The 288,358-nt window shown below is 43.8% G+C and overlaps 2 protein-coding genes across 15 annotated transcripts; both read right to left on the bottom strand.

Annotated features, from left to right (window-relative positions):
- Window positions 1-25,573: 25,573 nt before the first annotated feature.
- KCNMB4 (potassium calcium-activated channel subfamily M regulatory beta subunit 4) lies at window positions 25,574-48,756 on the bottom strand. Its single transcript, XM_070755728.1, has 3 exons — window positions 48,418-48,756; window positions 36,026-36,153; window positions 25,574-25,977 (listed from the first exon to the last, which is right to left on the bottom strand). The coding sequence occupies exons 1-3, from the start codon at window positions 48,751-48,753 to the stop codon at window positions 25,809-25,811; spliced, it is 633 nt and encodes a 210-aa protein (XP_070611829.1). The 5' UTR covers window positions 48,754-48,756; the 3' UTR covers window positions 25,574-25,808.
- Window positions 48,757-70,499: 21,743 nt separating this feature from the next.
- CNOT2 (CCR4-NOT transcription complex subunit 2) lies at window positions 70,500-244,566 on the bottom strand. 14 transcript variants are annotated; one of them, XM_070755709.1, is made up of 17 exons: window positions 241,562-244,566; window positions 170,117-170,184; window positions 113,294-113,416; window positions 112,123-112,189; window positions 109,611-109,758; window positions 108,563-108,745; window positions 100,980-101,059; window positions 98,446-98,571; window positions 94,561-94,685; window positions 93,455-93,575; window positions 93,163-93,319; window positions 88,624-88,716; window positions 87,273-87,334; window positions 87,114-87,163; window positions 85,695-85,795; window positions 84,959-85,103; window positions 70,500-71,647 (listed from the first exon to the last, which is right to left on the bottom strand). In XM_070755709.1, exons 3-17 carry the CDS (start codon window positions 113,402-113,404, stop codon window positions 71,561-71,563), a joined length of 1,656 nt encoding a protein of 551 aa, XP_070611810.1. In that variant the 5' UTR covers window positions 113,405-113,416; window positions 170,117-170,184; window positions 241,562-244,566; the 3' UTR covers window positions 70,500-71,560. The 14 variants fall into 14 exon arrangements, with proteins under 14 accessions (XP_070611810.1, XP_070611816.1, XP_070611811.1 ...); XM_070755715.1 differs by lacking the exon at window positions 241,562-244,566 and adding an exon at window positions 240,994-241,364; XM_070755710.1 differs by lacking the exon at window positions 241,562-244,566 and adding an exon at window positions 238,483-238,570.
- Window positions 244,567-288,358: the final 43,792 nt, after the last annotated feature.

Raw genomic sequence — 288,358 nt, 5'->3', positions numbered from 1 at the left:
CCCCATCTGGGCACTAGCCCACCTCTGATCCCATACGTTCTGGTGTCTGATAATGGGCACCAATTTACTTCTGGTTCTTTTGAAGGACCCTAGCAGAACTGGGCATAAAGCACATTATAACTGCTCCTTTTTTTCCTGCTACCAATGGTAGGGTGGAAAGGGCTATATGCTCAATTAAGAAGGCCCTGGCAAGGTAAGTATAATAATTGAGGCCTTAATCAAACATGACAGTTTAATCAATATAACGTGCCAGCAGAGGCAGGTACAGGCTTACAGGAAAAAACAATACACAGGCTTTTATACAGCTAGCTAGCAACCAATCCAAACAGAGGAACTTTCCCGCTTACAATGTAACTGGGGCATACGCGCCCAATCAGCACCCTGGATAGGGACACCGCTCGCGCGGCTCTAAGCGGCCGGCTGTTACTATGCAGACACTTCACTCCTATCCCTTTGGTTAATGCAAACATAGTCTTTCAAATAAGATGGTCTACAAATTCTTTCAGAGCGTCGAGGCTCTGCAGCGCGCATTAAACTTGGCTCTGTGGCCGGTACCTTTTGGCCAATGTTAGGAGCCGGGACATCCTCCGCACCCTGGCAGTCGGCTGCGGCTGGCTCCCTGGAATTCCTGGCTGGAATAGGCGGTTCCCGGAAACACTCACCGGGTTGATCGACAGCAAACGGTTCTCCACTGTTAACACCCTTGTCCAGACGGATCTGATCTAGGTGTCTCCGCCAAATTCGTCCATCCCTTAATTGAATCTCGAACGAACGGGGCCCCAACTCCCTGCTCACCGTTCCTCTCTCCCAAATATTTTCCCCGGTATAAGAGCGGGCAAACACCGCGTCTCCCACTTTTACCCCTCTTACCATTGGTTCTGGCCACTGCACCGCTAATGTATAACCAGGGTGCAGCCTATCTAGAATAATTCTTAACTTGCGTCCCATCAGGAGTTCTGCCGGGGTCCTACCCGTGGCCACACAGGGGGTGGAGTGTTGTGCCAATAGCAACTCAGCCAACTTCTCTTTCCAAGAACTCTGTGGCATCTTCTTTAGAGATTCTTTAACTGAACGTACTGCACGTTCTGCCTGACCATTACTGGCCGGATGCCAAGGCGAGATCAAGGCATGCCTGATGCCAGCTGCAGCTAAGAACGAGTCGAAGAGAACGGACGTGAACTGTGGGCCGTTATCAGAAACTAACAGATCCGGAAATCCATGTGTGGCGAAAAGGGCCATAAGCGAGTCAATAATTGCCTGAGACTGAGTGGACCTCAAGTGGGCAACCTCCACCCATTTGGAAAAGGCATCTACGGTTATCAAAAAGGTTTGCCCCATGAATGGGCCGGCCAAATCTATGTGTAGGCGAGTCCAGGGGCCCGATGGCGGCTCCCATGCCAGAGGTTCAGCACGGGGAGGAAACGGCCTGCTCTCTTGACACACAGCACAGTCTGACACCCGCTGCTCCACTTCTTTGTCCATACCTGGCCACCATACATAATCCCATGCCAGACCCTTCATCCTCACAATGCCAGGGTGACCCTTGTGTAAGAGAGCCAACACCTGGTTGCGCAGCTTACCTGGTATCACTACTCTACCCCCCCTCAGCAGAGTTCCCTTTTCTACAGAGAACTCACTCCGACAGCGAAAAAACGGAATGAAAAGTTCGGCTGGGGCAGAAACCGGCCATCCCCTCAGTACCCATTGTCGTACCTGGGCTAAAATCCGATCCCTCCCCGTCTCCCTGGCCACATCAGGAGCAGACAACACCAAGGGTCCCTCTGACAAAGCCAAAACAGAGCAAGCAGGAGCGGGGCCTAATAACAAATCGGCCAGGGGGCATCTGCTGAGGGCGTCTGCATGCGCTATGTGGCGACCAGGCTTGTAGATCAAGGTATAGTTATAGTTAGCCAGAAATACAATCCAGCGCGACATCCGCGGGGACAAAACTATGGGACTCTGGCGGTTACCGGCTAACAAACCCAATAATGGCTGGTGATCAGTCACCAATTCAAATTGTCTGCCGTACAAGTACTCATGGAAACGGCGGACTCCAGCTATAAGTGCCAACACCTCCTTATCAATATGCCCATAGTTCCTTTCCGCCTTGGCAAGGGTCCGGGAAAAGAACGCTAAAGGGGCTTCAGATCCGTTGGGCAGCCGGTGGCTGAGGACTGCGCCCACCCCGTATTGGGAAGCGTCGCATGTGAGGATCAATGGCAAACTAGGGGAGTATTGAGTCAGGACATTATTGGAGGTGAGTATTCTTTTAACTGCCCCAAACGCGGCTTCCTCCCTATCACCCCAGTGCCAGGTAGATCGTTTGTCCAGCAATCGGTGTAACGGTTCGGCCACCGATGCCTTGTGCGGAATAAAAACCGCATAAAAATTCAGAAGACCCAAAAAAGCCTGAAGTTCAGCCTTTGACTGGGGCCTGGGGGCATCCCAGATTGCCCACGTTTTCTCCGGGGTGGGATGGATTCCCTCCCCATCTACCGTAAATCCCAGAAACTAAACCTTGGGTACCCCAAAAACACATTTATGAGATTTCAGTTTCAAACCTGCATCCCGAAATTTAGTCAAAACCTTCTTAACCCTTAATAATAATTCTTCTTCGGAACTCCCCGACACTAGAACGTCGTCAAAATAGGGCAGAGTTCCTTCCAGCCCATATAGCAAACGTTCCATCAACCCCTGAAAGATCCCTGGGGCAATGGAGACCCCAAATTGCAATCGATGGCATTTAAACACCGCCCTATGGGTAATGATTGACTGGGCCTCCGTGGTTATGGGGTCGACGGGAAGCTGCTGGTACGCTTGAGAAAGGTCAAGCTTGGCAAAAACCCTGCCGTTTCCCAGGGTGTGGAGTAATTGCTGCACCACTGGCAGCGGATACGAATGGTGGGCCAGTGCCTTGTTCACAGAACACTTATAGTCCCCACACAATCTGATTCCTCCATCCCCTTTAAAAGCAATGACCAGCGGGGTCTCCCAAACCGCTTGGTCAACTGGTTCCAAGACTCCCTGAGCAATCAGCCGGTCCAGTCCAGCGTCCACCTTCGGCCGGAGGGGAATTGGAACCCGGCGGGCCTTCAACCGCACCGCCGGTACTTGGGGGTTAAGACTAAAAGAAATTGGGGTCCCTGTGTAACATCCCAAACTGTTGTCAAAAACTGAGGGAAATTCCTTAGCCAATTTGTCAAATGCAGAACCTCCCTTAACTACATTCACCCCCGTAACTGACAGACCCAAAGACTTAAACCAGTCTAGACCTAAAAGGTTTGAAAATGGCCCATCGACCACAATTAGAGGCAATTTGCCCACAAAAGTCTTGAATCTGACTGTGAATCGACCCTCTCCCAGGACCGGAATCGGAGCTCCTTGATAGTCTCTTAAAGTCAAGTTGCACGGCTGCAGGCGACCCTTACTCAGTCTAGGGAAACATCGCTTCAGGGTGAGGCCAGGAAACCAAGGAATGTGCGGAGCCGGTGTCCACTTGCATGGAACATAATGCTTCCCCGAGGCGAACTCCCACCGAAATCTTCTCTGTGGAGTCAGACGTCTCCCTGACATACGTGGTTGCCGGACGCGGACAGCTGTAAACGGCATTACACTCCTCCCTCCGGTTCGAGGAAAATTTCCGTTGCCAACAGGGATTGAAACTCTGGGACTCCCTCTGATCCCTCGACGCGGCAGGTGGAGATCTGCGGAAACGGCAGACCTTTACAATATGGCCTCTGGCACCACAACGCCGGCAAGCCACGTCCCTGAAGGGGCAATTCGACCTGAAGTGGTTACCCCCGCATCCCCGGCATGGTGACAAAGGGGGACGGGAACTGGCGGCAGGCAGATCATGGCTCCGGTTGGCCGCCAGCCGGCAAACTTCTTCCTCCTCAACCTCACAGGTATCATCCTTTTCTACAGGGGCTTTTGGCTTGTCAGGTAATACAGGCCCCTTGTTAGTGACATTCACGGCGCTGTCCATGGCAGCTAAAGACTGGGTTGACAGCTCAAAAGCACGAGCCTCTGCCAGCGCTGCCTGAAATGTCAAATCTCGGGTGGCTAGGAGACGCCGCTTCAGGCGACCATCCCTCACCCCAAAAACTAGCCTGTCCAGTAAATAGTCATTGAGATCTGAAAACTCACAATATAATGCCGCTCGGCGGAGAGCGGCCACAAAGTCATTAATTGATTCCCCTTCAGCCTGGTTCCTTTGGTAAAATTTGTATCTTCGCGCACAACGGGAAGGGGCCAGGGCGTAATGGTCCTGCAAGGTTGACAGAAATTCCTGCCAAGGAACATCATGGATTGAGACCGGGGCAAATAAAGCCCTAGCCGTCTCAAACATTTCAGGTCCACAGAACCCGAGAAAATAAGACCTCTTCCGATCCCCAGAGATCTCTGTGTAGCCATTGGATATTAAGAAGCAGTCGAAACGGGCGACATAAGAGTCCCACGTCTCCCCTTGTGGATCAAAAGGGGGAAAAGTAAGTTGCACAGACATCCTCACTTACTGTTGCTATACTAAACAAGAACTCCACAATGACAGGCTCGAATCCTCGTCGCCAGTATAATAATTGAGGCCTTAATCAAACATGACAGTTTAATCAATATAACGTGCCAGCAGAGGCAGGTACAGGCTTACAGGAAAAAACAATACACAGGCTTTTATACAGCTAGCTGCCTGAGGCAGCAACCAATCCAAACAGAGGAACTTTCCCGCTTACAATGTAACTGGGGCATACGCGCCCAATCAGCACCCTGGATAGGGACACCGCTCGCGCGGCTCTAAGCGGCCGGCTGTTACTATGCAGACACTTCAGTAAGGGCCTGGGGACTAGAACTATAACGTCTCAAAATACCTCCTGTTTCAGCATGCCACTCCATGCCCGGAAATAAACCAAAGTCCTGCTGAGCTGTTGATGGGAAGGGGGATAAAGACTAACTTGGACAGACTGCACCCCGATTATTCCCCAGATCTTCCCAGGGATTCAACTTCAAAAATCAGAACTTTCCAGCCAGGGGGCCTTGTGAATGCCAGGAACTAGGCAGGCCACACCTTATGATTATAAGGTACTGTCACTAACCAAGCAGGTCCCAGGTCATACACACTGGTTCTGGACAGTGCGCAAATGTGGCGAAGCCACATTGACAAGCTCAAGGATTGCTGGAGACCTAAGATGAAAGTATATACCTCCGAAACTGCCTTCTGACACATGAATCCCAGCGACCAATCAGGTCTCACAGAGTCGGCCTTCTTCAGGTTCCATCAACTAGACAATGTTGTTTGGTAGGACCTAGGGGGAGAGCTTTCTCTGGGGGGCCACCAGCCCTCTGGAATCAGCTTCCCCCGGAGATTTGTACTGCCCCCACCCTCCTCGCCTTCCGTAAGAGTCTGAAGACTCATTTATGCTACCTGGCCTGGGGCCATTAGATTCTTGCCCCCTGGCCAATGAATGTGTTGAGAGAATGTTGAGTATATGGAATGATTGTTTTTTAAATGCTTTTTTGGAGTTTTAGATTTTTAATTAATTAATTGGACTCGAGATATTGTATATTGTTAATTATATGTTGTGAGCCACCCCGAGTGGCATTGGAATCCAATAAACAAATAAATATACACTAGAAGTTAACCTCAATGTTTCAGATAAAACTTTCTTTGCAGTTGGGCCTATTCCAGGAACCAAGGCGAACTACGACAACCTCAGCAAGCATGACTCCGCCCTGAGTCTTCGGAGAGGGGCGGCATACAAATCTAATAAATTATTATTATTATTATTATTATTATTATTATTATTATTATTATTATTATTATGACTCACCAGACACCGAAGACTCTATTTCAGTCATGGAAGCAGCCAGCGAGGTGGAAATGCCTCCAGAGATGGGAGCAGGAGCTTCTGGGGCAGTCCTATCTTGTACAGTTTCAACAGGAATCCTCCGACATTCAGACAGAGTCAGAAGAATGCCTGCCTACCTGTAGGACTACGAATGCACCATCTAGTGCAGAGGAGTGCTGCATCCAAGCTTTTGTCACGTCCTCCATAGGCACTGGGCTGCTGCTGCAAGCTGATTGGTCACATCAGTTCTGCTGCGACCATATAAGGAGCTGTCCAGGGTACTGACTTTGCTCCTCTCTGTTAGCCCGAGTGTGCCACACTAAGAACACAGGCTAGCGCTTTCAGTGTTAGCATTTACCTTGAGCTGAATAAACTTCTTAGCCTTTCGAACATGACTACCTCAGTTTGTATGTCTTTTACAACATATCATTTTCTATGGTTGGATGATCAGCAATGGGCTCCAAACACTGTAGCACTTTTATTCCTTTTTCCACTTATTTTAAAATAGATAGTCTCAAAATAGGTAGAATTTGACATGGCCACAATTGAACTTAAAATTCCTGTTGTTAAGTGAGATGCTTGTGAGATGCCCATTTTATTACCTTTCTGGCCACACTTTTTAAGTGAACTACTGTAATCCTTACATTAGTAACATGATTGCTAGGTGAATCTGGTTACAAGGTCACCAAATGGTAATCACGTGACCCCCGAACACTGCAACCATCATAAATATGAACCAGTTGCCAAGCATCTGAATTTTGATCATGTGACTATGGGGATGCTGCCATGGTCGAAAGTGTGAAAAACGGTCAAAGGTCACACAGTGCTGTTGTAACTTTGAACAGTCACTAATTGAACTGTTGTAAGTTGAGAACTACTGTACCACCACCTTGTTATTCTCAAGGCAGATGCAAATATTTTTAACCAATTTCTTAACATAACAAACTACCTCCTTCTGTTCCTTTCCAGTGTAGTGTAATCTTTAGATACTGTACATATTTATCTGTTTCCTCAAAGTTTGGATACCATCGAATATAATAAAAATAGAACTTTATCAGCTTTTAAAGAAACATATTATAAGGCTTTTAATTGTAGAAATGTTTTAATGGCTTGGCACAATGTCATTGCTTTCTATAAATGAAATGAACCTTGAGAAGTTGCATGGCGAAGGAATGAAGTTCAGTTGTTTCCAAATAATGATTCTTTCTTTATGAATCATTGCATAGATTTCAGCCTCCAAGTCAGTGAAAGGAACTGGAAATGTGCAAAGGCAAGTGAAAATGAAAGTTGTTTCAGGCAGATAATTAGGAAAACACTTGTTACTTTCAGTTATTTGTTAATTACCTGAAAGTAGGTTAAGGAAACTAGGCACATGACATATTTTTGGGCATGATTAGGAACAGGCATGAATAATTGTTACTATATGGATCTCATTCTTCATTGATTTTCTCTGTTTCTTATCTCAATAATTATACTATGTTAGTCAAGTATTTTGGAAAGCAGATGGCAAGAGATGCTCCTAAATAAGAAACTTTAAAACTAAAATAGGCATATATTTATAAAGATAAGATTGTCAAAATTTTCTACAGGGCATTTAGTGTGACATTCAGCATTTATTTCATCGAAGTCCTTCTCCTTCAATGAAGGGCATTGAAGAAGAGACACAATATTAGATCTCTTGAAATAAGAGATTAATGACTGGTAGGATAGCCCATTTCTAATGCTTCTTCCTACCAATTTCATCATTTCTCTTTACGGATATTCTAGACCAGTTGTTTTTCAACTTGGCATTCTTCAGATATGTGGACTTCAACTCCCAGATTAGCCTATGTTTGGGGCATCCTTATTGCAGGAGAGACGGAGTAACGACACGGACACAAGAGCTGGATTTAAAACTGGGTCATTTTTATTAAAATAAATTTGCATAATTTATTTAATTAAATTAGCATAATTAACATAACTAACTATGACCCAAACAAATGGACCTGCAGGGTCAAACAATTGCTTCCGGGGCGGAAATGACGTCAGATAAACTTCCTGGGCAACTTATGGGCGTAGCTCCATGCTAGTCCAGGTGAGGGACCCCTCCCTCACCTGAAACCCTGCCATGCACTTGCATGTGGGAGGTCCCACCGGCTAACCCCTAACAGGGGACTTAAAGGTGCAGGACCCAAAGACAGGTTCCCCCCAACTGCTCAGGTTGCTTCCACCACAAGCTTGGAGAGAACCTGTCAATCATCCCCAAAGATGCCCAATAGAGAACACGCAGTTGCTAAACCACCACCCAATTTTCCGCCCCTAACCTGCCTACCCAAATGACCAAAGGTAAGCCAATTAGACTAAATAGCAAGCACCCCCTAACCACTTATCCTTCTCCACAGTGTGGAATAGGCGAAAAAACGGCTTGGCTAACAGGCCATGCCGCAAAAAATTCCTATTCGGCCCCCTAGGGCGACCCATAAAAGCACACTGAAAATAGGGAGGGCGGGCAGGTGTCTGCTTTGACCAGCTGTCTGGGCGAGAAGGCTCGCAGGCCCCGCCCGGACAGCGTCATGATCGGGCCATTCTGGCCCGATCCTTGGCCGAAGTCTCGCGCACTCTCGCGAAACTTCGGCCGAAAAACATGTCGGCTATGCCATGCGTCCAGCGTCTTCCCGGCCCCTGCCTGCAAAAGGCGCCAGCGGGTAAGTCCGCCGGCGCTATTGCAGGAGAGACGGAGTAACGACACGGACACAAGAGCTGGATTTAAAACTGGGTCATTTTTATTAAAATAAATTTGCATAATTTATTTAATTAAATTAGCATAATTAACATAACTAACTATGACCCAAACAAATGGACCTGCAGGGTCAAACAATTGCTTCCGGGGAGGAAATGACGTCAGATAAACTTCCTGGGCAACTTATGGGCGTAGCTCCATGCTAGTCCAGGTGAGGGACCCCTCCCTCACCTGAAACCCTGCCATGCACTTGCATGTGGGAGGTCCCACCGGCTAACCCCTAATAGGGGACTTAAAGGTGCGGGACCCAAAGACAGGTTCCCCCCAACTGCTCAGGTCGCTTCCACCAGAAGCTTGGAGAGAACCTGTCAATCATCCCCAAAGATGCCCAATAGAGAACACGCAGTTGCTAAACCACCACCCAATTTTCCGCCCCTAACCTGCCACGGAGTGGGGGTCAGATCTCTATCTTGGCCCCCCAACTCCCCCCTCTAACTGCACCAGCTTGCGCAGAGACCTCTGCAGGTCCTGTAAGAAAATGGTGTTCCACTGTCCTGACAGGTGAACACCTTCGGCCCGGTAAAGCCACGGCCGATCTACAGTGATGAGGGGATGGGCCACTACAACCCAACCTAATTCCCTGACTGCCACACCCAGGGCCTAAGGGAATAGGTGAATGGCCCTAAGGGAAATGGTGACCCACAAATGATCCCCGGGAGGATCAGACCACACCACTGCATGGTGGGCCACCCGTGCGAAGCCACCGCGGCCTTCGCGAGCCTGGCAAATCATGACAGACCGCCAAGCAGGCCCAGGTCATAGCCAACGAGGGGCAAGACCAGCCACCTGGGCGCAGCAATGGGATGCCGCCCTCCCAGCACAAACTGGGCGCAGCAATGGGATGCTGCCCTCCCAGTACAACCTGGGCGCAGCAATGGGATGCTGCCCTCCCAGGATGACCTGGGCGCAGCAATAGGATGCCGCCCTCCCAGTACCACCTGGGCGCAGCAATGGGTTGCCGCCCTCCCAGCACCACCTGGGCGCAGCAATGGGATGCCGCCATCCCAGCCATAGTGGTAGAACACCCTTCCCACCGCACACCCCCTTCTCCCCAGCCAGACAACAATGACCCCGCCGATGACGACGGCAGAGTCCCCCAGTCGGTACTTTGTTGCTGAGTGATCGGGAACGCTCTATGACCCCAAAGCAACACCGTCGGTCGTGTCCTGGCGGGGTTAAATAGAAGAGGACCAAAGGGGAACCTGGCCTAAGATCGTACCCTGGACCCTCAGCCGGCCGTTCGTACCCTAAAACAGGCCGTTGACCACCAGCGGTTGACTTCCCCGAATCCTCCGTATCGAGAAACGCCGATACCACGCTAGTGGCAGCGCCGATACGGAACCAGGGTTCCCTAACCAGCGGGATCCATACTTGGCCTGGCCAAACCCTGAACACGAGAACCCAGCTATACTAAAGCGATGAAATGAAAGGCACGGAGCAACTCGTCCACCTGCGATACGGCCCTGGCCTTGCTAGCCCATAGGGCCCCACAAAAACCTGACACAAACCACTGCCCTAAAAAGACGGGCCTCGTACAGAGAAGCACACAGACTGTCCAAAGCCTGACTAATCAGCGACAGCTGCTGCACCGTCAGGGCCCGGCGAGCATCGGAGGAGACTCCTAGCCCAGCCCGCCCACATCTTCCGAATGCGGAAGTCACCAGAAATCAGTAACCCCCCCCCCGCCTTACACAGAAAGGCGAGGCCGGCTAACCTGGACCCAATAGTCCCAACTGAAAGGCCACGCTGCCTAAGCTGGACGCAAAATATGGCCAGGTATAAACCCTATCCCGCCTGAAAACCCCAAACTCTTAACCTGCCTGCTGCTAAGCCCCCCGGAGTGCCAAGCACCCCTGAGGGGGCCATAGCCCCGCAGGCCTCTACTCTCCACTGCCCGGGAGCCCACCCAGGCTCCAAAGGTGGTCGGGAAAAGCCTCAGGCGACGCACGTGCCCACGGGGCCAGGGTCCGAAACCTGGACAACTGACCACGGGACAAGGCGTCAGCAATCCCGTTATCTAACCCGGGGACATGTCTGGCCAAAAACAACGCATTTAGGGACAGAGACCTGTGCACAAAATGGCGGACAAGCCACATGACCCTGTCACTCTTAGAGGACAGGGCGTTCACAACATGGACAACCGCCAGGTTGTCACACCAACAGTGCACACACTTGTCCCTGAACTGCTCCCCCCAGAGCTCTAAGGCCACTACCAAGGGAAAGAGCTCTAAAAAGGTCAAATCCTTAACCAGAGGTGAGGCTCTCCATTCCGGAGGCCAAGCCGACCAGCACCACTGGTCACCTAACACAACCCCAAAGCCACAAGTCCCCGCAGCATCCGAACACAACTGCAACTCAGCTTCCAAAAGAAGCTCCTGCCTCCAAAATGACAATCCATTAAAATGCTCTAAAAAGTCCCGCCATACGCAGAGGTCAGCCCTGGCCCCGGCGCATAAGCGGGTACGATGATGGGGCAAACGTAGCCCCTTCATCGCACTATACAACCTCCGGGAAAAAGCCCGTCCAGGCACCACGACCCGACAGGCAAAATTCAAAATCCCCGCTAACTCCTGCAGCTGCCTAAGAGTGACCTTCCTGCAGCCCAGCACAAGATCAAGCTTAGCCCAGATCTTGACTAACTTATCTAGGGGCAATCTAGAAGATTGCTCCTCTGAGTCCAATTCAATACCAAGGAAGGTAATCTTGGTGGCCGGGCCCTCGGTCTTCTCCGGGGCGAGAGGCACCCCCAACTGAACACAAAGGGCTTTGAAGTCCTGCATCAGAGCAAAACATTGCTCTGAAAGCGCAGGCCCCGCCATCAAGAAATCATCAAGGTAGTGAACGACCAAACCCAAACCACTGCTCCTCCTGAGCGCCCACTCCAAGAAAGTGCTAAAGCTCTTGAAAAGAGAGCATGAGACAGAGCAACCCATAGGTAAAGCCCTGTCTACATAGAAACCACCCTCAAAGTGGAAGCCCAAGAGCTCGAAGTCGTCTGGGTGAATGGGGAGGAGCCGGAATGCAGACTTAATGTCGCATTTACCCATAAGGGCTCCAACCCCACACTTCCTAACCATGGCCACGGCCGCATCAAAGGATGCGTACTGGACTGAACAAAGTTCATCAGGAATGAAGTCATTCACTGACTCCCCTTTTGGAAAAGACAAGTGGTGAATCAACCTGAATTCACCTCTCGCCTTTTTGGGGACCACCCCTAATGGTGACACCCTGAGATTCGGGAAGGGCGGCTCCGGGAAAGGCCTGAGGACCCTGCCCTCGGCCACCTCCTTCCAAATCTTTTCCCTAACAATGTCTTCATGTCCCACGACTGATCTAAGGTTGTCGGACATGAAGGCTTTCCTAACCCCCGTATAAGGGATCCTAAATCCCCTGGAAAAACCGAACAAGAGAGCGGACGCTCTCGATTGAGGGTGGTAGTCCCTCAACCAACCCTCGAGTGCCTTAAGGTTAATTGGGCTGGGCCCCTTTTCCCCCAGCAGGTGGGGCTGACTGTGCTGAGCCCCCTCCCTCCCTGCCTGTTCCCTTCTTGGGACGGGGGTACACAGAAGCGGCGTGGGAACCCCCGCAGTTCCCACCTGCATGCCTGTACTTACAAAAGGGGCGAAAACAAGCCCCTTTAGAGCCAATTCATGACATGCGGGGGAGGCAACCTTCCCCGCACCCCCTGTGGCAGCCTTGGCAGGGGCGGAAGCTGCGGGCTCCTCCTCCATGAAGTGCCCACTATCCGTCCTGTCACACCCCTCCCTCCCAGACATGTAAGTCGCCTGGAACCAAAGGTCCGGCACCACTACATCCCAGGGTGAAGGGTGAAGGTGGAACCCCAGAGAAGTGGCCGGTAAACCGGATGGGATCACCCCCGTTTTTAAACTGGTGAACGGGTCCCACACCGTGGTGGCCCCCATTCCTAACACCCCCGTCCCCACCGGGTAAGACAACACCGGAGGCGGGGGCATTACGGCCGGCGCCGGTGGGATCCAACCCCCCGCACCCAGCATCCCAGGCCCCAGAGGAAAAGCCGCCCCAGGGATCTGCGCCACTGCCGCAAGAGCTGGCAGGGACCAAACCTGTCCACAGGTGCCCCAGGGAGACCAGCCCGACTCCCAAAGCCCGGCGGTACCAAGGCCTGTCCAGGCACCGGGAGAAAAGAAGTGGAAGGTGTGTGTGGTGCAACCTCACCTGCCCCGTAAGGGGTCGAAGACTTCCAGGGTGGCCCCGGCCTCCCAGGGCCAGGCAACGCCGCCATCAGCCCAGGCTGGGCCACCTGCCCGGATTGGGCCGCCGCTGCCTCGGGGTCCCATCCCAGGGCAGCCTCCAGCCGCTCGAGGACCCTGGCCCAGGAAAGAGAGAGAGACAAATCCTGAGCCACAGGAGGCACAAGTCCTGCTCCCCCTACCGGGGCGCCCGCAGGGGCCGCTTCCTGGGCAACCCGAACCCAGGCAGAAAACCTCAAAGCACGCCCAGGCCAAACCCCAGGTTGCGCCGTGGGGGCCCGCGGCAGCTTCTTCTTTGGGGCCATTCCTAAAAATGCTCCCAGTTACCAAGAAACGAAGAACTTATGCTAAAGGACAAGAAGCAAAGTCCTTATAATATTAAATAGCAACAAACAAAATATATGTAAAATAATAAACCTTTTATCTTTATTTTATTATGTGTGTGAAGTGTTCTTGTTTGAACTAAGAGGCCGGTGCCAGAAGGCCCCAGCCCCTAACAGAGGGCAGCGACCGGCCCCAGGCCCAAGCCGGCATAGGGGCACGCTGAATGCCCACCTCGGGGCCAAACCGCCCCCTGTGTATGAAGGGGTTAACCCCCCTGCGATCCTGGGGAGGCCCAACACCGACACCCCTCTCCCCCGCAAGCAGTAGCCACGCTCCCGCGGGGGTGATGGAAAATCCTCCCACCGGTCCCGGGGGGCCCTAACAATGACCCTCCAAAAACGGCGAGGCTCCGAGTGAGGCCCCGCCGCTGCTACCCGCCTTCTCGCCGACTGCAGCTCCACGAGCCTCCGATGAGGCTCGACAAAATGGCGTCCGCCACGAGGCACCAAGATCGCACCCGAAGAGCAGACACCCGAGTGTCTGCTTTGACCAGCTGTCCAGGCGAGAAGGCTGAGCCGGGGCCTGCACGCCCTTTTATAGGGCTCGCAGGCCCCGCCCGGACAGTGTCATGATCGGGCCATTCTGGCCCGATCCTCGGCCGAAGTCTCGCGCACTCTCGCGAGACTTCGGCCGAAAAACATGTCGGCAACGCCGTGTGTCCAGCGTCTTCCCGGCCCCTGCCTGCAAAAGGCGCCAGCGGGTAAGTCCGCCGGCGCTATTTTCAAAGGAGAGAACTTCTTGTTTTTTAATTTAGATTTGGCATAGCAAAGACAATGGATGGTCCTAAATCCTCAGACATTCTGGAATTCCTGTATGTAAAAGTGCAATTTAAGCAATGTAATTTAATTTTTACCTTAAATTCCATTTTCAGATGCTTATTTTGGACCAAATGTAAATAATGTTTTCCTGTGGAATGAGCCATATGACATTATTGTGTACATCACTGATGCAACACACAATTGTATACTTTACCTTAGTATTATTTTTTTTCCTGGTTGTACATATTGGACAACAACTGGGGCTTCTTTTAAATCAATTCTAATTTATTAAAGAGTGCTGGAAGAACCACACATTTTGTCTACTTCATTTCAGTTTTATTTAATGTTTATGAATATTTTGATTACAATTGGACAAGATACTTGGTTTCTACTTCTGTAACCAAGTCAACCAATTTTAAATAGAGGAAAACACAACAGATAATGAGAAAAAGCCTCTTACAGATTTGTCAATACCACGTAAGTACCAATTGCATATTTCAAAGGAAACAAGGTTACTACCTATGAACTTGTTGCTGGCTAATTGTGGATGATTCGTTGAATATTAACCTACATATATTCTCCTCTATTGAAAAATGTCTCCCTAAAGAAGATGAAACAGATGTCAGTCTCATAGATATTTATATGACAGGCAGTTTCATTTAACTTTTCTTTCTGTATTGTCTGTTTAAAAGTAATGTGAGAAGTCAGTTTCAGATTTGTACATTATCTTTTCAATATCAAATGTTACAACTGAACCTTAATTAGAAGGAGTTGACAACTGCTCTATTTTCCCCTCTTTTAGCATCATTACTATAGTTTTGTATGTTTTTCAAAAACACTGTTTGTTTCCCTCTACCAATTTCTGTTTTGGGATTAAACATTTTCTTAATTCTATTAGTGTAGACATATTTCGGAATGGAATAAAAGTAAACGTAAATTGCTGTTAATGCAATCAAAGGAATTAAATTGCTGTTAATGCAATCAAAGGTGTCTGGAGGCTGTTGGGGCCTGGATGGGTGTCAACAGACTCAAACTCAACCCTGATAAGACGGAGTGGCTGTGGGTTTTGCCTCCCAAGGACAATTCCATCTGTCCATCCATTACCCTGGGGGGGGAATTACTAACCCCCTCAGAGAGGGTCCGCAACTTGGGCGTCCTCCTTGATCCACAGCTCACATTAGAGAAACATCTTTCAGCTGTGGCGAGGGGGCGTTTGCCCAGGTTCGCCTGGTGCACCAGTTGCGGCCCTATTTGGATCGGGAGTCACTGCTCACAGTCATTCATGCCCTCATCACCTCGAGGCTCGACTACTGTAACACTCTCTACATGGGGCTACCTTTGAAAAGTGTTCGGAAACTTCAGATTGTGCAGAATGCAGCTGCGAGAGCAATCATGGGCTTCCCTAAATATGCCCATGTCACACCAACACTCCGCAGTCTGCATTGGTTGCCGATCAGTTTCCAGTCACAATTCAAAGTGTTGGTTATGACCTATAAAGCCCTTCATGGCACCGGGCCAGGTTATCTCCAGGACCATCTTCTGCCGCACGAATCCCAGCGACCAATTAGGTCCCACAGAGTGGGTCTTCTCCGGGTCCTGTCAACTAAACAATGTTGTTTGGCGGGACCCAGGGGAAGAGCCTTCTCTGTGGTGGCCCCAGCCCTCTGGAACCAACTCCCCCCAGAGATTAGAATAGCCCCCACCCTTCTTGCCTTTCATATGCTTCTTAAAACCCACCTCTGTCGTCAGGCATGGGGGAACTGAGATATTCTTTCACCCTAGGCTTCTACAATTTATGTATGGTATGTTTGTATGTATGATTGGTTTTAAAATAAGGGTTTTTAGCTGTTTTAGTATTGGATTCTCGCATGTTGTTTTTTACCACTGTTGTTAGCCGCCCCGAGTCTACAGAGAGGGGCGGCATACAAATCCAATAAATAAATAGATAGATAGATAGATAGATAGATAGATAGATAGATAGATAGATAGATAGATAGATAGATAAATAAATAAATAAATAAATGCACACTAAAGAGATGTCCTTAGTTCCCAATTTATTTGTGCCTGTTTATTTGTTATCTCAGTTATTACAAAGGGGCAACAGCCTGGTTCTCTGGCATTCAACTCCCTAAAGGACTTAGGCATCTGGTACAAATGGGGGATGAAAAAAATGAAATTTGCATTACGTTACATCAGATGCAAATTTGTAAGTAATGCAGTTTCAGTTGCAATTAAATGATGCACATTTACTTGCTTGGCCCCCATATGAATGTCTATAGTAAAGGGGTACATGCAGGTGACATTTCTGACAAAGGAGACATTAATTTGCTAACATTATTGGACAGAGGGGAAACAAAAGTTGCTCTATTTTAGGAGGTTTTGAGGAATTACAGGAATTGATAGATTACATGCAGAAAAAGGACACTTAAAAAAAATCAAGTTCATAATAGTATTTGTTGTGGTTAGCTCTGGCCCTGCTCCTGCCCCAAGGAATGTGGAGGTGGGTGTGGGGGATGCTGCAGGCCTGTTTTGCTTCCAGTAGAATCTGTCTCCTCTGACCAAGGAAGCATGAGTGACAGGGAAGAGGGGAGTTTGGCAGACAGCCCAGGAGAAGATCAATCATCTGTATCATCCTTGGATTCTGAACAAGAATTAATGACACATCCACGCATGCGTAGAATGATGCATAGGAGACAACAACTGAAGGATTATTACAAGAGAAAATGAGGCCACCTGTGGTTGGGTGGGGCTGCTGTAATTAGTGCTACAGATAAAAGTGCAGCCTGGTGTGTTAGCCTCATGGCAGTTTATCTGATTCATTGTTTTGTCAAGATCATGGGTTTTTTGCTGTTCAGGATTGTGTTGTGGACTCTCTGGATTTTAGAATTGGACTCAATTTCCCAGTTATTGGGTGAGCAATTGGATTGCATTTAACCTGTGCCTTGTGTGTACCAGAAAATACCTTCGACATTTTAAAAGGGAGCTGTTTCTGGTTTTCTGTTTATAAAAACCTTTGGGTTTTCCTTTTATCGTGTGGTATGTGTCTTCCTGGACTAATTACCCTGTAATTACGGGCGGTTGAAACACCCTGGCAGAACAGTATTGCAGGAGCCGTATAATCTAAATTACTTGTTTGTATGACCCCATCCTTGAGTAAATTGCTAGCTCCTTCTTTGTGCTTATTGTGCAGACTTTCAGTCAAGTTGGCATCTCTTCACACCTTCCAGTTTAATATAGTTTGAAAGACTAGTTATATTAGCTTTTCATCTTGCCTTGGATTCTTTACAAAAAGCAATGTATGTATATATCATAAAATTATTTTATGTCATATATCTGAGCTTATTTATTTATTTTATTTATTTATTATTTAGATTTGTATGCTGCCCCTCTCCACAGACTATTGATGACAAGGTTTCAATAGGTAATGTTTATTTCCTTTTCTTTCATTTTATTTTCATTTTTTTTCTGTTCAATCATGTCCAGTTTTTAAAGACTACCTGGACAAGTCCCTGCCATTTTCTTTAGAAGGTTTTTTTCTAGATGTGGTTTGCCATTGCCTCCTTTCTACAGCTAAGAGAAAGTGACTGGCCTAATACTACAGTGGTTAAGACATTATACTTTCAAAACATTACTTTATGATAAAAGGAACTTCCTCATTTTTGACTGCACTCATTCATCTAATATCTCTATATTAGCTCTAGCTAATTTAATTATGGAAGATTACTATGCAGTTAAAAATCCATCGCTTTTTAACTATCATCTTGACTTTTTTGATTGTCCCTCCATAACACCCTCCTCTGGTATGAGATACGTTCATTTCTTATTATTTGTCTGGGTTGATAAAAAAGAAGAAAGAAACAATAATTTAAATACAGTGATCCCTCGATTATCGCGAGGGTTCCGTTCCAAGACCCCTCACGATAATCGATTTTTCGCAATGTAGGGTTGCGGAAGTAAAAACACCATCTGCGCATGCGTGCCCTTTTTTCATGGCCGCGCATGCGCAGATGGTGGAGTTTTCGTGGGCGGCGGGGAAGACCTAGGGAAGGTTCCTTCAGCCGCCCAGCAGCTGATCTGCTCGGCAGCGCAGCGAGGAGCCGAATCGGGGTTTCCCCTTTGCGTGGGCGGCGGGGGCAACCCCGATCTTCGTCTGCTCGTTGCTGCTGCGGCCGCCCAGCAGCTGATCTGCTTGGCAGCGCAGCAGCAGCGAGCAGATGAAGATCGGGGTTTCCCCGCTGCCCACGCAAAGGGGAAACCCCGACTCGGCTCCTCGCTGCGCTGCCGAGCAGATCAGCTGCTGGGCGGCCAAAGGAACCTTCCCTGGGTCTTCCTCGCTGATGCCCCCGCTCGCCCGCTCGCCCGCCCGCCGCCCACCGCCCGCCCGCCGCCCGCCGCCCGCCAGCAAGAGGGGGAGAGATAGAGAAAGAGAGAGAAGGAAAGAAAGAGATGAGAGAGGGAGGAAGAGAGTGTGAGAGAGGAAGAAGCAAGAGAGAGAAAGAGAGAGAGAAAGAAAGATGAGAAAGGAAGGAAGAGAGTGACGTCATCGGGTGGGAAAAATCGCGATATAGCGTTTCGCGAAGAACGAGATCGCGAAAATCGAGGGATCACTGTAATCTCAAACTCATAAAGCATTCACATAGTAAAAATTATATTTCATAACAAAGAAAGCTTCTTCCAACAACATAAAAAACCCAAGAAAAAAGTCAAGGAAACAATTGGTCCATTGCAGGGAGAAAGTGGCAAGAAAGTGACAAGCAACAGGGAGAAAGTAGAGCTTGTTGTTATTATTATTATTATTGTTGTTGTTGTTATTATTTTCTGAACATAGTATTTTAGCACACTCAGTGACAGCGTTATGATAAATTTGAGGATAACAACTGACTATCAGAATTTGCTATAAAACTATATTGAGATCTTCACTGGGCAGTAAAGTACCTCAGAATAAAAATTGTATCCTTGCAAATAACAGAAAAACAGTGTTGGAAGGGGCCTTGAAGGTCTTCTAGTCCAACTCCCTGCTCAAACAGGAGACCTATATTATTTCAGACGAAGAGTTGCCCAATCTCTTCTTTAAAGCCTCTAGCAATGGATCACCTACAGTTAAAAGACATTTCTGAGAGGCAGCTCAAATGGCAAACCTTTCAGAATCCCTGCAATTGAATATCTTCACCAGCTGAAATCTCTTCCTTCTTAATTGACCTACAAGGAAGTCAGAAAACCATTTTCTCCTAATTTTTAAATAGTAAATTAAGAAAAATCTTGCTTTCATAATACAGATGCATTTTGTGCTACTTCAGTAATCATCCTTCAGCTGTAAATGCTTCAATTTGCAACTTGTATTCATTGCATTCTATGATACTTTGAAGAATAATGTTGCTATTGCCAAAGTGAATTTTGGGAAATCCATTTCATTACTTGAAACATAGCTCAAGTGGGTATTTCAAGAACCTCAGCCACTATTTTTTTTTCTTTGTAGAACTTATCATTATAAAAGTGAGCCTTTTTTCTTCTTTTGTCTTTGTTAGCTGGTATGAGAAATAACCAACTAATACAAGCTGTTGCTTTTATAAATGTAAAAAATAATTTTTTTTAATGTTGTTAACAGTTTGTATTTAAGCACTGTTGAAAAGCCGACTGGATCAAAGACAAAAATATTCAACAAAGTAAAAGAATGGTGAAGAATGGAAAGCTGCATTAATCTCTACAAAGATAGAAACAAATATTTATAACTAGCTTCAGGCCAACCAGTAACTTTGCTCCAGATGTATTATCCACACAGGAACAGTCAATCCTTTCATTTGATAATGTATTAATGGTACTATTTGTTCTGCTGTGAAATATTTTTTTTTCTGAATTTATATCTCTCCATTATATTGGAATATCTTCATATACTCTGTTTGGACAGTGGAAAGAGGAAGGAAGAAAATAGGAATGGATGGTAATTTGCATGAAATTACTTGTTGGACTTTAAAACTGCATACACCTCAAACCACTCCCTGGGTTAACACACCCTAACTGCAATTCCTTTGGTGGTATTTGGTAGGTAGTTGTTTTCTATAGGAGTATGATAATGCCTTGAAGAAGTGCTACAAGTGATGTAACAAAAAATATTACCTTAACCCAGAAAAGCAGAAGGAAGCGAGGAAGAAACTCAAGCTTTCTCCACCTTGATTGTCCTTGTCATAAGAAGAGAGGATAAGAGAAACTATCAGGATTTCAATATTCTGTTACAATATTCTATACAAAAAAAGTAGAATTCCTATGGTGCTGATGTTTTTTCTTTCCTGACTGGACTTGAAGGGTTGACAGCTATCTGTTATCACCATTAATTTCTTACTCCTGCCCCAAAGGAAATCTTTTTAGATCTTTTACTGCCTGCTTTTTCATTATGATTTTCAGGCAAATTTCTGGTAATGACTTTTTCCACCTGCAGTAGAAAAATAAAATAGAAATAGAAAATGAAGATTTTAATCAGGCAGTAAATAGTATTTGTCTATTACCTAAGGTACTACAGTTGATGGGCCTATGTGGAGACAATAAATATTAGAGATTTTAAAAAACACAGAGTGAAAATAATCTCATGTTATCTTTAGAACTAAACTATTTCAGACCTAAAGCAAAAGCCTGCTCCTGACTAATATACATAAATGCATACTGTACACACACATACTGTATTGTAGAATGCAATCCTTTATGAGAGGTTCAAGAGCAATCTGCATAAATTCGGCCTTTGTTTGAAAGGAAACAAAATGTTTCCACACCAGTAAAAAGGGAAATGTTTGCTATGTGATTTTCAGTCATGCCTCTGCTAGACTAAACCTTCATTGAATATTTGACTCTGTCTAGGACAGTGATGACAAACCTATGGCACAGGTGCCATAGGCGGCATGCGGAGCCATATCTGCTGGCACGCAAGCTGTTGATCTAGCTCAGCTCCAACGTGCATGTGTGTGCTGGCCAGCTGAGTTTTGGCTTGCACAAAGGCTCTTGAAAGGCATTTTTGGTTTCCAGGGAGCCTCCGGGGTGATGGGGGAGGGCATTTGTACCCTCCCCGGCTCCAGGGAAGACTTTGGAGCCTGGGGAGGGCAAAACACGAGCCTACTGGGCCCACCAGAAGTTGGGAAACAGGCCATTTCCGGCCTCCAGAGGGCCTCCAGAGGGCCTCCAAGGGGCAAGGGAAGCTGTTTTTGTCCACCCCAGGCATTGAATTATGGGTGTGGACACTTGCGCATGTGTGATAATGTGTGTGAACACTTCTTTCGGAACCTGAGGAAAGAAAGGTTAGCCATCACTGGTCTAAGATATGAGGCTGGGAAGGGGCTGCCCTTGCATCATACATTGTGAAAACCTTTCCTTTTAAGCACAATAACCAAAGTTAATTTAAAGTTAATGTCTTAAGAAATATTCATGAAATCTGCTCCCATGGGTTACCAAACTTTCTTGGTTCCACAATACCAATCCCATTTTTCAACAAAACACACCAACTTTTTCTCTCTGTATCCTAACCGTTCTCACCCCAGTTCCTAAAACTGGTATGACCAGGCTTATCTTTTCAGATATCATTAAGATCAACCGATTGCGATCAAGTCACAATGATTTTAGTTTTACTTCAGTAGAGGTAGGGTGCTTTCACATAAACCTTTATTTTACTTCTGTCCCCTGCAAGGACCTTTTCTAGAAGTGAAAAGGATCCAGGATCACCAGCTTTCATTTGTAGCTTTCTTCCATTTTCCCAATTCTTTTTCTTTAATAGAAATTCTATCTAAGGTTTATACTCCACCAAAAAAATTGTAACTTCTCAAACACTAGGGAATATATATTTTGATCCATTCTCTAAAGTGGGATCTTTTATAAATGATAAATCCCCTATTTGAATGATAGTTGTCTTTCAGCTAGACTCAGAATACCATTAACCGAATTTAAAGAAAGATATGTAGGTTTATGTTGTAATAATTCCCTGTATCAAATTTATTGAATAAAGCAAAGACGAAGCAGATTCCTCAACAAATAAAAATCTAATTGCTATACATGAAAGGGAATTCATAACCTTTAATAAAAGTGAGTATGACAGAGTTTATTGAAGCAAAATTCTTCAAAGTAATGTCAATATAAATATTGAATAAAATCAAACCAGTCTGCTGTGCCTAAGTTGAGATATGCTCAGAAGGTTATGTTTGAAAAATACGCAATAAAAGCACCTTTCAAAGAATATCATATTTTACTTAGGAACCCAGAAATAAAGCATTCAAAGAGAAATCATATAGTAATGGATTCAACAGACAATCCAATCAATAGCATTGCTTTTAGGCACTTTGCAATAATTCTCATATTTCCCTTTGGTTCAATGATCCAAAATGTTGGACTGAGAAAAAGGGGAAACTTATAAAAAATGCGTAAGTTGTATCATTCATTTCCAAAGAGTCTAGCTATATAAAAATAAACAAACCAGGAGAGTACCTGATTCATGAGTATAAGATTTGTCTAGTGCTCCTCACAAATGACTTTCTGAAGGCTTGACCATGGTCAACAACCCTCCAGCAGCCTTTTAGGGGACTGGTCTACCAGCTTCCAGTGGGCTCTGGTAAAACCAAACCACTCTGCCTGATCTCCAAGAAGAAGCCAGTTTATCCAGGTTCCTGAAGGCAGAACTGATCCACTGAATTTCTGAGAAGCTGATCAAATAAAAAAGGATTTAAATATCACTAACCAAACACAATAAATCAGATACTTAGTGAATTAGTCAAAGCACTCTCATGTCATTTCAGAAAAAAATATGATGATGAGATGGTAGAGATAGATAGATAGATGATAGATAGGTAGGTAGGTAGGTAGGTAAGTGATAGATGATAGATAGATGATATGTAGGTAGGTGGGTGGGTGGGTAGGTAGGTAGGTAGGTAGGAGAGATATGGTAGGTAGGTAGGTAGGTAGGTTGGTTGGTTGGTTAGTAGACAGACAAAAAGGCAGGCAGGCAGATAGACAGACAGACAGACAGACAGATGATAGAAAACAAATTGGAAAAAATACTTTCATCCACCCAGAGTTATGTCCAAGGGAAAAAGAGTTTTGTAATAATTTCAGTAAACTAGTAAAATGACTAAAACTAATAATGCTTTCTTTCTGTCTATGAGAAGTGCCAAGTCTAACAGAATAGAAAACTAATAAGGTTGGAAGGGGCTTCTGGACATATTGCCTTCCAGTCTCTTGTTGAAAACTTCCAGAATGAAGTGTGAACAATGCTTGATTACCAAAACCACAAAACAACAGCATAAGGGAATAGGTCTTGTTAACAACAATACAGGTAGTCGTGGACTTACAACAACTTATTTAATGACTAAAGTTAAAAAGCACTGAAGAAAGGGCATGACCATTTTCCCCACTAACAACCATTGCAGCATTCCTATTGTTACATGCTCAAAATTGAATGTTTGACAACTAGTTCATATTTATGATGATTCTTGTGTCCTGAGGTCATGTGATCACCTTTTGTGACCTTCTGACAAGCAAAATCAACAGGGAAACCAGATTTATTTAACAATCCTGCGACTAACAACTTAAAAGTTATTAAATTCACATAACAACTCTGGAAAGAAATGAGGCAGAACTCACTTAACAAATGTCTCACCCAGCAACAGACATTTGGGGCTGTTGAAGTCAAAAGCTGAGGACTATCGGTATTTAAAGATAAAAGACCCAAAGACACATTTAGTTGATTAATACTTTGATATGGTTACTTGGGGTGTGAATGAATACTTTTCATATGGAATATTTCAACATCATGAATGAAGGTGAATATACGTATCCCAGCATAATGTTGCAGGATCCAAAGCTTGGAAGACAAAACCTCTGTTTCCAGTGACTAGCCCAGATTGGATCCTGTTTCAACATCCATTTCCCTCCTTGCAGAGAAATGGCTTTCTTGGCTAGGATGAGGGTATGTGGGGAGGGATCACAGCCTTCTGCACTGGTAGCATGTTGCACCTATCGGCAAATCCATATCCCACCCATTCAGAAAAGAAATGTGCAAAATACAGGACTCTTATCCTCCAAAAATTAAGTTCAATTTTCAAATGGAGCTCCTGCCTTCCAGATCACCACAGCAAACAGGAAATCTACTCCAAAGAAACAACAGTTGAATGGAGTGTACTTGGCCATATTTTCCAGGATAGAATTCCAGTAGAATTGAAATAAATTAATTGCTGTTCATTTTTTGTCATTATTTTTTATATCAGTACAGCAATGGGCTCCTACGGGAATGGTCAGGAACACAGTTCCGGTAGCAAAATTTGGAGCTCCACCCCAGAGAGCCCAATTTGCTCTGAAAGATGTTGAAAGAAAATGCATAAGCCATGCCCACAGTGTGGTAGTAAAAATGTTGGTAGCCCATCACTGTATCAGTACACATCTTACATTGTCTTTCTGTACAATTCTTATAAAATATTAGATGGATGAGGACAATGACTGCATAAGGCAGAGGTCTTCAAACTTGGTAACTTTAAAACTTGTGTACTTCAACTCCCAAAATGGGCATAGTTGAAAAAAAAACCTAGTTTAGGGTCCTAGAATCTTGTTTCGTTACTTTTTGAGTAACAATCAGGAAAAGGCCTGATAAGAAATATGAATTTGCAATAGACAGAGTTTTCATCATACAGAGAAATTCATATGATGGAAAATGTGGCTGCAAGATAGAATATGAATCATTCCCAAAAGTCAATTTTCAATTCCCAAAATAATTTATGATATACTGAGTTTTAAAAGGTTAATTGCAGCCGCAGCTATTGTGGGGCTCCCAAGATCTGCCCTACACTGGTTGCCAATTGGTCTCTGGGCCCAATTCAAAGTGCTGGTTATGACCTACAAAGCCCTGCATGGCTTAGGACCAGATTACCTACAGGACTGTCTCCTGCCTCATGCACCCCAGCGTCCAGTTAGGTTCCACAGAGTTGGCCTTCTCCAGGTCCCATTGGCCAGACAATGTAATCTGGCGGGGCCTAGACCCTATGGAACGAATTCCCTCCAGAGATATGTACCGCCCCCTTCCCCCTAGTCTTTCATAAAGCTCTGAAGACCTACCTCTGCCGGCGGGCATGGGGGCCATGAGAGATGAGATTGTCCCTGGCCGATGTTGTGAATGATTGAATTGAATGAATAGGAATGACTGCATATGGGGGTTTTATGATTTTATAAATAATTCTTTTTAGTTATAATTAGATTTCTTTGCATATATTGTTTTTTCATTATGTTGTATGCCACCCTGAGTTGCTTTGAGAAGGGCAGCATAGAAATCAAATGAATAAAAATAAATAAATAAACAAATAAATAAATAAATAAATTTCTAGAATAATCAGTGAGACTGATATTTCGTGATATTTTGGTTTTGACCCTAAATCAAATCACTCCCACAAAAGAAGGACACATGCTAATAAAAACAACCACTTTTTAATATTTGAGAAATACAGTCTATGAGAAAGGAAGTAATAAATATTCAAGACTAAATAATAGCATTAAGAAAGATAAATTTACTAAGATGAAGTCAACCACAATTTGGGTTTTCACATTTTGTCCTCCACTCCATCAGAGACTTTGATTTCATTAAGTTTGAATGAAGGTTTGATGCATCTTAGGATCATTTAGTGGAAAAAGCACACTTGCTTTCATAATGGCAGAAACACTAGTTAACATGTCACAGTATGATCACCTAGGCATCAGCAAGACCAGCAGTTTGCAATACACTGGGAATGGGCATTGCTGGGAATACCAGAGAAATCAGTCACATTTGGTATTCCCTCATCCTTTCTCAAAGGGTGTCCTCCATTTAGGAATGCTTCCTCTTCTTCATAGTTTCTGCTTTGACAGCCAGGCTCTTTGCACAGATGGTCAAGATCACAATGAGGACTCCAACCAGGAATGTGACCACTGGCCAAAGGAAGCAGTGCAAAAGAACAGATTCATCATGTGTACGCTGTAGCAATACATCATCTGGTCTGTAATGGGAAAGATAGCAGAATTACAGGTGGAGAGTTAGAATCAGCCATCTATGAGCCACAAAAGATACATTGTTTCCAAATCATCAGAAACATCAGTACTGTTGTGATTTCTCTACATTTTTACAACAATCAGATTAAACTAAATTAAACACAATTGATTTTGATACGTTTCAGCATATGTTAATATGTTTTGGAACCCTAATGGTGCAGTAGTTAGAATGCAGTTTTGCAGGCTGACTCGGCCCACTGCAAGGAATTCTATCCTGACTGGCTCAATGTTGACTAAGCCTTCCATCTTCTGAGGTCAGTAAAATGAGGACCAATATTGATGGGGGCATTATGCTGATTCTATAAGCCACTGTGAAGCACTATGAAGTGATTATAAGTGCTCTTGTGTACAGTTCTAAGTCTCATGAAATAAAAATTTTAACACATTCACAGACTAAAAACAAGCTATCTCAGAAATACCACTGCTATATATGCAATATTACTATATATGCTATATTACTGTTGTGAGCCACCCCGAGTATGCCGAGGGGCGGCATACAAATCTAATTAATAATAATAATAATAATAATAATAATAATAATAATAATAATAATAATAATAGCTTCCATTGCATTTTGCCTACTAGACACAGTGCAAATTCCAGCATGCATATGCACAATTCCTAAAGTACAAGTTAAATACAATATACTTCTACAAATCAAATTGCACTGTTAACTATTTATATGTAGCTGCTTGTATATTTGAAATAAGAATATAAGGAATATAACAAGCATGTGACTGAATTTCCTTCTAAGACATACTATGTGTTCTGACGGGCTCTCTGGTAGAATTCACAGGTACAAATTTCAGACACACACACATTTGAAAATTCAAAACAATGTTCTTTATAATGTAAATTCACTTAAACTAAGCACTCTTTTTGTATAGCAAAGAACACTCATTTCCAAACAAACTGGTAATTTGTACAAGTCCCTTATCAGTTCTGCGATAACTTAGCTTGCAGCTGTGAGGCAATTCACAGTCCTTCTTCTTTCACAAAGTGAAACACACTTTGCTCTGCTTTAGTTTCAAAGCGGGGGAAAAGCAACACACCAAGGTCGAAATCAGCAAGGCAGGCACGAAACACAACGATCAGATAATCCTCCACAATGGCCAAACCCACATGCTGCTCTTTATAGCAGCCTCACTAATTACCACAGCCCCACCCAACCACAGGTGGCCTCATTTTCTTTGATAATAATCTCTCAGTTGTTGCTGCCTATGCATCGCTCTCTGCATGCGTGGCTGTATCATTAACTCTAAGTAGTGTGAGATTACCAGAGCAGAAGCTACATAGGACTAAATTAACAACTCTTGAAGCCTTCTTGGCGATGTTGTTGCAGTGAGCTTTGGTACTTAGGTCTTTGGCAATTAGTACTCCAAGGTCTTTAACTGAGTGGGGATTATCTGTGATAATTTGATTATTCAGTTTGTATTTGGAGTTCTGATTCTTTTTGCCAATGTGCAGGACAGAGCATTTGCTGGTTGAGATTTGGAGTTGCCATGTGTTAAACCAATCAGAAACAGAGTCTAGGTCTTTTTTGGAGAGTAGTTGTGTTATTGGTGATGTTGAAGAGTTTTACATTATCTGCAAAGAGAACACAGTTGCTTGTAATGAGATCGCAAAGGTCATTGAAGTAGAGAATGAAGAGCGTTGGTACCAGTACGCTACCTTGGGGGACACCGCTTTTAACAGGGACAGGGGTAGATATGGTGCTTCCTATTTTAACCACTTGTCTGTTTGACAGGAATGCTGTAATCCAGCTGTGGAGGGCTCCTGAGATGCCATATGATTTGAGTTTTAGGAGTAGTTTGTCATGGACCACTGAATCAAAGGCTTTGGATAGTTTTTTCCTGAATCCAAATTGTTTGTTAGAAAGCAGATTATTAGTTTCAAGGTGGAGGGTAATTGATTGCTTTATAATTGATTCCATGACTTGTGCTTTCTTCCTCTGTCCCCTTAGGCTCTTTCTAATCATTAGATTATTAATCTAAGACCAGAATTCTTATAATTTGTAAATAAATAAAAATCTCATCTGTCAGGCAAACAAAATATATGAAATAAAGCTGAAGGAAGCTCTGATTATGTGCCTGCAAATTCTTCTATCTTCCTTAAGCTCACCAACTTGTTAACCAGTCTATTTCTTCTTAAAATAGTACTAGCACTAGCAGTAGATATTTATTTTAGAACTAGCAGTAGTTATTTATTAATATCTAATAAATCAGTAGAGCGTAGTTGGGCCATGAGATAAAGCAGGAGGAAGCTCTGTTGGTGTACCTGTAAGTTCATTCCCTCTTCCACCCCACCAATTTGTTAGATGGATATTTCTGGACATGGGAATATTGATCTTCTGAAACACTGGCATTCCCTAATCAGAAACTCCAGTAACTCTATATTCACTCAGAACATGGTTAATAAAACTTTCCATTTCAAGCTTATGTCCAGGGACCCTCGACTCTGCACTGCCATGTATATGAAGACAAATTGATGGTTGTTTTTCTAATGGCAGATGGTGCTGGATAAAGAGACAAAAGAAAAAGTCCAAAAATCAACCAATCATTGCTTTGAAACATTTCCTTATTAAAGCTGTAAGATCGGTACCATGTGCCAGCCTTGTTCCAGAGACGCATAAAGCTCAAATGACTGAGTAACCTGGGCAAACAGTATAATTTATGCTGATATACCTTTTGTATTTGACTGAAGAATGGAAGGAATGCATATTAATCTTGCTACTTAAAAGTGCTTATAGTTTATCTTTTATAAGGCTAAACTAGAATATTCTCACTTCTTTAATCAACAATACAATATGTGTAGTTTATAACCATAGAGAGACAAGCAAGTTAAAGAGGGTTCATGATCTTTTCACGAGAGGCTCTCTATCTGCATTTGGATTCGGCAGTTGGTTGCCACTCAAAAGAGAAAACAGCCAACTGACAAAATAAAGGTTGGCAGATGTTCTATTCTCTAAAAGCAGAACATTTTATTCTCTAAAAGCTCTTATTATAAAAGGTTCCTTTGCTGCAACAAAGCAATTATCCTAAGATGGATGACTCCAAAGCACAGCATAGTGTTCTGCAGATGGTTATTATTTATTTATTTTTATTTATTACTTAGATTTGTATGCCGCCCCTCTCCGAAGACTCGGGGCGGCTCACAACATGTAAAAAACAAATCATAAGCAATCAGACAAATTTAAAATATTTAAATATTTAAAAAACCCCATATGCTAACAGTCACACACACAGACATACCATGCATAAATTAAACGTGCCCAGGGGGAGATGTTTCAGTTCCCCCATGCCTGACGGCAAAGGTGGGTTTTAAGGAGTTTACGGAAGGCAGGAAGAGTAGGGGCAGTTCTAATCTCCGGGGGGAGTTGGTTCCAGAGGGCCGGGGCCGCCACAGAGAAGGCTCTTCCCCTGGGGCCCGCCAACCGACATTGTTTAGTTGACGGGACCCGGAGAAGGCCCACTCTGTGGGACCTAATCGGTCGCTGGGATTCGTGCGGCAGGAGGCGGTCTCGGAGATATTCTGGTCCGATGCCATGAAGGGCTTTAAAGGTCATAACCAACACTTTGAATTGTGACCGGAAATTGATCGGCAACCAATGCAGACTGCGGAGTGATGGTGAAACATGGGCATACCTAGGTAGGCCCATGACTGCTCTCGCAGCTGCATTTTGCACGATCTGAAGTTTCCGAACACTTTTCAAAGGTAGCCCCATGTAGAGAGCATTACAGTAGTCGAACCTCGAGGTGATGAGGGCATGAGTGACTGTGAGCAATGAGTCCCGGTCCAGATAGGGCCGCAACTGGTGCACCAGGCGAACCTGGGCAAACGCCCCCCTCGCCACAGCTGAAAGATGTTGTTCTAATGTGAGCTGTGGATCGAGGAGGACGCCCAAGTTGCGGACCCTCTCCGAGGGGGTCAATAATTCCCCCCCCAGGGTGATGGACGGACAGATGGGATTGTCCTTGGGAGGCAGAACCCACAGCCACTCCGTCTTATCCGGGTTGAGCTTGAGTCTGTTGACACCCATCCAGGCCCCAACAGCCTCCAGGCACCGGCACATCACTTCCACCGCTTCGTTGACTGGGCATGGGGTGGAGATGTAAAGCTGGGTATCATCCGCATATTGATGATACCTCACCCCATGTCCTTGGATGATCTCGCCCAGCGGTTTCATGTAGATGTTGAATAGCAGGGGGGAGAGGACCGACCCCTGAGGTACCCCACAAGGGAGAAACCTAGGAGTCGACCTCTGGCCCCCCACTAACACCGACTGCGACCGGCCAGAGAGGTAGGAAGAGAACCACTGAAGGACAGTGCCTCCCACTCCCAACCCCTCCAGCCGGTGCAGAAGGATACCATGGTCGATGGTATCGAAAGCCGCTGAGAGGTCAAGGAGCACCAGGACAGAGGATAAACCCCTGTCCCGGGCCCGCCAGAGATCATCCATCAACGCGACCAAAGCGGTTTCCGTGCCGTAACCGGCCCTGAAACCCGACTGCTGGGGACCTAGATAATCGGCTTCTTCCAAGGACCGCTGGAGCTGGAGTGCCACCACCTTCTCGACAACCTTCCCCATAAAGGGAAGGTTGGAGACTGGACGATAGTTGTTAAGTACGGCTGGGTCCAGGGAGGGCCTCTTGAGGAGGGGGCGCACAAGCGCTTCTTTATAGAGTGATGGAAAAACTCCCCTCCCCAAGGAAGCGTTGGTAATCTCCTGGGCCCAGCTCCGTGTCACCTCCCTGCTGGCCGAAACCAACCAGGAGGGACACGGATCCAGTAAACAGGTGGCGGAACTCACAGCTCCAATGGCCTTGTCCACTTCATCAGGTGTCACCAGATCAAACTCCTCCCAGACAGGTGGACAAGTACGTGCCCCAGTCACCTCGACTGACTCGTTGTCAGTCGACTCTGTTTTACAATTGGAGTCGAGGTCGGCCCGGATCTGAGCGACTTTATCAGCGAAAAACGTGTTAAACTCCTCGGCACTACTCTGCAAGGGCTCCCCAACTCCCCCCTGGTTAAGAAGGGAGCGGGTCACCCTAAACAGAGCGGCCGGGCGGGATTCCGCTGATGCAATCAAGGCGGCATGGTACGCGCATCTTGCCGCCTTGAGCGCCACTTTGTAAGTCTTAATAAAAGCTCTTACAAGTGTTCGATCGGATTCAGACCTACTCTTCCTCCATCGCTTCTCTAGACGTCTCTTTTGGCGTTTCAACTGCCGGAGCTCCTCGTTGAACCATGGGGCTCTACGGGGTCTAGCGCCATGGAGAGGTCGCAAAGGCGCAATCCGGTCAAGAGCCCCCGCTGCAGCCCTGTTCCAGGCCTCCGCGAGAGACTCCGCCGAACTGTGGACGAGTGCCTCTGGAATAACCCCAAGCGCCGTCTGAAAGCCCTCTGGGTCCATTATATATTGCATTCTTTCATTTAGTAACTCTAAACAAATATTTGGGCATGGCATTTATCCTGACATAGAATAAAAGATATCAGTGAGCCATGCTATAGCTGCCAAGTTACAATGGAAAATAAACAGTAGACTTAATTTGGTATAAATGAGTGAAGAGAAGATACATACCTGCCGAACTCTAGTGTTGGAGATAATGAGGTAGAGAGATACAGTACAAGTCTACTGTATGTGTATAGAGGTAACTATATACTGTAGGGCAAGGGTGAAAACATAGGAGAGTCGCCCAGAAAGTAATGCACCATATTTTTTTCTTCAATAATTTAATTGAACACAATTAAACTTACACACAAGAAAGAATGATGCTTCTTCTACACTCCCTATTTTTCCATGTAATCTCCATCCCATTCTATGGCCTTCCTCCAGCAAGATACAAGGGCATGTATGCCCTGTTGGTACCACTCCTTATTCTGGCCATTTTTGCACTGTGCAAATCACCTCTAATGGCCTCACCCTCTGTGCCCAGTGACTAAATATACTTCTGTTGACTGCAGATTCTCCATAAACTGTACACAAATGTTTGTGAATGTTCCCAATGGTTTCTTTCTCCACAGTGAGAAATTCAATGACGACACAGTGTTTGTAGCATACATCACTTACAGACGTCATTTTGAAACACTGGTGCAGCTATGCTATCTGTCTGAAGAAATGCAAAATTTACACATGCATTCCTGACAATTCAAATAATGTATATCTAAAGTTTTGCATTTATACCATTACTGTAGGCTGAGAAAAAAATGTGATGCATTACTTTCTGGGCGACCCTTGTATTTTACTATAAGTAACCCTGTGTTAAAATTTATCCCTCCTTCTATGAAATCTGTGCCAAGAGGCCATGGTGGAGATTTTTGAGCTATAGTGTTGCTGTTGAATTCTGCATCTGTTGTGAGTGTACTTATAGCCTAGTTGCCCATCAATAGAATAGCTGCAAAAATGGTCAGTCACAAAATAACTATTTACTGAAAGACTATCTGGGGTGGCTATGTTTGCCACCCCTAATTCCTCAAAAACAGTTTAAGTTTCCAACTCAATTATGTCTAATACCTTTTCAATTATTAATTTTCTCCTGCTTCCCTTTTATAAGTTATTGTTCAGTAAAGAGAAACAAGTCAGAGGCAAAAGGCTAAAATGTCATTGCCCGCAGAATTTAGTTCATGAGTATGAAACACAAGGGGTTCAAGGCCAAACTAACCAGAAACCTATGCAATCAGTTCCAACATTGAAATCACAAAGTAATTAATACCAAGGCAATAAGCCATCTCTACAGCCAAAAAATTGTTGCAGATCATCTCTCAGCATTGTATTCTTGGCTGTTTGCTTTTGAAAAGGAATGTTCCTAAGAGGACTCCTAAACTTCCAAATTCAGGAGGGTTGGGGGGTTGTGTTTGTGGTTTTTTTGAGAAACAGATAAATCAACATAAGAAGCACCAAGGTGTACTATATACTGAGAATTATTTCAGGAAAAAGCTAAATCCAGAAAAGAGCTTGAATAATATTATTATTTGGCAGATCTTGTGACCTAGGCACAATGGAAATTCTGGTCATCTGAAAGGTTCTCCTGGATTTCTTTGTAAATCCTAGTCTCAGGATAGCAGTAGGAAAACAACAATTGGCAGTTTGTATGTTGAGATTATGTTATGGACACTGTCACAAAAGAGCTGGCAAGTGGGAGGCCACCTATCTTAGTCTGTAGTGGCAAAAATCTGGTAATATCTTTTTGGACTAGCAAATGTTATCAAAAAGCATAAATTTTCAAGAACTGCAGCTTGACTGACTGACTGACTGACTGACTGATTGCTTGCTTGCTTGATTGATTGCCACCAAGTCAGCCTTGACTCTTAATAACTAAATAGATAGGGTTTCTCCATGATGATCTATTCTTAATCTGATATGTCAGGTTTTCCGTTGTTGCATAGTCACTGTAACTGACTCCATCCTCCTTGCTGCTAGCCATCCTCTTCTTCTCTTTCCCTCCATCTTTCTCAGCATTACACCTTTCTCTAGGAAGCCAGGTCTTTGCATAAGGTATTCAAAGTAGGATAATTTTGAGCCTGATCATTTGCACCTTGAGTGAGAATTCTGGATTGATTTGTTTGATGATCCGTTTGTTTGATTTATTGGCTGTCCTTGGTATTCTCAGGAGTCTTCTCCAACACAATACTCTTCCTATCCTGCTACTTCAAAGTCCAACTTTCACTTCCATCTATACATCACAGGAAGTACCATTACAGGCTGTCCTAGAGTTATGATCAAATATGTTCAGCAACTGTATGAAGTTACAGCAGCACTGAATGAGTTGTATTCATGCCAAGTCCTTAAAGTTACAACTGTTGCAGTGCCCCCATAGTCAACTAAGCAAAATTCAGCCACTTGGCAGCTTCTCCATACTTACAATTGCCAGGCTCTTCAACTGTTCCCCTTCCCCTCCCTGTCCTGCAGAGCACCACTCCTCAGCAGCAGTGGCAGTACTGAGCTGAAGTAGACGCCTAAGGCTTTCCATAGTTTCATCCAGCTATCACTAAACCCCGGCTTCTTCTTTTGCCACTGAGCAGTAGTACCATCTCAAGTCTCATCCTTGATTAGCGTAGCTCAAAGCCCCAACCATCTCTTCCACCCTTCCTACCCTATACTCCACTCAACCTGTTACCTTGCTGCCTATCAGCCCTACTGCCTCAGAGGACCTTTGATATTTTTCTCCTATTGCTGATGAGATGTACCCAACCTGTCCTATATAAGGCAGATGCTGCCCGGGTTAGGCCTTCTTCCCAAGGCTGCCCACACTGTTTTCCAAATAGCACAGACCAGTGTCACAATGTTTCTGAGGCTTTCTAAAATGTCACCGGAAGGCTGCACCAAATCATATTGGCTGTGCTATAGTTTTTCGGACAGTGTTCAAAAATTTTCTGGAACCAAACCAACAATTGATGATCCATTACCAGAGCAAATTACTGAACCTACAATTAGACTTAGAATTTTAACTGCCTACTTCACAGGTGGTGCTGTAATTCTATTGTCTGGATATCATAAGAGGGTCTCTCATATCTCCGAATAATCCCAAATCAATGTTTGAGCAATGTAGCACAAAAGGGGAGGCACAAAAGGAAGCCAAGTCAGGTCCTTTTAAAACAAAGTGAGGGTTTTCCCCCCAGTTTTCACAACAACTGGCAGTCCAATTGACTCATCAAGTCAATTAATAGTTGCACTTCTGCAAAATGAAGTAGTCATAATGTTGCACCAATTCTAGAATCATCTAACTCTAGCTTGCTGATACACTTCAGATCTTGCATTATATATTTCTGCCAGGTCCCTGCATCTCTTTTCTAAGGTTTGCCAACACTGGCTTTTTCCAAGGGAAGTAGGTGCCCTGGCTTCTGTAAGACTTGCCAGGGATATAAACTATTTCCCGCATTTCTACACCCCCCCCCCCCAATCTATCATGGGCTTCTAATGCTGCAACTGAGTCACTCTGGCCACCACCTTTTCCTATTACTGCAGCCACTGCCAAGCTCCTTGACAATGATCTCATTCCAAACCTTTTTCTTTAGATATTCTTCAGTCAAGCCACTCTAACCTATCTCAACAGTCTCTGCTGCATATGGTCCACCCAGCACTCTCTAGCTTCTTCCTCTTATTCATGGACACTTCTTCCACCATTCCCAGCAGACTAATGTCTCCCATGTCACCACTTCATGTGCAGCAGTGCAGATGGCAAACCCATTTACAGAAATGCAGCCATTTAAAAGGAGGAAACTGACCATTTTATTCAGGAAGGGGGTCTAATTGGAGCACCAGAACCTTCTAAATAAATAAAGTTGATGCTTTACCCAGCAGCAGATTGTTTCCTCCCCTTTTTAACTTTACAAGTCTTTACCTGAAATTAAAACCAGAAAAGACAAGCACTAACAAATATTGAGAAAGATGAATTATGCATGTGAAAAAGTTGCTATCTTCATTTTATCCAAATTGAAGTTTGGAAGCATAAATACTTTTCATCATGGAGGCTTCTCTCTGCCTTTTCCAGCTACAGTTTCGGAGGCTCGGATTTGTAAATGGAAAATGGTTCTTGAGAAGAGGCAAAAAAATCTTGAACACCCAGTTCTTATCTAGAAAAGTTCGTAAGTAGAGGTGTTCTTAGATAGAGGTACCACTGTATAAGAAATATCCTGGTTTCATTATTGTTATTAGTACAGTAGTTTTTTTAATATGTCTGGAAGTCAAATTGTTATTTATTTGTTTGTTTTTACCACAAAATTCTGTTCTCAAAGGTCAGGAATCAATCAAGATTTATATGGAGGAAAATGTCCTGCACTCAGAATACCAACCAGGAATATACCTTTATCAATGCAAAATCTAGTAGTTTGACTTCCAAGGAGACAAGGTTATATTTAGACCTGAGCCCTGATTTAGTTCAACTGTATCCTTAAATTTTGTGTACAACAAGCAAAGGTACAAAGGAAAAACCCCCAAAACAGGAGTGGAGATAATATATACAAGTCAACTCATAAATGTGTGAAGATACTTACCTGAGGTGCTGATTAAAGTAGCAAGTGAAAGGCTGAGAACCTACTTCATCTTCCCAATAAATCTGCCAGTGCATTACAATATCAGAGTTCTTCTCATTTTCCCGTTCACAAGGGGGGATGTATGAACACTGTGGAAATAAAAGGTCATTAAAAGGCACCTTTTTAGTATGCAGCATTTTAGCTTGGTTCTTCCTTAACAGTTTTCATAATTAAATTAAAACCATATGGCTCGGAAATTCAGCAAAAATACAAGTGAGATTTAAATGAATACTGTTGTGAATATTACTATTCAAGAATGGTCACTGAACACTGAAATTCTTCTATTCAAAGGAATTGAGTTTTCTCTATCTCTCCCTGTGCATATCTCCAGCCTCTAATTTTAGACAGTTACATAAAAAGGGTGTGACACAATAGAATAAATCTGTTAAGAACATAAGAAGAGCTCTACTAGTGAGACTAAAGCCTTTCTAGGCACAAATTGAATTTTATGAGAAACTTCTAAAAATGAGGACAAAAGCTTAGTAGCTACTTCTCATATTGCATTTTAGAGCTATGTTATGTCTTGAGTATATGCAATACAAGTAGTCCTCAACTTATGAACACAATTGAGCCCAAAATGTATGCTGCTAAGTGAGAAGTTTGCTAAATTTGTTGTCCTATTTTATGACTTTTCCTGCCACAGTCACCCCGAGTCCTCGGAGAGGGGCGGCATACAAATTCAGATAAAATAAATAAAAATTAAAAATAAAGTGAATCATTGCAGTTGTTAAATCAGTAACACGGTTGTTAGGTGACTGTGTCACACTGGCTTCAATCAGAATTTAAGGAAAATAAAACGCAAGAGTCCATTTTGAACTTCAAAAATGAATTTTACTCAAATCAGAACTGAATGCATCAGAAGCAAAGCAAAGACTGAAGAAAAAGGTGTGATAGTTGCCCATATCAAAGAATCCCACATGCCCCCCCTTTGGGAAATAGCCAATCCCCATTGTCCCTCTTTGTCAGGTGGACGCATCTTCACCCTCATGTCATGCTTATGGAATGCAGCTTCTAACAGATTTTTTTCTCACCTCTTCTCAAGGAGAATCGAAACTAATAATAATAATAATAATTATTATTATTATTATTATTATTATTATTTATTAGATTTGTATGCCGCCCCTCTCTGAAGACTCGGGGCGGCTCACAACAATAATAAAAATAATATTATAGTAGAACAAATCTAATATTAAAAAACATATAAAACCCTGTCACTATTTAAAAAACCAAACAACCCATTCATAACAAACATAAAACAAAGTATAAAAAAGCCTGGGGGAAAGGTGTCTCAACTCCCCCATGCCTGGCGGTATAAGTGAGTCTTGAGTAGTTTACGAAAGACAGGGAGGGTGGGGGCAATTCTAATCTCCTGGGGGAGTTGATTCCAGATGGCCGGGGCCACCACAGAGAAGGCTCTTCCCCTGGGGCCCGTCATCCTGGCCTTTGACAGAGAAGCGAAAGTTATCAGGGGCCCTCCAGAAACCTTCCCCTCCCAAATCCCGCATATACCCCCCCTCCCCCATTGCTTATGACAGCCGAAGCATAGTGGAAAGATGAAACATAGTGAGGCTCACACTCTGGTTTCCCAGATTGTCAGAAGGTTGCACAAGGGGATCACATGACTCGGGATGCCGCAACCATTATCAATATGTATCAATTATCAAGGATCTGAGTTTAAATCACGTGACCATATGCTGCAACAATCATATGTGTGAAAAATGATCATAAATCACTTTTTTCAGAGCCGTTGTAACAGTCAATAAATGAACTGTTGTAAGCCGAAGACCACCTGTACATTCAATGAATATTCTTTGCTAGCATTTCCCTACATGGCTGATATAAAATAGTATTGTATTCACTAGAGAAGCTTCCCACTCAGTCCAGAATCTGACAGAGATAGGCAATCCTGGAAACAGGCTTTCTCCTCCTAAAAATTATTTCAGCTGATACACAAATCTTTGGGACACTTAGCTTCTTACTGAGTCATGCCTGACAATATGTGTCAGCCCTTTCTATTGGTTAGGAAAAATATTTTTTTTCCACAAAAGGGTGTTGGGAAAATCTTGTTTCAAAGGTAAAGATTTCCAGTACAGGACCTGTAATCAGAGTTGTTGATCTATTTTTGTTTTAAACAGACTTGTTGTCTGGCATCTTGATGACTCTAGTAACAGTCTCTAATTACATTTTTGTCAAAATGCACTGCAAACTCAAGTTTTGTTGTTTACTTCTACTTCAAGCTACTTCGAGCTACAATTTCACTGTGGATCTGTGACCAGTCTGCTTGCTGCTTTTTTAATTAGAAACTGACGTTTAAATCATTTGTCATTTTATGCTGCTCAACACCTTATTTACTTGCTTGCAAAGGTTTTGATAGTTTGACCACTTAATATTATGAGGATGTTTTCTATTGTTCTTATTTTTAATACATGTTTTAAAAGTTTACTTTGTGCTTTCCTGCCTCCATTCAAAAAATGGGGGGGGGGGGAACTATTTTTTGTGGTCACCTGGCTCAGAGGTACAAAGGGTAGGAACTACAGATTTTATTTCCCTTTTTCATTACTATGAACACAATCATTGTTTTTTCTGCCCCAACTCAGGAAACTCAAACTGCCCAAAGAGCTGCTGATACCGTTCTACAGAGGAATCATTGAGTCTGTCATCTGCACCTCTGTAACTGTCTGGTTTGGTTCTACAACCCAACAAGACTGACACAGACTTCAGAGGATAATCAGAACTGTAGAAAAAACAATTGCTGCCAACCTGCCTTTCATTGAGGACCTGAATACTGCACGAGTCAGAAAGAGTGTTATGAAAATATTTACAGACCCCTCACATCCTGGACATAAATTGTTTCAACTCCTACTCTCAAAATGCCGTTATAGAGCACTGCACACCAAGACAACTAGACACAAGAACAGTTTTTTCCAGAACGCCATCACTCTGCTAAACAAATAATTCCCTCACCACTGTCAAACTATTCACTAAGGTTGCATTACTATTGCTAATAGTTTTTCTCATCATTCCTATCACCCTTCTCCTCCCACTTTGGACTGTATGACTATAACTTGTTGTTTGTATCCTTATGATTTATATTAATATTGTTTCTTGATTGTTTATTTGAACTCTATGACAATCATTAACTGTTGTACCTCATGATTCTTGACAAATGTATCTTTTCTTTTGTGTGCACAGAGAGTATATGCACCAAAGACAAATTCCTTGTGTGTCCAATCACACTTGACCAAAAAAAGAATTCTATTCTATTACTGTAATAATTATTCCCAGTCTACTAAGTAGTATATATTCAGGGATCCCCACTTGTTCCATATGTTAAGATTAATGAGAGGGTAGAAGGTAAAGCTATCCTCTATAAGACGTTTACCATAATTATCCAGAAGCTGCACCAAAGGAGAAATGTTGGCCTAGGAATGTAAAACATAGTGGATTTCTGATAGAGGAAGATTGAATCTTTCAATCTTTCAACCTAGAGAATAATTGTTATAAATATATATATATAATACATGCCATTTATTATTTCTTATCAAAATTAAAGATTAGATCCAAATTCAGAATGTGCATTCAATCTAATAGTTTTATGAAATATAATCTGCCACAATTTTGAGATAGTCATTATCTTTCAATGTGCCTAAGAAATAGAAAGAAAGTTGGTATGTGTTCTGGTTTCTGGTAGAACTTTAGCAATAACAAATAACTCTTACTAAATGCAGTATTTCATAAACAAAGAAATTCCATCTTTATTTCTCTTCCCTTCCGTATTCAAAATTCAGTTCATACTAGCACATTCCTCTTCCTCCCGTTATCTTTCTTAATTGCATTCCTCATACATTCCTCCCAGCCTTCTCCATTTAACAAGATTTATGTACTCACAGCATGATTCAAAAACAGCAGAAATGACTGTAAAATAACACAGAATACATTTGCTTGCTTGGGAGCTGAATGAAATACCTTTCATTTTAGCCCTACAACATTGAAACTCCACCCTTCTTCCGCACTGACCCCCTGATGTACCAAATACATCACTGCAGTATTTAACCCATTCCTCCCCTTAATATCTTCTTCCAAACCCCTGTTCCTTATGTTTTTGGACCTTTCTGAATTTAGGATTGACCCAGCGAACATCTGATTCTTCCTCGCTAGATTCTGGACTCATAGCCACATCCTGTGGCTGGCCTCCCACCTGTTCTACTACCTGTAACCCCGGGCCCACCACTAATTCATAAACACTATCTGTATCAGAGTCCTCAATTTCTTCTTCATCCTCCAACTGACCAGGAGTATGTACAACAGTATGGCTGTGCAACAAAAACCCCAACATATGACACAAGCCTATAGATTTAATACTTGACTTATCTATTAGCTCACCATTAATTATAATTATCACAATAATTTATCTGAGAATGTTATCGCCTCACCATTGAGAATTACTGATAAAGATAAATAACCCAAATAAAACTAGAATGCACAGATTTTTCAGGAGCTCATCAACAAAGAGCACTCCTGAATGTCTCTTCCTGTCTATTCCAGCTGCCTGGAACCATCTTTCTCTGGTCCTCACACCTCCACTCCAACCCACTAACAGTCAGGCCTGTCAAACTGGATATTTGACACGCAGAACACCCCCACCCTGGCTCTGCAAAGGCAAAAACATCACAATAGGTCACAATGACCCCTGACATGATCGAATATGAGACCTGTGCCTAACTGAATGAAAATACATTATGTGTTATTTTGGAGATAAAATCATAGGCACCTTTGGCTATTTAGCAAAACCAATGCTTAGTTGACTGTATTACTACTATGTACATAATTAGTTGGGTTTGGGAATATATAAAATAAACCAACAATATATGCTTACATGTATTAGAACACTATTGCTTTAAGAGCTAGCGTTACAGATTGCCATAAGAGGGAGCCAGAAGCATGATTCACTCTCGGCTATTTTCTGTTATTACTGTTTTGTCTTTGTGACTATGCTGTAGTAAGAACTGTGTGTTCAAATGATGGTTTATGTATTTGTAAACTGAACAAGTAAGCTTATAGTATCATATATGTACTGAGAGTTATTGACTGATTTAACTGTGGATGACTAGGACTGTTTTTGACTAAGATATTTGCAAAAATAAATAATATTTTGTATACTAAATGTAACTGGATTGTATTACTGAATTATTACTCAGATCTCTGGGCTATCAGCTGGATATCTGCTAGACCTCCATGTTTCTTCTGGGAATGTATATCTTTGATCACTCAGAAATAGCTCTGCACACTCTTTAACAGATTGCAACCACATGCACCAGGCATCAGTACTGATAAACATTTATAGTGGTTTGCTATATCAATCTAGGTCAACATTCTCTACTCTGATGAGTATGACTTGCCCTGTAAAACTGGAGATTTGTCCCAACCCAAAAAGGTGAAATACTTCACAGTAAATGAAAATAGTAAAAATGAAATAAATCAACACAAAAGCAAAATATTTCAATCCTTTTCTAATGTTACCCTTGTACTTTCCAAGGCTACAAAGCTATGCATCATGTACAAAGATCACAATGATTATTTTAATTTATTTTCAGAACTGAAGCTTTTTAATTGTATTGATTTTTTAAAACTATTTTAGGATTTTTTTCTATAATATGTAGTTTAATTTTTTAAACAAGTAATATATAGTGAGGACCATGTACCAATGATAGGAGTCCAATGATGCAAGACTCAGGAAATAGCTATAATGTGATACTTGCAGGATTTTATGACTAGAGTAATGATGTTGAATCAGACTATGATACTATAGAAACTAGAAGATATTTTTATTGCTCCAAGCAGTGTTTTGGAAAGCTTTCAAAAGGCAGCTAATTTGGTGTTCTGTGTAGGTACATATTGTGCTACAATATTAATTTAAGAGATGGTAGATAACTCCACTGAAAAATAAAAGGGTGAGAAGAATTTTAGTATATTTTGTAGTCCTCAGTTAAAGATACCAATAACAATTAAAATAATTCGTATTTTTTAAAAGAATCTATCCAGCTGAATAACATACTATAGTATAATGTTTTTCAACGTTGGCAACTTTACAATGTGGTGACTTCAACTTCCAGAAATTCTGGGAATTAAAGTCCACAAATCATAAAGTTTCCAAGGTTAGGAATCATTGAACATACTAGGTTCTAGGTCTTCAGTTTTCCCTAATCATGCACTATGTGAGCTGAAGAATATTAGGAGAAAATCAAATTAGAGAAAACATTACTAATGTAGCATATTTAGGGAAATAAGCAACTGATTCACAAATGCATGTCTCTCACTTGACTTGCAAGTGCAAATTAATCTCACCTTAGGATTTGTTTTTAAACAATGAAAAGCGAACAAATTTTAATGAATAAATGAACTATTACACATTTAACGATGAAAGAACATTCATATTATCAATACTAACATTTTAAACACAATACCTATCGGTGGACAGTTAGTGATGAACTGGAATGCAACTTTGTTTAGGAAGCAGAAGGATCAAAGTTACAGTTACTATATCTGGTTTAGATAAACCAGTAGTAACAGTAAACATGTTTTTGCAAAGAAAGGTTGTTTTTGATAGTCAACAAAGCTATTATTCTAATATCGTTCAATATTGGCTGCATACATACATGTGAAAAGTTCTATATGAAAAGAATCCTGACAAAACATCAAATTCTCCAGAACTTGGAAGTATTCACAATTCAGTGTTACATGCTGAGAAGTGAAGCTTATTCTTGTTCCTGAAACAAATCCTTCAATAGACATGACTAGATTGTCCCCAGAAATATACTCTGCAGTTGAAGGGCAATTTGTCATTCTGAACATTCTTCCTTGCCACCATTAAAGGTTGACTAGTAGCATATATACTTATTTGGATGTTCATGAAAAACAGTAACCTCATCAACATAAACTTCCAATGTGGAATAAAAGCAGTTTAGGGTAACATGTTATTTTGAATTTATTTATTTATTATTATTTATTTAATTGGATTTAGATTGCAATCCCATGCTTTCAAATAACATAGAAGGGAGCATGCGCATGACAACATCACTAAATAGTAATAATCAAAATATATATGCAACAGTTAATTTTTCTAGATTTTGTCTAATTGAATTATCCCCAGTGACCTTTATTTAAACAAATATAGCCTCTATTCTATAGTTAGTCTCATCCAATTAATTAGGGCAGCACAAGCCAACAGGACTATTATTTCTCTCTAACACAGGAAAAGGTAACTATTTTCAGTTCAAGGCCTTGTCTTTGGATGTCTTTGTTTGAGGTGAACTCAAAAGTAAGAACAAACGGAACAGAAAGGTGGAGAAGATTTTTAAAATATTTTTTAAATCCTTTCCTCCAAAAACATGAAGGGCAGAGCAGCTATGCTTACTTTACATTACAGGTGTATATATTTTAAAGAAGCCCTTCAATGCCTTGCCAAAAACTGGTTGAATACAATGGAAATCTCTCGGATTTGCACAAGAGAATTGCAGGGCTTCCTATGGCTAGAAATTGCTCGTCTCTTTTTAGCACATATTGTCTTGTTCATGCACATGAAAACTCTTGCAGTTTATTTTCTATCAGTGCTGCTTTCTGAAAAGCTTTTATTCCTTGCTTTTTTTCTTTATTCTTCACAGTCAACTCATGCCCCTCTTAAGCCATTATTTTGCAGCCAGAGCTGCTTGATAAATGTAGTTCCAAGGAATGAGATCCAAGAGGCTCTTGTTAAATCTTCTGTTATTTTTGTTTAGAATCATATTTCATAATGGAAAAGGAAGCCTTGACCTTCAGCTCTCATCTCTCTACAAGCTTTAACTCATATAATACATCATATTTTTGAACCATTTAGATTTTACATCTTTAACTTGGCAACATAAGGAACTTCACTAGGCACCGGAAGAAAAGCATGATCTCCAGCACAGAAATACCTTTAACACAAAATAATCTTTCCTTCCTCTGCTACAGATCAGAAAAGAACAACTTTGCTAGAAGGCATTTACGATTATTATTTCTTAAATAATAACAAAGATAAAAGTGGCCATGTGAGTTGGACAACATATTGGTTAGACAGAAATATTTGGCTGAAAATAGATTTTACTGTAGAATTTGTTATGCGATCTTGAGATGATTCTGTTGGACTGGCAGATGGGAAAGAAGAAATTAAACTCTTGAAAAAGGGGCAATCATGTTAGATATCAAAATAAAACTTGTTTCAACATCTTGAAGATTACTCACCATCTTTCCACCAGAACTGACATATCTTTTAAAAATTATCATTTTCCCAAGTTCCTAACAAACAAACATTTAATCAATCATATCCCGAACATGATTCTGAAAATACATGAAATTACCAATCTTGCTTCCTATTTATTGTAGTACCATTTACTAAGAATTCTATTTATTATCACATATGTATTATTTAGTTATTTTATTAGTTATAATTATACAAATACCCAATTCAGCAGTGTCTGTAGGACCTCTATCAAGTGCTACCATTATTACGGTCAGTAGGGAACCCTAAATCTCATTCTTTAGTACCTTTCCTTTTCTTATGTCCATTTTTTACATATCCACTCTTGACACTCTCAAATAATACAACGCCCTCCATTCAAACCCTCTAGTTATCATTGTTATACTCTTCACTAACCCTCTCAATCTTGCAACATAAACAATCAAATAAATTAAGCTTGCAATTCACTATTTTCCCATGAATGTGCATGAATTTGGGGTGGGAGTGGGGATGTCTAATAGTCAGTCACATTTTTGCACTTTCCTGTCTTGTTCTTCTCATGTCAAAGGATTTCCTTGACTGCAAACTGTAGCTGCTTTCCCAAAATTAATCTGTTTCTTCTATTAATATCAGTGCCTGAAGCACAACATGAATTTCTAACCCAGGTAAGAATTTAGACAACAATCTGGATGACACTCATTCATATTTTACAGCCTTTACACATTTCAACATACAGTGATCCCTCGAGTTTCGCGATCTCGATCTTCGCGAAACGCTATATCGCGATTTTTCCACCCGATGACATCACTCTCTTCCTTCCTTTCTCATCTTTCTTTCTCTCTCTCTTTCTCTATCTTGCTTCTTCCTCTCTCACACTCTCTTCCTCCCTCTCTCATCTCTTTCTTTCCTTCTCTCTCTTTCTCTATCTCTCCCCCTCTTGCTGGCGGGCGGCGGGCGGCGGGCGGGCGAGCGGGGGCATCAGCGAGGAGCCGGGGTTTCCCCTTTGCGTGGGCGGCCGGGAAGACCCAGGGAAGGTTCCTTCGGCCGCCCAGCAGCTGATCTGCTCGGTAGCACAGCAGCAGCGAGGAGCCAAATCAGGTTTCCCCGCACGCAAAGGGGAAACCCCGATTCGGCTCCTCGCTGCTGCTGCGCTACCTAACAGATCAGCTGCTGGGCGGCCGAAGGAACCTTCCCTGGGTCTTCCCGGCCGCCCACGCAAAGGGGAAACCCCGGCTCCTCGCTGATGCCCGCCGCTCGCCCACCCACCAGCAAGAGGGGGAAGACCCAGGGAAGGTTCCTTCGGCCGCCCAGCAGCTGATCTGCTCGGTAGCGCAGCAGCAGCGAGGAGCCAAATTGGGTTTTCCCTTTGCGTGGGCAGCGGGGAACGCAAACTCCACCATCTACGCATGCGCGGCCATAGAAAAAAAGAGTGTGCATGCGCAGATGGTGTTTTTACTTCCGCAACCCTACATTGCGAAAAATCAATTATCGCGAGGGGTCTTGGAATGGAACCCTTGCGATAATAGAGGGATCACTGTATTTCATTCATAACTACACCTTTACCATCACTAGTCTATTCCCAAAAAATTAAACCACTTTTATTCAGACCTACTATATCCTTCTCTTGTTCTTAATGACAGGCAACATATCTGGAGTGTGTGCATGTATGTATGTATATACGCGCACACACATACACATATTGGCATATACAATATGTGTCTAAATACATTTATATTTTTATTGCAACATTTTATGAATGCCTGAGTTCTAAGCAGAGGTGGGCTACTAAGGTGAAAGGATGATGTATGCTAGTCCTGTGGCTTTTAGTGCTAGTGGAGTCCAGCACAATTATGCTACTGCACCTGGGCAGGTAGCTAAATCACACGTGGACACACAGGTGTGGCACACCTGCTTGTCCATGCATGATTTTGCCATCTGCCCAGGTGCAATAGCAAAATAGTGCTGGACTCCACTAGCACTCAGAGCCACAGGGGCGAGCACACATCATCCTTCCACCTTAGTAGCCCACCTCTGGTTCTAAGCATATCTGCGTATCATATTTGGATGGGATATTTTCTTCTCTTTTATGATCAATCATCCTGTGATTGAGGGAACACCTTCACCCTGTAAGACGGATCACATCTTTCAGTTTCTTTCAGCCCATCTTTAGATTGTTTCATGCATTATAGTTTGTGGAGAATGGCAATTAGCAGGCAACATATGCTCTTGGAAAATGGTTGATCTGAGAGACTTTCTCCACATTGTCTTCACAGATATGCCCCAGCAATTTGTTTTAGTAGCTTTGTCTGCAACTCATATTTTAGACAGACAAGTCTCAGTTCTAATGTCATAATGGATTGAAGTAGCTTGTTGCTACTGTCCTTAAGGACTTCCCCCTGTAAGTAGCAAAAAGTCCCTGTACGCAGGAAAATATATGGGGTTAGTGCCATTGTAGGCTGCTGCAGGTTCTCTCTAATCATTTGTCCTCTGCTTTGAGGAATGAGTGAGTCCAAATCTTTCATGGTTTTCCCCTATACAAGCCATGCTCCAACCTAAATCCTTATGTCAGATCCCTGGATGATGCTGATGATGTCAGAAGGGGGATTGCAACAGTGGATAAGAAGAGAAGCAGAAATTTGATTGGAGAATAAAAAAGAGCCTCTACTCCTCCTTTGCTGGCTGCCTCTCCTAACTGAGTACTTATCCAAAGACTGGAAAAAAGGCAGTGGCAAGTAAAGGGGGGTTACGTTCTGACACAAGGTGCCCAAAGGAACTTTATTAACTGAACTGATTTTCTGGGGTGTCATAAGCAGTGACCTTGCCTATTAACATCATTCCAGCTGCATACAGTAGCAGCCGGTGCTTATTTCTGGTTACAATCAGTTCTAACCCCAAAGTAACCCCTTTGAAGCAGGCTCTGCTCAGCCTTCACTACAGAGCTGAAACAAACAGTGTTACTCAGTTGGAGAAGAAAACAGACGGAAAGAAGAAGAAATTAGTATTCAGGAATATTGTAGAACATTGTAGACCAGAAGAAAAAGCACAGGTTCCTTAGCTAGTCAGGTTGCCTCCCGCCATCTGCTCTAACCCTAATCATTCAGCGCGTTTTTCAGCTACAGTGTAATTTTTGGCGATCCTGCATTGCCCCAATCTTCCTAACTTTTCGGAAGAACCAGAGAGCCTCTACGTTGGGAAGGATCCAGCGCTTTCGACGCTGACCAAGGCCAGTGTAGCCCGGGTGAAAGATGCGTGGAAAGCTGCTCTGCAACTCCAGAAACCCTGCACATGTTCCCAGCAGCTTTTGACCCGGGATGTCTACGGAGACTCTCAGTCGTCCAGGTCGCGGTTGCCCCAAATATGGTTTTGGGGTTTTTTCCCACCCCAAGAGGCAACTGGACTTTTTGGGGTTTTCTTTGAAGACCTTTCGCTTCTCGTCCAAGAAGCTTCTTCCGATTTCGACCCAGGAAAGCTCTGCCGTTCCTCGGGGCGAGGGAGGGGGATACAAGTGGTTCACCCCAAAGGTAGACTACTAAGGTGGCAATGTGACGTCTGTTCGCCCTCGCGGCTCTGAGTGCCAGGGGAGTCCAGCGCAATTCTGCTACTGCACCTGGGCAGGTACACCTGCGCGGACGCGCGCGATTTCGCTTACCTGCCCAGGTGCAATAGCAGAATTGAGCTGGACTCCCCTAGCAGCGGGGGCGAGCACACATCACCGTTTCACCTTATAGCAGCCCATCTCTCACTCGCCCACCAACTCTAGCAAGAGTTTCGAAATTCCGGACTTCAAGCGTCCTCAGCTCTCCACCCGAGCCCGCTGCTAGCACACTCCAACCTTCCTATCCAAGGTACCCCAAGATTATCCCATACTGGCAGCTTCTGCACCCTCTGATACCTTGACGGGCCGATCCGTGCGCCTTCCCGGATAGCGGCAGCTCTTTCACTCTGACAGAAATTTTGCCCCTTCTCTATCTCCATCCCTCTTTTCCTCAACCCCGGTTCCGAGCTGCCCCGCTAAGAGTAAAGTGGCATCCCTCGATGATATACCGAGAGGCAGTCCGGCCGGCCGGCGTTGGCTCCGGCGCCGGGCTAAAGCGCTTACCTTGGGGTTGGTGAGGAGTTGATGCTCGTCCGGATGGAGGAGCGCCCGGGCGTTGGATTCGGAGTTGTTGACGTAGATCTGGAGGCAGGGGTACAGGGAGGTGCCCTTGCAGTCGGCGCCGCACCTGAACGTGCACTCGAAGACCTCGCTGATCCGCTGCACCGACAGCACCGTGCAGTTGGCCGCCTTGCCTTGCAGGTCCTGCAGGGCCGGGTTGAGCCAGCAGAAGCCCAGGATGAAAAGCGACAAGATGCCCGAGACGATGAGGAACAAGCCCAGACGGATGGTTTTGTCTTCCGCTTCGGTGTATTCGTAAGCCACTCGGATCTTGGCCATCGCCCCGCCTCGCGAGCAGGGAAAGCAGACGACCGGGGGGAGGGGGGCGTGATTGGGGAAGGAGGGAGAGAGAGAAAGAGAGATCGGAAGCAACGGAGGCTGCTTCCCGCCCACCCAGAGGGAAAACCAAACAGGCGAAGAGAAGATTTGGAATGGCCCTCCGAAGAAAATTCCCGCCGAGCCCACCTGGCAGGGCAGCACTCCGGCTGGAAGGCGGCTCGAGAAGCCACGCCAGCCAGCCAGCCAGCAGCTGGCGCGCAGATTCCGTTTTGCGAGGCGGGCGGGCGGGCGAGAAAAAGTCAAGGCAGGGTGCGAATCGCCAAGGAAACGGCCCCGGGCTCTCTCCCGCCTTCCTTGGCGAGGCAAGGGGGCTTTCCGGCTGTCGGCCTCCTCCTCCTCCCACCAAGGGGGGGGGGGGGGGGTCGGAGCCGGTCGGGAGCCTGCCAACATCTGCCACGAGGTAAGCTGCTTAGGAGGCGGGCGGGGATGGGACTCCAACCTGGATCTTCTGCCCTCCACCCCTTCTCATCGATGGGGCTCGCCGTTGACCAGCCGAGGAGTTGAGCCCAGGGAATCCGCTCAGTCTCCGGCCAGCCTCCCAACGTCCCCGTCCCCCTCGAACAGCTTGCCTCGGGATTATCCGTCCCGGCGATTTAAGCTCCCAAAGCATCATCGGATTGCTTGCTTGGGCTAGGAGTCGCCGGAGAGAGGGTCCCGCCAGCCTCAACGGGGACCAGGGGAAGGCTGGGAAAGCGAGGCTGCACGTGGCGCGCCCCGGCAGCGCGGCTATTTTGGAGAGGAGGAAAAAGGTGGGTTGAACCCAGAGGGGGGCTGCTAAGGACGCGTACTCGCCCCCGTGGTTCTGAGTGGTAGCGGAGCCCAGCGCAATTTTGCTACTGCACCTGGACAGGTAGAGAAATCTACGGCGCACCTGCGGGTCCGCGCGCGATTTCGCTACCTGCCCAGGTGCGGTAGCAGAATTGCGCTGGGCTCCGCTACCACTCAGAGCCACGGACCGTCACCGGTTCACCTTAGCAGCCCACCTCTGCACACACACCAATTTATCACCTGGCAAAAATGGTCGGTCTCCGGTTCTCCAGCAGCCCAGAGGCGTTTTGCGAAGACCCAGCTCTCCAGCAAGAGGCTCTCGTCTGGGAATGGTGGAACGAAAGACAATCGGAGGAGATGGACTCGGTTACTGCAATGTTGTGCCCGCAGTGGAGCAAAAGACCTCGAAGGCCCGTTTGGGAACTGATCCTCTTCCTGGAGAAAATCTAATTGTTGGCCCCTAATCAATCATCATTACCTGAATTGGAAATAGAGTCGTTTTTAATGAAGATTAATGAAAGGATGAGCATTCTTCATCTGTGATGCTTATCTTTATTTCATTATTGGGAAAACAATAAAGATACCCAAATCAGTTTTCCCGGCAACTGGCCACTTTGAAGTCCATGAATTCAGCTAACTGTTACAATTGTGGTTTATATTTCACAATGCATGTTTAAAAAGATACATCACCCTTTACTGAAATTTATGGACGCTTGAAGTATTGCAAAATGTCAGCACTCAGCTCTGGGTTCAGCCAAAATGCACATCTCTAACAATAAGTGAATACAATGATACAAGTAATAGTAGCTCAAGACAGAATGCCTTTATTTATTTTAATTATTTATTCGATTTTTATGCCGCCCTTCTCCTTAGACTTAGGGCAGCTTACAACATGTTAGCAATAGCACTTTTTAACAGAGCCAGCATATTGCCCCCACAATCCGGGTCCTCATTAACATTAAGATGGATTTTTTTAAAAATTCAAAGGGCGTGGAATCAACATATAGTCACGATACAGAAAGTAACCTTTTCAGCCTTTGTGTGTGTGTGTGTATGTGTGTGCGCGCACGCGTATGCTCATACAAAAACCTACTTCTTCTAAAGCTTGCATTTACTTGGAAGATAAAGCCAGAGTGAGGCTTAGGCTTTTATTTACTCCTTTTTTTCTTAGAAATGAACACTTATTTTGTTCCTTATAAATTAAAACAAAATGGTTCTTTTGTGTTACTTTGATGATTTCATTTTAGTTTTTATTATGCCACCCTTTTCCTGAAAAATCTGGGGAAAAAACCCACTTTTTTTTCCTTCCATGATCACTCTGCAATCCTGTGAAAATGTAGGCTAATTGTTTAAAAAGAAAAGCGGGGATATTCAAAGCCCATCAAATACTTCTTTATATAACATCTAATTAAATTGTGGCAAGTGCTGCCATCAGAGGTGATGAATGGAAACTGTTTTCACAAGGAGCTAGACAAATTCCTGGAAGATTGGATGTTAAAAACCCACCAGCCTTGGATTACAAAGCAGTGCAGATGGCTCAGCTGTTAAAGCTGAGTTTATCAGCTGGAGAGCTGACAGTCCAGGTTCCAGATCTGAGCTTACTTGCTCCAGCTCCTGCCCATGTAGCAGCTAAAAAGCATGCAAATGCAAGTAGATTAATAGGTACCACTTCAGAAGGTAGCTATCCTGTGTGGCTGTTTGTATAGCCATGCTGGACACATGTCCACAGGGGGTTGGACTAAAAGACCTCCAAGGTCCTTTCCAACTCTGTTGTTTGTTTGTTTGTTTGTATGTTTGCTTGTTTGAAATTGTCCTTGAACAAGGCTGGTTCTCTCAGCCAAGAAACAGAAATGAGTGCTGTGCTCTAGAATCAGACATGACTGACAGGGAAACCTTTAGCTTTACCTTGGATACGATCTTTCTAGCTTAAATTCCACCTGCTACAGAATAATGGTGCTTTTGCTCTTCTGTTGTACTTTTTGAGTTTTCCTGGATACATTCCTGGATTCCACTCTTGGGCATTGGTCTAATCCAAAAAAGCTGTCCTGAAGGGGTAGTCCAAGTTGAGAGCGAGTCCAACATGCCATGCAGTTACGGAGAGGACTACGGAGAGGGACGGCATACAAATCAATCAATCAAACAAACAAACAAATAAAATAAATAAATAAATAAAATATGTTTCTCATGCTTTTCTATTATAGCAATAGCATTGTTAAAATTGGGGGAGACCAAAGTACGATCTACCTCCTATTGCCTTTCTCTTTCTGCATTGTTGTTTCTAATCCCTTGCTAGCAATATTCATTATTTTTTCACCACACATCTTCCTTTTATGCTGAGGCTATAAAGAAAGAGGGACTTGGTAAGAGGGATAATGGAGAAAGAAGTAGGAAGAAAAAGCAGCAGGCAGTTTGGTAGTCTCTGATTTTCTTCCTGATATCATCCCTCTAATCATTGATAGCTGCAGCCTACATTAAAAGGTTGCATTAAAAGGTCCTTTCTCTTCCTCTTCTTTTTGCTTTCATGGGCAATGGTCCTTCTGCAAAAGGAAAAGGTTGCATTTGGTGGGCAATAATCAATAGGGTATGACTTTGAAAACTATAGCAAGAATTGCAGATCAGCTTCCTCCTACTTACTTTAGTCAAACCATAAAACAATCTAACAGCATCTATAGCAAATGCAGTAGTGGCAAAATTATGATACAGTGGTGTCATCAGATATGTGACATTTCTGTACAGGTAGCCATCGATATCAACAGCTGGATTTGACAACTCAGTTCTTAAGTAAAATATTTGTTAAGTGAAAGTGTAAAGAAAACAATCTTACACTTAACATGAAAAAAACTAAAGAACTGATAATTGACTTTAAAAGGAAGAAAGATGTATATTCACCATTGCACATAAATGGTGAGGAGGTGGAGAGGGTTGGTAGTTTCAAATTTCTGGGCACTTATATCTCAGAAGACCTCTCATGGACTATGAATGTTAATATGCTTGTGAAGAAGGCACAAAAGAGGCTGAACTTCCTGAGAATGCTCGGGAAGATAAGTTTATCTCAGCATCTACTGTTGTCCTACTATCTCACCATTGAGAGTGTTTTGGCATACAACATTCTAGCCTGGTATGGGAGCAGCTCTGTAGCGAACAAAAAAGATCTACAAAGAATTATTAAAACTGCCCAGAACATCATTGGGCTTCAGCTACCTGCCCTGGATGACATCTTCACATCTCGCTGTTCTAGGAAGGTGCATACTATTCTCAAAGACTCTTCTCATCCTGCTTATCTCTTTGAATTGTTGCCTTCTGGCAGAAGATATAGAACAACTAGAACTCGGACCACACGTTTCCTGAATAGTTTTTATCCCAGAGCTATACTCGCACTTAACAACGAACTAAAGGGTCACCATCAGTGAACTGTTGGACAATATTACTCGGTTTGTCATGTAGATGGTTGAGTGGTTCATGGTGGGGAATTTGTAGTGCGTGGGACATTTATTCTATTTTTTATTCTATTTTTAAATTTACCTATCTGATTTTATGTATGGTGGGACTGGTCTCTGGGTGTCAAACGACTTTCATTGCCAATGACAATTCGTTGTTCTTGACAATGACAATTAATTTTTTTAAAATTATTATTATTATTATTATATTATTATTATTATTAAGTGGAATTGGGCTTATGATCTACTTTAGTTATCCTTTGCTTTACATACTTGTAAAGATTGTGTGTGTGTGTGTTTGTGTGTGTGTGTGAGAGAGAGAGAGAAAGAAGGGGAGAGGGAGGAGAGAGATCACGCATATATAGCACAAACCAGACAGGAAATGATATCCTCCAGTGAGATATCAAGGTAAGTTAACTTTGGGGGGAGGAACAATTGAGTGGAATACGATACTACTTTTAAGTATGTAGTGGAGTGAACTTATTTCAGTTTAGAAGGCAGAATAATGATCTTGAGTTATAGGAAAGCAGATTCTAGTTAAATGTCAGGAAAAAACCTAAGGATAAGAATAGCTTGAACATGGGATGAATTATCAAGCTGCTGGTGAGCTTCCTTTTGCTGCAAGTATTCAAGCAGAAGCTGGAGAGAGATTTCTTGGGAATCCAACTTGTCTTTCTGCATTGAATAGTGGAGTTAAATTCATGGTTTGAAATGTCCCCTTCCAGTTTAAAGATTCTGTGACATACTCTGCAGGAGTTTGATAATAGCAAGAGAGAAAAACTCAAGAATGATAAAGGGAGGAGTAGAGAGAAACAGTGTCAGAATGAAGTGAAAATAATGATTTCAATACACACTTATACTTTTTTACTATTATGAAAAAAATGTGTAACAGTAAAATAAACTGCTTATGTTAACTGTTGTTGATAAGTCTGATAAGTCTGATATATTTAACAGTACAACATTATTATATTAATATTGATTGTTTCCCAATTACTTATTTGTACCCTATGACAATCATTAAGTGTTGTACCTCAAGATTCTAGGCAAACTCAGGGACCGCCTTCTGCTGCACGAATCCCAGCGACTAGTTAGGTCCCAGAGTGGATCTTCTCCGGGTCCCGTCAACTAAGCAATGTCGCCTGACGGGACCCAGGGGAAAAGCCTTCTCTGTGGTGGCCCCGGCACTCTGGAACCAACTCCCCCCAGAGATTAGAACTGCCCCCACCCTCCTTGCCTTTCGTAAGCAACTTAAAACCCACCTCTGCCGCCAGGCATGGGGGAATTGAGATCCTCTTTCCCCCTAGGCCTTTACAATTCTATGCATGGTATGTATGTATGTATGTTTGGTTTTTATATTAATGGATTTTTAATCATTTCTAATATCAGATTACTATTGTACACTGTTTTATTGTCGCTGTTAGCCGCCCCGAGTCTCCAGAGAGGGGCGGCATACAAATCCAATAAATAAATAAATAAATGTATCTTTTCTTTTATATACACTGGGAGCATATGCATCAAAAACGAATTACTTGTGTGTTCAATCATACCTGGTCAATAATGAATTCTATTCTATTCTCAACATTTAAAAAACAACAAGTTAAAGTCAATTCCTTTAGTATGCATTCAGAAGATTCATTAAAAATAAAATAAAGGCAAGTACTAGAAAATCCACAAGTTACTTTAATTTACTTTTCCAATACAAAAGAAAAGGAATAATTTAAAAAAACACACCAAAGTGATTTAAACAATTCAAAGTGATTTTTAAAAAATGCTCAATAATATATCAACCAATTACACACTTTTACACACTATTTTCAGAAAGGTGCTTTAGAAATAAATTGTAATAATTTTTACTGCTAAATTAAGCTCAGTCCCTTCAAATATAGCATAATTCCCAGGGAAGGGCCTTCTCTGTGGCGGCCCTGACTCTCTGGAACCAGCTCCCTCCGGAGATTGGAACTTCCCCCACCCTCCTTGCCTTTCGTAAACTCCTTAAAACCCACCTTTGCCGCGAGGCATGGGGGAATTGAGATATCTCCCCCGGGCCTATACAATTTATATATTAGTATGTCTGTGTGTATGTCTGCTTAATAATGGGGTTTTTGAAAAATGTTTTTAAATTATTAGATTTGTCATGAATTGTTTTATTGCTGTTGTGAGCCGCCCTGAGTCTACGGAGAGGGGCGGCATACAAATCTAATACATAATAATAATAATAATAATAATAATAATAATAATAATAATAATAATAATAATTTGTATAGTGTACTATTGATATGTGGATGCACACATTAATGCTCAGAAATTGAAATCTTTCAGAAACTATAGAAAACATTAAGCATCAAAAATACATGAATTGAAAAGAATTAAAAGTAGATATTTGATATCATTGCTATTATATATATGTGTGTGTGTGAAGGTCTTGGCATATTCAGGTTTCTTTCTGTGTAATTGCTATTTTTAATATGTGTGTGTGTGTGCGTGTGTGTGTGTGAAGGTCTTGGCATATTCGGGTTTCTTTCTGTGTAGGATTCAGAGATTTCTGGCGACATTTCAACGAGGTCCCACTCGCCATCTTCGGACTGGTGCTTTAGCCCTTGTGCTAGGGCGAACATTCTCTCAGTCCAACCCATCTCATGACGTTGTTGTAGGGAAAATTGGAAAAGGAATGAGTACTAGGTATACTCACCTCTGTGTGTGTGTGTATTCTTTTATAAAGATATCTCTATAACGGACTGGATTAGGGAAAGAGTAAATGCCACCTATAATAATGGGAGTGTTCTGCTTTTGAAGAACGTTCAGGGATCCTGGTCTGAGCTATGAATACTTTTATATTTACTGTTATAGCAATTCTCATTTTACCTGTGAATGTTTTGTCCTTCTGATATTCCAGGGATGGTGCAGAAATCCAAGGTACCTATAAGCGATCCATGAAAAGAAGTGCTATGGTTGCTTCTTATTTTATTTGGCCCCTTGGCATTGATACAATGTTCACACCATCCAAATCCACGTCTTCAATTTTAAGCACAAGCAGAAAAAATAATATAGCTTCAGTAATACAGTTCTTGATATGCAGGTGGCTGTCTTTCTGGAACCTTTTAAATCTTTGATCTAACAGGCAGTGAATCATCACCTAATTGGTCTTTAAAAGTAGAGATATATAGTAATCAATCTGGAATGTACAGACTGAGCAATATATTTTATATACTCGAATGTCATATTAGGATTTGGGACAGATGGCAGTGGAGGGGGTGACTGTGTCTCTTTGAACTCAAATAAATGAAAATAATTTTGGTAGCATTGCAATATGCCAACAACAAATGCAGACTTACAAATAAATTCTCTTACCATCCAAAAAATGAAAGGTAGCAATGTTGTCAACAGCAAAGAGAATGAAGTTGCTTGTAATGTGATTGCAAAGGTCATTTATATAGAGTATAGTGTTGGTCCTAGTATGCTGCCTTTGTCTCTCCCCCCCCCTCTGGGTAGACAAAGAGTGACTGGAAGGGGAGGGTGAAGCTGTCAGTGATGGGATTACCCAACAGGGAACTACAGCAGATGGCCTGGAGCTGCATGCGACTCCAGAGCCGCAGGTTGCAGACCCCTGCCCTGGAGTTTCATTGGCAAGATTTAAGAAAGTTTGCCCTTGCCTGCTTACCACAGCTGAAATAGAGTAACATAACAACACCAACAATAACGAGTTGGAAGGGACCTTGGAGGTCTTCTAGTCCAATCCCCTGCTTAGGCAGGAAACTCTACACCACTTCAGACAGATGGTTATCCAACATCTTAAAAACTTCCAGTGTTGGAGCATTCACAACTTCTGGAGGCAAGCTGTTTCACTGATTAGTTGTTCTAACTGTCAAGAAATTTCTCTTTAGTTCTAAGTTGCTTCTCTCCTTGTTCAGCTTCCACCCATTGCTTCTTGTTCTACCCTCAGGTGCTTTGGAGAATAGGTAGACTCCCTTCTTCTTTGTGGCAACCCCTGAGATATTGGAAGTCTGCTATCATGTCTCCCCTGGTCCTTCTCCTCATCAAACTAGCCATGCCCAGTTCCTGCAACAGTTCTTCATGTTTTTGCCTCTAGTCCCCTAATCATCCTTGTCATTCTTCTCTGAACCTTTTCTAGTCTCAACATCCTTTTTGCATCATGGTGACCAAAACTGAATATAGTATTCCAAGTGTGGCTTAGAAAGTGGTATTAACACTTCATGTTATCTTGATTCTATCCCTCTGTTAATGCAGCTTAGAACTGTGTTGGCTTCCCCTAGTCCACTAATTTTGTCATTTTGTCAAAGAATGCTATAAGATTAGTCTGGCTTTATCTGTTTTGGACAAACACATGTTGGCTTTTGGTTATTATTTTGTTTCTAGGTGTTTGTTGATTCATTGCTCGATTCTTTTCTAAAATCTTCCGTGTTATTGAGGTCAGGCTGTTAGGTCTGTAGGCTGTTAGGTCCTGGATCTGGATTATTTTCCTTTTAGCTTTCCTCACTTCATCTTTACAGGTTTGGGTTATTTGCTGGTATTTTGTCTTAGTTATTTCCCCTTTCCATTTTTTATACTTATCCTTTTTGTCTTTCAATTTTTCAGAGTTCTTTATGCAGCCATGCTGGTTTCTTTTGTGACTTATTTTTCTTTTTCATTGGTATTGAACTAGTCTGGACTTTTATAATCTCACTTTTCAAAATTTACCAAGCTTCTTGAGTTGTTTTCCCCTTGAAGATTCTTATCCATAGAAACTTTCCCAAGTTCTCTATGTTTGTTGAAATTAGCTCTCTTAAAGTCCAAGACTCTAGTTTGACTTTGTTCTACTATTTGTGTTTGCATAATGTTGAATTCCAATATTGCATGATCACTTGCCCCCAAGGTTCCTGTAGCTTCAACACCTTCTATCATTTCATCTGTTAGTGAGAATTAAGTCCAATATGGCTGATCCCCTTGTTCCCTTCTCTGCTTTTTAGGTAACAAAGTTGTCTGCTAGGTTTGTTAGGAACCTGTTGGATCTTCCATTTGATGCAGTTTGTGTCTCAGTTGATGTCAGGGTAATTAAAAACCCCATTACTATTGAGATGTGCTTCCTACATACAGGGGGTGGACAAAAAATGGAAACACTTGACTTTGGCATTATAATGTTTGAACATGTTCAAATCAATCAAAACTTGCCATATTTTAATGTTTTCTTGTTTTTGTTTTTTAATTATTTGATATGTTTTTTTAAACTACCCTTTTTAAAACAGAAATTTAAGGAAATTGGTTATAACCTTCTAGAAATGACAGACCTCTCAGACTTTCAAAGAGGCCAAATAGTTGGTGCTCGAATGGCAGGTGCTAGTGTAACAGAAAGTGCCTGAATGTTTGGCGTTTCAAGAGGTAATGTCTCAAAAGTAATGACTGCTTTTGAAAGAGAAGGGAAAACGTCCTCAGCCAAGCACAGGTCTGGTCGAAAGTCGAAGTTGTCTGAGACAGACTGTCGGACTCTAAAGCAAATAGTTAGAGCAGATTGCAAGACCACAGCTCCTAAAATCAGTGCAGAGCTCAATAGACATGTACAGAATCCAGTTTCCACAAAAACTGTTAGAAGGGAGCTTCACAAATACGGATTCCATGGAAGAGCTATAATTAGAAAACCTCTGCTCTCAAAGACAAATGTTTCAAAGCATTTAGAGTGGTGTAGAAACCACCAGAAATGGTCCCTCGAGCAGTGGAAAAATGTGATTTTCCCTGACGAATCATCGTTTACCATTTTTCCGACCTCCGGTCGTGTTTATGTGTGGAAACAGCCAAAATAATCATTTCATCCAGACTGCCCTCTCCAAACCATCAAACATGGCGGGGGTTCAGTGATGATCTGGGGTGCTATTTCTTGGAAATCCGCTGGGCCAATGATTTCCCTTCATGGAGGAATTAACAGCCATCACTATTTAGGAATTTTGGCCGACTAAATTCATCCTATGGTTCAAGAACTGTTTCCAGAGGGGGATGCCATCTTTCAAGATGATAATGCACCAATCCATAGAGCAAGAAGTGTTAAAGAATGGCACGAGGAACTTTCTAATGAAGTTTAGCACCTCATCTGGCCACCACAATCACCAGACCTCAACATTATTGAGCATTTATGGTCGATTTTAGAGATTCAAGTAAGAAGTTGATTTCTACCTCCATCATCTCTAAAGGAACTGGAGGATGCTTTAATTAAAGAATGGGTAAAATTCCTTTGGAAACAATTCACAATTTGTATGAATCAATACCTTGGAGAATTGAGGCTGTATTTGCCACAAAAGGTGGACCAACACCATATTAAAAGATATTTTGATGATTTTTCAAGGTATTTCCGTTTTTTTGTCCACCCCCTGTACCTTAGTTAGCTGACTAGCAAAAAAGTTCAACTACTTTCTCTATTTGGTTGGGTGGCCTATAGAATAGACCTATGGCAATGTCATTTCCCCCACCCCCTTTAATATTGACCCAAATGCATTCAACATGATTTTCATTATTGTGCTCTATTTCTGTAGAGGTGTAGTTATTTCTTATATATAGTGCAACTCCACCTCCTCTTTTATTTGGTCTGTTTCTTTTAAATAATTTAAATCCCTCTAACTGTATATTCCATTTGTCAGTTTCATCCCACCAAGTTTCTGTAATGGCAACTATATCATATCTTTCCTCATTTACCTGAATTTCTAATTCACCCTGTTTATTCCTCATACTCTGCACACTGATGTATAGACATTTAAGTCCATTTTGGTTGACCCTATGTTTACTGTCTACTGCCCCATTTTTCTTATCACCTGTTTGATTAGTGCGCATGGTGTGGCACTCTCTATTAAATGCTTGGCTTTGCTTGACAGCAGAGCTGATAAACTTACTCTTAACTTTGTTGTGTGCACTGTTGACCCTATTAATTAATAACTTACCCAACATCAACCACCTGCCTTCATTCCTAAAGCAGGACTAGAACTCATGATCTGTAAATTTCTACTTGAAGACTTTACCACTACACCAAACTAGCTCTTAAATACAAATGGTATACAGTGATCCCCCGTTTATTGCGTCCCCAACCATTGCGAACAGGGTACTTCGCTATTTTTCAACCCGGAAGTCAAAAATACCATCTACGCATGCGTGCCGGGCACGCATGCGTAGATGGCAGCGGCTTCCCTGGGTCTTCCCCCTCTTGCTGGCGTCAGCGAGGAGTTTCCCCACCGCCCACGCAAACTCCTCGCTGCCGCCCGCCCTTCGCCCGCCCACGCCGTTCATTCTCGCCGCTTTTGAGCTGAGTCCGGGAGCGAATTCGCTCCCGGACTCAGCTCAAAAGCGCCGATAGCAAGCGGCAAGGAACGGCTTGTCTCGGCGCTTTCGAGCTGAGTCCGGTCAGCTCGAAAGCGCCGAGACAAGCCGTTCCTTGCCGCTTGCTATCGGCGGTTTTGAGCTGAGTCCGGAAGCGAATTCGCTCCCGGACTCAGCTCGAAAGCGCCGAGAGCCAGCGCCCCCCGGACCCCCAACCCGGGTTTGGGGGGCTGCTAGGAAGCCCTCCATGCCGGCGGCAAACAGCCGCCCCGCCCCCAATCTTCGGCTCCTCGCTAGCGCTGTGGGAGTAAAAACGCCATCTGCACATGCGCAGATGGTGTTTTTACTTCCGCAGCGCTACTTCGCGAAAACCCGCTCGTTGCGGGGGGTCCTGGAACGGAACCCTCGCAACGAGCGGGGGTCTCCTGTATACAAAATTGTACAGGCAGAATATTTCAAAGGTCTCCCTATTTCATTTCCCCTAAAATCCCTAGCATCTGCCTTTCTTGCATTGAATAAGCCTGTTAACCTAAGAGACCGACATGCCTTCCATACATTCCCATTAAGAATGAATAAAGCAGCGGCCTTGGCCATAATCATAACCGAAAGAGAATATGATGCGAAAACTGTTCTGGAAAGAATAAAATGGCTGGCACTGAAAAGGGGCAGGAGCAGTGATGGCTTCCAAATTTTTTACTACCACACTGTGGGCGTGGCTTATGCATTTTGTTTCAACATTTTTCAGTGCAAATTGGGTGCTCTTGGGTGGAGCTCCAAATTTTGCTACCGGTACTCTGTACCTGACCGTACCCGTAGGAGCCCATCACTGGGCAGGAGAAACTGTTAGCCAAAAAGCACGTCTCATAGCAAACTTGGGCGTTCGGCTTTTGGCTGCTGCGCTGTGAATGGATTTTAAAGTGAGGCAAAGGTGAGGGAAAGCCCGCCAGTTCTGATTTAAATCTGATTGCTTCAGTTCTTTTTCACAGCTGCACTGTAATCATTTACAACAGTGAGGTGAGGAATGAGCAAGCCAGTCAGTCCTGATAGAAATAGAGCCAATCTGAACTGTGTGATCAGGTGTCAAACAGCTTAGCAAGAGGCTTATTCAGGGGGGAAATGACTGGAGACCAAGTGCAAGCACTTTTAAAGTCTCTTCTGAATCGGCTACAGATGCTTATGTAGCAAGAGCCAATCCGCAACCAGAGGCCAAAGCCAGTAGATACTCTTTCCACAAGATCGCTCTGGAATTAGATTGAAGGAAAAAAATCTCACAGATATGAGAATGAACCTAGTAGTCAGAAGAACAGAAACAACGTCTAACCTCATGGAGGACTGAGTCTAAACTGGGAAGATATCCAGGATGGCGTATTTATATATATATATATATAAATAAATATGCCATCCTGGATATCTTCCCAGTATTTATTTATTATTTAAATTTATTTATGATTTAAATTTATATGCCATCCCATTCCAACAAGACTCTGGATGGCTAACAATAATCACAATTTCTAAAACAGTATAAAAATAAGACAGTAGAAAACAACAATTAATATAAAATGCATAAAAATCCTAAAAGCCATACATACACTCAGTCATTCCTAATCCCAGGCCTGCTGGAAAATCCAACTGTATTCTCTTTTATAAATAAAACAAATCTGCCAGTGTGCTCTTCTCTGACCCAGAATGAGGCAACTCGTCATAACCAACCCACCACGACTAACTCGCAGCGTGACAACTTGATTTGGCAAACTTGATGCAGTACAATCAATCGTTCAATTTAATCATTTGAAATATTTTTTAAAATATTTTAATTTTTGTCATTCATATTTCATTTTGTTCCCATATATAAGCTTACATTAGTTAATATTGACAATTATAATATCATCTATCCATTTTATAAATTACTTGTTCTTTATTTTTGATTTCTTTTATATTGTTATGTAGAATAATCTTACATCCTTTAATACTAATTTATCTTAAATATTTCATTTGAATATCATTTTACCTATTCTTCCTTCCTTCCGGACATTCATACAATTTATTCCATACTAAATAATATTGATTTTCTTCTGTTTTTCTTAAATTCTTCGTTAATTTGTCCATTTCGGCAAAATCCAATATTTTTTTAATTATGTCCTTATCTTTTGGTATTTCCTAATTTTTCCAGAATTGTGCATGTTATTCTTGCAACTGTAATAATGTGTATAATAATATACTGTAATTCCTTTTTATATTTTTATCAATTGTGTCCAAGAGAAATAACTCGGGTTTCCTATCTATATCTTCTTTTATTATCTCTTTCAATCATTATATAATTTAATTCAGTACTTTTTTGCCTTTAAACAAGTCCACCATAAATGGTAATAAGTTCCATTTTCTTTCTTGCATTTCCAGCATATTGGAGATGAGTTTGGGAACATCCTAGCAATTCTTAGAGATGGCAAATACCACCTATAGAACATCTTGTAGTGGTTTTCCTTGCACACCACCGAAATTGTTAATTTCCAATTAATTGTCCAATTTTTCCCCCATTTCTCCAAATCAAGTGTAACAAAAGTTTTTCGCCATCTAATCATCGTGTCCTTAACTACCTCTTCTCTTTTGTATCTTATTAGAAATGTATAGATTTTACCAATTAGATTTTCATCAGTATCAATTATCTTATCAAGGTTGTTATGGTTTTTCTGGAATTCATAAATTTTAATATCTCTATGATATTTGGCTTGGACTTGTAAGTTTATCCCTTGTTTAGTCAATTTTTCTTAGTCATCAAATTTCTTTGTTCATCTAATAAGTCTTTATATCGTATAATTTTATCAAATGTATTGGAACTTGGATTTTTTATGGGTTCAATGGTAAAAATCCAGTTTAGAATCTTTGTGTTGTTTTTTAATAATCAGCAAAATTTGCAATAAATGCATGCCATCCTAATTAAAAATCATGTCCCTCCATTGTCAAAATTCTCATTTCTTAGCTCCATCCATTCTTTGAATATTATCAAAGAATGGATGGAGCATACTAACAATGCTGCTTGATAATATAATTGTCAATTTGAAAGCCCAAATCAACCTCTTCCTTTAATATCCTGTAATAAATTCCATCTTATCCTGGGGGGTTTTCCTTGCCAAATATACTTTTGAGGTCGTTTTTCTTAAATCTTCAAAGAAAAATTTTCCCAGATTTATTGGGATTACTTGAAATAAAAATAACAACCTTGGTAAGATATTCATTTTAATTGAGGATATTTTTCCAATCAATGATAATTGAAGGTTTTTCCAATTTGCTAGTTTTTAAAAATTTGTTCCAGTAGTTATAATTATCTTCTTTTATTGGTGAGCATTTTGCCATTAGCCAAATTCCTAAATATTTCACTTTTTAACCACAACCATGTCTGTTTTTATCAAATTGTTTGTCCTGATTTTTACTGATATTTTTGTTATTATCTTTGTTTTATTTTTATTAATTTTAGTCCACCAAATTCTTTGATCTTTTTAATTAATTTAGGCCCGATTCAAGTGGTACTTCTATTATGAATGCTAAATCATTGAAAGGTTTGAATTTTATATTCTTCTTTTCTAATACTTAATTCTTTAATTTCTTGTTCTCCTCTATTTTTTATCAATAGTTTCCAATGTTAATATAAATAGAAAAGGAGATAGTGGACACTCCTGTATTACAACTTTTTGAATATCAAATATTTCAGTACACCCCTGTTCACAATAATTCTAGCCTTTTGTTTTGTGTAAATTGTTTCTATCATTTTTGTAAATTTCATCCCAAAATTTCATTGTATCAAGTTGCCGAATCATAAATTTCCAATTAACATTGTCAAAGGCTTTCTGGGCATCAAGGAAAACCAGTGCTGTCTGTTTTTCAGGATGTTCACGCGTATTCATTATTATTCTCAAATTATTTTTAATTTGCTGTTTTGGCAAGAAACCATTTTGGTCTTGGTGTATACTCTTAAGAATTTTTTTTAATTCATTCATATTGGTATGAATAACTTGTAGTACGAATTTAAAAGAGAGATAGGTCTATAATTTTGAATTGGTGGTCCAAATCTTCCTTAAGTAGCAGTGTTATTAAAGTCTTTGATCATGTGGTCATTAATCTTGCTTTCTCTAATACTTCATTTTTCCCTCTCGTTGTTTTCTAAATTTATAAGCTAGGTACAGGCTTAGTTTATTTGCATTTCAAAATAATTTTGTTTGGCCATCCTAATTTTTTTGTGCCAATTCTTGAGTATTCAAGTTTATTTTATGCTTTATTATATCTCTTTGGTTTTTTTATACTTTTATTTTGTGGATCTTTTTGCAGTTCCACTTCCATTTTATTTAGTTCTTCCTGTAGGGTCTCTTGTTGTAACCCTTTTATTTTTCCTTGCCAAGAAGGCTATTGTTAACCCACATATACAGGCTTTTGTTGTGTCCCAGAGTTTTTGCAATGATGTATTCTCATTTATATTAATTTTGAAAAATATTCTTAACTCCTTTTCTAACATTTTTTGGTATTCTTTATCTTTAACTAAAGATTAGTTCAAAAAATATATTGCTTTTTTGTCTTTGTTGTGTGTATTCCCTATCAGTCTTTGAAATGTTCGGACTCAGAGGATGGGGATGAAATGGAAACTGTCAAATTACCTGATTTAAGAGATGAAGAGAATTTTAGTGAGGAGGAGATAGCAGACCAGCCTTCAGATGAAAGTATGCAGACAGATGTATCTTTGGACAGCTCGAGCATCCAAGATAGCAGATGGATTAATCCAAAGTTCAGAAGGGTGCAGAAAAGAAGGGATGTAATTAGAGGCAGGAAGTTTTGAGATGTATTTTAGAGTGTAGGTTAATTAATTAATTAATTGCATCAATTCCGGAATTGGACGGAAGCAGAAGTTGCTTTCGTCAAATTGAAATCAAACCAAGATGGCGATTTTTGTCTCTACTCTGACAAGTGAGTTTTCTATTGTGTGATTTATTGCTTTTTAATCAGCAGAACCTGGCTCAAAGGTTAGAGAATGCTTTCTAGCAGTCAGTGAACTAATTAAAAAGATAAATGACCTTGTTCTCACTCTGAAAGAACTGAAAGTATTTTTCTGCATAACAGAACTAGAATATACTAGAATTTAAGTAGAAGAAATAAAAGAAGTGTTGTTTGAAAATTAACCGCCTGAGAAGCAATTATTATTAACAGTCAGCCAACTCCAGCCTGAACCGGAACAATCTTATAGTTTTCTCTCCATATATCCTTAAGTTCGAATTCTGCCATCATTTCCCAGAATTATTTTGGAAGTATATATATATATTAAAAATTTACATTTATAATTGCCCTTCACTCTACTATTTCCATTTTAATTTCCTTGTATTTTGGGCTTCCTCCCTATTGTTCTCTATTGCTTGCTGAATTTTAATCATCGACTTCTGAATCATCATGAGTTTCTTGCAGTCTGTAAGCTAGTTGTTGAACCTGATTTCTCTTTGCCCAACATGTTTTCAATGGATCTTTGCTGAGGAAGTGATAATAATGTTGTTATAGTAAGATTTGATAACTGCTTCTTCCCTAGTTTGCTTATAGTTGTTGCGCTGGTCATTTTAAATATTTGACTTATGTTTTCCCACAATAGCATACAAATTATTATTCACCTATTTTGGAGGCCAAGTTAAATAATATATCCTATTATATTACCAATAGTTATCCTACCTGCCTGCCTCTCTACCAACCAACCTACCTACCTTTATTTATTTGTTTGTTTGTTTATTCCTGGCTTTAAGAATCACAGAATATTACTTTAAGAAACCCCTCTTCAATTGTATTGCAAACTATTTCTACTTATATATGTGTGATTTATATAATGTTATAAAAACAATAAAAATATAGTTACTAAAATATAATTAATTTGAGATTTCTCCTACTTGTGATCAATACTTATCTTCCTCTCATTCTCTCCGCCTTAGATGGCTCTTATTTTCCTCCCTTCTCCTCTTAAAGTTTTTCAATCTTTTATTTTATTTTTGAGACCTCTGCATCTTATTTTCAGGTTTCTAGATGATAAATCCACTGCCCTTTTCGATTTCTTGATCTTTTAAAAATTTATTCCTATCCAATTAACAATGGCCACCACGTTTCAAACTGTCTCATATTTTACCAATCATATCAATTTCTGATTGTTCCTAGTGTTTCTGCCCACAAGAAAGAAAACAAATTGCCTCCTACCTCATACCTTGCAGAAAAGAAAAACAAGTATTTTAATCCTTTTAAATCCTTTAGATTATCATTTATTTCTACCTCTTGAAGCTCTTGAAGCTTTTAATCCTACCATCAATCTTTTTTTGCACAGTCACTGTCACTCTTCCAGATCCATGACCTTTTGTTTTTACTCCTTCTTCCCGATCGCTGCTCCTGTCAGATCTGAGCTTCAATCCTGTTGCTCCTTCAAACTGATTTTCAATTTCACTTCTTTTTCGGATACCTTTTCCCTTCATTACTTAAACTTAGATCACACTCTTCTTCTTTTTTCTAAATGGCTGTCACTGCTATGGCCAGCCAGAATGGTCAGTTTTTCCTTATCAAAATTGAGGTGTTTTGCCTATCCCTTCGAGACAATTGTTAGTTGCCTTGAGGTCTCCAGATCTTCCCCTCTCCTCCGGTCAGTCCTTCCGAGTCCAAATGTGCTGTATCAGCCCCCCTCCCCCCAGTTGAGGAAATACAAGCTTCAGGAACAAAATTCTGTTCCCTCGCTTCTCTACACAATGACATCACCATCGGAAGCCCAAATGTGTTAACATTTACCCACCAAACGTTTATCAAAAATACCATTAAAAAATAAAAATAAAACTGTTGTAGAAAGACAACAAACTAGAACAAAAGGCAAGCACACTTCCTATTTTGACCCAACTATAATCTCAGACTTTAGCCATAGTCAAAACTACAATCTGGGACATATGCCCCACAAACTCAAATGGAACTAACTTATGCAGACCTCCAAAGTCCTATTAAAATCAAGGATCTAATAAAATCAGTTGGTTTAAATGGGCCTTAAAGCCTAAATTCAGATTGATTCTGAGCACTACATCATCACCAACAAGCAACCTATCGAAGGATAAAACTATAGGCTAATTGTATTTATAACTACCAATTTCCAGAATCATACCAAATTGAGGAGGAAGAATTAACTTCTTTTCCTTGTTATTTTTATTTTCAAAATATTAAGTCTTTCCCATAAATATTGAAAGGGGGGAAGGGGAGTGACTGAATTACCTGAACCAGATATTTTCATTAGATATAGGTTCTGATTCTGACTTCCAAACACTGGGCTGGACTCCTCTACATTAATTAAAAATATAGGAACAACAATATAGGAACAACATGAATATTTCTCAAAACTTAAACACATATGTAGTACTTTTTAAAGTCTTGAAATTATTGTCTCTATTAGAAAGCACTATGAAATACACGTGTGAATATCTTAGCAATTCTATCATGAAGGTATGCCAACAAAAATATTCCTGTGAAAATTTTGGAAAAACCAGCTTGCAAAATACTCTTTAAAAAGTAGAGGGAAATTATACCATCCCTCTATGCTACATAAATACGAGGATGATAATAAGAAAAATATTGCAAGGATGAAGAGCAATATAAAAGAATACTATAAGATTTCTTCAGAGGTCCTGGGATTAAAATGCATTCCCCTGGACAGTGTCACTGGCAAGCTAGTATATACAGTCACTCCTTTGCATCAGATTTAGCATCACATTAAAAAAACAGGGCATGTAAATTTCCTGCTGAAAAATGTTTTGATCTGTACTTTGCAAAAGTTGTTTACATACCGAATGAAATAAAAACATAAGGGGACAGAATGAACTGGAAATAAAATTAGTTTACTAACCTGAGAATATATATTTAAAATTTATTTGAGGCGTTTCAACTTAACTGAAATTATATTAAACAGTGATATTAACCATCATACCACTACTCACTTGGATTACTGCAATGCAGCCTTATGGAGATGACTCTGAAGACTGCTCAGAAACTGCAACTGATGTAAAATGTATCAGATCCTAGATTAGTAAATCAAATCAATTGTATTCTTATAACATCTTTCTATGCTTACCACAGTGATTACCAAATTTCCTGGTGCAATTCAAAGTGATGGTTTTAACATATAATCCAGGCTGCAAGAACCATCTTCTTCACATAGAAGCAGCTTAACTTACCCTTTGCACATATTATTTCACCATCTTTTAATGATGTATCAAATACACGAAGAGACTGCAGGCAGCATTTTCCAGTGTTCTTCTGGAAATCAGGTTGATGCCTTCTTTGACAGCCTTCTGGAAGCTATTAAAGACAAGCCTGCTCCAGAGTGTCTCTGGGTAATGAATTGCAACTTCGATGCCTAATGTATTATGATAGATTTGTGTTTTATTTAGATACCAGGTTTTTATTGTTTTATGTTTCATAATTGCCTTAAGTTGTTTTCTCAGTCCAGGGGATAAAATGCAATAAATTATTAAAGAAAGAATGTTAAAGAGCCATTGAAATCACTATAAAATTATTAGTTATTATCTGTAAGATGCAGTTTCAGTATAGCCTATTAATGCTATTAGAGTTATTCAAGAATAAATGGATTGTAAACACTCTCTTACTTCAGTAAAAAGGATTAGTTTAATTAATATGGCTTTATCGAATGCTTCCAGTTTTAATTGTATTTTTCATGCAAAAACCTAGTCTTTTCTGAAATTTTCATAAAAGATTACTGGAACATCTCATTAAATACTATTTTTCTCATACATACAAATTATTCACAAAATATGAAACTCGATGTTAAGTAGATCACATGTAATAAGTTGAAGTGCATGGTTGTTTGGTATATCACCACTGTCAATTTTTGACTCCACATTAATGACAATCTAGGTAGAATTTCTTTAATTGACAGCATGTAATGCTTTATTTTGTTAGCATTAACATATCATGTATCCTGTTCTTGTTTGTAAATGTACAATATTGCAAATTAGACCACAATAAAGTGCATCTAAAGTTGTATTTCTTTTTTAAAAGCCATGGCCTTTTGAAACAGCAACATTCTTAATTAAGATACATTGCTTAGTTGGGCATGAACTTGTCCTGCAATTATCCCATAACTTTAATTTTAAATAGCACTTGACTATATGAATTAAGCACACAATGGAAAAATCAATTTAAGAGATTACAGCTGTATTAACAGAATTTTTATGACTTATGTTTCTAGGTCAAGGTTGCAAATATTATGAAATTGTGAATATTTTCAGTCATTATTTTTGAAAAGTTTGTAAATAGTAAAATGTATATAATGGATGAACAAATATTCGCATGATATGTTACCAGAAATAACTTTGCTCAGACTGAGGAAGTGCTTTGCATTAAATAATAAAATGACAGTTGTCTTTTTTATATTTTTATGTCTGCCAGTTAACCCAAAATACATATAAAATGTAGAATTTTATTTGCTGTACACCTGATATAGAAATATAATACTAGCAGCTGATTTCCCAAAGTTTTTTTTAAAAAAAAGCCAACAATTTTCTTTTACACTACATAGAAAAAAAATTAAAATTAAAACATTTCACTGACATTATTCTGCTGTATTTTCTTACTTTGGTAATTTCAGATAAATTGCACCAACTTTTAAGATCTGATGGCAATATAATAGCTGAGTTAAATTTGCAACAGTAAAGGGATATACACTTTCCTCTACCCACAGTCTAAATAATATAGTTACAGTGCTTTTCACAAATAGAATGTGTTAATGTTGGTTTGGTTTCAAACCTCCAGGGTGGGGGTGGGGTGAGGAATCAAGCATCAAATAAAATGTTTCTCTTCTCTCAAAAGTTTAAAACAATATACCGATACAAAGTTATTTCAATGTGAATTTTTGGACCACCTTCCTTGATTGCCCAGCTAATGCATCCCATCTGCTTAACATACATTATTTTATTATGCTAATCTGTTTGGACATGACAACATGTTTAATCAAGCATTTAGACTACAGTGGAAACGTATGCAACTCTTATTCATGAACTGTCTGTAGCAAAACTATTCTTCATATTAAGTGCCACAATCATCTTATAGCTTTGCATTTTTAATACTTCAACGTTTTATATAATTTCATTGTTGAAGAAATGATATCACAATTTCAAATCAAAGTCAACACTGCAGTGAGGAGAGCTTTTCTACTTTATTACAAAGAGAAGAAGCCTTTATGTGGTCAGAAAATACAAGATTGATCTTTTTTTTTCTCTCTCTCTCTTCCTATGAAACGCTGCTGTTCAAACAGCCAGAGTGAATTGTCTCAGTTCACTTCGTTAAGTCCCATCACATTCACTTGGGTATGGATGTCCTTGGCTGCTGAAATCTGGCCCTTTAGTGCACAGGGCGACATAGACGTCCCCTGACCAGCAGTTCCAGAATGTCCCGTTTTCATATATTGCATCCATGCACACCTCCTAAAAATGAGGTACAGCAGGGCAAACATTTTCCAAAATAGATGTCATATATATAATATATACACATTCGTACATACATACCTTTATTCATGTGATGTCCAAAAATTTAAAAAAAATGTACACATTTATTACAAAATCGTAACAAAGACTGGACAGTGTTTTGCTCATTCTGGAAAGATGAAGCTCAGTTAACACACAACTTTGGAAATGAACCATAAGTTGTGGCAATATCTTTCTTCTAAACAGAAATTCTTGCTTTAAGTTGGCGAAAACTGCCTTTTCAAAAACTGAAGGGGAAGTAAAATGAAGGAAGCAGGCCTTGCTCATCTTTCCAAATGAAATACGAGAAGGATCTTCACATAAAAATGCACAAACATTTTTTTTTATTACCAAGAGTGCTACAATGAACAATGCAAATTTTATTGTCTATTTTGTTTCTTTTTTTCCTTTTTTTACATTTTGGAAACTAAGTAGTAAACTTTTGTCAGTGTACTTGCTTGTCTTTACAGACCCAAGCTTGTCTGCTGGCAAAAAAATAAAAATAATATAAAAAAAAATCTGACCCTGCTCAAACTAAAGGAAAACAAATTATAAATTTAGTTGTTGGGCAGCACATAATTAGTAAGGCAGGACTTCAAATGGTGAGCCTTTTGCATGAACCAATTGCCAGATCCTCAAAAGGAATTAAAACCGGGATGCCTGAGCCACTTCAGTTTTGCAGTTATGTTGAGTATTGTGCTGAGACAGCCATACCCCAAGACATGAGGGAAGTCTTCAGAAGGCTTGCTGAGCAGGGTTGTAGTTGAAAGTGGATGGCAGATGAGGCCTTTCTTCTAGTTTATCATATTCCAGATGGAACTCCTACAAACCCAAACAATGGTAATTATTCTACTATCAGCCAACAGTTGGTCATTAGAATTAATTATTTGTATAATGCACAAGTAACCCAAAGAAAGCACTCTTTCTTTCAAATAAATAAAATACACTTTCCCTTAGGAAAGACTTTTAGAAACTAAAATTTATATTTAAAAAGTCACAATTTTTCAATATGTTTTACATTTATTTCATACCAACTACATGAGATCTAATTGCAGCTAGTTTAAGTTTTTAAAAATAAAGAATTCAATACCAAGAGAGATTTGTGTTAGTGTTGTGAAAATACAATTCTGTGAGAATGCATTTGCTTCCTGTTAGATTTTCTGAATTTCTGCATATTTTTGCTAGTGAACGTTATCAGAACTTAATGTGTTCAGATAAAGACATAAACGTTTGGAGCTTATTTTAAAATAAAGATAATCCAATGTGATATATACCAATATGAAAAGTAATCATACCCTTATATTAACTAATTGATTATACCATCTTCAGCTGTAAATATAAACAGCCAATTGCTTCCTGAAATTGGTGATCATTCTGTCACATCACTATGTTCTATTGGCCAAGTTTTTATTTATTTTGTAATAGAGAAATATTTTAAATTAGTGACATGATAGTTTTCTAGCATGAATTCCTGTTTCAGTTCGTGTCATTGCATTTCAATCAGGCTGAGGTCTGGATTTTGATTTCACCATTCGAAACCACTGAATTTATTCTTTTATTCCATTCTATTGTAGCCTTGCTTATTCATTAGAGATCACTGCCTTCTTACGTTACCCATCTAATCTTCAGCTAGTGGACAGAATTTTTTGTGGAATTCTCAGATACTGATAAAACTTTAAGCTTTCTGTAATTATAATAAATTCTTCAACTTCTGAGGCAGTAAAACCTATTCAAACCATGACAGCTCCACTTCCATGCTGTGATATTTTTGAAGATACCTCTGCAGATCTGGATGAACTCACAGATACTGTAAAATCATATTCAGTGTCTGTGAAGACCTATGTGTACCGACCAGGAACTTGTGAATATACAGTAACAATAAACCTTGGTTCACAGCTAAACTTAAGCAGCTACGTCGTTCCAAAGACGAAGCCTACAGAAAAGATGATAGAATGCTATACAATCAGATCAGAAATGAATTAACAAGGGAGATCAGAGTAGCAAAAAGAAGCTACTCTGAAAAGCTAAAGAATCAGTTCTCAACAAATGAACCAGCAAACATGTGGAAAACTCTTAAAAACATCACCGGTTACGGCAAACCTCCTTCCCAAGGAAATCAGCAACTGGCAGATTACTTGAGCATGTTCTACTGCAAGTTTGAAAGGAAACTACAGCCACCTATCTCCACAACCGCCATAATAAGAGCAAAACCTCCTACAACTGACCCCACCCCATTGGGGTCACAATCCCTAGTGATCAGAGAAAAGGAAGTGCAAGATCTATTTCAGATAGAAGCCAGGAAAGACACCAGGCCCAGACAAGATAACTCCTTCTTGCTTAAAAGTCTGTGCTGACTAATTGGCCCCCATCTTCACCCAAATCTTCAACAAATCACTAGAGATATGCCATGTTCCTTCTTGCTCCAAATGCTCCAGTCCCATAGAAGCTCTCTATAAAGGAACTGAATGAATACAGACCAGTTGCTCTAATATCTGTAGTTATGAAAAAAATTGAAACGCTAATGATGTTTCACTTGAAAATCATCATGAATAGAACTACAGTGGTACCTCATCTTACGAACTTAATTAGTTCCATGACCAGGTTTGTAAGGTGAAAAGTTCATAAGACGAAACAATGTTTCCCATAGGAATCAATGTAAAAGCGAATAATGCATGCAATCCCAAAACTCACCCCTTTTGCCTCATTACTGCAGGCATTTGGATCCTTGTTCGGGGGCGGGTGGAGGAGTGGGGGAAGACAGCGTAGGCTGCTGGAGGGAGCCTCATGGGTGGACCCTCCCCTCAGAAACCCTGAAGCCGGGACCTGTGGTCTGTCCCCGGCTGCTGGCTCTCTGAAGGAAAGTCAAGCCAGCCGGATGGGAAGGGAGGGGAGTTCAGAGAGGAAAGTCACTGTTGACGAAGTGCTTGGGGGGATGTCCAGCTGGGGGTCCGGAGTCGCCCCTCCTCGGCACCCCCAAGCCAAGGAGGGCGGCTCCCTGCTTCTCTGACCCTCCCCTCAAAACCCCGGCTCTTAGAACGAAAGAAAAACTCAGAACGAAAGACAAGCCAGCCAGAGGGAGGGGCTGAAAGAGAGGGAAGCCACCGCAGATGAAACCCTTGGGGGGGGATGTCCAGCTGGGGGAGGGGTGACATCCTGGAAATAAATTGTTTCAACTCCTACCCTCAAAATGACGCTATAGAGGACTGCACACCAAGATAACTATACACAAGAACATTTTTTCCTGAATTCTACTAAACAAATAATTTGTATGCCGCTCCGAGTCCACGGAGAAGGGCGGCATACAAATCTAATAAATTATTATTAATTATTATTATTATTATTATTAATTTCCTCACCTATTCACAAACTATTACTCATCACCTATCTCCTCCCACTTATGACTGTATGACTGTAACTTGTTGCTTGTATCCTTACAATTTATATTAATATTGATTGTTTCCTGACTGCTTATTTGTACCCTATGACAATCATTAAGTGTTGTACTTTATGATTCTATTCTATCCTGTTCTATTATAGTAGAATACAATATTTCATTTCTGTAAACTGTAATTGAGTTGACTGAAACAGGAGGACAATTATTTTTCACATCTGCAATGTATATTGGATTATTTTATTTATGGAATAACTAAAGTCAACAGCAAACAATCTTTACTTAACAATATATCTCCTGTAAAACTTGGATAATATTGAATAGGAAAGATATGCATCATTTATAAAATCCAAGATGGATGAATATTTTCTCACAGAATTGTTTTTATAGGTCCAATCGTTTTAAAAGTATCTGAAAAGAAAACAATCAATAAAAATATTAATTGCTAGAAATTAGACAGAAGATGGCACAAACGTTTCTCTTTGCATTTCTGTATCAGGAATACAGAGTAGAATACTCAATAGAAGATAATATGTGTAGCTTAGGGTTGCCGAAGGCTGTTTGGCTCTGGTAAGAGATTTGTTTTTAAATCGCTTACCAGAGGTTCAAGAAAAAGAATGCCTCCCTATCTTCAGTGACCCTTATAATAGAGTCAACAAATAGTGAATGGTACATATACTGCAAGTAACTATTTGCAGTGTTGTTTTTACACATTCATTATGCAAAGAACAAAATTAATTTCCATCCATTCCCCCTAAAAGTAAAACATTTATCTTAAGCCATATTTGAAGAAGCAGAGAAAGCTACAAATTATACTTTATTATCTCCCTATAAAGAGACATATCTTTGAATGGTAATTAAGTACAATGTTTTTCATTAAATTGTTTCAAGAATATTGCTAGTTTTCTCCCATTGACAATGTATTTCTATTACTTCCACACAATAAGGACAATTTCTTCACTTTATTAGCACAATATATATAAAAAACATGTTTTGTGCTGAATTTTGAAAATTAAGGGAGACTAGGATAGATCTATTTCGGCCTTATTTTGGCCTCATCAGCTAGCCATACCCACTGGGACTTGAACCTGCAACCTTTGCCTTGTAAGGCAGAGGATTATCCTCTAGGCTACAGTATCCAATCCCTTCAGCTCTGCACCAGGGAAGAGTTACATATTTTTGTGTTGAATCATATATATATATGCCTTTCTATTTCCAGAAACGGAATGGCATACAGTAGTAAGTAACAGGATTAAAAACAGAAATAAATTAATACAATCACAACAATTCAACCCAATGGACATTATTTGGGGATAGTATGATCTTATTAATTTCCAAATTGTTTTCAAAGAGCCATGATTCTCCAAAAATGTAGTAAGAAAGCAATGGATCAGTATTCCTCAGAAGGAACCAAGAAGGCTCAAATCCAAACTCCCTGAAGATGGTATTCACTTTCACTCAGATATTGTCAGAAAATTAAATTTAATTCAGAGATATCCTAGGCCAGTGATGGCAAATATTTTTTTGCTTGGGTGCCAAAAGGTTGTGCGCGCTCACACCTATAATGCAATGCCCTCCCCGTGCATGTGGACACAACTCCCTTGCGCTGCACCCCCTCACACATGCGCGCAGGGCTCACTGAAATTCTGGATTTCCAGTAGGCCTGTTGGGTCTGTTTTTCACCATCCACAGGTTCTGGAGGCTTTTCTAAAGCCTGGGGAAGGCAAAAATGATCTCCCCCTGCCCTCCGGAACTAAAAATCAGTGCTGAGGTTGACACATGGCTCTGCAAGACCCCTGTAGTACGCATGCCATAGGTTCACTATCACGATCCTAGGCCCTAAGCAATGTAAGGCTTTGTGACATTCATCCAGAAAATAAGAGATCGCAACACAGCCCCCACAATACAATTGTGGCATGGATACGCATAACTACCTAGTCCAAATAGTTTTCAAGGTAGCTTCATCTACAGTAAATTTCAATAAACCAGCTGGTGACAAAGTGGCAAGAACATGTATAGCTACAAAGAGTACCAACTGAGACGAGACCACAATTAATACACAAGATGAAATTGTGCCATGTTTCTCCTAGCCGTAAAATTCACCTGTTCTTCAACTAGAAGCTATGACTCCAAAAGGATCCCAACTTGCAAGCCAGTTCTATCAAAGGCAATCCAGAATAAAAGGTGAACTATTTCTATATTCAGTCAGATTCCGCTATAACCATTTCTCTTTGTCTGTTCTAATCTATTTAGTCCTATCCTATTTTCCTACTATTTTCCCCCTAAAATGCCCAAGCACTTCAGTCACTACATCTCTTGCCTGATTGAAGTGGAGACATATAAGAACCGTTGTACCTACCTGAACGGTCTTCTCAGTGCACTGGAAGGAGAGTCCAACATGGGTAATACTCCAATTCTATTGGTAGAGACTGAGTTAAAATTAACATATTAATGAGCACCGCCCCCTCTGCTCTCCCCATGAGCCAGTTTTAAAACGAAGAAACATAGTAAGAGGATAACCAATTTTTATTGTTAACAACTAATAACTGACTAACTGCCTACTCCGGCGTCCCTGCACCCAAACTCTACCGGGTGGGTTTGGACTCTCCTTCCAGTGCATTGAGAAGACCGTTCAGGTAGGTACAACGGTTCTTCTCCATTGCATCTGGAAGGAGAGTCCAACATGGGATATACCAGAGATTTACGGCCCATGGGAGGGAAAAGGTCTTGTCAGGGACGTTGAAGATAAACAAACTCTTTGTAACACACGTCTCCCAAATGCCGCCTCTGCGGAAGCAAAGGAGTCCAACTTATAATGTCGTATGAAGGTCGACGGAGCCGACCACGTTGCAGCTCCACAGATGTCGTCTATGGACGCCTGGGTGGCCCAGGCCGCTGAAGTCGCCGCACTCCTCGTCGAGTGAGCAGTCACTCCCGGTGGAACCGATTGGTTACGAGCTCTGTATGCTTCCCCAATACAGTCCCTGATCCAACGACTAATGGAGCTTGATGAGAGTCCAAGTCCCTTTTTATCCGAAGAAAATGAAACAAACAACTTTTCCGTCTTCCGAAAACTCTCTGTGCGTCTAACGTAAATCTTGACCGCACGGCGTACATCGATCTTATGCCATCGCAATTCCGATGGGTGATTGCCATGGGTGCAAAAATCAGGCAGGATGAGCTCCTGTTTCCTGTGGAACTCTGAATTTACCTTCAGTATGAATGAAGGGTCCAATCTCAGCACCACTCGGTCAGGGTAAAATACACAAAGGTCAGGTCGCACTGACAATGCCGCTATTTCTGACACTCTTCGAGCCGACGTAATAGCAACAAGGAAGGCTGTCTTGATCGACAAGAGTCGTAATGGTATGGTTCTCAACGGTTCAAACGGTGGCTTTGTCAAGGCCTTAAGGACCAGCTGAAGATCCCATGATGGAAACCTCCGGATCGGCGGGGAATGTTGGTTTACAGCTCCCCGTAGAAAATCCTTAATCCAAGGATGGTAAGCCAAGGAACGGACACCCTCAACCTGTATCATGGTCGCGAGGGCCGCCACGTGCCATTTAAGTGTATTAGGGGCTAAGCCCCGATCCAGTCCAGTCTGTAGGAACTCTAGAACCGTAATCACTGAGGCCTGTTCAGTATTGATTTGGTGTTTGTCGCAGAAGTCACAAAAGGCCGCCCATGTCGTCTGATAAATCCGCGAGGTAGATGGACGCCTTGCCGCTTGCATGGTGTCGATGACCTTTTCCGGTAGTTTTAACCCTCGTAACCTGACCCGTTCAAGTGCCAAACGGTCAGTTGAAGCCACTGGGGATCTGGATGTTGTAGGTTCCCCTGGCTGAGGGATATCATCCAGTCCGGAATTCTCCAAGGGGCTGACACCGACAGTGCCACCAGGTCGGAGAACCACGGACGTCGAGGCCAATGAGGAGCCACCAGCAACACCTCCGCTCTCTCCTTCAGGATCTTTTCCACTACTCTCGGTAGCAGGTTCGTTGGCGGAAAGGCATAAAGAAGTCCTGGTGGCCAGGCTGACAGGAGAGCGTTGACCCCTTCTGCGCCCTGTTCTGGAAACCTCGTGTAGAACCTCGGGAGTTGGGCGTTCGTGGGGCTGGCAAATAGGTCCACCAGTGGAAGGCCAAACCGACTCACCACCTGTTGGAACAGGACCGGATCCAGTCTCCATTCTGACGGATCCAAGGTAGAGCGGCTCAGCCAATCCGCCTGCGTATTGGAGATCCCCGCGATGTGTTCCGCTGCTAGAGACCGCAGATGTTGTTCGGCCCAGCGGAATAGTGCCTCCGTCTCCTCCATGAGACGCCGCGACCTTGTGCCCCCTTGGTGATTCAAGTGAGTTCTGGTCGCCACATTGTCCGTGAGCACCAGCACGTGCTGTTGATGAACCAGGGATGCAAATGTCTTTAAGCGCTAGGAAAACAGCCTTTAACTCCAGAAAGTTTATGTTGACCGCTGAGAGGTCCTCCGCAGTCCACAGTCCTTGAGCCATGTGAGCTCCAATGTGAGCTCCCCATCCAGTAAGACTGGCGTCGGTGGTCAAAATGACCTGATCTGTTATCTGGAAGAGGGAGCCCTTGCTTATGGCAGCAGAAGTCCACCATTGGAGGGACTCCCGGACTCTCTGTGGTAAGCAGACTTGTCTGTGTGAGTGGCTCACCTTGCTCCTCTGAGCAGGAAGCAGGAACCACTGTAGTGTCCTGATATGGAACCTGGCCCAGGGAACGATGCCAATGGCTGACACCAGGGTCCCCAGTATTTTTGACAGCAGTGACAGTGTTACTGGTCCTTTGCGAAGACCGGAAATTAATCGCCGGATATTGTCTTGTCTCTCCGGTGACAACGACACCGTGCCCTCTTGAGTGTCGATAATAGCTCCCAGGTGTAGTAGTCTGGTAGTCGGTACTAGCTGGCTTTTCTCCACATTGATTGTGAAGCCGTGTAGTTCCAAGGTGTGAACAGTCTCTTTGAGCTCTCTCTCTGCCGCTACCTGGGATCTGGACAAGATGATTATGTCGTCCAGGTACGCCATCAGTCTGATGGACCGAGCCCTTAAGCTGGCAGTCAGTACGTCCAGGAGCTTTGTAAACGTTCTGGGGGCCGAGGACAGGCCGAATGGCATGGCCCTGTATTGATAGTGCTTCCCTTCGGTGACAAATCTGAGGAACCTGCGATGGTCCGGATGAATAGGGACATGCAGGTATGCCTCCTTGAGATCGATAGATGTTAAGATGTCCCGGTATCGAATGGAAGCCAGAATGGTCTGCAATGAGTGCATCCTGAACCTTCGGTATTTTATGAAAAGGTTCAGTTGCTTCAGGTTGAGGATCAACCTGCAGCCTCCTGAGGGTTTGGGAACGATGAAAATCATGGAGTAAAACCCCTTGCCCTCGTCCTGTTGCGGCACCGATTCTATGGCCTGGATTTCTAACAGATGTGAGATTTCCTTGCGCAACTGCAGTTGCTTTGGAATGTCCCTTGGTATGGGACAACGTATGAAACGGCTGGGAGGTGTTTGGATGAATTCCAATCGGAGCCCTTGTGTAACTGTTGTTATGGCCCACCTGTCGGAGGAAGTCGCCTGCCAGGCCCTGCAGAACCCCTGCAGCTTCCCTCCGATTGGCTGCGGGCCGGTTGCGTCATTTCGTGCGTTTGAACCCTCTTTGAGAGTTACCACGAAAGGGCCTCCTGGACTGATGATAGCCTCTTGTCCTATCTTGATAGGAGCCACGGTCACTCCTATAGGACTGCTGGTTGTATTGTCCCTGGGAGAAAGAACGTTGGTTTTGCGCGGAACCGGTGGAAGTCTCCCAGCGAAAGGACTGCCTCCTTGAATACGGCGTGAACCTCCTATCCGGCCTCCTGTGAGCTCTAGGAAGGACCTTCCTCTTATCTTTGTCTTCCACTAAAACCTTCTCCAACAGGTCCCCCAAAGAGGGTGGAACCTTGGAAGGGACCGGAGGCTAGGCGCCACTTAGATTTAAGATCTGCCTGCCAGTTCCGTAGCCACAGCAGGCGACGTGATGACAATGTGGTTGCCATGCTTCTGGTGGCGAACTTGGCCGCGTGGAGAGTGGCGTCCGCCGAAAATTCTGTCGCCGCCAGTAGTTTACTTAAGTCCTGGCGGAGGCGCCCGTCCTTGGGCCCTAGGCGGGATTGCATTTCCTTGATCCACATGAGGGAAGCGCGGTTGATGAATGATGCCGCTGCTGCAGCCCGAAATCCCCAGCCAGACATCTGGTGGGCTTTACGGAGTAATGTCTCCGCCTTCCTTTCCTCCGGTCGTAAGCATTCCCCGGTCTCTGAGGGGACCAACGCGCTGGAGACCAGCGTAACGACCGGCTGGTCGATTGGGGGAAATTCGAGCAGCTTTTCCACCTCCTCGTCGAAGGTATAAAATTTCCTCTCGAGGGTGGAAGGTCCTTGAGCCGCCGCAGGCTGCTGCCAAGGTCTTTTGATCCCCTTTACAAAAATGCCTGATGCAGGAAAATGGTCAGACTCGGGTTGAGGCTCGTCCAGTAGCGAGGCTGAAGTTTGACCGGACTCAGTGGCTTCCGGAGTCTTATCTGAGCCCGGCAGGTTCATCACTTGCTTAGCCTTAGACAATAAGGTTCTGAAGAGTGCTGGCTTGAACAAGCCAACCGAAGGGGCCTGCTCTGGTGCAGCCTCATCCTCGGAAAAGCCATACTACGGTTCACTTTCCTCAAACTGTTCTTGTCCTTCCAATAAAGAGCCAAAACCCGAGGGGGGCGGAGCCGACCATGCATCTGGTGACCAGTCCTTCTCAGGCGTAACCCCTGAGGGCCCAAAGGTGGATGGGGGTGACATAGAGTCCAAAGGATGCCTTTGAGTCAGAGGAAGACCCCCTGGAGGCGATTGAAGTGCTGCTTCCAGCTTTTGTTCTAGCGCCTTAATGCGCTTTTCAGCCTCTTTAATGGAGGAGGAGGAAGAAGATGAATGCTTTGTCTTTTCCTTGGCTTTCCCCTTCACCTTGTCCTTAGGGATGGCAGGAGAGCCTGTGACCTCCTTTCCCTGATTCTCCTCCATATTACTCATGGTTGGGAGTGAATTATATCAGGCTAAATGTTGGCTGACCTCCGGTGGCTTGGTTCTCGCCTGCCTCGTCAGCAAAAGCTCCCAAAATGGCGTCTCGGGTCTCCCCGGGTCTGCGCCTGCGCACTAGAGCCATCTAGCTCGTTCGCGCTCTTTCGCCGCCTGACCAGCTGCTTTTCGCGCCAAAAGGCGCTTGCCGCTCTAGCCGCTCCTCAAAATGGCGGCGCCCAGCCTCCGCGACCTTTCGGACCGCTGCTGGGTCCCTCCGTCGCCGGGCGGCTGGAGAATGGGGCTTCCTCGCCCTCTCCCGGCTCCCCAGGCTGGTTCCCGCCCGCTTCGACCCCGCGAGGGGCTCTGGCGGTTGCGGCGGCTGCGGCGGTAGCTGTTCCGGCTTCTCCGGCAGCTTGGAGACGCTCCGATCTCCCTGCGTCTGCCGCGGCTCCGGCGCTGACCTCCCTGTCAGCTGTAAGGCGCTCGGCTTTCCTCGCTCCGTGCGAGACGCCTTCAAGCCTCCCAGTGGGGGGGGCGGACCCCCCCACCTTTGGCTGACAGCCCCGGTATGGTCTCGAAGACCAGGGACCCCCAGGCTGGGTGCTTCTCTATGGGGTGCTCCCACTGGGGGAAGGCAAACAACCCCTGAGAAGGTTCGTTGGGGGTGTTGCCCACTGAGGGCAGAGACCCCTGACCGTCTGTTCCTCTTCCATTGCAGCGTCTGAAAAACAAAGAAAAGGATTAAAACGGTAACAACATTTTACAGAATTATTTTTATTATTTTAAGGTTACTAAAACCCCTAAGCTACAACTCAGTATGTCTCTACTCTAAGACTGAGTTTTAAAACTGGCTCATGGGGAGAGCAGAGGGGGCGGTGCTCATTAATATGTTAATTTTAACTCAGTCTCTACCAATAGAATTGGAGTATTACCCATGTTGGACTCTCCTTCCAGATGCAATGGAGAATGGCATATTATCAATATGCTGTTTATATGCCACTCTGTGCCAACAGATGAGCTCTTCCAGTAGTTTTATGTAGATGTTACACTGTTTGAAAGCAAGGGCCAAATAATAAATAAAAAATGGCTGGAAAGTGACCTCCCTTCATTCATCATCGCTAACTAGAATTGGCCACTTAGAAAGGAGGATATGAAAGTCATGATAAATGATACCAAAAGTTGCTAAGAAGCTAAAGTTAAACATCTCTATCAAAGGCTATCATTGACAGTAAACAACATGGTTTCAATCTCACATGGCAATCTGTCTTGAATCCTGACTGAAATCAGTTGATTTGAAATAGCCAGTTTTTTTCCAATTATGGTTCAACCACTTCTAATAAATGTCCCTAAAATAGAAAGGTGTCTGAGAATGGCCAATTGCTAGTTCGAGCTATGATTTCTTGAGATGTAAGAATCATCCCCTTTTCAAGTGGGAGGCATCACTTCCTCACTCAAGGACACATTTAACCAGCATTTTCTCATCTTCCTACACTTTCACCAAATACTATAGATATATCAAGAAATTAATCTATAGGTAGAAGCTAACAGCACAGAGAATCCTGTTTATTTCTTCAGGGTTCACAGGTACAAATCAATCCCTGATAACTTCACAACACAAAGCTTATATTACCTCAGCTGAATCTGCTCATTCCGTATCTGTTTAATTAAAAAAAAGCAAATTGAAAACAAAAAAAATAAGCTTTATTTAGTAGGGAGTCAGGACATGTTTCTGACCCATAGAAATAAAAGATCAGTTACAGTTGAAATAAAAACAACAATTCATGGAAACTGACCCAAGACAACTGACATTAAATAAGTGTAAAACATTTTTCTTCCATCATATACACTGCTCAAAAAAATAAAGGGAACACTCAAATAACATATCCTAGATCTGAATGAATGAAATATTCATTGAATACTTAGTTCTGTACAAAGTTGAATGTGCTGACAAGAAAATCACACAAAAATTATCAACGGAAATCAAATTTATTAACTAAAGGATGTCTGGATTTGGAGTCACGCACAAAATTAAAATGGAAAAACACACTACAGGCTGATCCAACTTTCATGTAATGACCTTAAAAAAAGGCAAAATGAGACTCAGTATTGTGTGGCCTCCACGTGCCTGTATGACCTCCCTACAACGCCTGGGCATGCACCTGATGAGGGTGTGGATGGTCTCCCGAGGGATCTCCTCCCAGACCTGGACTAAAGCATCTGCCAACTCCTGGACAGTCTCTGGTGCAAACTGACGTTGATGGATGGAATGAGACATGACGTCCCAGATATCCTCAATTGGAGTCAGGTCTGGGGAACGGGCAAGCCTGTAAATAGCTTCAATGCTGTCATCTTGCAGGAACTGCTGACACACTCCAGCCACATGAGGTCTGGCATTGTCCTGCATTTGGAAGAACCCAGGACCAACTGCACCAGCATATGCTCTCACGAGGGGTCTGAGGATCTCATCTCGGTACCTAATGGCAGTCAGGATACCTCTGGCGAGCACATGGAGGGCTGTGCAGCCCTCCAAAGAAATGCCACCCACACCATTACTGACCTACTGCCAAACTGATCATGCTGAAGTATGTTGTAGGCAGCAGATATCTCTCCACGGCATCTCCAGACTCTGTCATGTCTGTCACATGTGCTCAGTGTGAACCTGCTTTCATCTGTGAAGAGCACAGGTCGCCAATGGCGAATTTGCCAATCCTGGTGTTCTGTGGCAAATGCCAAGCGTCCTGCATGGTATTGGGCTGTGAGCACAACCCCCATCTGTGGACGTCGGGCCCTCATACCAGCGTCATGAAGTTGGTTTCTAACCATTTGTGCAGACACATTCACGTTTGTGGCCTGCTAGGGGTCATTTTGCAGCCTCTGGCAGTGTTCCTCCTGTTGCTCCTTGCACAAAGGCGGAGGTAGGGGTCCTGCTGTGGGGTTGTTGCCCTCCTATGGCCCCCTCCACGTCTCTTGGTGTACTGGCCTGTCTCCTGGTAGTGCCTCCAGCCTCTGGACACTATGCTGACAAGACAGCAAACCTTCTTACTACAACTCGCATTGATGTGACATCCTGGATGAGTTGTACTACCTGAGCCACTTGTGTGGTTGTAGAGTCTGTCTCATGCTACCACAAATGTGAAAGCACAACCAACATTCAAAAGTGACCAAAACATCAGCCAGAAAGCATTGTTTCTGAGATGTGGTCTGTGATCATCACCTGCAGAACCACTCCTTTATTAAGTGTGTCTTGATAATTGCCAATAATTTCCATCTGTTGTCTATTCCATTTGCACAACAGCATGTGAAATTGATTGTCAATCAGTGTTGCTTCTTAAGTGGACAGTTTGATTTCACAGAAGTTTACCTGGAGTTATATTGTGTTGTTTAAGTGTTCCCTTTTTTTTGAGCAATGCATATACCTTCATTCACCTGGTATACATTTTTAGAACTGTAGCCTTGGATGTCATTGCATTTTGAATTAGTACTAATCAGCATGTCTCAATAAACAGAGACGTCTACTGAATAGCAGTAATTTTTTGCCTATTATCTATCATGTGTTTTCTAAACTCCAAGCATGTTTTACTAAACCAAAAGACTCCATACCCCCAAATAAGAATCTTTAATGAAAAACCCTACAATAATAAAGAACATGCATTTTAAAGATCTAAAAAAAAAAAAAATACCTTCGCTACTTTTCTCCAGTTAAGACAATCAAAGAAATAGTATGTTCCTCTCTCATATGTATTGGTTTTCATTGTTGGCTCCATGCCTGGTGCTCTGGTAATCCATACTCTCTCTTCTTTGTGGTATCTCCAGTCTCGATTAAATCTTTCATCATCCAATCAGGAAAAAGAAGATTCTATTAGCTGGACTGATTTAAATTTGTTAAAAAGTAAAATTAGAATTAACAAAATACCTTTACCTATACAACTATATTAAATATGTTCTACGTGCAACAATAGCTTATAAAAATATTTTTATACTATAATTTTCCTTTCAGCACTTAACCTAAATGAAATATTGAAGGAAATATTTAAGTATTTAAAGTGGAGCTGCTTGCCTCAAATATTCAACAGGTTTATAGTAAAAGGAAACACTTATCAAAACTGACCATTTATAAATAGAGGAGTCTATTGAATAGCAGTAATTTTTTGTGAGTATCCATAATGTATTTTCTAAAGTTCAGGCACATTTACCAATCTAATAGATTCCATATGCCTGACATAAGACTTCTGCACCATGTAAAGCATGAAAGAAGAAAGTCTACAAGCAGGGTTTAAAAAAAAAAAGAATAGTTTTTGCTTGAACTTTCCCATCACATGGCATACTACAATAATTTGTTGTTTTTAAAAAGCTATTTATAATTTTAAAAACTATCTGATTATTTTCTATGACAAAATTCACTAAAATGTGACATACAGCTCTACTGCTGCTAATAGTTGTAATACATCTCCTCCATTCATATAATAGAGATAAAAGAGTAGATCTTCCCCATAGCGACCAAGCTTTATTGCAGCCAACTGAAAAGGAAAAAAAAAGACTTTCAAAATCCAATTTAAATTTTATTTATATTAGTAAGAGATGATTTAAAAATAAAGATCTTAGAAATGAATTAATTCTTTGATGTTACAAATATACATCCATGTAGTTGGTAAGAGACAGAAAGGCTGCCAAAATTTTTAATTGGCTTCCTTAAATTTTCCCAAATGTTTATTCCGGTACCTAAGTTCAGTAAGTTAAAGCCCATTAGCATTAAATCTAAACCAGAAGTACTATTTCTCAATAAACCAGAATCATGACAACCTACATAACTTAAAACTCTTGATAGTTAGGAGAGATTGAAACCAAAGCTGTAAGTAAAGATAATGACACACAAACCAATGGTAAAGACTTCCCAGTCTGTTCAGCTATTCTTCTGTCAGGCATAACTAAGTAGAGATGACTAGCAGCATTCATACTTGTATTATATTTGAACAGGATCTAAAATAATGTGGATTATGAACCACTCTCCAAGTTTTCTATCAGACCCTTAAAATTCTGTATTCTGCCTGTAGGTAATAAAAATTCTGGCCTTTGATAAAATAAATAGAGCCACTCTAGCGCAATGGTTAGAGTTCAGCATTGCAGGTTCAAATCTCACCACTGGCTCAAGGTTGACTCATCCTTCCATCCTTCCAAAGTGGGTAAAATGAGGACCCAGATTTGTTGGGGGCAATATGGTGGTTCTGTAAACTGCTTAGAGAGGGCTATAAAAGCACTATGAAGCGGTATACGTCTAATGCTATTGCTAAATCTTCTGCAAATTTAATTGTTTTGAGTACTCCATCAGATTGCAATTTTTTAAACATAGATGCACATTCCAAAAACACAGTAATACTTTTTCAAAGGAAACAGCAAAACTGTACAATATATTGATTATATTGTTAAAAGTAGAATTTATTTTAATAAAAATATCTATCCATTATTTCAAAATATAAACTAAGAGAAAATGAAGTTATTTTGTTTGATAAAACTTTGTTAAAAAACTATTTATTAAGATACTTTATATTTTAAAGAAACTTTTCTAAAATATAAAATAAATGCATACCATTATGGGGATATGTGTTTCAGTAGGAGTAATATTTAGCAATTATATAATTTTTTTAAAACATTGGAATCGTTTTGCATGTATTCATCTAAAAAACAGCTCATTAAATTAATTTTACGGAAGAATGACACTTTATTCAGGCCATCAGATGTTAATACCACTATATAATCAGATTGTCATAAATGTAACAGTCTGAGATTTTAATTTTTATTTATACTTTATTCTGTTAAGGGACCATAAAGTATACTCACCTTATCCCTAATGTGAATATTTGTTAAGTATTCAGAAGGAACATGGAAGTCTGGATAAGGGAATGAGATGTGATTTAATTCTTAACCCATGATACTGATTTTCAAGAATATTAAGAGTATATTAAGTTAAAAATAGATATATTAATTAAACAACCTTACCTATGTCTTGAGGTCGACAGGGTGAAGAAGCCCAAGGTGATGCAAATTTGGGGTAAAGATTTCTGTACAGAAAAAAAAGATAATTGCTAAAGATTATTCCTTTTCAAAATGCTGTTACTTTGAATACAAAAACAGAGGCTGGTTTACACAAGAGAAAAAAAGATAATTGTTAAGAGATTATTCCCTCTCAAAATGCTGTTATTTCAAATACAACAGAGGCTGGTTTGCACACTATCTATCTTAAATAGATTATCTGGATCTAGATTAATACCAAGAATTAGATAATATAATAAACAAAACACTTATTAGAAATAGTGAGAAAATATTTAATAATATTCAATACTAGAATAATTCTGTGATGAATTTTAAACAAAATAGGATATTATAACAATATTTATATATCATTAAAGTAGAACTTAATGCTCAGTATAGAAAGATACGCCAACACGATTTAATTATTTCCACTAATTACTATATACTGTAATCCTCTCTTATCAATATTACCAATGCTTTATTCATTATCAAGTAACTTTGTTAGATCCAAAGTAAGACAGATGAAGCAATTAAATATAATTCTATATTGTGGTATAATGTTGCCATTGAAGAAATTATGCCATTATGTCAACACAACATAATACTAACTTTTGGCAATCACAATAATCACAAATAATACAACTCATAATTTATTTTTAATTAATAAATGTTCTTCCATCATTTTACTGTAGTATCTTTAAAAGAATTGAGAAGTTACAACCACAGGTGTCAAAGGTATAACACAGATGTCAAACTTGCGGCAGCATGTTGCTGTCACATGATTGTTTCGTGACATTTTCCCCATTCACGGAGCTTGGGATGGCATGGCCTGCGAGTGACACATCCAGTCTGCAGCTACCGGTTTGACATCCCTGTTATAGACAATTCTTTCCTAAAATTAGTGTATTAAGTTGATGTTTCACCGTGTTACTGTTTTGTCCTTACTTATCATTACATTTTTTTCCATTGTTGAAGTAATCAATTATTAACAAATAACAGGGCTTCAAACTCCTAGCCAGATACGTCATGCATAGGCCACGCCCAAACCCAGTTTAGTGAAGGGGAGAGGTTCTGATACACTGCCGTTACGTATCTGACACTCCTGACATACAACTATCAACAAACTATCACTTTTCTTTAGTCATATTATTTTTGATGTGTTGTTAATCATATCATATTAGTTTTTTATTGTGACTAAATTATTTCAATATTTGCAAAAGTTGTATGTTGGAATACTATTAAAACATGAATGAACTTTATGTTTATTAATCTGATATAAACTTAATTGGATCAAAGAAATAGTGCAAGCATACCATACCTGTGCAAAGATTTTGATAGTCTCATTTTATTCATAAAAAGTGGTAAAACATGCGCACAATAATTTTTGCTGGATTCACAATTGGCTGGGAAACTACACATAAAAAATGCCCATTAATAGTTTCATTTCAAGTTGGAAGAAAGTCTTATCGGAGTGCTACAGGGCTATTGCTTGGGTCCTGTACTATTCAACATTTCTATCAATTAACTTGGATGAGAGAGATGAGAAGATATTTAGCATGTTTGTAGCTCATACAAAGCTAGGATGACCACAGTCAGAGGGTGAAAACTGTAACTCAGATGCAATATAACAAACCACTTCCTCAATGAATATGTTTCCAGCTAGTGAAAAAGATTGCATATATGAAGTGATTTCTTTTTCACTACCGGTCTTCAAACAGAAGCTAATTGATTATTTAAAAATGTTCTAGTGGACACGCTGGCTCTGTGATTAGAATGGAGGCTTGATGACTGGCAAACCTGACTTCAAGACCTGAGTATTACAAGCCAGGATTAGGTCCCCCAACTTGCTCCAGCTCCTGTCCAAGCACGTAAAAAGTGAATATATGAATAAGTACTATTTTGTCGGAACCCATGCAGGGAGGAGAAAGGAGCCTCCATTTGGGTGTCTCCTGGGCAATGGGGACACAACAATGGTGAATACATCACAACCTGAAAACACATTGGTAGTTGCTTCCAAGTCCCATCGCTGCTAAACAACTACTGTCTCTATGCAGTAGACTCCCGGCTTTGTAAAATCATCTATGCTAAATAAATAATGCACTGAATAGAAAGTTGAGGTAGATGATTCCCTACCAAACCTTTTGATTTTACATGTTGGGGATTTAGCAACCTTTTTGACCAGGAATTACATGGCTGAAAAATAACATAAAATGTAATAAAGATGCAAAGCAATATTACTGTGGTTGAATATCCTACCTTCCCCTAATTTGTCAATTTACTGGAGCTTTGAGAAATGAAAAGCCTATTTGTTTTTAACTTTTCTGTGCTCCAACCTGCAGAAAACTTGGACTATAGGTCAGTTAACTATTGAATATCAATTGCATAAAGCTGGAGACTTCAGAAAATACAGCTGACTTGTGAAACATAAACTGTTGCCATTATATATAAATTAGTTTATACAAGCACTCTTCTCTCAAAATAACGATAAACTAAACATTTAACCATGGTGCCGCAGTAGTTAGAATGCAGAATTGCAGGCAAATTCTGATGACTGCCAGCAGTTCAGCAGTGTGATTCTCACCAGCTGAAAGCTGACTGAAACTTCCATCCTTCTGGCAGAGAAGATAAGTAGAACCCGCCCCTACTTTCAAGATCATTAAAATGAGGACCCAGATTGTTTGGGGCAATATGCTGACTCTGTAAACCTCTTAGAGAGGACAGTAAAGCACTGTGAAGTGGTATATAAGTCTAAGTGCTATTGCTATTTGTATAGGAATGTGATATAAGACTGACTACTTTTCCATTCCAGAACAGCTTATTTAAGTATTACTGTTACCATTACTGTTACCCCCTCCTCCCTCCCAATAAACCAATATGGTTAGATAATTCATACTATTATCTAATAAGTAATATTAAATTAAGTGTAGAACAATTTAAAAAATATTAAAACTAAGTATGAAAGACGTAAGGTTTTATAAAGTTTTTCTGTAATACAAATAATAAGCATAGAATATCTTGTCAAAAGCTGCAGAAATACATCACAAATTTGTGGTTTTTCTGATGTGTTAAATTATTTTTATGAATAATAAAATCCTGTTGAATTACAGATGAACATCCTGAAGCTAATTGCATGAACGTATATTTTAGAATAATTACATTTTTAGATTACCTTAGTACCGTATATACTCGAGTATAAGCCGAGTTTTTCAGCCCCAAAAATGGGCTGAAAAACCCGACCTCGGCTTATACTCGGGTCACCACAAGAGGGCGCCGGATCACCACAAGAGGGTGCACCGCGGGAGTCTGTCAGACATTGCTGGCTTGGGCGGGTGTGGGAAAGGGCAAAGTGCGGCGGCAAAGGGCGCTCCAACCGAAGCGGCTGTGGCAAGAGTGGGGCAGTTGCCTCCTCCCCAGCTCTAGCAAAGACGCCAGCCCTTTGCCTTTGCTCTTAGAGCTGGAGCTTCTGTCTTCTTGCAGGTGCCTTCCCTTCCCTGGCTCCAGCAAAGGCGCCAGCCAACTGCTCCGATGGCGTGCGAGAGGGGGAAAAGGCGATGGTGAGGTCGGGGGGTGGATTCCTGCTTCACGAGTCCCCCCCCCCACCTTGCCGGCTTCCCCTCGCCTTTTTCCCCTCGCACGCCATCGGGGCAGTCGCGGGGAAGAAGAGAGAGAGGGTGCCTGCATGCGCCCTTTCTCTCTCCCCCCCTCCACCTTGCCGGCTTCCCCTCGCCTTTTTCCCCTCGCACGCCATCGGGGCAGTCGCGGGGAAGAGAGAGAGGGTGCCTGCATGCGCCCTTTCTCTCTCTCCCCCCCTCCTTGCCGGCTTCCCCTTGCCTTTTTCCCCTCGCACGCCATCGGGGCAGTCGCGGGGAAGAAGAGAGATAGGGTGCCTGCATGCGCCCTTTCTCTCTCTCCCCCCCCTCCTTGCCGGCTTCCCCTCGCCTTTCCCCCCTTGCACGCCATCGGGGCAGTCGCGGGGAAGAAGAGAGAGAGGGTGCCTGCATGCGCCCTTTCTCTCTCCCCCCCTCCACCTCGCCGGCTTCCCCTCGCCTTTTTCTCCTCGCACGCAGCTGCCCTACCCTTCCCACAGCCGCGTCACTTGGAGCCCCCTTTTAGTTCCCTCTTGGAGCTCCTGTCGGCATCTTGCAGCTGCCTTCCCTTCTCCGGGTCCAGCAAAGTTGCCAGCCAACTGCTCCGACGGCGTGCGAGAGAGGAACAGACGATGGGAAGTCAGGGGGGAGGGGATTCCTGCTTCATGAGTCCCCCCCCCCGACCTCACCAGCTTCGCATCGTCTGTTCCTCTCTCGCACGCCGTCGGAGCAGTTGGCTGGCAACTTTGCTGGACCCGGAGAAGGGAAGGCAGCTGCAAGATGCCGACAGGAGCTCCAAGAGGGAAGTAAAAGGGGGCTCCAAGTGACGCGGCTGTGGGAAGGGTAGGGCAGCTACCTTCCCTTCCCCGGGTCCAGCAAAGTTGCCAGCCAACTGCTCCGACGGCGTGCGAGAGGGGAAAAGACGATGCGAAGCTGGTGAGGTCGGGGGGGGGGGGAACTCATGAAGCAGGAATCCCCCCCCCCCCCTGACCTCACCGGCTTTTCCCCTCTCGCACGCTGTCGGAGCAGTTGGCTGGCAACTTTGCTGGTGCCGGGGAAAGGAGGCAACTCACCCTTCCCACAGCTGCTTCACGGTGTTTCGAAAGACAAGTTCTCTGTCATTTCGTCATTTAAAATAGCCCGTCGAAGCCGTACATCCAGGAGACCAGCCTGTCGGAAAAAATCCACCTTGCCAAAACCGCACCGCACGTGTTTGTGGTTCACCAGGTGCAGTTTGGCTCCTCTTCTCTCCTTTAGCAATTATTCCAGTTCCCCGTTTGAGCAAAAGGGCTTAAGGGATCATTAAGGCATAATAGATGAGTCTGCATATTTTTCTCCAGCTAAATGTGGTTGCTTCATTGTAAACTCTGGGCCGGTGAGAATTACAATCACTTGGCTTCAACTTTTACAATCTTGGAGGCTCAGCCTGGCTTTGGAAGAAACTGGTGAACTTAGCTTCTTGTCATTATTATTATTTATTATTATTATTATTTATTAGATTTGTATGCAGCCCCTCTCTGTAGACTCATTAGTAGACCATGTGGCTGACATGGACAAAATATAGCAGCAACAACAACAACAAAAACAACAACAAAAACAACAAACAACAATAACAGAGTTGGAGGTCATGCTGATAACCTCACAGCAGCTAATGCTGAAGCTCTTCTTTGGATACAGATTTATCTATCTATCTATCTATCTATCTATCTATCTATCTATCTATCTATCTATCTATCTATCTATCTATCTATCTAATTGGATTTGTATGCCATCCCTCTCCAAGGACTCAGGGTGGCTGACAGCATATATAAAAACAGAACAATAATGTAAATCCAATTAATGATGAGAAGGAATCCAGTTTTGAAGGATTCTAACTCTTAGGTTTTAGCTTTGTTGCTGATTGAGCTACTTTTTTTACTTTTTAATTTATTGTTAATATTGTTAATTTGTTTACCCTCTTTTAAATTTACAGAGCTAGTTTACTGGTTTTCTTTAAAATAAATATTCTAAAACATGTCTCAATTAATGTAATTTTATTGGTTTCCATTTTTATAAGTTACCAGTAGCCACTGCATTTTCTAACCTCGGCTTATACTCGGGTCAATAAGTTTTCCCAGTTTTTGTGGCAAAAATTGGTGCCTCGGCTTATACTCGGGTCGGCTTATACTCGAGTATATACGGTAAACAGTTTGGAAGTGTGGTTATTCAAAAATAAGTGACTATAGGTAGTAATTTACATTAAATAATGATATTAATTTGAAAATACTTACTCGGGAGAATTGAGATTGAGACCTAAAGTTGTCAAGTCACTTCCTAATGCAAGATGTACCATGCCAGGGTCTGTCTCTGCTGCCCTGATGAATGTTAACAAACCAATCATTCCAAACTGGTCTGTCACCATCCCTTGTGGAATGTTGGTAACCCGACCTAGAAAAATATAAATCAGAGTATTATCTAATAATAGAGAACCAGTGTTTATTTATTTATTTTATTATTAATCAGATTTGTATGATTTGTTATCTGAAAAATTAATTTTAAGAAAAGCAGATTTAGCAAACATACCATCAGGTAACACCTGAATCCCCTTTTTCTGCTGGTTATTGTTTTGCGTTGTTGAACTTTTATCTCCAGGAAATTTTGGACCATCTGCACTAGAAGATGTTTTGCCTGATGTATTCAAATTCTGTTAAAAGATATAAAGAAAAAAAATCAATATAAAATTTGGGGGGAAAACCATGACTAGCTAATTTAACTGATTAACAGTTAACTGATATTTACAAAATAGCACCTTCCAGAGATTTCTCTCATTTCTATATTTATATAGACTTTTGAAGTGAGGTTATCCATGGATCAATTGTACAATTCAAGGGTGACAATAGCTAGTAATGCTTGGGATTACTAAGAAAATGTCACTAAACAGGCTCAGTCCTCATTGGCTAACAAACAAGGGCAACCCACACTGGATGATATTTCCATCCACTATTAACCCCTTCAAATTCTTAAGTATGATTGAGGACTCAAAAGACCTTAGGTTTACATGGTTTATTTGTATTGTATGAGAATTTAAATTGAGAATATTAATATAAATTTATTTATTTGACTTTGCCCAACCCCTGAAATGATCTTGGGGATCAACAGAGGTCCCCAGTCCTCACTATGAAAATTGCTATCCTAAATCATTTCTTTGACTGCTTCCCTTTAACCAGAAGTAAAGCAAATGGAAATTCGGCAAATTTCCATTAACAAATACAACCCTGCATTTGAAGAATATTGTCCCAAACTTGGCTAATTACTTCTGTTATTTGATGTGATTGGGCAAGAAGGACTAGTTTGCTTCATTCATTCATTCATTCATTCATTCATTTCATTTTTTCAATTCATTCATTCAATTCATTTTGTTTTGTTTTATTTATCATTGTTATTTTTACAAATAATTCAAGGTGACAAACAACTCCAACACACCTTCCTCCTCCCATTTTCTCCACAACAATCCTCTGTGGTGGGCTGGGCTGAGACAGTCAGTGGCCCACAATCATCCAGCCAGTTTTTATGGCTAAGATTTTTACCCATGATTTAACTGCCTTCTTAAAGATACATACATATATACATAATACATACATATATGCATGTGCATGTGTGAATTGGTTTTTTTTTAATGGCAAACTTACAGATTTACTGTCATCATTACTTGATGTTGGATCTTTGTAGTTGGAGCCTGGTAATGCTGGAAAATCTTCATTGTGTATTGAAAAGTCCTGGGTTTGCTCATTTGCTGGTTTTGTTACCATCCCAACTACATTGGGAGATAAATACACCAGATTGAATTATTTAAATTGTAATCGTTTTCATTTTCATTTTATTTCAATTTATTTGTACTATTTTATTATTATGGATTTTAATTTTATGTTGAAAGTACATCTCAAAACATTTGAAAATTAAAGAGACATAAATTGAGTAAATATAACTATACAATAGTTACAATTTTCACTACCATGTGATTTTACATTAACAAATATAGAAAATATCTATTTCAAACCTATTTGCAGAAACAATAGTGAATTTAGATGGAATATAATGACTCTATTCAATTTTTTATTTTTTAAAAACAATAAAAATCATTATAATTTTAGTTATGAAGCTAACAAGATTTTTAAAGAAAAATAGACAATTAATGTAAATGTGTAAATTTACATTAAAAAGAACTAGCAGTTAATTATTTATGTTTTGTTATATTAGTACAATTTACTCAAATCATTTCTAATATTCCAAATTGTACTAATAATTTACAGTACCTAAAGTAACTAAATTTACAGTAACTAAAGAAAATATACTAAATACAGTGATCCCTCGATTATCGCGAGGGTTCCGTTCCAAGACCCCTCACGATAATCGATTTTTCGCGATGTAGGGTTGCAGAAGTAAAAACACCATCTGCGCATGCGCGCCCTTTTTCCATGGCCGCGCATGCGCAGATGGTGGAGTTTGCGTGGGCGGCGGGGAAACCCGGATCTTCGTCTGCTCGCTGCTGCTGCGACCGCCCAGCAGCTGATCTGCTCGGCGGCAGCAGCGAGGAGCCGAATCGGGCTTTCCCCTTTGCGTGGGTGGCGGGGAAACCCCGATCTTCGTTGATGCCCCCGCTCGCCCGCCTGCCCGCCCACCCGCCGCCCGCCAGCAAGAGGGGGAGAGATAGAGAAAGAGAGAGAAGGAAAGAAAGAGATGAGAGAGGGAGGAAGAGAGTGTGAGAGAGGAAGAAGCAAGATAGAGAAAGAGAGAGAGAAAGAAAGATGATAAAGGAAGGAAGAGAGTGACGTCATCGGGTGGGAAAAATCGCGATATAGCGTTTCGCGAAGATCGAGGGATCACTGTATACTAAAACTAATTATATTCTAAGATCAAATGTATCCCATTATGCATGCAAATGGGATACACAAGGAAGAGCTGGACAAAATAGCTATATTGGCCCAGTCCCCTCATGCTAAACCTTTGTAAGTTCAGATTGTGTGAAGGAATCCTTTCTTATTTTGAAATTAGTTTGTCTGGATTCTAAATCTTTGCCTTCTGTTATTCTTCCTTGTGGAGAACAAGAAATACTATTTATATTTGCCTTTGACTATTTCACATTCATTACAATGAGTTCTCAAATCTATTCTGGGTTCCTACATTTATCACCACTAGTTAATATAGCTATACAATAATAACTAGGACATCTAGATTTGCCTCCTATTGCCTCTCTGAGTCCCTACCTTTCTTTTTTGCAAAGAAATCTTTTGTTTTGCCATTGCTTCTTTTCTTGGGCTGAGAGTGTGTGACTGCCTCAAAGTCGCTCAGCTGGCTTTGGGACTAAGGTGGGAACAGAACATAGTTTCTGGTTCCTAGTCTTGTGGCTTAATTACTACACCAAATTTGTTTTCTAGGTGCCGGTGTCATCTTTTAAGGTGCTGGTGATTAACTTTAATATGGTTTGGAGGTTGTTACCTACAGAACCACCTCTTCTCACTATGTGTCCTATATTCTGGCAGAAGAAATATTATTATTATTAATTATTATTATTATTATTATTATTATTATTATTACTATTACTACTATTATTATTTATTAGATTTGTATGCCGCCCCTCTCCGTAGACTCGGGGCGGCTTACAGCAATGATAAAAACAATATATAATAACAAATCTAATAGTTAGAGTCTAAAATAACAATTATACATTTAAAAAGGCTAAAAAGCAAGAAACCCCAATATATAAAAAACATACATACAGTCATATCATACATAAAAAACTACATAGGAGGGGAGATGTTTCAGTTCCCCCATGCCTGACGAGAGAGGTGGGTTTTAAGGAGTTTAGGAAAGGCAAGGAGGGTGGGGGCAGTTCTAATCTCTGGAGGGAGCTGATTCCAGAGGGTTGGAGCCACCACAGAGAAGGCTCTTCTTCTGGGTCCCGCCAAACAACATTGTTTAGTTGACGGGACCCGGAGGAGACCAACTCTGTGGGACCTAACCGGTCGCTGGGATTCGTGCGGCAGGTGGTCTCGTAGATACCCTAGTCTGGTGCCATGAAGGGCTTTATAGGTGATGACCAGCACTTTGAATTGTGATCAGAAAATTGTGAGCAGACTGCGGAGTGTTGGAGTAACATGGGCATATTTTGGAAAGCCCATGATTGCTCTCGCAGCTGCATTCTGCACGATCTGAAGTTTCCGAACACTCTTCAAAGGTAGCCCCATGTAGAGAGTGTTACAGTAGTCGAGCCTCGAGGTGATGAGGGCATGAGTGACTGTGAGCAGTGACTCCCGGTCCAAATAGGGCCGCAACTGGTGCACCAGGCGAACCTGGGCAAACGCCCCCCCTTGCCACAGCTGAAAGATATTTCTCTAATGTGAGCTGTGGATCGAGGAGGACGCCCAAGTTGTAGACCGTCTCCGAGGGGGTCAATAATCCCCCCCCCCAGGGTGATGGATGGACAGATGGAATTGTCCTTGGGAGGCAAAACCCAAGCGACTCTGTCTTATCAGGGTTGAGTTTGAGTCTGTTGACACCCATCCAGGCCCCAACAGCCTCCAGACACCGGCACATCACTTCCACTGCTTCATTGACTGGACATGGGGTAGAGATGTAAAGCTGGGTATCATCAGCGTACTGATGATACCTCACCCCATGCCCTTGGATGATCTCACCCAGTGGTTTCATGTAGATATTAAATAGCAGGGGGGGAGAGGACCGACCCCTGAGGCACCCCACAAGGGAGAGACCTCGGGGTCGACCTCTGACCTCCCCCACTAACACCGACTGCGACCGACCCCAGAGGTAGGAGGAGAACCACTGAAGAGCAGTGCCTCCCACTCCCAACCCCTCCAGCCGGCGCAGAAGGATACCATGGTCGATGGTATCGAAAACCGCTGAGAGGTCAAGGAGCACCAGGACAGAGGATAAACCCCTGTAAGCATCATCGCCCAAGGAGTATCAGACAGCAAGATCTTGAAGATGACCCTTTTATGCCATGGCATGTGACCTCTGGAACATCTTTCCTTAGGAAACAATGTTGGCCTCCACCCTGCTGGCATTTTGTAAGGCCCTTAGGTACCATATATGAGAGAGCCAATGTACTTGTGTTGAAGGATTTTTATGATTCTCAGACAACTGTATGTTTTATTTTTGATACATTTTAGAAATATATATATATTTATCTTTTTTAAAGTTGGGTGCTAACCCAAGTCATACATATGAGATGGGAAACTATATGAACCCAATAAATAATTGGGTTATATAAAATTGTGAGAAAAGATAAAAGGAGTAGATACTAAAATTAAATCTACACCATTTTATATTTGTCTGTTCAAATTCCACTCAATTCCATGCATTTTACTAACAGCAAACAGATTTAGGGGTAGCAACTAAACAGCCTACAAACAATTTTCTTTTAGGAGCCTTCATTTCTCAGGCAAAAGACAGATTAAATAATAATATGAGGCCAAAATTGAAGTTTAGCAAAAGCTGATATTAATGCCTATGATATCATATGATCAATGCTGCAAAAACACTAGATTCACACTCACCATAGGGTGCCCTTCCAGCTAGAGGGTTTATTAATGGAGTTGGATTTCCACTTCCTTCCCTTCTATTTCTGTCCGCTAATGCTGGAAAATCTGAAAGATCCAGTCCTGTAACATTTTCACTTCCATCTAAAAGAAAATAAGTTGTTTTCAAGTTTATAAATGTCCAATAATGTATTTGGAGAATCATGCATACATATCATAAATAGACAATTCTGTAGAAACTTAATGATAATTATATTCCATTTCTTCCAAGTTACAATACCCATAGCTTGGGAGAAAGAAGACAAGGGGTAGAGAAGAGGGAAGGAAAGAGCAAGTAGTGATTTAGCCCTCTAGAAGAAAACAAGCTTAAAAGATAAGTATTAGCCTTATGCATCATGCACATGATACTAAAAACAGGAGAGCTCAAATATGTTTATATCTGCTGGAAATCTATCTATGCCAAGAGTCAAAGGTCCAAGAAATCCCTGTCCTATCTTGCTGCCAACTTCACTTGTCAGAAGATGGTAGAAAGAACAAATGGGTATGATATCCCAGACATAATCCTTACCAACAGGGAGGAATTGAAGAAGTGAAGGTGACAGGAACCTTGAGAGAAAATGGCCATGTTATCCTTGAGTTCATGATATCAGGGGGAGGAGGAATAGAGAAGAGTCAGACTTGTATACTGGATTTCTTGAATTCAGACGGAAGGTAGGAGGGATCAGGCTTGAAATCCTGAGGAGAAAAGTGTCTGGAAAGAATGGGAAATCCTACTAAACATGGTACCGAAGGAACAATTATAAACAATTCGTACCAGAAGGAAAAACTGGAGACATCTTAAGGGAACATGTGGATACATTTATACTATCTAAATGTTAAAAAGAAAAAGGAATATGGATACAAAGTGGTAGGAATGGCAGTAAGGAAAGATACAAGGCAGTCATCAGAAACTGTAGGGTATGTTTCAGAAAGGCTAAAGTGCAAAATGAGCTGAGGCTTGCAAAGAAATACTTCAAACAACAAAAAGGCTTTTTGGAGAGGGTGAGGTGTACATCAGAAACAAAAAGGTAAAATGAGTCTGCTGTGAGCAGAAAGAGATAAATTGGTGATGGATGATGGACAGAAGGCAGAGGCTCATATTTTATGTATCTATTTTCAGAAGGACAATTAGGCCTTCATTGGCCATCTATATTAGATTGGAGTATAGTATCAAATGCACTCTGTGCTAGACAATGTTCATTTCAGCATTTTAAATAATAACCTAGATGAAATTGAGGGAATGATGATCAAAATTTCCAATATAATAAAACTAGGAGGAATAATTAATACTTCGGAAGAAAAAGAGAGATCTAAATAGGTTTGAACACTGAATCAGAAATAAACAGGATGAAATTTTAACAGGAAGAAATGTAAAAACTTGCATCTGAGAAAGGCAAAAAGTGTAAGATGGGAAAGTTCATGTGAAAAAGATCTAATAGATATATTATATAAGCAAGCTGTGTGATGAAGTGTTGCTGAAAAGGTAAATGCTATTTTGGAACATATTAACAAGAGCATATAGCTCAGATCAGGGAAAATAATTTTCCACACTACTGTATTTTGCACAGTTTGGGGCATCACAGTTTTTTAAAAAAAAGACTGATACATGGGAGTGCATCAGAGGACACTAAGATAATGAAAGCACCAAGCCCTATGAGTAACAATTAAAAAACTGTGCATGTTTAGCCCACAGAAGAGAAGACTGAAGTGCATAATAGCAGTCTTCGTGTTCCTAAAGAGAAAATCTATTATCTCATATTCAGACAAGATCTGAATCAATGAATTGAAAGTACAGGAAAGGAGAGTCACGTTAAATACTACGAGAAATTTCCTGGCAGTAGGAACTGTGAACCAGTGGAATAGCTGCCCCAAGAAGTGGCATGTCCTCCTCGCTGGAGGTAGGATAAGCATCTGTCCAAAAGGCTTTAACAGATCCTGTACTGAGCAGGGCATAGAAATAAATGACCTCAGTTATCCTTTCCAGTTATCCTTTCCAAATCTATGAAAACAAACAAATACTTGTGATCCACGACAATATATTTACCCTAGGCTTTTCTGTTCCCGAGTAGTGTGAGAATATCTACTGCCTGGGAATAAGCATACCTTTTTTGCCTATATTGTAGATTTAATTGTAATTTAAATTTGCCTTTGGGTTTTTTTTATTGTATTCTGCCCAATAACATGATCAAGTGAGTTGGGCAGTATATATGTATCTAATAAATAAGTAAATACAAAATGTTATAATTCCAGAACTGTTACATTCTGCTTTGTTCAGTTCTGCAGATACACTATAACAACATATGAATTAGTGGATTTGGTTCATAATTAAAACTGGAGGGCAAAAGATATAAAGGGCTATGGAAAAACTGGCAGAATCACCTCTTTCACTTATGAAAATGAAGTTTACTGAAGACCATGAATATCTATACAAATACTGGGAAAATAACATAAAATACACACAAAATAAGCTTCCAAATGAAACTCTAAAGAATGAGGATTTAAAATAGGCTTACCTGTTCCATTAAAAATATTACTTGATAAAGAGTTATTCATTCCAAATGCCTGATTCCTATTCATTCCAAATCCAGACATGCTAACATAAACAAAAACAGAAAAAAGAAAGTTTACATATATCCTCTAAATAAATATACCATATTTTTCGGAGTGTAAGATGCACCTTTTTCCTCCCTAAAAGAGGCTGAAAACTCAGGTGCGTCTTATACTCTGAATGTAGCTTTTTTTCCCGAAGCTTTTTTTTCAGCCCTAACTAGCTGGTTTTTTTCCATTTAGCCGTTTCTTTTTTATATTAAAATATCAAGAGGAATATACCATTGTGTTTGTCTGTACCACCTATACTTGAGAAAGGACTTAACCATGAATATAAGATATGCTTATTAATATGCTGTCCATAATAGATCAGATGCAACACAAATATTAATTTAATCTGACTGAAAATGGATCTCTAATTGGTAAGTCAGAGACAGGGAAGAATATTAGGAACATGAGTAACTCTAACACCATTTACCTGTTTCTTAGAAACATTGTATTTGATATACAGTGGTACCTCTAGCTAAGAACACCTCTACTTAAGAAACTTTCTAGATAGGAATCAGGTGTTCAAGATTTTTTGCCTCTTCTTAAGAACCATTTTCTACTTAAGAACCCGAGCCCAGAAAAATTTCCCAGGAAATTTGAGAGCGGCACGAAGCCCCGGCCAGTTTCCTGCCATTCCCTTTAATCCTGGCCATCTAGGGCTTTTCTGGGCTGCCAGAGGAGCCTTTCGGTGGTGCTTAAGGAGGCTTTGGGAGTCCAGAGCAAACGAAGCATTTTCCTTTCTCTGGGCGCTTGGAGAGGGAATAAACCACTTCGCTGTGGTGACTCCCTCGCGCTGCCTCCCATACATCCCATGCGAGTTTGCCTCCCGAAGCGTCTGGGCATGGAAAGGCAAAAGGCGGCGTTTCGCCCTGGCCGGATCAACTCAGCTTCAGCAAAATCGAGGAGTCCCTACAGTGAAGGAAAGGCGCCAGCTACAAAGCAAGCGAGCCAGAGGAGAGGGGAGCCCTTCAGCATGGCAAGAAAGAGGAAGCAGGTAGCAGCAGCAGCAGCCACCTTTCGGTCAAAGGAGCAGGAGGTTCCCCCCTCTCGCCCGCCTGGGTTTCTTTTCTGGTGTAGTGTATGGGAGGCAGCCTCACGCCGGGTGTATGGTAAGTTCTTAAATAGAGGTACTACTGTATATATATATTTTCCTAAATAAGTGTTAATTGTTGCTATTGTCAGTCAACAAGTAACCAAGACTGATACACTGAGTTAACATAATGATGGGGAAAAGAACCGTTGCACTTACCTGAACGGTCTTCTCGCTGCACTGCAAGGAGAGTCCAATAATGGGTTATTCTTCAGCCTTGCTGGAAGGGACTGAGTTAAAAATTAGCATAAATAACCGGTCCACCCCCTTTGTTACCCTTCTTGTGTCAGTCTTATAATAAAAACGAAGTCATAGTGACCGTAAACCAGTAACTTTTATTGACCAACAGAATATATAAAAGACCAACACGTAACTAGAGAACTGTGACCCTGGGCCGAATAGCCGGGTGGGTTTGGACTCTCCTTGCAGTGCAGTGAGAAGACCGTTCAGGTAAGTGCAACGGTTCTTCTCCACTTGCACTGCTACGGAGAGTCCAATAATGGGATATACCCAAGGTTAACTAGATAGGGAGGGAGAAGGCTGGACCAGGGGCGCAGAGGCTTGGCATACTTTTTGCAGTACTCTGCGTCCAAAGGCTGCTTCCGTGGAAGCGTAAGAGTCCAAACGGTAATGTTTTATAAATGTATTGGGGGCGGCCCAGGTTGCTGCACGGCAGATGTCATCGATCGGTGCCTGGGTCGCCCAAGCCGCTGAAGTGGCTGCACTCCTCGTTGAGTGCGCTGTGATGCCCTTTGGTAAAGGTGTGGGGCCTGCTTTATATGCTGTGCAAATGCAGGAACGGATCCAACAACTGATAGTCTTTGAGGATACCCTCGTTCCCATGGTGGCTGGAAAGTAGGATACAAAGAGGGATTCCGTTTTCCGAAAGGTGCTTGTTCGTCTTATGTAAATCTTGATGGCTCGTCGAACATCAAGTTTGTGCCATCTCAATTCTCGTGGATGGACTCCCTGAGTGCAGAAATCAGGCAAGATAATGTCCTGAGATCTATGGAACACTGTGTTTATTTTAGGGAGGAAGGTGGGGTCTAACCGTAAGACCACCTTGTTTGTGTGGAAAATACATAAGTCAGGTCTGACTGAAAGGGCAGCCAGTTCGGAGACTCGCCTAGCCGATGTGATTGCTGTCAGAAAGGCGGTCTTGAGTGATAGCAGACGAAGTGGTATGTCTCGCAGAGGTTCAAACGGCGGTTCAGTTAGGGCGTGTAGTACTAGCGGTAAGTCCCATGTTGGGAATCGATGTATTGGTGGAGGACTGATGTTTGCTGCTCCCTTGATGAAATCTCGAATCCATGGATGTTGAGAAATTGGGCGGGAAAAGTCCATTTTAAGTATCGTGGCAATTGCTGCCACCTGTCTGCGGAGCGTGTTGGGTGTCAGTCCCTTATCCAAGCCCGCCTGTAGGAATTCCAGAATCTGGATTACTGAGGGAGACTGTGGATCCTGATCGCGGGTTCTGCAGAAGGCACAGTAAGCTCTCCAGGTCGCCTGGTATATCCTGGTCGTGGAAGGCCGGCGAGAGGCTTGGATGGTATTGATTACCTTTTCAGGAATCCGTTCTTTCCTTAATCTCTCCCCCTCAAGTGCCACACGGCAAGATTCCACCATTGTGGATCTGGGTGGTACACTGCTCCCTGTTTCAAGACTACTTTGCGATGTGGTATTCGCCAAGGGGGAGAGATGGAGAGGTCTATCAAGTCCGCAAACCACGGTCGTCTGGGCCAATGTAGGGCTACCAGGAGTATTTCGGCTTGTTCTTGAAGCAGTTTGTTTATCACTCGTGGGATCAAGCACACCGGAGGGAAGGCATAAAGAAGTCCCTCCGGCCATGGGGAAGTCAGGGCGTTGATTCGTTCCGCTCCTGGGGTTGGGAAGCGGGAGAAGAATCTGGGTAACTGATTGTTCTGATGGGTAGCGAAAAGATCTACCTCCGGTCTCCCAAATCTGTGGGTGATCTCCCTGAATAGGTGTGTCCCCAGGCTCCATTCCGTCGGGTCGATGGTTGCCCGGCTGAGCCAGTCCGCTTGGGTATTGGAGATGCCTGCTATATGCTCCGCTCTCAAGGATGTTAAACGTTGCTCTGCCCACTTGAAAAGTGTCTGAGACTCTGACATGAGGCGGCCTGACCTTGTGCCCCCCTGGTGGTTGATGTGGGCTCTTGTTGCCACATTGTCTGTCCGGATTAGCACATGCTGATTCTCTAGTTGTCTTGCGAAGTGTCTGAGCGCCAGGTGTACCGCCCTGAGCTCCAGATAGTTGATGTTGGGGCACGTGAGTTCCTGGGAACTCCATTGTCCTTGGGCTACTCCCACGTTGGAGTGGGCGCCCCAACCCCAGAGGCTCGCGTCTGTTGTTATAATTACCTCCTGGTGGGGTAAGAAGGAGGACCCCTGAAGTAGGGCTGGCGACTTCCACCAGTGAAGGGAGCGGCGGACGTCCGGTGAGATTGGGATGTGTCTTGAAGAGTGGCTGGTTCGATTCCTTTGGAAGGGAATGAGGAGCCACTGTAGGGGTCTGGCATGGAGCCTGGCCCATGGTACAATGTCTATGCAAGATATGAGCATGCCCAGTACCTGGGACAGAAAGGCCAGCGGTACTGTACGGGAACGTTGTAACTCCGATATTGCCGTCTTGATTTTGATCTGGCGATCTGGTGAAAGAAAAACCTTGCCGGACAAGGTGTCTATGATGGTGCCCAGATGGGATAGGGATCTGGTCAGAGTCAGATGACTCTTTTGGTAGTTGATTGAGAAGCCGAGGGACTCCAATGTCTGCATGGCTTCTGACAAGTCCTGTTGGGCCCGAGAGGGGCTGTTGGAGAGTATGAGGACATCGTCCAAATACGCCATCAGGCGTAAAGGGCGTGTACGTAGATGTGCTGTGAGAACATCCATGAGTTTTGTGAAGGTCCGAGGGGCGGACGATAGCCCGAAGGGCATGGCCTTGTATTGTAGATGTTGGCTCTCGAAACAAAAACGCAGGTATTTCCTGTGTTTGGGATGCACTGGAACATGCAGGTATGCCTCCTTGAGGTCTATTGACGTCAGCCAGTCTCTCTGACGTATTGCCGTTAGAATTGACCTCAAGGAGTGCATCTTGAACCTGCGGTATTTTATATATATGTTGAGTTGCTTGAGGTTGAGGATGAGGCGACAGTCTCCCGAGGCTTTGGGTACTTTGAAAACAATGGAGTAGTACCCCTGTCCCTCTTGATGTGCAGGGACCCTCTCGATAGCGCCGATTTCCAAGAGATGGTGAATTTCTTGGAGGAGGAGGTTGCGTTTGTGACTGTTGAAAATGACTGGGCACTGTAGAAACCTGTTCGGAGGTTGTTGTATGAACTCTATGGTAAGGCCCTGAGCTATTGTACTGAGAACCCAAGTGTCTGAGGAGATAGACTCCCAGGAGGCGGTGAAGTGTTGTAATCGTCCTCCTATTGGAAAAGGTGGGGAGTCATTTGTTTCTTCGGAAACCACCCCTGTTGGAGCCTCTGAAGGCTTTCCTTGATTGTTGTAATTGTTTATTCCTATCTCCAAAATTACTCCTGCCTGTTCTGAAGGAGGACTGCGCATAGGACCCCTGGGCGTACGACCTTCCACCTTGGGGGTTGGTGGAGGAAGTCTCGGCCCGAAAGGGTTGACGCTTGTAGTAAGGAGTGGTACGCCTGTCCTATCGTCTGTAGGTTCGTGGTAAAACCTTCTTCTTATCCTTATCCTCTATGAGGACATTGTCCAGAGATTCTCCAAACAGCTTTGCCCCGTCAAAGGGGGCTGATGCCAGGCACCATTTGGACTTGGCGTCTGCTTGCCAAGAGCGGAGCCAAAGCAATCGGCGAGATGATTGATTTGCTGCTAGGGCACGTGAGGAAAAACGTGATGCGGAAAGAGTGGCATCCGCCGAGAACTCCGCCGCCGCCAGCAGTTTGTTTAAATCCTGCCGTAGGCGGCCATCCTCTGGTCCCAATTTCGCGATCATTTCTTGAAGCCACAGGACTGAAGCCCTATTAAAAAATGATGCCGCTGAGGCTGCTTTAAGGGCCCAGGCCGTCATCTGGTGAGCTTTCTTGTTTATGCTCTCTGCTCTGCGTTCCTCTGGTTTTAGCCCATCTGCTAGCTCTGATGGGACGAGCGCATTGGACACCAGGGCTGCAATTGGAGCATCTATAGCCGGAAATTCCAGGAGATTCTCTAGTTCTGGTTCAAAGGCATAGAACTTACGCTCCGAGGCAGTTGGACCCAGAGCTCCAGCCGGGTACTGCCACGGTCGCTTAATATTGTCCAGAAACAGCTTTGGAGCAGGAATAAGATCCACCTCCTTTTGGATTTCTGTGAGCACCCTGTTGGCAGGTTGAGGAGCAGTTGCTGCTTCTGTGGGTTTTTCTGTACCCAGTGTCACCGCCAATTTCGCTTTGTTAAGTAAGACCCGAAATATTGAGGGTCTGAAAAGGCCAGCATATGTAGGAAGTTCTGGTGGTGCTCCTTCATCATCAGATAGGCCATCATCTGGATCTGAGCCCTGGCCCCTTAGGTCATCCTGAAAGGAGTCAAGTGCAGGGGAAGAGGGGGCTGGAGCTGCCCATATATTCCTTTGTGGAGGAGGCGGGCGTGGTGATGGGGGTGGTGGTGTGTTTGATGAGCACTGTTGAACCCCCGCCACGATGCCATAAGAATAAGCGGAGGCAATCATATCCTGCAAAGCAGGAGGTAAACGTTGCCAAGTCTCTGGGGAGGAACGGAGTCCCGCTGCAGTAGGGGTGAATGTGGCTGTTGGCAGTGGTTGTGTAGCCGTGTGCCACGAGGAGGAGGGAGGCCTGTGCATATCAGGGCCTGGTAGGTCCGGTAAATGGGAAGTTCCCCCCACTCTGTCTGGTGACCAATCATTATCTGTGGCCAACCCGGTACCCTCTGGGAGTCTCGTGGGGGTAGCGCTGGCCATAGACCCCATAATCTGACCTTGGTTTGGCTGAGGACCAGGAGTCTGCTTTTGTGCCTCTAATTGCTCCTCGAGGGCTTTTATACGTCTCTCTGCTTCCTTCAATGCAGAAGAGGACTGTGAACTCTTCGATTTTGCCTTTGAGGAGTGGGATTTCTCCTTGGTTTTGGTGGCAGGAGGATCCGCTATTCCCTGTTGAGGGAGATCCGACATCCTGGGAATTTAGGCCTGTCAGGGGCTCGGCAGCACACGATTGAATATTTCTGCGTGTTCGGCACAATGAGTCGGCAATAATGGCTGCCTCCAGGCTCGTTCCGCCCTTTCCTGCACTATGGCAGGATATCCGGGCGTTTTCCCGCTCAGGGGAAGATTGCGGCGTCATAGCCGACTTTAAAATGGCGGGCGGAAGTCGTGGGCTATGGGGAACACCCAATATGGCGGCCTCCTATGTAGCTCGCCATTTTCGCGCCCGCCGAAAATGCCGTTTGTGGCGCTGATTCCGTTCCGCGATCTCCTTCGCTTTCGGCGCCCTTGATTCGGCGGGAGATTTGAATTTCGGCTGCATCTCTGCCGTTTCCAGCTGCTGGGCTTCAAAAGTCGCTTTTGCTGGGGTATGGCCGCGCAGGCCGGGGACCCCCTTCATGGCGACTCCGGGTCGTAGGAGCGGTACCCACGCAGGGAAGAGGCTCCGACCTGGGTAGAAACGATGCAGGCTTACTCCGCAGAGCAGGGGCCCAATCCCGCCTAAACCAAGAATCCTCGAGGATCTGAAAGAAAGAAAAGAGAATTTTGTTAGGTACAGGTGCAATAAATATGTATTAATAATTTATTTATCTTTTAAACATTTTAAATTAAATATCTGAACAGTCTAGACTACAAAAGTCATAGGAGAAACTACTCATATGTCCCTTCACTATGACTGAGTTTTTTAGACTGATACAGGAAGGGTAACAAAGGGGGTGGACCGGTTATTTATGCTAATTTTTAACTCAGTCCCTTCCAGCAAGGCTGAAGAATAACCCATTATTGGACTCTCCGTAGCAGTGCAAGTGGAGAACCTGCCTTTTACTTAAGGAATCTAAAAGAAGAAAAATTAGACCATGAATTCCTATTTAATATCCCCCCTCCCAATCTTTTAAGCTCGGATTGGAAAAATGTAATGAAATAAAGAATCTAATCCAAAAGAGGCTTCAGAAGTCACATATGACATAGCAAATAATTTTGGAAAGAAGATTAGTTTGTAAGACATGAGAAGTTTTCTCAGAAATAGGAATATTAAATCATTCGTGTGATGAAAAAAACATAAAAACACAATTTACTTTCCTGCTGTAGATTTTGAAATATGCTCCGCTTCTTTAACAGAAAAGTAGTGTGCATAGGAATGGAATGAAAACGGAAACTCTTTGTGTAACTAAATGCCCTTCATATAAAATAGGATAATTCATCCTGAATTTATCATACCTGTTCACAGTAAAAGGTTGTCGAGAGGGTTGTTGCTTTGGCATACAAATTATGCTGGGTGAACTTCGATTAGGACTGCCTAAACCTGAACTGCTCATGCTGTTTGTCCTGCTGGGAATTCCAATGCCCTGACCAACCTGGGAGTGGTTCATCATATTCCTAGGATTCATAGGCAATATACCCCTGAAAAATATGATACAACAATAATGAATATGTCAGCATATCATTATTTCTTTGTCCAAGCCAATAGTTTCTAAGTGGACATTTTATACATGAAATGACTCATTTTATAATGAAGGCCACCAGTTGTCCATCTTTTTCATTTGTATCAAGCGATTGGTAGTGTTTTTGAAATTTCAGATTCACACTGAGCTCCTAAATTCAATTAGGCTCAGATATTTAAAAAACAATATTAGTGCTCAAGATTATCTTCCATGAAAGCTCTACACAGACTTCAAAAAATCTGTATGGATTTAGTATTATTCCCAGATTGGGCATCATGGTGCCCCAGGATGCTGTCAAAAAATCACAGTGATATTTTATTACTTAATAAGTAGAACTGTTAGTAAGTTCACTGCAGGTCCCTAAACTTCTGACAGCAAATGGCCAAAGATGCTGAAGTTCAAGGAAATCCCAGAACCCCTAAGCTAATGCACAAAATTACAATTCTCTAATATCATCAAGTAATGCCAGCAATAACACTTTCATTTGTTATATAAAATGTATTTTATTTAGTTTACTTAAATGTATTTCACTCATTAAATGTATATAGCTGCTTACTCTCCAAGCAATTATTTTATCAATGCTGCAATATTTTCCTAAAAGCATCCATCTATCTATCTCAACAGAATGTATAAATTATTTTCTGTGGTAGAAGCAATACTACATTAGATGTTTTTGCCTTGTTCACAAAGCAGAAGCAACAATTCAGGAAACAAACACTTGGTTTATTATTTCAGAACCAATATCTAGAATGCAAACTACTTCTAAGGGAAAAAAATGGTACAATAGAAAATGTCCTGGAGAAATATTTATTATCAATAAATACCTGCTCGGAGATGGAGGCGTGTGAAGTGACATTGTTGGTACCCCTGTTGTTGGTGTTACGTGGCTTGGTAACTGAGTGCCTTGTGATAAGCTGCGATTTAACTGAGGGGTATTGTTGCTCATCCCCCTCATTGGAAGGCCTAGTGCACCTATTGAAAAAAAAAATCAAAAGAAGGATAATGGTGAAAATTAAGGAAAATCTTATTTGTTTGCTTTTTAACAATCAAAAATATCTTAATAAATATCAAAGGAAAATTTAGACAAGCGGACCACCATTTTATGAAAACAAGATTTTAAATTCACTGTTTTTAAGTTTCAAACTTTATTTTTTATTAAAAAGGTTAATGGAAAGATTTTTGAGTAGAATAATTATGGATTAAATATGTAGTTTAGTTTCCCCCAAGAAACACTTGAAAACCAAAAATGTTTTTTTTAATGAACAAATCCAAGCTAAACAGTTTCTATCTAGAGGAATTCCTTAAATGTCTTTGTCAATAACCTGCTTCATATAGTTTAAAACATTAATTTATTTAGCTTCTGGAGGGGGGAAAAGCAATGAGAGTTATAAGATGGGAAGAAACAAAGAGAAAGGAAGAGAAACAGAAATGAAATTCCTCTTCCTCTATATCACCTGAGTAATCTGAGTAGGATGGACAGTGCTTTGTTTTGGTCACAAATATAAACATTTAGTTTTGATGCAAGTTATGCTACAAAACCTTACTTTACAAAGGCCAAATGGAGATGGAGGGTTCTGAGATTTAGCAGCTTAGGTATCATATACTCTGCTTTTTGGAGACAGAAAAATACGACAAGGCAATATACATTTGTGATCCAAAACTACATTTGAATTTGGGTTACAAATCCAACTATTCATATTAATCAAGTTATAAAAATAAATTGCTTTCTTAAAATATTTTAAAACATATTCTTTCTTTCAGTTTTCTATATATTAAAGATGTCTATTTATACCCATTTATACACCTGAGTGCAAGACAGAAATAAGAAATATTAAGGATAAGATGAAATGTCTATCCATGCTGATGTGGAAAGGACTAAAGCTATCATTAGTTGTCTTGAAATTTTACATATACATATACACGCCTATACATGTGTGTGTGTGTGTGTGTGTGTGTGTGTTATTTGGTATAATAAAAAAATCATGCATATTACCATCTCCCTAAATGAGAAGGGAGCACTGCCAACAATGTTGTCTAATGAGACAAATTCGTTCATCTGTATATGAGAGAAGCTCCCCAACAGCTTACAACAGCTGTTATATATCAAAATCATAATTTCCCCTTAATGTTCTGATCAGACCTTCTATGCTCTGCTAATCTTGCATGCAGTTCACAGGTCTGAGAGAAAAAAACAAACTTCTACAATATACTACTATGTTCTCCTACATGTGAACATGAACAAGAGAAACAAAGCATTCAGAGAAGCCACTTAATTGGCAATTTGGAATGGTAAAGCACCCTAGTCAAGAACTGCAATATAATAATTCAAATAGAATCATTTGATTATGTCACTTCAACTCTAATGAAGAAAACCTAGTTTCATAGTTCAATTAGAAAGCCATGTAGGAAAGTTACAGACTTAATAATGTACACAGAAATTCCTAAACAGAAGCAGAAGTAATTTAGGAGCAGTTTACAATTTACCCATGTCTGGAAACATTTCTGACCCATTCTATTATAATGAAGGGGCCAGCAAAATAATACTCTGGGTACTGATGTTTTTTATTAAAAATCCAAGAGGATATTGTTCTTCCTAAAATATGATTCATGAATATTTCCTTTGTAACTAATAAAAGTTTGCTATTTATAAAAAAAACCAAACCTCCTACAGCCAGATAGAATGTATCTAAAGCTTTTGTGAAATACTGACTTGGCATAAACTGAAATAGCAAGTTAGAAAAAGTGTAAAACATAGTCTAGTAGTAGTAGTATTTATTCTTGAGTAATTTAAGTGATAGGAACTTAATATGAACAACTGAATGTTCTGTAGAAGTGCTAAAATTAAAAAAGGTATTTATGAATTGTTCATTTTTAATGCCCTCAACTGAAACAACTGCTTTCAAGCATATTACAGGAAAAAAGTTTGCATCATATTTTAAGATGTAATTATGCTGAAATTATTAAGGATATACAAAGCAATTAAAATAGGTGTTTGCACGCTAACATAAGCAAAGCACCTGTCTTCAATCACAAAAGTAGGAGCAGTTTTCAGAATACTTTTGCATCTGCTCTGAAACTTGTTCCCAGTTGTCTGCCTTGTACAGATAGAATACTTCTGCTGACAAAGCAAAGCAGCTGACTATGATACATATGTACAGATAACTGAAGACAGCTTTAAAGCAGCTGTGTAAGACCTCCAAAGGCTCTACCTTTTAAAATACTTTGAACAGCTTTAAAAATTATATCAATAGAAAATGTCTACATTAAATTAACCTAATTTAAGGTAACTTACAAATACATGCTATCATTGGCCTATTATAAAAATAGATTTCTTACTTTGTTGCCCATATAAACTTGCCCCAAACTGAGACAGCTGACCTGATGTTGATGGTGATGCCAGCATCTAAAATGGAAATAAATGTAAAAAAAATAGTCAAGGATAAAATATAGTGGTTATGAAATATTAAACAGTTTAAAGAAAAGCTTTATTAACTTATTAAACAATGGTATTATGGTATTATATTATGTGACAAGGATAGACTTTTAAGTTATAACAAGGAGTATGGAAGCCATAAAAGCTGAGTGACCTAATTTTCTCTTAGTCCAATTCATCTCAAAGGGTTGTTGTTGTGGGGAGAACAGGAGGAGGAAAGAATGTTTGATGTTTATTGCCTTGAGTTATTTGTAAAAATAATAAAGATAAGATACAAATAAATAAAATGCCTTATTATTTAATGGAATTATGTTCATTATATGCCCAGTGCTGTGAAAGAGGCTGCAGTTTGTCCTCTCCTTGGGGTTTCCTGGACATTCAGGATGTGAGCAACTAGTATCCAATTATAAATATTACTTTCTTGAGCAAAGTAATAGAAAGAATAATGGCCAGCCAGCTACATATACACTCAGAGAAAGCCTATGATAATTTCAGTTTGGTTTCAGGCCTCAGATCAAGGGTGAGTTTCTCCCAGCTCGGACCGGTTCACCCGAACCGGTAGTGACCTGCTGGAGATATCATGATGACGTCATGGGCCCAGTTCAGTCACTGACGATCTGTGGGGGGCGCCAACTTTTTAGGGGGGGGAAATGAATTTTTTTTCTTCTGAACATGCGTGGAAGCCAAGCCTCCATTACTTGCCATCTTGTTTTTGGCTTTTAAAAAAAATATTATTTTCGGAGTATACCTATACCAGCCCCCCAAAGTCAAATACAACCTTGATGAAGCCCTCAATGAAACCAAGTTTGAAACCCCGCTCAAAGCAGTTTACAGAGTCAGCATATATTGCTCCCAACAATCTGGGTCCTCATTTTACCAACTATTTTACTGAACGATAGAAGGCTAAATCAACCTGGAGCTAGTCAGTATCAAGTCCTGACTGTGGTAGAATCAGCCTGTAATAATGCATTCTAACTACTGCATCATCACACTGTATAATAAAAGCAATTGTGTTTGTGTGTAGGAGGTAAATCTGTACAATACTATAAAAATCTACTCGCACAAAAAACTTACATCTTTTTCTGATCGATGTGGGAACATCGATGACTGGCTGTAGTACATATTTTCGTCATGGTAGTCACTGTCGACCCCCTCTACAAACTTCTTTCTTGAAGCACCAAACATGCTGTTTGTCACCTAGATGATAATAAAGAGCATTGTTCCTTTTTGTTATTTATAATAAATAACCTTAGTATTCAGGTAGCATAGATCATATTTGTACATATTTATGCAGGTTTGGTCTGATATATTGTAATGCATTTCTCTGGGAACAAAACCTTCAGCTTTTGAACTCTGTACCAGTGTAACAGCTACAAGGATTTGTTTTATGTTCAACTAATCAATTTATTCTTTTCACCTCTCTAGAAATTAGTTTTAATTATAATGGAGATAAGCAACTTCAGACTTCACAATTCAGGCTTGTTTTTCTACATTATAGTTAACCATTGTAGCAATTTTAAACATGAACAATAAACTATAGTTGAATTGAAACTGAAAGTAAAACCTTATGAAAAATGCTGAGGGTCATAACAGAAGGGAAAGGAAGTTCGAAGCTATGCATATAACGGATATGATTCTGAACTTAGAATCATATTAGATCAGAACTTTCTAAAAGTTAATTTCAAAGCCAAATTCTACAGTAAGCAGCAATTTAATTCTTTAGCTACAGTTTTTAAAATTACTCATACTTGTATACATTTTTTTTTAAAAAAACACATCATATGCAGTTACGCTATTTGTGGTTACTTTTAATATTTGCTTTTTACAACTTTTTAACAGCTTTTCTATATTGTTTTTATATTGTAGAACTATATTTTTCAGAGAACCTAGGTTATTAGACAACAAACATAACATATAAACATATATAAATAGCATTAGCAATAGCTTTTAGATTTATATACCACTTCACAGTGCTTTACAGCCCTCTCTAAGTGGTTTACAGAGAGTAAGCATATTGCCCCTAACAATCTGGGTCCTCATTTTACCAACTTTGGAAGAATGGAAGGCTGAGTCAATTTTGAGTCTACTGAGGTTCGATCTGCCAAACTGCTGACAGTCAGTGATCAGCAGACGCTTGCAGTACTGCACTCTAACCATTGCACCACAAGGCTCTTTTAGAACTGTATCATCTTACTTTCTTTATAACAACCCACTAAAGTTAACTATTGCATCTACATTGCTGATGAGTAATGGAGATGCATATGCAAAATTTTGCCCAGTCATAGTAATATTTTACCACTAAGGCTATATGTTATCATTTGCATCTCTGTGGTACCACAATCAGAAAAATCAAGTCATAGAGACAATGCCTACAATAAGATGGTTTCTTTTATGTCCAGTCACTATGACATTGAGTTTAATTGAAGGTATTGTTTCTTAAATTCCATTTTATAGAAAACCATACCCCATCCTCCTCAATGCTTTTAATCACTTTATGATTACCACATGCCACTACACAAATGCAGTTCTCACCTCAAAAAGGAAATGCTTAACAGACCATAGGGATTATTTCTTCCTTTATTCTAACCAAGCAAAGAAATCTTTAATGGTAGGGATGAAAATAAGAAACAACAAAATACTGTCCTGTATATATTAAACCAAAGAAAATATTTTGTAAGAGGTATTGGTAACTATTTCCTATTGCTAGTAATTTGGGAACAACTAACGCCAAGTATTAGTGTCAGATACAGTTATATCTCGTCTTACAAACCCCTTGTCATACAAACTTTTCGATACAAACTCGGGGTTTAATATTCTTTTGCCTCTTCTTCCAAACTATTTTCATCTTACAAACCCAAGCCGCCGCCACTGGGATGCCCCGCCTCCAGACTTCTGTTGCCAGCAAAGCGCCCGTTTTTGCACTGCTGGGATTTCCCTGAGGCTCCCCTCCATGGGAAATACCACCTCCGGACTTCCATGTTTTTGTGATGCTGCAGGGGAATCCCAGCAGCGCAAAAATGGGCACTTCGCTGGCAACGGAAGTCCAGAGGTGGGGTTTCCCAGCGAGGGGAGCCTCAGTGAAATTGCAGAATCACAAAAACACAGAGGTCCGGAGGTGGGGTTTCGAGGACTTCCGTGTTTTTGTGATGCTGCAATTTCGCTGAGGCTCCCCTCGCTGGGAAACCCCACCTCTGGACTTCTGCTGCCAGCGAAGCACCCGTTTTTGCGCTGCTGGGATTCCCCTGCAGCATCACAAAAACACGGAAGTCCAGAGGTGGGGTTTCCCATGGAGGGGAGCCTCAGGGGAATCCCAGCAGCGCAAAAAAGGGCACTTCGGCTGGCAAAACGGGTGAGTTTTGGGCTTGCACGCATTAATCGCTTTTCCATTGATTCCTATGGAAAACATTGTTTCGTCTTACAAACTTTTCACCTTACAAACCTCATCCCGGAACCAATTAAGTTCCTAAGACGAGGTATCACTGTATTTAAATTAGAAATAAGCTGCAACTGCTCCCATGTATTCAGCCTTGATATACAGAATCCCATTTCCATTCTATCTAGTTTGTTAGATTTACACCTCACCTTCCTTTAGGAACCTGAGATATTATACAATGCTCAGGTCTCAAATTTGAGACATGATAACTACCTCATACACACCCACTTAATTTCTTTGGCCAAGGGTACACTTCAACCTTGGCCTCTTCAGTGCCCATATCGTTGTTAATATTAGAACACAATAACATTTTATGACAGCAGGTAGAAAACCATGACTTAGTTGTCAGTAAAGCCCACCACTTCGTCCAATTACTAAGAATGCTGAGACCAGTAATTCTTAAAACAAAGAATGCCATGTTATATTAATACCAGGTATGAAGTCAGAAATATTACACACATTATCGAACCAAGTTGTATGAACTGATTGAGTACTGTAATTTATAATGTGTATAAGATTCTTATATAACAATGGATATTTTCAATTAGTGGCAGAAAAACATACATTTTTTATTGTAAAAGTAAGTACACCTACATCTGAAAACAGAATTAAACCTGATCATGTTTCTAAAAAATCTTATGGATTGCGAATACAATACACTTAATGTAAAAAAAGAAATATGTTTTATCTTACATACCTGAATAATATATAAAGAATGCAATTAGTGGCCTCCAAATTGTAATTTAATATATGTCAAATTTGCCTTATAAGGTATATCTGAAAAGTGCTATAATTTTTTAAAAAGGTATTGTTCTCTAGTGTGCTGAGCAGAGAATCCATGAGATTGCTCACATGAGTGGGGAAGAGATATAACTGAACAAGAATGTGTTGTTGGAGATACTAAAATAGAATGTCACTACAATTCGTTGTTCAGTTGCTAGGTTGTGTACGATTCTTTGTGGCCCCACAGACCAGGCCCCCCTGTCCTCCACTGTCTTCCTGAGTTTGCCCAAATTCACATTCATTGTGTCACATTCATTGTGTCAATGACACTATCTATTCGCTGTGTCAATCACACTATCCAACCATATCATTCTCTACCGTCGCCTTCTCCTTGTGCCCTAAATTTATTTATTTTTATCTGGCTTTCTATAACCACTGTAAGATTTTGTTTATATTTTAAATTATAAGTACATTCTTATTATCTTTTACTGTAACATTTCATTAATATAAATATGAAAATTTATGCCTAAAACTTTTTGTTGCGAAGTTTCATCTACCTGGAACCAATTACTATATTTTCCGTAGAAATATTATTTTGAATGAGTGCAAATTGTAATAATGTGACCATTTTAGGTATATATTAATGGTACTGATTGAATTTATTTATATCTTATTTTTATAAATTTAATCTGTACAATCAAAAATATTTTTTAGCTAAAAATAATTTCTTAACCTCCCAATTTTTGTTTGTTGCTTTGGGCTGGCTCAATTTTCTTATTTTTTAACCCCATGCACCCAATACTTTCTCATATATACGGCAGATTAGGTTCTCTTTTGCAGTACATGTAGACAAATAACAATTTATCCCTGCAAATTATGAAACTAGGCAATATTTTATGATTAGGTGGTTCAATAAAATGAAGCTAAATCCTAAAATGGTAGAGGCATTGTGAACTTGTAAGTTTATGGGTCTGGAAAATTGAAAGACCTTTTGTCTTTGAACAAGGATGCAATCTCTGAAGGAATAAATGTACAGAGTGGGTAAATTTCTGAATGTATCTTTATTACTGAAGGTCTATCCCTTGACGGGGATAATCTTTCCATAATAGTCTTTAGTAACGTTTTGGATTATTGTAAGACATTATACCTAGGTTTGCCCTTGAAAATTATTTGAAAATTGCAAAAAATACAGAATGCAGCTGTGAATCTATTTCTAGAACACTCTTCAGAAATTATATAGCACCTGTCTTTTTAAAAAATTCTATTTGCTTGTAAAGACTGTTTGATAGTTCCAGCAATGATTTTTAAGGCCCTTAACAGTTTACTTGAAGATAAACGGGCCCAGATGTTAAGATCTGCAATGTAGACATTCCTAAGTCTCACAGTTGGAAAAAATATGTCACTCTTTTGTTTTGCTACTCTGGCCTTAAAATTCCCTTTTTGAACAATAGCATCCTATTCTAGATGAAATTTAGCTTTTTAACCTTGCACTTGGGATTTAGCAGGCTTAGCCCCTGAAATGCTTCTCTGTACTACTTGATTGGTTTTAATTAGTTATGTATATTACAGAATTTTATTCCTATTTTTATGAATTGTAACTGACCACATTTCGCTTACAAGTATTCCAAATAAATAAAATTAAAAAGTAAATATAAGCACTTTTGTTCTAATTAAATTAAGAATCAATATCTTTAAAGGCAGTTTCTAAAATTAGTAATATACTATTAGGAAGGTATTCACATAATTAGAATAATAGAGTTGGAAGGGACCTTGGAGATCTTCAAGTCCAACCTTCAGGTAGGACTTGAAGGTAACCCTATACCATTCAGACATATAGTTGTCCAATCTCTTCTTAAAAGCTTCCAGTGTTGGAGCATTCACAACATCTGGAGACAAGTTGTTCCACTGGTAATTGTTCTAACTATCAGAAAAGTTGTCCTTAGTTCTAGGTTGCTTTTCTCTTTGATTGGTTTCCATCCATTGCTTCTCACCTTATAATGTGAGCCATTCAACAGTATGAAACTCACCTAGGCATCCCAGTTACTTTTACATGTAATTAGTAGTACAAGTGCTTTGAAAAATACTGACACCACTGAATCCATGTTTTATTTTTATTTTTTTGAAAAAAAGTTTTATTAAGTATGTACATTAAAAATACACAACAAGGGACAACATATTGACAATATATACATATAAGACAGATATGAAAAAAAGAGGAAGGGAGAAGAGGATGAGAAAAAGAAAAAGAAAAAGAAAAGCAATAAAGCATCCTGCTTTATACATAACATATTTGGTATCATTATTTACAATTTGCACTACTTGAAGAGTAGTGTAATTTATGTGCAGCTTACGTCTCATTTACAAAGGAATATCTTCCTTTTAACAATTGTTATATATTTAATACATAAATACAATCTTATAATTTCCTTGTCAATATATCAATCATATATCCTTTTTTTTTCTTCAATGGTATAATGGTGCTATTATTTATTAATATTTATTGATATTGGTTAAATTTATTGTCTCTAAATTTGGATTTGAGGTTCCTAATTTCTTTTCATTTTATTTTAATTTATTTTTTGCAACCCAGATATACCATCTGTCCCAGCTTTTGTGAAAGTCCTCCATATCCTTATCCTGTAATTCGTAAGTCAATTTAGTCATTTCCACTACCTGATATATCTTAGTTATCACATTATATATCGTTGGTGTGAGTTCCTCTTTCCAGCATTGAGCGTATGTAATTCTTGCAGCTGTTATGGTATGCAGTATTACATGTCTGTCGTTCTTTGAGAAATTTTGCCTGAATATTCCAAGTAAAAACAGTTCTGGTTTTGTGAAAATTTCCTTTCCTATAATTCCTTCTATCATAGTTTTAATTTTCCCCCAAAATTGTTTTGCTGATGGGCACGTCCACCACATATGGTAATAGGTGCCTGGTTTTTTCCGGCACTTCCAGCAGGTGGGGGAAAGCTTGGGGTACATTTTGGACAGGCGAGCTGGGGGAAGGTGCCACCTGTAGAACATCTTATAAATATTCACTCTGTATGGGATTGAGAGCATTATTTTATAGTTAACTGTCCATATTTTTTCCCATTCTGGTAAATTTATTGTGTATCCAAAATTTTGCCCCCAGGCTATCATACTTCCTTTTACTTCTTCCTCCGCTAATTCTTGATATAGCAAATATTTGTATATTTTGGAAATTTGTTTCTTGTCTGGGCCTAATAAAATTTTATCTAATGCGCCTATTTTTTGGAATCCCTGTCTTTCTTTGTCCTCTTTATATTTTGACCTGATTTGATAATACTGGATCCATTCAATTTCAATCCCTTTTTGTTGCAGATCCTGTTTGGACATTAATGTGTCATTTGCATCTAAGATTTGGTCGTATATTATTTTATTCTTTAAATTCATTACTTTGGGATATACTATAGCCTCATTTGGTGAAATCCATCTAGGTATCTGCAAGTATTGGGATTTTTGTACACTAAACCATGATTCTATTAGACTTTTCCTTATAAAGTGCTGTTTAAAGTGTGTATATGATTTATTCTTTTTTTCCAAATAGGTAAGAATGCCACCCGAATTCGAGGTTAAAACCTTCTAGAGCTAATATTCTCTTTTCCCTGAGGGTGATCCAATCTTTTATCCAGGTCATTGAAGCAGCTGTATAGTATAGTTTCCAATCCGGGACTCCCATCCCTCCTCTGTTCTTGTAAATTTTTATATTTCAGTCTGGCTTTTTTCTTACTCCAAATGAATTGGTGCGTCAGTTTTTTAAGTGTGTCAAAAATTTCCTAGATAGTTTAATGGGGATTGTTTGGAAAAGGAAAATAATCTTAGGTAGCACATTCATTTTTATCGCAACAATTTTGCCTTAAAAAGAGAGTTGGAGCTTAGACCATTTGTCTAAGTTTATTTTTGTTGTTTGTAAAAGTTTTTCATAGTTATCTTTAAATATGGTACTGCATTTGGGCGAGAGTGTTATTCCTAAATATTTAACCTTTTGGGCTATATTGAATTCTAGTTTACTTTCTAATTCTAAATTTTGCTTTGGGGTCATGTTCTTAGTTATTATCTTAGTCTTAGATTTGTTTATTTTTAATCCTGCAATAGCTCCAAAATCTTCTATCTCTTTCAATAGGTGTTTACCTGATATTAGTGGGTTTTCCAAAATAAATACCATATCATCAGCGTAGGCTTGAAGTTTGAATTCTTCATTTTTAACTTTTAATCCTGTTATGTTTGGATTGCTTCTTACTTTAATTAGTAGGGTTTCTAAAGCCGTTATGAAGATTAACGGTGCCAGTGGACATCCTTGCCTTACACCTTTTTTGATTTCTATCTCCTCTGTCATTTCTTTATTAATTATCACCTTTGCTTTTTGCTGAGAGTATATTGCGTTCATTAATCCTAATAATTTGTCGCCAAAGTTCATTTTTTGGAATTGCAGTATAAAATATCTCCAACTCACTTTATCAAAGGCTTTTTCTGCGTCTACGAATATTAGAGCTGCTTGTTTTCCAACCTGTAGATTGCAATATTCAATTGTGTTTAGTATCGTCCTAGTATTGTTTTTGATCTGTCTATAGATCACAGAGAGCACTTCAGATCACAGAGAAGGAGAGGAAGGTAGTGCTTTTTAACTTTTTGCATTTTGCATTTTTGTATTCAAGGAGAAGGGGCAGATATAACTGGCTGTAAGAGACAAAGGGAAGGATTAAAAGCAGTAAAAAGCCATTTTAATTTGCACTTCAGATCACAGAGAAGGAGAGGAAGGTAGTGGCCCGCGCGCCTAACGGCGCACGAATCATATAACTATAAATCAAAATCAGCAAAGTTTGGTAGCAATAGGAGTTGTTGATTTTCTTGCTAAGTACTTGTATTTCAATACATTGTTAAGATGACTGGCTTGGTGCAGTGTAACACTTGTTTGGCTGTTGTCTTCCGTAGTACCTTGTGGAACTTGGGGTACTGCCCTCTTTGCATTAGGACATCTAGGTTAGATGGCGAGATCTCTAGATTGCAGTCCTTAGTTTGTAGCTTGCAGTCAAAAGTGGAAAGATTGTCCCAGCCATGTGCTGTAATGCAGCCATGTGTCCAGCCTCCACTTCCACAGCGCCCCCCGAGGAGGAGGGCTGTGTGGACAACTGTCGGTTCAGGAAGATTGCGTGCAGTTGAGCAAAAACATAGCAATTTTGGTCTCTCTGTATCGAATCCCTATAATGTTCTTGTGGATTTAAATAGTAAGGATGTTGGAGATATTAGCAAGGCCCCTCAGGCAGAGAATGAGGGGATGTTCAAAGGGGAAGTTGTCATAAATGTCACCGAACCATCAAGTGCAGTTAGTAGAAATAAAAAGAGGACACATTTTCTTGTGGGTGATTCGACTGTTAGAGGTGTTGATTTGGGACAGAGTAAGGACGTGGTGAAGGTGCTGCGGTGTCTCCCAGGGGCCACTGCCAGCAGGGACAGGAGGCAGATTACAAACATTGTCAAGGCTGTGAGTAAAGGTAATAACATTGATGTGGTGGTGCATCTTGGCACAAATGATTTGTCCCAGAGAAATGTCAATGTAGTAAAAAGAGATTTTCAATGTCTAAGTGTGGAGCTGGGTAAAATAACAGATTCAGTGACTTTCTCAGAGGTGTTACCGGTTTGTGGTCAAGAGGATAAAACAACGTGTATCAGAGAGTTTAATGTGTGGTTAAGGCAGTGGTGTAAAGCTGAAGGTTTTGGCTATGTAAGTCATGATGTCAGTAGGTGGTCTAATAGGGAGTTGTTTAACAGGGATGGTTTGCATCCATCATACAGAGGTACCCAGGTACTCGGTGAGGAATTCAGAACTTTTTTGGACAGGCATTTAAACTAGGTAAAGGGGACAGAGATGTAACTGATGTGGGTGATTTCTGTCCCCGACCAATGAGGATAAAGCAGTTTTTGGAAGCTTATGAAAAGGGAGCTGCAAATAAAATAGATGTAGTTGTTGATGATAAGGGGCAAACTAATAATGAAAATAATGTTCTTCGGGTAATGTGCACGAATGCTCGAAGCTTGAGCAACAAGCTCTGTGAATTAATGGCCATAATATCTAGAGATAATTTGGACCTGGTTGCCATAACTGAGACATGGTTTAAGGATTCTAATGAATGGGAAATATCCATACCAGGATATACACTGTATAGGAAGGATAGAATAGAGAGAAGGGGAGGTGGAGTAGCCATTTATATTAAAGAAAGTCTAAAAACAACACTAATTCAAAATACATGTCAAGATCTAGAGACTCTCTGGATTTGCATGCAAAATAAAGAAGGTTCTGTCATTAGAATTGGGGTGATCTATAGTCCTCCAGGGCAATCCAAGGAATATGACAACAAGATGGTGGATGAAATTACCCAAATGGCAGTAAAGGGAGATATTGTGGTTATGGGTGATTTCAACATGCCTGATGTTGACTGGAATATCCCCAGTGCCCTTACATGCAAAAGTAAGAATATAGTAGTGGCCTTTACAGGAGCAGCTCTGGCACATCTGGTTAAGACACCAACTAGAGGGGAGAATATTCTAGATTTAGTTTTTACGAATGGGAATTGGGTTTCAGATGTCAAGGTGGGAGAAAATTTAGGTTGCAGCTACCATCTATGTTTGTGGTTTGATGTAAAAACGCATTGTGAGCAATCCTATAATGCAACCAAAGTATTGGATTTCAGAAAAACAAATTTTAATGCAATGGGGGAATATTTAGATAATGAATTAAAGGGGAGGGATAAAATGGCAGGAGTGAGCACCCAGTGGACTGTATTAAAAAAGGCCATCTTAAAAGCCACTGGACTGTATGTAAGACAAATAACTAAAGGTAAAAGGAAGAAGAAACCGCTATGGTTTAGCAATGATGTAAGGGCTATAGTCAATGAAAAAAAAGGCTGCCTATAGGAGGTATAAAGAGTCTGGAAGTATAGCTGATAGGGAGGTGTATAAAATGAGACAGAAGGAGGCGAAACAGATAATATATGCTGCTAAAGCCTCAAAAGAGGAAGAAATTGCCAAATCTCTAAAGAAGGGGGATAAAACCTTCTTCAGATATATTAGTGATAAGAAGAAGAAAAACTGCGGCATCACGAAGCTTAGTACCGGGAATAATACATGCATTAATGGGAATAAGGAGATCGCTGACCATTTCAATAGCTACTTCTGTTCAGTTTTCTCAAAAGACACCTTACAAAATAAAACTATAGAGGGATATAGCATTGCTTCCAGCTGTACGGATTCAGCTCCAGTGATCTTAGAAGCCGATGTCTTAGAAGAACTCAATCTGAGTATTGTATTGGCAGTTCTGTGTTAGCAAATACTTCAAAAGAAAAGGATTTAGGGGTAGTGATTTCTGACAGTCTCAAAATGGGTGAACAGTGCAGTCAGGCAGTAGGGAAAGCAAGTAGGATGCTTGGCTGCATAGCTAGAGATATAACAAGCAGGAAGAGGGAGATTGTGATCCCGCTATATAGAATACTGGTGAGACCACATTTGGAATACTGTGTTCAGTTCTGGAGACCTCACCTACAAAAAGATATTGACAAAATTGAACGGGTCCAAAGACGGGCTACAAGAATGGTGGAAGGTCTTAAGCATAAAACGTATCAGGAAAGACTTAATGAACTCAATCTGTATAGTCTGGAGGACAGAAGGAAAAGGGGGGACATGATCGAAACATTTAAATATATTAAAGGGTTAAATAAGGTCCAGGAGGGAAGTGTTTTTAATAGGAAAGTGAATACAAGAACAAGGGGACACAATCTGAAGTTAGTTGGGGGTAAGATCAAAAGCAACATGAGAAAATATTATTTTACTGAAAGAGTAGTAGATCCTTGGAACAAACTTCCAGCAGACGTGGTAGATAAATCCACAGTAACTGAATTTAAACATGCCTGGGATAAACATATATCCATCCTAAGATAAAATACAGAAAATAGTATAAGGGCAGACTAGATGGACCATGAGGTCTTTTTCTGCCGTCAGACTTCTATGTTTCTATACGGTAAGAATCCATTTTGGTCTATGTGAATAATTTTATTTAATATTGATTTTAACCTTTCTGCAATAATTGCCGCTAATATTTTATAATCTGTATTCAGAAGAGTAATTAGTCGATAGTTTTGGATTAAGTTTTTTTCTAATTCATTTTTCGGGATTAGACTTATTTATGCCTGTTTCCATGATTCTGGTATTTTCCCTCCCATCATAATATCGTTAAATAAGTCTAGCATTTGTATTTCTAATGTGCTTTGAAGCGCCTTATATAGTTCAAACGGGATTCCGTCAGGTCCCGGGGATTTATTGTTTTTCTGCCTGCCCAGAATTAGTCTTAGTTCAGTTATTGTAATATTTGCGTTTAGGTTTTCTTTTTCTTCCTCCGTAATTTTGGGTAGGTCTATTTGTTCTAAATAATTATTAATTGTACTTTCTTCCTCCTCTTCCTGGTCATATAATCTAGGGTAGAATTGTTCGACTATTACCTTTTTTTCTTTTTCACCTGTTTGTCTTTCTCCTGATGCATCAATAAGCGCTTCAATATATCTTTCTGATTGTTGTTTTGCTAGCTTCCAGGCTAGCCACCTTCCAGGCTTATTGGCGTTTTCAAAAAAAAATTGTTTTTGGCTCTTTATTTTTTGTACTAATTCTTCTTGATTTTGTAAATTAACTTTATGTTTTGTCAAATTTAATTCTTCCAAAAAAAATTTATCTGATGGGTTTTTATGTAGTTCTTCTTCTAGGGAGACTATTTTCTGAGATAGTTTTTGTATTTCACTCTTCTTTTGTTTATTTTTGACCGCTAAGTAGGATATTGATAAACCTCTAATATAGGCCTTTGTAGTGTCCCATAAATTAGCCTTATTTGTTTCTCCATTATCATTTATTTCTAAAAAAAAATTTAGCTCCTTTTCTATCATTAATATATATTCCTTTTCTTTAATAACAGATTGGTTTAAAGACCATCTTTTTTTGATGTAGCTTTCCTGCTCCTTCCATTTTATCCATATTGGATTGTGATCTGCCCAAGTATTGGGCAAGATCTCTGATTCTATTGTATTTTTAATAAATTCTTGATTAGCCCATGCCATGTCTATCCTAGACCATGACCTATGCGGGTATGAGAAGAATGTATAGTATCTGGTAGCAGGATGGAAATATCTCCAAACATCTTTCAGTAGATATTCTTCTCTCATTTGATTAAAGGTAGACGGGAGAGTTTTTCGAATTTTGTTGTTGTTGTTACTTTTATAATCTTTTTTCCTGTCCACTATCGAATTATAATCTCCGACAATTACTATTTTTTTGGGATCAATATCTAATAAAATTCTATGTATTTTTGCATAAAATTCAGACTGTTTTATGCTTGGAGCATATATTGAGATTATTACTTCCGGTTTGACGTCACGTCGGAGCGGAGCGGTTTTCGAAAGCTCTCGGGACCGCTCTCCGTTTTTCAGCCATCTGGCCCGCCATAAAGGCAGTTGCAGCCTGGAGGGATGAGCAACTTGAAGGGGAACTCTCCGTGCACCCGTTGCGGTAAGGCAACCCCTCGGGGGGTACGGAGAAACGCCCGGGACCGGGGCTGAAGAGATCGGCCTGTGCCGATCCAAAGACGTGGCTGCCCGACATTTTATAGGAAGCTAGAAGAGCAGCTAACATAGGCCAAAGTATCGGGGAATGATTTTTTGAGACGGATGGTATAGTGGCTGGATAGAGGTGGTTCGTGCCTGGAGAGATTGAGAAGGTTTTTGAACGGTGAGCTCTTGCTGCGTACGAGAAAAAAACCAGTTTGGAAGAACTTTGAAGAACTTACTGAGGCGGCCGTTATCGAGTGTGGTGAGAGAGACAGGGGTCGTATTGTCTACAACTGGATCGGAGCCGAGGGAGAAGCCCGGCAGGATCTCTTCCCCCCTGTAATCTTGGTTTTCTGTGTTGGAGCGAATAACATCGGAGCGGATCGGCAGCAAGAGCAAGGTGGATTTTCTTTTACCGAAAGTGGATGGTGGTTTGTGGAAGTTTGTGGAAGCGAGAGAGAGAGGGATACTTGGAGCAGCCTAGAGTGATTCAGCAAACCAGAAGCCTGTGCTGACAAGTGAACAAATCAGCACATATAACTTTGGAATATTTGGATATCTTTGGAATATTTGGAACTATTTGAATATATATTGTTGCAAAACAGCTTTGGGAAAATATAAATTACAAATCAATCCAAATCCTGTGCACAGCTTGGTAAGATCTTGGCGGTAACTTTATAGCTTTACAACTTCGTTAATTTTTTTCTTTTTTCTCTTTTTTTTTCTCGACTATCTTGACTTTCACACAAACTCTGGAGATTTTTGCTTCTAGACTCTTGATTTTTTGATTGCATAAAACCAGAATTAATTCACTCTTTTTGATTATAGAACCTTTAGATATCTTGACAGCTGGTTATTAAATTATTACTGAACTATTAAGAAAACTGCAAGCGGAAGATTGAAGATAGAAGATGGAAGATATGAAAGTTATGTGAAACTATATAAAATTATTGTCTGAAATATAGTTATAGACTTTATTAATTTACATCAACCTTCCTCTCCCTTTCCTTTTCTATTTTTCTTCTCTCTTGTTATTATTAGGTTTCAAAACTAAGAATTTGCTATCTTTCTGTTATAATAATTTAGTTTAATCACACATTTATATTGATACTTATATATTTAGGAGTTTTGGTTTAGATTTTAGAGTCTTAAAAGATATTTGTATTTAATGGCGATCTAACTGTGTTTAAGATTTAACTGTGTTTAAGATATTGAGATATTAAGAAATCAAGCTATCCCACTCAATAGAATTGCTTATCTGTTTGATTAACTGATTATTTGATTGTTTAATTGATTGATTGACTGATTGATTAACTGATTGTATAAATTGTGACACTGTGATATTGAGATTGTTTAAGATGTCAAGGCCTTCAGCTAATGCCTCTCAATCCAAAGGCAGTAATAAATCAGTAACACCCCAGCCAGCAACCCCTCAAAATACTAGAGGAGCAGAAAGTGCGACTAACATGACCTCTCAGACCCCAGTTACAACACTCGCATCTCTGTAAGACAAACCTGAGAATAAAAAATTTCTACCTGCAAACAAACACAAACATCTAAAATGAGCGTTGACTCACCTGATACGCTCTTTCTCTTGGTAGAGGAGTCGACAGTCAGGATGGTTGTACTCGCTTGTTAGAGGCGTGTCCGAGTCATAGAAGTATAAAAAGGCTGGAACCGCCCACAGACCCAGTTTTGATGACGTAACTGAAAACATTGACTCGGAGTGGCAGCACAACTCAGACTCCTAGATTCAACTAATTCAAGAAAAAAAAACCTGACTATATACAGGAAACTTCTTCAGCTCTACATTGAAGAGGGGGAAAAAACAAGGAAAGAAGAAAAAGGTAGATAAGGGGAGGGAACTGACTGTCGACTCCTCTACCAAGAGAAAGAGCGTATCAGGTGAGTCAACGCTCATTCTCCTTGGAGGGAGGAGTCGACAGTCAGGATGGGACATGTCAAAGTTATTGTCCCGAGGGATGGGCAACTTCCACTACTTGTTGTAGGACCCTCCGCCCAAAGGCCGCCTGTGCTGAGGCAAATTTATCGATCTTATAGTGGCGGATAAAAGGAGTGAGAGAGGTCCAGGTGGCCGCCTTGCATAAGTCCTCCAGGGGGCATTGAGTGGCCCAGGCCGCCGAGGAAGCCGCACTCCTAGTGGAGTGTGCGGTTATACCTAGAGGCCTCTGGACGCCCTCCACGTCATAGGCTTTGGCAATGGCCCCACGGATCCATCGACCAATGGTGGACGAAGAAGCTTTGAGGCCGATCTTTTGAGGGGAGAAAAAAATAAACAGGGCCTCAGATTGCCTGATGGGCCGTGTTCTTTTCAAGTAAACACGAAGAGCTCTCCTCACGTCAAGCGTGTGCCATCTGCGTTCCGAAGGGTGAGAAGGTCGGGAGCAGAAGGTTGGTAGAATAATGTCCTGACTCCGGTGGAAAATTGAATTGATTTTGGGGAGAAAGGACGGGTCAAGGCGGAGGACTACTTTGTCTTGGTGAAAAAGACATAGGTCCTCTCTGACAGATAATGCTGCTAACTCGGATATCCGTCTGGCCGTTGTGATGGCAATTAGGAAAGATACCTTGAAGGAGAGATATCGTAGAGAAGCCTCTTGTAGAGGCTCATAAGGAGGCTCTGTTAAAGAATACAACACCTTTGGGAGGTCCCAAGTGGGGAAACGGTGGACCACAGCGGGGTGCGAGTTGGAAACGCCCCTGAGGAATCTGGACACCAAAGAAACATGAGCAAGGGATATCCAGGTGTCACAAGCGATGATGGAGGAAAGAGCTGCAGTTTGCCGCTTAATGATATTCGGAGAGAGACCCTTATCTAGGCCGTGTTTTAGAAATTTAAGGACCTTTGAGAGGGGAATGCGAATTGGAGACAATCCTTGGGACTCACACCAGGAGCAAAAAGTTTTCCAGGTTGAGGAGTAAATACGCTCCGTGGAAGGTTTGCGAGCCTTATGAATATAATCAATGACATCGTTGTCAAAATCCTGACTCCTCAGGACGCTCCGCTCAAAAGCCAGGCGGTCAAGCGGCACCTGCCTGGGTCCGGGTGTAGGAGGGACCCCTGGGAGAGCAGTTGAGGATTCACTGGTATTTGCCATGGCTCCACCACCGACAACATTTTTAAGTCCGCAAACCAGGGTTGCCTGGGCCATAAGGGAGCTATCAATATTACCTCCGCTTGCTCCTCCAATATCTTGTGGATGACTTGGGGAAGGATAGGTAATGGAGGAAAGGCATACAGTAGTCCCCTGGGCCAGGGACAGTGGAGGGCATCGTAGTTCTCCGCCCCCTGGGACGGGAAGCGGGAGAAGAAGCGGGGAAGTTGGGTGTTGAGAGGGGAAGCAAACAGATCTATTAATGGTTTGCCGAACCTCATTGAGATTTGCTGAAAAACTCTCGGATCTAATTTCCACTCCGTTTGCTTTACTGTTGCCCGGCTGAGGGCATCCGCCTGTATGTTGTCTGTCCCCGATATGTGTTCCGATCGGAGAGAGGACAAGTGTCTCTCTGCCCAGAGGCCGATCTTCTTGGCCTCTAGCATCAGAGTCCTGGACCTGGTGCCCCCTTGACGGTTGATATGTGCCTTGGTGGCCATATTGTCGGTCCTGATGAGGACGTCCTGTCCGGCAATCAGGTGGCTGAAGCTCTTGAGGGCCAGGAAAACTGTGTGTAACTCCAGCCAGTTGATGGGGCAGGAAGACTGGCTTGCGTCCCAAAGGTCCTGAGCCTGCTGCTGGCCGCAATGAGCTCCCCATCCCGACAGACTGGCGTCCGTGGTGATGGTTACGGTGGGGGAGGATCGGAACAGGGTACCGTCCTCGATGGCTCCGGACTTCCACCACGTCAGGGATCTTTGGACCTGTGGAGGAAGATGGGTTCGTCTTGCCAAGTGGGCCTGTCCAAGCTTTTGGAAGGGAAGTAAAAACCACTGGAGATCTCGAGAGTGAAGTCTAGCCCAGGGAACAATGGAAAAACAGGATCTTAAACTTGTGATATTTTATATACAGGTTAAGGCGTTTCAAATCCAGAATAGGTCTCCAGCCCCCCGAGGATTTGGGGACAAGGAAGAGAATAGAATAAAAACCTTGGCCCTGAAATTCAGGGGGGACGGGCTGAATGGCCCGAATGTCTAAAGGTGCTGTATGGCCTGGTCCATTAGAGCCCTCTTAGAGGGATCTTTGGGAATAGAACAGGCAATGAAGAAAGAGGGGGGAGGGGAAAGAAACTCCAAATGTAAACCCCTTGCCACTGTATTGAGAACCCAGGAATCTGAGGAAATAGCAGACCAATGGGAGGCAAACTTAGCAAGGCGACCACCGATGGGAACTGAAAGGGGATCGGGGTGGAGGATATCACCACCTACCTCTTCGGCCCTGACGGCTTCCTGCAGATCCGCGAAAGGGCCGTTTGGTTCCTCTGCCTCTAGAGTTCTTGTCCTGGAAATTGTGAGGTTTGTAGCTCTGTTGAGCTGAGCTTCTGTAGTAGGAGAAGGATTGATCAGTCTGACGAAAAGGTCGACGATAGTAAGGAGATGGACGTTGAGAAGATTTCTTCTGGCTTGAGGGTAGGATCTTCTTTTTGTCCTTAGAATCGATGAGGAAGGGCTCCAGGACATCACCGAAAAGGTTCTTACCCTTGTATTCTGCTGTAGCAAAACGCCACTTGTGTTTAATATCCACTTGCCACTTCTTCAGCCAGGTCATCCTCCTGGCCGCTATTGAGGAGGCCATGGTTTTGGCTGCAAACCGTGATGTATAAAGAGTAGTATCCGCAAGTAGTTGACAGGTGGCAAACATCTTGTTCAGGCTTTGTTGGGCTGAAATGTCAGAAGCCGGAATCTGTTCCTGCAACTGTCTGATATAGATGAGCATGGACCTGGCGAAAAAGGAAGAGGTTGTAGCTCCTTTAATTGCCCAAGCAGCGGATTGATGACTCTTCTGCAGGAGCTGATCAATTTTACGGTCTTCTCCCTTTAGAAGATCCTCCTCCTTTCCCGGCAGGTTCTCTGAAGAATGCAGGGCAAGAACTGAGAAGTCTATAGCGGGGGGCTCTAGGAAAGAGGCGAGCTCCGGAGCTACATTAAAAAATCTCTTCTCTAGATTAGAAGGAGCTGGACCTGCCGCCGGATTTAGGCATTGTTTAGTAATAGTCTCTACGAAGAGTGGCGGGGCCGGTATTATGTCTTGCTCCTCCGTGTAAGGATTCCACAGGGTCTCCACTTGGGAAGCAGAAGGTTGGGCTTGAGTGGGCGGAGCTGTGAGCCCCGCAGTTGAACGAGCCTTCAACAAAATGGTAGAAAATAACTCTGCTGGGAATAAGGCTGCTGATATAGGCAATGCTGGAGAAGCTTCTTCGTCCTCAGACAGACCGGCATGACCCCCCTCTGGAGGTTCCTTGTCAGAAGAATCCGACTCCTCAGCCGAGGAGTCAGACCAAGAATCTTGGGTAGGTCTGAGGATAGAGGCAGCAAGGGAAAGAGGGGCGCAGGTACTGGTCTAGAAGGAATGGTAGTGGGTAAGGTGCTAAGCTTAAGTTCAATGCTGCGTTGAATTGCTGAATCAATCCACCTCTGGATAGCTGCTGCATCAAAGGTTGTTGAAGAGGAAGGGTGGACTTCTGGGGGAGGCGTCACTTGAGGTATCTGTTGAGAGACCTCTGAGGAAGGGCCAGGTTGAACTGGAGGTGCAATGAGAATCATAGGAGAAAGAGGAACTGGGGTTCTAGAAGTGTCTGGGATCAAATTTTGATTTGGCAAACCAGCTGGGCCCCAAACGCTGGCAGCCAGAGTTCCAGTGGACCCAGAAGGGGTAATAGTAGCTGGAGCCTGATTAGGAATTCTGGGAGTAGGGGAAAGAGCCCTAGCTGCTCTCTCATGGAGGCGTTGTAGGGTAAGATCCCTACGCCTCTCTGCTTTTGAAGGTTGAGGGGTAGGGTCCCTGTTGTCTGGAATAGGGGACATGAGATCAGAGTCCACTTGTAGAGGCCTGACAGATTTTTTGGTTCTTTTCCCTCCTGCTTTAGCTAGGTCTGACATGGCAAGACAGCTAGAAAAAGGGAGAAGGGAATAAAAGGTAGAGGAAAAGTTAGTAAGACAAAGTCCCCTTGCAGGGGTCTGTGATGGGACAAATAAAACAAAGGTGAATAAATAAAAATTGTTGAAAATGTCCCTTGCAAGGAAGATCTAAATATATAGAAAATAACCTAGCCCCTATCTCCTCCTTTACAGCCTGGTCTGAGTAAATTCTCCAGAATATGGGAAGGTACTGAGACCGTTATAGAATTAAGCCAGCAGATGGCGCCAAAAGAGCTGGAGTTGCTTGGAACTGGAGTAGCTTGGAACTGTATGAATTACAGCCGGCCGATAATTGGGGGGGGGGGGGAGGAAAAAAACCCTCTCTAAGAGGGTTCACTTATCCAAACAAACAAACAAAACCCCCGGAGAAAGGATCAACAGGGGCTTGAAAAAACTTCCCTGAGTTACTAGGAGAAGCAATTAACGCCTCGTAGCTGAGGACTGAGAATTAAGTAAACAGACAATTTCTGCTGCGTCACAAGCTATCGGCCCCTTTTTTTCTTTTTTACTCTCTCCCAAGCTTCCTGGAAAATCTGACACGGAGTCAGAAACCAGCTCTCTGGTAGGGAATCAAGATAAAATGAATCACCACTAAGACTGTAACCAGCCCCAGGGGAAAGTGGTCACTCTGAGGTCTCGCCCGTTCTGACTAGGGGGAAAACGGTGGCAAAGAGAGCCAGACTGTAACCAGTCAGAAGCCCTCACCAGGCTTATGGCTTGCCTGCGAGTGGCTCCAAGGCAGCCCTAACGGCAGAAGGAGACAAAAAAAGGAGCCAGGGGTGTGTGGAAGGCCTGGGGCCCTACCACCCAGCAGATAGGGCTGTACCAAGAGGTCACCGCACCCTACTGCTTCCTCAGGACCAATTTTAAACTGAATAAATTGGAATTACTAACCTAATGAGATCATTTATAAGGAGTCACAGACAAAATAGGTTGTGCTGCCACGTGTCTCTGTTAGAAGCGAGTCAGAAAAACTGGGTCTGTGGGCGGTTCCAGCCTTTTTATACTTCTATGACTCGGACACGCCTCTAACAAGCGAGTACAACCATCCTGACTGTCGACTCCTCCCTCCAAGGAGAATGCCTGTACACGAACGCACAAAGCTTGGGAAACAAACAGGAGGAACTAAAATTATTAATACACGAGGGCCAATACGATCTAATTGGAATCACAGAAACCTGGTGGGACGAAACACACGCCTGGAACACACAGATAATGGGTTACAACCTCTTCAAGAACAGGTCAAACAAGAAAGGAGGAGGTGTTGCACTATACATCAAAGACCACTACACTGCCACAGAACTACATCCAACCAAAGATGATAACCCCCTAGAAATCATATGGGTCAACATAAAAGAAAAAAAGAGCAACACCACAATTGGAGTATACTACAGACCACCCAATCAAACAGACACAATGGACGACCTCTTCACATGCCAACTAACAGACATATGCAACAAACACAGCACGACAATAATGGGGGACTTCAACTACCCAGACATAACTGGAAAACTAACTCAGCACCAAGCGGAAAGTCTGCCAAATTTCTTTCCAGTCTAGCTGACAACTTTCTAACCCAAAAAGTTGAAACAGGAACCAGAGGGAATGCTATATTAAACCTAATACTAACAAACAGGGAAGAAACAATAGAGGGAACAGAAGAAGAAGGGAAACTGGGAGAGAGCGACCACGTCATCCTCAAATTCAACATAGTGCAGTCACTAGCTACTATACCCAACACCACCACAGTCCCAGACTTCAGAAAAGCGGACTTTAACAAGCTCAGAGCGAACCTTGAACAATGCCCCTGGAACGAACTCTTAGAAGGAAAAACCACTCAGGAAGCCTGGGTGATCCTAAAAAACAGCATCATAGATGCCCAAAACAACGCAATCCCCATGAAAAGGAAAAACAGGAAAACCAAAACTAAACCTGCATGGCTAAACAAAGCCCTCGCAGATGACATAAAAGGAAAAAAAGCTAAGTACAAACAATGGAAAGAAGGACTCATAACCAAAGCGGAATATCAGCAAACAGCCAGTTCCTGCAAACAAAAAATAAAAACAGCAAAGGCACAATATGAACAACACCTTGCAGCGGAAGTCAAAGACAACAAAAAAAGATTCTTCCAACACATCAACAATAAGAAGAAAATCAAAGAAACAATCGTCACACTAAAAAACGAAGAGGGTAGAGAAATCACAGACAGCAATGACCAAGCACAGCTACTCAACGCCTACTTTGCATCAGTCTTCACACAAAAGGGAACCTCCCTCCAACCAATCTGCAATTTAACTGCAACAAACTGCCCCAGAACCGAACTCAACATAGACAAAAGCACAGTGAGGGACTACCTGAGGGAACTCAACGAATACAAATCACCAGGGCCAGACGGACTTCACCCCAAAGTCCTAAAAGAATTGGCAGACACCATAGCGGAACCACTCCTCCTCATCTACCAAATATCCTGGATCACTGGAGACCTACCGGAAGACTGGAAGCGAGCTGACGTAGTCCCCATCCACAAAAAAGGCAAAAAGACCGACCCCGGTAACTACAGACCAATCAGTCTGACCTCTATACCTGGAAAAATACTGGAGAAAATAATCAAAAAACAACTTACCCACTTCCTAGAAACAAACAAGATCATATCCAATAGCCAGCATGGATTCATCAGAAACAAATCATGCCAAACCAATCTCATATCATTTTTCAACACCATAACCAAGTCAGTTGACCAACGCAACTCAGTGGACCTCATATACTTGGACTTCAGTAAGGCTTTCGATAAAGTCGACCACAATCTCCTAATCCACAAACTAGAAAAAAATGGAGTAGATTACTACACATGTAGATGGATAAACAGTTGGCTGACCAACCGCACCCAACGAGTTGTCCTCAACAGCACCAAATCCACATGGAAAAAAGTAGACAGTGGAGTACCACAGGGCTCTGTCCTGGGTCCTGTACTCTTTAACATCTTCATCAACGACCTGGACGAGGGAATAAAAGGGGAACTAATAAAATTTGCAGATGACACCAAGCTGGCGGGGGTAGCCAACACCCTTGAGGACAGGCTCAGAGTACAAGACCTAGACAGACTATCACAGTGGGCCCATACCAACAAAATGAGGTTCAACACCGACAAATGCAGAGTCCTCCACCTCGGCAAAAAGAACCCTAGACATACATACAGCCTGGGAGATACCCCACTCAGCAGTAGTGACTGCGAAAGAGATCTTGGAGTCTTGGTGGACAATCAACTAAACATGAGTCAGCAATGTGCAGCAGCAGCCAAAAAAGCCAACTCAATCCTAAGCTGCATCAACAGAGGAATACGCTCCAAGACCAGGGAAGTACTAATACCACTCTACTATGCCCTGGTCAGACCCCACCTGGAGTACTGCATCCAATTTTGGTCACCTCACTACAAAAAAGACATCGAAACTCTGGAGAAGGTGCAAAATAGAGCAACCAAAATGATTAGGGGACTCGAAACCAAGTCTTACGAAGAGAGATTGAGAGAACTGGGCATGGACAGCCTAGAAAAAAGAAGGTCTAGAGGGGACATGATAGCAGTTTACAGATACTTGAGGGGTTGCCACGGTGAGGAGGGGGTCTCTTTATTCCCCAGGGCACCAGAGGGCCGGACGAGGAACAATGGTTGGAAGCTGACCAAGGAGAGATTCAACCTGGAAATAAGGAAGAACTTCCTGACGGTCAGAGCGATCAACCAATGGAACTGCCTGCCAGGGGAGGTGGTGAACTCCCCAACTCTGGACACCTTCAAGAGGAGATTGGACTTCCATTTGGCTGGGGTGCTGTAGGGTTTCCTGCTCAGGCAGGGGGTTGGACTCGATGACCTAACAACTCTAACTTTCAACTCTATTAATAAAATAAAAAAAATAAAATAATGTTAAAGATGCAAGAATCACTGGACCAGAAACTATGAAAAACTGACAGGGAATATTGAGAATGTAAGAGGTGAAATTCAAAAAGATATACAGAGAGTGGAGGACAGAGTAGACAAAATGGATGGGAAAATCGAATCTATACAAGGTGCCCTCGCCAAAAACGCACAAAAAATACAGGAGATTGAGCAGAAAAATGAGAAATTAGAAATTAAAATACAGGAAACAGAATCTAATACATTGTCAGCCATTAAAAATATGGAAGAGGCCTTACTAAACATAGAGCTTGAAAAAGCCTCTTTTTTCTTAAGATTTCAAAATATACAAGAAAATAAAGAAGAAAACATCGCAGAAACAATGGCTGAGATAATAGCAGGTGTTACAGGGTCAACAGCAAGTTGGGTGTTGAAGGAGATAGACGAAATATATCGGGTATATACCAGCTATGCCCATAGGAATAAACTACCTCGAGAGGTACACGTCAGATTTGTCAAAAAAACAGCAAGGGATGAGATATACCACCTAGCGAAAGATGATCCAATAATACACAAAGGAAAGGAGATAATAGTCCTAAAACAAATCCCTAGACGGATTAGAGAAAAAAGAAGACTGTACCAATCTCTAACATCTAAATTACATAGACATAAAATTTCTTTTAGGTGGCTTATACCTGAAGGTCTCTTAATCACCCTTCTGGGAAAAAAGTACAGGATAAACTCAACCGAAGAGGCTCAAAATTTTCTTGATCAAAATATTAAACTAACCGAAACACAGGAATTAGGGGGGAGGAAGGAAAAGGAGGGTGAGAGTAGAGATGAATCAATATCGGACGAGAACATACAAGAACCAGAGATCAGATATAAAAGAATTACTAATGGCAAAGAAGGGGCAATTACAAGGTCTAGAACAGGAACCAGAGACCGGAACTAAGGGAAAAATTATAGACGATGAGGTATCACTACTTTCCATAAACATCAATGGTATAAATGCAACTAAAAAAAGAAATAAAATTTGGCATAAATTAATGAAAAGCAACCCAGATATAACCTGTCTCCAAGAAGTACATATAAAAAAAGATCAGTATTCGGCTTTAGAATATCCAAAATTAGGAAAACCTTTTGCATCCCTAGCATCTGTTAAGAAACGCGGGATTGCAATTTACGTTAAACCACGATTGAAACCAAAATTAATATACTCTGATGAGGAAGGAAGGATTTTGGCGGTGAAAATAGACAAAGGAAACACTGAATCCATGTTTTAAATACTGTCCTGCCAAGGAAAGAAAGGACTTTTTCCTTGATCAAATATAGAAACCAAAAGTGCTTTGATCTTTGCTAGTTTTTTAAGTTTCTTGAGAATATTTTTTCACTTCAGTTATTGAAAAAGTGTAATCTCAATAGATACTGGTAATTATAATTCTTACTCCCTTGGATTTATGATTTTTTAAAATAGGCGTTGATTGCTTACCTGAACGCCTCTTCTCGTACGGTGAGCGGGTACAGCAGTCACATGGGTTGCTCATGTCCAATCCGGTGGAACTGAGCCTAGTGTTAAAAAAGCTTGCCGGATCCGCCCCTTCCCCAGAATTCGCGAATCCATAGACTAGGCTCAGCTGTGAAGCTCTGTAGTGTTCAACTCTCATTGTTAGAGGAAGAAAGGTTATAGGAAGGTAAAGAAGACACATACAAGGGCGGGAAGTGACTGCTGTACCCGCTCACCGTACGAGAAGAGGCGTTCAGGTAAGCAATCAACGCCTATTCTCCGTACTGAAGGAGCGGGTCCAGCAGTCACATGGGACATACCCAATAGATGGTCCCTAGGGTGGGATTAGATTGCTATCATGTGAGATAACGGATTGGAGTACCCTTCTGCCGAAGGCAGCGTCCGCTGAAGCGTAAGAATCAATCTTGTAGAGCCTGATGAAGGAATTTGGCGAGGCCCAAGTGGCTGCTTTGCAGACCTCCTCCAACGGGGCTTGAGTCGCCCAAGCGGCCGAGGTGGCTGCGCTCCTGGTGGAATGCGCTGTGATGTTCCTTGGAACTGAGAGGGAGGCCGACTCATAGGCCTTAGATATAGTCCCTCTGATCCAACGGCCTATTACTGTTGAAGACACTTTGGCACCCATGACTCTGGGGTGATAGGCTATAAAAAGTGCTTCTGACCTCCGAAAGGGTCCTGTGCGTTGGATATAGATTCTCAGCGCTCTAATGAGATCCAGGGTGTGCCATCTAATTGCCAAGGGATGGTCTCGTTGGAGGCAGAAGGAAGGTAGGACAATATCCTGAGTTCTGTGGAACATGGAACTGACCTTGGGTAAGAAGGTAGGGTCCAGTCGCAAGACTACCTTGTCCTGATGAAATTGACAAAGGTCCTGCCTGATTGAGAGGGCAGCCAGCTCCGAAATGCGTCGGGCAGAGGTAATAGCCACCAGGAAGGCTACTTTAAAGGATAGGTACCTGAGGGACGCCGATTTTAGGGGTTCGTAGGGTGCCTGCGTGAGGGAATGGAGAACCCGTGGCAAATCCCAGGATGGATACCTGTGAACCTTGGAAGGTCTGAGGTTGGCTATGCCCTTGAGGAATTCCTGAACTTCTGGGAAGGATCGGAGAGGCTGTCTGTGGGGGCCCCCTAGGACAGATGCAATGGCTGCCAGATGACGCCGGAGGGTGCTGGTGGAAAGTCCTTTATGGAAACCTTGCATAAGGAAGGAAATGATTCTGTGTATGGGAATGCACAGGGGAGAGAGGCCTTCCTGTAGACACCACTGGTGAAACTTGGACCACGTGTGGTCGTAGATTCGATTGGTCGAACCCCTTCTGGCCTTTAAAATGACCTCCACTGTATCGGGGTCGTGACCACGCAGTTCTAAGTCTCTCCTGATAACAGCCAGGCGGTGAGGTGGAACCACTCCGGATCTGGATGGAATGAGGCCCCCTGCCGCAGCATATCCCCCGAAACGGGGAGTCGCCAAGGGTCCTGTACGGATAACTGTTGGAGATCCGCGAACCAGGGCCGGCGGGGCCAATGAGGGGCGATTAAGATTACTCGGGCCCTCTCGGTGAGGACCTTGTGAATCACGTCCGGGAGAATTGGAATTGGAGGGAATGCGTAAAGTAGGCCTGGAGGCCATGGGCTCCGGAGGGCATTGATTGCTTCCGCTCCCGGGGATGGAAATCTGGAAAAGAAGCGAGGGAGCTGGGCGTTCGCATTGGTCGCAAAGAGATCCAGAATTGGTAGGCCGAATCTGAGGCTGATTTGATGGAACAGATCTTGATGGAGATTCCACTCTCCTGGGTCTATCGTTGCTCGAGATAGCCAATCCGCTTGGACGTTGAGGCTCCCCGAGATGTGGTCGGCTAGGAGCGACCGAAGATGTTTTTCCGCCCAAAGGCCTAACTTGAGGGCCTCCCTCATGAGGGCCTTGGATCTCGTGCCCCCCTGTCTGCAGATATGGCTTTTGGTGGCAATGTTGTCGGTGAGAATGAGAACGTGCCGGTTGGGGATGCGAGGAGAGAAGTGCTTCAGAGCCAGGGAAACGGCTCTTAACTCTAGCCAATTGATTGGCTTGGAAGCTTCCTCCGGGGACCACGTGCCCTGGGCTATCATCCCCTGGGCGTGGGCGCCCCATCCCGATAGACTGGCATCTGTGGTGATGACAAATTGATCCGGGCACCTGAACGGGGATCCTTTGTCCATGGCCGGAGACTTCCACCACTTGAAGGATCTGCGAACCATTGGTGGGATGACAATGCGACGATTTGAGTTGCTGTGCCCCGATCTCTGAAAGGGTAATAGGAGCCACTGAAGTTCCCTAGCATGAAGGCGAGCCCAGGGAATGATGCCTATGCATGACACCATCTTCCCCAAAAGGGAAGACAGGGTTACTATGGATACTGAAGGTTTAGATAAAATGCAAGAAATTAACTCCCCTATACTGAATTTTCTCTCGGGAGAGAGAAAAACCTGGGAGGACTCTGAATTGATAATGGATCCCAGGTGTAAAATGGATGTGGAAGGTTGGAGATGACTTTTATCAAAGTTGATGGAAAATCCATGGTCCTGAAGGACTGACATGGTGATAGAAAGGTCTGTTTTCACTTTCTCTAGGGAGTTCCCATGAATCAAAATATCATCAAGGTAACATAAAATGTGAATGGGAGACGCCCGGATATAGGCCGCCAGGGACCCCAAGAGCTTTGTAAAGACCCGAGGGGCCGAGGAGAGGCCAAAAGGCATCGCCCTATACTGGAAATGCCTGCCTTGAAAGGAGAAACGTAAAAATTTTCTGTGGCATTTGGCTATAGGAATGTGGAGGTAGGCCTCAGTGAGGTCTAAAGAGACCATGAAATCTCCCTTGTGGATGGCGGCCAAAATAGATGATAAGGAGTGCATCTTAAACTTCCTATATTTGATGAATAGGTTAAGCTTCTTTAAATCCAAAATAGCTCTCCAACCTCCGGAGGATTTTGGAACCATAAATAGGATGGAATAGAAACCTAGACCCTTCTGATCGGAGGGAACCGGTTGAATGGCTCTGATGGACAATAAGTGAGAAATGGCCTCCTCCATACGGTTACAATCTGAGGAGGACCTGGGAGAAGGGCAGGAAAGAACCGTTGCACTTACCTGAACGGTCTTCTCGCTGCACTGCAAGGAGAGTCCAACATGGGTTAATCTACAGCCTATTGGAAGGGACTGAGTTAAAAATTAGCATAAATAACCGGTCCAACCCCCATGTTGCCCTCTCTGGGTCAGTCTTATAATAAAACGAAGTCATAGTGTTAGAAAACAAGAAAACTTTATTCAACTGATTCAACAGAATCCAACTCAACTATGAATCGTCTAGTGACCCTGGGCCCGTTAGCCGGGTGGGTTTGGACTCTCCTTGCAGTGCAGCGAGAAGACCGTTCAGGTAAGTGCAACGGTTCTTCTCCACTTGCACTGCTTCGGAGAGTCCAACATGGGATATACCCAAGCTTTAAACCATTAGGGAGGGAGAAGGCTGGACCAGGGGCGCAGACTCCGTGCAAACTCTCTGCAACACTCTGCGTCCAAAGGCCGCTTCAGCTGAAGCGAAACTGTCCAAACGGTAGTGCTTGATAAACGTATTGGGGGCAGTCCAGGTTGCTGCCCTACAGATATCTTCAAGGGGGGCCTGTGTCGCCCAGGCCGCTGATGTGGCTGCGCTTCTAGTAGAGTGGGCCGTGATACCTCTAGGTATTGGTGCCGACCTTGATTTATATGCTATGGCGATGCAGGAGCGTATCCAACAACTGACAGTCTTAGAGGATACTTTACTCCCCATGGATGCCGGGAAGTAGGAAACAAACAGGGCCTCTGTTTTCCGGAAGGAACCTGTCCGTCGTATGTATATTTTGATGGCACGACGGACATCAATCTTGTGCCACTTTAGTTCCAGTGGATGTGATCCTTTGGCACAAAAATCCGGAAGGATGATGTCTTGTGACCTGTGGAAGACCGTGTTTACTTTTGGTAAAAAGGTAGGATCAGGCCTCAGGACTACATTGTTTGTATGAAATATGCATAAGTCCGGTCTGATTGACAAGGCCGCGAGTTCGGATACTCGCCTCGCTGATGTGATTGCTGTTAAGAAGGCCGTTTTAAACGATAAGAGACGAAGTGGAATATCTCTTAGAGGTTCGAAGGGAGGTTCTGTCAAGGCCTGCAGGACCAGAGGTAAGTCCCAGGTAGGGAATCTGTGAATGGTGGGGGGGTCTGATGTTCGATGCCCCCCTGATAAAATCCCGAATCCATGGGTGTTGTGAAATTGGGCGAGAAAAGTCCATTTTAAGGATTGTGGCTATAGCTGCCGTTTGCCTGCGAAGCGTGTTGGGTGACAGTCCTTTGTCCAACCCAGCTTGTAAGAATTCTAGGATCTGGATTACGGAAGGGGCCTGTGGGTCCTGATGACGGTTTCTACAAAATAAACAATATGCCCTCCATGTGGCCTGATAAATGCGGGTCGTGGAGGGTCGGCGAGCTGCCTGCATAGTATTTATTACTTTGTCCGGTAGTTGTTCTTTCCTCAATCTCTCCCCCTCAAGTGCCACACGGCAAGACTCCACCACTGAGGGTCTGGGTGGTAAATCGACCCCTGTGTCAGGACCACCTTGTGGTGTGGGATTCGCCAGGGGGGAGAAATTGAAAGACCCATCAAGTCTGCGAACCAAGGCCTCCTGGGCCAGAATGGGGCCACCAAGAGGATTTCCGCTTGTTCTTGCAGCAGTTTGTTGACTACCCTTGGGATCAGACAGACTGGGGGAAAGGCATATAGCAGACCCTCCGGCCACTGGCATGACAGGGCATTGATCTGCTCTGCTCCCGGCGAGGGGAACCTTGAAAAGAACCTGGGCAATTGGTTGTTGTGGTGGGTGGCAAACAAATCCACCTGTGGTGTCCCGTATTTGTGAATGATCTCCATGAACAGATCGTTGCCCAGGCTCCACTCCGCCGGATCTATGGTGGTCCGGCTGAGCCAGTCTGCTTGAAGATTCGAGATGCCGGATATGTGTTCCGCCCTCAAGGATGATAGGTGACGTTCCGCCCATTTGAACAGGGACTGGGATTCCCTCATCAGGCGACCCGATCTTGTGCCGCCCTGATGGTTGATGTGCGCCCTTGTCGCCACATTGTCTGTGAGGATCAATACGTTTTGACCTCTGACCTGTGCAGTGAAATGTCTGAGAGCCAGGTGAACGGCTCTGAGCTCCAGGTAATTGATGTTTGGGCATGTGAGCTCCTCTTCGGTCCAAAGGCCCTGGGCCACTCCCACCTCGGAGTGCGCTCCCCAGCCCGAGAGGCTCGCGTCCGTTGTTATGGTCATCTCCTGTTGTGGCAGGAACGGTGATCCTTGCGTGAGGGCTGATGACTTCCACCAAGGAAGTGATTTCCTTACTTCGTGCGAAATTGCCACTGATGCGGACGAGTGACTCGTTCTGTTCCTCTGAAAGGGAATGAGGAACCATTGCAGAGGCCTGGCATGTAGCCTGGCCCAAGGTAGAATGTCTATACAAGAAATGAGTACCCCCAACAGTTGAGAGAGGAAGGCTAAGGTCGGAGAACGGTTGCGTTGTAGCTGTGTGACCAAGGTTTTGACCTTGGCTTGTCGCTCTGCCGAAAGGAAGACCATGCCGGTTGTGGTGTCTATGTTGGTGCCTAGGTGAGGTAGGTATCTTGTTGGTGTAAAGTGGCTCTTTTGATGATTGATGGAGAAACCGAGGTGTTCTAGTGTCCTCATGGTTTCTGTTAGGTCGTGGTGAGCCCGTCCAGGACTTTTGGACAGGATGATGATATCGTCCAGATACGCCATGAGTCGTAGTGGACGAGACCTGAGATGAGCTGTGAGTATGTCCAGCAACTTTGTGAATGTCCTGGGTGCCGATGATAGGCCGAAGGGCATGGCCTTGTACTGGAAATGCTGGTTGTCGAGGCAAAACCGAAGGTATTTCCTGTAATCCTGATGTACTGGGATATGCAGGTAGGCCTCTTTGAGGTCTATCGACGTTAACCAATCCCCTTGGCGAATTGCTGCTAATATTGTCTTTAGGGAATGCATCTTGAAACGCCGATATTTGAGGTATATGTTCAGTTGCTTCAAGTTTAGAATGAGGCGGCAACCACCGGAGGCCTTGGGTACTATGAACACGATTGAATAGTATCCCCGTCCCTCCTGATGGGACGGTACCCTTTCGATGGCGCCTATCTGGAGGAGGTGGTTGATCTCGTGATACAGAAGGTTGTTCTTGAGGTTGTTGAAGGTTGTTGGGCATTGCAGGAACCTGCTGGGAGGTTCCTGAATAAATTCCAAAGTGAGACCTTGAGCTATAGTCCTTAGAGCCCAAGAGTCTGTAGATATGGCTTCCCAAGAGGCGGTGAAGTGTTGTAGCCGTCCTCCTATAGGAAGGTTCTCGATGGAGTCATTTGTTCCTTCTATAACCTCCTCTGCTGGCGCCTCTGTATGGTCTCCTTGATTGTTGGAATTGTTTATTCCGGTCTCCAAAGCCACCCCTGTCTGCTCTGTACGAAGTTTGAGAGTATGACCCCTGAGTGTATGACCTTCCAACCTGGGGTGCATTGGAGGAGGCCTCTGCCCGAAAGGGTGGACGTCTGAAGTATGGTGTGGTCCGTCTGTCTTGCCTCCTATAGGTTCTGGGTAAGACCTTTTTCTTGTCTTTATCCTCTATGAGGACCTTGTCAAGAGCTTCACCAAACAATTTTGCACCATCAAATGGGGCTGAAGCCAGACGCCATTTGGACTTGGCGTCAGCTTGCCATGTCCGGAGCCAGAGTAAGCGTCGAGCCGACTGATTTGCTGCTAGAGCCCGTGAGGAAAAACGGGATGCCGATAAAGTGGCGTCCGCGGAGAACTCTGCTGCCGCTAATAGCTTGTTGAGGTCTTGCCTCAAGCGGCCATCTTCCGGTCCTAGCCTCGTGAGCATGTCTTGCAGCCAAAGGACCGACGCCCGGTTAAAAAATGAAGCAGCTGAGGCTGCTTTGAGGGCCCATGCATTCATTTGGTGTGCCTTTTTGATTATGCTCTCGGCCCTCCGGTCTTCTGGTCTTAGGCCGTCTGCCACCTCTGATGGCACTAGTGCATTAGAAACAAGAGCCGCTACAGGGGCATCGACAGATGGGAATTCTAGTAAATTCTCCAATTCTGGTTCAAACGCATAGAATTTCCTTTCTGAGACTGTTGGGCCTAGAGCACCCGCTGGGTATTGCCAGGGTCTTTTAACATTGTCCAAGAACAATTTGGGAGCAGGTATACAGTCTGCATCCCTCTGGGTTTCAGTAAGTACCCTTGAGGTCGGTTGAGTGATCTCTGCCTGGTCAGCGGGCTTGCCAGGTGCATCTGAGGCGATAGTTAACTTAGCCTTGTTCAAGAGCACACGAAAAATAGAGGGCCTAAAGAGGCCAGTATATGCCGGGGGTTCTGGAGGTACACCCTCATCCTCTGATAGGCCATCATCCGGATCAGAACCATGCTCCCTAAAGCCCATGTCCTCCTGAAAGGATTCGTGCGTGGGAGATGGGGGTGCCGGAGCTGCCCATATATTCCTCTGGACAGATGGAGAAGGGCGAGGCGAAGCAGGGGGGGCACTGGGCATGTGTTGTTGGGCCCCAGCCACTATGCCATGGGAATAGGCCGAAGCAATCATGTCCTGCAATGCAGGTGGCAGGCGTTGCCAGGTGTCTGGGGATGATCTGAGGCCAGCTGCTGTCGGGGTGAATGAGGCAGTTGGCATTGGTTGAGATGCCATGTGCCATGCCGGGGAAGAAGAAGAAGAAGGCCTGGTAATGTCTGGCCTAGTTGGCTCTGCCACCTGGGATGCACCCCCAAATCTATCCGGTGACCAGTCCCGATCAGTTGCTGATCCCATGCCCTCCGGGAGCCCCGGGGGGGTAGTACCTGTTATAGGTGCATTTTGTGGCATGGCAGCTTGCTTTTGTGCCTCCAATTGCTCCTCCAGGGCTTTGATGCGCCTTTCAGCATCTCTCATTGCAGAGGAGGTTTGCGAAGATTTAGACTTGGGCTTGGAAGAGTGAGACTTCTCCTTAGCCTTTGTGATCGGGGCCTCAGCTGTCCCCTGTTGGGCTGGATCGGCCATGAGGATGATTATAAAGCTCCGTGAGACCAACAGGTAATTATAGCTGCGTTTGAGCAATTTGGTCAGTAAAAATGGCCACCGCTATTATGTTCCGCCTCTTCCTGTAGCACAGGACATCCGGGCGATATAATTGGGTAATCGGACTGTCCGTCAATCCTCCAAGATGGCGGCCCGGAGCTAAGCCTCAAAATGGCGGCGCCCTGTGTTTGGCGCCTTTATTGTCATGGCCGCGCCCATTACAGCTGCCGTTGCGAACGGCGATGCTTTCCTCGGGCTTCCTGGCTCGGCGCTCCGCTCGCCGGCTCGTTTCCCAGCCGCGGCTTTTCTTTCCTGGCGGGAAATTCAAATGTCCTCTTTTCGTCGTCTCCGGCTCCCGATGGTCGCTCCGAACAGAGGTATGGCCGCGCAGGCCGGGGACCTCGTTCCTTGGGCGACGCCCGGTCCTTGGAGCTGTACCCTCGCAGGGAAGAGGCTCCGACCTGGGTGAAGAGAAGTGGGCATAGCTCCGCAGAACCAGGGGCCCAATCAGCCGAACTACATTGTCCAGTCTCTGAAAGACAAACAGAAAAAAATTTTTTGTTAGTGAATATCTTAATATGCTTTATAATAAAACAATAAAAGACAGTAAAAGTTAAGCAAATGTACAAGCTAAAATAACCAGACTACAAGAGTCATAGGAGGAAAAACTCATGAGTCCCTCCACTATGACTGAGTTTTTTAGACTGACCCAGAGAGGGCAACATGGGGGTTGGACCGGTTATTTATGCTAATTTTTAACTCAGTCCCTTCCAATAGGCTGTAGATTAACCCATGTTGGACTCTCCGAAGCAGTGCAAGTGGAGAATAAAACGTTTCGGAGGGGGAGAGATAAATTCTAAAAGAAGGCCTGTTTGAACAGTGTCAATGACCCAGGGGTCCTTGGAGGTGAGACGCCAACTAGAGGCGAAATGGGCTAGGCGACCACCTATGGGAAAAATTACCATCTAGGTTTCTTTGAAGCCCTGTTAGAGGACGCTCCCCTTTGGAAGCGAAAGCCTCTGCCCCTGGAGTTCCTACCTTGGGAACGAAAGCGGGGGGAATACTGACCTGGAGATCTCTGATAGGAAGCCGCTTGATCTTGCTGACGCCCTGGGCGACGAAAGGACTGCGTTTTGGTAGCCTTTTTGGTGGTTGGACCCAAAACTTTCTTCTTGTCCGTGGTTTCCGTGAGGAGTGGATCCAGAAGATCACCGAAAAGCAGGTCGCGCTTTAAGGGTCCCAGGGATAACTGCCACTTCTGGCGTACTCCCGCTTGCCAAGGGCGAATCCATAGGAGTCTTCTTGCCGTTGTAGAAGCTGCAATAGACTTAGCAGAGAATCTAGTAGATTGTAAAGTGGCATCAGCCACGTACTGGGCAGCTGCAAAGACCTTGTTGAAATCTTGTTGACCTCTCAAGTCATCGGGAGGAATATGCTGCTGAAGTTGGCGAAGCCACAGAAGCATGGCTCTGGAGAAAAAGGAAGCCGCTGCAGAACTTTTAATGGCCCAGGAATCTGCGGTGAATCCTCTTTTGAGCATTTGTTCAATCCGCTTGTCCTCTGGGCGGAGGACTTCCTCTGCTTCGCCTGGAACAGCAGCCGCCGAGTGAAGGATCTTGACAGGTTCATCCGGTTTAGGAAAGGATAAGAGCTCCTCATAGGAAGAGGAGAGTTTATACAATTTTCTGTCCTTGGTTGAGGGATTAAGCCCAGAGGCTGGGAAATCCCACTGTTTAAGTAAGGCATCTTTAAACAATTTAGGCATAGGAATTACCTCGTTATCCTCCTGTTCCTCTGTGAAGTAAGGTAAATTCTCCTCCGGGGGATCAGTGGATGTGGAGGCCTGTTTCTCCTGAGCCGCCAATCCCGTAGAAATTCTAGCTTTGAGGAGGAGAGATTTGAACAATTGAGAAGGAAAAATAGTAATTGGAGAAGGAACCTTTATTTGGGATTCCTCATCATCTGAGAGGCCTTGAAAGGGATCCTCATCCTCCTCCATATCCTCATATTCGTCCTGAGAGGAATCTGAATCATCCTGAATAGGAGCTCTAACCGCTGGGGAAGAACCCAAGGGGCGGGAGGGGCGAGGAGGAGGAGGAGGTAAGGGAAGCTCATTGATGGTAGAGAATTTGGCATCAATGGCCTTGGACAACACAGAAAAAATAGATTGGAATTCAGGAGGTAAACTAGAAATATCAGCAGGAATGGCAGAAGAATCCCTGAAGGCCTGGGAGGATCCTGGCTGGGGGGAATCTTCAATAATATCTGGTTCCTCTGGACCTATTCCCCATAGGTTAGGTTGGGGTCTGTCTAGGTTTGGCTCATCCAGAGATAACACAGGGACCCCAGAAGGAGGCAGACTAGAAGCCTCTGGGGGGTCTAGACTACTGAGTACTTGGGCCTGTACTTTCAAACGCTTTGCTGATTTGTCATGGATTCTTTGTAGGGCTAGGTCCCTTCTCTTCTCAGCCCTGGTGACCTTGGTCGAGGGGCGGGCCCCTGAAGAAGAGGAGGTCGAGGCCTGGGGGATACTGGTAATCTCATCGCCTGTAGGCCTGACCTCTCTGGGACCTTTAGTTGTGCCTCTCTTGGGAAAAGTAGCCATAGTCTGACAATTAACAGAAGACCAGGCTGAGCCAAAAACTGAATAATTAGGGAGAAGATTTCAAGGACTTCCCAAGAGGTATGGATCCTGCTCCGAGGCCTCGGAGCTGCTGAGACTTGAGGGCAATCTGGGCAAACCCAGAGTTCGTGTCCCCAAATACAGCGTGGCCCAGCCTCCCTAAACTTAAATTAAAGTAAACCAAGGCACTCTGGTTGGAGGCTTAGCCGGTGGAGAATTAAGCCTGAGCGTCCCAAAGCCCACTCCGGGATCCACGCGGTGGACTGAGGCCTACGCGGCTGGCAGGAGGCCAACACGAGAGGCCTAAATTTAAAAAGGGCGCGAAGGCCTTCGCGCCGAAAAATCGCTCCGTAATAGAATTCTTAAAGGGGAAGCGATCGACTAAGTCCAGGAGACTAGATACAAGCGTCTCACTCCGCAGGAGGTATTTTTTAAGCCCTTTTACAATATACAATAATGAATCAATGTTTTTCAAATCAATACTTGCACCAGGACCTCCAGGCCAAAGGATTAAAAGAATCCACAAGCGGCAGCGGGAATCGTAAACGGCAAAAACAGCCGGGGGAAAACGAAACCGCAACTTCTCCCAAGGAAAAAAGCCGAGCCACAAACGGCTGGCGCTATTAGTGCAAGTAAACAAATAAGGATAAACAATTCTTACTACTTTTGAAGGAAAAGATCGAAGGGAAGGTGTTAGAATGTTGAACGAGCTATCACAATACAACCGCAGGATATGCGAACTGAGCGAATTCTGGGGAAGGGGCGGATCCGGCAAGCTTTTTTAACACTAGGCTCAGTTCCACCGGATTGGACATGAGCAACCCATGTGACTGCTGGACCCGCTCCTTCAGTACGGAGAACTACAATTCCAAGTATACAGTGTTCCCTCGCTTTTCGCAGAGGATGCGTTCCGAGACCGCCTGCGAAAGTCAAATTTCCGCGAAGTAGAGATGCGGAAGTAAATACACTATTTTTGGTATAAGCAGTATCACAAGCCTTCCCTTCACTTTAAACCCCTAAATTGCAATTTTCCATTACCTTAGCAACCATTCAGATTATTACTCACCATGTTTATTTAAAGTTTATTAAAAAAATATATTTATTAAAGGCAGACAAAAGTTTGGTAATGACATATGATGTCATAGGGTGGGAAAAACCGTGGTATAGGGAAAAACCCCGCGAATTATTTTTTAATTAATATGTTTGAAAAACAGAGGTATAGACTTTTCGCGAAATTCGAACCCGCGAAAATCGAGGGAACACTGTAGTTCCATTTCTTTCAATATCCAAAGTGCATTTATGTATACTCTGTTCAATGGAAAAACTCTCATTCTAGAGAAAATTTAAAATTTCAACAAATCTATTGGTGAGCAAAGCAATCTTTTTACTCTAGATTAAATATAAATTGATTATCAACTTTTGTAAACAGGAAAAGCCTCTGAAAACCTAAGTATCAGTAGAAATTATCTAACCATATTAAAGATGTATCAATACACCAATACCTACCAGTTCAATGAAAAATTAGTAATGATGACAATGAAATCCTGCACTACACTAAATAATAACTGTCCTGGAATTGGTACTGATTCCTTAGAAACTATGGGAAGAAAGCGAGGCAAATGAACCTGTCAGCTGGAACCTGAAACCCAAACAAGATGCTACCATGCCAAAGACATCTCCATCTCTGCACTTACTTGATTTGACTTATATATTTTTTATTTTACAAGTAAAATAGGAAAGTAGGAAACAACCATGCTGCAAAGCACAAACATGAAGAATACTTTTTTTTATTGTCAAGAATAGGACTGGATTCTCAAATAAACTTGAAGCACTTTTTTAAATTCAACAATGACAGGCCTGTGGCCCAGTACTATACTTGAACTCTTAACACTTTCTGTTCCCCAAAATGAATTTTAAAATCACCCAACAAGAATCAAGGAAATGATGGGGCATGTTATAATTTGATTTTCTGGTAAAAGGGTACCATATGACTTTAATCGCATCACAGCAATTGTTTTGTGAGAATGCCCATAACGTATTATTAACATTTCAATTACAGTCCCCAAATGTTAGCTAGAAAAGCTCAAATACATTGACCCCAAAATCCTATATCTTCATGTGAGATTTCATCAATTAATAATTTTGCGACCAATAAATGTTTGCATTTTGTGACAATTGAGACTCACATCCTTACCACTCTGAGGATGGACTAGGCAATATGCTGCATACATTGATAAGCATTTGAAAACAATTTGAAACGGGGCACCTGATACACTCCTTCTCAGTGTGCTGAGAGAGAATCTAAAGAATGGGTTAACTCTACCTTTTTGCCCATAGACTGAGTCCTTTTAAACTTTGCAGCCATGCCTCTCTTGACTGTCCCCCCAGTTTTGATGAAGACATGGTATTGACTTGATGCATTACTGATCCTGTTATCCACTCCTGGACTCTGGAACAGTTGGTCGCCAGGATGGGGTTGGATTCTCTCTCAGCACACCAAGAAAGAGCATATCAGTTAAGACCAACACCCTTCTCCAGTGTGCTGAGCAGAGAATCCAAAGAATGGGACATATGTGAATCCAAAGGGTAGGCCGCAGTCTGGTCCTGAATCTCCAGGTCTGAGTGTACCTTTTGGAGAACCTGTCTGCTGAAAGCCGCTTCAACCGAAGTGAAGGTGACCAACTTGTAGTGTCTGATGAACAGGGGCTGTGAGGACCATGTTGCTGCCCTACAGACTTCCTCAAGAGAGGCCTGTGTCGCTCATGCCACCGTAGTGGCTGTGTTCCTGGTAAAATGGGCCGTCACTTGCCGGGTCAACAGAAGAGCATGAAGCTCATATGCTTTGCCAATGCCCTTATACACTGACCCACTGTCAATGCAGTGACCTTGTTACCCAGGGTAGAAGGCTAGAATGCCACGAATAGAGATTCTGTTTTCCTGAAAGGAGCTGTTTTTTGATGTAGATGCAGAGGGCCCTCCTGACATCCAAGGTATTCCATTTCTTTTCTAGGGCATGAGCTAAGGCCGGACAGAAGTCTGATAAAATAATTCCCACTGCCCTGTGGAACAAGGAGTTAACCTTAGGGGCAAAGGAGGAATCCAGCCACAGGTCTCTCTTTATGAAGAGGGCCATCAGCTCCAAAATTTATCTAGCCAAGATAATAGCCACAAGGGAGGCTACCTTGCAGGTTAGAAAACACAGGCTGGCCATCCATAACAGCTTGAAAGGAGTCAAGGAGAGTACCTGTAAGACCTTGGGCAAGTCCCAGGTGGGATACCTGTGTACCACCGGAGGCTTTAAGTTGGCTGAACCCTTAATGAAGTTGAATAAACTAGGATGACGTGTGACAGTTCCAAATCCCCACATGACCACACCAACAACAGAGCTGCCACCTGTCTGCATATGGTGTTGGGGGATAGGCCCCTGTACAGCCTGTCCTAAAGGAATTCCAGGATCTGGATTTATGTTGTCCTTGGAGCACCAACTATAGAAGGTCTTCCAAGTTGAGTCATAGATTCTGTTGGTTGATGGCCTCCTACAGGCCTGAATAGTCCTGATCACCCTGGTAGAAACTTGCCCTGTCTCAGAACTCTCCGCTCAAATGCCATACAGTCAGTTTAAGCCGTTGTGGTTCTAGGTAGACTAGAACCCCTGACTGAGGGATATTCTGTTCTAAGGAATCCTCCATCGCCTGGATATGGACAGACTGACCAGATCTGTTAACCCCAATCATCTGGGCCAGTTTGAGGCCAAGAGCAAAACCCCTGCCTTCTCTGCTACCACCTCCCTGATTGCCCTAGCATTACCTCTGTACCAGGGGAAGAGGGGGGGAAGATGTATAAGAAACTTTGAGGACAGAGAGTGCAGTGTATTGGCCCCCTCCACTCCCGGCATTGCAAACGCGGAGTAAAACCTTAGCAAGTGACTGTTTAATAGGGTAGCGAACAGGTCCAGGACCGGAGTTCCAAGCCATTGTGACCGCTCCCTAAACTGGTCTGGATGTAGGCACCACTCTGACTGTGGTCTTGCTGAGCCAATCCCATCTGTACATTTCTTGTCCCAGAGATGTGTTCTATGCCCAGAGACTCAATTTCTCTGCCTCTTGCATTACAGTCTGGAGTGGGTGCCCCCTTGATGACTAATGTGGGCCTTGGAAACTACGTTGAATGAGAAGGACCGTTGAACTTACCTGAATGGTCTTCTCGATGCACTGCAAGGAGAGTCCAGGATGGGTTATTCTCAGCCTGATTGGCTGGGACTGAGTTTAATTTAAATATTTAATATTAGTCAGGCACCGCCCCCTTAGCCCTCCAGTCTAATAATTACGAAGGAGCAGTAATGCAAAAAAACCCCAACAATTTATTCACCAGAGAAAACAATTCCCAAGTGCCAACGAGAACAAAAGTGCAACTGTGACCCTGGTCCCAAGAAACCGGGCGGGTCTGGACTCTCCTTGCAGTGCATCGAGAAGACCGTTCAGGTAAGTTCAACGGTCCTTCTCCAATGCACTTGCAAGGAGAGTCCAGGATGGGATATACCCAAGTTATAGTCAGAGGGAGGGAGAAGGTTGGACCAGGGGCGCTGAAAATGAGCACACCCCTTGCAAGACCCTCCTTCCAAAGGCTGCTTCCGAGGAAGCAAACGAATCAATCTTGTAATGTCTTATAAAGGTGGACGGAGCTGCCCACGTGGCTGCTCGACAAATGTCCTCAAGTGAGGCTTGAGTCCTCCAGGCCGATGACGTGGCCGCACTCCGGGTTATCCCTTGTGGAACTGCTGTTATCCCTTGTGGAACTGCAGTGTTCTTAGCAGCGTAAGCCTCGGAAATACAATCCCTCAACCAACGACTGATCGTAGGAGGTGACACTTTCTTCCCCATCGCCCTAGTGGAGAAGGATACGAAGAGACCCTCGGAAGACCGAAAGTCTTGAGTACGACGTATATAAATTTTTAAAGCACGTCTAACGTCCAGTTTGTGCCACCTCAGTTCAGAAGGGTGGCTACCATGGGTGCAAAAGTCTGGCACCACAATGTCCTGTGATCTATGAAAGGAGGTGTTCACTTTCGGAATAAAGGCCGGGTCCAATCTCAGCACAACTCTGTCCGGATAAAATTTACAGAGGCCCTGCCGTATTGACAACGCTGAGATTTCGGAGACTCTCCTGGCAGATGTAATAGCCACCAGAAAGGCAGTTTTGATGGAGAGAAACCTCAGGGAGATGAGCCTTAAAGGTTCAAAGGGCGGACCTGTCAAGGCATGAAGAACCAAGGACAAGTCCCAGGAAGGAAATCTGTGAACCGCCGAGGGCTTCAAGTTGTTCGCTCCTCGCAGAAAATCTCTGATCCACGGATGCCTCGAGAGGGGCCGACCGTGGTCTTTGACAAGGACCGTTGATAGGGCCGCGACATGGCGTCGAAGCGTATTAGGAGCGAGACCCTTGTCCATACCCGCTTGCAAGAAAGAGAGCACCATCAAGGGAGTGGCTCCCTGTGGGTCCACCTGCCGCTGTTTGCAGAAGTCGGAGAACGCCGCCCAAGTCGCCTGGTAGATCCGCCTTGTAGACGGTCGGCGAGCCGCCTGCATAGTGTCTATGACCGCGTCTGGCACGAGCTGGCTCTTCAGATGTTCCCGCTCAAGTGCCAGACGGTCAGCTGCCACCAATGAGGCTCCGGGTGACTCATTGCTCCCTGCGTGAGGAGTAGTCGATGGTCCGGAATTCTTCAGTGGGCCGAAATCGATAGTTCCACCAGATTGGCAAACCAGATGCGCCTCGGCCAATAGGGAGCTAGCAGGAGAACCTCTGCCCGTTCTTCCAATAGTTTCCGGATCACCTGCGGTATTAGTGGGATTGGTGGAAAGGCATAAAGAAGGCCCGACGGCCACTGTTGATGTAACGCGTTCACTGCCTCCGCTCCCGGGGAGGGGAAGCGGGAAAAGAAACGGGGAAGCTGGGTGTTGTGGACTGTCGCAAACAGGTCCAATATAGGCAGGCCGAACCTCCTTACCAGCTCCTGGAAGATCGTGGGGTCCAGGCGCCACTCCCCGGGGTCCAGAGTCTCCCGACTCAGCCAGTCCACGCATACATTGTCTATCCCCGAGATATGTTCTGCTGAAATAGAGGCTAAATTGGCCTCTGCCCACCGTAATAGGGACTCTGACTCCTCCATTAGGCGACGAGATCGTGTTCCGCCCTGCCTGTTGATATGTGCCCGGGTAGACACATTGTCCGTGAGGACCAGGATGTGACGCCCTCGAACCCAGGGGGTGAAACTCTGGAGAGCCAACGAGACCACCTTCAACTCCAGGAAGTTGATGTTGAATTGTTGTAAGTCCCTATGGTCCCACAAGCCCTGGGTCAACTGGGAGGCAAGGTGTGGCCCCCAGCCCAACAAACTGGCATCTGTCGTCAGCGTGAGATGGTGTTTCGGTAGGTAGGAGGAGCCTTTGTCCAAAGCTGGAGAAGTCCACCAGCGAAGAGAATTGCGAACACCGCCCAGGAGCAAAATCCTCCTGTGCAGGTGGCTGGATTTTGTCCTTTGGAAGGGCAGCAGGAACCATTGCAGCGCTCTCAAGTGATGTCTGGCCCACGGGACGACGTCTATGCAGGATACCAGGGTCCCCAAGACCTTTGACAGGAATGAGAGTCTTGGGAACCGCTGACCGTCCAGATCTCTTACGAGCCTCCTGATGGAAAACCTCCTCTCTGGGGAAAGGAACACCATACCCAGGGTGGTATCGATGGTGGTCCCCAAGTGAGCCAGCCTCCTCGTGGGTGTCAGGTGGCTCTTGTCCCAGTTCACTGTGAAGCCATGGCGTTCGAGAGTAGTGATTGTCAAGTGTAGATCCCGAAGCGCCTGGTCCCTTGTCTTTGCCAGTATAACAATGTCGTCTAGATACGCCATGAGGCGTACCGACTGCTGTCTCAGGGAAGCTGTGAGAACGTCTAAGAGCTTCGTAAAAGTTCTTGGAGCGGACGAAAGCCCAAAGGGCATTGATCTGTATTGAAAGTGGGTTCCGCCTAGAGAGAACCGGAGGAACCGCCTGTGCGGTGGAAAGATGGGGATGTGTAAGTAAGCCTCTTTGAGGTCTATTGATGTTAAAAAGTCCTTGTGTCTGATAGAGGCGAGGATGGTTCGCAGTGAGTACATCTTGAAACGTCTGTACTTTACATAGATGTTCAATTGACGCAGGTTCAGAATTAGTCTGACCCCTCCGGAGGTCTTGGGAACAAGGAAAACTAGGGAATAAAACCCCTTGCCTCGTTCTTCCAGAGGCACCTCCTCTATGGCCCCTATCTCCAGGAGATGAGAGACCTCTTGGTAAAGGAGGCCCTTCTTTTGGGCATCCAAGGGAACTGGGCATGTGACAAATCGCTGAGGGGGGAGTTGAAGGAACTCTAGCCTCAGACCTTCGGCCACAGTAGCTGCCGCCCAAGCGTCTGAAGATAACACGGCCCATTGCTCTGCGAAGTGGGTGAGCCTGCCCCCCAGTGGAACGGAGATGAGGGAGTCATTTGTTTTTTCTAAATCCCCTCCCAGCTCCTCTGAAGGGTCTGCGTCCCTGATAGGATCTGCCGCGGTCGTGAGCAGCTGACCTATCCGATCGAAACGACCCCTGGTTGAAGGAGCCCTGGAAGTAAGGCCTCGATGCCTGGGCGGAGCTCGAGGAGGGCTCTGAACGAAAGGGCTGGCGCCTTTGGTAGGGGGTGAATCGTCTTTCCGGCTTTTTGGACCTTGGCATGACTTTCTTTTTGTCCTTATCCTCGACCAAAACATCGTCAAGGACCTCCCGAAATAGTTTTCCGGCCTTAAACGGTGCTGAGGCCAAGCTCCATTTGGACTTGACGTCCGCCTGCCAGCTGCGTAGCCATATGAGCCGGCGAGAGGACACCGACGAAGCCATGGCCCTGGCCGCGAACTTGGCCGCATTGACCGTCGCATCTGCCGAGAATTCGGTGGCGGCTAAAATTTTATTCAGATCCTGCCGAAGGCGTCCGTCTTCAGGATCCACCCGTGATTGGAGCTCTTTAATCCAAAGGAGAGTTGCCCTGTTGAAAAACGAGGCCGCAGACGAAGCCCGAATGGCCCAGGCCGCCATCTGGTGGGTCTTACGCACGATATTTTCGGCCCTCTTGTCCTCAGCTCTGAGACCCTCCTGAGACTCCGAGGGGACCAGGGCATTGGAGACTAGGCTGGTGACCGGTTTGTCCACTGCTGGGAATGTTAACAGGTCTTCCATTTGCTGGTCAAATGTGTATAATTTGCGGTCCAAGTTGGATGGGCCCTGTGCTGCTGCCGGATTTTCCCAGGGTCTCTGGACAGTCTCCAAGAACAGATGGGAGGAGGGAATGTCCACTGTTTCTTGCTTTGGTAGTACGAAGAGGCCCGCCTTAGGTTGGGATGAGTTGGAGTCATCCGGCTGGCTGCCCTCTCCTGCCTGCTCAATAGTGAGTTTGACCTTATTGAGTAAGACCCTAAACAGTGATGACTTAAAGAGACCTGCGAAGGCAGGTTGTTCTGGAGGGTGTTCATCCCCAGAGAGGTCATCCTCATGGTCACTGTAGTCATCCCTAACAGAGTCCTCCTCCTCCATAGACCCGGTCATGGAATGTGAGGCTGGAGCAGCCCAGGGGTCTCTGGATCTCGGTGGGGGGTGACCCACCCTAGCTTGCTGTTGAAGAGCCCCTGTCTCAACGCCTTGGGAAAACACATTCGTGATCAAATCTTGCAGAGCCTGTGGCATGCTTTGCCATGAGTCCTGGGCGTTGCGCAGCCCCGCAGCTGTTGGTGTAAATGTGGAGGACTGTGCTGGGGTATGCTGAGAAGGGATGTAAGACTGAGGTCCCAGGTTGCCAGACCACATGGCCGCTTGTCTGCCCCAAGGAAATCCCTCTGCAGGAGTAGGCAGTATAGGCCTCTCAGGGGACCAGTCACGCTCCGAAGCCGAGCCTGCTACCCCTGTTGGAATCACGGGGGAGGCTGGCGGGGGTTGGGGCCAAATGCTTTAGCAGGTAGAGAAGCTTGTTTTTGTGTGGCTTCCAATTGCCTTTCCAGGGCCCTTATCCGTTTTTCAGCCTCTCTGAGCGAGGTGCCCTGAGAAGATTTGGCTTTCTGGCTTTTTTCCTTAGGGGTACTGGGCCTAGCAATGGTGGTGGCCTCCTCCCCTGCGTGAGCTGGTGTTTCAGCCATAACTGTATTTGAGATAAACTCACGGTCATCCAGGAAAAAAAGTCCAAAGGGCGAGCAAGAAATCCCTATCGTTGTACTTGAAGCAATGACGAAGTACAGATGGATTTCTGAGACTCTATTGAGGCTCCGTAGCACCAGGCAAGAAAAGAGTCGGAGGAAGAGCTCATTATCAGCCTTGTTCGGCCTCTGCGCTCTCCTATTGGCTCCCCGGTATGGCAGCTAGACGTTGCCATGACAACCCTCAATCCTGATTGACAGCCACCTTGGCCTTAATAGAAGGAACGGCCTGGCACAAATAAGCAAGCAGGAAGTGGGCGGGGACTCCTCCTCCGCCCGTGCCTGCTGCAGGAGGGTTGGCCCGTCGTGGTCATGACAACCGCCTCCGCGGTCTCGACGGGGAGGCAAAAAGGGCCGTTTCATTCAGGCGGGAACTCTTCTCCGTTCCCGCCTTTATCCCCCCCCCCAAGATGGCGACGCTCGTTGTCGGGGACGCAGGTTTGATCCTCCGACTGGCCCGATGGGCGTTCGGCGCGCCGGGGGGGCGGGGCGGGGGCTCCTTTGGGGCGCAAGGCTTCCTCCAGGCTTCCTCCGTCTTCGAGCGGCATATCCGTCATGGGGAGCAGGCCCCCCATGGCGTCAGCCGACCGCCTGTCCACCGGGCGCTGCCGCGGAGGCAGGCAACCCGGGCGCTCCTCTCAGAACCCTCAACGAGCCTCCAGGCTTGAGGGCCAGTCAGGAGAGGAGCTGCAGCATAGGGGGTTAATCCCACTGAGGGAATTAACCCACGCTGCCAACAAGAAGCCGCCCCTTGCTGCCTGAAAGAAAGGAAAAAGAAGAAAAGTATTAAAACACAGTAAATAATTGTACATAACATTTATTAAAACCAGAATTATACCCTATTAAACCAAGTTTAACAGGAGCATCAAACTCAAAGTCCCATTACTGCGACTGAGTTTTTTAGATTGGAGGGCTAAGGGGGCGGTGCCTGACTAATATTAAATATTTAAATTAAACTCAGTCCCAGCCAATCAGGCTGAGAATAACCCATCCTGGACTCTCCTTGCAAGTGCATTGGAGAACATGATGGCCAGAGATCTTGTCCTGGAATGATATGAGGGCCAGATGGACTACCCTGAGCTACAGCCAGTTGATGTTGTTCATCAGATCGTCCTGTGACCAGTGTCCCTGTGCCATCTGTGATTGCCCCAGCCGAAAAGGCTGACATCTGTAGTTATAGTCTGGCAGCTGGACTCCTTAAAGTCACATCCCTTTGTCATGGCCCGGGATGTCCACCACTGAAAAGACTGGAGTACATTGTATGGGACTTGAACTTTGGTAGGTGCTTCTGCTGGACCTTTGGTAGGGTAGGAGGAACCACTGCAAGGTCCTGGTGTGTAGACATACCCAGGGAACCATTGCAATGCAAGATACCATCTTCACCAGGAGCTGCGAGAGGAGGACCAGTAGAACTAACCAGATCATTTGGATCTGGTTTGCCAATGCTTTTATGCTGTCCTGAGGCTCCTGTAATAGGTAAACCTTGCATAATGAAGTGTCTATGATCGTCCCCACGTGTGATAAATGGGTGGAAGAAATAAGGTGATTCTTCTCATAATTGATGGAAAATCCATGATCCTGAAAGACCTGGATTGTGACTTGCAGGTCTTCTGCTGCCCAAAGGTGAGAGAAGGACTAGATTAAGATGTTGCCCAGTGTTGTACATACTCCTGGTCAGTTGGAGGATGATGAAGAAATTTAGGACTCTGATACAGATAGAGTTTATGAATTAGTGGTGGGCCCGGGGTTACAGGTAGTAGAACAGGTGGGAGGCCAGCCACAAGATGTGGCTATGAGTCCAGAATCTAGTGAGGAAGAATCAGACGTTCGCTGGGTCAATCCTAAATTCAGAAGGGTCCAAAAACGTAAGGAACAGGTGTTTGGAAGAAGATATTAAGGGGAGGAATGGGTTAAATACTGGAGTGATGTATTTTGTACGTCAGGGGGTCAGTGGAGAAGAAGGGTGGAGTTTCAATGTTGTAGGGCTAAAATGAAAGGTATTTCATTCAACTCCCAAGCAAGCAAATGTATTCTGTGTTATTTTAGTCATTTGTGCTGTTTTTGAATCATGCTGTGAGTACGTAAATCTTGTTAAACGGAGAAGGCTGGGAGGAATGTATGAGGAATGCAATTAAGAAAGATAACGGGAGGAAGAGGAATGTGTTAGTATGAACTGTATTTTGTATATGGAAGGGAAGACAAATAAAGATGGAGTTTCTTTCTTTATGAAATACTGGATTTAGTAAGAGTTATTTGTAATAGCTAAAGTTCTACCAGAAACCAGAACACCCAGGTAACACTGGACACGGATTGGGATCACGCTGAGCTGAGCTGCCAGTATTTTGGTGAAAACCCTGGATGGTGAAGACAGGTTGAATGGTAGGGCTCTGTACCGATAATAAATATTTTATTATTATTTATTGAATTTATAAGCTGCCCTTCTCCTTGCGGACTCAGGGCGGCTTACAATAGTAAAAACATAATAACAATTAAACTACTCCAATACATAGTAAGAACAAGTAAAAAAATTAATCCAATAAAATATCACACAATTGTCACTCATACATACTAATGGCCAGAGCGAAAAACCATCGCTCAACACCCCAGGCCTGCTGACATAAGTGTTTTAAGTGCTTTTCAAAAGGTGAGGAGAGTGGGGAAGGTACGAATCTCTGGGCAGAGTTGGTTCCATCCCACATAGTACGGCCAGAGGAACTGACAGAGGGAGGGTAGGATAAGTATGTGGAAGTATGCCTCCGTCAGATCTATGGATGTTAAGTTGCCCTCCCGGATGCTCTGCAGGATGGTCTGGAGAGACTGCATCTTGAACCTCTTGTAGATCAGATGGTCATTTAACCTTTTTAGATCCAGAATCGCTCTCCACCCTCCCAAGTACTTTGTGACTACAAATAGAATGGAATAGAATCCCTGGCCATTGGTCTGCTGGAACCGGCGGGATAGCCTGAATGTACAATAGGTGTTAAATAGTGGCCTCCATGAGACCTCTTTTTGTGTTGTTACTTTGTATGGGACAACATATGAAGAATCACAAGGTATGGAGAGAAATTCAAGCATGAGGCCTAGTCTTACTGTGATTAGGACCCAGGTGTCTATCATGGTTGCTTCCCACTAAATTGTGAATAGCTCTAGGCAGCCACCAATGGGAGGGTTGGACCTGTGGTCACTTGTAGGGACAAAAGGGTCAACCTCCAGAGCTATGAAATTGTCTCTTGTTCTGGAATTGTTATCTGTTTCTATTCTGAAATCCAGTTCTATCCGTTTGGCGATCAGTTCTATCAGGTATGTACTCTGGGAGTAGCCCAATCCTGGGTCTGTTGGTTGGAGGAAGGCCTGTGAAAATAAGGCGAGGAGCATCGTTCCACTTGCTTGTATAGGGAAGGCAGGATCTGTCTCCTGTCTTTGGTTTCCACCAATATGGGCTCCGAAGGTTGCAGAGGCTAATCTCATAGAAACATAGAAGTCTGACGGCAGAAAAAGACCTCATGGTCCATCTAGTCTGCCCTTATACTATTTTCTGTATTTTATCTTAGGATGGATATATGTTTATCCCAGGCATGTTTAAATTCAGTTACTGTGGATTTATCTACCACGTCTGCTGGAAGTTTGTTCCAAGGATCTACTACTCTTTCAGTAAAATAATATTTTCTCATGTTGCTTTTGATCTTTCCCCCAACTAACTTCAGATTGTGTCCCCTTGTTCTTGTGTTCACTTTCCTATTAAAAACACTTCCCTCCTGTACCTTATTTAACCCTTTAATATATTTAAATGTTTCGATCATGTCCCCCCTTTTCCTTCTGTCCTCCAGACTATACAGATTGAGTTCATTAAGTCTTTCCTGATACGTTTTATGCTTAAGACCTTCCACCATTCTTGTAGCCCGTCTTTGGACCCGTTCAATTTTGTCAATATCTTTTTGTAGGTGAGGTCTCCAGAACTGAACATAGTACAGTGATCCCTCGATTTTCACGATCTCGATCTTCGCGAAACGCTATATCGCGATTTTTCCCACCCGATGACGTCACTCTCTTCCTTTCTCATCTTTCTTTCTCTCTCTCTTTCTCTATCTTGCTTCTTCCTCTCTCACACTCTCTTCCTCCCTCTCTCATCTCTTTCTTTCCTTCTCTCTCTTTCTCTATCTCTCCCCCTCTTGCTCTCGAGCGGCGGGTGGCAGGGGAGCGGCGGGCGGGCAGCAGCGAGGAGCCGAAGATCGGGGTTTCCCCTTTGCGTGGGCGGTGGGAAAGACCCAGGGAAGGTTTCTTCGGCCGCCCAGCAGCTGATCTGCTCGGCAGCGCCGCAGCAGCGAGGAGCCGAAGATCGGGGTTTCCCCTTTGCGTGGGCGGCGGGGAAACCCCGATCTTCGGCTCCTCGCTGCTGCGGCGCTGCCGAGCAGATCAGCTGCTGGGCGACCAAAGAAACCTTCCCTGGGTCTTCCCCGCCGCCCACGCAAACTCCACCATCTGCGCATGCGCGGCCATGGAAAAAGGGCGCGCATGCGCAGATGGTGTTTTTACTTCCGCACCACTATATCGTGAAAAATCGAGTATCGCGAGGGGTCTTGGAACGTAACCCTCGCGATACTCGAGGGATCACTGTATTCCAAATGTGGTCTCACCAGCATTCTATATAGCGGGATCATAATCTCCCTCTTCCTGCTTGTTATACCTCTAGCTATGCAGCGAAGCATCCTACTTGCTTTCCCTACCGCCTGACTGCACTGTTCACCCATTTTGAGACTGTCAGAAATCACTACCCCTAAATCCTTTTCTTCTGAAGTATTTGCTAACACAGAACTGCCAATACAATACTCAGATTGAAGATTCCTTTTCCCCAAGTGCATTATTTTACATTTGGAAATATTAAACTGCAGTTTCCATTGCTTTGACCATTTATCTAGTAAAGCTAAATCATTTACCATATTACAGATGCCTCCAGGAATATCAACCCTATTGCACACTTTAGAGTCATCGGCAAATAGGCAAACCTTCCCTACCAAACCTTCCCCTATGTCACTCACAAACATATTAAAAAGAATAGGACCCAGAACAGATCCTTGTGGCACACCGCTTGTAACCTGACTCTGCTCAGAATACTCGCCGTTAACAATAACTCTCTGATGTCTACGCTTCAGCCAGCTGCAAATCCATTGAACTATCCAGGGATTAAGTCCAATCTTCACTAATTTATCTATCAGCTCTTTATGTGGAACCGTATCAAAGGCTTTGCTGAAGTCCAGGTAGGCAATAACCACGGCACCACCTTCATCCAACACCTTTGTGATATAGTCAAAGAAATCAATGAGATTAGTCTGACATGATTTGCCTTCAGTAAAGCCATGCTGATTTGGGTCCAATAAGTTATTGTTTTTTAGGTGCTGATTTATCCTCTTTTTGACTAGAGTCTCCATTATTTTAACTACAACTGATGTCAAGCTAACTGGCCTGTAGTTACCAGCTTCTTCTCTACTGCCCTTCTTGTGGATAGGCACAACACTGGCCATTCTCCAATCCTCAGGAACTTCTCCTGTTAACGATTGGTTAAACAAATCAGTCAGGGGGGTAGCAATGACAGATCTGAGTTCTTTAAGAACTCTGGGGTGGATGCCATCTGGACCCATTGCCTTATTTATCTTTAATCGTTCAAGTTCTTCTAAAACCTTCAGCTTTACACCACTGCCTTAACCACACATTAAACTCTCTGATACACGTTGTTTTATCCTCTTGGCCACAAACCGGTAACACCTCTGAGAAAGTCACTGAATCAGTTATTTTACCCAGCTCCACATTTAGACATTGAAAATCTCTTTTTACTACATTGACATTTCTCTGGGACAAATCATTTGTGCCAAGATGCACCACCACATCAACGTTATTACCTTTACTCACAGCCTTGACAATGTTTGTAATCTGCCTCCTGTCCCTGCTAGCAGTGGCCCCTGGGAGACACCTCATCACCTTCACCACATCCTTACTCTGTCCCAAATCAACACCTCTAACAGTCGAATCACCCACATTTCAAATCACCCACCACATCTCCATTTATATTTTGTGCCTGCCTGCCAGTGACGAAGCCACAGCAGATGGCAGGCCATTGCCAATGATGCAATAGCCCTGGAAATGAATTTGGCTGTGTCTAGGGTGGCATCAGGTGAAAATTCCATCACTGCTATCAACTTGTTAGTGTCCTATTAGAAAGCATTGGTTATTAGGTAAAGCTCTCATTTGCATCTGGCTAAGCCAGAGCAAGATACTCTATTGAAGAAGGGAAAGGTAGTTGCTACCTTTATTGTCCAGGTTGCCGCCTAATGGGCCCTGCAAAGGGTCAGTTCAGCCCTTCTATCCTTTTTTTTCAGAGCATCTTGCACGTCTTGAGACAAGAGAATATAGGACATTAAGACTGCCACAGGTCTATCTATCGTTAGTAACTGTAGCTCTTTGGTGAATTGTGGAGCTACATTATCATTCCCACTTGGGTTGGTGTAGGCTTCTGGATAAACCCATTGCCTCTGGACCACATCACTGAACAACTCAGGTGAAGGGATCTCTCTACTGTTGGCTCTGTAAAGAAGAGGTCATTTGGGTTTGTTAAACCCAATGCTGGCTCTGATGTACGCGGCTTCGTTCATGTGGGTTGTGATCTTGGTTTTAAACAGGAGGGATTTAAAGATGGCTGGGCGAAAAAACCCTGTAAAAGCTGGGCGGTCAGGAACTAACCATTCATTCTCTGAGAGTATTAGCTCTCTCTCCTCTTCCTCTCCTGAAAGGCAAACCTCTCCTGAAAGCCAATCTTCATCCTCTATAGAGATGAAGTGGGAGAGTGAGGTTCCCTAAGGTTCGCCATGTCTGCACGAACTTGAGATGTCAGGTGTTGACTATGCTTTAGGGAGGAATCTGATGCCATGGAATCAGCTTGGTTTCCTTGCTGCAATGCTGTAGCGATCCCCTACCTAATGGAGCTAAGGAGTTTCATTTGCTCAGAAATCTTCAGTCCTTGCTTCTCCCTTGGCCGGAGCCCTGCCACTGTGGGTGTAAATGTTGCCTCTGGGGCAGATTGCCTCGGCTTTAAAATGGGTTCCCAATGACTCTCTGCTGGCAGTCTATTTGACTATGGCGCAAAGGGATCCTCCTTCTTATAAAAGGTAGCTGTGGAGATTGTTCTCTAGTGCCCTCTGGCGACCAAGTATGGGAGCTTAGTCTCTTGTTTTCTGATTGGATCAGACTATTTATTTATTTATTTATTTATTTATTTATTTATTTATTTATTTATTTATTTATTTGATTTGATTTGATTTGATTTGATTTGATTTGTATGCCGCCCCTCTCCGTAGACCCAGGGCGGCTAAAAACAACATGTAACAATCCAATACTAAAACAACTAAAAAAACCTTATTGTAAAACCAAACATACATACAAACATACTATGCATAAATTGTAAATGCCTAGGGGGAAAGAATATCTCAGTCCCCCCATGCCTGATGGCAGAGGTGGGTTTTAGGGAGCTTACAAAAGGCGAGGAGGGTGGGGCAATTCTAATCTCTGGGGGGAGTTGGTTCCAGAGGGCCGGGGCCGCCACAGAGAAGGCTCTTCCCCTGGGCCCTGCCAAACGACATTGTTTACTTGACGGGACCCGGAGAAGGCACACTCTGTGGGACCTAACTGGTCGCTGGGATTCGTGCAACAGAAGGCGGTCCCTGAGATAATCTGGTCCGGTGCCATGAAGGGCTTTATAGGTCATAACCAACACTTTGAATTGTGACCGGAAACTGATCGGCAACCAATGCAGACTGCGGAGTGTTGGTGTTACATGGGCATATTTGGGAAAGCCCATGATTGCTCTCGCAGCTGCATTCTGCACGATCTGAAGTTTCCGAACACAATGAATGGAAAGTGATAGAATCTCCCCCAAGAAGATCTGTTTGTCTTTGTCACTCAGCTTGGCTCTCAGCCTTGGAGTTCTCTTTTTCCAGTTTTTTTGGTGTCTCCAGGCATCTCTTTCCTCAGCCTTAGAGGCTTTTATGAGATGCAAGGCTTTTGCCCTTATTCAGGCAGCCACTCTTCTACTGCCCTATCTTGATGCTGAGAAATCTTTCTGCTTAATATGGGGCTTTATAGGAGGGGGGCTCTCTTCCCCACTCACATGAACCGCCTCATGGTTCTCTGAGGCAGCAGTATCCTCCATCCTTTGTTTCTCCTACTGTATTGGAGGCCTTCCAGTCCCCTGTTAGGGAGCCGTCAGACTGTCTCCACTGAAAGGTGTGCCAAATGTTGGCTCTGCTTGAATGAGCTGGAAGATGGCAAGGGCACTTGGTAGAACAAAGGCACCAGCCACATTGCTCTACAGCTATGCCAGTTGAAGTGTAGTCATTGCGCTGGCTGTGCCAATCAAACGGGAAGCCAGCCAGACTGTTGCAGCGGCTGTGCCGATCAATCGGGTTAGCCAGCTGTGCCATTGGGGCAATTCATTTTCTGAAAAACAGCTGATCACGGTGGCAGTACCACTCACTCAAAAGCCTCTCTATTCACCAAAAACAGCTGACAGGAGCTGTTCCATTCTCCCACCAACCAGCTAATTATTTAAGCAGCTGTAACGCTCACCTGAAGACTATGTTTTTCACCGGAAGGCAGCTGTTTTGCTGCTAAATATGTGTCGCTCTTGTGCCAAACAGCTGGTTGCGGTGGCAGTATTGGTCGCCCGAAGACCTCATCACTGCTGAAAACCACTGAGAATCCAAAGAATTTAACTCTGCCATTTTGCTCTGAAGAGCGCTTCTTAAATGCATCTCACTTGGACTAAGGCTAAACTGGGGGACAGTGAAGAGGGGCATGGCTGCAAAGTTTAAAAGGACTATAGGCAAAAAGACAAAATTAACCCATTCTTTGGACTCTGCTCAGCACACTGGAGAACTAATCTAGACTGAAATATGCTGGTTGAGAAAGACTGTCACAACCACGCAAAAATAGTAACACAGTACTATTTAATGGTTTTCACTTGCTATAGTGGAAATATCTTTAATTGCCAGACATTGCTCTTAGTGCTGCCAAATAAAGTAGTAAATGCATATAACCAAATTACATATATTCCAAATTGATATTTGTTCAGATTAGAGACCTAGACTGGTTGAAAGAGCCAACATGGATTATCATAATTCCCTTCCCCAGCTTTCAGGCCTATGATGCTGCTGCATTAAATATCCAGGTGGCTATGGATAGAAGAATCTTCAAGTGTTGGTAAATTACCAGCTAAACCCTCAAATACAGTGATACCTTGTATTACGAACCCCTCGTCAGACGAACTTTTTGAGATACGAACCCAGGGTTTAAGATTTCTTTGCCTTGTCTTAAAAACCCTTTCCATCTTACAAACCTGAGCCCGGGTTCGTGGGTTCTCTTACTGTGCGTGCGCTCTTACTGACAGAGGGATTCCCCTACCTTGTGACTGCCCCGATGGGATTTTCCATTCTTTTCCACGCCCACCGGGCAAGAGCGCTCGGGAGGCAGTTCTGCTGGCCACAGACGAGGAGCACCAGGAGGCTTAAGGCGGCTGCGGCGGCAACACTTTGGGTTTTTGGCTGGGTGAGAGGCAGGAGGGCCGGCCTGACACCCCCCACCCCAGCGCTTCACCTCCCGCCAGGCAAGAGGGCTCGGGAGACAGTTCTGCCGGCCTACTATGGGGGATCCTTCTAGCCGAGAGCGATGTGCAGGAGGGTCGGGAAGGACTGGGAGATGCAAGCCTCCTTCGGCAGTGAGGTCCCAGCTTCCAGGTTTCTGAGTTTTGGGCTTGCACGCATTATTCACTTTTACATTGATTCCTACGGGAAACACTGTTTCATCTTACGAACTTTTCACCTTACGAACCTTGTCCCAGAACCAATTACGTTCGTAAGACAAGGTATTACTGTATACAATTACAAAGATTTATCAAATAGCAAGCAGACCATAAGACCTCCTAACAAGAAAATTATAAAATGGCATATCCAATAAAGAGACCAAATATGGACCAGATCCATATTTCTCCAGATTAGCTAAATCATTCAGGCAATAATTAGGCAGTAAAAAGAAGTAACCACTGTGGAAGTAGCTTCTCAAGTATTGGGACTTACCAATCAAAGTCAATTTATTGTTTATTTATTTATTTATTGGATTTGTATGCCACCCCTCCCCGCAGACTCGGGGCGGCTAACAACAATGATAAAAACAGCATGTAGAAATCCAATTAATAAAACAACTAAAACCCTTATAATAAAACCAAACATACACACAAACAAACATACCATGCATAACTTGTAATGGCCTAGGGGGAAGGAATATCTTAACTCCACCATGCCTGGCGGCATAAATGAGTCTTGAGTAGTTTACGAAAGACAGGGAGGGTGGGGGCAGTTCTAATCTCCGGGTGGAGTTGGTTCCAGAGGGCCAGGGCCGCCACATGCATCCTTCAAGGTACTACTGTGTTTCCCTGAAAATAAGACCCTGAAATAAGCCCTTGGCCTTATTGCCATGCAGCACTCAAAAGCATGATTGAGCTTATTATCAGAAGATGTCTTATTTTGCGTGAAGCAAGGTACATAAAGCATGTGATACAACTATTGCAAGCAGCCAGGACATTGCTGGAAAATGCTGTCAAGTCTGGACTGCTTTGGAGGAAAAACTGTTTATACATCATGATGCTGTCTAAAGTTATAGATAAGCATCCAGATTAAATAATTATGATTAACCTGGGGAAAATATCCATTTCTATATTTCCAGTTAGAGAAGAAAAACCAGAATTGCAAGACAGAATGTTAATTTTCATTCTCAGTCACTTTTCTCTAACTATGATGTACAATATGAAGTTGCTGTTCTGCTGAGCAAAATATATACAGCAGGGGACTTTTGAAAAAAATTGATACTGATTTCACCATTATCAACTCCACTGCAGTAAAGGAATCATCAGTCCATCAATTTTAATGAATATGACTAGACCAGGGGTAGGCAAAATTGGCTCTTCTATGACATGGGGACTCACAGAATTCCTGAGCTAGTATGACTGGCTCAAGAATTCTGGGAGTTGAAGTCCACAAGTCATAGAAGAGCCAGCTTTGCCTACCCCTGGACTAGACAATTAAATGTTAAGATTAAAATAAATAGAATAAATATTCATTATCTTGAAAAATGGGTATTTGGGAAAGGTTAACTCTTTCAATATACTGTGCAAAAAGTTAAAAATTATAAATACAGTGGAACCTCTAGATACGAACCTAATTGGTTCCAGGGGGAGGTTCGTAACACAAAAGGTTCGTAAGACGAAACATTGTTTCCCATAGGAAACAATGTAAAGTCAATTAATCCGTGCAACCAAAAAAACCCCCGCAAAAAAAACCGCTGCCGCCAGGCTGTGACCTTTTAAAACAGCCGCGCGGCTTCCCAGCAACCCCCCCCAGCCCAGCTGTGACCTTTTAAAACAGCCGCACGGCTTTCCAGCAGCCTCCAAACGCCAAACGCGGAAGTTTGGCGTTTGGCGTTTGGCTTCGGGAGATGGCTGGGAAGCCGCGCGGCTGTTTTAAAATGTCACAGCCGGGCTGGGGGGCTTCCCAGCACCCCCCCAAACCCCGAACTTTTGCCAAACTTCCGGGCTCGGGGTTGGGGGGTGCTGGGAAGCCCCCCAGCCCGGCTGTGACCTTTTAAAACAGCCGCGCGGCTTCCCAGCTGTCTCCAAACGCCGAACGCGGAAGTTCGGCTTTGGCGTTCGGCTTTGGGAGACAGCTGGGAAGCCGCGCGGCTGTTTTAAAAGGTCACAGCCGCACTGGGGGGCTTCCCAGCACCCCCCCCCCGAACCCCAAACTTTTGCCGAACTTCCGGGTTCGGGGTGGGTGGGAAGCCCCCCAGCGCGGCTGTGACTTTTTAAAACAGCCGCGCGGCTTCCTAGCTGTCTCCCGAAGCTGAACGCCAAAGCCGAACTTCCGCGTTCGGAGAGAGCTGGGAAGCCGCGCGGCTGTTTTAAAAGGTCACAGCCGGGCTGGGGGGCTTCCCAGCAACCTCCCGAACCGAACCCGGGGTTCAGAAAAATTTTGTCTCTTCTTACGAACTTTTTTCGAGTTACGAACCGGCGTTCGGGAGGCTGCTGGGAAGCCCCGCCGCCCGGCTGTCACCTTTTAAAACAGCCGCGCGGCTTCCCAGCTGTCTCTGAACGCTGGTTCGTAACTCGAAAAAAGTTCATAAGAAGAGGCAAAATTTTTCTGAACCCCGGGTTCGTATGACGAGTTGTTCGTAAGACGAGGGGTTCGTATCTTGAGGTACCACTGTATTACAATCAATTGCCATATACGATTTCCCTGAGAATGCAAACAGCAGCATATAAAATATTGCAAATTCAGTTTAAAGAGTTAATTTTTACTACCATATCCTTAACATTAAATCTATTTCAGGAGCTACAGTCCTATTTGGACCTCATTTTTTCAACCATACATATATATTTAACAAACAAATAAATATACAATGATTTTTTTTCTTATTGTTCCTAAACTTCTTCAAATGTTTAGCAAAGAAACATTTTTTCAACCACTTAAAAATCTTCCTATAAGAATCACCTAACACACACTAGGAAAATATCTACCTACCTAAAAACTGTAATTTTGCCCATTAATTTTTTTGTCTGTTGAAGCAAGCAAGCTTTGATGGATACTTCCTGTAAATGAAGTAGATTGTGTTATTAGAAAAGTTGTGTAAATTCACAACATTATCAAATACAATAAGTTTTATTTTATTAAAAAATCAAACATCAAACATCAAAAAAGCTCAATTTATTTCTTAAATGAACTCTGAAAGTACAACCCAAAACACTACAATAATTCCAAAACATATGCTATCTATGAAGTTATCTTTATTAATCTGTTCCAAATATAATCACCAACAGTTAATTCTACTTTTATTTTTCTTAAAATCTAGTTTAAAGAACTCTGACTTCTAAATCTCTAATTTAGGATGCACTTACAGTCACTGTTTTAAAAAAATCTTCTCCAATCTTACACTAAGGAATAACTCTATACATGTTGCTGTTGATTTGATCAATCATAAATAATTTATAAATACATGCAGCAAAGTGCAAAAATATTATTTAATGCAGGTAGTCCTTGATGTATGATCTCAATTGAGCCAAAAAAATTTGCTGCTAAAGCAGGTGAATTTTGCCACATTTTACAAGCTTTCTTGCAATATTTGTGAAGTGAATAGTTGTTATGATAGTAACAAGTTTTTTAAATGAAGCTAGCTTCCCTACTGATTTTGCTTGTTAGGTGGCAAAAGGTGATCACATGATTCTGGGATGCTGCAGTTGTCATAAATATGAGTCAGTTGCCAAGTATCTGAATTTTGATCACATAATCATTATTATTATTATTTATTAGATTTGTATGCTTGCCCCTCTCCGGAAACTTGGAGCGGCTTACAACAACAATACATAGTACAAATCTAATGGTTAAAAAAGGACAGTTTAAAACCCTTTTTATACATAAAATGAAACGGCCCGGGGGAATCAATTTCACCATGCCTGACGGCAGAGATGGGTTTTTAAGAGTTTGCGAAAGGCAAGGAGGGTGGGGGCAGTTCTGATTTCCGGAGGGAGTTGGTTCCAGAGGGTCGGGGCCGCCATAGAGAAAGCTCTTCCCCTGGGCCCCGCCAGACGGGACCCGGAGAAGGCCCATTCTGTGGGACCTAACCGGTCGCTGGGATTCATGCGGCAAAAGGCGGTCCCAGAGATATTCTGGTCCGATGCCATGAAGGGCTTTATAGGTCATAACCGACACTTTGAATTGTGACCGGAAACTGATCGGCAACCAATGCAGACTGCGGAGTGTTAGTGTGACATGGGCATATCTAGGGAATTCCATGATTGCTCTTGCAGCTGCATTCTCCCTCCCCCTCCCAGAGTAATGGACGGACAGATGGAATTGTCCTTGGGAGGCAAAATCCACAGCCACTCCGTCTTATCAGGGTTGAGTTTGAGTCTGTTGACACCCATCCAGACCCTAACAGCCTCCAGGCACCGGCACATCATTTCCACTGCTTCGTTGACTGGACATGGGGTAGAGATGTACAACTGGGTATTATCAGCGTACTGATGATACCTCACCCCATGCCCTTGGATGATCTCACCCAGCGGTTTCATGTAGATATTAAATAGTAGGGGGAGAGGACCAATCCCTGAGGTATCCCACAAGGGAGAGACCTAGAGGTCGACCTCTGACCCCCCAACTAACACCGACTACGACCGACCGGAGAGGTAGGAGGAGAACCACTGAAGGACAGTGCCTCCAATTCCCAAGCCCTCTAGCCGGCGCAGAAGGATACCATGGTCGATGGTATCGAAAGCCGCTGAGAGATCAAGATAAACCCCTGTCCCAGGCCCGCCAGAGATCATCCATCAACGCGACCAAAGCAGTTTCCATGCTGCAGCCAGGCCTGAAACCCGACCGTTGAGGCCTAGATAATTGGCTTCTTCCAAGGAGAGCTGGAGCGCCATCAACTTCTCAATAACCTTCCCCATAAAGGGAAGGTTGGAGACTGGACGATAGTTATTGAGCATGGCTGGAGGCCGGAAAGGACCCCCTCCCCAAGGAAGCATTGACAATCTCCTGGACCCAGCTCCGTGTCACCTCCCTGCTAGCCGAGACCAGCCAGGAGGGACACAGATCCAGTAAGCAGATGACGGAACTCACAGCTCCAATGGCCTTGTCCACTTCATCAGGTGTCACCATATCAAACTCCTTCCAGACAGATGGACAAGGACGGCCCCCAGTCACCTCGACTGACTCGTTGTCAGCCAATCGAAGTCGAGGTCCGCCCAGATCCGAGCGACTTTATCAGCTAAAAATGTGTTAAAATCCTCAGTACTGCTCTGCAAGGGCTCCCCAACTCCCCCCTGGTTAAGAAGGGAGCGGGTCACCCTAAACAGAGCGGCCGGGCAAGATTCCACTGATGCAATCAAGGCAGCATGGTACGCGCATCTTGCCGCCTTGAGCGCCATTTTGTAAGTCTTAATGTGAGCTCTTACAAGTGTTCAGTCAGATTCGGACTTACTATTCCTCCATCGCTTCTCTAGACATCTCTTCTGGCGTTTCAACTCCAGGAGCTCCTCAGTAAACCAAGGAGCTCTCCGGGGTCTAGTGCCACAGAGAGGTCGCAACAGCGCAATCTGGTCAAGAGCCTCCATCGCAGCCTTATTCCAGGCCACGGCAAGAGACTCTGCCGAACTGTGGTCGAGTGCATCTAGTATGACCCTAAGAGCCGTTTGAAAGCCCTCTGGGTCCATCAGGCATCTGGGGCGGAACCACCTAGTTGGTTCCGCCTCCCTGCGGGGGAGGATTGGAACTAGGAAGCCAAGCCACAGTAGAAAATGGTCTTGACCATGACAAAGGCAATACTTCTAAGCCCCTTAATCTCAGACCATTACTCAATTGCTCAGAGAGGAAAACCATGTCAGGTGCGTGTCCCCCCTTGTGAGTCGGACCCTGTACTACTTGAGTCAGGTCCATGGCTGTCATGGTGGCCATGAACTCCTGCGCTAGCCCAGAGGTTTCGCCGAGCGATGATAGGTTAAAGTCCCCCAAGACAATAAGTCTGGGGAACCCCACCACCAGCCCGGCTACCTCCTCGAGCAGCACAGGCAGGGCTGTTGACACGCAGCTGGGAGGCAGGTACGTGAGCAACAAGTCCACCTGAACCCGTAAGTCAAACTTCAGCAGGAGGGACTCACAACCCGCAATCTCTGGAGCAACAAGTCTGCGTAGGCAAAGGCTCTCCCTGGCTATAATAGCCACTCCTCCCCCACCTTCCCTGGGGTCATACCTGATGCCATATCTGAAACCTGGCTGGGCAAATTTCAGAGAGAGGAACTCCTCCCTTTGGGCCCAGCCAGGTTTCAGTTACACATGCCAGGTTGGCCTCCTCCTCCAGGATCAAATCCCGGATGAGGACATCTTTATTAACCACCGACCTGGCATTAAGTAGCAGCAGCCTGAGTCCAGGGCCAGGATTACACTCATCACAAGTACCCTGGGTTGAGCTCATGGAGCCAGAACGAGGGATCGCTATTGAGCAGCGTTCTCTCCTTCCCCTGGAATGGCTAGCTCCATGGCTCCCGCCATATCTGCCTTTCCCCAGCAGCACTGGAATATTCTGACCCTCTGCTTCCCCAGAGATAGGTGCCCCCTTCCCTCCTGCCTCTCCAACACAAGGTGGGCCAAGTATGTCATTCATACCTTTCCCATTCATCTCATCCATACCATAATCTCACCCACCCCACCCATACCAATCATTCATTCCATATCCATTCATTCTATAATCATCCATTCCATACATGCAATCCCTCTCATTCCAAAAAACATCCATGTGCATAATTAACCCTCCCCCCAATAAAACTAAAATTATAAAGCTAAAATTATACAAGAATATAGACAGAATAATTATATTAAAATCCAATCCCGCTAAAATCAATTAATTAATATAGCAATAAATTCAATTAGTAAATGTAGCAATAAAGTGCAATAAAAGAGACAGGTTGAGTCAGTTAGCAGCACCGTCTTAGAGGAAGTTAGATCACAGGTTCTTCGCAAATAAGAGGTCTTTACAGAGAGGAATGGGGGAACAGGCTGGTGACAGTCCATGGGGGGGAGGGGTGTCACCTCAGCCTCCACTCTCAGTAGTCTATTCTCCCCCCCACCTCTGCCACCCCCGTCTCCTGGTGCCAGATTTGTCCACCTTTCTGTTCACTGATGCCATGGGGAAGGGGGGAGGTCGGTCGTTGTCACTGGCTGGATCTTGATTTCCCAAGGGCTCTCTCCGATGCTGGCCACACATGCTGGGCGCCATCTGGCCTCCTGGTGCCGCACGTGTTCATAACATGTCCGACCATCAGCTCCTCAATAACTCTCCTTCTGTCGGCCGGTTTGGGGCTCGTCAGCCAGCAGATCTTCCGGCGCTGGCTGCTCTTTCTCGCCAGTGCCCCAGGTCTGCCTGCTCTCACCGGCCAGTTCCTAGGCTTGCCTGATCGATCTCCACCCACAGCTTCCAATGTTGTTCCACTTGATTTTCACCGGCCTCGCTTCTGCTTGGTCTGCTTTCGCTCTCCTAGCTTTGCCCGCTCCAGCTTCCATCGGCTTAGCTGCTAATCACTCTCTTCGTCTTCCTCATACAGATTAAAATTGCAGGACTCACAATTCCAGTTCAGTGGTCTCTGGTCACTCAGTCCAATTCCTCCGCTCCCCTCTACTCGGGATTCCCAATGCATTAAAGGCAAGTGCGGAGGCGGATCCAAAAGGCAGCTGCCATCTTCCGCCCTACAGCTGATCTCCTTGCTGTGTTCTTTGAAGTTCCTCGCCGATTGCCTCAGTCTCCGGAACCCTGGACAAGCACAAAACTTGGCTGCAGGTTTTTATTCAATAGGACACTGTTACAATACTAGCTCAAACTGCATAAAAACTGTCTATATTCCGATGGTATGCTGTAGTCCGACGGAGCAGCACCTCTCTCCTTCCTCCTGCTGCCCCCATAGGCAATCTGGTCCTAAATCATGTAGGGCTTTTTTGAATTGTATCCGGAGAGCAATTGGCAACCAATGCAGCCCGCAGAGTGATGGTGAGATGTGGGCAAATCTTGGAAGACCCACGATAGCTCATGCAACTACATTTTGCCCAATTTGTAGTCTCTGAATGCTCTTCAAAGGTAGCCCCATGTAGAGAGCATTGCAGTAGTTGAGCCTCGAAGGGCGCGAATGACTGTGAGAAATGACTTCCTGTACAAATAGGGCCACAACCAAGGGTACCTTCTAAGGTTAGTTGCAGATCCTCTCTGAGGAGGGGCAACCCCTCCCCGGGTAATGGAAGGACAGGTGGGATTGTCCTTGGAAGGCAAAACCCACAGCCACTCCATCTTGTTGGGGTTGAGTCTGAGCCTATTAATGCCCATCCAAATCTTCACAGCCTCCGGACACCGGCACATTACTTACCCTGCTTCACTGAATTGACACGGGGTGAAGATGTAAAGTTGCTGATGGTAACTCACCCCATGTCATTAGATGATCTCACACAGCGGTTTCATGTAGATATTAAACAGCAGGGGCGAGAGGACTGACCCCTGAGGAACCCCACAAGGAGTCAACCTCTGGCCTTCTGATAACACTGATTGTGACTGACCAGAGAGGTAGGAGGCGAACCACCATAATACAGTGCCTCGGACTCCCAATCCCTCCAGCCGGTGCAGAAGGATACCATGGTCGATGATATTGAAAGCTGCTGAGAGGTCAAGGAGCATCGGGGTAGAGGAGTGACCCCATACTGCGCCCGCCAGAGATAAACCATCAGCGCAACCAAAGCAGTTTCAGTCATATAGCTGGGACTGAAACCAGACTGCCGAGGGCCCAGATAATCAGCTTCATCCAAGGACTGTTGGAGCTAGAGCGATTCCACCTTCTCAACAAACCTTCCCTATAAAGGGAAGGTTGGAGATGGGTCAATAATTGGAGTCCACGTTTCGGCCGGCCAGGAAGGACGTCTCCATGACGTCAAATCTCTGCCCCTGGAATTCCCTATTGGGATTCCCCACCTCCGTATGAGCCTCCCAACCAGCCAACAGCTCCATGACTCTTCTGTGAAGGTGACAGCCGGGCGGCGGCGCTTCTCGGCGATCTCCCAAACCCGAACACTGAACCCAAACTTTTGCCAAACCTTTCGGGTTCGGCGTTCAGGAGAATGCCGAGAAGCCCCCTGGCTGTTTCGGAAGGTGACAGACGGGCGGTGGCGCTTCTTGGCGTTCTCCCGAACCCGAACTTTTGCCGAACTTCCGTTTTTGGTGTTCGCGGCGGCGGGTTCGTAAGGCAAAAAAAGTTCGTAAGAGGCAAAAAAATTCCGAACCCCGGGTTCATATCTCGAAAAGTTCGTATGACCAGGGATTCATATCACAAGATACTATTGTACTCCTTATGTGTCTTAAAATGCAGCTTCTAAAGTAACTCATTTCTAAAAGCTATCTGGTATCAATTCTAACACCATAGAACTTCATCTTTTTTAGCCAATTCATTTGTTTTAATCTTTTCAACTGCATACACACTGCAGGGAATGTAGGACATAACAGGGTCAGCAACCCAAAAATAAGTAACATTGCATAGAAAGAGGTCATAAACTTACATACAGTTAAGGATGATTAAAGCCTAGAAAAATGGCATTCCAATTCTACTGATATAAAAATGTAAATGTCTTCAAAGTGAATTCAGTTCCTGATAATTTCATAGATGGGTCAATAAGCATCCATTGGCAACAATATGGAACTAATATGACCACCTTGGTGATTTGATGCCTCCAAAATCGCCCTAGCCTTCTACAGTACAATTGTTAGAAAACATCTTTCTATTCTTGGATACCTTTATGTTTTATGGCTTAAAATCACAAACATGCACATATATAAACTTTTGGGATAAACTTACATTGCCTTTTTTCTATTTCAAACATTTTCCTAGCTTGATAGTGCATTTCTTAACTCATCATTTGCCAAATACTTTGTGAGTTATACATCATTATCATTATTACTAACACTTTATTTTCCAATTCTGAACTTTTTTCTTCAATAAAAACAGACTGAATATTATTTATTATGGCAGCAGTACCATATTCACTGTAATATGCTCCCAGTGTCTGGCACGGGCACTCATGGGCATGAGGCGAGATTCGGCCTCTGCACATGCGCGCAGAAGCTAAATATTGCACAAGGACGCTCACTCGTGCAATATTTTGGCAATTTTTGCTCATTTCTTTGCTTCTGTGCATGCGCAGAAGCAAAAAGATCCCGAAAATTGCCAAAACCTCACACGTGAGCATCCTCGTACGACATTTCACTTGCTGTGCATCCGCAGCAGCCAAATCTCATGCAGGGGTGTGCGGTGGTGCATCAGGGGCGTGCAGCTATGCACGCATCGCTGTTTTTACAAACTAATCAGCAATCCCAGTCATACTGGCTGCAGTCCATTACTGACCATATTGCTGCAACAAACATGGCTAACTGACAATTTTCCAAGACACTTACAACATTTCAATTCATTTCAATTTCATTTCTTGTTTTTTATCATTTTCTCTAATGAGGAATTGTAATTTGCGGATTTATTCCACAAACTCCAATATCATTCAGACAGCAGAAATAAGATACATGAGGGGGGGAAATGGAAGGACATTTTAAAGTGGGGAAAAACTGGAACTTTTCGTAGAGTTAAATTCTCTCTTAATTAAATTTTGGAATTTATTGCTATGACAGCTTGAATCAAGAAAGCTAAATTATAGGGATGGTTTATATAACAATGTAAATTTGAGAATTTTGAAATTAACGGTAGTTAAATAGTTAGATGAGAACAGATACAAAAGCCAGAAACTAAGAACTGAAATAGCTTACAATTGAAACAGCTAAATAATATACGTCTATGATATTTATTAATTAATGAGAATTCCATTTTTATTTTAAGGAAATGGGATTATAGAAATGGAAATTATGTAGGTGTCATTTTCAAATTTTGCCAACTGCCAAAGGTTGGGCTAAAATTCAAGAATATAAAGCTAATAAAAACTAGCTATACCGAGCAGCTATAAGAGTAGGCAATTTCAAATTATGCTAGGGACTTCCAAACAAAATAGAGGTGGGTGGAAGACAAGTATTTCATATATTTAAAAATGAAAATAATATTCACACACTATACCTACATTTTCTCTGATACAGTGGTACCTCAAGATACGAACTTAACTGGTTCCAGGGGGAGGTTCGTAAGACGAAAGGTTCGTAAGACGAAACATTGTTTCCCATAGGAAACAATGTAAAGTCAATTAATCCATGCAACAACAACAAAAAACCCGCAAAAAACGCTGCCGCCCGGCTGTCACCTTTTAAAACAGCCGGGGGGGCTTCCCAGCAGCCTCCTGAACCCGAACGACAAACCCGAACTTCCGGGTTCGGCGTTGGGAGGCTGCTGAGAAGCCCCCGGCTGTTTTAAAAGGTGACAGCCGGGCGGCGGGGCTTCTCAGCGAAAGTTTGGGTTTGGGAGGCTGCTTTGAGGAGGCGGGGAAGCCTCTTGCAGCAGCTGCCACAGCCGCCGGCTTCCCCGCCGCTCGCCCGCCCAGGATGCTGACCTACTGCCTCGCGGGGAAGCTGGGCAAGAGCGATCTTCTGCCGGCCATGGGCGACTCCCCGCCGCTCGCCCATGGCCGGCAGAAGATCGCTCTTGCCCGGCTTCCCCGCAAGGCTTCCCCCCTCCTCGCCCGCCACCCGCCCGCCCGCCCAGAATGCTGACCTGATGCCTCGCGGGGAAGCCGGGCAAGAGCGATCTTCTGCCGGCCATGGGCGAGCGGCGGGGAGTCGCCCATGGCCGTCAGAAGATCACCGCGAGGCATCAGGTCAGCAAGAGCGATCTTCTGCCGGCCATGGGCGACTCCCCGCCGCTCGCATTGGGGTGGGGGGGCTGTCAGGACCCACCCCCACCCCAGTACTTTGCATCCCGCCGGCTAAGAGCAATCGGGCAGCAGCTTCTGCCAGACACGGGCAATGAGCGGGACAGAGAAGCGGGAAGAATCAGCAGGCTCCTTTGGCGGCTGGAGGCCGCCTGGCTTTGTGTTTTTGGCTGGGGGAGAAGGCAGGAGGGCGGCCACCCCACCCCAGTGCTTCACCTTCCCCCCCCCAGCCAAAAACCCAAAGGTCCCCACCACAGCACCCGCTGCAGCCAAAACAACAAAGCCGGGCAGTTCCCCAGCTGCCGAAGGAGACTTAACCCCGCCCCTCTGTCCCACCCATCGCCCGTATCCCCCCGCCGCCGCCGCCCGCTGGCTGCGAGCGCTCTGCCAGGCGGCCAAGAAGCATTCAGGGCGAAGTGCATGGATGAATGGGAAGCTGAAGCCACCGGCGTTTGTGCTTCCCATTCCTCCACGTGCTGAATGCCTCCTGGCCGCCTGGCAGAGCGCTCGCCGCCAGCGGGCGGCGGCAGCGGGGGGGGATACGGGCGATGGGTGGGACAGCAAACAGGCTTTGGGGTTTTGGCTGGGGGGAGAAGTAGGACCTTCCTAACTCCCCCCCCAGCCAAAACCCCAAAGCCTGTTTGCTGCCGCACGGTTTAGCCAGGACAGGAACGAAGTGACGTGGAGGAATGGGGAGCTGAAATCGGGCGGTTTCAGCTTTCCATCCCTCCACGTCACTTCGCCGCTAAATCGTGCGGCAGCAAACAGGCTTTGGGGGTTTGGCTGGTGGGGAGAAGTAGGACCTTCCTAACTCCCCCCCCCCAGCCAAAACCCCAAAGCCTGTTTGCTGCCGCACGGTTTAGCCAGGACAGGAGCGAAGTGACGTGGAGGAATGGGGAGCTGAAACCGGGCAGTTTCAGCTTTCCATCCCTCCACGTCACTTCGCCGCTAAATCGTGTGGCAGCAAACAGGCTTTGGGGTTTTGGCTGGGGGGGAGAAGTAGGACCTTCCTAACTCCCTCCCCCCCCAGCCAAAACCCCAAAGCCTGTTTGCTGCCGCACGGTTTAGCCAGGACAGGAGCGAAGTGACGTGGGGGAATGGGGAGCTGAAACCGGGCGGTTTCAGCTTTCCATCCCTCCACGTCACTTCGCCGCTAAATCGTGCGGCAGCAAACATGCTTTGGGGTTTTGGCTGGTGGGGAGAAGTAGGACCTTCCTAACTCCCTCCACCCCCAGCCAAAACCCCAAAGCCTGTTTGCTGCCGCACGGTTTAGCCAGGACAGGAGCAAAGTGACTTGGAGGAATGGGGAGCTGAAACCGGGCGGCGGCAGGGGGGGGATACGGGCGATGGGTGGGACAGAGGGGCGGGGTTAAGTCTCCTTCGGCAGCTTGGGAACTGCCCGGCTTTGTCGTTTTGGCTGCAGTGGGTGCTGTGGTGGGGACCTTTGGGTTTTTTGGCTGGGGGGGGAAGGTGGAGCACTGGGGTGGGGTGGCCGGCCCTCCTGCCTTCCCCCCCCCAGCCAAAAACACAAAGCCAGGCAGCCCCCAGCCGCCAAAGGAGTCTGCTGATTCTCCCCGCTTCTCTGTCCCGCTCATTGCCCGTGTCCTGCAGAAGCTGCTGCCCGATTGCTCTTAGCCAGCGGGATGCAAAGTGCTGGGGTGGGGGTGTCCTGACAGCCCCCCCACCCCAATGCTTCACCTCCCGCCGGGCAAGAGCACTCGGGTGGCAGCTTCTGCTGGATACAGGCGATGGGTGGGACAGAGGGGCGGGGTTAAGCCCACATGGCTGGGCTCCGCAACAGAGACCCGGCGGGGAGGAGAGTGGAGCCCACATGGCTGGGCTCCGCGACAGAGACCGCCGGCCAGGAAACGGAGCCTACAGGGCCGGGCTCCGCGGCGGCTGCCTGCTGGGCTGGTAAGAGGGGGAACAGAGCCCACATGGCTGGGCTCCGCAATGGAGACCGCCGGCCTTCCCAGGCTGCTGGGAAGCCCCCTGGCTGTTTTAAAAGGTGACAGCCGGGCTGCGGGGCTTCCCAGCCGCCTCCTGAACCCTGAACCCGGAAGTTCAGCAAAAGTTTGGGGTTCAGGAAGCTGCTGGGAAGCCCCCCAGCCCGGCGGTCACCTTTTAAAACAGCCGGGCGGCTTTCCAGCAGCCTCCGAATGCCGAACGCGGAAGTTCGGGTTTGGCGTTCGGCTTCGGGAGGCTGCTGGAAAGCCGCCCGGCTGTTTTAAAAGGTGACCGCCGGGCTGGGGGGCTTCCCAGCAACCTCCCGAACCCCGAACTTTTGCCGAACTTCCGGGTTCGGGGTGTTGCTGGGAAGCCCCCCAGCCCGGCGGTCACCTTTTAAAACAGCCGGGGGGCTTCCCAGCAGCCTCCCGAACGCCGAACCCGGAAGTTCGGGTTTGGCGTTCGTAACTCGAAAAAAGTTCGTAAGAAGAGGCAATTTTTTTCTGAACCCCGGGTTCGTATCACGAGTTGTTCGTAAGATGAGGGGTTCGTATCTTGAGGTACCACTGTACTATTGAAGGAAAACAAGTTAAATATGGGAATAAGAAACAGGCCAATTCTGAATGTTTAATACCTATACATCACAGATCTAATCTACATAATGAAATAAATGGAATAAATGAACCAGGATGACTGAGAATTTCTACAGCAGGACTGTCAAGTTTGATTTCATTGAGGGCCGCATCAGGTTATGTTTGACCTGGGGGGGGGAGATAGCCATGGCCGGGGGGCGTGGCCAGTTTGACATCACTCGTGTTGGGGGCACCTGTGCTGGCCCAAACGCTCTGCCAGCAAAAACAGGCACCTGAGCTCAGGTTTTGGTTGGGATGGCCTCCTGCAACCATCTACCAGTGAAAATGGAGCTCTGCACACGGCCTTCCTGAGCTCTGTTTTCACTGGCAAAGGTAGTTTCCAGGGTGGCCCCATGGGCCAGATCTAAGCACCTTGCAGGCTGGATCCGGCCCCTGGGCCCTGAGTTTGACATCCCCGCTCTATATACTTTTAGCTATGCAATTTGGAATAAACATTAGCTGACTTTGTGTTGTTGAGTGTGGGCTCCCCATCTTGTCAAGCTGACATCCATGGTTACCACTACTCTGAGGAGTCCGGAAGAAGCTGTCGTTGGAGATGGCTGAGGAATTCCACCAGGAGAGGGATCTGCGCACCTGCAGAAGGAGTTGAACATTTATGGGCGACGTGCCATCTTCCATTTTCTGAAAGGGTAAAAGGAACCATTGAAGTTCCCTTGCGTGGAGGGGAGCCCAGGAGATTGATTGCGATACAGGAGACCATTTTACATAAGGAAGACAGAAAATCCTAGGAGGGTTTTCTGTTTGTGTAGCACCTGTGAGACTAACTCATGTCATGGAGGCAATGATGGCTCCTAGATGTTGGTGGTTGTGGAGGATAAGAGATGGCTCTTCTCCACGTTTATGGAGAGGTTGTGGTTTTGGAGGCAAAACTGATTGTAATGAGATTTAGAAAAGAAAAAGAAAACATGTATTTACACAGTGTGTATACCAGTCTGTTGCAAACATTACAAAAAAGTGTAGTAAAATCATTCATTTTAAAAAGAGAATTGGCTAAGAATGTGAAGATTTACAGAACTCAGCCTCAATCTTATCTTACACTTCTAATTATTAATTGCAATGGAACAGTAGTGGGGGAAAGTATGTCTCCATCTCCTTCTTTTAAGCATACAAAAAGCATATGACTGGCCACTGTAAAAGAAAGTGCTGGACTTAAAATAGGTCTTAGTTGCATCTAATGCAACTATTCTTATGTTCTTAATCCATAATAGAATCATTTTCAAAAACACAAATAAACACTTATTCAATGAGAAAATATTATGAAAATGTTGTCTCTTTTGTAATATTTTTCCTTCTGTTAATCCTTATGTTTTAGAATTTAAGCTGTGTTTCTAAAAGAAACGTTAGCTTACCTGAACGTTCTTTCTCTTTGCGCTGAGGGAGAATGTAAACATGGGTTGGTTAGCTTCTGTCTTGGTTTACCCAGGGACTGAACTGAGAAAGTTCTGATCACCCCCCCTCTGCTTCACTGAGCCCAGTTTTTCTACAAAGGTGTAGACCTCCAGTAAATCCATTATGTTGGGAAGTCTAATAATCCATAGAGTTTGGACTATGGACTATGTCACAAGGGCGCATTTAGATTCTCCCACAGCGCACAGAGAAAGAATGTTCAGGTAAGTCAATGTTCCTTCTCCAGTGCGCTGCTTGGAGACTCCAAGCATGGGATGTACCCAAGTTAAATGTCTCAAGGGGAGGAAACAAGCACTCTCCTGACAAATGATACCTCTGCTAAGGCAAAAACATCTAGTTTGTAGTACTTAATAAAGGGTGATGGCCACATCGTTGCCCAGCAAATATCCTTGATCGAAGCTTGCATGGCCCATGCTGCTGTTGTAGCCACGCTTCTGGTTGATTGCGCCATGATCCGGCCAGGTAACAGCCTAGACTGAATTTCATAGATTTTGGCAATACATGCCTTCAGCTAGCAATCTACAGGTGATGGAGTGACTTTCTTACCCATAGATGAAAAGAGACAAATAAAGATTCAGTCTTCCGAAAAAGGCAGTCCTTTTAATGTTAGGAGGGCCCTCCTGACATCCAAAGTATACCAATTTTGCTTCATGGGATGGATAGGTTTTGGGCAGAAATTCGGTAAAATAACCTCCTGGGCCCTGTGGAACCACATGTTAACTTTAGGAAGAAAGAAGGGATCCAGTCTGAAAACTACCCTGTCCAGATGGAAAATGCATATGTCCTGACAAACTGAGAGGGCTGCAAACTCAGATACAGTGATACCTTGTCTTACGAACTTAATTGGTTCCAGGACGAGGTTCGTAAGATGAAAAGTTCGTAAGATGAAACAATGTTTCCCATAGGAATCAATGGAAAATAGGCGTTGATTGCTTACCTGAACGCCTCTTCTCGTACGATGAGCAGGTACAGCAGTCACGTGGGTTGCTCGCTGTCCAATCCGTCGGGGACCGAGCCTTGTCTTTAAAAAGCCTGCTGGATCCACCCCTTCCCCAGAATTCGCGAATCCATAGACTTAGGCTCGATTGTGGTGGCTCAATAATGTTCAACTCTCATGATAGGGAAAAGAACAGGTTAAAGGAATAACCATAGTTAGAAACGAAGTACAGGGAGGGAAGTGACTGCTGTACCCGCTCATCATAGGAGAAGAGGCATTCAGGTAAGCAATCAACGCCTATTCTCCATACTGAGAGAGCAGGTCCTGCAGTCACGTGGGACATACCCAATAGATGAGTCCCTAGGGAGGGATTAGTTTGCTATCGTGAGAGATAACAAATTGAAGGACTCTTCTGCCAAAGGCAGCATCTGTTGAAGCATAAGAAACAATTTTGTAATGCCCTATGAAAGAGTTTGGAGAGGCCCAAGTGGCTGCTTTGCAGACTTCTTCCAATGGAGCTTGAGTTGCCCATGCGGCAGACGTGGCTGCACTTCTTGTGGAGTGTGCTGTGATACTCCTTGGTATGGAGAGGGAGGCTGATTCATAAGCCTTTGAGATAGTCCCTCTGATCCAATGGCCTATTACTGTTGAGGATACCTTGGATCCCATGGACATGGGATGGTAGGCCACGAATAGGGCTTCAGACCTTCGAATGGGTCTTATCCGTTGGATGTAGATTCTCAGCGCTCTGGTGAGATCTAGGGTGTGCCATCTGACCGCAAGATGATGGTTTTGGTTGGAACAAAAGGAAGGCAAGACAATATCCTGGAATTTATGGAACATGGAACTGACCTTGGATAAAAAGGAGGGGTCCAAATGCAGGACTACTTTGCCCGGATGGAACTGGCATAGATCCTGCCTGATTGAAAGGGCTGCCAATTCTGAGATGCGTCGGGCAGATGTTATTGCCACCAGGAATGCTACCTTGTAAGATAGGTACCTGAAGGACGCTGATCTTAGGGGTTCGTATGGTGCCTGAGTAAGGAAATGGAGAACCCGCGGTAAGTCCCAGGACGGATATCTGTGGACCTTGGAAGGTCTGAGGTTCGAAATCCCTCTAAGAAATTCTTGAATTTCCAGAAAAGAGCGGAGTTGTTGTCTGCGAGGCCCTGCTAAGACCGAAGATAGGACTGCCAGGTGACGCCGGATGGTGCTGGATGAAAGGCCTTGTTGGAACCCTTTCATAAGGAATGCTACTATCCTGTGGATGGGAAGACACAGGGGGGATATATCCTCTTGTGAGCACCATTGGTGGAATTTGGACCAGGTATGCTCGTAAATCCTGCTGGTGGACACCCTTCTGGCTTTTAGGATTATTTCTACAGTGTCCGGGTCGTATCCTCGCAAGTCTAAATCGCGTCGGATAATAGCCAAGCGGTGAAGTGGAACCACTCCGGATCTGGATGGAAAGAGGTGCCCTGCTGCAACATATCCTCTGAAACAAGGGGTCACCAGGGGTCCTGGACGGACAGATGTTGAAGGTCTGCGAACCAGGGCCGGCGTGGCCAGTGAGGGGCTATCAGAATCACCTGGGCCTTCTTGAGGATGATCTTGTGGATCACATCTGGGAGAATTGGAATTGGAGGGAAGGTGTAAAACAGCCCTCAAGGCCAAGGGGTTCTGAGTGCGTTGGTCGCCTCTGTTCCCGGGGATGGAAACCTGGAGAAGAATCGAGGGAGTTGAGTGTTGGTCTCGGTCGCAAATAGGTCTAGCGATGGGAGACTGAACCTGAGGAAGATTTGCTGAAACAGAGCCGGATGAAGGCTCCACTCTCCTGGATCTACAGTCGATCGGGAGAGCCAGTCCGCTTGTACATTGAGGACTCCCTATATGTGGTTGGCTTTTAACGACTGAAGATGCCTCTCTGCCCAGAGGCCCAACTTCAGGGCTTCCCTCATCAGGGCCTTGGACCTGGTTCCCCCTTGTCTACAAATATGGCTCTTTGTGGCTATATTGTCCGTAAGAATCAGAACAAGTTGATTGATGATGTGCAGTTGGAAGTGTTTGAGGGCCAGAGACACTGCTCTCAATTCCAGCCAATTGATGGGTCTGGAAGCCTCCTCCGCTGACCACGTGCCTTGGGCTATCAGGCCCTGGGCATGGGCTCCCCAGCCCGATAAGCTGGCACCCGTGGTGATGGTGAATTCGTCTGGACAGCTGAACAGGGATCCCCTGTCCAGAGCGGGGGAGGTCCACCACGTAAGGGATCTTAAAACCGTGGATGGAACGGTGATGAGGCGTGTCGAGTTGCTGTTCCCCGATCTCTGGAACGGTAACAGAAACCATTGGAGATCCCGGGCGTGAAGACAGGCCCAGGGGATAATACCAATGCAGGATACCATCTTTCCCAGTAGAGAAGATGGGGTAACGATGGAAGTCCTTCTCTGAGATCGTATTTGGGAAATGAGTTTTCTCTCAGTAGAGAGAAAAACCTGAGAGAGATCTGAATTAATGATGGCTCCCAGGTGTTGAATAGAAGTAGATGGATGGAGCTGACTTTTTTGAGATTAATGGAAAAACCATGATCCTGTAGGATAGACATGGTAATGTTGAGGTCTGAGCAGGTGCCCTCTTTAGAGGCCCCATGAATTAATATGTCATCCAAATAGCATAAAATGTGGATGGGTGTGGCTCGAATGTGAGTCGCCAGGGTTCCTAGGAGCTTAGTAAAGACTCGAGGAGCCAAGGAGAGCCCAAAGGGCATTGCCTTGTATTGGTAGTGCTTGCCCTGGAAGGCAAAGCGAAGAAATTTACTGTCACCTTTGGCAATGGGAATATGAAGATAGGCTTCCGTGAGATCCAAGAAGACCATAAAGTCCCCGGGATGGATAGTGGCTAGGATGGATGACAAAGAATGCATCTTGAATTTCCTATATTTAATAAACTGGTTCAAACTTTTAAGGTCCAAGATGGCTCTCTATCCTCCAAATGTCTTAGGGACCATGAAGAGGATGGAGTAGAAGCCCAGACCTCTTTGGGAAGAGGGAACAGGTTGGATAGCCCTGGTAGACAACAGATTCCTCCATTCGGATACGAGATGGAGAAGACCTGGGGTATGGGCATGAGATAGAACTTTTAGGAGGTAGAGAAATAAACTCCAACTGGAGGCCCCATTCCACAGTAGCAATAACCCAGGGGTCCTTACAGGAATGGCGCCATCTGGAGAAGAACCAAGCCAGGCGCCCCCCTATGGGAATGGAATGAAACTCAACATCTGGGCTTTCTAAAAGCTCTGGTCAAGGAGGAACCTTTTTGGTAACGGGATCCTCTACCCCTGGGGTTTCTGCCTGCTTGGGAACGAAAACGAGGGGAATACTGACCTGGGTTTCTTTGGAAGGCGAACCCTTGGTCCTGTTGATGATTTGGACGTCGAAAGGATTGAGTTTTGATGGCCTTCTTGGTGGTGGGCCCCAAAACCTTATTTTTGTCAGCGGTCTGCTTGAGAAGGGAGGCCAGGAGGTCACCAAATAGGTGATCGCATTCAAAGGACCCATGGCTAGCTGCCATTTTTGCCTCACCCCCGCCTGCCAAGGGCGCAGCCATAGAAGTCTTCTGGCCGTTGTTGATGCCGCTAATGACCTGGCTGCAAATCTTGATGATTGCAGGGTAGCATCCGCTACATATTGGGCCGCTGCAAAAATCTTGTTAAAGTCCTGTTGGCCCCGTAGATCATCAGGGGGAATGTGCTGTTGGAGCTGTTGGAGCTATAAAAGCATAGCTCTAGAAAAGAAAGATGCTGCTGCTGCACTCTTGATAACTCAGGTATAAGCGAGGAAACATCTCTTGAGCATCTGCTCTAGGCGTTTGTCTTCGGGTCATAAAACCTCCTCTACTTCAACCGGCATAGCAGCTGCAGAATGTAGGGTCTTAACAGCTCCATCAGGTTTAGGGCAGGCAAGAAGCTCTTCATAAGAAGGGGAAAGCTTATATAACTTCTTGTTTTTGGTTGTGGGGTTAAAGCTGAAGGCTGAATGGTCCCACTGCTTAAGCAAAGCATCTTTAAATAATTTGGGCATTGGAATTACCTCTTTATCTTCCTGCTCCACCATGAAGAATGGTAAATTCTCCTCAGGAGGATCTGTAGCAGGAGTAGACTGTTTATCCTGCCCGGCTAAGCCTGTAGAAACTCTTGCTTTAAACAGAAGAGATTTGAAGAGTTGGAATGGAAAGATGGCAGCCGGGGCTGGAATCTTAATTTGAGATTCCTCATCTTCTGACAGGTGATGAAACAGGTCACCATCATCCTCTACGTCCACGTCCTCGTTCTCATCCTGGGAAGAATCCGAATCCTCATTAATTGGAACTCTGTAGGATGAGAGGGAACTCACGGGCCAGGGGGCGCGTGGAAAGGGACAAGTGTGAGAAGGCACTGATAGCCGAGAGCTTGGCAACAATGGCTTTAGACATAGAAACATAGAAGACTGACGGCAGAAAAAGACCTCATGATCCATCTAGTCTGCCCTTATACTATTTTTCTGTATTTTATCTTAGGATGGATATACAGTGATCCCCCGCTCGTTGCGAGGGTTCCGTTCCAGGACCCCCCGCAACGAGCGGGTTTTCGCGAAGTAGCGCTGCGGAAGTAAAAACACCATCTGCGCATGTGCAGATGGTGTTTTTAACTTCCGCAGCGCTAGCGAGGAGCCGAAGATTGGGGGCGGCGCAGGTGTTTTAAAACGTCGCCGCCGACATGGGGGGCTCGCTAGCACCCCCCGAGCCCCCAACCCGGGTTTGGGGGGGTGCTAGCAAGCCCCCCATGTCGGCGGCGACGTTTTAAAACACCCGCGCGGCTTTCCAATGAGTCCCGAAGACAAACGCGGAAGTTTGACGTTTGTCTTCAGGACTCATTGGAAAGCTCCGATCGTTTTAAAACAGGCGCGCCGTTCTCCGCTGACTCCTGGCGCACTTCCCCGCTTTAGGAGTCAGCGGAGAACGGCGCGCCTGCTTTAAAACGATCGGAGCCAGCCGGCTCCGATCGTTTTAAAACAGGCGCACCGTTCTCCGCTGACTCCTGGCGAACTTCCCCGCTTTAGGAGTCAGCGGAGAACGGCGCGCCTGCTTTAAAACGATCGGAGCCGGCCGGCTCTGATCGTTTTAAAACAGGCGCGCCGTTCTCCGCTGACTCCTGGCGAACTTCCCGGGCAAAGGGCGGGCGAGCGGGTGCTGGGGGGGCTTCGCCCTCCCGCCAGCAAGAGGGGGAAGACCCAGGGAAGCCGCCCAGCAGCTGATCTGCCCGGCGCCATCTACACATGCGTGCCCATAGAAAAAAGGGCACGCATGCGCAGATGGTGTTTTGACTTCCGGGTTCAAAAATCGCAAATTACCCTGTTCGCAATGGTCGGGGACGCAATAACCGGGGGATCACTGTATGTTTATCCCAGGCATGTGTAATTCAGTTACTGTGGATTTACCAACCACATCTGCTGGAAGTTTGTTCCAAGGATCTACTACTCTTTCAGTAAAATAATATTTTCTCACGTTGCTTTTGATCTTTTCCCCAACTAACTTCAGATTGTGTCCCCTTGTTCTTGTGTTCACTTTAGTATTAAAAACACTTCCCTCCTGGACCTTATTTATTCCTTTAACATATTTAAATGTTGATGATGTCCCCACTTTTCCTTCTGTCCTCCAGACTATACAGATTGAGTTCATTAAGTCTTTCTTGATACGTTTATGCTTAAGACCTTCCACCATTCTTGTAGCCCGTCTTTGGACCCGTTCAATTTTGTCAATATCTTTTTGTAGGTGAGGTCTCCAGAACTGAACACTACCGCCTGACTACACTGTTCACCCATTTTGAGACTGTCAGAAATCACGACCCCTAAATCCTTCTCTTCTGAAGTCAGTCTTCTATGTTTCTATGAGAGCTGAACTGCGCTGAGCCTCACTACCGATACTCAATCTTGGGCTGCCGCTGGGTGAGAACAGCCAGAAGCTAATCAGTTACAGCGGCGGAAGGACTGTGCATGTTTACCAAGCACTGGTGAGAACGGAGATGTTTGATTCACGAGAGCCGACGCTACCAACTGACAAATGGGAGTGGTTGGTGCAAGCGACGGCAGCAAACGCGGTCCAGACTATCGAGGTAAGTTATGCTGCTGTTTAGTTGCCCGAGGGTGTCTGGCAAAAGTAGCAGCAGCGGGGCGGCAGGCAGCATGTACAAGGGAACTAATGAGACTTGGAGAACTGAGAAATGAGTTAAATGAGGAAGCAGCACTGCCTAACTAGTGGGTGAGAGTGGCTGGCGGAGGCAGTGCCTCTGTGGGGGGAATGCATTTGCAAAGGGGTGGAGAACACACTGCTGAGCCAGCAGGTAAGAGCCACTGGCGGAGACAATGTGGGTGGAAAAAACTTGGAGAGTTATATTGAGAAAGGACTAATCCCCCAGTGAGAGGAAAGATAAAATACCATCACCAAAATTAAGAACACAGTAACAAGCCATTATTACCTAACATCCATATACAGTGCCTGATTTCCTTATACACAATCCAGCTGAGTTCCTGATAATGGCCTGGATTGCGCTTTTGCGACCTCTCTGTGGCAGTAGACCTAGGAGATCTCCTTGGTTCACCAAAGAACTGAAGGGGATGAAATGCCAAAAGAGACATCTAGAGGAACGTTGGAGGGCCAGTAAATCTGGATCTGACCAAACACAATTAAGTTCTTATATCAAGACGTATTTAGTGGCGATCAAGGCGGCAAGATGTTCATATCTTTCTGCCTTGATTGCATCTGCAGAATCTCTCCCAGTCGCCCTATTCAGGGTGACTCACTCCATCCTTAACATTGGGGGAGGGGAGGTGTTGAATCCTGGCAGGGCAGTGCCAAGGATTTTGACAAGTTTTTCACAAATATAGTTGCCCAGATACAGACAGACCTTGACTCTGACTGGAATGCAGTGTTGGCTGACAACGAGTCAGAAGGTGACAGACGCACGTCTTAGTCCTGTTGAGGAGTTTGATCTAGTAATGCCTGATGAAATGGACAAGGCCATGTGACCTGTGAGCTCCTCCACCTGTTTATTGGACCCATGTCTCTCCTGGCTGGTCTCGACCAGTAGGGAGGTGACACGAGGCTGGATCCACACAGTTATCAATGCTTCATTGGTGGAAGGGTGCTTCCCGTCCCAGTTAAAGGAAGTGGTGGTGCATCCCCTCCTCAAGAAGCCTTCCCTAGATCCGTCTATTTTATACAACTATGGTCCAACATAGTTCCCTCTAAGCTGAGCAGTGAGCAATCGCTCACTTAAAAATCATCATCAACTCAGAGTTTTCCAAACCTGCCCAGAAGCCGAGAGGGAAAGAGTGAGAGGGAAGGAGAGAGAGAGGAAGAGAGAGAAACAGATAGAAAAAAGAGAGGAAGGAAAAGAGAAAGAAAATCAAAATCTAGTTTGAAACTAGCTCAACTATTTAAGTGGCATTTTGATATTGATAGAGTTGCCCTATTATGAGCTCACTGTTATAGACACATAGTACAGTATTTTATTTTGAAATCCTCTGAGGCAAAACAGGGTGGGTTTTTTGTTTGTTTGTTTGTTTGTTTGTTTGTTTGTTTATTTATTATTTCTGTGCCGCCCAGTCCCGAAGGGACTGCCGCTCAGACACTATACTTTTCCGCCCCCCCCCCCCAAATTAGAGGGAACACTGATCTCCAACCTTCCCTTTTTAGGGAAGGTTCTTGAGAAGGCGGCGCTCCAGCTCCTACAGTCCTTGGATTTAGCCGATTATCTCGACCCTCAACAGTCCCAGTCATGGTTTCAGTCCCAGCTACAGCTGTGGTGGCGCTAATGCATGATCTCTGGTGGGCCCAGATAGGGATCACTCCTCTATCCTGGTGCTTCTTGACCTCTCAGCGGCTTTCAATATCATCGACCATGGTATCCTTCTGCACCGACTGGAGGGATTGGGAATGGGTGGGGTGGTTCTCCTCCTACCTCTCTGGTCGGTTGCAGTCAGCGTTGGCAGGGGGTCAGAGGTCGGCTCTAGGCCTCTCTTTGTGGGGTTCCTCAGGGGTCGGTCCCCTCTACTCTGCTGTTTAATATCTATATGAAAACTCTGAGTGAGATCATCTGATGACATGGGGTGAATTACCAACAGTATGATACTCAGCTGTACATCTTCACCCCGTTTCAATTCAGTGAAGCAGTGGAGGTGATGTACTGATGCCTGGAGGCTGTGACAGTCTGAATGGGTGTTAACAGGCTCAAGCTCAACCCCGACAAGACGGAGTGGCTGTGGGTTTTGCCTCCCAAAGACAATCCCATCTGTCTGTCCATTATCCTGGGGGGGGGGGGGCTTTTGACCCCCTTAGAGAGATTTCACAACTTGGGAGTCCTCCTTGATTCACAGCTGAGCTTAAATCATCATCTCTTGGCTGTGGCAAGGGGGGCATTTGCTCAGGTTTGCCTGGTGCATCAGTTGCAACCCTATTGGAAAGGGAGTCTCTTCTCAGTCACTCATGCCCTCATCACCTCACAATTACTGCAATGCCCTGTACTTAGGGCTACCTTTAAAGAATGCTCGGAGACTGCAGTTAGTGCAAAATGCATCTGCACGAGCTATTATGGGCTTTCCAAGGTATACTCATTTTTCAACATCACTTTGTGAGGTGCATTGGCTACCGATCGGTCTCGAAACGCAATTTAAAGTGTTGGTCATGACCTATATATCCCCACATGGCTTAGGACGATTACTTACTGGACTGTCTCCTGCCTCATGTATCCCAGTAGCTGTTTAGGTCCCACAGAGATGGCCTTCTCCTTGTCCTGTCAGCTAAGCAATGCTGGCTGGTGAGGCCTAGGGGAAGAACCTTCTCTGTGGCAGCTCCCGCCCTTTGGAATGAACTCCCTCCAGAGATCCGCACCGCCCCTTCCAGCCTTTCTTAAGATTTTAAAAATTCAGCTTTGCTGGCAGGCCTGGAGCCATTGAGTGCTGACATTTTCTCCAGCCAATGACATGAGCGCATGACTATGATAAGATTAATGTGGTTGACTGTTTTTAATAACTGGGGTTTTAGATCAGATTTTATGTTTGGGTTTCTCACATGTGCATTTTGTATTTATTCTTGTTTTGTAAGCCGCCCTGAGTCTACGGAGAAAGGCAGCATAGAAATCCAAATAATAAATAAATAAATAAATAAATAATAAACCCTTGTGGCCAAGGGCTGTGGAGAGAGTTGACCCCTTCCGTCCCCAGTACTGTGAATCTAGAGAAGAACCATGGTAGATGAGTACACCTCAGGTCGTGACCAATAAGACTACAATGCTATTTGGACAATATCATCAGTTAGTCGACATCACCCCTCCGAGCAAACGAGGACCTCCTAATCACGATCTGGACTCTAGAAACACGACTTCCCTGTGAACCTCCAGAAAAGCCATTTCTTCTTCACCTTGGCATGGTGATAAACACTGGTACCTGCAAGGCCTTTTTATCACAGGACCATCAGCCCAGCATTATAACTCTAGTGAATCTCATTCATACACAGAGATCTCTTCCATTGGCCGTCTTTCTCAATTTAATTTAACTTAATTTAATGGACTTCTATGCCGTCCAATCCCATAGGACTCAGGGTGTCTTACAACAATAAAAAAACAGTACAATACAATAACACAATAATAAAAGAAGTCATATATAACAATAGTTATAAAAACCCAATTATATCCCAACTAAAAAACCCCATATGAAAACCCTAAATCCAATCAACAACATACATACCAGTCAAACATAATTTGGGCACGTCAGATGTTGAGATTTATGGCCCCCAGGCCTGTTGGCAAAGTCAGGTCTTAACAGCTTTTCGAAAGGCCACTAGAGTCGGAGCAGTGTGAATATCGGGGGTGGGGAGCTGGTTCCAAAGAGCCGGGGCAGCAACAGAAAAGGCAGTCCCCCGCAGTCCCGCCAACTTAATTGTTTAGTCAATGGGACCTGGAGTAGGCCGATTCTGTGCAATCTGATGGATCTCTGGGAGGTAAGTGGTAGAAGACGATCCCATAAATAGTCAGTCTCTAAGCCATATAGGGCTTTAGAGGTGATAACTAACACCTTGAATTGTGATTGGAGACTAATTGGTAGACATTGCAGCATGCAGATTGTTGGTGTTACATGGGCATACCGAAATATCCCATTAACAGCTTGCGCGGCAGCATTCTGGAATATCTGCAGTCTCCGAACACTCTTCAAGGGTAGCCCCATGTAGAGGGCATTGCAATAATCAAGAGGGGAGGTGATGAGGGCCTGAATGTGCAAGGCCTCCTGGTCCAAATAGGGCCATAATTGGTACACCAGGGAAACCTGGGCAAAGGTCTCCCTGGCCACAGCTGAGAGCTGGTGTTCAAAATTTAGCTGTTGATCCAGGACACCCAAGTTATGGACCCTATCTGAGTGGTTCAAGATTCCCCCCATCTGAACAATGGACGGATATATGGAACAGTCCTTTGGAGGGAATGCTCAAAGCCACTTGGTCTTGTCTGGGTTGAGCTTGAGCCTGTTAGTTATTGGGAAAGATGATCTCCTGCATTGACATCATGCCTTGGGAGAGGCTACACCCTTGGACGCTACAATGGTTTCTATTGCCACATCAGAGGGCAAACAGCAGCTACTCCAGAACCAAGGTGCAGGTCCCACTGACAATTTTTCGATCTCTTCATTGGTGGGCAACAAATAATATCCAGAGAGATTGTTTATTCAAAGAGCCTACCTGCATCATAATAATTAAGAGCATAGTGACCGACCAGCATGTCTTGAACCTGACAGAAAATATGGCCACTCAGTCACACATCAACCACACATTCCAGGCACCTCATGCTGTAGTAGAGGAGTTGGGACTATGGGCGGAGTTGCATGTCCATTCCATCCGGGCAGAACACATATCAGGGGCCTTGAATGTGCAGGTGGGTTGGCTGAGCATAGACCATTCTGAGTGGCCTAGCCTCAGTTTGTCAAACGCAGGTATCCAAAGTAGTAACGTCCCATTGGTGAATAAACTATTGTACTGACCTCCAATGGGGACCTTGGTCTGGAAGTGACTTAGACTTGCAAAATGACCAGGAACCAGAGACTCAAAATGGTCACCTGGACTGGCTGAACTGTCTTTGTCTTGGACTTCAGACCTATCCTATGGGTGGCCTGTCCCAATAGTATGGTTTCTGATATTGGGGAGCGCTAAAGACGGAGTCTGGCCAAAAGGGCTGCCGATCACTACTGGGGGATCTCATGCAAAAAAGGGAACAAAAGCATTAGCACACAGAAACAGCAGCACACAGGAACACTACCCCTTTCTCCGTTTCCATTCCCATTGCTGGGGGATCCCATGCAAATAAGGGAACAGCAGCATTAGCACACAGAAATGGCGGTATGGAGGCACCACCTCCTTCTCCCTCAAATTGCTGCTTCGAGGACTCGAGAAGTGTCTGGGTCCGGCTCAATTTGTTTCACAGCCAGCTTTCCCAATCTAGTTTGCCCCAGGCCCCCATCTGTTCCCCCCCCCCCCGACACCTGGACAAAGCTAGACAAAAAGCCAGTCCTCACCAGAGCCCAGCTTCAACAACAGCGGGTTCGGAAAGGGCAATGTGAGTTGTGTTGTAACTTGCATCAAGCTAGACTGGTGACTGAGAACATGAGCGAGCCATTGGTGCTTCCTTGCAGCCTTTTCCCAAAGCCCCACACTGTACAAGGGGCTGGAGTTGGAATTTCTGCCCCCCTCTGACCTGCGCACCGAGCTTGGTAATGGGACTGTTTCTCTCTGCCCTTTTTCCTATTTTGTCTGCTGGATCAGCATAAATCTAGCTTTGCTGCCCATTGCAGCTAGGAAACTCAACGCCAAGAATGAATTTTTGTGTTGACGCTAGACTGGGTGCTGGATCAGCCCCCTGAAAAGTTCGTCTCTGGAGGAACCTGGCCAAACATTTGCACACCACTTGGTGAGGCGGAGGGTGGGGTGGAGCTAGTAGGTTTCAAGCTAAGTGCCTGAAGAAGGGCAGTTGAAGAAGGGCAGCTGGCTGGCAGGGAATCCCACCATAGGATCATATGCCATGATGGCTCTACATCTAAAAATATCAGAATTGTGCAAGGAATGATATTCCCTGGGATACTCTATGGAGGTTTTGAATGTACAGTGTTCCCTCGATTTTCGCAGGGGATGCGTTCCGAGACCGCCCACGAAAGTCGAATTTCCAGGAAGTAAATACACCATTTTTGGCTATGGACAGTATCACAAGCCATCCCTTAACACTTTAAACCCCTAAATTACCATTTCCCATTACCTTAACCCTGCTGTTCTGTTCGAAAAAACTCCCTAATCTTATGTTCCCGGGTCTATTTGACCCGGACTGCAAATTGATCATTTTAGGTACTTATATTTGGTCTTTTTGAAAGCTTTTTTCACCTGGAAACAAGCTTGAACATTTCTGCACACAATGGAATGAAAATTGAACTGAAGAAATTAATCCTTATTGGTTTATTTTGCACATAAATGTGCCTACCCCACCCCCACCCCGTTTTTGTGAAATTTTTTTAGGTTTATTGATAATTTTGCGTGCAAAATGCATTCTATTTTACTAAAGATGGTGTGGGATTGGTAGCTTGAACCTTTCTGAACATAATATGAAAATTGAACTGAAAAAAATGATCCTTATTGGTTTATTTTGCTCATAAATGGGCCCCCATGCTTATACTCAAAGAGGCTTATACTCGAGTAGGCTTATACTCGAGTATAAAACAATATGGTCTTATATTCAAAAATAAACCAATAAGAATCATTTTTTTCAGTTCATTTCTATTTTTCTTATGTTTAGGATTGTTCAATTTAGTATATCAAAACTTTTGGGGGAATATTCCTTAGAGATTTGTAGCCTAAAAAAATATAAATTGACAAAAAATTCAGAAAGCATGGGGGGAGGGGCTTTTTGATCAAAATAAAAATATAAGCCTCAATTTTTTCAGTTCAATTTTCATATCATTATGTTCATAAATGTTCAAACTAGTTTTCCAGTGGAAAAAGTTTTCAAAAAGACCAAATTCAAGTACCTAAAAAAAATCATTTTGGTCCGGGTCTATATGACCCGAAACAGTCAACGTGATTTTTTTTTTGCCCAGAAAAAAAATTTTCCCCCACCCCCACAAATATTTTTATGATGATCAGCCATGTTAAAATGAGTAAATGAATGCATAAGATATTAAAAATATTTTGGATTTGAAGCCTGCGTAAATATAAAGTGAAAATGGTTGCAAGCAGCCGGGGGGGGGGCTTATTTCTGATGTTAAAAAACCAGTATCATTTTTTTCAGTTCCTTTATATTTTTCTTATATTCAGAAATGTTCAAGCTACCAATCCCACACCAACTTCAGTAAAATAGAATGCATTTTGCAAGCAAAACTATCCATAAATTGAAAAAGAATTCACAAAAACGGGGGGGGGCATGCATTATATCAGCAAAATAAACCAATAAGATTTACTTTTTTCATTTCAATTTTCATATCATTGTGTGCAGAAATGTTCCAAGTGAAAAAAGCTTTCAAAAAGACCAAACATAAGCACTGCAAATGAAGAGGTTTTGGTCCGGGTCAGGGTGACCCGGGAACAGAAGAAGTGTGACCTTTTTTGCCCAGCAAAAACTAAGCCCCCCACCCACCCCCCAAAAAAAATTCTCATAGAGAGAACCCCTGAAATGATGAAAAGTCATGAAATTTCAAGTTTCAGATATGCAGGGAAAATTTTTTACAGGGACTCCAACATGGCTTTCCGGTCACATACGACCCGAACAGAACAGCAGGGTTAACAACCATTTACTCACCATTATTAGTGATCCTGATATTTATAAACATAATTATTTATTAACAATTATTTTTTTGTTATTTATTTGCAAAAATTATTAACATAACATAATCTTTTTCAATCACCACTTCATCGGGCGATGGTGTGACAGACCTCTTGGTTTTCGTGACATAAAAACAATATCAGACTTCTGAAAAGTATAAGCATGCATATGTAGTCATATGGGCCCCTTTTGCATCAATTACTGCCTCAATGCAGCAGTCCTGGAGTGGGTTCCCTCTTGCCGGATGATGTGTGCCTTGATCATGTTGTTGTTGATAAACATCAGGACGTGGGTTCTGGATACCTGATGCTGGAACTGTTGGAAAGCCAGTGACATCACTCATAGCTCCAACCAATTGATCGAACACTTGGCATCCACCTCTGCACTCCGACCACCGACCTTGTGTGTCGATGTCGAGGGAGTGAGCAAGATATCATTTTCTCAAGCAAGGACCCTGCTGTTCTCATTGAATCTGAGCAACTAGTCCCCTAATACAATTCTGTCTCTCCTGGGAAAGAGAAACCCTACACTCTAGGGAATCAATGATGATTCCCAAATGAAGAACTAGAGGGGGAGAGGTGGCTCTTGTCTAAACTGGTAGAGAACCTGTGCTGTCTTACACTTAGAATGGCCACCTGGAAATGTTGCAGCGCAAGGGCTTTAGAAGACACATGCGCTAAGCTATCATCCAGGTAACACTGCACATGCATGGGCAGGGACCTAAAGTGAGCCTCTAATGCTGCCAGGATCTTGTTAAACACCCTGGGGTCCAATGACAGTCCAAAGGGAAGGGCCCTGTACTGGGAAAGCCTACCTTTATAGCAGAAGCAGAGGAATTGCAACGGAGCAGAAAATGGAGTCTTTGGAGTGGCAAGCCCTAGTGGCCAGAGCGCCGGAAATATATACTTTGGTGACAGATGGGTGTAAGAGACAACCCCTTACAGCAAACTTATGTATTTATTTATTATTAATTCGACGTCTATGCTGCCCAATTCCGAGGGACTCAAGGTGGCTTACAACAATATAAATACAAAACAAAATAAAAAGAAGTCAAATTTAAAATCTGAAAAAAACATAAAACCTTAATTAAAAACCCATAAACTAAGCAATCACAACAACATGCATACAATCATTCATACGATTTGGTCATGGTCGTTGTTAATTCATGGCCCCCCAGGCCTGCCAGCAAAGCCAGGTCTTCGTGGCCTTACAAAGGGGGGGTTAATTTACCCCCCCAGGCCTGCCAGCAAAGCCATGTCTTCGTGGCCTTGGGGGAGGGGAGGGATTAAGAATAGTCACTGCCACTTTAAATGGAGCCGAAGCCCCTCTTGCCTGCCATGTTGTGCTGAGACTTAAAAGGAAGCTGCGGCAGACCAAAACGGTGTATGTTGCAGCACAAGGCTGAACAGCTGCCTGAAAGAAGTGGAGACGAAGCACTAATGATTTTTGGGCTCTCAAGATGAAGAAAAAGAGCCCCAACTCACAGTGATGAAGTCGTAAAAGTGTTTCTGTGCTTCTGTATGGGATCCAGCATTCAGGATGAGACCCGAGTTTGCCACATCCGCCCTGCTGAAGGACCAAGTTAAAGCTGGGGATAAGCAAGACAGAATCTGGCAATTAAAAAAAACCAGACACTCAGTCCTCATTCTGAATGGACAAGGACAACCCATCTTGAATGTTGGCTCTACCCAGGATGGAGAATCTTAAGTTCATCTGAAAAAATGGCTCAATGAATTTGGAGGAAGAGACAAACATAAAAAGTACCATTAAACTAGGTCTCCAAAATATTGAGAACAGAAGAAAATATTTGAAGAATCAGGTATCTCTTATTGTGTTTTCATATTGTCTTTTTTCAAAACAATAAAGAAGACAATACACGGAGTCTTTTATATATTTTGGGGGGAGGAGTCAAGATGGAGGACAGGCAGCACTATCTCTAAAGAGCTCCTCCAAAAGTAAATAGGCTTTCTTTTTAGTTCATTTATATTTATACTTTTAATTTATTTTAAAAATTTTAACTCTATTTTACATTTAAACATTTTAACAAAATATTTTATACTTTTAACTTATTTTTAACTTCTTCAACTTTTTAAAATCTATATTGGGTGGAGTGGGTTTTTTTAGCAGTTCCACCTACATTTCCTCCTACATTTTTTATTTTATTTTAACAATCTTTTAAACAATTTTTATTGGATATTTTTATTTAAATAATATTTCCTGGAGACAGACCAAGCTTTGGTGGTTGCGGACTAATAAGGCATGGGGAAAAGAAAGAAGCGCCATGGAACCAGCCCAGAATCTCTCCCACCAGAGAAGAATGCAAAACAACCTAAAATTGAAGAGCTCTTTGCTGGCAAGAGGCTTGTAAGTAAATCTACCCCACCCCTCCACTTTCAACAATCTAGAGAGGCCAGAACAGGCCAAACACCCAACAGTTTCTACAACCAAGAAGTCTAGTTACAGCTACAGCTGATATGGAGGCTGAGGAAAAGACTAAAAAAAAGAGCAAGGAACAAACTAATTCAAAATGTGGAGAGCTTACCATGGGAGAACACAACAGAGTTTATGGCAAAACAATGCCTACTCACAGCACAAACAGTTGTTTCAATATTTGAGCAACTGATAACCATTCAACATGATGTAGAGACAGTGAAGGATATGGCTGCTTTTCTGCAGGGTCAACAAGCTGCAGTCAATCACATTAAAGTTCTCATGGATAAACCCCATAGTCAGGATAAGGAAGAGGAGAAATTTAAAGAGCCCACAAAAAAGAGGCAGCCCATGCAGAAAATTAGGCCTTCACCAGGCAGGGCTGCAAGAGGGTGAGGCACTAATAGAAAAGATGTATTAGAAGATTTATTAGAAGACAGAAAAGTATATCCCCTACTACAAACACACCAGGTTGCTCTTAGAATTCATTTGATTAGAATTAATTATGGAGGTTGGAATACTAAGAATGCCATACTAAATTCCTTAAGCCAACTTCTCCATTGTCAGAGGGGGCAGATTGATCTCCGTGCTGTGGAGTGGCTTCCAGAGCCCCTAAATTGGAAAAGATTACTTCTGACTTTTAAACAGCCCACCATTCCACTAATGTTACTTAAGATGAAGGCACATCTAGCCTCCTTCCAAATTTTTCCAATCAGAGTTTTCTGTGAGGAAAATGTTAAACCCTTAATTGTCAACATGGGAGCCTCTAAAGACGTTCCCTCTTCCACACTCTCAACCTTGGGAAAGAGAGATGAAGAAAGCAGAAGTAAACCAGCTCAGTGATGATGCACTTAACATCTCAGAAACTGGACTTATTAATGCTTTTGGTGCTCTCCCAAGGGAAGAACAAGATAATATATTACTTAAGCTGGAAAATTTAAGGAAATCTCTACTGACCATAGTGGACACAGCCGAACCACTTATAGATTTGGTTTCCCCAGTGGTTGTGCCTCTTGCTTCTCCTCCAGGAAGGAGGGGTTTGCATGAAAGTGAGCTTATGGAAAAGAGAAACCAAGACACACAGGGGCCAGCAGAGGAGGAGATACTAGCATCCTTATGTAACTACCCAATGATGCCCTCAGTAATACAAGCAAGTGAGAGAGGCCCCACCTCAGTGTCATCATCTCAAAGCTGAATGGTGTATGATCTAACAACCCCCTCTTCTACATCTAGTGAGGAGGTATCTGAATGGCAAGCCTGTTAGCTGGTGCTAAAAATTCTTACCCTGAACAATTTCCCCAGGAGTCTATACAGGATTTAGATGGGACTGCCCCTCTTTTAGAGAAGGCCAACCTTGAGTGTGATGACACCCCAATCCATTGCAACAGACCCACAAATTCCCTCTGTATAAATCAAATATCCTGACCAGCTGTAAAAGAAGAGATCCAATGTAAGAAAATCACCTTAAGTACTATGTCATGGAATGTAGCTGGGTGGTATCGTTTTAGAGGTTTAAATCATCCTGATCCTTTGATAGATAAGGATATCATTTTGGTGCAAAAGACCTGGACCAGGGATGACCTTCTGTTAAATGGATATCACTCGTATAAGCTAGAAGCAAGGGCAGGTAGAGGGCCAGGGAGACTGAAGGGAGGGTTGAGTATTTTCATTTCTACCATTTCTACTGTAGTAAATTAGATTAGATTTATTGGATTTATATGCCGCCCCTCTACGCAGACTCGGGGCGGCTCACAACAATAGTAAAAAAACAGTACATAGTGACAAATCCAATGCCCACCAATCCAATTACAATTTTAAGTTAAGAAATTCATAAAACAATCCCAATATATATAAAAAACAAGCACACAATCAATCAAACGGCAAAACAACATGGGCAAGGGGGAGATATTTTAGTTCCCCCATGCCTGACGGCAGAGGTGGGTTTTAAGGAGTTTACGAAAGGCAGGGAGGGTGGGGGCAATCCTAATCTCAGGGGGGAGCTGGTTCTAGACGGTCGGAGCCACCAGAGAAGGCTCTTCCCCTGGGTCCCGCCAGACGACATTGTTTAGTCGACGGGACCCGAAGAAGACCAACTCTGTGGGAACTAACCGGTTGCTGGGATTCGTGCGGCAGAAGGCGGTCCCGAAGATATTCTGGTCCGGTGCCATGAAGGGCTTTATAGGTCATAAGCAACACTTTAAATTGTGACCGGAAACTTTAAATTGTGACCGGAAACTAATCGGCAACCAATGCAGACTGCGGAGTGTTGGAGTAATATGGGCATACTTAGAGAAGCCCATAATTGCTCTCACAGCTGCATTCTGCACGATCTGAAATTTCCGAACACTTTTCAAAGGTAGCCCCATGTAGAGAGCGTTACAGTAGTTGAGCCTTGAGGTGATGAGGGCATGAGTGACTGTGAGTAATGACTCCCGGTCCAAATAGGGCCGCAACTGGCGCACCAGGCGAACCTGGGCAAACGCCCCCCTCGCCACAGCTGAAAGGTGTTTCTCTAATGTGAACTGTGGATCGAGGAGGACGCCCAAGTTGCGGACCCTCTCTGAGGGGGTCAATAATTCCCCCCCGGGTGATGGACGGACAAATAGAATTGTCCTTGGGAGGCAAAACCCACAGCCACTCCGTCTTGTCTGGGTTGAGTTTGAGTTTGTTGACACCCATCCAGGCCGCAACAGCCTCCAGGCACTGGCACATCACTTCCACTGCTTCGTTGACTGGACATGGGGTGGAGATGTACAACTGGGTATCATCGGCGTATTGATGATACCTCACCCCATGCCCTTGGATGATCTCACCCAGCGGTTTCATGTAGATATTAAATAGCAGGGGGAAGAGGACCGACCCCTGAGGCACCCCACAAGGGAGAGACCTCAAGGTCGACCTCTGACCTCCCACTAATACCGACTGCGCACGACCGGAGAGGTAGGAGGAGAACAACTGAAGAACAGTGCCTCCCACTCCCAACCCCTCCAGCCGGCGCAGAAGGATACCATGGTCGATGGTATCGAAAGCCGCTGAGAGGTCAAGGAGCACCAGAACAGAGGAGAAGCCCCTGTCCCGGGCCCGCCAGAGATCATCCATCAACACGACCAAAGCAGTTTCCGTGCTGTAGCCGGGCCTGAATCCAGACTGTTGAGGACCTAGATAATCGGCTTCTTCCAAGGACCGCTGGAGTTGAAGTGCCACCACCTTCTCAACAACCTTCCCCATAAAGGGAAGGTTGGAGAATGGACGGTAGTTATAACAATAACCTGAGTATAAATTATGAAAAAACAAAGATCATGGCCTTTGCAAAAAGGCCCAAAATGTACTCATGGTATCTTGATGGGCACCAAATAGAGCAGGTAACCACCTTTAAATACCTGGTGGTATTTCAGGCCAATGGCTCAAGGAAAGCACATGGAGAATATGCCGTTGCCTTGGGCCAAAGATCAGCGAATGCCATTCTCAATTTTTTCCGCACAAAGAGAGGTTATTATGCTCCTGCTGCTATGAAGCTTTTTAAGGCCAAGTCGCTAGCTCAGCTTCTTTACGGGTCCTTGCTTGGACCACCAGCTTCAGCTTTACACTTTACACCACTAGAATTAGTTCAATCCAAATTTATTAGAGCAATTCTCCAGATGCCACGTTGCGTCTCAAACGCACTTCTGCGCCTGGAGACGCAGCAGGTCGAAGCAAGAATCTGTATAGAGTCCTTAAATATGTGGTTAAAGCTTAATTTTTTTCCGCAAGGTCTTGCTCCATTAATCTTTCACGATGAATTTTCCTCCTCATGGATTAAGGCCATCGAGTTCAATCTTCACAAATTAGGCTTCTCCCCAGATTTAATACTCGACATGAACTATGATCTAGCAGGACAGACCTTGTGACAAAGGGTGGAGGACATCGAGCGGCAGGAGGTCTTGGGTAGAGCTCCACCGTTTCTGGCCCCAGATGCCACTAGATATGTTGTGGCTCCTGCAAGATACCTGGGACAGCTAGAGTCAGCAAGCCATCGAAAGGCATTTGCTCTTGTACGGTGCTTTATTTAAATCTAAATTATGGTTATAATAATATGGCATTTCTAATTTTTCTGACCTTCCACTTTATAATACAGTATATTTTGCTTTCAAGATAACTGATCAGGTTGAAAAAAACCACACAGAAAAAATTACAAATTTACTATGTGTCCCCTTTGACATTATGGCAGGGTCTTGGGTCTACATTTAGCCACAACTCTACAATATTGGATTCCTACTATACATAAAAAGCTACAAGATACATTTAGCAGATATTGGTACAGAAGTGTAATTTTGACCTTTGCTCACAAGATAAAGCCAACCCTTCAGACAGCCTCAGCCTGAAAACAGCACTATGGAGAATAAAGTCCAGGACAATTAGTCATATAAATCTGTATTATGAGATTATTATATCTGCTAAACGTATGATTTATTATAAGAGGAATTTGGATTGCATAAAATTTCAAACCAGATCTTTATTATTAAATTTATTATGCCTTGATTTCACAAATTAGTCTTAATGCAATAGCAAAATTTAAAATTCTTCAATTATTATTAGCATGATTCTGAAGAGTACAGTGATTATAGGTACTATACTCATCTCATGGCTACAATTGAACCTGGAATTTTGATCATAAGTCAACAGATCAAATGACCTGACTTGATTTTATGACAATTTTATAACTTTGAATGGTTGTAAAGTAGTAAACCTCGAGGCAAAATCTGTAGCCAGAGTCTCGGAAGCAGTTTATCCCTGTGTATAGCCACATTCTGATAACTCCTGCGACGTAGCTTGAACCAATCGTATTGGCTTTGCCATTCTATTGGGTTATTTCAGAGACGTGGAAAGTGAGGATCTGCTGCTTGGGTAACAGTCTATCCTCCATACTAACCCACTCAGGCCTCTTGCTCTGAAGCTCTGCATACAGCATTTTAGGAACTCTTTCTAGAGCACGATACCATAATCTTTCGAAACTAAAGGATGCCAATGATCATGATGTTAAGTGACCAATCATAAGTTGAAAACTACATGCATTATTTGCAGGTAATTTTCATAACAAAGAATTAGAACATACATATTAACTAATCTTTAAATTATTCAGAATGATCACTATGATCTAGAAAGGAGTCTAATTCAACTATTTTTTCAATATTTTGACCCTATCAGAAAATGTTTTTAAAGGTCTTATTAATTTTAGTGTGCTGAAATGATTGAGGAAGCACTTTCTCATAAAATAGGCTTGTGTTATTATTTACCTCATTCTGGTTTGAAATTTAATTAGTTTGTTAATATGGTCTTAAAATGATGCATATAGTTTAAATAGAGGAAAGCTACCAAAATTTTTACTACCACACTGTGGGCGTGGCTTATGCATTTTCTTTCAACATCTTTCAGTGCAAACTGGGTGCTCTGGGGTGGTCTATTCGCTACCCCACTGCGTTCCCCCCCGCCCGGGTAGTAGCCCACCCCTAGATGAAAGTATATTTAAATTAAATACTAAAACTTTATCATATGAATAATTAATGTTTTATAAAGCAAAGTAAAAAAACGATTACTCTTCAATGTTGGAAAAACGATTTGCAACACTAGGTTTACGTTCTGAATTTCTGGTGTGTGTTCACTTTATTTTTATGAGTTAGTTGTCTATCAATGTAATACAAGACCAATCAATATGTGGTCACAGTTTAATGATGTGTTAAAATACTAAACTGGTTGACTCCTTGTATGAGTTATTTTCTAGCATCTATCTCTTCCTTTCTTTCTGTACATTAAGATGATAAAACAGCAAAATAGGCGTTGATTGCTTACCTGAACGCCTCTTCTCGTATGATGAGCGGGTACAGCAGTCACGTGGGTTGCTCGCTGTCCAATCCACAGAGGACCGAGCCTAGTCTTTAAAATGCCTGCTGGATCCGCCCCTTCCCAGAATTTGCGAATCCATAGACTTAGGCTCAAAAAGTGGTGGCTCGAATAGTGCTCTATTCTCATAGCTAATAAAGTAAGGAATAAAGGCACAAATATAGTCAGAAAGACATAGGGAGGGAAGTGACCGCTGTAGCCACTCAGCGTACAAGAAGAGGCGTTCAGTAAGCAATCAATGCCTATTCTCCGTACTGAAGCAGCAGGTCCAGCAGTCACGTGGAACATACCCAATAGATGAGTCCCTAGGGAGGGATTAGTTCGCTATTGTGAGAGATAACGGATTGGAGGACTCTTCTGTTGAAGGCAGCATCCGCTGAAGCATAAGAGTCAATTTTGTAATGCCTTATGAAAGAGTTTGGAGAGGCCCAAGTGGCTGCTTTGCAGACTTCTTCCAATGGAGCTTGAGTTGCCCATGCGGCAGATGTGGCTGCACTTCTTGTGGAGTGTGCTGTGATATCTTTGGGTATGCTGAGGGGAATCTGACTCATAAGCCTTTGAGATAGTCCCTCGGATTGGTTGAGGATACCTTGGATCCCAGGGATCTGGGATGGTAGGCCACGAATAGGGCTTCCGACCTCCGGATGGGTCTTGTCCGTTAGATTTAGATTTCCAGCGCTCTGGTGAGATCTGACCGCAAGCTGATGGTTCTGATTGGAACAAAATGAAGGCAACACAATGTCCTGGGACCTGTGGAACATGGAACTGACCTTGGGTAGAAAGGTGGGGTCCAGGCGCAGGACTACTTTGTCCATATCGAACTGGCATAGATCCTGCCGAATGGATAGGGCTGCCAATTCTGAGATGCGTCGGGCCGATGTTATCACCACCAAGAATGCTACCTTGTAAGATAGGTACCTGAAGGCGCTGACATTAGGGGTTCGTATACTGACCGAGTGAGGGAATGGGGAACCCGTGGTAAGTCCCAGGACGGGTATCTGTGAACCTTGGAAGGCCTGAGGTTTGAAATACCTCTTAAAAATTCTTGAATTTCCGGGAAAGAGCAGAGTGGTTGTCTGCGAGATCCTGCTAGGACCGAAGATAAAGCGGCTAGATGACGGTGAATTGTGCTGGATGAAAGCCCTTGCTGAAACCCTTTCATGAGGAAGGCTACAATTCTGTGAATGGGAATGCACAGGGGGGTATAGATCTTCCTGTGAGCACCATTGGTGAAACTTGGACCAGGTATGGTCGTAGATCCTGTTGGTGGACGCTCTTCTGGCCTTTAGAATTATTTCTACAGTGTCCGGGTCATATCCTCGCAGGTCTAAGTCATGCCGGATAATGGCCAAGCGGTGAGGTGGAACCACTCCGGATCTGGATGGAGAGAGGCGCCCTGCTGCAACATATCCTCCAAAACGGGGAGTCGCCAGGGGTCCTGGACAGACAGACGTTGTAGGTCCGCAAACCAGGGCCGGCGTGGCCAGTGAGGGGCTATCAGAATCACCTGGGCCTTCTCAAGGATGATCTTGTGGATCACACATCTGGGAGAACTGGAATTGGAGGGAAGGCGTAAAGCAGCCCTCAAGGCCAAGGGATTCTGAGTGCATTGGTCGCCTCCGCTCCCGGGGATGGGAACATGGAGAAGAATCGAGGGAGTTGAGCATTGGCCTCGGTCGCAAATAGGTCTAGCGATGGGTGACCAAACCTGAGGCAGATTTGCTGAAACAGATCCAAATGAAGGCTCCACTCTCCTGGGTCTAGAGTCGACCGGGAGAGCCAATCCACTTGTACATTGAGGATTCTCCGTACTGGTGGTGCGGGCCATGTGGGACATACAGCAGTCATGTGGGACATACCCAATAGATGTGTCCCTAGGGAGGGATTAGCTGGCTATCATGAGAGATAACGGATTGGAGGACTCTCCTGCCGAAGGCAGCATCCACTGAAGCGTAAGAGTCAATTATGAAAGAATTGGGAGAGGCCCATGTGGCCGCCTTGCAAACTTCCTCCAAGGGAGCTTGAGTTGCCCAGGCTTCTGATGTTGCTGCACTTCTTGTAGAATGTGCCGTGATGCCTTGTGGGACATTGAGGGATGTTGACTCGCAGGCTTTGGAGATTGTCCCTCAAATCCAATGGCCTAATATGGTGGATGAGACCTTGGACCCAGAGACCTGGGGTGAAATGCTACGAATAGGGCTTCTCACCTACGAAAGATCCTGGTGCATTGAAGATAAATTTGCAGCGCTCTAGTAAGGTCCAAAGTGTGCCATCTGACGTAGAGATGGTGGTTTTGGTTAGAGCAGAAGGAAGGCAATACAATATCCTGGTATCTGTGAATCATGGAGCTGACCTTTGGTAAAAAGGTGGGGTCCAATCGAACGACTACTTTGTCTAGATGAAATTGGCATAAGTCCTGGCGAATAGAGAGCGGCGCCAGCTCAGAGATGCGTCTGTCAGAGGTGATTGTTACCAGGAATGCTACCTTGTAGAACAGGTGTCTGAAGGAGGCAGCATTTAGCGGTTTGTATGGAGCTTGGCTAAGAGAGTGCCAAACTCGAGGTAAATCCCAGGATGGATATCTGCGAACAGTAAGAGGCCTGAGGTTTGAGATGCCTCTTAACAGTTCTTGTATTTCAGGGAAACTGCGTAGCGGTTGCCTTCAGGGTCCTGCCAGAAGATAAGGCTGCTAGGTGTCACCGGATAGTGTTGGCTGAGAGACCTAGGTGAAAACCTTTAATGAGAAAGGAAACAATTCTGTAAATGGGAATATACAAGGGGGAGAGGCCTTCCTGAGAACACCACTGGTGAAATTTAGACCAGGTATGGTCGTAGATCCTGTTGGTAGATATTCTTCTAGTCCTTAGGATCACTTCCACGGCATCTGGGTCATAACCTCGAAGGTCTAGGTTGCGCCGGATAACAGCCAAGCGGTGAGGTGGAACCACTCCAGGACTGGATGGTGAGAGACCCCCTGCTGCAACATATCTTCCAAAGCGGGGAGTCGCCAGGGGGCCTGGTTGGATGGTTGGATAGCCGCTGGAGGTCTGCGAACCGGGGTCGGTGAGGCCAGTGAGGGGCTATCAGTATCACCTGGGCCTGCTCAAGGAGGATCTTGTGGATCACGTCTGGCAGGATTGGAATTGGTGGGAAGGCATATAGGAGACCTGGAGGCCAAGGGGTTCTGAGTACATTGGTTGCTTCTGCTCCCAGGGATGGGAATCTGGAATAGAACAGAGGGAGCTGAGCGTTGGTCGTGGTCGCGAACAGGTCTAGCGACGGGTGACCGAATCTGAGGCAGATCTTCTGGAATAGGTCTGGATGGAGACTCCACTCCCCTGGATCCAGAGTTGCTCAGGAGAGCCAGTCCGCCTGCACATTGAGAACTCCCAATATGGCCAACAGAGACTGCAGGTGTCTCTCCGCCCAAAGGCCCAGCTTCAGGGCTTCCTGCATCAGGGTCTTGGGCCGGGTACCTCCTTGTCTTCAGATGTGGCTCTTTGTAGTACCTCCTTGTCTTCAGATGTGGCTCTTATTGTCCATTAGGATTAGGACATGTCGATTGAGGATGTGTGGTTTGAACCTCTTCAGGGCTAGCGACAATGCTTTCAGTTCCAGACAATTGGCTTGGTTGACTCCTCCGTTGACCATGTCCCTTGGGCTATCAGGCCCGGAGCGAGGGCTGCCCAGCCCAGGAGACTGGCGTCCATGGTGATGGTAAATTGGTCTGGACTCCTGAAAAGGGATCCTTTGTCCAGGGCGGAGGAAGTCCACCACGAGAGGGATCTCAGGACAACAGGAGGGTTCAGAATGGAGCGTGCTGAGTTGCTGGTTTCTGATCTCTGGAATGGCAATAAAAGCCATTGGAGTTCCCTGGCATGGAGGCGTGACCAGGGAATGATACCAATACAGGACATCATCTTTCCCAGTAGGGAAGACAGCGTGGAAATGGAGACCTTTCTTTGGGATCTGACTTGAGCAATAAGCTCTTTGATACTAATCTTCCTTTCAGGAGAAAGGAAAACCTGAGATAGGTTGGAATCTATGACTGCCCCCAGGTGCTGAAGGGAGGTGGGAGGATGAAGCTGACTTTTTTTTATATTAATGGAGAAACCATGCTCCTGTAGGAGAGACATGGATAACTGAAGATCTGTACAGGTGCCCTCTTTGGAGGGACCGTGAACTAAAATGTCATCCAAATAACACAAAATATGAATGGGGGAAGCCTGGATATGAGCCGCCAAGGCGCCCAGGAGCTTGGTAAAGACTCGAGGGGCCGAGAACAGGCCGAAAGGCATGGCCCTGTACTGATAGTGTTTGCCCTGAATGGCAAAGTGGAGAAATTGTCTATGGCCTTTTAAAATGGGAATGTGGAGATAGGCCTCTGTAAGTTCTAAGGAAGACATGAAGTCCCCTGGTTGAATGGATGCCAGGATAGAAGACAAGGAATGCATCTTGAACTTTCTGTATTTAATGTACTGGTTTAATCTTTTAAGATCCAAAATGGCTCTCCATCCTCCGGAGGTCTTAGGAACCATGAAGAGGATGGAGTAGAAGCCAAGTCCTCTTTGCAAGGAGGGAACTGGCTGAATAGCCCTAATGGTAGGGAGATGTTGGATCGCTTCCTCCATGCGGAGACAGGAGGAAGGGGATCTAGGTGAAGGGCACGAAATGAAATGTTTGGGGGGAATGGAGATAAGACTCCAATTGAAGTCCCCAGTGGTCCTTACAGGTGCGGTGCCAGCTGAAAGCAAACTAGGACAGGCACACACACACACAAACCCAATGGGGAAAGAGTGGTCATTACCACCTGGACCTTTTTGAGGCCCTCGAGGCAGAAGAGCATCTTTGATATCGAGGCCCTCTGTCCCTGGGAGTTCTATCTGATTGGGAATGAAACCGGGAATTATACTGAACTGAGTTTCTTTGAAACGCGAACCACTGATCTTGTTGGCGATTGGACCGCCGAAAGGATTGAAGCATTTTAACAGACTTCTTGGTAGTAGGCCCCAGTGGTTTCTGTAAGTAGAGGATCAAGTAAATCACCAAATAATAGTTTATGGTTTAGAGGACCCAAGGAGAGCTGCCACTTCTGCCTCACTCCCACTTGCCAAGGACGGAGCCAGAGAAGCCGCCTAGCTGCTGTCAAGGCAGCCACCGACTTTGCCACAATCTGGAGGCCTGCAAGGTGGCATCCGCAACATAATGGGCCGCTGCAAAGACCTTGTTGAGGTCTTGCTGGCCCTTTAAGTCATCGGGAGGGATATGCTGTTGAAGTTGCTGCAACCACAGAAGCATGACTCTAGTAAAGAAGGATGCTGACGCTGCACATTTGATTGCCCAGGTGTCTGCCAGGAAACATTTCTTGAGCATTTGCTCCAGACGTTTGTCCTCCGGCTTTAAGACTTCTTCTGCTTCGCCAGGCATGGCTGCTGCAGAATGCAGGGTCTTGACTGGTTCATCTGCTTTGGGACAAATAAGAAGATCCTCATAAGAAGGTGATACTTTATAAAGTTTCTTATCTTTGGATGAGGGATTGGAACCCAGAGTTGGGTGATCCACTGTTTCAGCAAAGCGTCCTTAAATAGTTTAGGCATGGGAATGACCTTGGTATCTTCCTGCTCCTGCATGAAGGGAAGATTCTCCTGTGGAGTAGCAGAAGTAGGTGCAGGCTTGTCCTGCCCTGAAAGGCCTATGGCTGATCTTGCCTTAAGTAGTAGAGACTTAAACAACTGAAGGGAAAAATAGTACGGAATGGAGGAATCTTGATTTGAGATTCTTCATCCTCAAAGAGGCCTTGGAAGGGGTCATCCCTGTCCTCAGGATCATCATCATCCTCGTTCTCCTGCTCAGAGGAATCAGAATCTGGCTCTTGAGGGACTCTGTAGGCTGAGAAGGAAGTCAGGAGTCTAAGATGAGAGTGACTACGAGGATGGGGCTGTGCATCGATGGCCTTGAATTTGTCATAAACGGCTTGAGATAAAGTAGAAAACATAGATTGCAGTTCAGGAGAAAGGTTAGTAATAGACGCAGGAAAATCAGGGGGAACCCTGTTGGCCCTGGAAGGTTCAGGTTCTAAAGGACCCTGATTTAAATGGTCTGGTACCTCTGGACCTAAGCCCCATAAGTTAGGGTGGGATCTGTTTAGGTTTGGCTCATCCAGAGACAAGACAGGTACACCTGAAGGAAGCAGCTCAAAGGAGTCTGGGGGTTCAGGTTAGCTAACATGAACTTGGGCCTGCACTCTTAAGCGTTTAGCTGATTGTTCATGAATTTGGAGTGCTTTATCCGTTCTCTTTTCAGCTCTGGTGGGCCTAGCCATTGGAGGAGCTGCAAGAGAGGAGGACAGGGCCTGGGGGATGGTTTCAATCTCATCACCAGTAGGCCTAGGGTCCTGAGTATTCCTTCTGTTGAGAAGGTGGTGGCACTCCAGCTCCAGCGGTCCTTGGAAGAAGCCGATTATCTAGGTCCCCAGCAGTCGGGTTTCAGGCCCGGTTACAGCACGGAAACCGCTTTGGTCGCGTTGATGGATGATCTCTGGCGGGCCCGGGACAGGGGTTTATCCTCTGTCCTGGTGCTCCTCGATCTCTCAGCGGCTTTCGATACCATCGACCATGGTATCCTTCTGCACCGGTTGGAGGGGTTGGGGGTGGGAGGCACTGTGCTTCAGTGGTTCTCCTCCTACCTCTCTGGCCGGTCGCAGTCGGTGTTAGTGGGGGGTCAGAGGTCGGCTCCGAGGTCTCTCCCTTGTGGAGTGCCTCAGGGGTCGGTCCTCTCCCCCTTGCTATTTAACATCTACATGAAGCCGCTGGGTGAGATCATCCAAGGACATGGGGTGAGGTATCATCAATATGCCGATGATACCCAGCTTTACATCTCCACCCCATGCCCAGTCAACGAAGCGGTGGAAGTGATGTGCCGGTGCCTGGAGGCTGTTGGGGCCTGGATGGGTGTCAACAGACTCAAACTCAACCCGGATAAGACGGAGTGGCTGTGGGTTCTGCCTCCCAAGGACAATCCCATCTATCCGTCCATTACCCTGGGGGGGGGGAATTACTGACCCCCTCAGAGAGGGTCCGCAACTTGGGCGTCCTCCTCGATCCACAGCTCACATTAGAAAACCATCTCTCAGCTGTGGCGAGGGGGGCGTTTGCCCAGGTTCGCCTGGTGCACCAGTTGCGGCCCTATCTGGACCGGGACTCATTGCTCACAGTCACTCATGCCCTCACCACCTCGAGGTTCGACTACTGTAATGCTCTCTACATGGGGCTACCTTTGAAAAGTGTTCGGAAACTTCAGATCGTGCAGAATGCCGCTGCGAGAGCAGTCATGGGCTTACCCAGGTATGCCCATGTTTCACCATCACTCCGCAGTCTGCATTGGCTGCCGATCAGTTTCCGGTCACAATTCAAAGTGTTGGTTATGACCTTTAAAGCCCTTCATGGCATCGGACTAGAATATCTCCGAGACCGCCTTCTGCCGCACGAATCCCAGCGACCGATTAGGTCCCACAGAGTGGGCCTCCTCCGGGTCCCGTCAACTAAACAATGTCGGTTGGCGGGCCCCAGGGGGAGAGCCTTCTCTGTGGCGGCACCGACTCTCTGGAACCAACTCCCCCCGGAGATCAGAACTGCCCCTACTCTTCCTGCCTTCCGTAAACTCCTCAAAACCCACCTTTGCCGTCAGGCATGGGGGAACTAAACATCTCCCCCTGGGCACATTTAATTTATACATGGTATGCCTGTGTGTGTGTCTGTTAGTATATGGGGTTTTTTAAATCTTTAAATATTTTAATTAATTGAATTATTTATGATTTGTTTTACACTTGTTGTGAGCCGCCCCGAGTCTTCGGAGAGGGGCGGCATACAAATCCAAATAATAAATAAATAAATAAATCCTTCCGAGGTGGGTAAAATGAGGACCCGGATTGTGGGGGCAATATGCTGGCTCTGTTAAAAAGTGCTATTGCTAACATGTTGTAAGCCGCCCTGAGTCTAAGGAGAAGGGCGGCATAAAAATCGAATAAATAAAATAAATAAACAAATAAATTTCTGAAAAAAGTGCCTCTCTTGGAAATAGCAGAAGCCATGGCCTGAACAATTTACAGGGGCAAGGACTGGAGCCAAGAATTTGGGAGAAGCAATAGACTGAACAAATTAATTCCCAAGAGGAAGGGGTCCCAAGCTCCTAGGGCCCACTCAAAGACAAGCCTGGATCAATCCAGACTTCATGCCAGTGAGACCAGAAGGACTAGGCCTCAATGATTAAGCAACCAAGGCACACTGGTTGAGAGGCCTAGCACGGGAGTAAAAGCCTGAGACTCTCACAGCCTACCCTGGGCCATGTGGCGGACTTTATGGCGCCAGATGGTCTGTGCGTAGGTGGGCCATTGGTGCCAGTGTTACTGGACGCTGAGGGCCTTCGTGTCAAGAAAACTCAATAAGGAGTTAGACTAAGTCCGGGGGACAGAACAAGCGCCCTTGTAAAACGTCCCACTCTGCAGGAGGTGCAAAAGTAAACACAGCCAATAGTAATAAAAAAAACCTCCTAGCCGGGCAGATTTAGCAGAAGAAATACGGCCGACTGAAAACGATAAGGCAAGGCAATTACGCAATTAACTGGAAGTCTTATCACCACTTCTCCGCTCTGAGCCGAGCCCAGGAGGGCTGGCAGGAAGCCAAATTGCTTCATTCACCAATAGAAAGGACTAATTACTTATCTAATAGTAATTACTAATTACTATTACTTTTTGATGTGGATTTCGGGTAGAAAAAGAAGGGAAGGTGTTTGTTTAGAGGAGTTGAGCCACCACACGTCCTGCCGTTAGGAGGACTGAGCAAATTCTGGGGAAGGGGCAGATCCAGCAATCTTTTTAAAGACAGGCTCGGTCCTATGCAGATTGGACAGCGAGCAACCCACGTGACTGCTGGACCCGCTCCTCCAGTACGGAGAATGAGAAGACAAGGAAATTAAATATGACATTATTGGGAAGCCAACATAAAGAATCATTTTATTAAAACTAATGAGGCAGTCACAAGGAGGAAATTCAAACATTCATTTACAATTTGTAATATTATTAAATGGATTCAACAACTGCCTCAATAATTATATGTAAAATTAGCTGACTTTTTAATATCCCTCTTCATTCCAGCATGCAAAATTTATTTATTAAAAACTAGATATATAAAAGTAGATAAATAAAAAATTTCTAATTTTGGACTTTTTCATGACTTTTTATCTTTCGATCTTATAAATGTTACCTTTGAATTCCTCCATTACATAAAAAAGATATACTGCATTTTTCGGACTATGAGATAAACTAGTGTATAAGACGCACCAAAATTTCAAAGACGTAAGTAAGAAAAAAAGAGTTTGTCTTCCCTGGTGCCCAGGAGCACTTTGCAAGCCTCCCAAACCCTCTGCACACCCCATTTTTTGAAAAACAGACTAGTTTTTGCGAAAAATGGGACACAAGAAGGTTTGGGAAACCTGCACTGGGGCTGGGGGAAGGCACAAATGCCGACATTTTGGCGAAAATAGGCGTTGATTGCTTACCTGAACGCCTCTTCTCGTACGGTGAGCGGGTACAGCAGTCACATGGGTTGCTCATGTCCAATCCGGTGGAACTGAGCCTAGTGTTAAAAAAGCTTGCTGGATCCGCCCCTTCCCCAGAATTCGCGAATCCGTAGACTAGGCTCAGATGTGAAGCTCTTTAGTGTTCAACTCTCATAGGTAGAGGAAAAAGGTTACAGAAGATAGAAAATAGAAAAGACACAAACAAGGGCGGGAAGTGACTGCTGTACCCGCTCACCGTACGAGAAGAGGCGTTCAGGTAAGCAATCAACGCCTATTCTCCGTACTGAAGGAGCGGGTCCAGCAGTCACATGGGACATACCCAATAGATTGGTCCCTAGGGTGGGGTTAGATTGCTATCGTGAGAGATAACGGATTGGAGTACCCTTCTGCCGAAGGCAGCGTCCGCTGAGGCGTAAGAATCAATCTTGTAGTGCCTGATGAAGGAATTTGGCGAGGCCCATGTGGCTGCTTTGCAGACCTCCTCCAACGGGGCTTGAGTCGCCCAAGCGGCCGAAGTGGCTGCGCTTCTGGTGGAATGCGCTGTGATGTTCCTTGGAACTGAGAGGGAGGCCGACTCGTAGGCCTTAGAGATAGTCCCTCTGATCCAACGGCCTATCACTGTTGAAGACACCTTGGAACCCATGACTCTGGGATGATAGGCTACGAAAAGTGCTTCCGACCTCCTAAAAGGTCCTGTGCGTTGGATATAGATCCTAAGCGCTCTAATGAGATCCAGGGTGTGCCATCTAGTTGCCAAAGGATGGTCCCGTTGGAGACAGAAGGAGGGTAAGACAATATCTTGAGTTCTGTGGAACATGGAACTGACCTTGGGTAAGAAGGTGGGGTCCAGCCTTAATACTACCTTGTCCTGATGAAATTGGCATAGATCCTGCCTGATTGAAAGGGCTGCCAACTCCGAAATGCGTCGGGCCGAGGTAATAGCCACTAGGAATGCCACTTTAAAAGATAGGTATCTTAGGGACGCCGATTTTAGGGGTTCGTATGGTGCCTGTGTGAGCGAATGGAGAACCCGTGGCAAATCCCAGGAAGGATATCTGTGAACCTTGGAAGGTCTGAGATTGGCTATACCTTTGAGGAATTCCTGAACTTCTGGAAAGGAACGGAGAGGCTGTCTGCGGGGCCCCGCTAAGACAGAAGAAATGGCCGCCAGATGACGCCGGAGGGTGCTGGTGGAGAGGCCTTGATGGAAACCTTGCATAAGGAAGGAAATAATCCTGTGTATGGGGATGCACAGGGGAGAAAACCCTTCCAATAGACACCACTGGTGGAACTTAGACCATGTATGGTCGTAGATTCGATTGGTCGAACCTCTTCTGGCCTTTAAAATGACCTCCACTGAGTCGGGGTCGTGTCCACGCAGTTCTAGGTCTCTCCTGATAACAGCCAGGCGGTGAGGTGGAACCACTCCGGGTCTGGATGAAATGAGGCCCCTTGTCGAAGCATATCCCCCGAAACGGGGAGTCGCCAGGGGTCCTGGATGGACAGCTGTTGCAGATCCGCGAACCAGGGCCGGCGAGGCCAATGAGGGGCCATTAGGATTATTCGGGCCCTCTCTCTGAGGACCTTGTGAATCACATCCGGAAGAATTGGGATTGGAGGAAATGCGTACAGTAGTCCTGGAGGCCAGGGGCTCCGGAGGGCATTGATTGCTTCTGCTCCCGGGCATGGAAATCTGGAAAAAAAGCGAGGGAGTTGGGCGTTCGCATTGGTCGCGAAGAGATCCAGGACTGGTAGGCCGAATCTGAGGCTGATTTGATGGAACAGGTCTTGATGGAGATTCCACTCTCCTGGGTCTATCGTTGCTCGAGAGAGCCAATCCGCCTGGACGTTGAGGCTCCCCGAGATGTGGTCGGCTAGGAGCGACCGAAGGTGTTTTTCCGCCCAAAGGCCTAACTTGAGGGCCTCCCTCATGAGGGCCTTGGATCTCGTGCCCCCCTGTCTGCAGATGTGGCTTTTTGTGGCAATGTTGTCGGTGAGAATGAGAACGTGCCGGTTGGGGATGCGAGGGGAGAATTGCTTCAGAGCCAGGGATACGGCTCTTAACTCTAGCCAATTGATTGGCTTGGAAGCTTCCTCCGGGGACCACGTGCCCTGGGCTATCATCCCCTGGGCGTGGGCGCCCCATCCCGATAGACTGGCGTCTGTGGTGATGACAAATTGATCCGGGCACCTGAAAGGGGATCCTTTGTCCATGGCCGGGGACTTCCACCACTTGAAGGATCTGCGAACAATCGGTGGGATGACAATGCGACGACTTGAGTTGCTGTGCCCCGATCTCTGAAAGGGTAATAGGAGCCACTGTAGTTCCCTAGCATGAAGGCGAGCCCAAGGAATGATGCCTATGCATGACACCATCTTCCCCAAAAGAGAAGACAGGGTTACTATGGAAACTGCAGGTTGAGATAAAATGCGTGAAATTAACTCCCCTATACTGATTTTTCTCTCAGGAGAGAGGAAGACCTGGGAGGATTCTGAATTAATAATGGATCCCAGGTGTAAAATGGATGTGGAAGGTTGGAGGTGACTTTTGTCAAAGTTGATGGAAAAACCATGGTCCTGTAGAACCGACATGGTGACAGAAAGGTCTACTTTGACTTTCTCTAGGGAGTTCCCATGAACCAAAATGTCATCAAGGTAACATAAAATGTGGATGGGTGACGCCCGGATATAGGCCGCCAGAGACCCCAAGAGCTTTGTAAAGACCCTAGGGGCCGAGGAAAGGCCAAAAGGCATCGCCCTATACTGAAAATGCCTGCCCTGGAAGGAGAAATGTAAAAATTTTCTGTGGCATTTGGCTATAGGAATATGGAGGTAGGCCTCAGTGAGGTCTAAAGAAACCATGAAATCCCCCGGGTGGATGGCGGCCAAAATGGATGATAAGGAGTGCATCTTAAACTTCCTATATTTGATGAACAGGTTCAACTTCTTTAAATCCAAAATAGCTCTCCAACCTCCGGAGGATTTTGGAACCATAAATAGGATGGAATAAAAACCTCGGCCCTTCTGACCGGGGGGAACCGGTTGAATGGCTCTGATGGACAATAAGTGGGAAATGGCCTCCTCCATACGGTTACAATCTGAGGAGGACCTGGGAGAAGGAAAGGAAATAAAACGTTTAGGGGGGGGAGAAGTAAATTCTAAAAGAAGACCTTTTTGAACAGTGTCAATGACCCAGGGGTCCTTGGAGGTGAGACGCCAACTAGAGGCGAAATAGGCTAGGCGGCCACCTATGGGAATTGAGGAAGAACTACCATCTAGGTTTTTTTGAAGCCCTGTTAGAGGACGCTCCCCTTTGGAAGCGAAAACCTCTGCCCCTGGAGTTCCTACCTTGGGAACGAAAGCGGGGGGAATACTGACCTGGGATTCTCTGATAGGTAGCCGCTTGATCTTGTTGACGCCCTGGGCGACGAAAGGACTGCGTTTTGGTGGCCTTTTTGGTGGTTGGACCCAATACTTTCTTCTTGTCCGTGGTTTCCGTGAGGAGTGGATCCAGAAGATCCCCGAAGAGAAGATCACGCTTCAATGGTCCCAGAGATAACTGCCACTTCTGACGTACTCCTGCTTGCCATGGGCGAAGCCATAGGAGTCTTCTTGCCGTTGTAGAAGCTGCAATAGACTTGGCTGCAAATCTGGTAGACTGTAAAGTGGCATCAGCCACGTACTGAGCAGCTGCAAATACCTTGTTGAAGTCCTGTTGACCTCTCAAGTCATCGGGAGGAATATGCTGTTGAAGTTGGCGAAGCCACAGAAGCATGGCTCTGGAGAAAAAGGAAGCCGCTGCGGAACTTTTAATGGCCCAGGAATCTGCGGTGAATCCTCTTTTGAGCATCTGTTCAATCCGCTTGTCCTCTGGGCGGAGGACCTCCTCTGCTTCGCCTGGCACGGCCGCTGCCGAGTGAAGGATCTTGACAGGTTCATCCGGTTTGGGAAAAGATAGGAGATCCTCATATGAAGAAGAGAGTTTGTACAACTTTTTGTCCTTGGTAGTGGGATTAAGCCCAGAGGCTGGGAAATCCCACTGCTTAAGTAAGGCATCTTTAAACAATTTAGGCATAGGAATTACCTCGTTATCCTCCTGTTCCTCTGTGAAGTAAGGTAAATTCTCCTCCGGGGGATCAGTGGATGTGGAGGCCTGCTTCTCCTGGGCCGCCAATCCTGTAGAAATTCTAGCTTTGAGGAGGAGAGATTTGAACAATTGAGAGGGAAAAATAGTAATTGGAGAAGGAACCTTTATTTGGGATTCCTCATCGTCTGAGAGACCTTGAAAGGGATCCTCATCCTCTTCCATATCCTCATATTCATCCTGAGAGGAATCTGATTCATCCTGAATAGGAGCTCTAACCGTTGGGGAAGAACCCAAGGGGCGGGAGGGACGAGGAGGTGGATGAGGTAAGGAGGGCGCATTGATGGTAGAAAGTTTAGCATCAATGACCTTGGATAACACAGAAAAAATAGATTGGAATTCAGGAGGTAAACTAGAAATATCAGCAGGAATGGCAGAAGAATCCCTGAAAGCCTGAGAGGATCCTGGCTGGGGGGAATCTTCAATAATATCTGGTTCCTCTGGACCTAATCCCCATAGGTTAGGTTGGGGTCTGTCTAGGTTTGGCTCATCCAGAGATAACACAGTGACCCCAGAAGAAGGCAGATTAGGAGCCTCTGGGGGGTCATGACTACTGAGTACTTGGGCCTGTACTTTCAAACGCTTTGCTGATTTATCATGGATCTTTTGTAGCACTATAAATAAATCAATGAATAAATACTTGCCCAAGAACCTCCAGGCCAAAGGATTGAAAGAATCCACAAACGGCAGCGGGGATCGTAAACGGCAAAAAAAGCCGCGGGAAAACGAAACCGCAACTTCTCCCAAAGGAAAAAAGCCGAGCCTCAAACGGCTGGCGCTATTAAGGCAAGTAAACAAACAAGAATAATCAAATCTTACTAATTTTGAAGGAAAGATCGAAGGGAAGGTGTTAGAATGTTGAACGAGCTATCACAATACAACCGCAGGATGCGAGAACTGAGCGAATTCTGGGGAAGGGGCGGATCCAGCAAGCTTTTTTAACACTAGGCTCAGTTCCACCGGATTGGACATGAGCAACCCATGTGACTGCTGGACCCGCTCCTTCAGTACGGAGAAATGGCTCATTTTTCGCTTTTTCCCTCCCCCCCAAAAATATGGGGAACACGGGTTTAGAAGGCCTGCAGAAGGCAAGAAAGATCCATTGTTTCACAAAAACAGGGGTATTTTTGTCTTCCACTAGCCCCAGGAACGCTCTGCAGGCCTCCCAAACCCTCTGCACAGGCCCATTTTTCACAAAAATGGGATGTGGGGCGGGGCTTCAGGAGGCCTAAAATGGCTGCATTCAGGAAGGTGCATCTTATATTCTGAAAAATACGTGAAGTACCTAAAAATAAAAAGCAAGAAGAGATTCTGCTATAAATGTACTTTACCATCATGTTACTAACATTTGGCAGATTTCCAAATTGCACTTTTAGAATCGAAGGATGTTTATATTTAGCAATTTTACACATTACTTTTTTTGAACAACTTTTACAAATGTCATTTAATAGATCCAATGACAGAATTCCTACAGCATTTCTACTTTCGATCTAAATCTTTGAAGATATCTGCATCAATATAAAAGTTATGTAATTTTAAGTCACTAAGTATTTTACTTTTCAGAAGTGTTTTATCTTTTATTTTTTGCACTTTGGCCTCAAAAAAAATTGAGAATACTAACCTCATTGTTCTCATATTTCAAATATTTACTGAGACATCCTTAAAGAGACAGTGTTTAGTTTCTTGGAAAATATACTTCTTTTCTAACATTAGAAAACATTTTTCTAACATTCTAACATTAATTTTGAACTTCACTCCTGTCAGTTTGAAGATATGTCTCTAAAGTTTACCAATACTTATTTAGAAATAATAGGTCATAAGATTCCAAAGATACATACATTTAAGTACAATCAATTTTAATATGAAAGGTAAGGATATTTGTACATATAGCTACCTGAAATATACAGTGTGGGGGAAAAGTATTTAGTCAGCCACCAATTGTGCAAGTTCTCCCACTTAAAAAGATGAGCGAGTCCTGTAATTGATATCATAGGTAGACCTCAACTATGAGAGACAAAATGAGAAAACAAATCCAGAAAATTACATTGTCTGATTTTTAATGAATTTCTTTGCAAATTATGGTGGAAAATACAGTGGTACCTCTATTTAAGAATGCCTCTACTTAACAACTTTTCTAGATAAGAACCAGGTGTTCAAGATTTTTTTTTGCCTCTTCTTAAGAACCATTTTCTACTTAAGAACCTAAATTTCCCAGGAAATTTGAGAGCAGCATGAGGGCCTGGCCAGTTTCCTGCCATTCCCCCTTTAATCCCGGCCATCTTGGGCTTTTCTGGACTGCCAGAGGAGCCTTTCGGTGGTGCTTATGGAAGCTTTGGCAGTCTAGAGCAGTGTTTCCCAACCTTGGCAACTTGAAGATATCTGGACTTCAACTCCCAGAATTCCCCAGACAGCATCCCTTTTTTTAAAAAAGCCTTAAAATTTTGTATTTTTTTATTCCCCTCACCTCACCTTCTTCCTTCAGCAGCGACTGTCCTCCTCCTCTTCTTCCTCCTCCTCCTCCCACCCAAATTCCGAGCTTTTGTTTGTTTCCTAATGGGTTTGCATCCATTATTTGCGTTTACATTGATTCCTATGGGAAAAATTGCTTCTACTGAAGAACGTTTCTACTTAAGAACCTGGTCATGGAACGAATTAAGTTCTTAAGTAGAGGTGCCACTGTATTTGGTCAATAACAAAAGTTCATCTCAATACTTTGTTATATATCATTTGTTGGCAATGACAGAGGTCAAACGTTTTCAGTAAGTCTTCACAAGGTTGTCTACACTGTTGCTGGTATGTTGGCCCATTCCTCCATGCAGATCTCCTCTAGCAGTGATATTTTGGGGCTGTCGCTGGACAACAGGGACTTTAAACTCCCTCCAAAGGTTTTTTTATAGGGTTGAGATTTGGAGACTGGCTAGGCCACTCCAGGACTTTGAAATGCTTTGTACAAAGTTTCAAGTTTCAAGTTTAATTGGATTTGTATGCTGCCCCTCTCCGAGGTCTCAGGGCAGCTCACAACATATACCATGTTTCCCCGATAGTAAGACTCCCCCGATTGTAAGACATATGGGGGGTTTCAGGGGGGTCGGCTAATATAAGCCATACCCCGAAAGTAAGACATATGTCTTACTTTCGGGGAAACACGGTACTAAAAGCGAGGGAGGCGTTGGAGCAGTTCGCGGCGCCCTGGCAGCGGTTCCCTCCACTTTGACGGCGCTGGTCCGCTCGCTCGTCCCCGCAACCGACCCGTTTCCCCGACACGCGTCTGGAGGGGAGGAGCCGCTCTGCGCAGTTGGGCAGCCCTGCCTGCCGGAAAGGAGGCGGGCGAAGGAGGGCGCAGCTCCGGCCGCCCGCTCAGCTCGCTTCTACAACTTCGGACCAGCGCCGTCCTTCGCCTCGCATTTCCGGGTTGGCGAGCCTGGATTGTTTTTCCTGCGAGCGCTGGTCCCCGCTAAGCCTTCTGCGCCTGACTCGGCGAGGCGAGAGGGAAGAAGGAGAAGCGCAAGTGGATGCGGAGCGAAGGAAGGATAAATGCCTCCCGGGCGCTCCGCATCCACTTGCGTTTCTCCTTCTTCCCTCTCGCCTCACCGAGTCAGGCGCAGAAGGCTTAGCGGGGACCAGCGCTCGCAGGAAAAACAATCCAGGCTCGCCAACCCGGAAATGCGAGGCGAAGGACGGCGCTGGTCCGAAGTTGTAGAAGCGAGCCGAGCGGGCGGGCGGAGCTGCGCCCTCCTTCGCCCGCCTCCTTTCCGGCAGGCAGGGCTGCCCAACTGCGCAGAGCGGCTCCTCCCCTCCAGAAGCGTGTCGGGGAAGCGGGTCGGTTGCGGGGACGAGCGAGCGGACCAGCACCATCAAAGCGGAGGGAACCGCCGCCAGGGCTGCTGCCGCGCTGCCGAACAGATCAGCTGCTGGGCGGCCGAAGAAACCTTCCCTGGGTCTTCCCGACTTCACCCTGTCAATTTGGTGAGTGGAGGCGGGAAACGGCGGGGGGGGGTATGTAAGACATACCCCGAAAGTAAGACCTAGTGGGGCTTTTGGGGGTAAAAAGAAAGTAAGACACTGTCTTACTATCGGGGAAACACGGTACAAAAAAGACAATAGGAGGACAATCCATAAACAAATTCTTAAAATTCTGATTTAAAAAAAACCTTCCACTAACATTCAGTCAACAAGCATTCTAAAAACATTCGTTGGTCAGGGGGAAGATCTAAAACCCCCAGGCCTGGCGGCAAAAATGAGTTTTTAAACTTACAGAAGGCAAGGAGGGTGGGGCAGTGTGAATCTCTGGAGGCAGCTGATTCCAGAGGGCCGGGACCCCCACAGAGAAGGCTCTTCCTCTAGGTCCCAACCAGTCGACAATGTTTGGTTGACGGGACCCTAAGAAGACCAATTCTGTGGAACCTCACCGGTCGCTGGGATTCATGCGGCAGGAGACGGTCTCGGAGATAGTCTGGTCCTATGCCATGTAGGGCTTTATAGGTCATAACCAACACTTTGAATTGTGTCCAGAAACAGATCAGCAGCCAATGCAGTCCGCGGAGTGATGCTGAGATATGGAAATGTCTTAGAGCAGCGTTTCCCAACCGGTGTGCCGCGGCACACTAGTGTGCCGCGAGACACGGTCAGGTGTGCCGCGAAGCTAGGGAAGCTCCAGCTGGGCAGGGCGCTGCCGGTGCCTCCGACCTCCCGGCTCCTGCCCGATGCCGCGGTTTCTGGCGCTCTCCTGCTGGGCCCCAAAGAAGGAAGGCAGGAAGGAGAGCTTCATTCTTCACGCCTTTTTCCCGCCTTCCTTCTTTGGGGCCCAGCAGGAGAGCGCCAGAAACCGCGGCATCGGGCAGGAGCCGGGAGGTCGGAGGCACCGGCAGTGCCCCGCCCAGCTGGAGCTTCCCTGGTGTCGGCGGCAAGTGTCCTTTGGGGCCCGGTGGGAGGGCACTGGTGGTGGGAGCAGGGGGGGTGGCTGCAGTGGCCGCAGGCAGTCGCGGGGGGTGGCGGCTGCAGCGGCGCAGGCAGTCGTGGGGAGATGGCGGTGGGAGCGGGGGGGTGGCTGCAGCGGCCGCAGGCAGTCGCGGGGAGATGGCGGGGAGATGGCAGCGGCCGCAGGCAGTCGCGGGGAGAGCTCCAGGGTGGAGGCACCAACATGCTGGCGCTGCGGGCCTGGCATATACGGCGTCCAGCAGCACGTCCAGCTGCCGCCATCAGGGCTCCCGCTTGCAGTCAGCTGAGAGAGAGAGAGAGAAAGAAAGAGAGACATATAAGAGAGGCAGAGAGAGAGAGAAAGAGAGACATAGCAAGAGAGGCAGAGAAAGAGAGACAGAGCGAGAGAGACAGAGAAAGAGAGAGAAAGAGAGAAAGAGAGACATAGCAAGAGAGAAAGAGAGACATAGCAAGAGAGGCAGAGAGAGAGAGAGAAAGAGAAAGTGAGAGAGAGAAAGAAAGAGAAAGAAAGAGATAGCAATAGAGGCAAAGAGAAAGAAAAAGACATATAGCAAGAGACAGTGAAAGAGAGAGAGAGAGCAAGAAAGAGAGAAAAAAGCAAGAAAGAGATAGCAAGAGAGACAGAGAGAGAGAGAGCAAGGGAGAAAAAGACATAGAGGAAGGAAAGGAGGGAGAGAGAAAGAGAGCAAAAAAGAGAGGAAGAAAGAAAGAGGGATGGAGAGAGAGAGAAAGAAGGGAAGGAAGGAAAAGAGAGAAAGAGGGAGAAATAGAGCGAAAGGAAGGAAGAGAGAGGGGTTTTTTGTCCAAATTTTTCTTTAGCCCGCTCCCCCCCTTCAATGTTCCCCAGGATTTTGAAAATATGAATAATGTGCCGCGGCTCAAAAAAGGTTGGGAAACACTGTCTTAGAAGACCCAGAACCACTCACGCAGCTGCATTTTGGACGATCTGAAGTTTCCAAATACTCTTCAAAGGTAGCCCCATGTAGAGAGCATTGCAGTAGTCGAACCTGAAGGTGATAAGGGCATGATTGACCGTGAGCAAAGTCTCCATGTCCAAATAGGGCCGCAACTGGTGCACCAGGCGGACCCGGGCAAACGCCCCCCTCACCACAGTCAAAAGATGGTATTCTAAAGTCAGCTGTGGATCGAGGAGGATGCCCAAGTTGCGGACCCTCTCTGAAGGGGTCAATAATTCACACACACACCCAGGGTAATGGACAGACAGATGGATGTGTCTTGGGGAGGCAGTACCCACAGCCACTCTATCTTGTCTGGATTGAGTCGGAGCCTGTTGGCACCCATCCAGACCCTGACAGCCTCCAGACACCGCACATCACTTCCACTGCTTCACTGAGTGGACACGGGGTGATGATGTACAGCTGAGTATTGTCGGTGTACTGATGGTAACTCACCCTGTGCCCTTGGATGATCTCACCCAGCGGTTTCATGTAGATATTAAACAGCAGGGTGGAGAGGACCGACCCTTGAGGAACCCCACAAGGCAGGGACCTAGGAATCGACCTTTGAGACACACCCCGCTAACACCGACTGTGACCAACCAGAGAGATAGGAGGAGAACCACCGTAACACGGTGCCTCCCTGTCCCAACCCCTCCAGTCAGTGCAGAAGGATACCATGATCGATGGTATCGAAAGCCGCTGAGAGGTCAAGCAGCACCAGGACAGAGGATAAACTCCTGTCCCGGGCCCACCAGAGATCATCCATCGGCGCAACAAAAGCAGTTTCCATACTGTAGCCGAGTCTGAATCCTGACTGCTGAGGGCCTCGATAATCGGCTTCTTCCAAGGATGAAGCTACTCCTTCATTGCCCTGGTGGTGTGCTTGGGATCATTGTCATGTTGAAAGACCCAGCCATGTTTCATCTTCAGTGCCCTTGCTGATGGAAGGAGCTTTCAGGTACACAGATCAGTAGTCCTGGTCCCCTTGCAGAGAAACAGCCCCAAAGCATAATGTTGCCACCCCCATGCTTCACAGTAGGTATTGTGTTCCTGGGCTGCAACTCAGCATTCTTTCTCCTCCAAACATGATGAATTGTGTTTCTACAGTTCTACTTTGGTGTCATCTGACCATATGACATTCTCCCAATATTCTTCTGGATCATCCAAATGCTCTCTAGAAAACGTCAGACGGGCCCAGACATATATTGGCTTAAGCAGGGGGACGCGTCTGGAACTGCAGGATCTGAGTCCCTAGTGGCATAGTGTGCTACTGATGGTAGCCTTTGTTATGTTGGTCCCAGCTCTCTGCAGGTACCATTCACTAGGTCCCCCCATGTGGTTCTGGGATTTTTGCTCATCATTCTTGTGATCATTTTGACCCCACGGGGTGAGATCTTGGCTGGAGCCCCAAATTGAGGGAGATTATCAGTGATCTTGTACGTCTTCCATTTTCTAATTATTGCTCCCACAATTGATTTCTTCACACAAGCTGCTTGCCTATTGCAGATTCAGTCTTCTCAGCCTGGTGCAGAGCTACAATTTTGTTTCTGGTGTCCTTCGACAGCTCTTTGGTCTTCACCATAATGGAGTTTGGAGTGTAACTGTTTGAGTTTGTGGACAGGTGTCTTTTATACTGGTAACAAGTTCAAACAGGTACCATTACTACAGGTAATAAGTGGTGGACAGAGGAGCCTCTTAAAGAAGTTGTTACAGGTCTGTGAGAGCCAGAAATCTTGCTTGTTTGTAGGTGACCAAATACTTATTTTCCACCATAATTTGCAAATAAATTCTTTCCAAATAGACAGTGTGATTTTCTGGATTTGTTTTCTCATTTTGTCTCTCACAGTTGAGGTCTACCTATGATGTCAATTACAGGCCTCTCTCATCTTTTTAAGTGGGAGAATAGGCGTTGATTGCTTACCTGAACGCCTCTTCTCGTACGGTGAGTGGGTACAGCAGTCACATGGGGGTTGCTCCTGTCCAATCCGTTGGAACTGAGCCTAGTATTAAAAAAGACTGCTGGATCCGCCCCTTCCCCAGAATTCGCGAATCCATAGACTAGGCTCAGTAGTGAAGCTCTTTAATGTTCAACTCTCATGTGTTATAAGAAAATAGAATAGAAGGTAAAGAAGACCACACATAGGGAGGGAAGTGACTGCTGTACCCACTCACCGTACGAGAAGAGGCGTTCAGGTAAGCAATCAACGCCTATTCTCCGTACTGAAGGAGTGGGTCCAGCAGTCACATGGGACATACCCAAGAGATAGGTCCCTAGGGTGGGAGTACATTGCTATCGTGAGAGATAACGGATTGGAGTACTCTACTGCCGAAGGCAGCGTCCGCTGATGCGTACGAATCGATTTTGTAGTGCCTTATGAAGGAATTTGGCGAGGCCCAAGTGGCTGCTTTGCAGACTTCTTCCAACGGAGCCTGAGTCGCCCAAGCGGCAGATGTGGCTGCACTTCTGGTGGAATGCGCAGTAATATTCCTTGGAATGGAAAGGGGAGCTGTCTCGTAGGCCTTAGAGATGGTCCCTCTGATCCAACGACCTATTACTGTAGAAGACACTCTGGATCCCAAGGATCTGGGATGGTAGGCTATGAAGAGTGCTTCAGATCTCCGGATGGATCTTGTGCGTTGGATATAAACCTTTAGCGCTCTAGTGAGATCCAGAGTGTGCCATCTAGTTGCCAGGGGATGCTCTCGTTGGAGGCAGAAGGAAGGTAATATGATATCCTGAGATCTGTGAAACATGGAACTAACCTTTGGTAGAAAGGTGGGGTCCAGTCGCAGAACCACTTTATCCTGGTGAAAACTGTCTGATAGAAAGGGCTGCCAACTCAGATATGCGTCGGGCGGATGTAATCGCCACCAGGAATGCTACCTTAAAGGATAGGTACCTGAGGGACGCAGAATTCAGGGGTTCGTAAGGTGCCTGAGTAAGGGAGTGGAGAACCCGTGGCAAGTCCCAGGTAGGATATCTGTGGATTTTAGAAGGCCTTGAGGATGGCCACTCCTCTTAGAAATTCTTGGATTTCTGGAAAAGAGCGGAGGGGCTGCCTGCGAGGCCCCGCCAAGACGGAAGAAATGGCGGCCAGGTGTCGGCGGATGGTGCTGAAAAACCTTCCTGCGAGCACCACTGATGGAATTTGGACCAAGTATGGTCGTAGATCCGGTTGGTAGACCCTCTTCTAGACTTCAGGATGATTTCCACTGTGTCCGGGTCATACCCTCGCAGGTCTAAGTGCCTCCGGATAATAGCCAGGCGGTGAGGCGAAACCACTCTGGGTCCGGGTGGAAGGAGGTCCCCTGTCGCAACGTATCCTCCGAAACGGGGAGTCGCCAGGGGTCCTGGACGGACAGTTGTTGGAGGTCCGCGAACCAGGGCCTGCGAGGCCAGTGAGGGGCAATCAGAATTACTCGGGCCTTCTCCAGGAGGATTTTGTTGATCACGTCTGGCAGAATTGGAATTGGAGGGAAGGCATACAATAGACCTGGAGGCCAAGGGCTCCTGAGAGCATTGATTGCCTCTGCTCCCGGAGACGGGAACCTGGAGATGAAGCGAGGGAGCTGGGCATTGGCTTTGGTCGCAAATAGATCCAACACTGGATGGCCGAACCTGAGGCAGATCTGGTGGAACAGTGACTAATGGAGATTCCACTCGCCTGGATCTAAGGTCACTCGCGAGAGCCAGTCCGCTTGGACATTGAGGCTCCCCGAGATGTGGTCGGCTAGAAGCGACTGGAGATTTTTCTCTGCCCAAAGGCCTAACTTCGGGGCCACCCTCATGAGGGCCTTGGATCTTGTGCCTCCCTGTCTGCAAATATGGCCTTTGGTGACTATATTGTCGGTGAGAATCAGCACATGTTGGTTAGAGATGTGAGAGTGGAATTGTTTTAGAGCTAGAGACACGGCTCTTAATTCTAGTCAATTGATGGGCCTGGAAGCCTCCTCCGGTGACCATGTGCCCTGAGCTAAAAGACCCTGGGCGTGGGCTCCCCAGCCCGAGAGGCTGGCATCTGTGGTGACTACAAACTAGTCGGGGCACCGGAAGGGAGATCCCTTGTCTAGGGCTGGAGAAGTCCACCACTTGAGGGATCTGCGAACCGTCGGTGGGATGGTGATGCGACGATTCGAGTTGCTGTGGCCCGATCTCTGGTAGGGTAATAGAAGCCACTGTAGTTCCCTGGCGTGAACACGGACCCCGGGAACAATACCAATACATGACACCATTTTACCCAAAGGGGAAGATAGGGTGGCAATGGAGGCAGATTGCTGGGGCAGGATGCGAGCAATGAGATCCAGAATGCTGCGTTTTCTCTCAGTGGAGAGGAAAACCTGGGATATCTCAGAATTAATGATAGTTCCCAGATGCAGAATGGAAGTGGATGGATCAAGGTGGCTCTTTTTAAGATTTATGGAGAAACCATGATTCTGTAGAACCGACATGGTAAAAGAGAGGTCTGTAGCCCCACCAGTTCTGGAATTTCCATGAATTAAAATGTCATCTAAATAACATAAAATATGAACGGGAGAGGCCCGGATATGAGCTGCCAAGGATCCCAAGAGTTTAGTGAAGACTCTGGGAGCTGAGGAGAGCCCAAATGGCATAGCCCTATACTGAAAATGCCTGCCTTGAAAGGCAAAGCGCAGAAAATTCCTATGGACCTTGGCAATGGGAATATGGAGGTAGGCCTCCGAGAGATCCAGAGACCCCATAAAGTCTCCCTGATGTAGAGCTGCTAAAATGGAAGATAAGGAATGCATTTTGAATTCCCTATATTTTATGAACCGGTTCAAATTCTTTAGATCTAAGATGGCTCTCCAGCCTCCAGAGGTCTTAGGGACCATGAAGAGGATGGAATAGAAGCCTAAACCTCTCTGGAGAGAGGGGACCGGTTGAAAAGCTCTAATAGTCAACAAAAGAGAAATAGCCTCCTCCATTCGGATACGAGATGGAGTGGAACTGGGAGAAGGACAAGAAATAAAACGGTTAGGGGGAGGTGAAATGAACTCTAACCTTAGGCCCCTTTCCACAGTGTCAATGACCCAGGGGTCCTTACAAGAACGGTGCCCGGCGGAAGAGAACCAGGCTAGGCGACCGCCTATGGGAAAGGAGGAAAACTTACCAACTGGCTCTTTTGAAAGCCCTGGTAGAAGAGGATCCTCTCTGATAACAGGAACCTCTGCCCCTGGTGGTTCTAGATTGGGATCGAAACCGAGGGGAATACTGACCTGGATTCCTTTGAAATGCGAAGCCCTGATCCTGTTGACGCCCTGTGCGCCGAGAGGGCTGCGGTTTAGGGGCCTTCTTGGTGGTAGGTCCCAAGACCTTTTTCTTGTCTGTGGTCTCCGTAAGGAGAGGGTCCAGAAGGTCTCCGAAGAGGAGGTTACGTTTCAGTGGACCCATGGCTAACTGCCACTTCTGTCTTACTCCCGCCTGCCAAGGGCGGAGCATAGAAGTCTTCTGGCCGATGTGGAGGCTGCTACTGACCTGGCTGCAAATCTGGAAGATTGGAGGGAAGCATCTGCTACATATCGGGGAGCTGTGAAGATTTTGTTGAAATCCTGTTGGCCCCGTAAGTCATCTGGAGGCAGGTGTGGTTGGAGCTGACGAAGCCACAAGAGCATAGCTCTGGAAAAGAAGGATGCCGCTGCAGCACTCTTAATGGCCCATGAGTCTGCAAGGAGACTCCTTTTGAGCATTTGCTCAAGTCGTTTGTCCTCTGGCCGGAGGACCTCCTCTGCTTCGCCCGGTATGGCAGCAGTCGAGTGGAGTGTCTTCACTGGTTCATCTGGCTTGGGACATGTTAGGAGTTCCTCATAGGAGGAGAAGAGCTTGTAGAGCTTCTTGTCCTTGGGAGTGGGAGTAAAGCCAACAGTTGGGTGTTCCCACTGTTTAAGCAAGGCATCCTTAAACAACTAGGGTATAGGTATTACCTCATTGTCTTCCTGTTCTCCCATGAACTAAGGAAGATTTTCTTCCGGAGGGTCTGAGGAAGAAGTAGCCTGTTTTTCTTGCCCGGCTAGCCCCGTGGATACTCTAGCTTTAAACAGGAGAGATTTGAAAAGCTGCGAAGGAAAGATAGCAGCTGGGGCTGGAATCTTAATCTGAGATTCCTCATCTTCCGACAGACGCTGAAATGGGTCATCATCCTCTTCTGCATCCACATCCTCATCCTCTTCCTGAGAGGAGTCAGAGACCTCCATGGTTGGGGCTCTGTAGGAAGGAGAAGAACTCACGGGACGGGAGGAGCGTGGTGGGGGATGAGACAGATAAGGCACATTGAAAGATGAGAGATTAGCGTCAATGGTGTTAGTCAGAATAGTCAAGATAGACTGAAACTCCGGAGGCAGGGAAGAAATATCAGCCGGAAAAGCCGGAGGATCCCTGAGGGCCTGAGCAGGTTCTGGCTGGGAGGAATCCTCGGTAATATCTGGCTCCTCTGGACCTAAACCCCATAGGTTAGGTTGGGGTGGATTTAGGTTTGGCTCATCCAGGGATAGCACAGGAACCCCAGAAAGAGGCAGGTTAGAGGCCTCCGGGGGGGTTGGATTGATATGCACTTGGGCCTGCACCTTAAAAAGTTTGGCTGATTTATCATGTATTTTTTGTAGGGCTGGGTCCCTTCTCTTCTCAGCCCTGGTGGGCTTGGCTAAGGAATGGGTGCCTGAGGAAGAGGAGGAAGAGGCCTGGGGAACTTCAGTAGAATTACCAGTAGGCCTAACCTCTTTGGGACCTTTAGTTGTGCCTCTCTTGGGAAAAGAAGCCATAGTCTGACAATTAACAGAAGACAAGGCTGAGCCAATAATTAAATAATAAGGAGAAGAATTTTAAGGACTTCCCAAGAGGAATGGATCCTGCTTCGAGGCCTCGAAGCTGCTGAAGAGTGAGGACAATCTGGGCAAACCCAGAGTTCGTGCCCCCAAATCCAGCGGGGCCAGCCTCCCTAAACTTTATAATTAAGTAAACCAAGGCACTCTGGTTGGAGGCTTAGCCGGTGGAGAATTTAGCCTGGGACCCCCAAGGCCCGCTCCGGGATCCACGCGGTGGACTGAGGCCTACACGGCTGGCAGGAGGCCAACACGAGAGGCCTAGATTTAAAAAAGGGCGCGAAGGCCTTCGCGCCGAAAAGATCGCTCCGTAGAATTTCTTAAGGGAAAAGCGATCGACTAAGTCCAGGAGACTGGAAGGCGTCTCACTCCGCAGGAGGTATTTCTTTTAAGCCCTTAAATATTTACGATAAATAATCAATAATATAATCGATAAATACTTGCACCAGGACCTCCGGGCCAAGGGATTAGAAGAATCCACTAGCGGCCGCAGGAATCGTAACCGGCAAAACCGCCGGGGGAAAACGAAACCGCAACTTCTCCTAAGGGAAAAAAACCGAGCCGCTTTTTTTACTTTTTTTCTTTAAACGGCTGGCGCAATGGTGCAAGTAATGAATAAAGACAATAATCTTACTATTTTTTGAAGGAAAAGTCGAAGGGAAGGTGTTAGAATGTTGAACAAGCTATCACAATACAACCGCAGGATATGCGAACTGAGCGAATTCTGGGGAAGGGGCGGATCCAGCAGTCTTTTTTAATACTAGGCTCAGTTCCAACGGATTGGACAGGAGCAACCCCCATGTGACTGCTGGACCCACTCCTTCAGTACGGAGAACTTGCCTAATTGGTGGCTGACTAAATACTTTTTTTCTTCACTGTATATACACTTGGGTCAAACATGTTAATAGTACAAGTCAATGTTAAACTGTAAGTGTGCAGAACTGTGCAGAAACATAGTAATGTATGTATACTTATACATAAATAGGTTCACAATTACTGAGCATGCATTCTGATCCTGCAATACATCAGTTTCAATTCCAAAAAAATGTGTGTACAGTGATCCCTCGAGTTTCGCGATCTCGATCTTCGCGAAACGCTATATCGCGATTTTTCCACCGATGACGTCACTCTCTTCCTTCCTTTCTCATCTTTCTTTCTCTCTCTCTTTCTCTATCTTGCTTCTTCCTCTCTCACACTCTCTTCCTCCCTCTCTCATCTCTTTCTTTCCTTCTCTCTCTTTCTCTATCTCTCCCCCTCTTGCTGGCGGGCGGTGGGCGGCGGGCGGGCGAGCGGGGGCATCAGCGAGGAGCCGGGGTTTCCCCTTTGCGTGGGCGGCTGGGAAACCCCGATCTTCGTCTGCTCGCTGCTGCTGCGCCGAGCAGATCAGCTGCTGGGCGGCCGAAGGAACCTTCCCTGGGTCTTCCCCATCTTGCTGGCGGGCGGGCGAGCGGCGGGCATCAGCGAGGAGCCGGGGTTTCCCCTTTGCGTGGGCGGCCGGGAAGACCCAGGGAAGGTTCCTTCGGCTGCCCAGCAGTTGATCTGCTCGGTAGCGCAGCAGCAGCGAGGAGCCGAATCGGGGTTTCCCCTTTGCGTGTGGGGAAACCCCGATTCGGTTCCTCGCTGCTGCTGCGCTACCGAGCAGATCAGCTGCTGGGCAGCCGAAGGAACCTTCCCTGGGTCTTCCCGGCCGCCCACGCAAAGGGGAAACCCCGGCTCCTCGCTGATGCCCGCCGCTCGCCCCGCCCGCCAGCAAGAGGGGGAAGACCCAGGGAAGGTTCCTTCGGCCGCCCAGCAGCTGATCTGCTCGGTAGCGCAGCAGCAGCAAGGAGCCGAATCGGGTTTCCCCTTTGCGTGGGCGGCGGGGAACGCAAACTCCACCATCTACGCATGCGCGGCCATAGAAAAAAAGGGCGCGCATTCGCAGATGGTGTTTTTACTTCCGCAACCCTACATCACGAAAAATTGATTATCGCGAGGGGTCTTGGAACGGAACCCTCGCGATAATAGAGGGATCACTGTATATGGGAACACAAACGTTGCACGTATCTAAGTTTTAAATTTCTCAATATTGTACAGTAATCTGTGGAGATCAGTCAAATTATTCCAAGAAAAAATGTAGCTACTTCAAAGAATAAGGCTAGAATAAGGTGCTCTAAAAACAATCCCTACTGACAATGTCAATGAGGTATAAATACAAATAAGCAACTACTTTATTTTCATGAGAAATGTCTCAACAAAATCAAAAGCTTTCTTAACTGCTGCTCATAACAATTATCTTTCTCTAAATTAGCAGATTTATTTTAACTATTTTTGTTGAATCCGCTCTTAATTCAAAGTCTCAACAGAAGTCTTTTAGATTGTGTAATCTTTAGAAGTATAAAACACACCTGGGTATAAAACGCACCTAGATTTTAGAGGTGAAAAAAAAGGAACAAAGTATTCTTAATCAAATTGTGTACTAATATATTATTTAATAAAATGCCAGTGTAGTAGAATACTTTTTACAACCATGTACACTTTTTATTAACTTCAAACTTGACAGCTTAAGGCTTGTGGACTTCAACTCCCAGAATTTCTCCTCCAGTCATACTTCAATGGGAGTTGAAGTCCACAAGTCTTAAACTTGCCAAGTTTGGAGATCCTTCCACTCCTACCCCTTACCCAGAGGTCTTCAAACTTAACAGCTTTAAGACTCCCAAAATTTCTCCTCCATTCATACTAAATGGGGTAATTAGAAGGCAAAAACCTCAATTTTTTGCAAAAACAAATTGGGCCATTTTTAGGCCATTTTTTCATAAAAATAGGGTGGGCAAAGGGTTTGGGGAGCCTGCAGGGTGCTCCTGAGGGAGGGCAAAAATGCCGGTTTTTGCAAAGATGGGCCTTTTTTCATCAATTCACCACCCAGGGGTTCTCTGCAAGCTTCCCATACCCATTGCCCACCCCATTTTTGTGAAAATACAGACAATTTGTTTTGCAAAACAGTGGCATTTTTGCCATCCCCAGCACCCAGGAGCTCTCTGTAAGCTTCCCAGACCCTCTGTCCACCCCATTTTTGCGAAAAACCAGCCCATTTTTCACAAAAATTGGATGCAAGAGGCAGGGCTTTGGAACAGTAAAAAAAAAAAAGGCTATATTTGGTGCATAAGATGCACCACCATTTCCATCCTTTTTTAGGGGGAAGGTACATCTTATACTCCAAAAATATGATACATATGCAGATCATATCACATATTTTTCAACTACCTGCAAATCTAGAATCAGCACAGAGTACCTAATAATGATGTTTAATAATACAATATTTCTTCAAAAATTTAGCAATAAACCAGCTGACTATAAGCACTGTAAACATTGTAGGATTAGTTAACCAATACTTAAAATTGTAATCCTAGACTGAATTACTTGAAAATAAGTTCTATTTAACTACCTATAGGATTATACTGTTAATTATTTAAAACTCAAAAAATACAAGTAATATGCTTGATCAACTAATGTACTCCGGCAAATGCAACTAACAGAGAAGCAATTCAAACATCAAAAGATATTCTTCTTTAATTACCGTATTTTCGGAGTATAAGATGCACCTTTTTCCTCCCTAAAAGAGACCGGAAATTCAGGTGCGTTTTATACTCTGAATGCAGCTTTTTTCAAAGCTTTTTCCCCCCAGCCCTAACTAGGTGCTAACGATCTTCCTAGCTCTTATCTTGCAAGTTCTTTCATGGTTATTGTTTGTGAAGAATATTTTCCAAGCTCTAAGTCTTTGCAGAGTTTTTTTCATTGCTCTAACGTGCCCCAAATGTTTCTCTCTAGCCCTAATCAGGTGCTAATGATGTTCCCAGCTCTTACCCACTTGCAAGCTTTTTCACTCTCTTTTACCCCCTGTGAATAATGTTTTCCATACCCTGTCTTTGTAGGTTTCTTTATTGTTCTACTTGCTTCAAAACTTTCTTTCCAGCCCTAACCAGGTACTAACAATATTCCCAGCTCTTATAGGCTTGCAAGATCTTTCATATGAGAGCATATGCACCAAGACAAATTCCTTGTGTATCCAATCACACTTGGCCAATAAAGAATTCTATTCTAATGTTACTCTCTGCTAAGAATGTTTTCCAAGCCCTAAGTCTTTGCAGGTTTTTTCATTGCTCTAAACTTGATCCAAATGTTTATTTCCAGCCCTAACTAGATGCTAACAATATTCCCAGCTCTTATCAGCTTGCAAGGTCTTTCATTGTTATTCTCTGAGAATAATGTTTTCCAAGCCCTAAGTCTTTGCAGGTTTTGTTCATTGCTCTACTTGTTCAGAATTTTTCTTTCCAGTCCTAACCAGGTTTTAACAATGTTCCAGCTCTTATTGGCTTGCAAGGTTTTTTTAAAGCCCTAATCAGGGGATAAAATAATGTGCTGAAACTGCCCAGACTAAGGATGCTAGCCAGATGAATACCTGGTAAGCAGATTCTTTCCCCTATTTTCCTCCCCAAAAATTGCGTCTTTTACTCTGGTGCGTCTTGTACTCCGAAAAATGAGGTACAGTATGTTAAATTTTGATATTTCCCAATATTTTTTAATCCCAATAGTCAAATAACTATTGCATCAAATGTATTGTAGAACATCCTAAGGGAATCAGAAAGCCTGAGAATCTGAAGAACAAGTACTGTTTTCAATCTATATCTACAAAATTTGAGCCACATAGAAAGTTGTATACCAACTACAAGTGCCAAATGCATAGCACAGTACATATAATTGTCCCGATTGTAAACATAAGTTTCTAAACAAAATGTAGCAAACTATATATTATAAATCAGTTATTCGATATTAAACTGCCTCAAATACTTTTAAAAAAAGAAAAACATGCAATAGGATTTTTAGAATTTATTGTGAATAATTTATCAAAAAATTATCACAGAATCCTGGCTTAACAAGTTGTAATGTGAATAAGTCCATACCCTTTACTTATTATGTGTAAATAGAAAAATGAAACAAAAAGAGACCCTCATATGCCCCCAAAAACCCCATACACCAATATCATATTGATTTTGTCAAGGACTACAGATAAGAGTTCAAGTTATAACAGCGCTGAAAAAAATTGACTTATAACCATTTTTCAGTTACAATCTTTGCAGCATTCCCATAATCATGTGATCAAAATTCAGATGTTTGGCAACTGACCATTGCAGCATTCCACTTTTTGCAATCTTCTGACAAGTAAAGTCAATGGAGAAGCCAAATTCACTTACCAGAATACTAATTTATCAACTGCAGTGATTCACTTAACAATTGTGGCAAAAAATGTCGCAAAATTGAGCAAAATCCACTTAACAAATTCTCAGTTAACAACATAAATTTTGGCTCAATTGTGGTCATAAGTCAAGGACTACCTGTATTCCATATTTAACAGTTAAACATCAATATAACAGGAATGCACAGAGAAAGGTATTTATGTTGCATCTTATTAAGGTAAATGTCTTACTGATTAGATTCACAACCTGCAATATGCTTTAATATAATTTTTATATTTTACTTAACACTGTATGATTCTAACTATGATAGCTTGTTCCACAAATGATGGTTAAAACAAATCACAGAGTACCATGGTATATGATCCAGTTAGTATATATTCAAATTCCATTTAAAAATGAGGATTTAAAAATATGTATCCGTACAGTTGAAATAAAGTCATTTTATATTATCGGTAAATACATCTACATATCCTATTGTAGGAGAAACAAATTTTTGGTGTCCCCCAAATTTGTGTCCCCATTTTGAGGGGCCCTGACACTGATAGCCATATTACAAATGGGTTCAAATGAGCAGTAGTTTTTAATTCAGCAACATTCTATTAAGCAACACACTTTTTATGTTGGACCACTTATCGCACTAAGTTCTGATTTCTTTAACTTTGATTTGTTAAATGACAACTGAAAAAGTAGTTTACACATAACAGTGGGCCTTCTCTGCTTTGGCACCCAGGTTGTGGAATCTTCTCGCCTTGGAGTGACAATGGTTCCATCTCTTCTGAGCTTCTGAAAATCTCCAAAGATGGTTATGCTAACAAATCTGGGATACCAGGAGGCTGATAAAGTAGTGAGGTGACTCCATTATTATTAACATCTTTTTTATCTATTATAATTGCTTTAACTTTCTTCTTATAGTTTTAAAACTTTAAATTATTTAATTATAAGATTTTAGATATTGTTTTGTTGTACGCTGGTCAGAATTTTGTTTGTGAGAGAGGTGATTGTATAAATTACATAAATGAATAAATAATAATCAAAACAAAAACAAAGCAAGCTATATTATACATTATGTGTTAGCATGAGCCTGTATTTCTTAACAATTTGAAAGTTCCATCACTATTAACCCAAAAGTTTTAAAATACTAATCAATCTTTGTACAATAATAAACTATTTTTGGGGTATCTGACATAGCATTTAGGTATCACAATAAACTAGAAAGATAATGAATTCTGACTAGATTCCTCAAGGTAAGACTTGTGGAAAAAACATGTATGGTCACTCAATCAGAAAAGCCTCAAAGAAAAATATGTTTACAGTATTAAAATATCCAATAAAAGTATAAAGCATAGGAATGCACTCAGACAAATTTTAAAATATAAGAACAGCCTAATCTAAGCAGAACAATAATTGATGTTCACCAATAATAATTTTCTGAAATGTTGATAATGAAATGTTTTCATGTGTTGTTTAAAATTGTGAGCTCTTGGAATGGATGTATTTTATAAATAAAGCCATGATCTACATGTTTTTAAATTATTATTTAAATATATATTTATCCATGTAAACATCTAATTACAGATATGTAAAAAATATTAAATATTGCCGAATGGTCACTGAAACTATATAATTCAAGAAGATTGATTAGATATTCATCCTGCCTTTATTTTGCTCAACTCAAGGCAGAATATACAATCCTCCTTTCTATTTACCTCCCATCTTTATGAGATGAATTGATTTGAGAAACAGTGCTCAAAGTCACCCAGCCAGGTTCCATGCCTAAGACAGGATTGAACTCACTTTTCTCATTTTCTAGTCTAGTACATTAACTACTACACTAAACTGCTTTTAAATCACTAGAGGTCAGGAAGGGTGCTTAACTGTTTAGTTCGAGTACCAAAAACCCTTACACCTTACACCTGAAAAATAGTAACCACAATGCCTTTGTACCTGTCCTAAAAGTAGATGTTCTCAAGGTGTATGTTCAAAGATTAAAAAATACACTCAAAAATTATCAATCATCATTCCCATTTTCCACTACAGAGTACCAAAGTTTTAAAAATTGGTGTTGTGATTTTTAATCAAAGTTTTTCAGTTTGACATTATGGGGAAACCTTGTTTGTGGTTTAGCTATTGGGGGAAGGGGAAAGTTTGAGCAACTAGAGATGACTGACTATACATTTCTCTACAAATGCTTTGCCAACTATTTACAAACTATAAAACAATTCATATTAGTATTGCTTACTCCTCACACTTCCTGAAAATTAAACTAAGACAGGAATAATTGCTGTTAAGAATACATCATGTTCCTAAAAGTTCGGAATTCTACAGTTTTTATATACATGGTACCAGCTTTTGTGAACTGCAAAATACTTCATTTGCAACAATAGTGTCTTCCTCAACAAAGCCAATAATAATAATAATAATAATAATAATAATAATAATAATAATAATAATGTTGTAGGACATTTTGACACTCTTGAAAACTCCAATAGTTTAAAGAGGCAAAAACTGATACCAAGAACACTACACATGCTAATTGTAATTTTCAAAGCCACCTTATTATTCAAAAAGTGGTTGAACAGTGGATAAGGCTCTTATTAAAATACAGTAATACATTCAGTCGTCCATAGAGCAATTACAATGCAGAGAGCAAATTTCTGTTATATACAGGGTATCAACCTTTACATACCTACCACATAAGAAAAGGATTACATCATGTTTTAACCTGAGTGGATACACTGAACAATCTGCCTCACCAAAACCTAACTCCTGTTCACTAAAATGTGACAAGTCTGATCACGTCTCTGCATGCAGCAACAATGCAAACAAAGGATCACTTTGCAGTAAAGGAAGAAGAAAATGTATTAAATCTGCCCATTTAAGCGTACTCCAGTATCAGCTTATGACCGAGGAGCTGCAGTGCATATTGCAGAACGAATGCTTCCAAACCAAAACAAGACCTTCAACACCTCGTCCCGAATTTAAAAAACCATCAACTAGAAGTTTGTTCTGCAAACATCGCTGGGCCGGAAAGAGCTTTTCTTACAGCTGCCCGAAGTTCTTGAGGCAACAGGATCTAAGGGCAACGAGTTACGGGCCTTTTGCACTGGGAAAGCAGGCCCCGAAAGTAATAGTCCACCTACGAACCGACACTCTCACCCGCACACACTTTGTAAGGAGGAGTGGATTCTGCACTGCCCGTTTCTTACCCCGAGTTTCAGGCATCAGGGGGAACGCGATGCTCCGACGGGGACCCCGAACGGCGCTCGCACCCCGGAGGCATAAAGGGCAAGGCGAGAGACAAGTAGGCCGAGCGTTGCAGACGAGAGGAGGCTTGTGGCGGGAAACGCAGCTGGGGGGCCGGAGAAGAAGCTAAAGCGAGACCCTCACAGCCACGAAGACCGCGGCTCCCCGATGCTGCCTCCGGCGGCGAGGCCTCCCCCACTCTTGCTCCGGGCGCCGAGGAAGGAAAGGCGGGAGGAGGCAGACAGGCTGGGCCTCGGGGCTCCTGCACTCCCGGGCTAAGCGTCGCGCCACCGCCGCGACGTGTTCCTCCCCCTCTTATTTCCCTCACACATCTCCCCCCCCCCCCTGGCTCCCTCACAGAGACAAAAGCAAACGGAAACCGAGGGGGACGAGACAGACCGCAAAGAGCCCAAACCGCACCAGACCCGGCCGAAGCCCTTCCCCGGCAGGCCGCTGATTCCCGGGCAGATTCGTAGTTGGGCCGCAGCAGAGGAGATGGTAGCGGGGGAAGAATAATAGGGCCGAACTCACCGCATGAATTTTCTTGTCCCGAGGATCCAAGATGGCTGAGCACCCCGCACGGAGGATGCTGGGGGAGCGACCTTTACCCTCTGACCCCACCACTGCCGTCGTGACCCCGCTGCCGCTCGGCAGCGACTACGGGACAAGCGGGAAGGCAGACGCGATAGGCCGGACTGCTGCTCCGACCGAAGACTCGCTCCCGCCGGGGCCTCGGAGAGAAACCAGGCCGCCTGCCTGCCTGCTTAGAGCGCGGCAGGATTCGGGTCTCGTTCTCGCTGTGCTTTGCCCTGCCGGAGCGGCTGGAAACGGCGATGGAGCCGCCACCGCCGGGATTTCGGGGCCCAACTTCCGAGAGAGCGGCCTTGCACGAACCGCGAGCTGATTCCGAGACATCCGGGGAAAGGGGGAGGGGGCCTTTTTTTTTTTTTTAAACACGGTGGAAGGAGGAAGCTGCTGCGCTTCACGCGCACAAGCTCATTCGGGCCGTTTGGAAAGCACGGAAGCGGCGGCCGTAGTTGAAGTTGGGGAGAACCCCCCCCCCCACCGCGAAGCTGTAATATTTTGCAGCTCCTATTCCGCAATCACTTAGGGGTGTTTTTTCAAAGTGCCGTTCCTGAGCATGTAAATAACGATCCTGGACTCCTTACAGGTGTATTTCAAGAGGCGTATGTGCTGCTTCCTCATTTTTTGTTGTGCATGTAAGGTTTTTGTGTAAGAATGTGACCAGGTTGTGTAATCCTCAGAAAAACAGCCTGTTAATCGAAGGACATATACTGTATTTTCTATTTCTACCCAATACAGAAAGAGGGATGGGTTCATGTTCCAACTAAGAATACAGCAAGTCTAGTAATACACTTGCAGCATTGATTAAAACAGAAGGATCCCAAAGCTAAGTCGCTGTTGGGGATACTTCCCTATGCCAGTCTATTTTTCACTTTTCATACCTTTGGTATTTGTTGTAAGAATAACAAGGACAGAAGTATTAAGTATAACATCCTGAGTTTGGAAAACCTTCAGTAAATAATACAATTCTAGAATTGGGTATGGTTGTTTTACACAGGACATCAGATACAACACACTATTCTAGGAGTTAACATTCTAGTTCCACACAAATTCAGTGTGCTAATTTTAAAAACAAGTGATTTTTTTTTAATTCGAGCAGTCACATCTATTGCATATATTCTTCAATTCATAAGATAACATGTTTAATCTGGGTTTCTTTCCCAATGAAAATAGAAATAGTGCACAAATCTATAACTACAGCATCTCTTGTACTTGAATGGCAAAGTTTGAAGAAAACACTTCAGTGAAACAACTCCCACAAATATAAGCTTGTAATTCCTGATCTTTGTAGTTCCTAATATTTTGGATAATAAATTATTGCTTTAGCATGCTTAGTATTTTATATATCATTATTATTATTTATCATTATTTATTAGATTTGTATGCCGCCCCTCTCCAAGGATTCGGAGCGGCTAAATAAATGAAACAATAGGGAAGGACAAATATTTAAATTGCAGAACATAAATTAAGCACTATAATTTAATGTAGTGGTTAAGACATGACTAGAAACAGAAACAGTTCTGGTCCTACCTTAGGTACAAAGCCAGCTGGGTGTCTTTGGCCAATCACTCTCAGCTCTAAGGAAGGAGGCTGTAGCAAACCATCAAGAAAACTGCAGGAATTTGTCCAAGTAGTCATTAGGAGTCAAAATTGACTCAAATTGTCCAATAGTAATGTAAATACATTGAAGAACATATTTGTATTTAGAAGATTGTCTTCCCTAAAGCGTGTTTAGAATTGCAGATTTTAATCATCTGCTTTTAATTTTCTTAGTGTTACCCACACCGAAATCTTTGCATCTGATTGAAGTCAATATTTTTTACCGAGGAAATTCCTTGCAAGTCTCATATAAGCGTTCAAGTTTTAATATACCGTATGTACAAATTATAATCAGTATTCAAACTTAACTCCCAGACACATGTTGAGCATTCTTGGTAAAACTGCAGAAATGACTTTTTCCTGCTTTTTGCTTGCTTTTTACTGTGTCACCTATTTTCTAGTGTTTCATCCACGTTTTACTGGGTCTAACCTTGCTTTTGAGATGAGCCAAAAGTATTGCCATACCCTATGTAGTACTAGAAGTAACATTGATTGACAATGTTAGGAAATTCCCTTCCTGAATTTTCTTTTTAGGGAAGCATAACTTGTTCTACTTGACTTAGGAATTACAAACCTTTTTTTGGTAGACAATTGTGAAGCACTACTTAACTACTGGCAATAAAGATAGCAGCACTTAATTGACCATGGCTCGTCCTCCAAAAGCTGTACAGCATTCGACCTAGTTGGTATATGGGTGAGAAATCACCAGGAAATAAGACTGTAACCTAGATTGAATGGATGAAAAAATATATATGACATTGCCAAGCAATTTCTTTGCTACTCACAAATATAGACTTGTCCATGTTGCTTCCAAAACTGAACTGAACTGAAGTGTTAATTCCTGTTTGCTTGATCATTCAGTTCTTTATAACTGTTTGTATACAGTGAGTTAGTGCAACATTGGAAAGTGTGGAAAGACCCAGCTCATGGATTTGCCAAGAGTCAGACACGACTGAATTGATATCATCATCAAACAGTATCATACAACAGTTTTCAAAATATGTCATTAATCTGCTTTTCTGAGTATTTGTGAGCTCATGCTCATGATATTAATGATAATATCTAGTCACTTTTTCATTTGCTGGCTTCTTTCTAAATGGCTTTTAATTTTTCCAAACATCAGAGTCTATGTATTATTGCTAAAAATTATTGCTTCTGTATTCTGAATCAAAAAAAGTTTCAGTATCCGCTTGTATATTCTAATCTAATCATTCTAATGACTGATTTATTAATCATGCTATTGGGGGGAAAATCCTCTCTGCAGTTTTCTCCAGCACCTTTGTACAAAGTCATCAATTTGTATTTTTTTTCATATTTATAACAAATTTTACAATTTTTTATAAATCATTGCTATATCAGTGTGGTTTTTGAGTACATTTCTAATGGTCTTTCTCTCCAAAAAGCAGATGTCATTCTGTTTTATGATTACAGTCTCCATTGCATCATTTTTTTGCATCCAGGAAGATAAAGTTTGCTATTTCTCCCATCACTCATTCAGGTATTTGCACTGGACTGATAGTAACAGCTAACTTTGTTTTCCTTCAAGTCATTCTTAAAAACTGTCTGGATAAGTTCCTTCAGTTTTCTTGGCAACATTTTAGGAACTGGTTTGATGTTTTAAGTCTGAGAGAGAATTATTGACCCAGTCACCTAACTAGATTTCTGCTTCATGGTATCTGATTTTAACCATTACACCAAGATCTGTCATGATCCTATTTTTTTTTAAAAAAAATGGGCATAACAGCAGCTTTTGTAACTTCCACTTTGATCTTCAATAAGATGTTACTTCAACATAGTTCATCACAAACTTGAATTAGTTATTCCATGTTCTATTGCTTCCTAATCAAAATATAAATTTTAACTTGCAGATAAAGTATTGTAGTCTAATAATATCTGTTTTAGGATAATTTACAATAAATTATAAACTGAAACGCCTGCAGTTTAAAATTTTAATATAACCAATCCAGCAAATATAAATATATCTTAAATCCTCTTTTGCCTTGTTCATTACCTGATGGAAATTTGCAAAGTAGATTCCTCTACTTTCTCTGAAATCCTCCCATCTCTGGTAGCTCTTGTTCCATATATTGTTTGTATACGTGCAAGTACTTAGTAATTGAGCATTCTTTAGAACTTCCCTTACTGTATTGAACTATATTATTCCAGTTGTTTGGCCAACACTGTTTTCCATAACTGCTTACAAACTGGAAGTAGTGTTTCAAAATAGTTCTACCAGTATTACTCCTATAAGACTTTTTATTAGCAATATTTTCTAGAACTACAGTGATACCTTGTCTTACAAACTTAATTGGTTCTGGGACAAGGTTCTTAAGGTGAAAAGTTTGTAAGACAAAACAATGTTTCCCATAGGAATCAATGGAAAAGCGATTAATGTGTGCAAGCCCAAAATTCACCCCTTTTGCCAGCCAAAGCGCCCGTTTTTGCGCTGGTGGGATTCCCCTGAGGTTCCCCTCCATAGGAAACCCCATCTCTGGACTTCTGTGTTTTTGCAATGCTGCAGGGGAATCCCAGCAGGGGAATCCCAGCATCGCAAAAACAAGTGCTTCACTGTCAACGGAAGTCCGGAGGTGGGGTTTCCCATGGAGAGGAACCTCAGGGGAATCCCAGCAGTGCAAAAACGGGTGCTTCACTGGCAACGGAAGTCCGGAGGCGGGTCATCCCAGCGGCGGCGGTGGGTTTGTAAGGTGAAAATAGTTTGTAAGAAGAGGCAAAAAAATCTTAAACCCCGGGTTTGTATCTCGAAAAGTTTGTATGACGAGGCGTTTGTAAGATGAGGTTTCACTGTATTTAATTTACTTTTCAAAATGCCTGGTTCTGGGTTGGAGCTCCAGAATTCCCCTAGGCCACTGCTGGACATGCATCTATGACTACCTGTACTCACTTCATGGGTTTATGCTTATATTAATTCTAAATACAAATCTTTATTGGTAGGGCCTTTTTCCATGACCCACAAATTTTAGACTAAATTTTGTTATCTCAGACCTTCATTTTGAAATAGTCTTTCTTAAAATGTCCCGTTTTTCCATGCTTGAAGTATGGGAAGGCTGGTTTGTCAGGAAGTTAGTCCCTGGTTTCAGATTGGGTAGAATCGTTGAATTGTAGAACTAGATAACTCCACCATGATCATCTAGTTCTATTCCAACTCTTTGCAATGTACAGTGGAACCAATGAAAAAGTCCTATGAGAGGTGATTGTTCAGACTTTTAATTTTTTCCAGGGATGAAAAACCCACCTACCTATCTAGGTAGCCTGTTATTCCTTTACAGATGTCATTTTCTTTAAATAAATCTAGTACAATTTACAATTCTAATTTTTGGTCCTAGTTTCTGTGGCTATGGAAAATATGTAGTTTTTGACAATCTTCCTTATAATTTCCTTTATGTACTTGAACATGTCACCTCAAGTATCCTTTCTCCCCAATAAGAATTTTTCAGGCTGTTGACATATGGTATGTTCTGAAGTCCTTGTATCAGTTTTTCTGCTCTGTTTCTAACCCATCAGTATCTTTCTTGAAAACTGTACACAGACTCTACAAAGTACTCCAGACATATAGAGGAATATTAACTTTATATTTTTCTGATACAGTGCTGCTTTTAATGCAGCTAGATTTCTGTTAACCATTAACAATTCTGGCAGCTGTCTCATATTTATTGTCAATGAATGCACCACATTTTTTTTGATGTGGCATTTTCAGGCCACTAATCTCTCTTATGGTAGCCATAGAATGGATCCTACTTAATAAAAAGTGTCCAGAAAAGAGACCTAAAACAAGATTGATGAATGACATCAGCATGTATTGTAGGTCCAATTGGCAACAGAAAGCTCAGGACCATATTGGTTGGAAACATGCAGAAGAGGCCTTCATTCTGCAGTGGGTAGGCAATGGTTAAAATGATGATGATGATCAATAGCAATAACACCTAGACTTATATACTACTTCACAGTGCTTTACAGCCCTCTCACCTGTTTACAGAGTCAGCATCAGCGTTCCCCGTAAGCTGTGCGCGTGCCCCAAAATATCCCCCCGCGCACCCTTTTCCATGGGCGCGCGCTCCCCATCGCTCTGCCAGCCCACGCGGGGGCGGGGAAGTGCCGGCAGTAGGAGGAAAGGGAGCCGCGGCTGCCCCTGCTTCCCCACAGTGCCTCTGGCTCCCTCGCGCCCCTGGCCTCGGCCCTGCCCCCCGCCCGCCCGATCCGCCCCCTCTCCTCTTCCACCGCCTCCTGCCTTGGGGCACAACTTCTCTCTCTTTCTCTGTGTGTGTGTATGTGTATATATATATATATATATATATATATGTCACATGTTTTTGCTGAATTTGAAAATTAAGGGAGACTAGGATAGATCTATTTCAGCCTTATTTTGGCCTCCTCAGCTAGCCATACCCTCACTGGGACTTGAACCTGCAACCTTTGCCTTGTAAGGCAGAGAATTAACCTCTAGGCTACAGTATCCAATCCTTTCAGCTCTGTACCAGGGAAGGGTTACATTTTGTGTCGAATCATCCTGGTATATCCTAAAACCAGTTTCCTCTTATTTGTAATATAAAAGCTCCATTTTATGGTCTGCTGATTTTTAGGAGATAGGTAGGTAGGTAGATAGGTAGACAGACAGATAGATAGATCTCCTAAAAATCAGCAGACCATAAAATGGAGCTTTTATATTACAAATAAGAGGAAACTAGTTTTAGGAGATCAGTAAACACAGTATATGCAGAAAAAATAAAAATGTTTGCAGTATACCCAAAAGACAAAAAATAAACTTTGTTCAGTTCTAATGAGACAAAAGCAGCTTATTTCTCAGTTGCATTGACTTAGGGTGATTATAGTAGAGCTAAAGACTGATTCTAGTAATCAGTGATAGTGGTAAGACTATGTAATACTAGTACTGCAGAATTAATTTTATGGTATTGCAAAACCAATTTCAGTGCTGTGGCAGACTTCTAGGAAGCAGTTATATGTGATATGATTGCTACATATTACAATTCATAAATAGTGGTTTAATCATTAAGTGTATGGCTTGAAACTTTGAAATCAAATGGTGTAGATGATTTTGACAGCAAAGAAAATGCATAATGATACAGAAAACAAGGCAATTGACAAAAAAGGAAAAAAATCTAACATAAATACTTTGCTTTGTTGTTATACCTTGATAAAGAGAAACATCCTGTATACTTGTTTACATTATGTAATGTCTGACCAAATGTGATAGTAGAAATAAGATATGCATTCTAAGAGCAGGAAGATATTTGGAACATGGAGACAACTGGAAGTTAAAATCAGAAAGTTAAAATCTAAGGAAAGAAATTATATACAGTAGTCCCTCGCTATACTGTACCGCGCTTCACCTACTGCGGTTTCACTTTATCGCAGGTTTCTGAGGAAGTCGATCGGCAGATTTAAACAGCCCGCCGAACTCGATCGGCAGGGTTTTTTTTAAAAAAATATCTAAAATTAATACTGTATCTAAAATAAATACTGTGTGGGAAGGGTTTATAAACACTTAAAACAATGAAAACTTACCAAACAATTACAATATAAATACTTAAATAAGTACTATCAGTCAATAAATTCCCCATTGCGGATTTCACCTATTGCGGCCAGGTCTGGAACGTAACAGCAGCGATAGGTGAGGGACTACTGTAATCCAAAAACGAGCAAATGTATTGTTAAGGAATGTGAAGAATAGATTATTCTGAATGAGGGAGTGATTGTTGTGGACTTATATAAGAATTGAAGGGTTAATCAAAATTATAAAATATGATGCAAACTCCTCCCCAATGTACTGATTGCAAAACACACATTTTATCATTTCCAGAATCCCATGATTGATGAAGGGTGGGTTCTAACTTACCTTGCTGCTGTTTGCTTCCCCCTGCACCACGTGGGCGCGCCTCAGGGGCGTGCCTTATGGGCATGCTCAGTGCTGAAAAATCCCCAAAAATTGTTAAAAGCCAAAAACAAGTTGGTAAAATTTAAAAAAAAAAGATGGCAGCGCTCACAGTCCAGCACTTATCAAACCGGATCGGTGATGTCATAATGATGTCACCAGTGAGTTGCTACCAGTTCAGGCAACCCAGGAGGATCCCATCCCTGTCGGTGTTAAAATTAAGAGTGCAGTTAATAAAAAGTTAAACCACAAAAAAACAAATCATCTAAGTCAGGAGTACCCAAACTTGGCAATTTTTAATACTTGTGGACTTCAACTCCCTGGCTGGAGAATTGTGAGAGTTGAAATTCACAAATCTTAAAATTGCCAAGTTTGAAAACCTCTAAATATTGAACAGAAACAGATTTTAGGGAAATATGTCTTAGGTAATTGAAGATAAAAAAACAAAGTGCAATGGTATAAATAAACAGTATAAACCAAGAATATCCAACTCAAGATCCATGGGCCACATGTGACCCTGGATGCTCCACAAGATAGCAAAAAAATAAAGTTTATTATTTATATGCATTAACTATTGTATATATTTAGTATGTGGCCCAGGACTATTCCTTATGTAGTCCAGGCAAGCCAAAAGATTGGACAACCATAATATAAATTAAATGTGGATTGTAAGTATTACTGTGGTTTTTGCCTCATTCCTATGGAGTGTTTGAGAGAACTAATAAAATATGGATTTTTTTTAAAAAAATGACTTCATGAAATTCATCTCAAGATGCCCCAAACTTTTAAAATTATCTCTCCAAAAATAAAACTGCTTCACATGCTACCTTTAAAGCAATTGTATGCGCAATCTGATTTTCCCCCCAGAAAGAATATTGATCTTCATATACCAAAGTAAAGAAACATTAGACAGGACTTGGTACAGAATGTTTATAATTATTAAATAAATGATTAGACCAGAGGAAGATATACAGTTTAGAATAGATGGTAAAATTGACTCAAATCTAGTGTTTTCAATTAAATGAACAGTTTTGAGTTACTATCTTTAGGCTGAGTATTTCTAAATTGTAAGAACTTAACCTGAAAAATCTGTACAATTTGTTTTGGTCAGTTTTGGCTAAGGAATCCACAATAAAAGAAATACAAAAAATGGGAAGTTGTGGGAAATTATGGCCAAAAGGAGCCAAAGAAGGCTGATATTGTAGTTTTATAGAAGGGGAGGCAGTCGTTGAGAAGAAACTAGAACCATGAAATGAAGTGCTACAAAAATAGAAAACAATTTTATTCATATCTACTGTACGTTTTAAATGACAGTAAGAATATGTGTGATAATGGATAGAAAATGCATTTGTTTTTAATATTTATTTATTTATTTATTTAATCAAGCATGTATTAATGGTATTAATACATGAAATGGATACAAATAAAAGAGGGCATTAGGAGAGGGAACTAGGCATGTTAGTGCCCTTATGAACGCCCCTTACAAACCTCTTAGGAATGGGGCGAGGTCAACATTAGATAGTTTAAGGTTAAAGTTTTGGGGGTTTGGGGAAGATACCACAGAGTCATGTAGTGGATTTCAGGTAGTGACCACTCTGTTGCTGATGTTGTATTTTCTGCAATCGAGTTTGGTGCAGTTTACCGTAAATTTGTATCTATTGTGGATTGTTGTTGATGAAGTTGTAGTAATTGATAGATGGGACATTGTAGTAGATAATTTTGTGTACTATTTATTCCTAATGATTTTGTATTTTATTTACGGTATTTATTTTCATGTATTTTATGTATTTCTAAAGATTAGAAAGCACAGACCCTTTTAAATTATCAGTGGGAAGAGTATTGGGTTAAGACTAGAAAGAGGGCTATTTTTTTTTAAAAAAAAAATATCTTTACTAAGTTTCTACATATAAAAATAGAAAAAAAAGAAAACATACAAAGAAAAAAACAAAAAACAGACAAATGAACATATAAACCTGAACAACATAAGCAGTAAAACATATTCAGTTACAGTAGTGTTCTTTATATGCACATAGATAGATTGCTTACCATCAATTAATATTTTTTCACTACGTACATATATTTGTTTGTTATATAGAATAACAGTACTGTTGACTCTCACTATCAAGCAACCTAATATTAAGTATTTGTATCTAGTGTGTGCAATTGTAGGTTTGTTTTATTTAGTTCTGTATTAGGTTGTATTTGTTTTGCATATTTGTGAGAAAAATATGGATTTGTTTTTGAGGTTTTGTTTTCCATCGATTTATGGTGCAATATTTCTATATTTTCACTTTATTTGAGAACGTAAGGAAGGAGTGTCTAGTTTTGCTTTTGCTGAAAGAAGACTATTTTCAGTAGATATAATGGAACATCAATCTGTTACCATTTTATTAATGAAACATCATGATTCCCAATATAGGTTAAAAGAATTTGGAAGAAGAAACAAGAAAACTAGTTTTTCACTAAAAAGGTATGTACGGTAGTTAACAGTAGTAAACAATTCAGTAGTAGAAACATTAGTAAATGTTTCAGGGGAGTCAATAATAAAATAGTAAATAGTCACTGCCGTTACAAACTTAATTGGTTCAGGGACGAGATTTGTAAAGTGAAAAGTTTCTAAGACGAAACAATGTTTCCCATAGGAATCAATGGAAAAGCGATTAATGCGTGCAAGCCCAAAACTCACCCCTTTTGCCAGCCGAAGCGCCCATTTTTGCACTGTTGGGATTCTCCTGAGGTTCCCCTCCATGGGAAACCCCACCTCCGGACTTCTGTGTTTTTGTGATGCTGCAGGGGAATCCCAGCAGCGCAAAAATGGGTGCTTCGCTGGCAACGGAAGTCCGGAGGTAGGGTTTCCCAGCGAGGGGAGCCTCAGCGAAATTGCAGCATCGCAAAAACACGGAAGTCCTTGAAACTCCACCTCCGGACTTCCATGTTTTTGTGATGCTGCAATTTCACTGAGGCTCCCCTCAGGATGCTTTGGCTACGCTCCTGGCAAGCAGACGCCAAACATAAGTGGAAGCTTGCCACTTCCCCCTTCAATGGCCAAAATCTCTTCGGACCAGCCTTTGACCCGCTTCTAACCAAAGATAAACACAAACGTAAGGTTTTGCAACACACCAATCGCAGAGATAACTCTAAATCTGTTCCTAACCCAAGGAGATCCTTTCGTTCCCCTACCCAACCTACTGCCTCTTCCCGGCAGCATTACTGCTATGGGCAACAGAACTTCTACGGGGGGCAGCAGCAATCCTTCCAGAACCAGCCATTTCATGGCAGAGGTTCTAAACGGCCCTTTTGAGGCGGAGGAGGTCATTCTTTCCACCGCACCAAGTTAGTCACCAGCGGATCTGGATCCTCCCATTGGTGGTCGCCTGTCTCTTCGCGGACCAATGGGAGGAAACCACATCTGACACGTGGGTCAGGGAGACTGTAAAATTTGGCCTCTCCACCCCTCCGTAATTCTTTACCTGGTGCCCTGTGTCTAACAATTTGGCCAAGAAACGCCTCATGAAGGATGCCATTGATCATCTTCTAAAGATTAAGGCCATTCAGCAGGTCCCGGATCTCGAAGCTGGATCAGGCTTTTATTCCATCCTTTTTCTGATCCCTAAGTCTTCAGGGGGTGGGGGGTGGAGAGCCATTCTGGACCTCAAGAGATTGAACTGTCATATTCGATAATGATGTTCCAAGATGCACTCACTTCAGTCCATCTTGGCATGGGTACGAAAGGGTGATCTATCCATTGACCTTACGGAGGCTTATCTCCATATCCCTATCCATCCCAAATTTCAAAGGTTCCTTAGATTCTGTAATGGGGGCGTTCATTACCAATACCGGGCTCTGCCCTTTGGCCTTTCCTCTGCCCCCAGAGTGTTCACTAAGGTGCTAGCAGCCTTAGCAACCTTAGAACTCTTCCCATGCATATTCATTGTTATCTTGACATTTTGTTGCTAGCTTCCTCCAGGATTCAAGCCCTGCACAACATCCAGGTAACGTTAGCAATGTTAGCTGACCATGGGTTTTCCATCAACGAGTACAAGAGACATCTCATTCCAACTTCGTCCATTGCCCACTTGGGCGCCATTATCGACTCCCTGGAGTATAGGGTGTTCCTTTCCCAGGACCGTCAGGCTAGCATTGTGGATCTAAATTCTGCCGTTCTGCACCAGCGCAGAGTTCCTCTACGCCTGCTTTCCACACTTCTGGGAAAATTCATTTTGGCCATCAATATTGTTCCTTGGGCACGCCTACATTCCAGGGACTTGAAATGGTTCCTTCTCCCCTTCCAAAAGCAAGGTCGGGTTCTTCTCTATTAAGGGTCTTTCTTCCCCAAAAGGTCCGCCAATCTCTCCTATGGTGGTCTCCAGAGAATTTGAATCAGGGTTCCTGCTTCATCGAACCATCCTGTCTGGTGCTCACCACGGATGCCAGTTTTTTGGGGTGGGAGGCCCACATTCATTCCTCAGTGGCCCAAGGGCTCTAGTCGGAGCAGGAGTCCTCACTGCCCATCAACATCCTGGAGTTGCATGCAGTTTACCTGGCCTTCTAAGAGCTGAGCCGGCTGACGGTGGGGAAGCATATTCTGGTCCTCACCAACAACACCACAGCCAAGGCTCATATCAACAGGCAGGGGGGCACCCAGTCCCCTGCTCTTATGGAGGAGGCCAGGGTCCTTTGCACTTGGGCCGAGAACCACCTGCTCTCCACCATGGCAGACTACATCGCAGGAGAGGACAACACCACAGTGGACTGGCTCAGCCGCTCTACAATAGATCTGACAGAGTGGAGGCTGCATCCCAGCATCTTCAGGCAGATCTGTACCTGATTCGGTCAGCCTCAAGTGGACCTCCACTACCAGTATGAACACTCATCTGCCTCGGTTCTTCACCAAGTTCCGCTGTCGCCAGGCAGAGGGCATGGATGCTCTCCGTTCCCCATGGCCGTCGGGGCTTCTCTACGCCTTCCCTCCCCTTTCCCTACTTCCCAGGGTCACATGCAAACTGTTGGAGGAGGGGGTGGAACTGGTCCTGGTGGCTCCATACTGGCCACATAGGGTCTGGTTTGCAGACCTTGTGACCTTGTCTGTATCCCCTCCTTGGCGTCTCCCAGTGTTAACCAACTCATGACAGCAGGGGTCAGTATGCCATCCAGACCCCCACTGGGTGAAACTGACCGCCTGACACTTGAGTGGCTCACGTTAGTCAACCGCCAGGTTTCCACTGCAGTGATGGACCTGATCATCAACAGCATACAGTCATCTACTCAATGGATTTACGCCTCCACTTGGTGTACATTTTGCAAGTGGTGCAAGGGAGCACAATGCTCTCAAACTGACCTAACAGTAGGCCTGATGCTAGGGTTCCTGAGTGACGGCTTCGCCAAGGGGCTGGCTCCCAACACCCTCAAACACCAGGTATTGGCTTTATCATCAGTCTTGGCCTGCGCAGATTTATCTCCATTGTCCCAACATCCACTGATCAAGAGAGTGTTGAGGAGTGACTCCATATGCAGCCCTCTGGTCACTCATTGTTTCCCAACGTGGAACTTGACCAAGGTGCTGGACTCTCTGACAAAACCTCCATACAAGCCACTCCAGGACTCTTTCACTCATCACCTTACCCAGAAAGTGACCTTTCTTGTGGCCATCACCTCGGCCAGAAGGATTTCCGAATTGGCCGCCCTGTTTATGCGTAAGGATTTCTGTCTTTTTTTGCCTGACAAGGTTGTCCTATGCCTTGACCCTTCCTTTCTCCATAAAATAAATTCATTGTTCCACAGATCCCAGAACTCTTTCCTTCCCTCCTTTTACTCCAGGCCTGTACATCCTCTGGAATGAAAGTGACACACCCTAGATGTCAGGTGCACTTTGTGCATCTATTTGAAGTGCACAACAGAACAGAGAAAATCCAAGGCCCTTTTCATCTTGTACCTCCCGGCCTCTATGGGGAGAAAAGTCAACTCCAACGGCATAGGTAGATGGATAAGGGCGGTCATAGCTAAGGCCTACGATCTGTCTGCAGCTCCTCGCCCTAGGGACATTATGGCCCACTATAACCGGAGCGCAGCTGTCTCGGCCGCCTGGTCTAAACAGGCTTCTCTAGAAGAGGTGTGTAGAGTAACCACCTGGTCTGCGCCTACTACTTTCATAAGATATTATAAGATAGACACCTTTGCCTCTTCTGATGCAGCCTTCGGTAGGAGGTTTCTCCAGCAGGTTATTTTGGAGATGGTCTTAAGAATGCACATACAATTTTGACTGTCATAATCCTGTAAACACCCACATCCAAATTCCATTAAACTTACTATTCTACATTTTCCATATCTTCATGCCACTATACATTTATTATGCCAGTCTATTTTTATATTCTAGTGACATAAAAAAAGATTTATTTAGTAGTAATCTGTTCATGCAGCAGTTGCAATTCAAGGACAGATCTGAACTATATAACATAGTGCAGTATTTTGAAGCACGTTTAAAATATAAATAAATTAATTGACTTGAAAAAAGGCTCGAAGAAAGCAAGTAAATTATTAGCAACCTCCCTCCCAAAAAGATTATGGAAGGAGAAATGAGTCAATACAGATTCAATTCAATTGAAGTGAAACTCTCTTGTAAAGTAATAATTTAATCCCAGAAACTTTACAGAAAGCATTGTTCTTGTAGCAGAAGAATAGCATAATATTCAAGTGAAAATGGAAAATGATGGAAAAGGAAAAAGTGATCTACAAAACATGGCTCTTAAAGTTCATTGTCAATCTTGAAGATCAGGATGGAAGGAACCACTGGATGTTATCAAATGTAGTGGATGATCCTAAAATATCCAGAAATGTAAAGAATTAGTTTAGAAGCTATAAAAATAAGGAATTTTTTGTTTTTATGGATATTTCTATTTCTTAAAACAACTTAAATGCCTGGTGCTTCTTGACCTCTCAGCGGCTTTCGATACCATCAACCATGGCATCCTTCTGTGCTGATTGGAGGGGTTGGAAGTGGGAGGCACTGTTCTTCGGTGGTTCTCCTGCTTATCCAGTCGGTCGCAGTCGGTATTAGTGTGAGATCAGAGGTCAACTCCTAGATGCCTCTTCTGTCGGGTGCCACAGGGGTCTGTCCCTTCCCCCTTTTATTTAATATCTACATGAAATCGCTGGGTGAGATCATCCACCACACGGAGTCAGTTACCACCAGTACGCTAATGATATTCAGCTGTACATTTCCACTCCATGCCAATTCAGTGAAGCAGCAGAGGTGATGTGCTGGTGTCTGGAGGCTGTAAGGGTCTGGATGGGTGCCAACAGCCTCAGACTCAACCCCGACAAGACAAAGTGGCTATAAGTGTTGCCTCCCAAGGACATATCCATCTGTCTGTCCATTGCCCTGAGGGGGGGGGATTTTTACTCCTCATAGCAGGTCCGCAACTTGGGAGTCCTCCTTGACCCGCAGCTATCATTGGAACATTATCTTGTGCCTGTGACGAGGGGGACATTTGCCCAGGTCCGCTTGGTGCACCAGTTGCAGCCTTATTTGGACAGGGAGGCTCTCCTGACAGTCACTCATGCCCTCATCACCTCAAGGACTGACTACTGCAATGCTCTCTACATGGGGCTATCTTTGAAGAATGTCCGGAGACTGCAACTGATTCAAAATGCAGTTCCGCAAGCTGTCATGGGCCTTCCTAGATATGCTCGTGTGTCACCATAATTCTGCATCCTGCATGGTTACCCACTAGTCTCTGAACACAATTCAAAGTGTTTGTGTGAACCTATAAATCCCTACATGGCTTAGGACCGGATTACTTACAGGACCATTTCTTGCCTCATGTATCCCATCAACCGGCTAAGGCTCACAGAGTTGGCCTTTTCCAGGTGCCGTCAACCAAACAATGCCGGCTGGCGGGTCCTAGCAAAAGAGCCTTCTCTGTGGCAACCCCTGCCCTCTGGAATCAACTCCCCCTGGAGATTCGCACGATTCCCACTCATCCGGCCTTCCCAAAAAGCTTAAAAACATACTTATACAGGCAGATTTGGGGCTGTTGAGCTTGGTCACTCTGCTCCAGCCACTTTTTACTTTCTGATTGATGGAAGTGTGATTGAGTTAAAAATATTGCAATGTGATTTTGAATTGAAACCAGAGACCTCCTCCTAGGGCTTCTTAGAGGGCAATACACAAACTCAAAATACTACCTAATCATCTATATAATAACTGCAACGAGATTAGCCTATGCACAAATGTGGAAGGACAATCTCCCAACAGGCAAGATGATTATAAATAAACTTATAGACTGCACTGAAATGTCCAGGCTCACATTTGAACTACAAAATAAACAAGAGAATGTAAATAATTGCTATACAGACTAGACAAAGTAATAATATATACAGGGTGCGTTCCAAAAGTAATGCAATTATAGTGGTACCTCAATTTTCGAATGATTTACAATTCGAATAAATCAGTATTCAACCAAGAAATTTGAGAAAATTTTGCCCTGAAATCCGAACAAACTTTTGGAACTCGAACACCCGAGATGAGCCGAGTCGAGCTGAATGGCGTTCGTTTGGCCCAGTACGTCTCACCCGCAGCATCAGTACAAGTCAGTCTGCGATTCGAGGAAGATTTACACTTAGTGTTTTGCCTATTTTTCACTTTGTGTTGGACATTACACTTATTTTAACCCTTAGACATGGGTCCAAAGAAAGCCAGCAGTGATAGCGCAGAGAAAAATTGTGAGAACAACTATTGAACTATTGAACTGAAAAAAGAAAAATTGCCACATGTGCCTCGGATCTCACTGTCGAGTATGGCATGCCAAAATCAACAATCTCGACTTTCCTTAAGAACAAAGATGACTCCTGAGCAAAAGAGATAGAGAAGAGAAAAAACACCCAAAGGGCAGTTTCCCCCTGTTTTTATTGAAAGGGACTTCCCTTCAAAACAATAGCAATCCCCCTTCCCTCCTCCCTCCACATCCATTATCGTATGCCATCACAACGCAGTCACAAAGATATGTAAATGATAGGCCGCCCAGAGCATATGTTCGTCATGAACCTCTTCCCTACCCTCCTTAAAGGCGTTTAACCACCTCAAAACTTGTGAGTAGAACAGAGCAGAGTCCCCATAAGCCTCATGAATAATTTTGTTAGTCTCCTCAAGAATTTTTTTCAGTTTAGCACAAAACTTAATTGCGTAATGTTGCTCGATTGTCGATTCCATTTTTTCGTGACACGGTCGGCACACAGAGGTTTACAATAACTGACATCCTGCCACTTCCACAGTTTGGAGAGCACTGAGACCAGTTTCATGGCAAAGCTTAGCATCCCCCCCCCTTACTCCAAGGGCTTCTGTCCCACTCCGACCAATAGGAGCGGCATGGAAAATTCAGTTGCATTACTTTTGGAATGCACCCTGTAGAGTTTGCTTTTTCATTCACCAGGAATGCAAACAAAATGATAATGATGTGCTATGTAACTTTTCCTTTCTTTATTTTTTCCCTATTTTTTTTTCTTTCTGTCTCTCTCTCCCTCTCTCTCGTTTCTCCTTCTTTTTTCTTGCCATGTTTCTTTCCTCTTTTCCTCTCTCCTTTCTTTTCTTCTAATTATATGTTTTTAATTGTTGTTTATTGCTCTTTTTGCACTTATTTTTTTCCGTGGCCAGGTTCTTAAGTAGAAAAGTTTGTAAGAAGAAGCAATTTTTTCCCATAGGAATCAATGTAAAAGCAAATAATGTGTGCAATTGGGGAAGCCACAGGGAGGGTGGAGGCCTTGTTTCCTCCCAGGAGATTCCTAGAGAGGACTCACGGAGACTTCTCCCTGCCTTTTCCGGTTACAATTTCAGAGGCTCAGGTTTTTAAGTGGAAAATGGTTCTTGAGAAGAGGCAAAAAAAAATTTGAACACCCAGTTCTTATCTAGAAAAGTTCATAAGTAGAGGCATTCTTAGAGGCACCACTGTATAAGGTAATCGACAAATAATGCACCAAAACTGAATATGTATATACAGTGGGCAGGGAGGGAAGCCCGAGCAAAAAGGGTTGGTGTCATTTCTATAACTTGAGTGGAAAATGGGGCTGCCTCTCCGGGTCTTGTGGTAGTGGTGGTGGTGGAGTTAGGCATTATAAAAGTTGCCTGTTGTCTAAAAAAAGCGAAGTTGAGAAGGGCGATGCTACTCTTCGCCATTTGCAAGAAAGAAGGGGCATGTTTTCTCTACTCATACCATTGAATGGGAGGCGAGCAGGCTCCAAGTTTAAGTCACCATCCATTTCTTTCTGGCAGTAGCCAAACTCGTGAGAGCTTGACTTGCACCCTTGCAAGAGTGATTGCAATAAATAATATCTGGGGTTTCCTAGGTGGATTAAAAGAGGTAAACCTCACCGGCACCCAGCCTTGAACCATGTTTCTTCCACCCTTGACACCAAAGCACGCCTAAGAGGATTGTGGTACATGGTGATCCGAAGGCTCTTCGATCCACAAATAGGGGCACACTTTTAAGTAGGACCCCCCCCTTCTGTAAGGGGAAATGGTCAAAATAGCTGATGCAACATTTTTTAAAAGAGGGAACCTGTGGGAGATTCTTTGGAATGGGCTCTAATATGTATCTTCAAAAGAAAATTAAATTATGATTCATGGATCCCACTAGTTATTAGCAACTATGATAGCTTTTCTTTTTAAAACAGTCCCCATAGAATCGTGCAAGCAATAATATTTCCTATGAGAATGCATGAAAGTGAATGTTTGATTTTGAAGAAACAGGATAGTAAGAATATTGATGCTTTTGAACTTTGGTGTGCAAGAAAACTCTTGCAAATAGCAATGGCAATGGTATTTAAACTTATATACTGCTTCAAAGTGCTTTATAGCCCTCTCTAAGTGGTTTTACAGAGTCAGCATATTGCCCCCAATAATTTTGGTCTTCATTTTACCAACCTTGGAAGAATGGAAGGTTGAGTCAACCTACTCAAATAGCCAAGAAAACAACCAAAATGGATCATCAGATAAATTAACTGACCAGGCTCAAATACTTTGGACACATTATGCAAAGACTTACCTTCCCGGAGAAGGCTTTAATACTGGGAAAGGTGAAAGGAAAAAGAAGAAGTGACCTTCAGTAACTAAAGATTTGGTTAAAGTGGTGATAGGTGTGCCACTGAAAGATCAGGCTGGGATACATCATCGTGGAGAAAATCTACTTATGGGTTCACAAAAATTCACAGTGACTTGATGACACGTAATAATAATAATTTTAATAATTAATCAAAAATAATTATTTCCTTATTTTAGTAAGACTCATTGTTGCTGATCAATTTTTCAACCCAAAATGTCTGCAGAAAGATCCACAAGGCGACAAACAGGCAAGATCAGTGGTGGGTTCCTACCTGTTCTAACCAGTTCTTTAGAACTATTAGTAAAGTGGTAATGACGTCACAGAGCCAGTTCTGTTGGTGCCGATCCTGGGGGCAGACATCTTGGGTTTTACTTCTGTGCATGTGCAGAAGCTATTTTTGATTGCTGCAGGAACATGAGCACGTGCAAAGCGCACACGCCCAGTGTTACCCTGAGCAAACCGGCAGCAACAACCCTGGGCAAGATAGCAATTATGATATTTGACTGAAGCCCTACTCTGTTGTATATATAATGGGGTGTGATATTTATTGTAATAGAAAAGCCTATATGGTACATGTTTTGACACTAAATAAAGAACCCACTGTTGTAGGACACATGATTCAAGAAAACTACCGTATTTTTTTATGTATAAGATGCTACTTTTTCTTTAAAAGGTTTATTTGAAAATGGAGGGGCATCTTATAAACAGGAGGTCAAGAAGAGAAGGCCACACATGCTAGATGAGCCTCTATCTTATATTTGCAGCTTTATAATTCCTCTCTATTGTAGTTATTTTCTGTATCACATTGCCACTCTAGATTTCCGCTTTATTGTTCTGTGAGGCATTTCCTGTTCTTGTTACATTAGTCATTCTAACAAGATGGCTTCTGCACAGTGATGGTGGCTTATAGTGTGCTTACTACAAGAAACTACATGAAACATGGAGGCCTCTTATACATGGGGCATAGGATGGGTGGGTGTAAATACTGTAAATGTATATGTGTGTAATCTAAAAATAATGACCTCTTCTTTGGGCACCTGTGATGAAACGTAATTGAAATAGAATGCTGAACTAGCTATATTATTGATTTGCTGAAATAAGAATAGAAAATCTAGCCCTCCAGATTTGAACTCCTATATGCATTAGCCATGAGTACTGGAAATAACGAGCATAACATATTACAATCCCAACATATTTTCACTATGACATTTGATAGGATAGAATTTATATTCAATACCTTCTAGAGTCCATGTACATGGATCTGGCTTTAGAATCTAGCATTTGTTGAAAAAAGAAAATTGTGAACTTTCTTTGATTCTGTAAGTATTTTTTAAAGTACCGCAAAGTCTTGTTTTCATAGTCTAACTAACTAGGTTAATGGGGATTTATGCTATTTGCAGCAAAATGGAACCATAATGCAGATGAAGCAATTTGCATTATTTACATAAATGTAATTTTTTTATTTGTTTGTTTGCTTTGTCAAGTACGTATTAGTGGTATACAAAGATATAATAATATTTATATACTGTACATGATACTAGTAAAAGAGAAACATTAGGACAGGAGATGGAAGATACTCTGGTGCACTTATGCACGCCCCTTACTGACCTCTTAGGAATCGGGAGAGGTCAACAGTGGATAGTAAGGGTAAAGTTTTGGGAGTTAGTTGATAATACTACAGAGTCAGGTAGTGAGTTAGGTAGTGAGTTCCATGCATCAACTACTCGGTTACTAAAGTCGTACTTCCTGCAGTCGAGTTTAGAGCGGTTTACCTTAAGTTTGTATCTGTTGTGTGCTCATATGTGTTGTACATACTCCTGGTCAGTTGGAGGATGATGAAGAACTTGAGGACTCTGATACAGATAGTGTTTATGAATTAGTGGTGGGCCTGGGGTTACAGGTAGTAGAACAGGTGGAAGGCCAGCCACAGGATGTTGCTACGAGTCCAGAATCTAGCGAGGAAGAATCAGATGTTCGCTGGGTCGATCCTAAATTCAGAAGGGTCCAAAAATGTAAGGAACAAGTGTTTGGAAGAAGATATTAAGGGGAGGAATGGATTAAATACTGGAATGATGTATCTGGTACGTCAGGGGGTCAATGGGGAAGAAGGGTGGAGTTTTAATGTTGTAGAACAAAAATGGAAGGTGTTCCCGTTCAGCTTCCAAGCAAGAAAACTCGTTCTGTGTTATTTTCTAGTCATTTCTGCTGTTTTTTAATCATGCTGTGAGTACATAAATCTTGGTGAATGGAGGAGGCTGGGAGGAATGCAAAAGGAATGTAATTAGGAGAGAAAACGGGAGAACAAGAAATGTGCTAGTATGAAGTGTATTTTGAATATGGAAGGAAGAGAATAAAGATGGAGTTTCTTTGTTTATGAAATACTGGATTTAGTAAAAGTAATTTGTAATAGCTAAAATTCTACCAGAAACCAGAACAGTATGTTGTGGTGGTTAAAGGTGAAGTAGTCATTGATAGGAAGGATGTTGTAGCAAATGATTTTATGGGCTATGCTTAGTGTTTAAGATGACGTAGTTCTAAGCTTTCTAAACCTAGGATTGTAAGTCTAGTTGCATAGGGTATTCTGTTGCAAGCAGAGGAGTGGAGGGCCCTTCTAGTAAAGTATCTGGACATTTTCTAGGGTGTTTATGTCCAAAATGCGGTGTGGGTTCCAGACAGATGAGCTGTATTCAAGGATTGGTCTGGTGAAAGTATTGTAGTGTGAGATTACTGGAGCAGAAGCTACGTAGGATTAGGTTAATAACTCTTGAAGCCTTTTTGGCAATGTTGCAGTGGGCTTTGGCACTTAAGTCATTTGATATGAGTATTCTAAAGTCTTTTACGGAGTGAGAGTTGTCTGCAAGGTCTTGTTTATTCAGCTTGTATTTGGTGTTCTGATTCTTTTTGCCAATGTGTAGGACAGAGCATTTTTTGGTTGAGATTTGGAGTTGCCAGATGTTTGACCATTCAGATACAAAGTCAAGGTCTTTCTGGAGAGTAGCTTTGTTATCGGTGGTCTTGAAAAGTTTTACATCATCGGTGAAGAGAACGCAGTCACTTGTACTGTGATCGCAAAGGTCATTTAGAGTATGAAGAGTGTTGGTCCAAATTCACTGCCTTCGGGTATGCTGCTCTTAACCAGAACAGGATTAGATATGGCACTCCTTATTTTGACAACTTGTCTGTTTGATAGAAATGCAGTTATCCAACTGTGGAAGGATCCTAAGATGCCATAGAATTTGAATTTTAGAAGTAGCTTGTCATGAACCACTGAGTTGAAGGCTTTACAGAAGTCAATGCAAATTGCATCTATTGATTTGCCCTGATCGAGATGTGTATTCCATATATTTTTGCATTATTTTAGCTTTTTTAACCTCTCACATTAAGAGTTGCTGTTATTTTGGCTATTTAGGCAGTGATATTCTTGCCTGTGTGTCCAAAATAGAAAATAACCAGAAACTACTCAATTTTAAATTTGTCCACTGCTACAATAAAAAAGTCCCAATTCTGATTTACTGATACACAAGTTGCTGTATTAATGATGGATAGTTTGCACATAGGGATAAGGAGCCAAGAGATCAGAGTAGTACTGTAGTGCGCTATTCAGTAATTAAATCATAAGTGGTGCTGCTGCTATACCACATGAAGACTGACTCGGAATTCATCTACATGGAGTTTTTGAAAAAGACTGAAAAGGTATTTGATCTCTTTCCAAACCTTGCACTAGAGGCAGGGGGATTCAGCTGCTGTTACAGTCCTGTATAAACAACATGAATTACATCATCTCTGCTATTGCTCTATATCACTAGAGAGAAATTTGCAGGTAGTAAAGAAACAGAAACAGCTGCAGAAGGAAAAATGCCAGAAGAGATAGAGCAATTTCTGTTCCTTTTTTGTGAACCTCTTTCAGGAAAGATTGCTTTCTGTATGTATGTCAAGCCAGGCCCTATTTCAAAGGACTTCCTTCATTGTGCCCCATTTGATGGGAACAGTACTGCTCTCAGAGCACAGCTGAACAAATGGCTGAACCCCTGTGTAGAAAATGAAGGATTATCTCTATATGTGCCTGTTGTGTTGGTTTCCAACTGTTTCACTAATATAGGGCTCTGAGTTGCCTCCTGCCCAGTCTGTCAATGTCTTCTTTTAAGGAGGCTTTAAAAAGTCCTTACCTAAGATTGTGCATCAGATGCAGAGGGGAGCTTCACAAGCCCTGGAAAAGATGCAGTTATGTTCTTGAAAGGCACTATATGGGTATTTGAAAACACTTTGTGCCCATGGAAAACCTCTGCACAGTCCAAGTTTCATTTGATATGCATATACAGTGATCCCCCGATCATTGCGAGGGTTCCGTTCCAGGACCCCCCGCAATGATCAGTTTTTCGCGAAGTAGCGCTGCGGAAGTAAAAACACCATCTGCGCATGCGCAGATGGTGTTTTTACTTCTGCAGCGCTAGCGAGGAGTCGAAGATTGGGGTTCCTGGGAAGGGGACTCAGCTGGGAAGCGGCGCGAGCGAGGGGCGCAAGCAAACGGCTTCTCCGCGGCCTGCCTGCCCGCGCGCCCGCCGCTTCGCTTCAGGACTCAGCTGGGAAGCGGCGAGAATGAACGGTGTGGGCGGGCGAGCGGCAGGCGCGCGGGCAGGCAGGCGGCGGAGAAGCCGTTCGCTCGCGCCGCTCGCTCGCGCCGCTTCCCAGCTGAGTCCTGAAGCCAATTCGCTTCAGGACTCAGCTGGGAAGCGGCGAGAATGAACGGCGTGGGCAGGCGAAGGGCGGGCGAGCGGCAGCGAGGAGTTTGCGTGGGCGGTGGGGAAACTCCTCGCTGATGCCCGCCGCTCGCCCTCCCGCCAGCAAGAGGGGGAAGACCCAGGGAAGCCGCCCAGCAGCTGATCTGCCCGGCACCATCTACGCATGCCTGCCCATAGGAAAAAGGGCGCGCATGCGCAGATGGTGTTTTTACTTCCGGGTTCAAAAATCGCCATATAGCCGTTTCGCAATGATCGGGAACGCAATACCCGGGGGATCACTGTACTCATATATTGACATTAAAACTTAAATCTATTTTTAATAAAAATTATCTTTCTATGCAACATTAGTACTGCCCCTTTATGAGACCATGGCTTTCTGTTCATCTCTCAGAAGCAATTCCACATATATTTAGGATTGGATTAAAAATACCTGATAAGGCTTCTTCAGTACATTTCTAACAGTACCCCCAAACTGGAAGCTAGGTAACTATTTTTTGAACAATTATACTTCTAATTTACACAGTAACAGGATTCTGATTACAGAAGAGTGTAAAGAATGGTTTAATCTTAAACTAATCAGCAGGTTCATACCTAGGATTTATGCCACAATAAGTTATGTCATGTGAAGGTGGGAATACCATCTGATTTTTTTCTTTTGTTATTGTTCTTTTATTCTCTGTTGGCTTCATTTGCTAACTTCAACATTTGCTTTTCGTGCATCTGTAGTAGTTGAACTAAGGAAATACATTAGAAAATTCCAAATATTCATCCAATACAAGAAAATGTTGCTCATGTAAATAAAAATACAATAATTCAATTCAATTCAGAATAGAGTTGGAAGGTATCTTGGAAGCCTTCTAGTCCAACCCCGTGCTTAGTGGCTGTCCAGTCTCTGTTAGTTTTGCAAGCCATTATTTCTGTTTGCTTCAACTGCCACATATTTTAGCCTGGGAAATTGGGTTGTTGGTTTTTTGTTTTGTTTTGTTTTTTGATAGAGAAGGAGGAGAAACTTTGTCATAACAAAATTCTTTATTCAAAAACAAAAGCCTGCACCTGCATGAAGTTGTGTGTGAAGATTTGACTGGATCATGTGATGAGCTTGTGGGTGTGGGGCAGAGTTGTAAACTTTCAACTGGGTGGAAAAACCCTGGAAGCTTTCAGATTTGGATTTCCTCAGATGTACCAATATGACATCTCTTAAAAAATTGGAACTTTGAGGAACTTATGGCCTTGGAGTTTTATTTTATTGAGTGTGTTTTCTGGAACCCTGACACAGGGCCACCATCAGGAATTTTGGGGCCCCATACAGCCTAAGTGTCTGGGCCCCCCCTGGCCATTTTAAAACTACTGCCCCCCAAATCCCGTGCCATGCCCACCATGGCCACACACCCTGGGCAAGCCCTCCCCCGGCCCTCTGAGGTCAAACACAGCCCTGATGTGGCCCTCAATGAAATTGAGTTTGACACCCCTGGCCTAGAGGCTAAATCCTATGAACAAGGGCTTAGAGAATGAGTATGTTTAGCTCAATAAATAGAAAACTGAGGGGGAATATAATAGTAGTTTCCCAATCCTTAAAGGGCTGCCACAGAGCAGATGGCATCTATTTATTCTCCATGCCACCTGAAGGTAGTACAAGAAGCAATGGGCGGAACCTCACCAAGAAGAAATGCAATCTGGAAATAAGGAAAAACTTGGGACTGGGCGGCATAGAAATAAATAATAAATAAATAAATCCCTTCTTTTTTATTAAAAGAAATTAATAGAAACATAGAAACATAGAAGACTGATGGCAGAAAAAGACCTCATGGTCCATCTAGTCTGCCCTTATACTATTTCCTGTATTTTATCTTAGGATGGATATATGTTTATCCCAGGCATGTTTAAATTCAGTTACTGTGGATTTACCAACCACGTCTGCTGGAAGTTTGTTCCAAGCATCTACTACTCTTTCAGTGAAATAATGTTTTCTCAGGTTGCTTTTGATCTTTCCCCCAACTAACTTCAGATTGTGTCCCCTTGTCCTTGTGTTCACTTTCCTATTAAAAACACTTCTCTCCTGGACCTTATTTAACCCTTTAACATATTTAAATGTTTCGATCATGTCCCCCCTTTTCCTTCTGTCCTCCAGACTATACAGATTGAGTTCATGAAGTCTTTCTTGATACGTTTTATGCTTAAGACCTTCCACCATTCTTGTAGCCCATCTTTGGACCCGTTCAATTTTGTCAATAATAATTTAAAAAAACCAAAATCCATTACTATTAAAACTAAAACAACCAGCAAAACTATTAATAAAAACAGGTGAGGGCTGGGTTTTTTTCTCTGTTATTATTTAAGTGCTTTTACCATATGCTTTAAATCAAGAATCACTTCTCTCTCTGTTTCTCTCTCTTTTCTGTCATTCTCTGCCTCAATCATTTTCTCATTTCTCTTTTTTTTCTCCCCTTTTTTCTATCATTTCCCTCTTCCTTCCACTCTTTTCTCTCTCTGTTTCTTCCTCTCTCATCTCTTTCTTTCTTTCTCTTTCACTCTCTTGCTTTCTTTCTCTTTCTCTCACTCTCTTCCTTCCTCTCTCATCTCTTTCTTTCTTTCTCTATCTTGCTTTCTTCCTCTCTCTCACTCTCTTCCTTCCTCTCATTTCTCTCTCTCTCTTTCTTCCCCTCTCTCTCTTTCTCTATCTTGCTTTCTTCCTCTCTCTGACTCTCTTCCTTCCTCTCTCATCTCTCTCTCTCTCTTTCTCTCTCTCTCTTTCTCTATCTTGCTTTCTTCCTCTCTCTCTCTTCCTTCCTCTCTCATCTCTTACTTTCTTTCTCTCTCTCTTTCTCTATCTTGCTTTCTTCCTCTCTCTCTCTTTCTCTCTCTCTTTCTCTATCTTGCTTTCTTCCTCTCTCTCTCTTCCTCTCTCATCTCTTACTTTCTTTCTTTCTCTCTTTCTCTCTCTTGCTTTCTCCCTCTCTCTCCCTCTTCCTTCCTCTCTCATCTCTCTCTCTTTTCTTTCTCTCTCTTTCTCTATCTCTCCCCCTCTTTCTCTCTCTCTCTTTTTCTCACTTTCCCTCTCTTGTTTTCTTTCTCTCTCTCTTGCTTTCTCTCTCACACTCTTTCTCTCTCTCTCGTTCTCTTTCTCTTGCTATCTCTTTCTCTCCCCCTATTTCTCTCTCTCTCTCTCTCTCACTTTCTCTCTATCTTGTTCTGTCATTGCTCTCACTCTCTCTCGTTCTCCGGAGGCTGGCGAAAGTAATTTTCAATTACTTTCAATTGTAATTTTCAATTACAATCAACCTATCTCTCCTTCCTTCCTTTCCCCCTCCCTCTTTTCCTTTCCTTCCTTCCCTTCCCCTTTCTCCTTCTTTCCCTTCTTCCTTCATTCCAACCAAACTATCTCTTCTTCCTGTTTCCTTCTCCTCTCTCTTCCCCTTCCTTCCCCTCCATCTTTCCCTTCCTTCCCTCCCTATTTTTCCTTCCTTCCTTCCCTTCTGTGTCCTCCCGGCCCTCTCTTCCCCTCCCCTCCCCTCCCCTCCCTTTCCCCGACGAGGGCAGCCCGTAGAATCACACCCATCCCAGGCCGAGTTACAAGAGCCGCAGCCGGGCGGGGAGCGCCCCACTCGCTTCGTTCCCGCGGATGGGCTCGGTCGGGAGCCCGCTGGTCAGGGCTCGGTCGCCGCCACCAGGAATCCAGGAAACCGGGGTCAGGGGTCTCTGGGGCGTGGCACCGGGACGGCGCCTGCTGCCTGGAATGTCGGGCGCGCGGGCTGACGCGCGCTCTCCCCATCCCCTGCTGCCAGCCCAACCTGGAAAATTCAAAGTAAGAAAAACCTTCGCTCTTACTTTGAATGCTCCGGGCAGGCTAGCAGGGAGATGGAGAGAGCGCGGTGGCCCCCGCTGTGAGAATGCCTGCAGGGAAGAGAGGCGGAGCGGACGGGCGGGCGAGGGCAGCAGCGAGTAGCCACGGGGGTGCAAGGGGGCTAGAGGCGTGGGGGCGGCGGGGGCGGCCGCGACTTCGTGCGCGCCCTTGGAAAAGGGTGCGCGGGGGGCCTTTTGGGGGACGCTGGCGCACGCGTGCGAAGCCTACAACTTGCGCTTGTGTTAAATTTTGTTTCTTTCCTAAGCAGCCTTCTGTGTAAAAAAATCCATTTGGGAACGACTTGTTCCCAAATGGATTTTTTTACACAGAAGGCTGCTTAGGAAAGAAACAAAATTTAACACAAGCGCAAGTTGCAACCGCCACCCCGAAGGGGCTCCTACCTTCGCCGCACGCTTTACTCTGGGACTGGAGGACCGCGCTGCCAAAGGCTCCGTCGGGGCTTCTTCGAGTCCTGCCTCGCAAGGGCCAGAGGGCCCGCCTTTTTCGTTGGTGAGGCAGGCAGCCGGCAAGAGAGGGCCGGTACTGCGCATGTGCGACGGCGGGCAAAACCAGCCCCCCCTCATGGCCGGGCCCGGTACACCACTCCCAGTAGTACCGCCCTATCGGCAGCCCTGCCCTGACAGTCTCTTCTTTAAAAACCTCCAGTGATGAAGCAATCACAACTTCTGCTGCTAAGATGTTCTTTTGGTTAATTGTTCTCACTGTTAGGAAGTTTCTCCTTAATTTCAGGTTGCTTCTCTCCTTGATTGGTTCCCATTCATGGTTTCTTGTTCTCTGGTGTTTTGGAAAATAAGTTGATTTTATATTCTGTTTCTTTGTGGCAGCTCCTCAAATACTGGAATGCTGCTATCATGTCACCCCTAGTTCTTCTTTTCGCTCGTCTAGGAAAAAGAAGGAGTAGTGGTGACATGGTTATAGTATTCCAGTATTTGAGGGGTCTAGTGGTGCCCTAGTGATGGCTAGTAATTGCATCTTTTACTTTTCTGGCAATGTTATAAAAATGATTTGCCATTGCTTTTCCTTGTTTTTTCCCCTTTCATAGACCAATCTACAGCTCAGGAATATTCCTAGCTTATATACCATCTAAATTCTAACCAGGGTTGACCCTGTTTAGCTTCTAAGATCAGTCAAAATGGCAAGGAATTGCCACTTACAGGGATACTCTTATAAATAGAATAACTCATTTTCTTTCCCCAGTAGGACAACTTTAATTTTCATCATATATGACAATGACATAGCAAAAATTTAACAACATAGTCTGATATACTGTTGTACTGAGTTCAGTCTGAATTACTCACATCTTATTATCATTAGCAAATACATTAAAGAATTCAAGGTATTTAAGTACATTTGTATGGATGGATTGCATACCACATTTAAGGAATTCTTTTGCCAGCAACACTAGATTTAATAAAATGTGTACAACCCTTTTTGGAATCAGAACTGAAGTGCTGGACATTGTATATTAAGTTCTTCCTTAGTGTGATAGCAGAACTAAGTCAGTCTTAAGTAGAAGAAAGACGGCACAATGACTGATGACATGTGTTAAAGAGGTTTAATTTCCTGCAAAAATAAAAACTGGATAATTGCTTGATGGCACTCATCACACTGCTTGTTTTTGTCACATATTTTAAGTTGGATGAGGTAATCATTTGGATTAAAAAAACTCTAAAGCCAAGAATAATAAATTGGACAATATGGTATTATATGTCACAGTCGCATGGATTCAGATTGTTTAAAAATCCAAGTTAAATATTTCATGACAAGAATTGGATGTACAACCCTTAATTAACTTTGAAGAGAACTGAAAGGGGCCAATTATATTTTTCTCATTTCTCCACAAAATAATTTTTCCTTTGCCGTTTCAAAGTTTCAGAGACTTTTTTTTCACTCTAAAAGTGGATATTAAATTGCTTTAGCAAGCATTATTTGTTATTATAAACTGTATTCCATGATGATAACAACAAATTACCATATTATATTATGTGTACATTAGCAAGATAAATAGCAGGCCAAAGTATTAAAGGTAGAATGATATAGAAAAGTTTGTTAATTTTGCATGCTGAATGAAGGGTGAGGTGAGGATTACTAGAGTAATCCCTAGTCTCATTTACTTGTACAATGTCTGAATGACAAGACATAAATTACATATATGCTCTGCTCCTATTAATATGTGATGATCTTCAGTGTTTTTTCACTATATGAAAAAGCATGAGTCCTATGGATCTACACACAGATCAGACATTATTGCATGTGAGAATAAGTGATAAATACTACTTCAGAAATGTTTCCAAGAAAGTGCTACCAATGAAGAAGCCATTCTGCAGCTATTCAAGTTTTTCTCCTTCGAGTGATTTTCAATATTAAGAAAAAGGATGAAAGGAAAACAAAATTTAATGCAATGGGGGAATATTTAAATAATGAATTAAAGGGGAGGGATAAAATGGCAGGAGCGAGCACCCAGTGGACTGTATTAAAAAAAGGCCACCTTAAAAGCCACAGGACTGTATGTAAGACAAATAACTAAAGGTAAAAGGAAGAAGAAACCGCTATGGTTTAGCAACGATGTAAAAGCTATAGTGAATGAAAAAAAGGCTACCTATAGGAGGTATAAAGAGTCTGGAAGTATAGCTGATAGAGAGGTGTATAAAATGAGACAGAAGGAGGCGAAACAGATAATATATGCTGCTAGAGCCTCAAAAGAGGAAGAAATTGCCAAATCTGTAAAGAAGGGGGATAAAACCTTCTTCAGATATATTAGTGATAGGAAGAAGAAAAACTGCAGCATCACGAAGCTTAGTACCGGGAATAATACATGCATTGATGGCAATAAGGAGATCGCTGACCATTTCAATAGCTACTTCTGTTCAGTTTTCTCAAAAGACACCTTACAAAATAATACTATAGAGGGATATTGAAGAGTCCGGAGACAGGCTAAGTAACGACGGTTCCTTTATTCAGCTCTTAAAATGGGAAGTGACAATCAGCGGAACACGTCTGCTCTACCTGGGGAGAAACCGCTCTTTTTATACATTTGCGGCTCCCGCCAAAAGAGAGTAGCCCGCGTCTGAGCCAATCAGGCGCGACTTCCTGTTTCCCGCTCAGACAGCGTTTTACATGGAACAAACTATTTACAAGGATACAACACCCCTCCCTCCTTAGTCAGAATACATCACTCAAGCCACGTGACGAAGTCCTCCAATCTGCTTGGTCTTCGCAGGGCTCGCTCCGACCTGCGCAGTTCATTTGAGTCCTCGCTTCCAACGGTGGAGGTCGGTTCGCCTGTACTTCCCCAGTGCAGCTGGGGCCTAGTTTGGGCTCCGGCCCGCTGAGTCGATTGGGCAGGCACAACACCGACCTCTGAGGATGAAGATGGCTCGGCATCGCTGGAGGATCCTTCCTGACTGGATAAGTCCATTTGAATGTCCATTAATGCGGGTTGCGCGTTACAGTCTATTAGAGTGGGAGAGTCTGTTTTAGCGGTTTGATCTGGGGAGGTTTCAATGCGTTTTCGTACAGGGTCAATGTGCCGCTTCCACATTCGACCATCATCCAATTTTACAATGTATGTTTTAGGAGCAGTTTGTTGTACAATTATTCCCTTCATCCAATTCAAACCCCCATCAAAATTCTTTGCAAAAACACTTTGACCCAAATACAATTGTCTTTCAGGGTTCACATACATAGGATTATGAGTACAAAATCTTGGGTGTAACCTATCCAGTGGGGATCTAAGTTTCCTTCCCATTAGTATTTCAGCAGGGCTTATGTGTGTGGGGGAATTTGGTGTAATATGTTGTGTTAACAAAAATTGGTCCAGATGCTGTTGTACATCTCCAGGGCCTGACCTCCGCAATGCCTCTTTTGCAACCCGAATGTATCGTTCTGCCAAACCATTAGCCCAGGGCGAGTAAGGCTAGATGAGAGCATGTCTGACCCCCAAGTTATCTAAAAATAATTCAAATTGCCTGGCTGTCAATTGGGGTCCATTGTCTGACACTAAGATGTCAGGACAGCCATGGGTGGCAAACAAATGGCGCAGAACCTTAATTGTGGCACTCGTGGTTATATTATTCATTGCAATGATTTCCACCCACTTGGAAAATGCATCTACCACTATTAAGAAATATTGTGACCCCACTGGCCCTTCAAAATCAATATGGACCCTGGACCAAGGCCCTGCAGGTTGTTCCCACTCTGCTGGAGTTGTTTTGGGGGGGTTAGGGTGAGACTCTTGGCATGGATCACACTTGGCTACCCACTTTTCAATATCTGTATCCAGACCTGGCCACCATAAGTGCCCCCTAGCTAGGCCCTTCATCCTGACAATACCAGGGTGGCCCACATGTAACATTGTGAGTACTTTGATCTTTAGACTTTCAGGAATGATTACTCTATCACCCCACAACAGGCAACCTTTAACATATGACAATTCCAATCTTTTGGTTTTAAAGTCACTTAAATCAGATTCTACAGAGTCATTCTGCCACCCCTTAAGTACACAGTTTACCACCTTTTTCAAAATTGGGTCTTGCTGCGTGTGTGCAGCTACCTCCCTTGCTGTTGTTAGTGGGTTATCTTCGAGCTCTATCATTAAGACATCAGCAGATGGGGCAGGGTCCTCTACTAACTCTGCCATTGGGCACCTACTGAGACCATCTGCGTGGTTGATGGTTTTACCCCCTTTGTGAATGAGCTCGTACTGGTATCCTGAGAGGAACAAGGCCCACCTGATTAATCTTAGAGACATAAATGGGGAAGTTGGTTTGTTGGGGGCTAAGAGGCCTACTAAAGGCTTGTGGTCGGTAACCAATTCAAAACTCCTGCCAAAGAGATAATTATGAAACTTCTTCACCCCGGCCACTAACGCTAGAGCCTCCTTATCTAGTTGGCTGTAATTTCTCTCCGTATTGGTCATTGTCCTTGAAAAGAAAGCAATTGGGGCCTCTGTATTATTTGGCAACACATGTGCCAAGACCCCTCCCACGCCATATGGGGACGCATCGCTTGTAAGCCTGACAGGTAGTAAAGTGCTATACTGGACTACTACACTTGCGGAAGTTAACAACTGCTTTATTTGTAAGAAGGCTTCGTGCTCAGTTCTCCCCCATGTCCAAAGGGTTCCTTTCTGAAGTAGCCGGTGTAGAGGCTCAGCGCGGGAAAACGTGGAGTCGATCTTGGCGATGATTTCTCGCTTGTCGTGCTCCTTCAGCTCTTTGGCAGCAGCGTCGGCGACCTCTGTGGTTTGTGCCAGCTTGATTACTGCCTGGAGAGATGGCTCGTCTTCGGTGAGGAGTTTGTTCCGGACCATGGCATTTCTCATGCCGAAAATTAAGGCATCAGTGAGGCGAGCTTCCGGGCTATCAAACTTGCATTTTGAAAGCACCGTTCGAAGACGCGTAGCGAACTGATTAATGGATTCGGATTCGAGCTGGGCCATTCTTGAAAACTGGTGCCGGAAAACGACGGCTGGTTTTGTAGGCTTGAAATGGCTCGCGAGCTTGGTTTGCAGGACGTCCCAAGTGACGGATTTGGCTGGGAGCGGATCGGTGAGAGTCTGGGCGAGATCGAATATTTCTGGGCCGCAGTAGTTCAGGAAGATTGCCCGCTTTCGTTCGGCGTCGGCGTCCCTTATTCCCGCGGCTTCAAGGAAGATCTCGAACTTGGCTATGTAGGCATCCCAGGAGGATTTCTCCAGATCGAAGAACTCAGGAGCCCGGCCGATTTGAAGGTTGTTCATTTTGCACGCGTGGTTCTTCCGTCCGTCGTCGCCAGTGAAGAGTCCGGAGACAGGCTAAGTAAAGACGGTTCCTTTATTCAGCTCTTAAAATGGGAAGTGACAATCAGCGGAACACGTCTGCTCTACCTGGGGAGAAACCGCTCTTTTTATACATTTGCAGCTCCCGCCAAAGGAGAGCAGCCCGCGTCTGAGCCAATCAGGCGCGACTTCCTGTTTCCCGCTCAGACAGCGTTTTACATGAACAAACTATTTACAAGGATACAACAGATATAGCATTGCTTCCAGCTGTACGGATTCAGCTCCAGTGATCTTAGAAGCCGATGTCTTAGAAGAACTTGATTAAAGATAAATAAGGGTCCAGATGGCATCCACCCCAGAGTTTTTAAATAACTCAGATCTGTCATTGCTACCCCCCCTGACTGATTTGTTTAACCAATCCCTGTTAACAGGAGATGTTCCTGAGGATTGGAGAATGGCCAGTGTTGTGACTATCCACAAGAAGGGCAGTAGAGAAGAAGCTGGTAACTACAGGCCAGTTAGCTTGACATCAGTTATAGTTAAAATGATAGAGACTACTCAAAAAGAGGATAAATCAGCACCTAAAAAACAATAACTTATTGGACCCAAATCAGCATGGCTTTACTGAAGGCAAATCATGTCAGACTAATCTCATTGATTTCTTGGACTATGTCACAAAGGTGTTGGATCAAGGTGGTGCCGTGGATATTGCCTATCTGGACTTCAGCAAAGCCTTTGATACAGTTCCACATAAAGAGCTGATAGATAAATTAGTGAAGATTGAATTTCTGGATAGTTCAGTGGATTTCAAGCTGGCTGAAGCATAGTCATCAGAGAGTTATTGTTAATGGCGAGTATTCTGAGCAGAAACAGGTTACAAGCGGTGTGCCACAAGGGTCTGTTCTGGGTCCTATTCTTTTTAATATGTTTGTGAGTGACATAGGGGAAGGTTTGGTAGGGAAGGTTTGCCTATTTGCTGATGACTCTAAAGTGTGCAATAGGGTTGATATTCCTGGAGGGGTCTGTAATATGGTAAATGATTTAGTTTTACTAGATAAATGGTCAAAGCAATGGAAACTGCAGTTTAATGTTTTCAAATGTAAAATAATGCACTTGGGGAAAAGGAATCTTCAATCTGAGTATTGCATTGGCAGTTCTGTGTTAGCAAAAACTTCAGAAGAGAAGGATTTAGGGGTAGTGATTTCTGACAGTCTCAAAATGGGTGAGCAGTGTGGTCGGGCAGTAGGAAAAGCAAGTAGGATGCTTGGCTGCATAGCTAGAGGTATAACAAGCAGGAAGAGGGAGATTGTGATCCCCTTATATAGAGCGCTGGTGAGACCACATTTGGAATACTGTGTTCAGTTCTGGGGACCTCACCTACAAAAAGATATTGACAAAATTGAACGGGTCTAAAGACGGGCTACAAGAATGGTGGAAAGTCTTAAGCATAAAACGTGTCAGGAAAGACTTCATGAACTCAATCTGTATAGTCTGGAGGACAGAAGGAAAAGGGGGGACATGATCGAAACATTTAAATATGTTAAAGGGTTAAATAAGGTTCAGGAGGGAAGTGTTTTTAATAGGAAAGTGAACACAAGAACAAGGGGACACAATCTGAAGTTATTTGGGGGAAAGATCAAAAGCAACGTGAGAAAATATTATTTTACTGAAAGAGTAGTAGATCCTTGGAACAAATTTCCAGCAGACATGGTTGGTAAATCCACAGAAACTGAATTTAAACATGCCTGGGATAAACATATATCCATCCTAAGATAAAATACAGGAAATAGTATAAGGGCAGACTAGATGGACCATGAGGTCTTTTTCTGCCGTCAGTCTTCTATGTTTCTATGAATGATAGAAACACTGTAAATTTATAGATGGAAGATAATGACATCAAAGCACATAAACTTCTGCAGTTCTCTACATGGATTTAGTTAATATGCCATTCCAGTCATGATAAATTCTAATATAAGGTATCAGAAATAAAGCAGCTTTGTTACAAATAGTTAATCATGCAGATTCCCCCAAATGTAAGGTGACCAGACATCCTGATTTTGGCAGGACAGTCCCGATTTTAAGTAATTTGTTCCGCGTCCCACGGTGTTCTAAAAAAGTCCCGAAATACCAGCCGGTGGCTTGAACACCAGCTGGAGATTGCGTTGGAGCCAGAAGAACCAGCTCTTCATCCTTTGATGCTCAGCTTCCGTGCTTGCCGAGGAAAAAACTTGGAAGCTGCAAAGAAGGGCAAACCGAGCTGCAGTGCACGTAGGGAAGTTTCCTTCGGCCCAGGGATGATAGAAGAAGGGATGAGATGAGGAGGGTGAGGGAAGCAGCAAAGTGGGGAGAAGAGGAAAGAAAAAAATGAAGTGGTGGCCCAAAACTTTGGCGCTTTGCAGATGCCCAACAGCAAGAGAGAGAGAGAGAGAGATTGAAGGATTGGAGAAGAGACCGAGCGTGCACCTCTCCATCATTGGAGGGAAAAGAGGGTTGCAAATAGCTGCAGAGCACAATGGGATCTTGGGGCTCTGTGGGCACTGCAGCGTGAGAGAGAGAGCCTAAACCTAAAGAACACGGGTGCCCCGAAGCTTTGAAAGATGTATTGGGGCAGCATTGGAAGTGGCAGGAGGGGGAGGAAGAACACGAAGCAAGGAAAAGGGCAGGGCTTGAGGAACATGGGGTCTCTGGCCTACTGCCATCTTTGGGTGACGCCCCCACATACACTCGCGCCCTCCCTCGTTCCCTGCACGGGAGCTCACAGGAGCGTAGGTGAGAACTCCCAAGTCTGTAGAGATTTTTCAGTTGTCCATTCCCCCCCCCCCCAATGGCATCCCATTTTACCGAAGTTAAAATCTGGGCACCTTACCAAAATGATACCAGTATAGAATATCATTATTTGCAAATACTGCAGTATTTTATTTCTCCAAGTCTACAAGGAGAAGGGTGGCCTATAAATCTAATAAATAAATAAATAAATAAATAGTATATTTTAGGATTGGGAGTATATTTCTGGTTTGGTTCAATTTAAATGTAAACATAGTATAAGTCAATGTCAATCTGAATTATTTCATCATTATCTTGTTAATTCCATTTTTCCTTTGGAAACTCTTCATCCACTTTCAAAATATTTCAAAATGATTATTTTGTATTTTTTCTGTCTCTTTCACACTTAAACATTTATTTCTCCATTTGACTCCATCTTCTAAAGTCTTGCCACATTATGAAATGTCTTTCTCTCAACATCTTTTTTTCCAGCTATCATTGTTCTCATCTTATTCTCCCACAAAGTATCTTAAAATTTATAAATTCACCAGGTGTAATTTTTCACAGTTTTCATTACTGTAACTCCATTCATTTGTATAGCAAAGAGTTTTGTAGCACTTGGTTGTTATGCTACTTTTCTGGCAGGGCAATTAGTGATACTTTTCAAACTATATGATCTAGGCCCCTGATGATGAACATATGGCACGCGTGCCACAGGTGGTATGCAGAGCTATATCAGAAGGCACGCAACACTTTACCAGGTTTCAGCTCCAGGGCACATGTGCGCTGGCCAGCTGATTTTCAGCCTTGAAAAAGGTCTTTCGTCCTCTGGACCCTTCAGGGAAACTTCCCTGAAGCTCTGGAGGCAAAAAAAATCACCCAACGAACAAACCGGAAGTTCAGAAAAAGGCACTTCTGGTTTGTTGTGGTTAGCAGCGCACGGGGCGCAGAGGTTTCACCTGCCACTCCTGATCCAGACTTCCACTTCAAGATAGCCGCTGCTGCCATAGAGTGGCTGCCGGGCAGAAGGGGTGCAGGGTATGCCTCGTGCCCTGCCAATCCCAATGGAATTGGCCCGCAGTGCCAAGCAAGCTGCCATCCGCCCAGCTTACATCCCCCAGCCCCCATTTGCCCATGGCAGATGCACTATGGCTCTGAGTCAGCGGGGGCCAGGGAGCACAAACCAGATGGGTGGCAGCTTGCTTGGGGTTATAGCTGATTCCACCAGGATTGGCGGATCAGGTGTTTCATCCTGCTTTTTACGCAGAACAACTGTCTGCATCTGTCATATCAGAGCTAAGGACCCAGGTTCTGTTTGTGTGTGTGAGGTGGAGGAGAAGAGAGTAACACATACGCACCCCACACGCACACCCCACACAGATAGACACACACATACAGCTGCCTGGTGCTCCTGGATGCCCTGGCGTGAGCCACTCAGGAGGCTTCGCTTTTGCCTCAGCCGCCCTGAGCGATGAGAGTGGAGGCAGAGTGGGACCAGCGTACCCTGCTCAGCTTGGTTGACTCACCAAGGGCTGCTGGCACTTTTCCTCCTCCTGGTCCCCCCACCTCGCTCCTTTATTTATTTATTTTAAAGTCGCTTGTTTCCTTTGACCCAGCGGGCATGCCGTTGGCGAATATCTTTCCCATCCCATAAAGTGGCCGGGCCGTTCGATTATTTCTGCAGGACAGGATCCAAATGGGACTCCCCCTCCCCTTTCAGCCAATCGGTCGGCCTGACTGTAATGCACAAGTGCAATACCCCACACCACCCCTTCGCAGATGCACATGGCATTGCGTTTTGCAAACCAGATGAGATAAAAGGTGCCTCGGCGATTAGGAAATCAAGGTGCGCCCTCCTTTCTTTTCTTGCTCGGCAGCGCCGATGTTTTAACGACAGTCACAGTTTTCACAGATCGCAAATCATCCCTTCTTCCAATTGGCACTGTGCTTGGGAGAAGACGGGTTGTTGACCTGAGGAAGCGAGAAAGTTGATGGGTTTGGGCTGATTTGAGAGGAAAAAGAAACAAATGAGAGAGAGAAGGGGAGAGAAGCAAAAAGAGAGGGAGAGGGAAGAGAAAAACAGAAACGAGATAGTGTGTGAGAGAGATTAGAGTAAAAAGGGGAGAAAAAGAGAGAAATGAGAAAATTATGGAGGCAGAGAATGAGAGGAAAGAGAGAGAAACAAAAGAGAGAGAGAAGTGACTCTTGATTTAAATCATATGGTAAAAAGCATCCAAAGAAGAAAAAGAGAGAGAAAAAACAGCCCTCACCTGTTTTTTGGAAATGGTCCAAGAGTGAACACACACATACACACAAATACACACACACACACAATGGAGGGGAGGAGACAGGGATGGAAAAAAAGGGTGGAAGTGAGAGGGGGAGGGAATGAGAGAGAAAGGGAGAAAGAGAGAGAAATGAGAAAATGATGGAGGAAAGAATGAGGTAGAGGAAATAGAGTCAAATGAGAGAAAAGGGAGAGAGAAATGAGAGAAAGATTGTGAGAGAGAGAGAGAATGAGAGAGGTAGAATAGGGAAACAAATGAGAGAAGGGGAGAGAAAGAAAAGGGGGGAGAGAGAGGAAAGAGAGAAAAACAGAAATGAAAGTGAGAGAAATGAGAGCAAAAATGGGGAGAGAGAAACATGAGAGAAGGGGAAGAGAGAGGAAGAGGTATACAGAAATGAGAGACACTTGGAGGGAGAGAATGAGAAAGAGGGAAAAGAGAGAGAGAGAAGTGGAGAGAAAGAAAGAAAAGGGAAGGGGGGGAAAGAAATTGCCCTTTAATAATGTAGTCTTCACATCATTAAATCATTAAATCTAGAAGCAGGAATTGAACCAAGTGTGTATGCTGAGTCCATGTACAATGTATGTATTACAGCAAATATGTAGTAAACCAACAGCAAGAATCATTTAAGGAGATTGTAGATGTGGGAAGTGTACCCCAGGGAGACAGTGCCAGGGACATCATAGCACCAGAAGCCTCAGAAAACTGTGCCAAGAGACTGAAATCCATCCTTCCCCCTTTAAGAAAACCAAGAAGCACCAGCTGAAAGAAAAACACAAAGCAGCCCTGCTAACAAAGTTGACAACAGAAATACTTAAGTAGAGCCATTAAGATAAAGGAAATTGGGCTAAAAATAACTCACCTGGAACTCCCTTTTTCCACTTTCCTGGCAGAGTTAACCCCCAGGATTGGAAAGACAAAGCCCAGGAACAGGATTAAACCATTAATGCAGGAATACAGAATTCAGAGCAATCACTTTAATTAAAGGCACATACAAAATCTCATCAAATCATAACAATGTCAAAGGGAAGATGGGTATAAAAATCCATACACTCATCAGGCCAGTTTGCTTGCAATCCAGAAGCGCTTGAGCTGTGTCACTACTTTTTTTGCCTTCTTGAATTAAAGGATCCCTTTTCTGGCAGCTGCTTTCATGTCTATTTCTTCTCAACATAGATGACTGTTTCCCAACTGGGAACCAACCAGGGAATTTTTTTTCCAACATAGAGTATAACTTTTTTTCAAAATTCTTCATTGCTTATTTTACCCCTACGACAATCATTAAGTGTTGTACCATATGATTCTTTACAAATCTATATTTTCTTTTATGTACACTGAGAGCATATGCACCAAGACAAATTCTTTGTGTGTCCAAATCATACTTGACCAATAAAAAAATTATATTCTATTCTATTCTTTTAAAAATTTCAAGCAAAACTACTTAAGGTACATTGTTATTATTGCTAAGATCTATCAGTTGGTTACACTTCTGCAAAACAAAACAAATCTAAGATGTTGCAATTTATAGTGTTATCTTAATAGAATATAATAACATATATGAATTATCCTCAACATTAACATTCAATGGCTGTCTGAAATAAATTTAAAAGAGATTCTATACTATAGAGAGAATATTACAACCTACTGTATACTTAATTTTAATAACTGCTAAAGTGACATTTACTTGGATTTTTGGTTAGGCTCTATTGTTACATTTTAAAGATAAATTGATGCAAAAACTGTTCAGACAATGACTCTCCTCTCTAAGCAAGAATTAAATAACCAAAGCTACTTTACCATCCCCTGGGTTCAGGCTACAAATTTAAATTCCAATCAGATATTTTCCCTGTAAGCAGTTATTAAAACTACAAAACATATTGCTTGAATTATCAGTTATACAGAACCAATAATAGTTTGCATTGTTTGCTATAGGAAGTGGGAAGTCATTCCTATTCCAACTAAATTTTTGCCCACCTGTGGTTATTCTGTTTATCTGTTTAGGTAAGTAAATATTGACTTATTACTGAAGTTCATTCCCACTACCATTATTTTTCAATTTATGTTATATACTTTTCTTAGTACAGTGGTCCCTCGATTTTCGCGATCTCAATCTTCGCGAAACGCTATACCGCGATTTTTCAAAAAATAATAAATTAAAAATACGTCCGCGGTTTTCTCTCTTCCTTCCACTCTTCTCTCTCTCTCTTTCCTTCTCCCCCCCCTCCACTTGCCCACGAGAAGAAAAAAAGCAACCTCTGCCGGGCAGCTCCCCTTGTGCCCTCGCTTTGTGCCTGCCTCTTGTCCCTCTCTTTTGGGGATTTTTTTTTCTTTTCTTTTTTCGCCTTTGGTCTCCCATTACTGTAAACCTGCCGCTTGGCCGCCGCCAAGGAGAATGCGAGGCATGCGAGGTCCCTGCAGAGCAGAGGGGGTGGCTGAGGCGGCGGAGGCGTAGCGGCGGTGGCGGCAGGCGAGCTTGGAGCCTTGCTTCAAGGGGGTCAGACGCAGCCTCGGCGAGCCGAAGGTTTCCGCGGCTCTGACCCAGAGCAGGAAGGGCTGGTGGGGGCGGCGAATCCACCTCCCCAGCCACCGGCTCCACCATCTGCGCATGCGCGGCCATGGGGAAAAAAGGGCGCGCATGCGCAGATGGTGTTTCCACTATATCGCGAAAAATCGATTATCGCGAGAGGTCTTGGAATGTAACCCTCGCGATAATCGAGAGATCACTGTGTAGCCATTTTGCGAAGTTCGAACCCTCATAGTAAAATATATCTAAGAAATAATAGAAAAGAAGGTATAGTAATAGAACATATCAATGAAAGAATAGAAGAAGAGATATCGGAATAGAAGAAAGGTATAGGAGATATAGGAGAGCAATAGGACAGGGGACGGAAGGCACTCTAGTGCACTTGTATTCTGGAAGTTGAAGCCCACACCTCTTTAAAATGCCAAGGGTGAGGATCATTTAATTGTAATATTGAGAGGTGTCATGAAAAAAGATTTCAATGTTGAGATGCTTCCTCTAGCAGAGAAACAAAAATAACAAAAAGTTGTTGGGTCACTGACATTACTTCCCATGGCACACTAGGTTATGACATGAAATCCATTGATTATATAGGGAAGGGATAACATGAGTTCACTTATTGCATTGTTATTCTTGCTATTCTTAGCTTCTTTTCCGCAGGGCCTTAAAATTGCTGTTCTACTGTCAAACCTCAGCAACCTCCCATAACATTTAATACAGGAGCTTTGGAGTATGAAAGTAGTATTCTGTTTTATTGCATTTTAAATTTACTGCCCTTTAACTTAATCAAATATTCCCCTGTCCTTGTGATGCACAATATGGGACACAGAAGACTAATAATATTACATCCATTTACAATCAGTCCCGTGCCAAGTCAACTTCTTTCCAAAATAAATAATCAATCATATCTGCAGGATTTCATTAAATGCTGATCTCATCATACACCTAAAGCTTGTTCTTTAAAACATATTCATTCAGTTGATGATAATTAATATAACAGAATAGAATAGAATAGAATAGAATAGAATTCGTTATTGGCTAAGTGTGATAGATGTGTATGTAATCAGCTTAATAAAGTTATTTCATTACATGCAAGTTTTTTTTTTAAAAATGTTCACCATTTTAAATAAAGCTTATTTAATTAAAATACAAAAAAGTTACAACCACAATAGAGCCCAACATTTATGTTGTTAAGTCAGACATTTGTTGAGTTTTGCCCCATTTTACGACCTTTCTTGCCACAGCTGTTAAATTAATCATTGTATTTGATAGGTTAGTGACCTTGGGACACAGCAATGGTCATAATTATGAACCTGTTGTCAAGCATCTAAATTTTGACCATGTGATCATAGGGATCCTACATGGTTGTAACTCTGAAAAATGTCATTTTTTTTGGTGCCACTGTAACTTTGATTGCTCAAAAAATGTGTTGTAAGGACTACCTGTAATTCCAAACATCACTTATGCCATACTCCACTCTCCTAATAGCTACTTAAAAATAAGAAGATGCCTGTAATTGTAACAGGAATGGATCCAAAACCTATTTTTGACAGTTATACAAGTAATAATAATTGATATTTTAAATATACAAGACACGTGAACAATGTTTGCGAAAGATTTTTTTAAATCTGATAAGCCAATATTTGGAAATATTTTTATTTGGTTTATAAGCTAATAAAACATTTTTCAATGAAAATGAAATGATGTGAAAGGATATTTCCTGTTATATATAATTGGAGTAATGCTGTAAATAAAGAGACTCTTTGGACCAGATCTATATATCTCAAAGTAACTGCCAAAAAGAAAATCAAATGGGAAAATAGGCATAAAAACAAGGTTTAGTTAATACAGTATTCTCTATTTATGCCAAAGAAACATCCCAGAAACTTTCAAGAATAGGGCTATGTGTTTTTTCTGTTGGATCACTCTGTTATATTGAAGGAACGTCACAGCTCCTTTTTGCCTCTAGGCCCAACCCAGGGCCATTTCGAGGCAGTTAATTTATTAATAGCCAACAAACTATGTTTTATATGTATCACATATTTTTGTTGAATATTAAAATTAAGGGAGACTAGGATAGCGCTATTTCGGCCTTATTCTGGCCGTATCAGCTACCCTTACCCTTATAGGGATTTGATCCTGGGGCCTCTGCCTTGTAAGGCCGAGAATTAGCCTCTAGGCCACCAGATCTGATCCCTTCAGCTTTGTACCAGGGAGGGGCTATATGTTTTTTCTATTTACATACATACATACATACATACATACATACATACATACATACAAACATACATACATACATACATACATACAAAACCAACATATATTTTAAAAAGCGAGGGGGAGAAAAAAGGGGAAAAAGAAAAGAAAAAGTATTTATATATATATATATATTACAGTATCACTTTTGAAAGTTTACCATATTCTTAACTTTAATTTTCTTACTATCTTTATTATTTTTCATCACCTGTCATGTCCTATTCTAATACTATTTGTTGTGTCAATTTTTATGTATACATTCCAGCTTTTATCCAGTTTTCCCAAATTTTATAAAATTCTGTGTCCTCTTTATCTTGTAATTGCACGTTCTAATATTTTGGTAATTTTCATAGTGTTTGTGGGAATTATGTCTGTTTTCCAAAATTGTACATAAAGGATTCCAGCAGCTGTTTATTATGGCAATATCATCTCACACCCAATCAAATCTGTTACTAATGGCAAACAAACATACAGAAAATGGACATTTTCACTTATTGTCCACCTTCTAAATTAGCTCTATTTCCATTTAGGATTCTAAAGGAGTTAAAAGTTTTGTTTTTTAATATTATCATTTTTAAAGAATGTTGGCATGCCTTATAGAGGTTCTGAAAAGAGCAGTCTAGCCTATAAGTAGATAATGAGATTTTCTCCAAATCATTCCAGTAATTTTTCAATATATTTACTGGAATAATCTCAATAGTGTTTGTTTATCAATGAAAATATGCTATTACAGTAATGTCTTTCTTTTCATTGTTGCTCCCTACTCCCTCTGGATCAACTGAAACTTAGATATTTCTCCCTGCAGATTATTTTTTAATAGAAAAAGTAAACAATAAAATTAATTCTGTTTGTTTTTAGACCCAGGCACAGATGATATGTTATTGTTATTTGAGTTCTATCTGGTGTGTTATGTTTTGGTTTTAATCTTCTGTGTGCTGCTCAGAATCCTGGCTGTGAGATGAGCGGCTATAAATTTTTTAAACAAATAAGTAAAACAACCCTTCGCCCATGGCCGGCAGAAGATCGCTCTTGCCCGGCTTCCCCGCCCTTAGCCCGTGGCCAGCAGAAGAGGGGCGGGGAGCCGGGCAAGAGCAATCTTCTGCCGGCCATGGGCGAAGGGCGGGGAAGCCTCTTGCACCAGCTGCTACAGCCGCCGGCTTCCCCGCCCTTCGCCCATGGCCGGCAGAAGATCACTCCGCTCGGTCGGCGGCTCCGGAGAGGCAGGAGCCAGGCGCTGGCCTGCCTTTTGTCCCCCCCCCCCGCCGCCGCCTGCTTCTCTCTCTCTCCTTCCCCGCGCAGCTGCTCCACTTGGTCGGCGGCTCCGGAGAGGCAGGAGCCGGGCGCTGGCCTGCCTTTTGTCCGCCGCCGCCCGCTGGCTGCGAGTGCTCTGCCAGGCAGCCAGGAGGCATTCAGGGCGAAGTGCATGGAGGAATGGGAAGCTGAAGCCACCGGCGTTTGAGCTTCCCATTCCTCCATGCCCTGAATGCCTCCTGACTCAAGCGGGCGGCAGCAGATTGCCTTTGGGTTTTCGGCTCGGGGAGGAGGGAGTTAGGAAGGTCCTCCTGCTCCCCCCTGAGCTGAAAACCCAAAGGCGGTCTGCCGCCGCCGGCTTGAGCCAGGAGGCATTCAGGGCAAAGTGCGTGGAGGGTTTGGCATTGGGGTTTGGCGTTTGTGTTCAGGAGGCTGCTGGGAAGCCTCCTGGCTGTTTTAAAAGGTGACAGCCGGGCTGCAGGGCTTCCCAGCAGCCTCCCGAACCCCAAAATTTTGCCAAACTTCCGGGTTCGGGAGGCTGCTGGGAAGCCCCGCCGCCCGTCTGTCACCTTTTAAAACAGCCGGGGGGCTTCTTGGCGGCCTCCCAACGGCGAACCTGGAAGTTCGGGTTTGGCGTTGGGGTTTAGTAGGACGTTGGGAAGCCCCCCGCTGTTTTAAAAGGTGACAGCCGGGCGGCGAGGCTTCTCGGCGGCGGCGGAGGTGGGGTTCGTAAGAAGAGGCAAAATTTTTCGGAACCCCGGGTTCGTATCTCGGGTTGTTCATAAGACAAGGGGTTCGTATCATGAGGTACCACTGTATATATTTCATCTTTTTTGAAGATGGGAAGTACATCAGCTCTTTTCCAATCCTCTGGCAGTTCCCTGGTGCTCCAGGTTCCTTGAAAAATATTCAGTAGTTCAATGGTTCTGAGATCTCGTCCGCCAGTTCCTTCAGAACCTTGGGGTGTAATCCATCCAGTCCAGATTTGACTAGGGTTCACTTACATTTTTTCCCTATTTTAACATGTTCCTAATCTATTTTTTGTGGTGCTCTTTTTGATAGCTTGGACTATTTTTTTCCCTTTATGCAAAGATAAATGCAAAAAACAAGTTAAGTAGCTATGCTTTCTCCCTGTTGCTTGTCACTTTCCTGCCATTTTCTCCCTGCAAAGGACCAATTTGCAATTTTGGAGGAGCAATTTACCCTCTTTATGAATAGTGCGACCTAATAAAGATATTAAATTATTTCTTATTCTAATGGCAACCTTCAATGCATGCTGGTAGCCTCTTTGATTAATATCATGTCTTCATATAATATTTTGGTATGAAACAACATATTATGCAGTCTTCGTCCCGATTCTCTTATTGCTCAATAAAACAAATTAAACTCATCCCAGGGATTTAATGAAAACAGATTCTTTTGAGATGAAATGGCAGATACAATGCCCCTAATTCAGTACAAGTCTAATATAAATGGAAAGCCAAAAATGGCATAAATATTTCCACACAAAAAGCCAAAGGGTTTTTATTGCATTTTGTATAATTTACACAATCTATATGTATTTTGGTATAATTTGTTGTTGCACTTAACAGTGTTCCAAAAACCACTATAAAATTGTTATAACCCTGTTAAAAAGCACTTTAGCTCAATTGATGATAAATGAATAAGCACGTATTTTAGCCAAATCCCTAATTGTAGATTCTTACGCAATTCCATTGGATTTGTACTTTGGGAACTACTTTGAATAACGAGCCCCTTTCATCCTTAGGAATCATTTAAACATTTAAACATTTTTTTAAATTCAGATATACAGGAGAAAAGCTTGCTTCCCATTTGTTTTGGTAATACTAAACATAATTATCAAAATTAAAAAAGTGAGATCTACAGAAATGCTTTTTGTAATTAGAGAGGTGAGTCAGGATTTATATACCAGCATGGCTATCCATACGTGCACATGCCTGGGGTTAAGAGAGGTTTTATAAAAGCAAGCCATTCAGAAGATAGAAAAGTCATCTGATTCTGCAATCACCTTGATACCAATAAATTAAGGCCTGAGCAAAACCCAGTGCAAGATGAAAAAGATTACAATGTATGTATAACAGCCACTGAAATCATATAAAAGAACCCCTGTTGATATAGTTATGATCGGAGATTAAAACAGCCAAGCGGAGTAATTAGAATTTATAGCAAACTCTAACTGAGGAAAAGAGGAGAAAAACTGTGTTGATTGTAGAAAAAGAATGCTGATTACAGAACCTTGAAATTTTGTTTCATCTGGGGGGGGGGGGAAATCTCTTCAACAGCCAGCGTTTTTCATTTTAAAATATATCTTGAAAATAAATTATATTACAATATAATGTGAAATATGTGCTATGTTATTTCCTGTCTCTTCTGATAGATTAAATGCATTTTAATTTCTTTTTAAGACAGGATGACAGAGTTGGAAGGGACTTTGGAGGTCTTCTAGTCCAGCCCCCTGCTCAGGCAGAAAATTCTATACCATTTCATACAAATGATTGGCTAATCTCTTCTTAAAAACTTCCAGTTGAGAAGTTGTTCCACAACTTCTGGAAGCAAATTGTTCCACTGATTAATTATTCTAATCGAATTTTCTCCTTAGTTCTAAGTTGCTTCTTTCCTTGATTAGTTTCCATCCATTGCTTCTAAGAATAGGATGGCTAATCACAATCAATTGTATGGTTCATCAT

The sequence above is a fragment of the Erythrolamprus reginae genome, chromosome 6 (assembly GCF_031021105.1).
Source record: "Erythrolamprus reginae isolate rEryReg1 chromosome 6, rEryReg1.hap1, whole genome shotgun sequence".
NCBI classification, from domain to species: Eukaryota; Metazoa; Chordata; class Lepidosauria; order Squamata; family Dipsadidae; genus Erythrolamprus; species Erythrolamprus reginae.
This window is presented reverse-complemented; position numbering and strand designations above follow the sequence as displayed.

What these genes read in the sequence shown, in the direction of transcription:
- KCNMB4 (XM_070755728.1), bottom strand. Translation starts at nt 48,753, where the DNA reads ATGGCCAAGATCCGAGTGGCTTACGAATACACCGAAGCGGAAGACAAA. An exon ending in AACTCCTCACCAACCCCAAG is followed by an intron (nt 36,154 to 48,417) that starts GTAAGCGCTTTA and finishes TTATTTCCACAG; the next exon opens with TGTTCATACATCCCCCCTTG. An exon ending in TACTTTAATCAGCACCTCAG is followed by an intron (nt 25,978 to 36,025) that starts GTAAGTATCTTC and finishes TTCCCATTACAG; the next exon opens with ACCAGATGATGTATTGCTAC.
- CNOT2 (XM_070755709.1), bottom strand. Translation starts at nt 113,404, where the DNA reads ATGTTTGGTGCTTCAAGAAAGAAGTTTGTAGAGGGGGTCGACAGTGAC. An exon ending in TAATATTTTTAATGGAACAG is followed by an intron (nt 98,572 to 100,979) that starts GTAAGCCTATTT and finishes ATTTTCTTTTAG; the next exon opens with ATGGAAGTGAAAATGTTACA. An exon ending in ATATTCACATTAGGGATAAG is followed by an intron (nt 85,796 to 87,113) that starts GTGAGTATACTT and finishes TTTCCTTTTCAG; the next exon opens with TTGGCTGCAATAAAGCTTGG.